Source organism: Mustela putorius, unplaced genomic scaffold, assembly GCF_011764305.1.
Source record: "Mustela putorius furo isolate JIRA1106 unplaced genomic scaffold, ASM1176430v1.1 tig00003899_pilon_pilon_pilon, whole genome shotgun sequence".
Classification (NCBI taxonomy): domain Eukaryota; kingdom Metazoa; phylum Chordata; class Mammalia; order Carnivora; family Mustelidae; genus Mustela; species Mustela putorius.
Window position 1 is genome coordinate 375,318 of NW_025422048.1, and position 285,258 is coordinate 660,575.

The 285,258-nt window shown below is 45.7% G+C and overlaps 7 protein-coding genes, 1 long non-coding RNA gene, 3 other non-coding genes and 1 pseudogene across 21 annotated transcripts; 5 read left to right on the plus strand and 7 right to left on the minus strand.

Annotated features, from left to right (window-relative positions):
- Window positions 1–364: 364 nt before the first annotated feature.
- Window positions 365–16,549, minus strand: FUNDC2 (FUN14 domain containing 2). Its single transcript, XM_004779294.3, has 5 exons — window positions 16,374–16,549; window positions 12,873–13,023; window positions 6,071–6,146; window positions 2,823–2,954; window positions 365–580 (listed from the first exon to the last, which is right to left on the minus strand). Exons 1-5 carry the CDS (start codon window positions 16,504–16,506, stop codon window positions 503–505), a joined length of 570 nt encoding a protein of 189 aa, XP_004779351.1. The 5' UTR covers window positions 16,507–16,549; the 3' UTR covers window positions 365–502.
- Window positions 16,550–18,682: 2,133 nt separating this feature from the next.
- Window positions 18,683–130,289, plus strand: F8 (coagulation factor VIII). Of its 3 annotated transcripts, none has more exons than XM_045068047.1 (26): window positions 18,683–19,099; window positions 33,558–33,679; window positions 37,435–37,557; window positions 39,361–39,573; window positions 46,303–46,371; window positions 48,467–48,571; window positions 50,549–50,770; window positions 52,776–53,034; window positions 53,313–53,484; window positions 58,917–59,010; window positions 67,959–68,173; window positions 70,100–70,250; window positions 80,638–80,847; window positions 84,917–87,980; window positions 94,774–94,927; window positions 96,498–96,710; window positions 96,975–97,203; window positions 97,373–97,552; window positions 98,903–99,019; window positions 99,520–99,591; window positions 101,886–101,971; window positions 104,471–104,626; window positions 120,880–121,024; window positions 121,349–121,497; window positions 122,369–122,545; window positions 128,687–130,289. In XM_045068047.1, the coding sequence occupies exons 1-26, from the start codon at window positions 18,954–18,956 to the stop codon at window positions 128,840–128,842; spliced, it is 6,999 nt and encodes a 2,332-aa protein (XP_044923982.1). In that variant the 5' UTR covers window positions 18,683–18,953; the 3' UTR covers window positions 128,843–130,289. The 3 variants fall into 3 exon arrangements, with proteins under 3 accessions (XP_044923982.1, XP_004779353.3, XP_044923983.1); XM_004779296.3 differs by having other exon boundaries at window positions 18,686–19,099; window positions 97,370–97,552; XM_045068048.1 differs by lacking the exons at window positions 18,683–19,099; window positions 33,558–33,679; window positions 37,435–37,557; ... (17 more) ...; window positions 101,886–101,971; window positions 104,471–104,626 and adding an exon at window positions 114,806–115,027.
- Window positions 115,875–116,466, minus strand: LOC101671531 (histone H2A-Bbd type 2/3-like). Its single transcript, XM_045068049.1, has one exon. The coding sequence runs from the start codon at window positions 116,370–116,372 to the stop codon at window positions 116,031–116,033; it is 342 nt and encodes a 113-aa protein (XP_044923984.1). The 5' UTR covers window positions 116,373–116,466; the 3' UTR covers window positions 115,875–116,030.
- On the minus strand, window positions 126,490–128,779 carry LOC106004365. Its single transcript, XR_001177335.2, has 2 exons — window positions 128,645–128,779; window positions 126,490–127,485 (listed from the first exon to the last, which is right to left on the minus strand). It is a non-coding gene; the product is annotated as an uncharacterized LOC106004365 (long non-coding RNA).
- Window positions 130,290–135,188: 4,899 nt separating the features above from the next.
- SMIM9 (small integral membrane protein 9) lies at window positions 135,189–143,926 on the plus strand. The gene is made up of 4 exons (XM_004779299.2): window positions 135,189–135,298; window positions 137,625–137,857; window positions 139,018–139,147; window positions 143,821–143,926. The coding sequence occupies exons 2-4, from the start codon at window positions 137,716–137,718 to the stop codon at window positions 143,846–143,848; spliced, it is 300 nt and encodes a 99-aa protein (XP_004779356.1). The 5' UTR covers window positions 135,189–135,298; window positions 137,625–137,715; the 3' UTR covers window positions 143,849–143,926.
- Window positions 143,927–150,350: 6,424 nt separating this feature from the next.
- Window positions 150,351–171,233, plus strand: MPP1 (MAGUK p55 scaffold protein 1). Its single transcript, XM_045067992.1, has 12 exons — window positions 150,351–150,557; window positions 158,481–158,624; window positions 158,857–158,935; window positions 159,647–159,732; window positions 161,455–161,523; window positions 163,518–163,714; window positions 165,114–165,220; window positions 166,066–166,146; window positions 166,975–167,055; window positions 168,817–169,019; window positions 169,204–169,278; window positions 170,621–171,233. The coding sequence occupies exons 1-12, from the start codon at window positions 150,456–150,458 to the stop codon at window positions 170,795–170,797; spliced, it is 1,401 nt and encodes a 466-aa protein (XP_044923927.1). The 5' UTR covers window positions 150,351–150,455; the 3' UTR covers window positions 170,798–171,233.
- An 857-nt stretch (window positions 171,234–172,090) lies between these two features.
- Window positions 172,091–184,586, minus strand: DKC1 (dyskerin pseudouridine synthase 1). The gene is made up of 15 exons (XM_004779305.3): window positions 184,370–184,586; window positions 183,566–183,633; window positions 182,825–182,911; window positions 181,481–181,572; window positions 180,981–181,165; window positions 180,073–180,137; window positions 179,586–179,712; window positions 179,231–179,361; window positions 178,692–178,835; window positions 176,665–176,785; window positions 175,256–175,374; window positions 174,540–174,643; window positions 173,945–174,053; window positions 173,134–173,253; window positions 172,091–172,829 (listed from the first exon to the last, which is right to left on the minus strand). Exons 1-15 carry the CDS (start codon window positions 184,383–184,385, stop codon window positions 172,764–172,766), a joined length of 1,554 nt encoding a protein of 517 aa, XP_004779362.1. The 5' UTR covers window positions 184,386–184,586; the 3' UTR covers window positions 172,091–172,763.
- Window positions 174,126–174,243, minus strand: LOC123388517. Its single transcript, XR_006603009.1, has one exon. It is a non-coding gene; the product is annotated as a small nucleolar RNA SNORA56 (small nucleolar RNA).
- LOC123388516 lies at window positions 178,999–179,135 on the minus strand. Its single transcript, XR_006603008.1, has one exon. It is a non-coding gene; the product is annotated as a small nucleolar RNA SNORA36 family (small nucleolar RNA).
- Window positions 184,587–184,694: 108 nt separating the features above from the next.
- On the plus strand, window positions 184,695–276,940 carry GAB3 (GRB2 associated binding protein 3). 9 transcript variants are annotated; one of them, XM_013049341.2, is made up of 11 exons: window positions 184,695–184,829; window positions 234,343–234,531; window positions 239,931–240,234; window positions 242,317–242,533; window positions 242,907–243,382; window positions 257,305–257,360; window positions 257,700–257,919; window positions 260,300–260,381; window positions 261,444–261,546; window positions 272,788–272,901; window positions 273,823–276,940. In XM_013049341.2, exons 3-11 carry the CDS (start codon window positions 239,970–239,972, stop codon window positions 273,937–273,939), a joined length of 1,650 nt encoding a protein of 549 aa, XP_012904795.2. In that variant the 5' UTR covers window positions 184,695–184,829; window positions 234,343–234,531; window positions 239,931–239,969; the 3' UTR covers window positions 273,940–276,940. The 9 variants fall into 9 exon arrangements, 7 of the variants coding, with proteins under 7 accessions (XP_012904795.2, XP_004779364.2, XP_044923981.1 ...); XM_045068044.1 differs by lacking the exon at window positions 184,695–184,829 and adding an exon at window positions 198,693–198,776; XM_045068043.1 differs by lacking the exon at window positions 184,695–184,829 and adding an exon at window positions 232,478–233,107.
- LOC123388510 lies at window positions 248,220–248,322 on the plus strand. Its single transcript, XR_006603005.1, has one exon. It is a non-coding gene; the product is annotated as a U6 spliceosomal RNA (small nuclear RNA).
- Window positions 250,622–251,453, minus strand: LOC123388499 (annotated as a pseudogene).
- Window positions 276,941–285,258: the final 8,318 nt, after the last annotated feature.

The following is a 285,258-nucleotide window of genomic DNA, read 5'->3' on the forward strand; positions in this document are numbered from 1 at the left end:
CAGGTATATAAATAGCTCTCTTTCTGTAATCTAAAACCAACTAAAAAGAAAGTAGACACCAGATACCAAGTCTTTCATGCTTAAAGGCATATGTATTCAGTTCCTTTCCATGCAGCACATAAGGTATCTCTATGCTTGTGATTTCTTTTCCAAATCAAGTTTGGGACAACCTTTGAGGATCCACCCAACCTCCAAGGCGAGCCGTCTCATATACCATGGTCTGTTAAGTATCTTACATGGGCTAAGGGGAAGGAACATTTCTGCTGACCTACAGATTAGTCAAGTGGGGAGAAGAGCTAATGTCTATGGTCTCTTCCGCTGCCATCAAGTTCATAATAGGGCTGTATCAACTTGCACCGACAGATGCCTACAGAAGCCATTCAGATATGCCACAGCAGGGAGGAAGTCATGGAAGAAGTAGGACAAACTTGATGTCCTATGATGGAGTGAAGAGGCTGCTGGCTGGAAAAAAACAGGAGTAACAGAAGTGAAGTTGTCGTCCTTAGGATGCCATGCCAAGCAGAAAGCCTCCAAAAAATCCCCCAGTCACTAGAACGTTCTTCTTCACAAATGACACTACCTAGGAACAGAAGATAGCAAAAGTGGGTTATTTTGCTAGGGATATTCTTGGGAATCAGATCTCTATTACCTATGCGATCTTAACAATGTCAATCCCTTCACCACTGGGTCTCTAGGTCAAGATGGTAGCAGGGCAATCGGAGCGGGGGACAAACCATGAGAGACTGTGGGCTCTGAGAAACAAACTGAAGGTTTTGGGGAGGAGGGGGGTTGGGGGCCTGGGGGAGCCTGGTGGTGGGTGTTACAGAGGGCACAGATTGCATGGAGCACTGGGTGTGGTGCATAAACAATGAGCTCTGGAACACTGAAAAAATTAAATTACATTTTAAAAAATGGTAGCAGGGATGTTAATGTGAAATGATACAAGGACTTTGATCGGATGACTGGCCATGTGAGGGATAAGGAGGAGAAGCCAAAGGCAACTCCTCGGAATCTGTCTTCAGTTATGTCTGTTCGAGAGCTAAGAAATCTGCCCGAGAGTTCACTGAGGAACAGGGAAGGACAGAGTTCATGGGGGAAATTATGGGGAAAGAAAAAAAGCTGTATTAAAGCTGTATTTAAATGTAGTTCATCATTTCTTGAACTCAAGTGCAGTGACTTCATGTCCCAACCATTTAAGCCACTCATACCCCGACCTGCTCCACTCAACTGCCCAGTCCCTGAGCATCCTCACTCCCACTACACCTATGACTTCCTATGTCCCTTTCACTGGCTCTCTGACTTGACTTGACTGGACCCCACATTTCCCTACCTGAGGTACTGTCTTTTGCCATCTACCATTCATAGGGGGAACGAAAAAAATCAAATTCCTAAAATGATTGCTTTTCATTCATTATCTTTACTGTATTACTTCCTACTCATTCCTCAACTTGCTACAGTTTGGCCAGAACTGTTGTCACTGAAGTCACTGATGACTTGACTGCTGAACACTGAATTTATGACCCTCATTCCCTGGCTTCCCAAGTAACAACATGGGCTCTAAGGGGGGAACCAGCCACTATCCCTGGAGCCGGTGACAGTACCAGGCCACAAATAGGAATACAAATATTTGTGGAATGAACTAATTCCAAACCTGGATAGTTTATAACAAGTTCCCTCTGTGACTCAACAGTTTATTACATTACTTCCCATGTCACTGAAGAAGTTTTCAACAATCACGTATTACTTTTGTTATTATGTGAATAGTCATGTTCTGGCAAAATGAAAAAACTGTCACTTTTATAACCCTGAGCTTGAGGCAGGGGGAGAGAAGTGGGAAGGATTATCTGCACTCCTGGGCGCCCACAGATGCCACCATCCATCTGGGCCAAGGACCAGCATTGGCCTGCCACCCACCACCACACAGCAACTGTCATTACGTACCTGGCAAGGTGGACCAGTATTTACCACTCACCTACCTGTTTTCCAACTTCTAGAAACTTGCTGACATTTCTGGTCTTCTGGTATTTTTCTCCTGTTCTCTTGGTCTTTGTGGGTTTAACCTGTTTTATTTTGTTGCCATCACTTGGCAACATTTCAAGGCCTGTTTCAATTTCCTCCTGAATCCCTCTTCTGCACTTATTCTGTCTCTTTTTTCTGTGAACCCAGAACCTTCCTGACACCTTGACCAAGTTTATTTCTCCCCACTTCAGAGCACTTATTTCTTCGGCACATTTAACATATTTCCAAAGGTAATAAAGTAGCAAAATTCTTTTAAAAAAGAAGGACTTCTCCTGTCCCTCCCAAGTGCCTGCCAGTATAACCTAACCTGGTTTCATGTGTTGGAGCAGAGGCGAGTGAATGACATTGCCTCTGCACCAAATGCTGCCCATTTTTATTTTCATTTATTTATTTATTTATTTATTTTTATGAAATAATTTATTTATTTTCAGAAAAACAGTATTCATTATTTTTTAAATGAAGTTTCGCTGCAACACCGGAGCTCAGGAGTTGTGTCAGAGACCACAGGGTCTACAAAGCTGGAAATATTTATCACCCAGCCCTTCACAAAGAACAGGCTGCCGACCTCTGAAGGTCGAAGCTCCTGCTGGTTACGTGAGCACGCCCAGGGCACACATTTCAGAGGAGCGCACGCACGGAGACAAAGTGTGATGCAAAACCGTCTGCGTCCCACTTGCTGCAAAACGAATTCAAGGCACGACCAAACCACATACATAAATGATCATTTCGCATTCGCACTCCCTGACAGAAGTCACTGGCACGTCAACTACCAGCTCTAAGCGCGCGCCAAGGGTTAGCCTCACCTCCTCCGCTTTGCTTCTGACCTCCGTGGACAGTTGGTTGCTCTTACGGATCTTCAGCTGCTCCTTGGCTTTCTTCATGTCCTTCTCTACTCGCTGCCAGTCAACCTTGATGTACCCAGTATGGTTCGCAAGCTATCGTTTCGATAATGACGGCAAAGAACAAGAAACACAGGCTTGTTATTTCTGTTCATTACGATGGAGTCACTGAAGTACGTTACCAAAAACCCTTCTGACTCTACGTTTCTTGAGACATCTGCATCTAATTCATTGCATGACAATGACATTCACTCCACATCTACTCGGTATCCACCCAACATGCAAGGGCCTATGCCTGATGTACATCAACAGACCGACCTCCAACTGCTCCTGGCAATCCTTGTACCCTTGTTTATACTCTTCTCCCTCTCTACAAACTTGTAAGTTAGCCTAAAAATATAAAATGGTAAGAAGAAAATCAGAATTGAAAGTCAAGATGTAAGGTGAAGAAACCTTACAGACCTCAGCCAACATAATCGCTATCAGCTCAGAAAATCTAGAGTGCAGCCCCACAGAGGTCCCTCCAGAGCAACTTCATGTCAGTGGTACTGAGGGAAACACATCTAAATACTGCATAGAATCCGCCTACTTCCCTGAGTGAAGACAGCAGGCACAAACACTAAAGCTCAGTGAAAACACCTTCACTGAGAATGTGTGAATAGGATAAAACTGACTGCAGTATGCTGCTACCGGACGAACTAGAGGCTCATTACAGCCCGTCAGTCAATCTTCCATCCATGTCACTTCTCTCCACCAAAGTTTTGGGAAGTCATATCTATCTGAACTTCTCAAAATATCTAAAACTGAAACTCCTCTCTAGTCTCCTCTGGCATTGTTGCTCTTCCTCTCCACGATCAAGATCCATGGGGGACGTCAGGGACATGGTGTCATTCTGGGCCACTTCAGCATGTTCCATAGGGTCCTCCAAGGTCTAGTGGGGCTAAAAATGGAGGAAAAGGACCAAGACGGAGGCTGTGAACTGACAGCTCAGGGACAGAGGGATCTGGACAGAATTGCTAGACAGGTGGCAGCTGCCAACAAGAAGCATTAGAACAGGGGCGCTGGGTGGCTCAGTCACTAAGCATCTGCCTTCAGCTCAGGTCACAATCCCGGGCTCCTGGGACTGAACCCCACATCGTGCTCCTGCTTAATGGGGAGCCTGCTTCTCCCTCTGCCTGCCATTCCCTCTGCTTGTGCTCGCTCTCTCACTGCCAAATAAATAAGTAAAATGTTAAAAAAAAAAAAAAACATTAGAACAAATGCTGGGTTAAAAAACTGTCTCATAAAAAGGCTATGTGAATAGCAAATAAGCCTATGAGTCCAGCTGACTGGGGCTGAGCGTGTGGCCAAGGAAGGCCACGTGTAACTGAAGGTGTGAGGTATCTAGGGATAAAAATCAAGGCACAGTGTAGAAGATGTATATGAAAAAACATTTTAAAGCCTATGCGAAGACATTAAAGACCTAAGTAAATGGAGAGAAAGCACATATTCACAGATGACTCATTATCATAAAAGAGATGAATTCTTCCCACGTTTACTTTATGGCCACCACATCCCTCTGGTGACCAACAGCTGAGTGCACAGCATGGACTCCCCAGGTGCCACCCGCCTCCCCTAGCCAGGAGGAAGCCCTGTACTCCTTGACTACCTGACTCATGCAATACCAGAATCCCATTTGGAGAATCTTTCCTGGTGATCCTTTCAGTAGCAATTGCTTCTGTCAGTCAGGGCCCCCAAAATTCAGAGATTAAGAGATCTTGTAATGTATATAAATAATGAATCACTATGTTGTACCCTGAAACTACTATTGTACGTCAAATATACTTCAAGTAAAAAATGTTTAAGATGAAAGTTAAAAAGCGATTTCAAAACAACACTAAGATAATTACAAAGTCAAGCCTAGAGCAGGGTGTAGGGGAAACCACAGGGTTTAACCAAGGGTTAACCCTGAAGGGCGAATTAGAAGGACAGGAAAAGGTGCGAGGAGGGCCGCTGCCACGCAGGGAGTCTGACCTGCCAGAGAGGCAGCGAGAGGCCCAGACCTGCCCCGGCCCGCTCTGCCTATCTAGCTCCAGCCACCTCCTACCTGTAGCCACGAGACCCGCGGCCACAGGCACCCACCTGACCCTCTCCAAATTACTGACCCACAGAAACTGTGAGAGATAATAAAATGGTGGTTATGTCGAGCTTCGTATTTGAGGGAATCTGCTGTGTGGCAACACCATGCCCTAACCCGGCCACCAGCCGGGCCCGCCGGTCACCAGCCTTCTCCTCCCACACACTGAGCTTTCGCCTGACCCAAGTGGGAAACTCACTCCTCCTGCGGTTCAAAGGTAGCACTTACCCTGCTAAAATGAGGGCCGTCGACTGCAGGACACGAAGGGCTATGAATTCAGAGACTGGGGCACAATTCAACAAGTTATGGCTCCTACAGAGCAGTGGTTCTGACTCTGCTCCACATGAGAATCACCTCAGGACTCTTAAAAATACTTAGATGTGAGGGCGCCTGGGGGGGCTCAGTCAGTGAAGCGTCTGCCTTCAGCTCAGGTCACGATCCCTGTGTCCTGGGATCGAGTCCCGCATCGGGCTGTCTGCTCGGCGGGAGCCTGCTTCTCCCTCTGCCTGCCATTCCCTCTGCTTGTGCTCTCTGTCTGTCAAATAAATAAATAAAACCTTTAAAAAAAAAAACACTTAGATGTGTGAGCAGACCTTCCACCTATGAAATCAGGTGGGGAGAGGGCAGGAGGCAGGCCTCAAGCATAAGCGCTTTTTAAAACTCCTTAGGTAATTCCAACATGGAGTCAAGTTTGCAAACCAATACCTCATAGTTCTGAAATTAACTCTGGCTCATCTGACTGCTCTGGAATCAGTGTTCCCTGTGTAAAATAAACCCTACCACAGGGCCCTGCATAACACTTCATATTTCTGAAATCACATCTCTTTAATATTTCAAGTGGTCTTAAAAACCCTACAAGGGAGCTATGATATGGAATATATCCTATGTCCCCATGTCACAGATTCCAAAGCAAAATGTGACTACTAACTGGTGAAATTTGATTCAAATGGTCACTAGCATTTCAAATAGTATGCTGAAAATAAGTGCAAGTGCTATTCTAGAATAATATACCCAAGACTATGTGACAGCTCCTCATACCGCATTCCTCATGGGCAAGGGGGATTTCCAAACATCTGGGGACATTTCACATACAGACCTGAAGGAGAAAAAATCCACCTCCCACGGCTGTTGCAGCCAACTTTCCAACCTTCTGGAATATGAAACCCGTGCACCTACAAAAACCAAAGCAACGTCAGACAAGTGGACAGGCTGTTGAGTGCACACGTACATGCACGTCTAACAATGTTCATATCTACTTACCTTGGGATGACCCAGCTCCTTCCCACTCTTAGGCTGTATCAGCAGAGAGCAGAGGCTCTGAGTTCACCAAGACCCTGATTCAAATCTTACCTACCTACCACTTACTAATTTTGTGGTCTTGAGCAAATCTAAACATTTATGTATTTATTTATCCGAGAGAGAGCACTGGCAGGTGGAGGGGCAGATGAAGAAGCAGACTCCCTGCCCAGCAGGGATCCTGGGACTCCGGGATCATGACCTGAGCTGAAGGCAGACAGTGAATCAACTCGGCCACCCAGGCACCCCTGGGTTGCACTTTAAAAGATGACTCTGGCTACACTGTGGAGAAGGAATTCTAGGGGGAAACCATGAAGGCAAATATCCTCCCAGGAAATTAACAAACCTGAGGGGACCCCCAAGCTCTGCATATGAGTAAGTGACTTTGGCGAGAGCCATTTACAAAACCCAACTGCGTTTCTATATACAAGCAATGAACAGTCAGAAGTTGAAATTTAAAAATACCATTTATAATAATATCAAAAAATAAGATGTGCAAGACCTACAAAGCATTGCTGAGAGAAACTGAAAGAAACCTAAACACAGTTTATGGATCAATGCAATCCCAGTCAAAATCTCATCAGATTTTTCGCAGAAACTGGAAGCAAGCTTCTTCTAAAATTCATATGAAAATGCTGTGTACCCAGAAGTGTCCTATCAACTTAAAAAAAGTACAAAGTTGTAAGATTTACCTGATTTCATGACTTATAAAGTTACAGTGATAAATACAGTGTGATACTAGCACAAAGATTGACAAAACCACTTAACAAAGAGTCCAGGGGGCGCCAGGGTGTCTCAGTCCGTTAAGCATCTAACTCTTGATCTCAGCTCAGGTCTCGATCTCATGGTTGTGGGTTTAAGCCCCACAACTGGGCTCCACACTGGGTATGGAGCCTACTTAAAAACTAAAACCGAAACAAAAAATACTTTAAAAACAACAACAACAAAGAGTTCAGAAACAGAGGCACCTGGCTGGCTCAGTCAGAACTCATGGGTTTGAGCCCCACATCGGGGATAATTACCTAAAAACAAAATCTTAAAAAAAAAAAGAGTTCAGAAACAGACATCTAGTCAATTGATTTTTGACAAAAGTACAAAAGCAATATATAGAGAAGTATAGTCTTTTCATCAAAACAATTAGGTACCATATGCAAATAAAGAACTTAGATTCCTACCTTGAAACATATTCAAAAAGTAAAACAAAATCAATCATGGACCTAATGAAAAATCTAAACCTATTTATTGTCTAGAAGAACATACAGAAGAAAGTCTTAGTGATCCTAGATTAGGAAAATATTCTCAGACATGACATCAAAAGCTAGAGCTACAGGGGCGCCTGGGTGGCTCAGTGGGTTAAGCCTCTGCCTTTGGCTCAGGTCCTGATCTCAGAGTCTGGGATCGAGCCCCGCATGGGGATCTCCACTCTGTGGGGAGCCTGCTTCCCCCTCCCTCTCTGCCTGCCTCTCTGCCTACCTGTGATGTCTCTTTCTCTGTCAAATAAATTAAAAAAAAAAAGAAAGCTAGAGCTACAAAAAAAAAAGTTGATAAGTTACATTTCAAAGTTCAGAACTTCCGTTCTTTACTGTTAGGAGAATAAAAAGCTAAAAAGTAGAAGAATATATTTGCAAAGCACATATCTGATATAAAAGATAGATGGATGGCAAAAACAAGGCCATGAAAAGATGCTAATATCATTAATCATTAGGGAAATACAACTTAAAACTACAGTGAGATACCACTTGATGGTTGTAATCAAAAAGGCATAATGCCCAAGAGCTAGTGAAGAGACGGAAAGACCGGAACTGTCCTACGTTGCTGGCAGAGGTATAAGACAGTACGGGCATTTCACAAAAGTGTAGGCCAGGTTCCTAAGAAGTTAAGGCATTCCACTTACAACCCCCAGCCATGCTATTCCTAGGTACTGACCCAAAAGAAAGAAAAGCGTATGTTCATGCAGACTCGCACACAAATGTTCATAGCAGTTTTGGCCCCGAAGTGGAAACAAACCAATATCCACCAAAGGTAAAGGATAAACAAAATGGTTCTTCCTCACAACAGACTACTACTTACCAAGGAAAAGGACTGAACTACTGATTTAAAAGAAACAGCATAGATGAACCTCAAAATTAGTACGCTAACCAGAAGAAAGCAGCCAGACAAAAAAAGAACACATACTGTATAATTCCATTTATATATAATTCTTAGAAGATGCAAAGTAGTCTACAGTGATAGAATGCAGATCAGAGGTTAGTGGGGCATGAAAGGGATTAGGCAGAGGTACAAAGAAACTTCTAGAGTGATGGATGTGTTCATTACCTTGACTGTGGCTATGATTTATACGTATGTATAAATCATATAAATCCATCAAACTGTATACTTTATAAGATGTTATTTATTTATTTGACAGAGAGAGAGAGAGTACAAGCAGGGGGAGGGGTAGGGGGGAGGGAGAAGGGAGCCAGATTGGGGGCTCTATCCCAGAACCCTGGGATTATGACCTGAGCCAAAGGCAGACACTTCCCCAGCTGAACCACGCAGGCGCCCCTCAAACTGTAAACTTGTTTAAATTGTACTTTTAAACAGTTAAAGAAAGTAAGTTAAAAAGTAAGTTAAATTGTACTTTTAAACAATTGTATAGTTGTTTATACTTCTGATTTGGCAATTTATTTACTAAACTGTTTAAAAAAATAAAGAATAGCCAAAAAGTTCCTGGGAATCAAAATGGCAGTTACACACAGAGAGAGTGTGGCAGAGTAATGGAGGAAGGATAACTGACTTGGGACAACTGGGTATTCCACATGAAAAAAAAGAAAGAGGAATCTACCACAAACCAAACACAAAAAACAATTCCAGGTGGATCTATAAATGTAAATGTGAAAGGTAAAGAAATAAAGTTCGAGCATATGGGGTAGGCAAAGATTACTTCAACAGGACACAAAAATTACTAACCATTAAGGTAAAGATCAGTAAAACTGACCATATTAAAAATAAGATCAGTGCATCAAAAGATACCAAAAGGCAAATGAAAAGACAATCACAGAATGCAGAATGAGTAAAAATCCCTGTAAAACATACAACCAACAAAGGACACCTATTCAGAATATATAAAGAACTGTTGTAACTCTGTAAGAAAAAGAATGACAACTTAACAGAAAAATTACAAAAGATTAAAAATGAGACTTTATCAAAGAAAGAAGAGATCCAAAATGGTCAAGAACAATACATAGAAGTTAGTCAATGTCACCACTACTTAGCAAAGTATAAATGAAAAACATGTGAGATACAACTATCAGACCAGTAAAAATTTAAGTCTGGCAAAATCAAGTGCTCACACGAATGGAGAACATCAGTAACACTCAATCCTTGTTGCTGGGAGGGTAAACTGTTAATACTACTTTTGGAAAGCAGTTTGACTTACCCAGCAAAGCCAGATACTTATGTCCCATAACCTAGCAATTCAACTCCTAGGTACAGACCATACAAAAATGTGCATATATACACACCAGGAAATTAACTGTACAGAGTTCCTATCAGCATTGTTTAAATTAGCCCAAAACTGGGGACACCTGGGTGGCTCAGTCATTAAGTATCTACCCTCAGCTCAGGTCATGATCTCAGGGTCCTGGGATGGAGCCCCACATCGGGCTCCCTGCTCGGGGCAAGACCGCTTCTTCTCTCCCTCTGCTGCTCCCCCTGCTGTGCTAGAATCTCTAACTCACTGTCAGATAAATAAATAAAATCTATTAAAAAATTAGCCAAAAATGGAATCAACTCAAATGTCAGTCATCACCTGGATAAAAATAGTATGGTATAACATGCAATGAAATTCTATATACAAATGAAAACAAAGAAACTATAACTACACACAAAACAAATTGAGCAAAATTGCATTTACTTAAAGTTCAAAAGCAGGTTAACTACAGTATATTAGTTACTGATAGAATTGGTGTTAAACTACAAAGAAAAAACTACATAATTATCAGTACAGCATTTATCTCTAGAGTTTTTGGAGTGCTAGTTACATTTTTTTACCTGTGTGGTGGTTACATAGGTGTCTGCTCTATATGTATTCATTAAAGTGTACACATATTATAGGTACTATTCTGTACTTACATTATCTTGTACAATAACGTTTTCTTTTTTTAAAATATTTTATTTATTTATTTGATAGAGAGAGATCACAAGTAGACAGAGAGGCAGGCAGAGAGAGAGAGAGAGAGAGAGGGAAGAAGCAGGCTCCCCGCCGAGCAGATAGCCCGATGCGGGGCTCGATCCCAGGACCCTGAGATCATGACCTGAGCCGAAGGCAGAGGCTTTAACCCACTGAGCCACCCAGGCGCCCCTACAATAACGTTTTCAAATGTAAAAAGTAGAGATGAGATTGATGCCTTATATATGCCTTGAATTTGTTACAAATGAAGCCATAAGCTGTGTCACAACTGAGGAAGTTATTGGCTGGCTCCTAATTATACCGCTTTCTATCCATATGGCCCTGGGCCTTTTAAGCCTTAGTTCCTATAAAATGAGCAGAATTACAATACCAATGTCAGAGTTGGTGTGAGAAGGAAATGAAGTATCTATATAAATACTAAAATATTTGTGTATGTTTGTGTTCTCTACTTCTTGGTGTAGAGAAAAGTGAATTTTTGTATACTGTTAGTGGAACTGTAAATTGGTACAGCCATTGTGAAAAACAATATGGACGATTCTCAAAAAATCAAAAATAGGGTGCCCGTGTGGCTCAGTCAGTGAAGCATCTGCCATTGGCTCAGGTCGCGATCCCGGGGTCCTGGTGAAAGACCCTAGAGGACCCGCACCCAAGGACGCACTCACAGACCACTGGATGCAATAAGCAAGAGGATTTTATTCGGGCATGCTCGGACTCCCAGGGACACTTGACCACGAAATCCGCGAGGGATGGGTCAGTGTCTGAGAGCCCCGATCTGTTTCGGGAGTCCCTTAATATAGAATTTTACAGTCCATTACATCAGAGCTCTCACTTTTCTAGCCAGTAATTTCAAAGCATTACAGTAAGGCCTACACATAGGTAGCCAATCCTTTAAAACCAACCATACATTCTGGCCAGTCACCGTTCAGGTAGTGTACAGTAGAGGGTACGTGTTGAATTGCACGTTTCTAACCTTTATCTGTATACGTGCTGAACCGCTCGTCTCCAGCTAGCGTACGTGCTGAACCGTATGTCTCTGGCCTTGGTACGGGAGACAACCCTTATCAATTTTATTTAGTAGTAGGGGAAATTCTTAACAGGGGAAGGGTATAATTTATTTGATTACACAGCGAACGAGGGTTTAAGCAATTTTTCATTTCTTAGCAAAGCATTAGAAGCATTATTATACCGAAGCCAGAAACAGCTGGGGTAAACACAGATTTTCGCTCTTCGTTATCCCGTCATGCTGCTTGCTGCCTCCCTTATCTATGGTCAGCTGGCCACGGTTTCTCAGTTAGCATGAGCTGGTTATAAAAAGAATGTTATAACTTATAGGCTATACTATAGTTCTGACCTGGGGTCCTTCACTGGGATCCAACTGTACATCGGGCTCCCTGCTCAGCTTCCTTTCCCTCTGCCATTCCCCTCTCTCTCTCTCTGACAAATTAATAAAATCTTTTAAAAAACTAAAAATAGAACTATCACAGGATCCAGCAATTCCACTTCGGGAAATTTATCTAAAGGAAAGAACTCTAACCCGACTCAAAAAGATATCTGCCACCCCCCATTCACGGCAGCACTGTTTACAATAGCCAAGTCATGGAAACAACCCGAGATACATCAGTGGATGAACGGATAAACGTGTCATACACACATGCCCCACATACACCACGGCGTATTATGCCGCCATCCAAAAACAAAATCCTACCATTTGTGATAACACGGACTGACCCTGAGGACATTATACTGAGTGAAAAGTCAGACAATGGCAGACAAATACTGTATGATCCCCGTTATATATGCAATCTCAAACAAAAACACACAAAACTCATAGGAAAAGTGATCAAATCTGTGGTTACCAGAGTCGGGGGGCTGGGGGAGAGGGAATTAGATGAAGGTGGTCAAAAGTTACAAACTCCCACTTAGAAGGAAGTATTAGGGAGGTAATGTACAACATGAGGACTATAGCTACCGCTGCTGTATGGTATACAAGAAACAGTTAAGAGAGTAGATTCTGAGAGTTTTCATCTCAGGAAGAAAATTTTTTCTTCTCTTTTTATTATATGTGTATGAGATGATGAATGTTCACTAACCCTGTTGTGGTAATCATTTCACAGCAGATGTAAATCAAACCTTAAAAATACTTCTCAATAAAACTGGAAGAAAAATGAGGACAGACAATGCAACAACTCTGAAATTTCAAAAACTCTGAAATTGGTACTGCATTGTCTGTCCTCATTTTCACTTAAATGAAATATTTAAGTACTCAAAACAGTGCCTGGCATGTATTAACTACTATGTTTACATGAATGCTACACACTAAGTGATCAATGTCACAAAAGTCAATGTGCTTTCATTAGTTAAGGAGAAGGTTCGTGTAACTGCAAAGCTAAATCATGCAAAAAAGACAATGGACATCGTTCTCATCACTTACCATCCAGTAACGCCTCCAATTAGCAGCTGGGTTGCCACGCTGTATTTTTCAGCCGAGGGCCCAGACTCCTGCCCAAACAGCTTGCGCCACCATGGCTGCTTTTTAGCAAATTCTGCAAGGTCCAGTGACTCAAAATTTCCCTCAAAGTTTCCTACAAGAATTAAGATACTGAATAAGAAAATATTTACTTTTACAATAAATCACAATTCTCAACTAGATTTAAGAGATTTTTAAGGAAGTGGGTATTGTAGTAAAAACCTGCAAATATTCTATTTTACATGGCAAATTAACTCTGAAATTGTAGCTAGTGACTTGAAAATCAGACTAAAATCAACAAATAATGATCTGTCTTAGAGGAAAAAATGACTAAACAATTTAGAATTAGTAGCCTAGTTTTTCCTCTCAAATTTAAAAACAACCAATGGCTGTACAAAACCTGATAGTAATAATAATTATCCTAAATAAAACGGATTTTCTTCACTTGCCTCTCCTTTTCAAGAATACAACACTATTTAGCCCACAAATTCACAAATTTTTACCACTATATGGATCTCCATTGATAATAAAAATAAAAGGTAATGTTCAATTGAGCTGTTACTATTCACTAAGCAATGTGCTAAACAATAAACATATATACCTAATTAAATCCACAGAACACAGTAGGTACAAACCAAGTTAGTATTTATTACCCTGCTTTATAATTAAGAAACAGAAGCTCAGAGGTTAAGTGATTTGTCCAAGAAAGGAAAAAGTGAACAAAATGTCTAATTCCGTTTTCTGTGGTTATATAATGCAGGGATAAATTTAATGAACGAGACACAAGACCTCTACACTGTAAAGAACAAGACACTGCAGAGAGCAAGTGAAAATGACGGAAACTGAAACTGACGCAATCCTTTGTTTTGCAAAAGGCCATACTGTTACGATGCTCCCTCTCTCCCTCTCCATCTACAGACTCCATGCCATCCCAGTCAAAGAGTACATTTTTACCTAGAAGAGGACAAGCTGGTTCTAAAATCTACATGGAGATGGAAGCACTCACCTGGAGTAGTGTTCTAGGTCCTGTGCCAAATTACCCCAAAACTTCATGGAGCTAAACAATAATGTATTATGCTCTTAGATTCTGCAGGTCAGGATTCAGACAGGATAGGGCATTACAGTCCATTCCTATTCTGTGATGTCTGAGGAGTCAGCTGGAAGACTTACAGTCAGAAGGTCTGGAATTATCTCTCACACTCACACACACAGGCTGCCTCTCTATGTGGGTTCATCTGGACTTCCTTACAGCATGGTGCCTGGGCTCAAGGGTACACTCCAAGGGAGACAGTGAGAGAGCAGGGAGGCAGCTTGAAGGCTAAGCAGAAGCTGTTAACTATTTAAGACCTGGCTCCGGAAGCCAAGCAGTATTACTTCCACCACTTTCTGTAGAAGCAGTCACAAACTCCCACACAGATTCAAGAGGGAATATGTAGATCACATCACTGAGTGGGAGGAGTGTCAAAGTCACACTAAGATCAGGTGGAATGAAAGATACTGTTGGAATCATTTAGGAAAATACAACGTGCCACAAGTGGTCAAAACTGTTTTGGGGGGAAAAGAACAGTTTGGGGCACCTGGGTGGCCCATTCAGTTAAGCTTCTCCTCTTGGTTTCAGCTCAAGTCAAGAGAGGAGCCAGCTTGGGATTCTTTCCCCATCTTTCCCTCCTCACCACCTGCTCACATGCTCTCTCTCTCTCTCTCAAATAAGGGAATCAACCTTCAAGGAATTTCAAGACTTCTTACAAAGCTACAGTGGAATACAGCTACCTAAGGTCAAGACTTATAAAGCTATCATATTTGACAGTGTGGAACCAACACACAAATATGAATGGAAGAGAACACAGAGTCCACAAGCAGATGTACACATACCCATTTGATTTTCAAGAACATGTCACCAAGGCAATTTAACAGGGAAAGAGTGTTTTAACAAATTGTGTTAGAAGTACTAGGTATCTGTACTAAAAAAAATGTAATCAGTACCTTACATCATATACAAAATATAATTCAACATGGATCATAGATCCCAATTTAACAGAACCAAAATATGGATGTTTGAAGAGGTAGGTATTACATGGGTTTACAAACAGTTACACAAAAATAATTTTTCTAATGTAACATTAGACACCAGTACAAAAGAACGGTAAAACATTACTGCTATGTTGAAGAAATTCTCTCCCTGTGTTAAACAATATCACTGAAAACAAGAATGAAAAAAGTGGGGGGCACCTGGGTGGTTCAGTGGGTTAAGCCTTTGCCTTTGGCTCGGGTCATGATCTCATTGTCCTGGGACTGAGCTGAAACAAGAGTCTGACTCAACCTACAGTGTCATCTGGGTGCTCCTAAGTTTTCTTTTAACATAATTTTGGAGGCTCCAGTGAAAAGGGGGATCAAATCAGAGACGTTTAGTTCCTGTAGCTTCACTCAGTTATTCAACGAATACTCTTAACCAGTATGTAGACAAAAGTCATTTAGCCTTGTTTACGGGTCAAGGAAAAGAATTACATTGTGTATTTCCACCCTTTGGTCATATAAATTCGGTAGGGTTCTGGTCAATGTTTAACAACTGGCTGGATGTGATCTCTAGGGTGTATCAATTTCCACGAGATACTCAGTCTCCGTGAGTGTGACATCATGGAACTGTGACATAACTGAACGCAGGGTTGGAAAGAGATGTGCAGAGGAGCATCTTATACTGTTATTTCCATCACACAGCATATATGTAAATAACGTCAAGAGTATAGTTAAGAGCATAGCATAGCAGATAATTAAAAAGTCATGAATTCTGAGTATCTTCACTGCCTTTGTTTTCAATATAATTAATGTAATTTCAGGTTTATATAATTGGGTTTTCGAAGATGGCCGTGTTTCACAATGGGATCTTGTGATCCAGTACCGAAATGAGTATGACGTGAAGCAAGGTAATTAATTAGTAGGGAAAGAAGCGTGACTTAAAGCGATGCTCCTCCGTGTATTTTATTATACAGAATGTTCTTTGAGTACACGGACTAAATTAAAAAAAAAAAAAAAAGATTTCCAAGTACACCCCACGTGCACTACTCTTTCAAAACCATCAATAGCGCAACAGGAGGTTCCTTTGCACACAGAAAGAGGTTTGCCAAGTGTCTGAACCGACCGGCAAAGGGACAAAGCCGTCGCCGCAGGCTGAAAGTGGCGCGGCGCTTCCGAGAAAGAGGACAGGACGTCTCCCGGGCGGCGCCGGAAGGCTCACTGAGCCCAACTTGACCACACCCCGGCGCAGTTCGGTCCCAGCCTGGCGCCTGACCTTGGCCGGACCCTTGGAGCAGCAGGGTCAGGGGCGAGCCCGGGACGCCCTCCCGGTCCGCGCGCTGCCAGAACTCCCGGGGGCGCTCCGCCGGGACCCGCGAGCACGCAGCCCTTCCCCTTCCGGAGCCCAGAAAGGCGGCTCCCCGTGGCGCCGGCGCGACGCGCGCCCGCCCCTACCTTGACTGGACGCGGCCATTTCGGCGAGCTCGTCTCGCGATGACACCCGCAGGGTTTCGGCGCGGTAGGGCGCGGAGTGGCGCGCCGTCATCGCCGCAAGCTGGCTTCCGGCACGTGGGGCAGATGTTTCCATTCCCACGGCGGCGGCGGAAGGGGGCGGGCCGGCCGTCCGACGGGCACTTCCCACCCCCGTGCAGGGCTGCGTCACAAGGCTCCGCGGCCCCGCCCAGCGGCTGCGCCGAGACGCGCGTGCGCGAGAGCCGGCTCCGAGGGAGGCGCTTGCAGGGCTGTTTCTTGAGACCGGGCGGTCGCCTCGCCGTCCCTACTAAAGCCTATTTTACCCGTTACTCTATTAAAAGTAAAGCTGACTAGTGTCGACGTTGAGCACGTATTTATGAGTGCTCGTATGTGCCTGGCTTTGTCCCAGTAGACAAAGACGCTTACAAAACCATGGCAGTGAGAAGCCTGTGAAGCCGTTTCCGTGCCAGAGCGCTAGTCGTCTCGCTCTCGCGCCTTCCCAGTTAATGGCGAGTTCACAATTCCAAAAACTTTGGTCTTAATTTTGAACGCCTCTCTCAATGCCTCATAGATACCGTTTCACAGGGAATCCAGCAGTTTCTCACCCTCCAATGCCCAACTTACAATCAGTCATTTCTTGCCCGAAGTGAGTAGGTCGACCTGCTCCTTACCTGGTCTGCCTAAAGTCTGTTCTCTCCCCGCCAGAAAGACCAGTCGAAAAGCTGATTCTTATCACAGCCCTCCTCTACTCAGAAGCCTACCATGTCTCCCTGTTGCCCTTAGTAGAGAAGCCAAACTCCTTTCGATGAACTGTAACCTACTCAGATTTCCCATGGAAATCGTTAAAATTGTAACCTTCTACATCCTTCCTTCCCCTGCTAGCTTTCCTTTTGTTCACAGCACTTATTTAACCTCACAACATACTGTATGACGAACTTACGTTCGGTAAGTATTAATTATATCAGCTGCTTATATATTTCAATGCTGTGTACCTCGCGCTTAGAAGCATACCGTAGGAGTTTGGACCATTAAGTATGGAGTTGGATTACAGGGGTTGGAACGCTACTGGTTGCAAACCTTGTAATCTTGGCCAAGTTGCTGAACCTCTCTATGCTTGACTTTCATCACTTTACAAATAAAGACAAAAATAGCAGCTAAATTAAAGTAACTTACACCAGTTCCTAATCAGTACATGCCAGCTATCACCTCTGTATCCAGGTACCTGCCGGAGAGAAGGCTTCAGCAAATGTTTGCCAAAGGGATTTCTTCCTGCTTGTTTCCAAGCTGTACAACCCCTCACCAGCTGCTCTCAGTCACATCCATACTGTGCAAAACTGTACTCTCAGTGATAACATTTCTTATAGCAACGCTGATCAAGTTTCTTCTTGTTTTCTCCTATACTTTGAGGTCCTCACTCCCCCTGATAAACATTGATCTGGGTAGGGGCTCTGCTTGAGCTCAGCAGGGTTACGTATTGATGTAAGGAGATATAGCCTGTACCTGGGACAAATGCAAACGACCTTAAGCATCACACAACAGCAATGCCATACAAATAAATACATGAATACTGCATAGTTATGAGTGCTACATAGACAAATGAAGCCAGGAAGGACATCAATAGTGTCAGTGGGAGTAGAGAACTTGCAGTGTAAATGCGGTAGTCCACATTTAAGCTCATTGAGAAGGCAAGACCTGAGCCATGACTTGAAGGAGATGTGGAAGTGGAAATGTGTGGCGATCTAGGGGAAAGATATTTTGAGTAAAACGGATAGCAAGTGCTAAGGTCCAGGTGCAAGAGTGTGCTTGGTATTTTAAGGAAGAACAAGAAGGCCAGTAGCCATAGTGACATGAGACCACAGAGGCCTAGAGGAAAGGGACATGCAGATCATGGGAAATGCTCCAGACCATGGGAAATCCAGCATGGTAAAGACTTAGGATTTTACTCTGAGTGAAGTCAAACCAGTGGAGGGTTCTGAGTGAATGAGTGGCACGATCTGCTTTATGGTTTTAAAGTCACTCAGTGGTAGCTGTGTGAAGGGCAAAGGTAGACACAGGGAGACTATTAAAATACGGCTTACTCTTCTTTGTGCAAGCGGATGCCAGAATTTCCAACAACATCCAGAGCTGCCTTTCCTGTTGCTTCTACTAAGGAAGAGGTTGGAATAGGCTAGGAATATGATACACATTAAAGCTCCTCTTCACCTTGACCTCTCCGTCTCACTCTTCCTTTCCTTAAAGGTTCTGATTAAAGCAGCATTCTCAGGACCGAGTACTCTCAAAAGTGAATGGGTTAAGATTCAGCTCCGCCCCTCTTTTCCTATTCAGTTCTTCCTGTGCCTGCTTCCCGCTGCTAAAAAGGAAACAATCTTATCTGTTACTGCTTACTGCTATGCTGCTGTACCATCCAGCAGGTAAAGTTCCCTAAAATTCCCAGCAAAAATTTGGGAACTTTTAATTAAATCATAGAAAATTCACCTTTTTTCTTCTGGGACCTGAAAATATTTTACAGAAGAATTAGTGTTTTGTTTCTCCCCAGTTAAACATTTTCTAGCAGTAGAAGCCATGCAAATAGAACTCTCCACCTGCTTCTTTCTGTGCCTTTTGCCGCTCAGCTTTAGTGCCACCAGAAGATACTACCTGGGTGCAGTGGAACTGTCCTGGGACTATATGCAAAGTGAGCTGCTCAGCACACTGCACGTGGACGCAAGGTAAAGGCACGTTCTGTAGGGTCCTGTTGGGATTGTGAGCAGGTGACTGCTTGGACGCAGGTGCAGGCTTCAGGCTAGGATGGTTGTGATGGTGGTTAAGCACTGAAAAAGCACTGAGAAAGGTAAGGTGTTCGTGCTTATGGCCAATCTGGTTCACAGATCTCAACTATTTATTGATGCTATTATGTTTTGTCCATTGCTTCTCTCAGTCACATGCTGCCACTTTGGAAACTAGACAGTGGAAGGAGGATGGAGAGACAAGGACCCTAAGAGAAAACAAAACTTTCCTCAGCCTGCCTCCATGCTTCCCTAAAGAGAGGCAGAACAATGAGATCCCATCAGTATTATGTACAACTTTAGTGTGTAGTTCTGTATACATGTGGTGTGGTTTGGGTACCTTTGCCCAGTTTCAGTTTAAGAATAGTATTAGCCCTGAGTTCAGAAGCTTTTCATCTTTTTGGGTCCCAGTGCATTTTGGGAGACTAGTATTAAGTGATGTTTTCAATATTATCTACAATCATCAATTTATTTGGATTTTTCTGCCTCTTCTTCAGTCAAATTTGGTTATATATTTTTCTCTGCAAAGCAATCTAGATTTTTCTGGATTTAAGAATCCATTGGTATCTAGTCATATACTAGTCTTCTGATGTTGTTCAGCTATTCTGTGTCTGTAGTGATATTTCCTTTTTCGTTCTTATAATGTGTATGTCCTCTTTCACTCTCTTACAATAATGTTTCTAGGAAGTTTCTCAATTTTGTTAATCTTGTCAGGAAACGTCTTTTGTTTCTATCAATTTCTGCTTTTTCTTTCATTAATTCATTCCATCTTCCTGATTTCCTTTGGTTCATTTTGCTGATCTAATTTTGCTTATTGAATTGAATGCTGAAATCATTTATTTTAAATTTTGTTTTGTTTTCTTTAAATGTATATTATACAGATCTATCCCCAGTACATATATGATGGCAATATTAGTATTAAATACGATCATGTCATACATGACAGTCTTTTTTTGTTCTTTCTGTTTGGCTCCCCATCTGCCTTCGACATTAGCCCCCTTCTTGCTTATCCCCAAACAAATAACCCTAGTATGGTTATATATCCTGATGCACACACACACACATATATGCACATAAAGGTTTTCTTGGTCATTGCTTGTTTTACAAAAATGGGATATTACACACACGTTTCTCTCTCATTAGCACCTAGCGGAATTTTGTCTAAGTCAGTTAGCATAGCTTCAGTTCACTTTTATTTTTATTTTAGGGAGGGACAGGAGGGGAGCGGAGAGGAGGGAGAAGCTCTCAAGCAGGCTCCATGCCTAGTGTCCACCCTGAGATGGCCTGAGCCTAAATCAAGAGTTGATCACTCAACTGAGCCACTGAGCTAGGCGCCCCAATTCATTGATTTTAATGGCTACATAAGATTCTGTATCAGTTCCGCTTTTTGGTCATTGTATGCTGTATCATTACGTACTGGTGCTTTATTCCTATGGGACAGATTCTCAAGAGGGATGTCACTGGAATGAAGGGAATATTTTCTATTTGGTTTTAATTGCCAGAAAGGCAAGAGCTCTTCAAACATTTCTGCTATCAATGTATGCGAGTACCCTTCTTCCTGCTCCCATGTCAATAACTTTTATCTTGTTCTATTTTTTGCCAGCTTAGTTATAGAGTGATACTGCATCATCATTTTAATTGCATTCCTTTTATTTCTTAGGTGAACGTCTTTTCAAATGCCTGTTGGCTATTGCATTTATATTTTGAGATTTGACTATTCATAGGTATTGCCCATTTTTCTTTGCGCTCTTTCATTTTTTTTATTACAAAACCCTTTTATTATCACAAATGTTAACTATTTGTTATACTGCATTAACATACTAATGTATAGTGTGATTCCCCCCAAGACCTATTGTCTACTGACTTTAGTAACTTTCACTAAAGTTTTAAAAAAATTTTATAGTCGAATGTATCTATCTTTTCTTTCATATCTTCAGAGTGGCCAGTGTTGGCTAAAAATGTTTTCCACATATCAGTGTTGTATGTGTACTTCCCAGATTTTCTTGCAAGATTTTTATTGTTTTGCTTCTTTCATTTGTCATCAATTCATCTGATAATTATTTTTGTATATGGTATAGAAATGGGATCTGGGTCGTTTAATTTCTGTCTAGATCAGTAGCCTATGGCAATGGTACCATTTATGAAATAATACATCTTTTACTACTGATTTGAATAAACCCATTCATCATATAAAATTTTCATGCGTACTACTGTGTATTTCTGGATGCATTATGTTTCTTCATTGAACTGCTTTTGTCTTGTTGTGTCAGTACCATACTGATTTGATTACAATGGGTCTATTTTATCTTCTGTTATCTGGTAAGTGAAATCAGTCCTCACTGCTCTTTTTTTTTTTTTAACCTTTCTTAGCATTTCTTTTTTTTCCCCCTAAGAATTTTATTTGTTCATTTGAGAGAGAGCATGTGCACAAAAGCTGGGGGGTGGAGGGAAGGCTGAAGGAGGGGGGAGAAGCAGACTCCCTGCTGAGCAGAGATCCCGATGTGGGGCTCGACCCCAGGACCCTGGGAACATGACCTGAACCAAAGGCAGAGGCTTAACCCACTGAGCCACCCAGGCGCCCCTAAGTTTTACTTTTAATGTGTTGATTGACAGATGGATTATGTTTATAGATTTCCTGACACTGAATACCCTTACATTCTTGGACTACAATCTATACTACAATTTGGTTATTGCTGAGTTCTATGTGCTAGTTTCTTTGAATGCTGTATGCCTTCATATCATCCTTTGGCAGCTCAGCTGGTAGAGCAGGGGACAGTCGAGGTATAAACACTGTGTGCCTTTGTTATGTGAGATCGATCTATAGCTCTACTTTTTACTATTACTAGATTTTGGTATTAAAGTTTTACCGCTTGTATCAAATGAATCATTGAGTGCTCCATCTTTTTCTTTTATAGCTCAAATGACATTAGAATTGCCTATTGTTTAAAAGATAAAGCTCATTTATGAGTCTGTTTGCTCCAGGTGACATTTGCAATATTTTTAATAATCTCTTCAGGTTCTTTTGTGAAAATTACACAAATCAAGTTTCAACTTTTTTTGAAGTCAGTTTTAATAATTTTATATCTGTACAGGTAATCACTTTATTTTTTCAATTCTGTTGCCACATTATCTAAGATGTGTGCCCTTTCTTTTTCTTAAATTCCTGTATATTTGGTATTTATTTTTTACCCACAAACAGGTTTGCAAGGGATTTGTCTATTTTGTTGTTGGTGATGCTCTTTTCAAACAATGAGTTTCTAAGTTTCTTTGTTTTGCCCAGTTTTTTTTAAAGGTTTATTTATTTATTTGAGAGCACAAGCAGGAGGGGCAGAAGGAGAGGGAGAGAGAATCTGCAGCAGACTCAGTGCTGATCGCTGAGCCCAACATGGGACTTGATCTCACGACCCTAAGCTTATGACCCAAGCTGAAACTAAGAGTTGGACACTCAACCAACTGTGCCACACTGTGCCACCCACCCCAGTTATTTTTTAATGTTTATTTTTAGGTTTTATCTTTGTCAATGATCTCTTAGTTTCTTTTGGCTTACTGTGCTGCATTTTTTTCTTTTTTTTAAGATTTTATTTATTTATTTGATAAAGAGAGATCACAAGTAGGCAGAGAGGCAGGCAGAGAGAGAGGAGGAAACAGGCTCCCCACAGAGTGGAGAGCCCGATGCGGGGCTCGATCCCAGGACCCTGAGATCATGACCTGAGCCGAAGGGAGAGGCTTAACCCACTGAGCCACCCAGGCGCCCCATTTTTTTCTAATACCTTAGGAAAAGTGATGTAATTTTTCCTTTGGCCTTTGTTTTTAATAGTGAAGGCATTTAAAGTTGTACCTTTTTCTCAGAGAACAATGTTTGCATGTCACACAGGTTATGATACGAAGTTTTCATTATTTACAGTAGTTTATAATATTGTCTTGGGTTTCATTTAGAAACATAATTTTTTTCTTTATTTTTCTGAAGTTTTTATTTAAATCCCAGTTACTAACAGTTCAGTTAGGGTTACTTCATTTTAGGTGTACAGTACAGTGATGCAACACTTCATTCAACACCTGGTGCTCGGCCTTAATCTCCTCAACCCTAACCCATGTTCCTCTCCTCTGGTAAACATCAGTTTGTTCTCTTAAGAGTCTGTTTTGTGGTTTATCTCTCTTCTTCTTTGCTTGTTTTGTTTTTTAAATTCCACATATGAGTGAAGTCATATGGTACTTCTCTTTCTCTGACTGACTTAGCATCATACTCTCTGGCTCCGTTCATGCCATTGCAAATGGCAAGAGTTCATTCTTTTTGATGGCTCAATAATGTATATATATGTACACCCCACATCTTATCAGTCAGTGACTCTTGGGCTGTTTCAAATCTGGCTACTGTAGATAATGCTGCTATAAACATTGGGGTGCATGTATCCTTTTGAGTTAGTCTTTTTGTATTTGGGTAAATAACTAGTAGTGTGGTTGCTGGGTTGTACATTGGTTCTGTGTTTAACTTTTTGAGGACCCTCTGTACTGTTTTCTAGAGTGGCTGCACCAGTTTGCATTCCCACCAACAGGGTAATACATTGAATTTTCAAGTTTTGCTTCCTTTTCTGTTTTTTTCCACCTGTGTCTTGTGTTGTTGAGTTTAGCTATGCTGACTAGTGTGAGGTGGGATCTCATTGTTTTGATCTGCATCTTCCTGATGATCAGTGGTGTTGAGCATCTTTTCATGTGTCTCTTGGACATCTGGATTTCTTCTTTGGAGAAATGTCTGCTCATGTCTTCTGCCCATTTTTTAATTGAATGATTCATTCTTTGGGTGTTGAGTTTTATAAGTTCTAACTTTTACTAACCTTTTATCAGCTATGTTATTTGCAATTATCTTCTATTTGGTAGGTTGCCTTTTAGTAGTGTTCCATGATTCATTGTTTGCTTATAATACCCATTGCTCATTGCAACACGTGCCTTCAATAGCCATCACCAGGCTATCCCATCCACCCACCCCTCTCCCCTCTGAAACCCTCAGATTGTTTCCTGGAGTACGGAGTCCATAGTCTCTTACAATCATCTTGCCCTCTGATTCCCCCCCCCCACTTCAGTTTTCCCTTCCTTCCCCTAATGTCCTCCATGCTATAGACATTTTTAACAATGTTTGTTCTTCCAATCCATGAGCATGGAGTTTTGTTTTTGGTTGGTTTTTGTTGTTGTTGTTTTACATCTCTTTGTGTCCTCTTCAGTTTCTTTCATCTGTATTTTATAGTTTTCACAGTACAGGTCTTTCAACTTCTTTGGTTAAGTTTATTCCTAGGTATCTTATTATTTTTATCTTATTATTATCTTCTTTTCATCTTATTATTTTTGGTACTTATAATTTTGATTGTAAATGGAATTGATTCCTTAATTTCTCTTTCTGCTGTTTTATTATCGTTGTATAGAAGTGCAACAGATTTCTGCATGTTGTATATCCTGCAACTTTACTAAATTTGTGTCTCAGTTCTAGTAGGTTTTTTGGTGGACTCTTTCAGGCTTTCTACATAGAGTAGCATGTCATCTACAAATAGTTGAAGTTTGATTTCTTCCTTGTGGATTTGGATGCTTTTTATTTCTTTGTGTTGTCAAATTGCTGTGTATAGGACCTCCAGTACTATGTTGAACAAAAGTGGTGAGACTGGACATTCCTGTTATGCTCCCTGAACTTAGGAGAAAAACTCTATTTTTCCCCATCGAGGATGTTGTTAGCTGTGGGTTTTTCATAGGTGGCCTTTATTATGTTGAGGCATGTTCCCTCTAAACGTACTTTGTTGAGGGTTTTTATCATGAATAGATGTTGTACTTTGTCAGATGCTTTTTTTGCATCTACTGAAATGATCATATGATTCTTGTCCTTTCTTGTATTAATGTGTATCACATTGATTGATTGAATATTGAACCACCCTTGCAACCTAGGAATAAATCCCACTCAGTCATGGTGAATGATTATTTTAATGTACTGTTGGATTTGGTTGGCTGGTATTTTACTGAGAATTTTTGCATCCATGTTCATTGGGGTTGTTGGCCTGTTGCTCTCTTTTTTAGCGGGGTCTTTATCTCATTTGGGAACAGGGTAATAGATTGAATTTGCAAGTTTTGCTTCCTTTTCCATTTTTTGGAATAGTTTGAGAAGAATAGGTATTAACTCTTCTTTAAATGTTTGGTACAATTCTCCTGGGAAGCCATCTGGTCCTGGAGTTTTGTTTGTTGGGAGATTTTTTGATTACTGATTCAATATCTTTACTGGTTATGAATCTGTTCAAGTTTTCTACTTTTTCCTGTTTCAGTTTTGGTAGTTTATGTGTTTCTAGTCTGTATCCATTTCTTCTAGGTTGTCCAATTTGTTGGCGTGTGGTTTTCAATAACATTCACTTCCAATTGTTTGTATTTCTGTGGTGTTGGTTGTGATTTCTCCCCTCTCATTTGTGATTTTATGTATTTGGATCTTTTTTCTTTTTAATAAGTGTGGCTAGAGCTTTATCAATTTCATTAATTTTTCCAAAGAACCAGCTTCATTTAGTAGCATGAATTTTAATAGCATTTTTGTTTGTCAGTTATTTCTTAGTATTTGGTTCAACTTTGAGTATTATAATAGTTTTTTCTCGCTGTGTAACACATTACCTCAGACTTTACAGCTTTCAACACCACCCAAGTATTTATTACGATTTTAGTGGCTCAGAAGCCAGGCGGGCTGGCCTGAGCACCTTACTCAGGGTCATACAAGACCAAAATCAAATTGTTGACAAGGCTGCCATTGTTACTGGAATTCATCTCCTTCTCTGAAGTTCCACGTAGGGCCCTTCATCCTCAGACTAGTCTCTCTCAAGATTTAAATCATTCTGACTTCAACTTCTACCTCATCTCTCTGAACTTTTCTGCCTTCCTGTTGCACTTTTAAGAACCTTATGATTACTTTGGGTCCACCCAGATATATCAGGATAATCTCTCCTTTTCAAGACCAGCTAATTAGCAACTTTAATTCTACCCACAAAGTTTCTTTAGCTGTGTAAGATAACATATTCATGAGCATAACACCAAAGGGGAGAGACAAAGAGAAGCAAAATTTTGCCTACCACAGGTATAATTTACATACAGTAAAACACACAGATTTTTAAGATGCAGTTTGGTAAGTTTCAACAAATGTGTACAAGTTACATCACCACCACTTTAATCAATACACAGAACATTTTTATCAGTCCTTCCGCAACTTTCCAGTGAGTCTCCCTATCCTGACCTGGCCCTTGGCAACAGGCTGCTTTCTGGATTCATTTTTGACTGTTTAAGATTTATATATCATTAGAATCATACAGTATGCACTCTTCAGTGTCTGGCTTTTTATGTTTACCATCATGATTTAGAAATTCATCCAGATTGTAGCACAAAGTAGTTTTATTCCTTGTGTTGCTGATTGCTGCTTCATTATGGGAATATATCACAATAGGTGTGTCCATTCACTGCCACATGACATTTGGATTGTTTCCAGTTTGGGGGCTAATAGAAAAACACCTGCTGTGAGAAGTCCTGTACAAGCTTTTGTGTGGACATCTGTTTTCATTTATCTCAATCAGATGTCTAAGAATGAAATTGCTGGGTGATACGGGAAATGCATGTTTAACTATAAGAACCGCCAACTCCCAATATAACCATGTTATATTCCCACCAACTACACATGACAGTGCCAGTTGCAACATATCCTGGACAATGCTTGATGTTGCCAGTATTTACGTTAGTTATTTTAATGACTCTGTGGTGGTATCTCACTGTAGGTTTAATTTGCATTTCTCTGATGACTAAAGATTCTGAGCACCTTTGCATGTGTAACTGGCTATTCCTGTATGTCCTTTTTTTTTTTTTTAAGATTTTATTTGTTTATTTGACAGAGAGAGATCACAAGCAGGTAGAGAGGCAGGCAGAAAGAGAGGAAGAAGCAGGTTCCCCACTGAGCAGAGAGCCTGATGCAGGACTCCAACCCAGGACCCTGAGATCATGACCTGAGCTGAAGGCAGCAGCTTAACCCACTGAGCCACCCAGGTGCCCCCCTGTATGTCCTTTGATGAACTGTCTGTTCAGAGTTTGGCCCATTTTGAAATTGCATTGTTGGTCTTGTTATTTTTGAGAATTTTGTATATATTCTGGATGTGTTTTCAGATGTACTCATTTTAAATATTCTATCCTAGCACTGAGTTTTTCATTTTGATGAAGTCCAGTTTATCTATTTCTTTTTCCCTTTTGGTTCCTTGTGCTTTTTATGTCTTGTCTAAGGAACTGTTGCCAAATTCAGGGTCACACAGAATTATGCCTATATTTGCACCCACAAGTTTTATAGTATTAGCTCTTATATTTAGGCCTTGGATATGCTGAATTAATTTTTATTAGTATGAGGAATGGATTCAAGTTCCTTCTATAGTCTATATACCCTGCAGTTGTTAATGACCCTAAAGTAGAGGCCCAGATGGTCAGTAGCCTGATCTCTAACTGAACAATCAGCCACTTATCCATTAACATAGGTCTTGTTAAAAATTATTAAAATAATTGTACTTACTACATTATATTTTGTACTATAGCTTCCATCTAGCATACAGCCTGTGCTATAGTGAATTCAATGGAGAAAATTATTTATTTGTTATCTGGCTTTCTGTTGTTGTGTGAGCAGTCACATGTATTTTTACCGGGAAGAAGTTGATAGAATTTTTATTTTGATGATGCCATTTTATAGCCTGGATTATTTTGATACTGATTAACGGGATAAGCTGACTCTGGACACATCCTGACAAACTCTGCCAAGTTTTGAAATAAACATCTGGGGAAATTCAGTTTTATATTATCTGTTCCTGCAGCTGCTCAACTTCTTCTAAGCAAAGGTCAGGGAATATAATAGGTTTTCCGATTCTTTTTAGGTAAAATGTGAAAGAACAGTTCATGTGAAGGACATTGTTGCTAAATAGATTTGGCAAGATTTAAATTTCGAATCCCAAGGGAAATGCATAAACAAAAATCCCACAGAAGTTAGGAAGGAGTAAAACCCATGAACCCTGGAACATTTTGTCATTTACTGTGCAGATTACTGTGAAACTGACTCAGGCACATACATCACGTGTTTCTGCACCAGTGGAAACTCTTCACTCTAACAGAAAAGGTCCTAAATATGCACATCTCAGAACTGAATCAGAGACCTGGGTGGTGCTGATGCTCTTAGGAATGGCCCCTTGAATAGCGCCTAGTCTTTCTGTTTCTCTGTCCCGCAAGCTTATTTCTTTTGCCTCTGATTTTTGCCTCTTTCCTTAGAGGGAGAAAAGAAGTGTTTCTGTGTACTCTGGATCCTGTTTCCTCTAGTAAACATTCTGTATGTCTTACATTTTCAGTTTAGTCAGAAATATTAAAGTGGAAGTACAGTACTATTGGACATCAAAATACCTGTCTCTTGACATGGGTCTCGGTTTTGTTAGAAAGTGGTGGAAGCTTTGGAAAAACTGGGTGGAGTAGACTCTGCAGAACCAAGGAGACAAAATGGGAAAAGGGGTGAGTTGATGAGTGTGGAAGGGCATAGTTCTCAATGTGGCTGGGAGATGAGACAAGTGGACTGAACAGAGGGGTTCGATTGATGATATGGGCACCAGATATTGTTCAGTGACTACAAGCCATGTAGGTTTATGCCAAGGCTAGTGCCATGGGAAGTTTTAGAGATGAATGAAATTAGAGCACATTTAAATATGAATTAATATGGGGTTGAGCTCCCTGGAAGTGGACCGTGAGGGTTAGATGGCTGTGCGGGGAGTTTATTGAGAGTGCTCAGAGGACCCGCACCCGGGAAGGGGAGGACAGGGAAGAAGTGGGGGTGGGGGGCCCAGGGAGAAGCTGGGCTGCGGTGCAGGCTGACCCCGCAGGGAGCTGTGGAGCCGGAGTGACCTTCTGAGTCGTCCCAAGTTGGGCTGGCTGTGGTGGGCCTTGTACGTCTCCATCCTGATCCATCTTGAAGCACCACTTACCTCACATTTTGCCAACACTGGGGTGGCCTATACAGAGGCTGGCTGATGTTAATTGCCAGTCATCTTGTCCAAGGTCGATGCTTTCTGGTGGCATTAATGTACAATGTGAAGATTCATACCTCTACTTCAGATTACACCCAGGGTCACGTAGGGGAGCCCTGATGACCAGCCGCTAGTAGAGGAAAAAACCTGAGCTTAATGGGTCAACTTGATACACAGGTGCAAAGGTTCTTTCAGTGGCTGGAGGGTCACCCTGTGCCTCTCCAAAGAGGTCTCCGGGCTCTTAGCTGCACTTCCACTGGGAAGCACCTCAGCAAGTCCTAAGTTCTCGGGAGTCCCCTGCGGTGTCCTGCTGACGTCGTCCGCTGACCTCGGGCGGCGGCTTTGTCACAGATTCACAGCTGCTGCAGAATGTCCAAAAACAATGCAGATAAGAAACATTCTTTCCAGCAAACATTGTTCAAATAATGAGAACATCTGTGCTTCCTTGAGTGATTTTGTAGCTTTTTAAGCACACAAATGAAAAAGAAAAAAGAAAAAGAAAAGGATATCTGCTTTTTTTCTCTTTGTGCGTGTGTGCAGGCACGCAGGAAGTTTATTGGTACTTTCGAGGCTCACTAATATCTGAATTGTTTCCTTGGGCTGTTGTGACGTATCAGGGGCTCAGTGCTGGTCTCTGTGGCTGTCAAGGTGGATACTCCAGCAGCAGTCGCTGGAACAGCTTTGGTGAGTCTGTGATGTCATGTCCACGAGCAGGCTCCACCGTGGCTCTTCCATTCGTATGTCCATTCTGGCAGGGTTGGAGTTGCAGTGACTGAGGCTTGGTGCCTTTTTTGTGGTGGATACTCTCCACTTTTTCATTCTTTGATGCTCTTCCTTTCTTTATGTAGATCCGAGTTCTTAATTTTAATTTTAATTTCCCTCTCTCTGTGTAGTTTGTTGTAATATTTCTTGTAAGGCAGCTCTATTGGCAGCAAATTCCCTCCATTTATGTGTGTGTGGGAGTTGTTATTTCTCCATCACTGTTGAAAGATAATTTTTCAGGGTAGAGAATTCGAGGTTGGTTGTTGTTTTTCTTCCTCCCAACACTTTAGATATACAACACCCTACTCTCTTCTTGCTTGCATGGTTTCTGAGGAGAAGTTGCATGTAATTCTTTTCTTTGATCCTCTTTGGGTAAGGTGTTTACCCTGTGGTTTCTTTCAAGATGTTTTATTTACCTTTGATTTTCTGAAGTTTGGATATGATTTGTCTAGAAATAAATAGTTTGGGGTTAGGGTTAGGCATTTGTCCTGCATGGTGTCCTCTGAGCTTCCTAGATCTGTGTGTCGGTGAATGACATTAATTTGGGGAAATTCTCATTATTGCTTCAAATACTACTTCTGTTCCTTCCTTTCTTTCTTTTTCTTCTGCTATTCTGTTGTATGTATTACAACTTTTGTAGTTGTCTCACAGTGCTTGGATATTCTAATCTGGTTTTCATCACTCTGTTTTTTTCTCTTTGCTTTTAAGTTTAAAAGCTCCTGTGGTCATAGTTTCAAGCTCAGAGATTCCTTCCTTAGCCATATCCAGGCTACTCATGAGTCTGTCAAAGGGACTCTTGGGGTTCCTGGGTGGCTTAGTTGGTTGAGCATCTGATTCTTGATTTCAGCTCAAGTCATGATCTCAGGGTCGTGAGACTGACATTGGTCTTCATGCTCAGCAGAAAGTCTGCTTGAAGATTCTCTCCCTCTACCCCTTTCCCCATTTATTTAAAAAAAAAAAACTTTGTTATTTATATAATAAATACAATCTTTTTTAATTTTTATTTTTGTATTAAAATCTCTTTTAAAATACTAAGAGATTAATATCCAAAATACACATTTCCCCCACTATCTGAAAGTTTGCTTTACAATGCTTTGCTTTTACAAACTACCTACTTTAGTATCTGTTTTCACTAACTAAAAAAAAATCTGAAGAGGATTGGGCCTTTTACAGAATGGAAGTTGCTTCTTTGTTTTCTGCCATTTCAGTTTACAAAAGGTTTCATAGGCATGTTCTACTTTTGGATAGCAGGGGAAACCTGTATATGGAGAACTCCTTAAAACTCAATAAGGAAGGGGTGCCTGGCTGGCTCAATCAGTGGAGCATGGGACTCTTGGTCTCAGGGTTGTGAGTTCAAGCCCCATGTTGGGAGTAGAGATCACTTAAAAAACAAAATCTTAAAAAGAAAAAGTAAGCAAACAACCTAATTCAGAAATGGACAAAACGGACTTGAATAGACATTTCTCCAAAGAATGTACACAAATGGCCAATAAGCACGTGAAAAGATGCTCAAACTCATCTAGGGAAATACAAATTAAAACCACAAAGAGATAGAATCTCTCACCCATTAGAATGACTATTATAGAAAGAAAACCAGAAAATAAGTGTTGGTGAGGATGTAGATGCATTGGAACACTTCTGCACTGTTGGTTGCAATATAAAATGGTGGTGCTCCTGTGAAAAAGAGGATGGTGACTCTTAAAAACTTTTTGAAAATTACCATATAATCCATTAATTCCATTTCTGGGGATTTACTCAAAATAATTGAAAGCAGGATCTTGAAGAGATACGTGTCTAACCATGTTCACAGCAGCATTATTCTCAATAGCTAAAATGCAGAAGCAACCCAAGTGTCTGTCTATGGATGAACGGATAAACAACATGAGGTCTATTCATCCAATGCAATGTTATTCAGCCTTGAAAGGAAGAGAATTTTGACACCTGCTACAACATGGATCAATCTTAAGGACATTAAACCCGTCACAAAAAGACAAATACCTTATAATCCCACTTATATGAGGTCCCTAGAATGGTCAAAATCATGGCAACAGAAAACAGAATGGTGGTTTCAGAGGCTGAGGGGAGCGGGGAAGGGCAAGTTGTTGTTTAATGGGTATTGAGTTTCAGTTTTGCAAGGTAAGAGTTACAGAGCTAGATGGTGGTGATGGTTGTACTTAGTACCACTGAGCTCTACACTTCAACATGTTGGAGAGTGAATTTTATGTTTTATGTGTTTATGTGTTTTACCACACTAATTAGAGCCCCTCTGACACCTTCACCCCGAGCTGAGCTCTGAAATGAGTGCACTAGGCTTCAGGGGAGTGACAGATGAAAACTGCCCTTGTTGGAATTACAACCACATCTACAAATGTTGAGAGGAGACATGTAAATGAAAACCTAATTGTTTCTGACATTAGTCAGACTGAAAAAGCATTGGTTCACAGACCCAAAATTTATGCAGAGGACCAGGAAATGGGTTTGACACCAAGTAGTAAGGGTGGGGGTCCCTGTCTGGCCATTCATCCAGGTTCCTGGAAGCTTGTCCTTATCCAGAAACTGGAAGGGGCTGGCTGGGTGGTGCCTGAGCTTGCTGTCCACTGTCAGATTCTAGACCCTGACACTTGGCAGTAACCAGGCAGAGAATGTACAGGGTTACTAGCTCAGCAGTTCAGACCACCTGGGGCACTGAACTGCATCCGTGTGTCTTTTTATAACGAGGCCCTCTACTCTCTTCTTACCCATTTCTATCCTATTTACCAAAACAAATGTTGCCATACAAACCACGATATAAGGAGAACCCACCCACTAGGTGGTTTCCCCCATCCTGCTCTGAAGGACCAGCCACTCTTTCCTTCCTGGTGTTACTACAAAGCAAGGGTTGGATTTTAAATGGAGAATGAAAGGGGGATCAGTTGAACTTGCATGCATGATTTGTGATTTATTTTATCATATGGCACCTAATGTATCAGTGTTTTCATCTTAGCACAGTCTGTGGTAGGTCTTAGCATGACCTAAACCAACCTAAACCAGTTTCACTGTAGGTTTAATTTGCATTTCTCTGACGACTAAAGATTCTGAGCATCTTTGCATGTGTAACTGGCTGTTCCTGTATTTCCTTTGATGAACTGTCTGTTCAGAGTTTGGCCCATTTTGAAATTACACTGTTTGTCTTGTTATTTTTGAGACTTCTGTATATATTCTGGATGTGTTTTCAGATGTACTCATTTTAAATATTCTGTCCTAGCACAGAGTTTTTCATTTTGAAGGTGAGTCTAGTGTCCTCCTGTTCTGTCATCTCAGGGGCAAAGGAAAATTGAATGCAAAGTCTCACAGCTAGTGACGGGTATGCTCAGGGTTCAAACCCGGGCCAGCAGCAAGGACATTGACAGGATGAGAAGCCATGTTCCTAAGTATAATGACCACTTGTCAGGTAGGGAGAGGGGAAAATGTTGGGAACCCGTCTATGGAAGGGATTTATAGAGTTTCCAGTTTGCCTTGTTAACAGTGGAGGAAGGTGGAATGGAAGCTTTACTTCCAGCTGCTGAAAAGTGGGTTCAAAGAAGGTCCACCAAAATGAATGACTTTTTCTTTTCTTCACACAGGTTTTCTCCTAGGGTGCCGAGTTCTTTGCCATTCAACACGTCAGTCATGTACAAAAAGACTGTGTTTGTAGAGTTTACAGATGACCTTTTCAACATTGCCAAACCCAGGCCACCGTGGATGGGTAATATAAACAATATTGACTGTTTATTATGGAACTGAGTATCTGATGCTCTAGCAAGGATCCCCCAGGCCTCCCTTACTACCACCTGCTGGTAGTCTCAGTCTCTTTGCCGGGCTTTCCTCCTCTGCTTGTTCTCTGGACGTTGGAGTGCTCTGGGTCTTGAACCTGGGTTTGTTCTGTCTTCTCTTGACCTTCGATCACCAGCTGATCTCACCCAGTCTCACAATTTTAAGACATCTCTATGCCAGTCACTCCCAGGTTTAGATCTTCAGTGCAGACTTGATACGTCCTCTCAGATGTCACATAAGCATATAACAGGATATCAGAATGAGACATCTCCTACCTGAGAATTATTTTGGAGAATTATAGGTGACAAATATCCCCAAATTCTAAAGAGAGACTGGGAGCAGCTAGCTGGCTCAGTTGCTAAAGCATGTGACTCTTGATCCTGGGTTTGTGAGTTCAAGCCCTACGTTGGGTGTAGAGATTATTTTAAAATATTATAAAAGGTTAGTTTTACCCAGTTTGAAATTTTGGAGTAAGAAAAAGGAAGTAAATTTTATTGAGGTGGAAACAAACCATGAGAGACTCTTAACAATAGAGAACAGGCTAGATTGGTGGTGGGTATTAAGAAGGACACATGTTGGGCGCCTGGGTGGCTCAGTGGGTTAAGCCTCTGCCTGTGACTCAGATCATGATCTCAGAGTCCTGGGATGAAGTCCCACATTGGGCTCTGCTCAGCAGGGAACCTGCTTCCTCCTCTCTCTCTCTGCCTGCCTCTCTGCCTACTTGTGATCTCTGTCTGTCAAATAAATAAATAAATTCTTAGGGAAAAAAAAGAAGAACACATGTTATGATGATCACTGGATATTGTATAGAAGTGACGAATCACTGAATGCTACTCCTGAAACTAGTATATGTATGTATGTATGTGTGTGTGTATACATACATACATACATACATATACACACATATTTTTATAAATGTACATATGTGTGTATATATATGTATTTAGAGAGAGAGAAGGAGGAAGTAGAGCAGAGAGACTCCCAGGCTCCACACCCAAAACAGAGCCTGATGCAGGGCTTAATCTCAAGACCCTGAGATCATGACGTAAACAGACATCAAGAGTCATACACTTAACCAAGCAACCCACCCAGGTGCCCCTACTCCTGAAACAAATATTCTACTGTATGTTAACTAACTAGAATCTGAATTAAAATTTGTTCAGGTGGTGGCCCAAAATTGGTCCTGCAACCCTCAGCCCATCTTGTACCTCAAGCCTAAGTAAAAGGCAGATAGGCACTTATGAAATAATTTAGATTTGAGGATTTCTTTGTTAACCATATTTGGTGATTTGTATGTTTGCCTCCCCACAGTGGGAGGGAGTTTTCACTCTCATGCCAAGCTGTAGTGAGGGAAGCTTTAGGAGAACCTTGTAGAAGTTTTGACATAAGACCTGTGGAGCTCATAAGACTCTGCTTTTTATCTGAAAAAACATTCAAGGTCAGAGAATTGGAGGAACTTCCCCTGATGGCATAATAAGGATAGTAGGTTACAGCAGTGTGAGATGAGGAAGGTCATAGAACAAGATTTGTCTCAAGAAGACCCTGTGTAATGGGGCGCCTGGGTGGCTCAGTGGGTTAAAGCCGCTGCCTTCCACTCAGGTCATGATCTCAGGGTGCTGGCATCAAGCCCCGCATCAGGGTCTCTGCTCAGCAGGGAGCCTGCTCCCCACCCCACCCCCGCCACTCTGCCTGCCTCTCTGCCTACTTGTGATCTTTGTCTGTATAATAATAAATGAAATTAAAAAAGAAGAAGAAGAAGAAGAAGAAGAAGAAGATCCTGTCTGAGAGGTCTTCCTGCCAGGGCTAGGTGACCCCAATAGAAAACGTCTCTGATTGTATTGCCAGAAGCAGAAAGTGGTAAGAGAGAGACAAGGGACAGCTGGAGAAGGGAAGGTTGGGAAGAGTTGGGAAGGGGAGAGTCTCCAAAGAACTCATACAAGTTCCCTAAGAAAGAAAGAAACAGAATTTTGGCACATCTCACAACCAGGCACTAACAAAGCCACATTATCACTCTTCTTTCCAAGAAACATCTTGTCATTGTGCCTCTTTCTGTGATCCTTTTCTCACTAGCTCCAAGCTTCAAAGGCCAGGAGGCAGTAAGGTGAGTGGGGGAGGTGGATTAGGATAAGAAGATGAGAAAGCTGGAGGAGGGAGGGACCCTTAAATTTCAGGACACACCAAATGTTTGATATTAAGTTAGACTAGTATCACTGGACTGATAAGATACTGCTAATATGTGGTGGTTACTGGAAAAAAAATGGGACTGTTCAAAGTGCAAGCGGGGAAACTCCACTTAACACAGGGTTTTTTTTTTAAGATCTTATTTATTGGGGCACCTGGGTGGCTCAGTGGGTTAAAGCGTCTGCCTTCAGCTCAGGTCATGATCCTAGGGTCCTTGGATTAGGCCCCACATTGGGCTCTGTGCTCCGTGGGGAGCCTGCTTCCTCCTTTCTCTCTCTCTCTCTGGCTGCCTCTCCGCCTCCTTGTGATCTCTGTCTGTCAAATAAATAAATAAAATCTTTAAATATCCATATATAAAGATTTTATTTAAATTAAAAGATTTTATTTGACACGAAGAGAGAGAGTACAAGCAGGGGGCGGTGCAAAGGGAGAGGGAGGAAGCAGGCTCCCTGCTGAGCGGAGAGCCCAATGCAGGCCTTGATCCCAGGACCCTGAGATCATCACCTGAGCCACAGGCAGAGGCTTTAACCCACTGAGCCACCCAGGAGCCCCTCCACATAACACAGTTAGAATCTATGAAAAATAAATCTCTTTCATATTTTTGTCCCTTTGAATCTACTTCATTCAATAAATTATTTGTAGGCATCTTATACTTAATATGTCCGGAAGTCGGAAGTTTTGATTTTCTTACTTTTCTGAATCGTGGCCACGATTCTTCCTGGCTGCTCTCTAACTTCCAGTCCATCAGCAAGTATTGTTGACTCTTCATCTAAAATGAGTCCCAAGTCTGCTTTCCTCTTGTAAGTTCCAAATGCAAGCAAACTCCTGTGGCTTACAAAGTCCTACATGTTATGTTCCCTGCCTGCCTTTATAACCTTATTTTCTGCTATTCTCCTGCTCATTCACACGTTACTCAACTATGTCAAGATTACTCCTGTCTCAGTACTTTTCCATTTATTTTATTTGCTTTGGATATTATTCTACTAGGTATTTACAAATCTTGCTTCTTTTCAATTAGCCCGATCACTGCTCAAATGCCACCTCCTCAAAGATGCCCTTCCTGACCACTATGTTTAAAGGATTCCATCTCCTGCTTCATAACTTTCTAGCACACCACCATCTTTTATAGCGTTTACAACAATCAGAATATTTCTTGTTTATTTCTTTATGTGCTTCATTACATTCTCTAGAATGTAATTTCCATGATCTGTCTTGTTCACTACTGCATCTCCAGTGCCTAGGGCAATTCCTAGAATATAGTAGGAACTCAACTATGAGTTGAATGAATGAATGCATTGAGTGAATTATCAGAAATCTATCCTCACAACAACCATGACACTGAGGTGGTGATAGCAGTTTATGCATTTATTCGGTCCATTACTGCTTTTTATCAGTAATCACAGGTGCATGTTTTTCCACTGTGACTTTGGCCATCACTTTCATAATAGCAGGTTTTCTGGAGTACCACTCTCAAAGTAACCTTTAGGGGGCATCTCATCCTCACAGGTCTGCTGGGTCCTACCATCCGGGCTGAGGTTTATGACACAGTGGTTGTCATACTTAAGAACATGGCTTCTCATCCTGTCAGTCTTCATGCTGTTGGTGTATCCTATTGGAAAGCTTCCGAAGGTGAGTCAAATGCCCTCCTATTTTCCTATATCTCAGGGATAAAGGTCTTACAGCTAGTGAATGGTGCACTCACTAAGTTCATAATACATCACCTCAGTGCTACCTGGCCATCCTCACCCCAAGACAGCTTTACACATTGTTGGCCTCTTATCAGACCTCCCACACATCTTTCCAGATACTACCATTAGGAAAAAGGATATTCATTTCTTAATGAAATGCTTCAAACAAAGAAAGGTACAGAAAATAATATAGCACACAAACACATAACCATCACCTTATTTTGCCAAATCTTGTTTTTTTTTTTCTTTAAAGATTTATTTATTAGAGAGAGAGCACAGAGCCCATTGTAGGACTCGATCCCATGGTCCTGAGATCATGACCTGAGCCGAAACCAAGAGTTGGACACTTAACCAACTGCACCACCCAGGTGCCCATCACTTTGCCAAATCTTAAAATTTTGCCATCTTTGCTTTAAGAAATTAAACATTATATAGTTGAATCCCTTTATGTAACCCCTCAGGCTCCCTTCCTCTCTATCCAAATGTATCTGCTCTCTAGAATTTAATATCAGCCCATGATCACACAGGCACCTTAACCACACGCTCCATCCCCAGGGGCCAACTCAGGTTTTTAAAAATGTCTTCAACTCTCTGGCAAGTGCAGCTGTTGGCCTGATGTTGCTTCTAGATGAAGCCAGTAGTATCTAGTGCACACTGAAGAGGGTGTCAATATACGCCAGAGAGGCTCACTTTAGAGTGGGGACTACCAACCTGTACTTTGGAGGTAGCCTTTGGCTGCTGAAAGTCTGTAGTAAAAGTAAAGGCAGAATAGGGGCAGTGCAGAGGTCTCTTGTACTGCTCTGTTGGTGAGGTCCCGCTCTCAGATGTATAGATGTGATGGGATAAGATAAGGTATAAACGAAGAGCCCTCTCAGTGCTTTGGGCTGCTCTGCAACTCCAGAGACCATTAAGAACCCAGGAAGTTATGGTGAAGTTGCTAGAAAAGTGTTTCAGTAGAAGCATAAGGCATTATGTCAGTTTCTTTAAATATTCTCTACTTCTGTCCACTGAAATGACCTAGAAGCAAAGACACTTCATTAACAGTGAACCTAGATAGTGCTCAATTTAGAATCGAGGTATCAAACTAATCCATGGGTTAATTTTAACATCACTAAGCATGAGACAGCTAGAAAATATCTGCCCCTGATGTGATCTCCTCCTCCAGAGAAGAGCCAAGTTAAAAACATTTCTAAAAATGGCCACCTGGGTCACTCAGTTGGTTAAGTGTCAGACTCTACATTTTGGCTCAGGTCATGATCTCAAGATCGTGAGACAGAGCCCCATGTCAGCCTCTGTGTGGGGTGTGGAGTCTGCTTAAGATTCTCTTTGTCCCTGTCCCTCTGCTCTCATTCCCCTCCCCCTCTCTAAAAAATACTTTTGAAAAATCTCTGTATCTCATCTTTCTGTGACCTTCACCAGTGCTCATTAAAGAGTTGGGGGCAAAGTACATAACCAATGTATGTCTGTTGAGTTGAATTGATATGAACTAGGTAAAAAGATGCAATGATAGAAGTAGTATTATTGGTTAGAACCTGGATGTCACAGCAAGAACCACCCAACCCCTCACGTTTGCATTAGTGGTCTACAACTTCTGCGGGATATATGAGGCTGCTTGATGGTCTTCCAAATTAAGTTGCAGAAAGTCTCTTTCTTGTGTAGAATCTACTGGTAACAATAAACTTGCTATATTTCCTTGAGTGAACAATGCATATGGAAAGGATAGTGTTATCTCTTCTTGCTTTAGGTGCTGGATATGAGGATCAGACCAGCCAAAAGGAGAAGGAAGATGATAAAGTCATTCCTGGTGAAAGCCATACCTATGTCTGGCAGGTCCTTAAAGAGAACGCGCCAATGGCCTCTGATCCGCCATGTCTCACCTACTCATATTTTTCTCATGTGGACCTGGTGAAAGACCTGAATTCAGGCCTCATTGGAGCCCTGCTGGTTTGCAAAGAAGGTAAGTGTGAGAGAGGGTAGGACTCAGATGAAATAAGCAGGGAAGGGTCAATTATTAAAGCATCTGTGTTTTCATCTAAAAGAGGTTTCTTTTCCTTAGCAACATGCCCGTGGAAAGAAAATATTACATTCTATGGACTGTCTCAGTAGTTCCTTTTGTAAATTTTGTGTTAAGTTTCCTGAAAGCTTTCTGGAGATAAACACATCCATCTGTGTCATTTGTATCCCCAAAGCATTTAAAACTTGTAGAAAAGCAGGGCACCTGGGTGGCTCAGACAGTTAAGTCCAACTGTTGATTTCAGCTCAGGTCTGAATCTCAGAGTTGTGAATTCAAGCCCCACACCAAGCTCTGCACTGGGCTCTGTGCTGGGTGTGGAGCCTACTTAAAAAAAAAATCGGAGAAGAGTAAACATTTGTAACTTGTTGTTCTAAAAATCATCTTTTTAAAAATATTTTATTTATTTATTTGACAGAGAGAGATCACAAGTAGGCAGAGAGGCAGGCAGAGAGAGAGAGGAGGAAGCAGGCTCAGAGAGCCTGATTCGGGGCTTGATCTCAGGACTCTGGAATCATGACCTGAGCCGAAGGCAGCGGCTTAACCCACTGAGCCACCCACGCGCCCCTGTTCTAAAAATCATCTTAAATTTAATTAACCCTCGGGCACCTTGGTGGCTCAGTCAGTTAAGCATCTGCCTTCAGCTCAGGTCATGATCCTGGGGTCCTAGGATGGAGTCCCACATTGGGCTCCCTGCTCAGTGCGGAGACTGCTTCTCCCTCTGCCTCTGCCTCTCCTTATGCTCAGGCTGTCTCTCTCTCTATCAAATAAATAAAATCTTTTTTTATAAGGTTTTATTTATTTATTTGACAGACAGAGATCACAAGTAGGCTGAGAGGCAGGCAGAGAGAGAGAGGGAGAGAGAGCGGGAAGCAGGCTCCCTGCCGAGCAGAGAGCCTGATTCGGGGCTCGATCTCAGGACCCTGGGATCATGACCTGAGCTGAAGGCAGAGGCTTTAACCCACTGAGCCACCCAGATGCCCCTAAATAAAATCTTTAAAATTTTTTTTCATTAAACTTGTTTTTATTTTATAGTTTAAGAGTATACACTAATTTAGGAAAGTAAACATTGTAGAATTTTCTTTAATTCTAAGTTTTTAATAGTGAAATCAGTTTCATGGGACTTTTGTTTCTCCTTTAACTATCAGTGCATGTCACCGCAATTTAGTGGCTAAAAATTACAATCATCATTTATCATTTCTCATGGTTTTTGTGGGTCTCTCATGGAATTTGGGAGTATGTTTATTTGGTGGTCTATCTCAGGATTTTTTTTAATGCTCTAGCCAGTTATTTATTTATTTGTTTGTGTATTTATTTATTGAAGAGAGAGAACAGGCATACGCACGCATGTGGAGGGAGGGGCAGAGGGAGAGGGGGAGAATCTTCAAGCAGACTCCATGCTGAGCACAGAGCCCAGCTCAGTGCTTGATCCCAGGACCCAAGAGTTGGACATTTCAGCAACTGAGTCCCCCACGTGCCCCCAAATGCTCTAGCCCTTTAGACTCTTCCCAAGGCTTTCTAGTCCCTGTCTTGAAGACTTGGCTTTGGAAGAGGAAGAGAAGAGCAGGAAGAGGCACCAGAACCCTGGCCAGACTGGAGACTCTGCATGAGCTGCTTTACCTCTCAGAATGGCAGCCGGGTGTACAGTACTCTTGTCTGAGGATTTCTGATGAGGCTGTAGTCAGATAGAGCTGGAGCCAAGGTCATCCTGAATGAACCTTTATTCACATGTCTGGCACCTAGGCTTGGAAAACTCAAATAGTTTTCCACAGGGTCTTTTCAGCATGGGAGATAGAGGGTACCCAGAAGTCTTTTTCCTTTTAAATGGACTTTGTTTTAGAGTAGTTTTTAGAGTAGTAGTTTTTAGAGTAGTTTCAGGTTTACAGGAAAACTGGGCAGAAAGTAGAGATTTCTCCAATACCACCCACAGCCTCCCCACTGTCAGCATCCTGCACCAGAGCGAGCGGTATGCTTGCTCTAACTGGTGAGCCCACAGTGACGTAGTGTTATCGCCTGAAGTCCTACTGTGCACGAGGGTTCACTCTTGTTGGTTTATAGGCTACAGGTTTGGACAAATGTAGAATGACACATATCTACCATTATAGTATCATACAGAATAGTTTCCCTATTCTAAAAATCCTCTGTGTCTCACCGCTTCATTCTTTCCTGCCCCACTCCCTAGCAACCACTGAGTTTTTAAATTATCTTATCAATAGTTTTGCCTCTTCCAGAGTGTCAGATAGTTGAAATTATACAGTACATAGCCTTTTCATATTGATTTCTTCCACTTAGTGATGCATTTAGGCTTTCTCCATGTCTCTTCATGGCTTGATAGTGTTTTTCTTTTTAGCACTGAGTAATGTTCTGTTGTCTGAATGGACCACAGTTTATCCACGCACAGTGAAGGACATCTCAGTTGCTTCCAAGTTTTAAACAGTTATGAATAAATCTTCTGTAAATATCCATGTGCAGGTTTGTATGCACACATAGTTCTCAGGCTCTTCGGGTAAATGCCAAGGAACACAGCTGCTGGATCGTATGGCATATGCTTTCTTTTGCAAGAAACCGCCAACCTCTTTTCCAAGGTAGCTCTGTCATTTCGCATGAATGAGACTTCCTGCTGTTCCTCACCCTCACCAGCTTTTGGTATTGCCAGTGATTTGGAATTTGGCCATTCTCATAGGTATGTAGTGGTATCAAATTGCCTTAATTTGCATTTCCATGGTAATATGTGATGTGTGAAGCATGTTTTTATTTAAAAGATTTTATTTGTTTTTTTGAGAGAGAGAGAGCACAAACAGGGGGAGGGGCAGAGGGAGAGGGAGAAGCAGTCTCCCTGCTGAGCAGAGAGCCCAGCGTGGGGCCCGATCCCAGGACCCTGGGATCATGACCTGAGCCAAAGGCAAATGCTTCACTGACTGAGCCCCCCAGACGCCCCAAGCATCCAACTCTTGATCTCAGCTTGGGTCTTGATCTCAGGGTCATGAGGTCAAGCCCCATGTTGGGCTCTACACTGGATGTGGGGTGAGTGAGTGAGTAAATAAATAAATAAATAAATAATCAAAACTGTTTACATATAAAATATAAACAAATAAATTTAAAATCAAAAGAATTAATTGGCAGAAAATTGACTTAAAAATTCAACAGAGAGGCACCTGGCTGGCTCAGGCAGTGGAGCATGCAACTCTTGGTCTTGGGGTTCTAAGTTTGAGCCCCACATTGGGTATAAAGTTTACTTAAAAATCAAATCCTTCCCTGGGGATAAAAATATATGTTTATAAAAAATAAAAAATTCTAAAAAAATCAAATCCTTATTAAAAAAACAAAATAAATAAAATCAATTTTTTAAAAAGTAAAATCTTTTGAAAAAGTCAACAGATATTCTAGTCTGGATAAGATGAAAGAAACATAATGCCTTTATCTCCCATTGAGCAACTATAGGACCTTGACAAAATGCATAGCCCAGCCATTTGAGAATCCTAAAAATCAAATAGAACAAACAGGTCAGGAAAGGCATCAGAATTTAAAATACCACCAAACTGGCAGGGAATTTCTGTTTTTATTGCCCTTCAGTATTCACCAAATGGGTAAAGGATGTAAATAGATATTTCTGGGCGGGGGGGAAGGATAGAAATGATGAACAAGTATGTCAAAAAGTGCTCAGCATCACTCAGCATCAGGGAAATACAAATCAAAACCACAAAGAGAAACCACTTCACACCTGTCAGAATGGCCAAAAGTAACAACACAGGAGACAACAGGTGTTGGTGAGGATGTGGAGAAAGGGGGAGCTTCTTGCACTGTTCTTGGGAATGCAAACTGGTGCAGCCACTCTGGAAAATAGGGTGGAAGGTCCTCAAAAAGTTAAACATAGAACCACCCTACAACCCAGCAATTGCACTACTGGGTATTTACCCAAAGGATATGAAAATACAGATTCAAAGACATACATGGACCCCAGTGTTTATAGCAGCATTATCTACTATAACAAAATTATGGAAAGGGGCCATCCATCCATTGACTGATGAATGTATAAAAAAGTTGTGATGTGGTGTGTGTGTGTGTGTGTGTGTAGGAATATATTATATGATGGAATATTACTCAGCCATAAAAAGAATGAACTCTTGCTATTTTCAACAACAGTGATGGTACTAGAGGGTATAATGCTAAGTGAAATAAGTCAGAGAAAGACAAGTACCATATGATTTCACTCATGAAACTTAAGAAACAAAAAAAATGAGCAAATGAGCAAAAGAAAGAAAGAAAGAAACAGAGAGGTAAACGAAGAAACAGACTCTTACCTATAGAGAACTCAGTGATGGTTACCAGAGGGGAGGCTGGGTGGGAGAATGTTACATAGGTGGTGGGGATGGAGGAGGACACTTGTGCTGAGCACTGGGTGCAGTATGGAACTGCTGAATCACTCTACTGTACACCTGAAACTAATATTACACTATATGTTAACTAACTGGAATGAAAACTAAAAAATTTTAAATGTGTATTTTACATACTGTCAATGAATAACTGGAAACCAGAATGTAAGAACGAATGTTTACAATAGCTCCAAAAATTGAAAGTTTAGGAATCTAACAAAACATGTACATTGTCTGTATGGTGAAAACTACAAAGTAAAAGAAACCAGAGAGACATACTGTTTCTGTGCTATAAGATTCAACATAGTAAAGATCTCAGTTCTCCCCAGTCTGTAGATTTTCAGGAAGCTTTTTATGTGGTCACAAACAAGCTGATTCTGAAATTTATATGAGAAGGCAAAAGTACTAGATTTGCTAAAATGATTTTGCAAAAGAATAAATTTGGAGTAATAATCTTACTCAATTTTACAATTTACTACAAAGCCGCAGTAATCATAGCATGTGTTAACAGAATAGACCTATAGATCAGTGAAATAGAATAAAAGTCCAGAAATGGATCCCCACAAATAAGCCCAATTGATCTGGTGCAAAAATAACTCAAAGGAAGCATCTTGTCAACAAATAGTGCAATGATCGTAGACCTTATAGTTATACAAAGAGTAACTTAAAATTAGTTATAGCTCTAAATGTGATATATACATTTACAGGTTAAACTGTGGGAATCTACACCATCTCTGGGTAGATAGTTTCTGAATTAAGTTAAATTGTAGGGTACCCAGCTGACGTCACAGAATTGCTTGGTGGTAGGGAAAAACCCATATACACTGGAATTGGTGTCACAATTACAGGCCATTTCTTATAAAGGTAAATATACACTTAATTTCCATTCCTGAGTATTTGCCCTAGACAAATGAAAACTTGATATTCACATAAAAGTCTGTATGTACATTAGTGTTCACAGCAGCTTTATTTGTAATGGCTGAGAATTGGAAACAAGCTAAATGTTTTCCAACAAGTGAATGCTGAAACAAACTGTGGTATATCCATACCATGAAGTACTCCTCATCAATAAAACAGAGTGAAATACTGATACAGACAACAAAATGGATGAATCACTAAGGCACTATACTAAGTAAACAAGCCAGTCTCAAAAGGGTATATATTGAATGGTTCCATTTATATGACAATCTCAAAAATACAAATATATTGCAATGGGAAACAGATCAGTAGTTGCCACGGGTTACAGTTAGGGATGTTGGAACCGTCCTGTGTCCTGATGGTTGGTGGTTTCGTGTTAAGACCCATAGGCTTGGGACGCCTGGGTGGTTCAGTGGGTTCAGCCTCTGCCTTCGGCTCAGGTCCTGATCTCAGGGTCCTGGGGTCAAGCCCCACATCAGGATCTCTGCTCAGCAGGGAGCATGCTTCCCTTCCTCTCTCTCTGCCTGCTTCTCTGCCTACTTGTGATCTCTGTCAAATAAATAAATAAAATCTTTTAAAAAAAAAAGACCCATAGGCTCAAACACCAAAAGTAAAAGTCAGTTTCACTATTTGGTGATTTTAAAAATAAAAAGAATCCAAATGTTTTCAGACAGCTTTTCCTGTAATTTAAATTTGTATAGGTGAGTTACTTTCTTCATCCAATCAAAGATTTACCTTCAAGTGTCAAGAGTACAAGAAAAAAGGAGAACATAAACAAAAATCTTCCTGCTTAAAGTAAGAAAATTTCCCAATCAAATGAAGACAACCAACAAATTCAATAATTAAAGCATGTTGGTATACATGGTGTTCACTTAAAGTGTGATTATAGGTGTTTAATATTGATTATTGTTATTTTGGTCATAATACTTTGCAAAAGTAAAAAAAGTTAAAAGCATAATAGAAATTTTCTATATTTAATTGCCTATATACATACTTTCCTTGAACAGTATTTACAGTTTTTATAATCTTTCTCTTTTATATTTGTTCTGAACACTTGCTTATATATATGACATATGATCATATGAGCTTGTATTTTGCATGTTTCTTTAATTTCATTTTCTGAGTGATTCATTTTTCTTATATTTTATATAAGTACTGGTCTGCAACAAATCTGAAGTGAAAAGAAGTCATTTACACCAAATAGTTTTAGAAGAACTGGTATAGGACACCTGACACCAAAGAAGCAAGTTAACTTGTGGTCAAGTTAACAGGGTTAGGGTTAACCCAAGAGACAAAGCAGTACGTGAAGTGATGTATTCTCCTAGTGTTGATTTCCCATGAGAGGATTCTCAAAAGAAGGTGAATGTTCTCACTTCTTTTTCAGGGAGTCTGGCCAGAGAAAGGACACAGGACTTGCCTGAATTTGTACTGCTTTTTGCTGTGTTTGATGAAGGTTAGTGACCTGCAGTCTGAACTTGGGGCTCCTGAAAAAGTAGGATATGTTAATTATGTTAATTTAATCTGGTATTTGAGAATAAGGGCTGCTGTTATCCAGAGGAAGTGATTATAAAGAAAGATCATAAACTACTGTTCAGGAATGAAGGAGATGGGGATGAAACTGAGTTTCAAGAAAAAGTACAGCCTGAGTTCCATTGGGAGCTATCCGGTAAGAAGATGGAGGAGCTGGATAACAGGCTGGGCTCATGCCCTTCATTATATTTATCTGTCTGCCTGTTGATGGACGCTCGGGCTGCATCTGTGTCTTGGCTTTTGTAGGTAATGCTGCAGTAAACACAAGGTGCCGATATCCCGTCAAATTAGTGGGTTTATATTTGGGGGCTAAATACCTGGAAGCAGAATTACTGGATCACAGTAATTTTCAGCTTCTTAAGGAGCCTCCACTCTGTTTTCCAGAGTGGCTGCACCAGCTTGCATTCCCACCAACAGTGTAGGAGGGTTCCCCTTTCTATGCATACTCACCAACACCTGTCATTTCCTGACTGGTTAGTTTTAGCCTTTCTGGCGGGTGTGAAGTGGGATCTTACTGGAACTGGCTCATCTTGAAATGGAAAGTTTGGGAGCACCTGAGGGGTGCAGCCGGTTGAGCATCCGCTCTTGGCTTCATCTTGATCTCAGTGTCTTGGGATCAAGCCCCGTGTCAGGCTCCGCGCTCAGCAGGGAGTCTGCTTGAGGATTCTTTCTCTCCCTCTGTCTCTGCCCCTCCCCCCTCTAAAATTTTAAATAAATCTTTTTAAAAGTACCAAAATTGTATTTTCTTTAGACAGCAATTTCCCGTTTCCTCCACCCCTCTGCTCCTGGCAGGCAGCATTGCACTGTGTCACTTAAACCTCACATTGAAAACTGTAATAATAGTCCTTTCTTCGTAGCACAGTGGTGGGGATTAAGTGATTTAAGTTAAGTAATTTAGAATATGATGTGGCACAGAGCTTCTGCCACCTACTCCTGTTCCATCTTTTCCTCCCACATTGCCTCTTTGGAAGAGGCATCTTCCCTCTCCTGATGAGTCCCCCTGTCTTTTTGTGTCCCCTGACACTCCATTCTTCCTGATGACCTGTCCGGCCTCACTGTGCTGCTCTCCCTGCCTCACCGCTTGGGCCCCAGCCACCTGGGGCACAGTTTACGTCACACTGAAATATGCTGTGCGCTGCTTGTTCATGCTGCTACCTCTGCCTAGAAAGTGAAGTGTTCCCTTCTCTTTCTGGTCTGGGTTAGAAGCCTCTTTATATGTTCCCATAGCACCTGGAGTTTCCTCCTTATCACACAAAACCATCACTGCCTGCTTGTTTGATCTTACATCCCTTTCTCTTCAAGTAGAGTGAAGTCCCTTCCCCTTTCTGTGTCTAATCTCTGTTACATGATTCTTCACTCTGTTATAATTGTCAGTTTCTCTAGTCAAGCTAAATTGTAAGCAGAGAAGGCATAGTCTCTGTCCTCGGTGCCTAGCACTCAGTAGCGCTCAGTAGATGTGTCTAGCTGGGTGCTTAAGAAACCTTCAGCATTCGCTGTCAGCCCTTTACACAAAGGGCCAAGTTCAGGCAGACAGCTATCCAATAATAATATTTACAGCGCTTTCACTGTTACTCATTTCAGGGAGGAGGTTGGAAAGCTTTCATGTTCTTGAGTTTTCATTACTACAACCTGAGTGAAGCAATTAGGACAGGGACTGAGAGCCCTTTTCTAAGATGATTTTCATTTGCTTCCTTTTAAATGACTCCGTGAATGAATAGAATGAAGTCCTCATGGCACCAACTCACCAATATTCTAACCCTAACCCTTCCCATCTACTGGCGTGGACAAATATAGGGAGAGATAATCAGTTTGAGCAAGAAATGTCTGCCTTTTGGTAATTGTCTTCTGCCTTTGTCTTACTGACTTGGAGCACAAGTCATCGATGCTAACCCTAACTCTACTGTGCTAACAAAAATGCTTAAGCTGTGAGCAGTCTTTGCCCCATGGGAGGGAAGCAGAGAGGGAGGGTGACTCATGACTTACTTAACTGGCCCTGTCTTTGCCTCCTCTCTCATCAGGGAAAAGCTGGCACTCAGAAACAAATGAGTCTTCTTATCTGGCTTCTGCTCAGGCCCGGCGTGAAATGCATACAGTCAATGGCTACATAAACAGGTCTCTGCCAGGTACGTACTCACCTGCTCCAGAATCTGCAGGGTCAGGGCGTCTGGGTGACACTGTCGGTGAAGCATCTGACTCTTGGTTTCAGCTCAGGTCATGATCTCAGGGTCATGGGATGGAGCCCTGCTTTGTGCGCTGCCGTCAAGAGTGAGTCTACTTGAAGTCCTTTCCCTCCCCCACCCTTTCCTCCACACATGCTGTCTTGCCCTCTCTCTGAGATAAATAAAATCTTTTAAAAAAATCTGCATTTACCACGAGAACTTTCTTCTCTGCGTCTCTTCAGACAACTCTGTGTCCCAGAGGAAAGCCCACTGAATTCGGGCGTCTGGTGGGGTCTTAAACTGACGTGGCGGATTTCTCTTCTAGTCACCTAAACACGAAGGTCTGCCCATGTACATAGAGCTCACAGATTTCTCTTACTTAAATATATGTGGACAGGCAAGGCTGAACAAATACTTAGGGGAAACCTGAAAAATAACAGGGATATGCAAAGATAAACAAAAAATAATAATAATCCCAGAAGAAAACAAGAAATACTTATAAGAGAACTTGTCGAAAGGTCTACTTAGTATTTTCATGAAGATTCAAGAAGATACTACATCAATCAAGTAATAATTTGATTCTGTAAAAAAGAAACCAAGAGTGTGCTCACAAAAGTTAGGAATATGATTGTCAAGATACAAACTCAAGGGGTACCTGGGTGGCTCAGTGGGTTTAAGCCTCTGCCTTCAGCTCAGGTCATGATCTCAGGGTCCTGAGATTGAGCCCCGTGTCAGGCTCTCTACTCAGCAGGGAGCCTGCTTCCTCCTCTCTCTCTGCCTGCCTCTCTGCCTACTTGTGATCTCTGTCTGTCAAATAAATAAATAAAATATTTTAAAAAGATACAAACTCAATAGAAGGTAGTTAGAATAGAGAAAATCTCCCAGAAAGTAAAACAAGATTTCCGATATGCTTTTTTTAAGATTTCATTTATTTATTTGACAGAGAGAGGGAGATCACTAGGCAGAGAGGCAGAGAGAGAGGAGGAAGCAGGCTCCCTGCTGAGCAGAGAGCCAGATGCGGGGCTTGATCCCAGGACCCTGGGATCATGACTTGAGCTGAAGGCAGAGGCTTAACCCACGAGCCACCCAGGCACCCTTGGAATACACTTTAAAACAGATTTTAAAAACCAAAGAAATGAGAGAAGTGTTAAGGATGAAAATATTTGAGTCTTCATATTCAAATTTCCCAGCAGGATAAATAAAAAAAGATCCCCCCACAGAATTATGATTGTGGAATTTCAGAGAACAAAGAGAAGATGTTAAAGCTTCCATTGGAAGAAACAGGACCCATTCAGGGATTTCTAGGCCTTACTAGAGAGTTTGGACTTGAGACAGACAACAGATAATGGTAGCTAGTTTGAATTAAGATGGTGCGGGTAGTAATGATGGTGAAAAATATGTATATTTGAAAGCATCAGGAGCCAAAATATGAGACAGCTGTGCCCTAGTATTTAACGGGGTGAGATCTAAACATATAGCTAATCATTTGAACAGTGCTTGATCTAAAGCAAGTGCTCAGTAAATATTAATTATATTGCTGTAATTAGTATCATACTGGACTTAAGAAGTGAGAGTGGTGAGAAGAATAACTCTCACTTGCATAATTTTGATATTGTTTAAAGAGAAAATATTTGTTAATGAGAATAAGCCTTGGGCTGAGTCCTAGGTGATCCATTACTTGATGAAAGGTCAGGAAAGGAGGCAAAAGAAGAAGCTATCCAAACAATAGGGGGAAAAACCCAGAGAGGTGTTCGCACAGAGGCCAAGGACAAAAGAGCTTGGCAAGCGCTTTAGCTGGGCAGTACCCTAGCATCCTTGGAAAGTTGGGTTCCAGTCAGTAATAAAGTTTGAAGGTCAATTTGTCCATCCTATCCTAGAGACGTGTTTTCCATTTCAAGTTCTCTACTTCTTGACCATAACTGTCTTATTCCTATGTTATAGGTCTGACTGGATGTCACAAAAGATCAATTTATTGGCATGTGATTGGAATGGGCACCACCCCCGAAGTACACTCAATTTTTCTTGAAGGTCACACATTTCTTGTGAGAAACCATCGCCAGGCCTCCTTGGAGATCTCACCGATAACTTTCCTGACTGCTCAGACATTCCTGATGGACCTCGGCCAGTTTCTACTATTTTGTCATATCCCTTCCCACCAACATGGTAATATCTGTTGATCTTGAAAATGAGTATTATAAATATTCAGCTCTTCTTTTACTGTCTATTGTACCTTGAATGTAAGAGGGCTTGAGTGTTAGTAGTACTGGGGAATTTTTAGTTTAGTGATGGTAGTGATGTCCAGAGCAATGAATAGCAAAGACAAGAGGATATCGCAGCATCGTGAAACTCCAGACTACAGGTAAACACGGAGGCACCCCAGCACTACCTGGAAGGAGGTGAGAGACATGGGAAATAAAGAGCCTGTCAGGAATAGCGGACCCTGGAAGAAGCAGTGTGGGAGTGGAAGTTGGTGAGCGTATGTGAAACACCCTGTGAGGCTTTCAGACTTCTTCATGAGGACTTTGCACAGGATTAGAGGGCCTGTCTAAGCAAGTTGGGGCAACAATACAGTTTCAAACTGTTGTTAATGTGACCTCATTTGTAGCTACAGACTGAAAATTCATGTAACACGATCACCCCACCCCCATTTTCCTTCTTGTGTATTTACTCTGCTAACTCTTTATGCTGGCCCATTCTAACAGCCCTCTTCATCTTCTCCTCTGTGGTGGCCCATGAGGATTGTTGGAGGAAAATGTCATGTGTAACAGCACTTGTTTGTTCTAGCAGTCTTCAAATTCCTTGCCTTGGAAAAGAGATTTGATCTGGCTCTGTCTCCACTATTTTCCCCTTATGATCTATGAGCAATGTTGCCTTGTTTATAGTTCCCCATAGTGATGAAGAGTAGGGCCTCTTTCCTCATCTGTGGTATAATATTTATGACGATTTTGACAAGATGTTAGAGGACAAAGGAAGTTGATCCTAAAGTTGCAGAGGAATAACTCATTTACTTGGATGCAGGTTGGTCATTACCTAGTTTGAGGAGTTTACTTAATGTTTTATTGTTTTGACTTTTTCCCACTGATTTTAATCTTCATTTTTCAGAAAAATGTTTTGTCTTATTGGACCACAGACATTTTTAGATCTAGAATGAATGATGTTTAAAGCCATATGAACCCCAGACTAGTTGCTTGCCCCTCCTGCAATCTACCATATTCCCCATCATCTAGTAAGGTCTGTGTTAGTATCGATTTTCAAAATAGCCCTATAGCATAGCTTGGGTGGGAATTATTAATCTCCACATAGTATAAAGCCAAAGGTGAACTTGAGTGTTGAGTAGACTTGTTGTAGGGCTTGCAACTGGTCCCAGGCAGACATGCTCTTAAAATATATAACATATGGGATACCTGGGTGGCTCAGTTGGTTAAGCAACTGCCATCGGCTCAGGTCATGATCCTGAGGAGGTCTCTCTCTCAAAAGATGAAATCTTTCAAAATATATATATATATATAAAATATACACAATAAAATCTTTCAAAACATATATATTTTTTTTGAAAGATTTTATTTATTTATTTATTTATTTGACAGAGAGAGATCACAAGTCAGTGGAAAGGCAGGCAGGGATAGAGGGTGAAGCAGGCTCCCTGCTGAGCAGAGAACCTGATGCGGGGCTTGATCCCAGCACCCTGAGATCATGACCTGAGCCGAAGGCAGAGGCTTTAACTGAGCCGCCCAGGTACCACCTTAAGCTTATATTTCCTTAACTGTTAAGTTGTACCTTTTCATGTTTTTATGAGCTTGGAATGTCTTAAAATTTATATGTACAATGACACTTTTCCTAATAAACCTATTAAACCAATGGTTTGTATCATAATTCAGTAGAATACATACAGAAATCATTATAATATATATATTATAAGAGCAAATGACTGAGTCTTAAAAAAGGGATAAAACATAGAATGGAGGAGAATCAGGCAGAAGGGAAGTGATGAGTGCAAAGATCATAACCCGAAAGTAGCAGCTATGGGGGAGTGGCAATATAAGGCTATTTGTGTGGGGAAGGGAACACTTAGGAGAGGGTGCTGAAGGCCCGGTGAGAGACAACAAAGTTGTAGAAGCTAAGGCAAGTCTTATAGGAATCTGACATTGTTGGGTTTGTCTGATCCCAGGTGGTATGGAAGCTTATGTCAAAGTAGATAGCTGCCCAGAGGAGCCCCAACTACGGATGAAAACTAAGGAAGAGGAAAATTATGATGAAGATCTTTATGACTCTGACATGGACGTGATTAGCTTTGACGACGACAACTCCTCTCCTCTCATGCAAATCCGCTCAGTTGCCAAGAAGCACCCCAAAACTTGGGTGCACTATATTGCTGCCGAAGAGGAGGACTGGGACTATGCTCCCTCAGACCCCGCCCGCAGCGATGGGTAAGCACCTCTTAACACTTGGTGTGAACTCGTCCTCATTTTTAAAAGGTTATTCCCAATTATTCAAAGCAACCAATCTTCAAGCCGTGTTTATGGTTAGGTATAGATGCGGGGTCAAATAAGACAGCCTTACTAACGTAGCTAAGCGTCAGGCATACTTGTATTTTTCTCATGCCTTTCCACCGATTAAATCATTTCAGCTCTTTTAGAGCTGGATTTTAGCCTCCTCTACTTAGAGTCCTCCATCCCAACATCTCATCTGTTTGTGTCTCATGCAGAAGTTATAAAAATCTGTATTTGAACAATGGTCCTCAGCGGATTGGTAGGAAGTACAAAAAAGTCCGATTTATGGCATACACAGATGAAACATTTAAGACTCGTGAAGCTGTTCAGTATGAATCAGGAATACTGGGACCTTTACTATATGGAGAAGTTGGAGACACACTGGTGGTAAGTTGAAGAGAAATAACATTGGGTAATTATGAAGACAAAGTCTGGAGAATTCTGAGTTTCTAAAAGCTTCATAATTGAGCCTTGTGTTTCAATGGATATGATCTAAAAATTATAAATATTATACAAATAAATACAGATTATACATTTGTTTTAAAAATAGGAGTATGTAGAATACAAATGTAATGCCACCCATTAAACATGTCACCCCTTTGAAACAGTACATGGTCTTTGATACATATCCTTATATAATTATTTCCCACTAATCATGTAGTATAGGAATCAGCAGACTATGGCCTATGAGCCTAATTTGGCTCATAGTATGCTTTTGGATCACTGAAGGGATCCCAGGACTCTGTGATCATGACCTGAGCCGAAGGCAGACACTTCACCCACTGAGCTGCCCACGTGCCCTGGATTTTACCTTTTTAAAGAGTTGTAAAGAATAGTAAGAATAAGACAAACATGTGACAGAGACTAGATATGGCTCATGAAATCTGGAAAATCCAGAAAATGTCTGCTGACCCCTGATACAAGGTATTAAGAAGGCTTATGCTGCAAAGAACAGGAAACTCAATAAGCCTTGGTTTTAAAAAAAAATAGAGGTTTATTTTTTCACAATCAATTTGGAGATAGAGGGTTGTTTGTGTCAACTCAGCCGCTCCGAAATGTTGTGAAGGACGCTGATCATTATACATGGAGTATTGAGCAGAACACCATGAAACTATTACCAGTGCTGGAGTAGTACCAGTGCTAGGAAGAGAAATCCAAACACTCTGCCCACAGCATCTTGGTAACAGATATCCCTCAGCAGCCAGCGAAGGGCAGTTGGCCTCTGTGTAGCCCTCTTATGCTGAGACAGAAGGATCCCAACTCCTCCCCCAGGGAGTCTGAAATACTGAAATCCTGAAAGCTGAGGGCCTGCCTGCGGGCCACTGATGCCTGTGCCTAAGCAGAACAAAGGAGTACTACTCCCTGAGACGGATCCAGCAGGGTGATAAGCGGGCCGTAGGCCATGGGGGCTCAAGTCAGGGCCTGGTAAGGAGGTGGCCCAGGCCAATGTAGGGTACCCAATGTAGGGGTCCAAAGACTGTACTCAAGGACTGCCTTTTGGTGCCTTCACACAAAACTCAGTGTGGAGTTTTGTTAGATACTACCAAAGTGCCTTCAGCAGTTCTGCCGCAATTTATACCCTCACCAATAGTGTCTTACTGTGCTTTCCCCACATCATTGACAGTATCTATTATAAGCCTTCAGAAAATTTTCCAATTTGATGAGGTAAGTATTTATATATTGTCTTCATTTGCATTTCTCTGCTTAGTAGTGAAATTGCATATTGTTTCATGTTTGTTTGTTTGTTGACTATTTACATGACACCCTCTGCAAATTGCCTGAAATTTTGTCTAGTTTTCTATTAGAATGGTCGTCTCTTGCTTACATGTTTGTAAAAGGCTTTATACAATGTGGATATTGGCACATTGTTGTTATTTTTCAAAAATTTTCTCAGTATGTCCCTTGCACTTTTGTCCTACAAAGATTTTTAGTCTTTATACAGTCAAGATCTTCTTTTTTTAAGATTTTATTTATTTATTTGACAGAGAGAGAGAGAGAGAGAGAGCGCACACGCATGAGCAGGGGCAAGAAGCATGGGGAGAGGGAGAAGCAGACTCCCCTATGAGTAGGGAACCTGAGGTGGGACTTGATCTCACGACCCAGGGATCATGACCTGAGCTGAAGACAGAGACTCAACTGACTGAGCCACCCAGGGGCCCCTATAGTATTCAAGATCTTTTATCAGTCTTTTTATTTATAATATTCTGGGGATCTTTCATTTATGATTTCTGCCTTGGAATGCCTTAATCACCTCCAGAGAATAAAAATAGTCTATTTTATTCTTTATACTTATAGGTTATTCATAACCCTATCCAAAAGCAGACGCTTAACGACTGAGCCACCCAGGTGCCCCAGCAAGTCTCAAAATTCTAAAGAAAACTATAATGCAATATCCCTCATGAATAGAGATGCAACAATCTTGCACAATACATTAGTATACCAAATCTAGCAACAATTTTACAAGAATATATGCCATGATCAAGTGGGATTTATTCCACAATAATGCAGGATGGTTCAATATACAAATACTAAGGCAATATACCATATTAATCAAATAAAGAACAAAGAGCACATGATTACATAATAAGTGAAGAAAAACAGTTTGACAAAATCCACTACCCATTCAAGATGAAAAATATTCCAGTGAACTAGCAACAGAAGGTAGGGTCCTTGTTTGATGAAGAACATTTTTAAAAATTTATTATATGGTGAAAGATTGTTTTCCCCCCAAGACTGGGGAAAAAAATTAATGGTCTACTCTTGTCACTTCTATTTAATGTTGTATTGGAAACTAGTGCAGTAAGCCAAAAAGAAAACAACAGCAACAACAACAACAACAATAAAAACAGGAATTAGGGACATTTGGATTGGAGAGGAAGAAATAATACTGTCTTTATTTGCAGATGACATGATCTTATATGTAGAAAATGATTAATACATAATAAAAAGTCATAAGAAATTGGGATTGCAAGGGACATCCTTATCCTAATAAAGATGTGCGGAAAACCTATAGTCACCATTATACTTGGTAGTGAAACTCAGAAATCCTACTCTTTTTTTTAAATTTAATTTCTTTTCCAAGATTCATTGTTTATGCACCACACCCAGTGTTCCATGCAATAGTGCCCTCCTTAAAACCCACCACCAAGCTCCCCAACCCCCAACTCCATCCCCTCCAAAACCCTCAGATTGTTTTTCAGAGTCCATAGTCTCTGATGGTTCACCTCCCCTTCCAATTTCCCCCAACTCCCTTCTCCTCTCTAACTCCCCATGTCCTCCATGTTATTTGTTATGCTCCACAAATTAGTGAAATCATATGATAATTGACTCTCTCTGCTTGACTTATTTCACTCAGCATAATCTCTTCCAGTCCTGCCCATGTTGCTACAAAAGTTGGGTATTCGTCCTTTCTGATGGAGGCATAATACTCCATAGTGTATATGGACCACATCTTCCTTATCCATTCGTCCATTGAAGGGCATTTTGGTTCTTTCCACAGTTTGGTGACCATGGCCATTGCTTCTATAAACATTGGGGTACAGATGGCCCTTCTTTTCATGACATCTGTATCTTTGGGGTAAATACTTCTGTTAAAGATCAGGATAGAACACATCTCTATTTGATATTTTAATAGAAATCCTAGCCAGTGTTCTCAGGAGAAAAAATAGAGTTTTCAGATTGGAAAGAAATAGACAAAACTGTTACTGTTTGAAGAATAAGTAAATGGATGACGCTTGGTGGGAATCAGATTTCTCATTACTGAAAAGGGTAATAATAAAATAAGACTAGAGCGCCTGGGTGGCTCAGTGGGCTAAGCCTCTGCCTTCAGCTCAGGTGATGATCCTAGGGTCCTGGGATCAAGCCCCTCATCGGGCTCTCTGCTCAGTGGGGAGCCTGCTCCCCCCACACCTGCCTCTCTGCCTGCCTCTCTGCCTGCTTGTGATCTCTCTCTGTCAAATAAATAAATAAAAATAAAATATTAAAAATAATAAAATCAGACTAGAATAAATCATGTGATTCTGGATTAGAGTTGGAGACATCGGTATAATTCTGAGTATAATAAGAAAGTACTCAAAAAATAAGGGGTGCCTGGGTGGCTCAGCGGGTTAAACATCTGCCTTCAGCTCAGGTCATGAGCTTAGCGTCCTGGGATCAAGACCCGCTTTGGCCTCTCTGCTCGGCAGGGAGCCTGCTTCCCTTTCTCTCTGCCTGCCTCTCTGCCTACTTGTGATCTCTCTCTCTGTCAAATAAATAAATAAAATGTTTTTTTTAAAAAGTACTCAAAAATAAAAGAATAGGACAATGTCAAAGGACACAGGAGTCAATTTACAAAGTTTCTAATGGCCAAGGTGGAAGAATTTGAACAATAAAATAAAGTAGTATTGGATTAAACCCCAAAGTATAAAATAAATATCCATGAATCATTACTAATATTAGTAAATGGTTAAACAGGCAAATAAATGGGGAAGTAGAGACAGCTCACATTCAGAAGAGTTCTTAAAAAATTATGTAGGTATGGGGGCACCTGGGTGGCTCAGTGGGTTAAGCTGCTGCCTTCGGCTCTGGTCATGGTCTCATGGGTCCTGGGATCGAGTCCCGCGTCGGGCTCTCTGCTCAGCAGGGAGCCTGCTTCCCCACCCCCAACCCGCCAGCCTCTCTGCCTACCTGTGATCTCTCTCTGTCAAATAAATAAATAAAAATATTTATTAAAAAAAAACAAAAAATTATGTAGGTATGTAATTATTTGGGTTTAATTTTTGTAAAAGGTGTAAGGTCTGTGTCTAGTTTCTTTTTCTTTCTCTCTTTTTTCTTTCTTTCTTTTTTTTTTTGCATGTGGGTGTCATTTGACCGTATTTGTATGGATCTGTTTCTGGGCTCTATATTTTGTTCAAAGGGAAGTTCTTAAAATCGAAGATGCTCCAACTTTATTGCACAAAAAAGGAGATGCTGGCATTAGGAGTTGATTCTCACATGCATATAGGTGGATTGATTTGATGGTAGGAGGACAAGGAATTTCCTTTCTCAGTGAAAACAGAAGCATCCAAGAGTGAGACTCTGAAACCAAATATTAATCAACTAAGGAAGTGGGAAGATTAATTTCTAGGAAACCCTAACAGGATACCTCAGTAACTTGAGTGATCATTTGATGTTTGTGATCATGAATTTTAAAAGGCTGATTGCAGAGCTGCGTGATTTTTCTTCTAAATCATTCTGCTGCCTAACTGCAGGCAAGGAATCAGCTCTTTAATGGGTTTTACCAAGTGATTGGGTTTTAAGATAAGAATGCAGTTGGAAGTTGGTTTTTCCTCCTCATATTGTACCCAGCCTCAGATCTAGGGACTGCTCTGATGTATCCAGTGTTCCTACTCTTCCGGCACTCCTCCCACTTAAAGCTCATGCAATCAGATAACGCTGACTGCCAGCCGTCCTTAAACGTGTAATCCTGGTCATGCCTGCCTGTTCAGTGAAGATTTTATCACCTGAGTCACTGTTTTCCTCTTCACTCTTGGGGAATTTAGTACCCAAATGGTGGAATAAGACTGAGGGGAAGCGGTGCCCTCAGCAGACATTCAAATTTCAATTAGTTTGAGAATGTGCAAGGGATACTTCCTGAAACAATTGAAATAACTTTAAGGAAATGGAAATGAAACACCTAACAAGTAGCTGTCTGAGCAATGTTATGGAAAGTCTCTCTGGGCTCAAACCCCTATAATCTGGATATAAAGTTGCTTTTGTCTTCCAAAGATAGATAATCTACACTCTTCCTGTCAGTCCTAGTTGCTTGAGGACTTGATCGTGTATTTCATTTATACTTTCAGATAATATTTAAGAATCAAGCAAGCCGGCCTTATAACATCTACCCTCATGGGATCACTGATGTCAGTCCTTTGCACTCAGGGAGATTGCCAAAAGGTAAGCGGTAGATCAGTTTTATTAAGTCCTACTGACTTGTAGATATATATGAGGTCACGGTCTCAAGAGCACTAAAGTTATACTGGGCCTTACCACAGTTGGTGTGTACTGGATGGTCACTGTCCTTGGTGCTGATACTTTACAATACACACAAGAAAATGCTATAATTTTTGCTTTAAACCGTGACATAATTTTAGAAAAATATGGGGGAAAATACTCCTTCATATTTACTCAGTTATTTATGATTACCAGTGCTTCCTATGCCTACCTAAAGATCCAGATTTCCATCCGGCATCACTTCCATTCAGATCACTTCTCTTCAATCTAAAGAATTCCTTTAGCATCCCTTGTAGTGCAAGTATGCTTAGATATAGATTCTCTTAGTTTTATTTTATTTGGAAGTGTCTATTTTGTCCTCTAGCTAATTTTGCTAGATGGAGGATTCTAGGTTGAGAGGGCTTTTTATTCCTTTGAGCACTTTGAAAAATCTTATTTTACTATCTTCTGGCCTTCATAATGGCTAAATTTAGATTTCATTGAATTATTCTTCCCCTGTATGTTATTGTTTTCGGACTGTGATTTTCTTCATATTTGCAGTTTGCTGATCTTCCTGGATCCATAAAGTTATATTTTTACAAATTTGGAAAGATCATGGTCATTATTTCTTCAAAAAAAAAAATTCTACCCTGTTCTCTGTCTCCTTTCCTGGGTCTCTAATTACATGAATGGTATTTTGGTATTGTCCCACAGGCCTGAATATTTTCACCATATTTTTTTCTTTCTTGATCTTATCTGCAAAATGGATATTTCCTGTTGACCTATCTTCAAGTTCACTGATTTCAAACTGGAATTTCTGAGTCACAGTGTATGTATTTCCGTGTTTAATAGATAGCCACACTTTTGTCCCCAAATGAAGTTATAATTCATACTCCTATATATGAAAGTATAATTTCCCATATTATTGATATCTAGACATTGATAGTTTTTTAAAAAAGATTATTTATTTATTTATTTATTTATTTATTTATTTGACAGAGACTCAGAGAACAAAAGCAGAGGAAGCTGCAAAGGGAGAAGGAGAAGCAGACTCCCTGCTGAGCAGAGAGCCCAACTCAGGGCTTGACCCCAGGACCCTGGGATCATGACCTGAGCTGAAAGCAGACACTTAACCAAATGAGCCACCCAGGTGTCCCTAGACATTGACAGTTTTTAAAAATCCTGCCTATCTGGTGGGTGAAAAGTGATGTCTCAATGCTGTTTTAATTTTATTTTTTATTATTTCCTAATTTTAATTCCAATATAGTTAACATACAGTGTTATATTAGTTTCAAATGTATGATGTGGTGATTCAGTACTTCCATACAACCCCCAGTGCTCATCAGGACAAGTGCCCTCCTTCATTCCCATCATCTATCTCACTCATCCCCCCACCTTGTCTTATCTGGTAACCTCAGTGTGCTCCGTAGTTAAGAGTCTGTCTTGGTTTGCCTCTCTTTTTCCCTTTGCTTGTTTGTTTTGTTTCTTAAATTCCACATATGAGTGAAATCCTATGGCATTTGTCTTTCTCTGACTGATTTTGCTCAGCATAATACTCTCGAGCTCCATCTATGTCATTGCAGATGGCAAGATTTCATCCTTGTTGATGGCTGAGTAATATTCCATATGTGTACGTATACACACACACACACACACCCTACATATGCTGATGGACATCTGGGCTTGCTCCATAGTTTGGCTATTGTGGACATTGCTGCTATAAACATTGGAGTGTAGGTGTCCCTTCAGATGACTACATTTGTATCTTTGTAGTAAATACCTAATAGTGCAATTGCTAGGTCATAGGGTAGCTCTATTTTTATGTTTTGAGGAACCTCCATACTGTTTCCCAGGGTGACTGCATCAGTTTGCATTCCCACCGTTGTAAGAGGGTTCCTCTTTCTCCACAACTTTGCCAATACTTGCTGTCTCTTGTGTTGTTGATTTTAAAGTGTGAGGTCATCTCTTATTGTAGCTTTGATTTGCATTTCCCTGATGATGAGTGATGATGAACACCTTTTCATATGTCTATTGGCCATCTGGATGTCTTATTTGGAAAATATCTGTTCAGGTCTTCTGCCCATTTTTTAATTGGATGATTCATTTTTGGGGTGTTGAGTTTTATAAGTTCTTTCTAACTATTGGATACTAACCCTTTGTCAGATATGTCATTTGCAAATATCTTCTCCCATTCAGTAGGTTCTCTTTTAGTTTTGTCATTTCCTTTGCTATACACAAGCTTTTTATCTTTTTAAAAACATTTTAAAGTTTAAATTCAATTAATTAACATATAATGTATTATTGGTTTCAGAGGTACAGACCTGTGATTCATGTCTTACATAATACCCAGTTATATTACATCATATGCCCTCCTTAATGTCTATCACCCAGTTACCAGTCCCTCCACACCCCTTCCCCTCCAGCAACCCTCAGTTTGTTTCCTATAATTAAGACTCTCTTATGGTTTGTCTACCTGATTTCCTCTTGTTTTACTTTTCACTCTTTCCACCTATGATCCTCACTCTTTTGTTTTTAAAATTTCACTTATCTTAAAATCCACCTCTGATCATTGTCTTTTTCTGATTGACTTATTTCACTTAACTACCCTCTAGTACCATCCATGTTATTGCAAATAGCAAGATTTCATTTTTTATGGCTGTCTAATATTCCATTGCTCGCTTGCGCGCGCACACACACACACACACACACACTCGCTCTCTCTCTCTCTCTCTCACACACACACACACACACACACACCCCACATCTTCTTTATCCATTCGTCTGTCAATGGGCACCTGGGTTCGTAACATAATTTGGCTCTTGTGGGCATTGCTCCTATAAACATTGGGTTGCACCTACCCTTCGGATCACTACATTTGTATCTTTGAGGTAAATACCTAATAGCACAATTGCTAGGTCATTGGGTAGCTCTATTTTAACTTTTCAAGGAACGTCCATACAGTTTTCCAGAGTGGCTGCACCAGCTTGCATTCCCATGAACAGTGTAGGAGGGTTCCCCTTTCTCTGAATCCTCGCCAACATCTGTTGTTTCCTGACTTGTTAATTTTACCCATTCTGACTGGTGTGAGGTGGTATCTCATTGTGGTTTTGATTTGTATTTGCCTGATGCCGAGTGATGTGGAGCACTTTTTCATGTGTCTGTTGGCCATCTGGATGTCTTCTTTGCAGAAATGTCTGTTCATGTCTTCTGCCCATTTCTTAATTGGATTATTTGCTCTTTGGGTGTTGAGTTTGATACGTTCTTTATAGATTTTGGACACTAGCCCTTTATCTGATATGTCATTTGCAAATATCTTCTCCCATTCTGTTGGTTGTCTTTTGGTTTTGTTGACTATTTCCTTTGCTGCATAAAAGCTTTTTACCTTGATGAAGTCCAGTAGTTCATGTGTCTGGGTTTTTTTGGCTTGTTTGTTTTTGCTTTTCATATATGGCTTTTATGATATTGAGGTATGTTCCCCCATCTCTATACTACGGAGAGTTTTAATCAAGAAAGGATGCTGTACTTTGTCAAGTGCTTTTATTGCATCTATTGAAAGGATCACATGGTTTTTGTCCTTTCTTTTATTTATGTAATGTATCACAATGATTGATTCTGGATGTTGAACCAGCCTTGCAGCCTTGCACCCCAAATCCCACTTGGTCATGGTGTATAATCCTTTGAATGTGCTATTGGATCCTGTTGGCTAATATTTTAATGAGAATTTTTGTATCCATGTTCATCAGGGATATTGGTCTGTAATTCTCTTTTTTGGTGGGGTCTTTGCTTTTGGTATCAAGGTAATGCTGACCTCATAGAGTCTGAAAGTTTTCCTTCTATTTCTGTTTTTTGAAACAACTTCAGAAGAATAGGTATTAGTTCTTCTTTAAATGTTTGGTAGAATTGCCTGGGAATCCTTCTGGCCCTGGGCCTTATTTACTGGGATATTTTTGATTACTGCTTCAATTTCCTTTCTAGTTCTGGGTCTGTTCAGATTTTCTGTGTCTTCCTGTTTCAGTTTTGGTAGTCTGTATGTTTCTGGGAATGTATCCATTTCTTCCATATTGCCTAACTTGTTGGCATATAGTTGCTCATAATATGTTCTTAAAATTATTTGTTTTTCTTTGGGGTTGGTTATGATCTTCCCTCTTTCATTCATGATTTTATTAATTTGGGTCCTTTCTCTTTTCCTTTTGGTAAGTCTGGCCAGGTGGTTATCAATCTTATTAATTCTTTCAAAGAACCAGCTCCTAGTTTCATTGATCTGTCTACTGTTCTTTGGTTTCTATTTCATTGATTTCTGTTCTAATATTTATTATTTCTCTTCTCCTGCTGGGTTTAGGCTTTATTTGCTGTTCTTTCCTTAGCTCTTTTAGGTGTATGTTTAGCTTGTATATTTGAGATCTTTCTCATTTTTTTGAGAAAGGTTCCTATTGCTATATCATTCCTTCTTAGGACCAACTTTGCTATATCCTGAAGGTTTTGAACAGTTACATTTTCATTTTCATTTGTTTCCATGATTTTTAAAAATTCTTCCTTAATTTCCTGATTGACCTATTCATGCTTTAATGGGATTCTCTTTAGCCTCCATGTATTTGAGCTCTTTCCAAAGTTCCTCTTGTGATTGAGTTCAAGTTTCAAAGCATTGTGGCCTGAAAATATGCAAGGAATGATCCCAGACTTTTGGTACCAGTTGAGACCTGATTTGTGACCCAGTATGTGATCTGTTCTGGAGAATATTCCATCTACACTTGAGAAGACTGTATTCTGTTGCTTTAGGATGGAATGCTCTGAATGTGTCTATGAAGTCCATCTGGTCCAGTGTGTCATTGAAAGCCCTTATTTCCTTATTGATCTTCTGGTTAGATTATCTGTCCATTTCAGTGAATGGGATGTTAAAGTCCCCTACTATTTTTGTATTATTATCATTGTGTTTCTTTAATTTTGTTATTAATTAGTTTATATAGTTGGCTGCTCCCATATTAGGGGCATATTTACGACTGTTAGGTCTTCTTGTTAGATAGACCATTTAATTATGATGTAATAGCCTTCATCATCTCTTATTACAGTCTTTGGTTTAAGTAGAAGTATTGCTTTCCAGCTTCCTTTTGATGTCCATTAGCATGATAAATGGTTCTCCACCCCCTCACTCTCAATTTGGAGGTGTCTTTGGATCTAAAATGAGTCTCTTACCAACAAACAGCATATGGATGGGTCTTGCTTTTTTATCCAATCTGATACCCTTTATATTTTGATTGGCTCGTTTACATTCAGAGTAACTATTGAAAGATATGAATTTAGTGCCATTGTATTACCTATAAAGTCACTGTTTCTGTATAGTGTCTCTGTTCCTTTCTGGTCTGTGTTGTTTTGGGGCTCTCTTTTTGCTTATAGGATCCCTTTTTTACTTCTTGTGGGGCTGATTTAATGATCACAAGTTTTTTTAGTTTCTTTTTGTCCTGGAGGATCTTTATCTTTCCTTCTATTCTGAATGGCAGCCTTGCTGAGTAAAGTATTCTTGGCTGCTTATTTTTCTCATTTGGGACCCTGAATATATCATGCCAGTCCTTTCTGGCCTGCCAGGTCTCTATGGATTGTTCTGCTGCCAATATAATGTTTCTACCATTGTAGGTTAGGGACCTCTTGTCTTGGGGCACCTGAGTGGTGCAGTTGTTAGGCGTCTGCCTTTGGCTCAGGTCATGATCCCAGGGTCCTGGGATCGAGCCCTGCATTGGGCTCCCTGCTCAGCGGGAGACCTGCTTCTTCTTTTCCCACTGCCCCTGCTTGTATTCCCTCTCTGGCTGCCTCTCTTCGTGTCACATAAATAAAATCTTTAAAAAAAATAAAAGGACCTATTGTCCCAAGCTGCTTTCAGGATTTTCTGTCTCTGAGATTTTTAGGTTTCACTATTATCTGTCAGAGCATTGACCTATTTTCATTGATTTTGAATAGGATTCTCTGTCTTCTGGATTTTAATGCAAGTTTCCTTTCCCAGATTAGGGAAGTTCTCTGCTATAATTTGCTCCAAATATACCTTCTGTCCCTGCTCTCTTTCCTCTTCTTCTGGGATCTCAAATATTCTAATATTTTTTCACTTTATGGTATCACTTATTTCTTGAATTCTCCCCCTGTGATCCAGTAGTTGTCTCTTTTTTTCTCAGCCTCTTTTTTTTCCATCATTTAGTGTTCTATATCACTAATTCTCTCTTCTGCCTCATTTATCCTAGCAGTTAGAGCCTCCATTTTTTATTGCATCTCATTTATAGCCTTTTAAATTTTGATCTGATTATGTTTTCATTCTTTTATTTCTCCAGGGAGGGATTCTCTAGTGTCTTCTATGCTTTTTTTCAAGACCAGCTAGTATCTTTATAACCATTATTCTGAACTGTAGTTCTGACATCTTACTTATATCCATACTGATTAGGTCCCTGGCAGTCCATACTGCCTCTTGTTCTTTTTCTGAGGTGATTTTTTTCATCTTGTCATTCTATCCAGAGAAGAATAGATGAGCAAGAGAACAAAATACTAAAATGGCAACAACAACCCCTGAGAAATATACACTAAACAAATCAGAAGAGACCTGAAACTGAAATAAAAAAGAAGGAGAGAAAGAGAGAGAATATAATTAGACAGGTGAACAGAATAGAGCAATATCTCAGACCCTGTGTGTATTTTGGTCTATTTGTTAGAAAACTAGATCCCAAAACTATAAAGAAAGAAAATATTATATATGTATAAAAAGAGAGTTAAATACAATGAAAGGATAGAATATAACTGTAAAAATGGAAATTAAAAGATAAGAAAAAAACCCCAACAATCAAAAAGGAAGCATTATAAGAGCAGAGCAGAGCAATACACTATCTCCTGAGTATATTTTGGTCAGTTTGTTAGAAGAAACTACATCCCAAATCATAAAGAAAGAAAAACTTATACATATTAAACTAAAATTAAATACATTGAAAGGACAGACTGTGACTATAAAGATGAAAATTTAAAAAGACTTTAACAAAACAGAAAAAAGATGCAGAAAAAGAAAAAACAACAACAAAAAGCAGAATATGACCAGACAGATGAATAGAACAGAGCCATATACTAGATTTTAGGTATATTTTGGTCTGTTAGAAGAAACTGCATCCCAAAATTGTAAAGAAAGAAAAAGTTCTACATATATATATATAGACACACACACACACACACACACACACACATATATATATACAAAAATAAATAAGATTAAATACAATGAAGGGATAAAATGTAACTGTAAAAATGAAAATTAAAAAAGATTTTAAAAGGAGTTGATAAGATAAGAAATTGGCTCAAAAAGGAAAGAAAATAAATTAACTTTGAAAGACTAAAGAATCATGGAAGGAAAAGTCATGAATTCTAGGTGCTGTATTCCCATAGTTCTGAAGTTTTGCAGTTCTCATCAGTCAGTACACTTGTTCTTGGCTGGATGTTCTTGCTGATCTTCTGGGGGAGGGGCCTGTTGTTGATTCTCAAATGTCTTTGCCTGGGGCCAGGCTGAGTACTCTGCGCAGGTTCTCTTTAGGTAGTTTTTTTCTCTGAACGCTTTCCATACAGCTTTGGAGGACGGGAATGAAGATGGTGGCCTCCCAATCACTGGCACTGGAGCTGAGGGCTCAGGGCCCCACTCCTTAATGTGCCCTCACAGAAAAGCAATCAATCCTCATTTGTGTCTCCCTGGCCTCTGTCCACACTCTGTGCTCACTAGGCCTGTGACCGAGCATTTCTACCTGTGGCACATGACCCCGTTTGGAGTCTCCAAACCCAGCAAACTCCTGCAGCCCACTCCTCAGCTCCATCTCTGTAGCCGGCTTCCCCAGTCCAATACCTGGAAGCTCTGCCACACTCAGGCACCCCTGGTCTTCCTGTGAGCCTGCGGGGGTCACACATCTCTCAGTGGAGCACACTTCTAAAAGTTCTGATTTTGTCCTCCACTGGTCTATCACTTGCCAGGAGCTGGTTGACAGAGGCTCCCTGCCTGCACCCCACACCCCTACAGTTGGTCTTCCTAAATATCATCTCGCATTCAGTTCTCTGCACCCCCTACTTGCAGAAAGTGGTTGCTCTTCTGTTTGTAGAGTTGCAGCTGTTCTTTCCTTTGCTCTCGGGTTGGGTTCACAGGTGTTCAGAAAGGGTTGATAGCTATCTAGCTGAATTCCTGGGACCAGATGAAATTGAGGACTCCTACATCTCCACCATCTTGGACTTTTCTCTTCTGCAAAAGCTTTTTATCTTGATGAAGTCCTAATGGTTCATTTTGCCTTTGTTTCCCTTGCCTTTGGAGATGTATATAAGCAGAAGTTGCTGCGGCTGAGGTCCAAGAGGTTGCTGCCTGTGTTCTCCTCTAGGATTTTGATGGATTCCTGTCTCACACTGAGGTCTTTCATCCATTTTGAGTCTATTTTTGTGTGTGGTGTAAGGAAATGGTCCTGTCTCATCCTTCTGCATGCTTGCCGTCCAGTTTTCTCAACACTATTTGTTGAAGGGACTGTCTTTTTCCCATTGCATATTCCTGCTTTGTTGAAGATTAGCTGACCATAGAGATGAGGGTTCATTTCTGGGCTCTCTATTCTGTTCCATTGATTTATGTATCTGTTTTTATGCTGGAACCATACTGTTTTGATCACTACAGCTTTGTAATACAACTTGAAGTCCTCGACACACTTTAACTGCAAAACAATGTGGGAATATTCAACTTATAATAGGTGCAAATTTAGTTTCAATTTATTGAGAAGCCTCACATGTACATATAAATTTGTAAATCCCTTGAAATAACAACACGACTTAGCAATATGTGGCTTGTTACACTCTAATCTACCAATTTAATTTACCAATATGTGGCTTGTTACACTCGAATCATGGTGTTTTGTGGTTTGGGCGTGGGTAGGTGTGAAACATTTGAAAGATATGCCAATTCTGCCAGGAGAGATATTCAAGTATAAATGGACAGTGACTGTAGAAGATGGGCCAACGAAATCGGATCCTCGGTGCCTGACCCGATATTACTCAAGCTTCATTAATCTGGAGAGAGATCTAGCTTCAGGACTCATTGGCCCTCTCCTCATCTGCTACAAAGAATCTGTAGATCAAAGAGGAAACCAGGTGGGTTCTTGTCTTACCAAGTTCTGGGTTTGATGGACTGATGACGCATATGAACTTCCAGCTATTTCCTATACTTTCTCAGTGTAATGCCCCCCTGTGGTCTGCAGAAAATTTAGTAGTCTGCAGTATTGGCCAATAAAAGAAACAAACTGGGTTTCTCATAGCTGTTTCTGAATTTAGTTAGGTTTAATAAACTTGCCTGCTGGATAGAAAGGGGAGGCTGTCCTATTATATTTCTATAATACTCATTTAAAGTCTAAAATTTCACTTTCTAGGGTGCCTGGCTGGATCAGTTGGAGGATCATGTGACTCTTGATCTTGGGGTCATGAGTTCAAGCCCCTCATTGGATGTAGTAATTACTTATATTATAACTAAAACTTTAAAAATTTAAAATTCCACTTTCTGTAACTGATCTTGCTTGTTTTTACATGCTGAACTACTACTCATTTTTAGATGACCCATGCATCTGTGTCAGAGTCTAGACTTCTCCCTTGATGGCTCATGATGGGTGACTCAGAGACACCTCAGAATGAACATATCTGCAGCATCCAGCACAGTGCTTGGCATGTAGTGGGAATTCAATAAGGATTCGTTGAGAAAAATACAGGGAAAGATATAAAATATTTCAGAAATGTTTAAAGAATTTAGACCACTTATGCTGCTTTGAGAAAAGAAAGCTAAATTCTCTGCATAAGGAAAGCCTGGGTGGCACAGTTGGTTAAGCATCCAACTCTTGACTTTGGTTCAGGTCATGATTTCAGGGTTGTGAGATCAATCCCCATGTCAGGCTCTGTGCTTCATGCAGAGTCTGCTAGGACTCTCTCTCTCCTTCTCTCTCTGCCATTCCCCCATCAAAACAAAAAAACAAAATCTTTTTTTAAAAAAGGAAGAAGCCTACTGCTTTGCAGAAGCTCATTGCTTAGATCAGAATGACTCATGGCTGTATTGCTGAGGCTGGACCACATGTCAGTTTGGTTATTTATTACATAGGATCTTTACTAGTCTGAGAACATTTCCTTGGGTTAGAGAGTAAAGCATGTGAATTTTAAAACCTGTCGCATGCAAACCCAAAAAGCATAAACTTGGGAAAGTACCTTTCCTGACAAATTTTTCCTAATTATAGTTTTTCCAACAATTTTTTGGAAGAGGACTGAAATGTAACTCTATATTTTTTAATGTCCTCTCTTCAACATTTTGGTTTCTGTAGTGCCAGATTATGCAAACTGAAATTTATGCATATTAGTGAAGCTTATACATTACATCTTAACAGAATCAATTAGCAAGTAACTAATTCATAACTTTGGTTCATGCATAAACTTCTCTTTTAAAAAGAACTTTAAACTTTTTTAACAGAAAACTTTAGATATTAGTGCTAGTTAACTTTTCATGGCCCATCTTAACTTGTTATTTGATTTCTGTTTTCCGTTTTTAATTTTTTATAGATTGGGAGCTATAGGATAGGAAGCTATAGATAGGGTTAAGCTAGGCTCTTGCTAGATCGAAGTTTAGGAAAGGCATTAATCTTACTTGACTTGACTAACTTGTTCAAGAAAAACACTGAGTAATCACTTGGGTCTTTAAAGAATGAAAGTCCTGTAATCTGAACATGGAGGGAATAAGGCTACAGAGTGTACCAGAAAATCCGCCAGCATATGGCCTTGGATCCAGAAGAAACTAGGTTTAGTGGGTCCAGTCACCCTCTCGCCCTGAGGCCACGTTTGCTCTAAAGGGTTAGTCACTGCTGGTAGCAGCCACGCCCACACCCTGCCCCGTTATGTGTGTAACAGTGGCGCGACGGGGAAATTGGAACCGAACTGAGGGATTCAGTATTTATTCAGTATTTATTAATCGTTTCCACGCAGACTACTAATTCTTAGGCAACAATACTGATAGCATTTCTTTCTTTCAATATGTGTCATTAACAGATGATGTCAGACAAGAGAAATGTCATCCTGTTTTCTGTATTTGATGAGAATCGGAGCTGGTACCTCACAGAGAATATGCAGCGTTTCCTCCCCAGCACAGACGCTGCACTGCACCGTGACCCAGACTTCCAGGTCTCTAACATCATGCACAGTAAGTAAAGCTGAGCTCGAGTGCAGGTGACACATTAACTCACATGCTGTGTGACAGTCCTATTTCCTTAAAAACTGTTACCTGGGGACTCCTGCGTGGCGAAGTCAGTTAAGCATCTGACTCTTGGTTTCCAGTTAGGTCACGGGATCGGGTCCTGTGTCCGACTCCGTGCTCAGCAGGGACTGTGCTTGAGATTCTCTCTCCCTCTGCCTCTGCCCCTTCCCTGTACACAAGCTCTCTCTCTCACTCTCTCTCAAATAAATAAATCTTTTAAAAATTAGGGACACCTGGGTGGCTCAGTCATTGGGCATCTGCCTTCGGCTTGGGTCATGATCCCAGGCTCCTGGGATCAAGCCCCGCATCGGGCTCCCTGCTCAGCCAGGCACCTGCTTCTCCCTCTCCCACTCCCCCTGCTTGTGTTCCCTCTCTCTCTCTGTCAAATAAATAAATAAAATCACTTTTTAAAAATAAAATAAATAAAAATAAAAATTGATATATATGAATGTGTACAGTTTTATTTAAAGGCTTAAATATAATCATATACTGCATATATTTTTTTCTTTTAGAAGGCATTTCAAAGGGTAAATAAAATGAGACACAACTTTCATTTACCCAAATACGCATAGTCCATACCTGATATAAAATGCACTCGGGGTTCCTAGCTGGCTCAGTTGGTAGAATGTGCAACTCTTAAACTCACAGTTGTAAGTTTGAACTGCTTATTGGGTGTTCAACTAAAATCTTTTTTAAGATGCTTTTAAGGGACTCCTGGGTGGCTCAGTAGATCAAAGCCTCTGCCTTCGGCTCAGGTCATGATCCCAGGGTCCTGGGATCGAGCACCACATCGAGCTCTCTACTCAGCGGGGAGCCTGCTTCCTCCTCTTTCTCTGCCTGCCTCTCTGCCTACTTGTGATCTCTGTTTGTCAGATAAATAAATAAAATCTTTTTAAAAAATAAATAAAAATAAAAATGCTTTTAAATGCACTCAATTGGTAAGTTACACATAAAATACAAAGGGAATGCAATTTTACACATATAAACCAATTGCCAACTATAGCAACTCAAGTCAAATTAATCAACACACTTTACATTAAAAAAAACACACCTTTTTCCCAGCTTTACTGACAAATAAAAATTGTATATATTTAAGGTGTACAACATGATGTTTTTTGTGTCTACTTGGCTGCCTCCTCCCTTTTATCTCTCTGTTTCCTTCCGTGTTACACCTTCCACTAACCTTTTCATGTCCAGTGTTAACCCATGTTAAAATTTTCTACATGATTATATAATCATAAACACACACACACACACACACACACACACACGTAGTCTTAGTCTGCTAGGCCTGCCATAACATAGTACCAAACAATGGGTGGCTTCAACAGCAGAGATTTACTTCCTCACAGTTCTGGAAGCTAAAAGTCTGAGATCAAGATTCAGCAGGATTGGTCTCCTCTGAGGCCTCTTTCATTGGCTTATAGATAGCCACTTCCTGTGTCCTCACGTGGTCTTTCCTCTGTGCATGTACATGTCTGGGTATAAATTTCATATGCTTTACTTAAGTTTAAATTCAATTGGCCACCATAGAGTACCTCATTGGTTTCAGACATAGCGCTCAGCAACCCATATGATACCCAGTGTTCATGACGGACGTTACCTCTCCCTCTCCCCGCTCCCTCCCACCAACCCTGCTTCTTTCCTGTGATTAAGAGTCTCTTATGGTTTGTCTCCCTCTCTAAAGAGTTCGAGTTCAGTTTTCCCTCCCTTCCCCTATGCTTTGCACTGCTTCTTACTTCTTATAGTCCACATATGAGCGAAGCCATATGATAATTGTCTTTCTCTGCTTGACTCATTTCACTCAGCATAATACCCTCTAGTTCCATCTGTATCGGTGCAAATGGCAAGAGTTCATTTTGTGATGGCTGAGTAGCTCTATTTTCAACTTTCTGAGGAACCTCTGTACTGTTTTCCAGAGTGGCTGCACCAGCGTGTATTCCCACCAATAGTGTAAGAAAAAACAATGGAAAATTTTAAACTGAAAGATAAAGGTATAATGAGAATAAACCTCAAATTCTGTGTACTGTTCTCCCCTGGCACTGGAGTTTTGCAGTCCTGTGTGATCTGTGAACTTGGTGTTGCCTGTTGTTCCAGCTGGTCTTCTAGGGGAGGGGCCTGTTGTGCTGATTCTCTGATGTCCTTGCCTGGGCGGAGTTGCACTACCCTTGTCAGCGCTCAGTGTGAGCTGCTCCAGATTGATGTTTGTGGCTTTTGTTCCCTGAAGGCTTTCTGTGCCTCTTTAGAGGATAAATGTAAAAATGGCCGCTTCCTGATCTCCAGCCCCAGACCTGAAAAATCGTGGTCCCCTCTCATCAGTAAACCCTCAGGAATAAGCAGTCTTCACTTCTGTGTGCCAAAGTCTACAGATTCCTGCAGTGTGCACCTGCACACACCCTCCCAGGGAAAGGCAGAGGGTGGCAAGGTTTCTGCCCTTTGCAAGTCCTGCACACAGAGGCCAATCGCCGGATCCTACAGTGGTTCATAGTTTATGGCAACCCAAGCATTGGCCGTAACTGGTTGCCTGCTGCGATGCTTAGGAACTCTGCCAGCTCAGGCAACCCTGTTCTTTCTGTGACCACTGAGATCCTGAGACCACACAGTCCCACCTAGGATTCTGCCCCACTTTACCACCTGAGTGCCTTTCAGGCAGGGAAGTCCCTCACCGGAGCAGACCTCTACAGGTTCTGATTTTGCAGTCCACTGCTGGATCACTTTCCGGTAGCTGGCTGATGGAGGCTCCCTCCTGCCCCATGGTTTATTTTTCGGTATGTTGGCTCAGATTCACTTCTCCACAACCCCTACCTTGCAAAAACTGGTCGGTTTTTTATTGGTAGAATTCCAGCCGTTCTTTTCTTATATCTCAGATTCAATTCATAGGTGTTCAGAATGATTTGATAGTTACCTAGCTAAATTAAAGGGACCAGATGAAATGAGATTCCCTGCTCTTCTGCCATCTTGCTTCCCCTCCACAAATTCATATATATATATAAACACCAGTCGTAGGGGCACCTGGGTGTCTCAGTCTCAGCTGAGCATCCAAGCCTTGATTTCAGCTCAGGTCATGATCTCAGGGTCATGAGATGAAGCTCTGCATCAGGCTCTGTGTTAGGTGTGGAGCCTGGGCTCAGTGCACAGTCTGCCCCTTCTTCCCACCCCTAAAATAACGATATAAATCTTTTCAAAAATGTTCAATCTCACTACAGTACCATGCTACTGGATAACTAGTACAGCATTTTGAAACCAGTATGATTGAAACCATTAAAATTAAAAATAATATGTCTTTTGAAGTTCTGGTTCTGGTTAAGATCGAATAAGCACATGTTACCCTGTCTATCCCACCGAATGCCTAAAAATTTCTAACAGAACACATGAAGTAGCTATCTGAGAACCCTGAAAAGTAGTTGCCAGCAGGTAAATTGGGGAAGGAAGCTAGAAAGTTTTAAAAAGCATTCATACTAAAGTGAGGAAATGAAACCAAATATGACATGTTCATTGCATAGAAAATCTCAAGAACTCGACAAGAACTAATAAGTGAGTTTAGCTTCATTGCAGAATACAAGATGAACATACAAAAGTCCGTCATATTTCTATACTCCAACAACAAGCTATTGGAAACACAATTACGAAAATACCAATTGTAATAGCTAAAATAGGCATAAATCTAACAAAATGTACAATATTTGCACACGAAAAATTGTAAAGCATTGTTGCAAGAAAATTTAAGACATAATGTGGAGAGATACAATGATCACAGATTGAAGAAGTAGAGTGAAGGTCAGCTATAAATTTAATGCAATTCTTAGTAAAATCTCAGCAAGTAAAATCTTAGTAAAATTTGATAGAGAAAAGCATATTATAAGATTTATATGGAAAGGCAGAGAAACTAGAATAAGTCAAAACAATTTTGAAAAAGAAAAATTAAGTTGGAGGACTCATACTACCTGATTTTAAGACTGTCTATAAAGCTACAGCAATCAAGATAGCATTATATTGACAAAGATCAAGGACACAGAATAGTGTAGCGATAGACCCACACGTACATGGCTGCTTCGTTTTTGGCAAAGATGGAAACACAATTCAGTGGAGAAAGGATAGCCTTTTCAACAAATAGTTTTAAAATAATTGGTCATCCATATGAAAAAGAAAATGAACCTTGACCTAAATCTCACACCTTAGCAAAGATTAACTGAAAATGGATCATAGATCTAAGTGTACAATGTAAAACCATGACCTAGAACTAGAAGAAGACTTCTGATTAATGACATCAAAATCAAAATCCATAGAAAGAAAATATTAATAAATTGAATTTCATCAAAATTTAAAACTTACTGTACAAAAGATAAAGAGAATGAAAAGTTAAAGAGAATGAAAAGTCCCAGATGAGTAGAAAATATTTGCAAATCTCGTATCTGAATGCTCAGGCTCAGCAGTTAAAAAAAAAAAAAAAAACTAAAAATGGGCAAAAGATTTGAACAGACACCCAAAGAAGACATATGTAAGGCAAAGAAGTACTGAAAGGACACTAAACATAAGGAATTTCTTGAGGGGACACCTGGGTGGCTCAGTCAGTTAAGCATCTGACTCTTGATCTCCACTCGGGTCTTAATCTCAAGGTTGTGAGTTCAAGCCCCACACTGGGTTCCACACCTGGCTTAACAAGCCTCAGTGAGATGTCCTTCCATGCCTATTTTAATAGCTGAGATAAAACATCTAAATTAAATATGCAGTAGGAGCCTTCCCAGTGCTGGTGGGAGACAGTTAAACATATACTTAGCGTACGATCCGGCAGGACCACTCCTGGATATTTTCCTGAGAAAAATGAAAACTTATGTCCACACAAAAACCTGCCTGGGAAGGTTTATGGACGCTCTATCCATCATTGGTAAAACTTGGAAACAGACAACTTGAGCCTTGAGCCGGGGGTACCCCAGAAGCACTCACCCGTGGTCATGCAGCCTGCCCTTGGAGCACTACCTGGAGGGGAGAAGTGCCTCAAGGATGAAGTGACCAGCCGGGATGAGCCGGAGGCTAGAGTCCCAGCCCCAAGTGAAACTGTAGGCAGACCCTGTGAGAGCAGCATATGCTTGTTGCCAAGGGTGAGGTCCTCTTCTTCATTTGCCCTCTGCACCCAGCTCCAGTGATGAGGAAGTCCTTGAACTCTTTGTCCAGGAGCTGAGTAAGCAGCGCTCCTTCTGACCACAGGGCCCCAGAAGATCCAGTCTCTCCTTTCCACACACTGCACTCATCCCCCTGTTTTCCTTGTCCTGACTTGACTTGAAATTGGCTGAAGACTACACGAGAATGCCTCTTACCCACTTCCCATCCCAACTGGAAAATTCCAAGTAATGTGTCCTCACTGGCATCATGCCCATGTCTGCTGCTTGGCTGCTGGTCGGCTTGGGGGACATCCCCATCCTTTGCTCCATTGTGTCCTTTTCCTCTGCCATCCCCTTGGGGCAGGTTCCTCTGCTGGACTTGTACCAGTTAACCCCACAGTAAGAGAGGAGCAGGAGGGAACTTCACATTCCCTTGTTCTAGATTCACTTTAAAGCTTAATGCCTTCGAATTTTTATTTGCTTTGTAAGAAAGAACAAATACATATACGTATGCATGTGTTTGTGTTTTGTGAGGTGGGGGAGAGATTTTTTGGTTTCGATAAAACTGGGTGTGAGGAGGTTTTGAATGCTCTAGCCCCAAGCTTCTTCCATTTGGGCCAGCCATTTGACATGGGGGGTGTCCCACCAAACTAGGGGAGTCTCCCCCCAAACCAGGGACTTCCTTCCCACAAGTTCCTTCCCCTCTTTCTCTTTCAAGATTTTATTTATTTGAAAGAGAGTGAGCAAATGAGCAATGTCGAAGGGCAGGGGGCAGAGAGAGAGAGAGAGAGAGAAAGAAGCAGACTCCCTACTGAGCAGCAAGTCCAACGTGGGGCTCGATCCCAGGACCTGGATATCATGACCTGAACTGAAGGCAGATGCTTAACTGACTGAGTCACCCAGGCACCCCACCCTCCCCCTTTCTATGAGGAATTAAGAAACCATAACTTTTTGGAAACGCAGTTTTGGGGGGATTTATTTGGGTAAGTTTTGAGGTCCATGCCATTTTTATCCCTTGGGGAAAATACAATGAGGGAGAAAGGAAAAAAGGAAACCTATCCTTTCCCACCTTTACCTTTAGCTTCCAGTCTCAAAAGGTGACATACCGTATTATTTCATTTACAAGGCATTCTGGGGAAGGCAATGTATAGGCATGGAGACTAGAACACTGGCTATCACAGGAGTTTTCTATATCGAATGAGATGTTCTGTATCCTGACTGTGCTTGTGGTTACACACATTGACATATGTGCTAAAGCTCATAAAACTGTGCACCAAATAAGAATCAATTTTACTTCTTAAACTTCTATTTTTATTTTTTAAAGTAATGTCTACACCCAACATGGGGCTTGAACTCACAGCCCTGAGATCAAGTCACATGCTTCTCCAAGGAAGCCGGCCAGGTACCCCTGCTATGTAAATTTTTAGAATTAAATATATATACTTTTTTAAAAAGATTTTATTTATTTGAGAGAGAAAGTGTGAGAAAGAGCCCGAGAGGAGAGCAGGTCAGAGGGAGAAGCAGAGCCACTGCAGGACTTGATTGCAGAACTCCAGGATCACGACCTGAGCCAAAGGTAGTGGCTTAACCAACTCAGCCACCCAGGTGCCCCAGCAAACCTATATATACTTTTTTTTATTTTTAAAGATTTTTATTTATTTATTTGAAAGAGAGACAGTGAGAGAGAGCATGAGAGGCGGGAAGGTCAGAGGGAGAAGCAGACTCCCCATGGAGCTGGGAGCCCGATGCGGGACTCGATCCCGGGAGTCCGGGACCATGACCTGAGCCAAAGGGGGTTGCTTAACCAACTGAGCCACCCAGGCGCCCCCTATATATACTTTTGATCCAACATTCCTACCTGCCTCTCCCTCTGCTGTTCCCCCTGCTTCTGTGTGCACTCTCTCTCTCTGTGTCAAATAAATAAATAAATAAATAAATAAATAAAATCCTCTTTAAAAAAGAATGAATTAGAGCAGCTACTTAAAGCAATTTCTGTGAAGTATTATTGAATAATGTATTGTAGGTGCAGAAAAAGTGTATGTAATATGATCTCATTTTTGTAAAATAAACAATGACCACAAAAGGGAAACCATAGGTACATATATATGTCTCTGTAGAGAGTGATATGGTTTCAAGACAGAGTGGTATGTTCTGATTACTCTGGATTAGGGGTCTTTCCTCAGTATTTCTAATCATATCTGTAGCACTTTACTCCCACATTGTTTCTAGAACAAAATTATGGGGCGCCTGGTGGTTCAGATGGCTAAGTGTCTGCCTTTGGCTCAGGTCACATCAAGTTCCCTGCTCCTTGCCCCCCCTTGCCCCCCCACCATCTCTCTGTCTCGCAAGAATAAATAAAATCTTTTTTTTTAAAGAACAAAATTATGTAAATTATATCAAAAAAGAGTATGGCAGTATGAGTCTAGAGAAGAAGAGATTTTCTGTTTTTTAAAATCCATTTGACCATCTCTCTCTCAAGAGGGACATTTAGCCCATCTGCATGGCATGTATGGTCTGATCTTATTTTGTGTTTCCTATTTTTTCTGAACTTTTCTATTTCATTTTGAAGATGATTGTTCTTGAAATATTGCCATTCACACCAAGTCTTTTGTTGTTATTGGTTTTGTATGGTCCAGAATTATGGAAATAGAGTCGACACATAACATTGTGTAGGTTTAAGTTGTTGATTTGATACACATATTTTGCAAAATGATTACCACCATAGTGTTAGCGGACACTTTCACTATGTCACATCATTACCATCTCTTTTTTCTAGTGATAAATTTCAGATCTACTCTCTTAGCAACTTTCATCTGTGTAATACGATATTATTAACCATAATCACCATGCTATACATTAGATCCCAAGAATTTATTCATCTTCTCACTACAAGTTTGTATCCTTTAACCAACATCTACCCATTTCTCCTATCCCCCGCCCCTGGTAACCACCCGTTATACTCTCTGGTTCTCTGAGTTCGCTTTTTTAGATCCCACATATACGTGGAATCCTATAGTATTTGACTTTCTTTATCTGATTTATTTCCCTAACCCTAACCTTTTCATGTACCTCTTGAGCAATTATATGTTTTCTTTGGAGAAAATTCTATTCAGTTCCTCCGCCCTTTTTCAAAACCAGATCTGTGGTTGTTGAGTTGTAAGAGTTCTTTATATATTTTGGATATTAACCCCTTATCGGATAAATGATGTGCAGGTATTTTCTCCTATGCCTTAGGTTCCTTTGCATTCTGTTGATTGTTTCTTTTTCCTGTGCAGAAGCTTTTTTAGTTTGCTATGACCCCACTTATTAATTTTTCCTGTGTTGCTTGTGCTTTTGGTGTCATATTAAAAAAAAATCATTGCCAGAACCAATGTCAGGGAGCTTTTCCCCTATGTTTTCTAGGCGTTTTACAGTTTCAGGCCTTATGTTTAAGTCTTTAATCCATTTCAATTAATTTTGTTTGTGGTATAATGTAAGGGTTCAATTTCATTCTTCTCCATGTGGTTATCCAGTTTTCCCAACTCCATTTATTGAAGACACTACCCTTTCCTCACTGAGTATCTTCTTTCTTTCTTTCTTTCTTTTCATTTAATTTCTTTTCAGTGTAACAGAATTCACTGTTTAAGCTCCACACCCAGTGCTCCATGCAATCCGTGCCCTCTCTAATACCCACCACCTGGTACCCCAACCTCCCACCCCCCACCCCTTCAAACCCCTCAGATTGTTTTTCAGAGTCCACAGTCTCTCATGGTTCACCTCCCCTTCCAATGTCCCCCAACTCCCTTCTCCTCTCCATCTCCCCTTGTCCTCGGTGTTATCTCTTCTGCTCCACAAATAAGTGAAACCATATGATAAATGACTCTCTGCTTGACTTACTTCACTCAGCATAATCTCTTCCAGTCCTATCCATGTTGATACAAAACTTATTCTAAACATTTTTTAAGATTTTATTTATTTATTTATTTATTTGAGAGACAGAGAGCATGAGGTGGGGGCAAGAAAGGGAGAAACAAAATCCCGGCGGAGCAGGCCCCTGGGATCCTGACCTGAGCCAAAGGCAGATGCTTAACCCACTGAGCCACACAGGCCCTCCCCCACTGAGCATTCTCGACTACATCATCAAATATTAGTTGACTATGTGTTTAAGGATTTATTTCCGGGCTCTGGATTCTGTTCCTTTAGTCTATGTGTCTGTTTTCATGCCATGTCTGTGATTACGACAGCTTTGTTCTTTCTCCGGATGCTTTGGCTGTTAGAGGTCTTTTGTGGTTCCATATGAATAACCATCTTTTCCATTAGCATCTACCAGTAGCTCATTCTCTTTTGCTGCCTGTTTGAAATGCTGCCTTTACCATCATATATTAAATTCCCATATTTATCTACATCGTTTTCTGGATTCTGTATTCTGATTGGTATACTCATCTATACCTGCATATTACCACAGATTTAATTACAATAGATTTATAATATCTTGTAGTGCTTTGTAAGGCAAGAAAATTTGATTCACAGTTAGTTGCACTAAGCTAGAGTTAGAGCATTGCTTACTTGATTTGTGGACCACCGCTCTACAAAATAGAGAAATGTTTATTGAATAGATGAATGGATAGATGTAGGGTAGAGGCTTTCAGAAACAATTCCTTTTATAGACTGAAGTCAAAGTTACTTTTGTTTTCCTTTTTATTTAGAAATAGCTTCAAACTTTCAGAAGTTCTGTAAGAATAGGATAGTGAGCTCCCTTTACCCTTTACCCAAATTCACTAATTTTTAATATTTTTCTATATTTGTTTTATCATTCTCTTTTCTCTATATACTTACTTTTATTACTTATTTTCTAATTGAGAACAGGTTGTGCTTTTATCTCTTAGTACTTCATTGTCCATATCTTATGAATGCAGATATTCCCTTACAAAACCAAATTGGAGTTATGAAATTGAGAAAATTTAACATTTATCTAATTGGCAGCCGACATTCCAGTTGTATAAATCAATCAATGCCATGTTTCCTAGGATTTCTTCCCTCTAGTTTATGAAGAGTCAAGGTCTATGATTCCTCTCACTTTGGTTTGGGACCTGATCAAGTATTAATAATCTAGTTTTTTTTGAAAGCATAATGCCATGTCTTCTTGGGAATCAGGTAATGGGCATAACATGTAATTATTTCTAATCCTCTCATGACAGCTTCAAGTAGTAAATCTGGATACTGCTAAAACCCCTTGTCCCCTCTTTCTTCTGCAGGCATCAATGGCTATGTTTTTGACAATTTGCAGCTGTCAGTTTGTTTGCATGAGGTGGCATACTGGTACATTCTAAGTGTTGGAGCACAGACTGACTTCCTGTCTGTCTTCTTCTCTGGATATACCTTCAAACACAAAATGGTCTATGAAGACACACTTACCCTATTCCCATTCTCAGGAGAAACTGTCTTCATGTCGATGGAAAACCCAGGTTAGTTATTTATATTATTCTTTTTAAAGTTTTTACATATTTATTTGAGAAATAGAGAGCTAGCAGCGGGGAGGGGCAGACAGAGAAGGAGAAGGAGTCCTAAGCAGATTCTGCACGGAACGCAGAGCCCAATGTAGGACTTGGTCCCAGGACCCTGAGATCAGGGCCTGAGCTGAAACCAAGAGTTATTGATATTATTCTTTTACTAACAGCTGTGATCACTTCACTAGTCATGCGTATGCTCATATGTGTGCAAATACTGAATGGTCCAAGTGATCTTAGTATTGCAAAGCATTTTCATGATAATACTTTGTCAGGTATTTAACTTTTTCCTCTAAAAAGTCCTTTTACTTACCATTAGCCTAAATTATAAGTGTGTTTATTAACCTATAGTGGTGAGTATACTTTTTTTTTAAAGATTTTTTAACTTATTTATTTGACAGACAGATCACAAGCAGGCAGAGAGGCAGGCAGGGGTTGGGGGGGAAGCAGGCTCCCCACTGAGCAGAGAGCCTGATGTGGGGCTCGATCCCAGGACCCTGAGATCATGACACAGTTAACATGTAGAACTAAGTATGTGCTTTGTGAACATTGAATAAATACCACAGAAGACTTTGGGAGTTCAGTGCCACCTCTCTTCGTACATATACCCTCACACTGCTGGAAACCCATCAGGACAAATGTGACTGGCAGTTTCCATCTTCCCTCTCCCTTCATAAGCAGTGCAAGGCCTGTCAAAGCACCAGCCCTGTGATCAGGAGGAACAGTGGCCTGGCCTAAATCCAACACAGATTGTTGCTTCCTTACTACCATTTATCAACAAGTGCCAGCCCACTCCACACCCAGGTCGCTCCCACCTCTGTCATCTGCAGAGGATAGCACACGAAACTACTGCATGTTCTAGTCACTCTCTTGCACGGAAGGCTTTTCTGGAGATAAACTGTCATGGGAGAGTTTCTAAACAATAAAAGCCAATCTCATATACAAACATACCCAGAAAGTTATCTTACTTCAAGTAGTGTGGGAAGTGAGTAAAGAAGAGTTAAGAAGAACCTGACAGAACTCCAAAAACATCTCTGAAAGTAGCTTCTATATTCATGTGTATGTCTTTGTTATCTGTTTTATATCTGATTTGCAAACTCTCTGAGAACAGAGACCTCATTTATCTTATTCATCACCTTATCTCTGAAGTTTCTAGTTCCTGGCCTATAATAGGTGTTTAATAAATATTTTTCCCACTAATGAATGAACCAAGTACAAAAAGATTATGAAAGATTATGAAGCAGTATGTATAGTATGTTGTAATTGTCAAAATCTAGATCAAAGAGAAAATGTCTGTATGTGTATGAGTGTATAAACAGGGAAAATATTTTAAATATCAACATTTTGAAAAGCTTCTAGATTATTTTGGTGATCACTTAAATTCTAAAGACAAATTAAAACTCTGATTTATGTGTCTTGAGGAAAAAATTTTAATAGAGCATCACTAATTACAAAGCTGAAGCTGCAGCCCCTAGAGAAGATCTCCTGTGTTCAATGTGGTCAAGTCTGATCCCTTTTGTTTATTTTTTGGAGGTAAAATTCACCATTTTTACCATTTGAAAGTACACAATTCAGTGGCTTGTAGCATATTCACCGTGTTTTACAACTATTACTGTTATCTAATTGAGAATTAGCACCCGCCAGCCTCAGGACTTGAGTGGCTAATGTCGCCCTGCTTCTCAGGGCCTGAGGCACCCCTACAGTTCCCCATCATCCCTGGGGCCCAAGCACCAAGCCACCAGGTCACCCCACCCACCAGGGCCTAGGGATGGATGATCTGTGCCTGCCTGAGCTTTGGCCACTGCCACCAGCACAGCAGACACCATTGCCACTCTGCGTGTCTGCACCCTGAAACCCAGCACTGCCGCTACTGCCCACACCCCTCTGCCCCAGAACACTCACATGCTAGACCCGGCTCCAGGATGTTCCTGGCTCCAGGACGGGTGAAAAGGACAACACCTGGGAGTCCAACCGCTCTAACGACCACTGCTACCAGACCCAGCTCTGGCCACCAAGGACCCCCCGCCCCTCCATTTTTCACCAACACTGACCTCAGCTGACAGAGCTGCATAGAAATGATGCTGCTGTGCCCTCCCTGAACCTGGAGCTGCTGAACCCCAGACAGCACACACCGAGCCACCCACAAGTGAAAGTCATTCCCAATCAAGTCAGTCCGTTCAGACTGGAGGAGGTGATTGCTCCCTCAGATGTGCAGACATCAGTGCAGGGCCGCAAGAGAGACTGATGCGACCAGAGGAACACAGTAACTTTCCAACAACTGATCCCAAAGACATGGAAATCTACAAGTTGCCTGTGAAGGAACTCAGACTTACTCTTTAAAGGAAGCTCAGGAAGATACAAGAGAACACAAGCAGGCGATTCAATAAAACTAGGAAAATAGTACATTAATGAAATAAGCTCAAAAAAGAGAAATCATTTAAGAAATTCTGGAGCTAAAAAATACAATGATGAGTGAAATCATATGGTATTTTTCTTCCTCTGACTTAATCAAACAGAAGAAAGTGAAATAACTCAGAAAAAGGATCTGTGAACCTAAGGGATACCATTAAATTTTTCCCAAGAAGACATACAGATAGCCAATAGGTATATGAAAAGGTGTTCAACATCACTCATTATAAAGAAATGTAAATCTAAATCAAAACCAAAATGAGATACGCCTCACATCTGTTAGGATTCCTATTAAAAAAAAAAAACAAGAGATAACAAATGCTGGTGAAGATGTAGAGGAAAGGGAACGCTGATGCATTATTGATGGAAGGTAAACTAGTGCAGCCACTCTGGAAAACAATATGAGGTTCCTCACAAATTAAAAATAGAATGATCCAGCAATCCTGTGTCTGAGTATGTAGCCAGAGGAAATGAACTCAATAATGAGTTTTTTGCAATTATCCATAATGCACTGTAGCTCCATCCACGTCATTGTGAATGGCAAGATTTCATTCTTTTTGACGGCTGAGTCATAGTGCATTATATATACACCCAGTCTTCTTTATCCATTTGTCAGTCAGTGGACATGTAGGCTCTGTCCATCGTTTAGCTACTGTTGATAATACTGCTGTGAAGATCAGGGTACATGTAGCCCCTTGAATTTGTATTCTTGTGTCCTGTGACCTAACATTGTTTTACACCATCAAAAATATCCTTTAAATGTTATGAAATTAGGCTCCCAATCCACAAACTTGCATTCACTATGGAATCAAATAAGATTTCATTTCTTATTTTTATGACTTGTTTTATAGAAACTTCTACTTGTTTTACGGTTCTTATTATGTTTTCCCTTTAGTTACTCTCTTTTTGTTCCCAAGAGTTTTATCACACAATGTATTTATTTTACTTAGAATCTGACCTCCCAGACCCATGCATCCTCCTTGAGATTCCTTCCCCTTCCCTCTCCCTCCTCCTCTGCTTCTGCCTCCAGTTCACATGACCACTTTCTCTCTCTCTCTCTCTAAAATAAAAAAATAAGTCTTTTAAAAAAGATTTCTATGTGACTCTTAAGACTTTTCACTATTGGGGGCCCCTGGGTGGCTCGGTCAGTTACACATCTGCCTTTGGCTCAGGTCATGGTCTCAGGGTCCTGGGATTGAGCCCTGAATCAGGCTCCCTGCTCATCAGGAAGCCTGCTTCTCTCTCTCCCACTCCTCCTGCCTGTGTTCCCTCTCTCACTGCCTCTTTCTCTCAAATAAATAAATAAAATCTTTAAAAGACTCTCCACTATTGTGTGTGCTAATTACATTTCTCCATTTTTATCGTGATATCTATTAACTTTTAATCACAGACCTTTCTTGTGATTACAGACAGATATACCACAATAGTGGCAGTGTAAAAACCACTTTCACTACCATTGTTGGACTGTTTATGTGCCAGGGATTTAACTTGATGACCTGTAATACAATGGTACTGACTAGTATTTTTTCATTATCTGGGAATAGAAGAGAACAACTAATACATAACTTGCTTGGGATCTGGGTTGTAAATAACCAGTCTTGTTCTTCCTCATCTCCAGGTCTGTGGGTTCTGGGGTGCCACAATTCAGACTTTCGAAACAGAGGCATGACAGCCTTACTGAAGGTTTCTAGTTGTAACGGGAACACTGGTGATTATTATGAGGACACATATGAAGATATTCCAACTTCCTTGCTGAATGAAAACAACATCATTGGACCCAGAAGCTTCTCCCAGAATTCAAGGCACCCTAACACTAAGCAGAAGCAATTCAAAGCCACCACAAGCCCAGAAAATGACATAGGGAAGATGGAGCCTCAGTCTGCAGAAAGAATGCAGCTACTTAAAGCACAAAGTGTCTCCTCTAGTGATCTGTTAATGCTGTTGGGACAGAACCCTTCTCCACATTTATTCTTACCTGATTTCCAGGAAGCCACACATGAAGCTGAGGATCATTTACTTGGAGCAAGAGAAGGAAACAAGGGCGCATCTGAAGTGGCAAGTCTGAGACCAGAGCTCCATCACAGTGGGGATCGAGTATTTACTCCTAAGCCAGAACTGCAGTTAAGATTAAATGCGAATTTGGAGACACCTGCAACAGTAGAGGTGAATAAACTTGATTTAAAAATTTCTAGTTCATCAGACACTCTAATGACTTCACCAACAATTTCATCAGAGAAGTTGGCAGCAGGTACTGAAAAGACAAGTTCCTTAGAACCTCCAAATATGTCAGTTCACTTTAATAGTCATTTAGGCACCATTGTAAATTCATCTCACCTTATTCAGTCCAGTGTACCTTTGGGCTTGAGTGAAGGAGATAACGATTCCAGGTTGTTAGAAGCAGCTTTAATGAATAGTCAAGAAAGTTCACTGGGGGAAAATGTATTATCAATGGAGAGTAATGGGTTATTTAAAGAAGAAAGAGTTCATGGACCTGCTTCATTAGTCAAAGATAATGCTTTATTCAAAGTTAATATCTCCTTGGTAAAGATGAACAAGACATCAATTAACTCAACAACTAATGGAAAGACTCATGTTGATGTCTCAACACTATTTATTGAGAACAGTACATCAGTCTGGCAAGACATTATATTAGAAAGTAATACTGAGTTTCAAAAAGTGATTTCTTTGGTTCATAATGAAACATTTATGGAGAGAAATATTACAGCTTTGGGGCTAAATCATGTGTCAAACAAAACTACTTCATCAAAAAATGTGGAAATGGCCCACCAAAAACAAGAGGGCTCTATGCCACTAGGTATGGAAAATCCAGATCTATCATTCTTCAAGATACCATTCTTGCCAGATTCAGCAAATTGGATAAAAGAGACCCATGGCAAGAACTCCCTAAGCTCTGAGCAAAGGCCCAGTCCAAAGCAGTTAACATCTTTAGGATCAGAAGAATCTGTGAAAGATCATAATTTATTGTCAGAGGAAAAGGTGGTAATAGGAGAGGATGAATTTACAAAGGACACTGGACTCAAAGAGATGATTTTTCCAAAGAACAAGAGCATATTTTTTACTAACTTGGCTAATGTCCAAGAAAATGATACATACAATCAAGAAAAGAAATCTCAGGAAGAGATAGAAAGAAAGGAAAAATTAACCCAAGAGAATGTGGCATTGCCTCAGGTATATACAGTGATTGGCACTAAGAATTTCCTGAAAAACCTTTTCTCACTAAACACAAAGCAAAATGTAGAAGGTTCACATGAGCAGCCACACACTCCAGCACTTCAAGACACCAGGTCATTAAATGACTCTGCACATAGAGAAGGGAGTCACATGGCCAATTTCTCAAAAATAAGGGAAGAAGCAAACTTGGAAGGTCTGGGAAATCAAACAAATCAAATGGTAGAGAGGTTTCCAAGCCCTACAAGGATTTCTCCTAATCCAGGTCAGCATCTTATTACTCATCGTGGTAAGCGGGCTTTGAAACAACCCAAACTCTCACTAGGAGAAATAAAGTTTGAAAGGAGGGTAACTTTGAATGACACCTCAACACAGTGGTCCAAAAACATGACCTATTTGACCCAAGGCACCCTCACACAGATAGAGTACAATGAGAAAGAAAAAAGAGCCACCACTCAGTCCCTCCTATCAGATTGTTCTATGAGAAATCATGGCCTCATGCAAATGAATGACTCTGCGTTACCTTTTGCAAGAGTATCAGCATTTCCATCAATTAGACATACAGATCTGACCAAGATCTCATCCCAAGACAACTCCTCTCATCTTCCAGCATCAGCCTATAATTATACCTTTAGGGAGAGGAGTTCTGGGGTCCAAGAAAGCAGTCATTTCTTACAAGAAGCCAGAAGAAATAACCTTTCTTTAGCCTTCCTAACCTTAGAAATGATTAGAGGTCAAGGGAAGTTCAGCTCCATGGGGAAAAGTGCCGTAAACCAACCCACATACAAGAAACTTGAAAGCCCTGTTCTCTTAAAACCAGACTTGTATAAAACATCTGGCAAAGTTGAATTACTTCCTAAAATTCATGTTCATCAAGACTCTTTGGCTACAAAAACCAGCAATGATTCTCCTGGCCACCTGGATCTCATGGAAAAGATCTTTCTTCAGAAAACCCAGAGACCTGTTAAACTGAATAAAACAAACAGACCTGGAAAAGCGCCCTTTCTGGAATCAACAGAAAGCTCTGAGAAGATTCCCTCCCAGCTGCTGGGTCCCCTTGCTTGGGAGGACCACTCTGCTACCCAGATACCAAGAGAAGAGTGGACATCCCAAAAGAAGTCACAGAAAAACACAGCGTTTAGGAGAAAGGACACCATTTTGTCCCTGGGCCCTTGTGAAAATAATCATTCAAAAGCAGAAATAAATGAAGGACAAGATAAGCCCCAAAGAGAAGCCACCTGGGCACAGCAAGGAGGAACTAGAAGGTTGTGCTCTCAAAACCCACCAGTCTCAAAACGCCATCAAAGGGAAATACCCATTAGTACTCCTCAGCCAGAGGAAGACAAATTTGAGTATGATGACACCTTCTCGATTGAAATGAAGAGAGAAGATTTTGACATCTATGGCGAAGATGAAAATCAGGGCCTCCGCAGCTTTCAGAAGAGAACACGACACTATTTCATTGCTGCGGTGGAGCGTCTCTGGGATTATGGGTGAGTAGATCTCCCCATAATCTACTAAGAAACAGGTATGGGTGCATTGATTATTCCTCTAGCCTGCTATTGCAACATTTGACTTTCCCAGGTGCTGAAATAATGAAAAAGGCACAGATTATCTGCAGGAACGAGACTCCAAAGATTGCTTATAAAGGAAGGGAAAACCCTGAGATCCAGGTAGCAAAGTCTAGAGGAAGCCAAGGAGTAAAGAGATGGTTAGATGATACCCACAATAAGAGTTAGAGGATAGCACATCCAGAAGGTATGAAACTCTTACTCTAGTGAGATGGAGAAGAAAAGAGGCTTACAAAAAGGTATAGGAATCAGGGTCAGGAATCATCAGTGGGGAGCAGGTAGAAAGTCAACCTTATGAGCTGTAGGAATAGTCTTGGTCTTGTGAAAAGGTTCTGAGAGAGGCAAGAGGAAGAAGTGAAGTGTGAGGTGAAGAGGTTGAGGATGCTGGGACCTAAATGATGATAAGAGGATAGCTGATGGAGCCCTGAGAGATGTTTCTAGGCAGAGAGAATAGGAAATGCAAAGGCCCTGTGAATGGAACAAATCTAAGGAATGAAAAAGAACACTTTCTACCTCAAATGGGCCCTTCTTTCTGCATAGCAACTATAGAGTGCTGCCCTAGTCTGCTGACTTTCCCACTGTCCTGGACCCCTGTCTTGCATTTTCTACTTTTTCCTTAAATCTCCAGCCCCTTTTATCCATTCTCCAACAGCCCTTCTCATTCATAGCTAATGCTTGTGCAGTGAACCTCCAGACTTCCAACACATTTATTGACATCTGTAACCATATCCTGCACTATGCACCGAAGGCTGACCTCTCCAGTTTCCTAGTCAACCATCTCCAGCTTTCCATTACAGTTCATTTTCATCTTACCCAATACTCAGTTCATAGTCAAATAATGATTGTTGTTGTTGTTGTTGTTGTTGTTGTTTAAATGAAACCAATTGAATTATTTGATGGAGAGGTGTGGTTGTGAGAGAAAAAGATGAATTAGGAATAACTTCAGTGTTTGGAGTCTGAGGAACTAAAAAGAAGGAATGGTCATTGACTGCCATGGAAAAGGCTAGACAAACAGCAGGTTTTTGGAAGGGACAGAAATTAAGAGACTAATTTTGTACCTGGTAAGGTAGGGAGTTTATATGTGAATCTCAAGTTCAAGGAAGGTATCTGAGATAGAGATATACAACTGGATTTTATCTGCATAAGAATAGACCATCATGAGAATGAGTGTAAACAAAAAGTAGGAGAGTTTAAAGAACTGATACCGAGAGCACTCTAACATTTAAAGGTCAGGGACATGAAGAACCAGTGAAGCTGACAGAGAAGTATTGGCAGTGAGGTTAGTAGAAAAATGAAGGAAAATTGGTGTCAGAGAGACTAGCCGAGCACACACATCAAGGATGGAGTCATCAACTATCAAATACTGAGAATTAGTAATGTAAAGACCAACAGTGACCTTGAATATGTAGTTTTTATGGAATAATGGAAATAAAAGACGTTTTCGAGTGGTTTAAAGAAAGAATATGTGGAAAAGAGTCTAGCTACTTCTCCCCATTTCAGTGGCTACCAATCCAGTCTAAACCATCCTCAACTCTCATGCAAATTATTGAACTAGACTTGCAGCCTCCAGCATAGCAGCTAAAACACATTTTCAAATTGTAATTCTGATTCTCATTCTCTGCTCCAAACGTCCCAGGGGATTTCCATCTCCCCCTTAGTAAATTCCAAAGCCCTCACCATGGCCTTCAAGTTTCAGAGATTTGACCCTCTGAAACCTCTGACCTCATCTCATACCATTATTTCCTGCTCACCATGTTCCAGCCACACTGGCTTCATTGCTCTTCCTCAGATGCAACAAATGTATACCTCTCTGTAGGCCTGTGTACTTTGTGTCTCATCCTCTGATATCTTACTGTTGTAGGGAAGCAAGAGCAGGTCTTTTATGTATGTCTGAGCTCCAGAGAGTACCAACTAAATGGTAACACAAGTTCCATGGGCAAGAATAGAGGCAGGGAGACCAGTTAAGACAGTTATTAAAACACTTATACATCATGTAGAAAGAATTGGTGAACGAGTAGGTAAGTAAAATGAAGTAGTATGGAATGCAACATGCAGAGATTTTTTTAATGGAACATATAAAAGAGATAATAAAAGACTATGGCCAACTGTATTTTCCACAAGTGTGTGTGCCAATATGTTCTGTCCTATGTGCTCTTGTACAATATGACCTTGACATTCTCCCATTCAAGAGGTAAAATGTAATCCCCCTCCTCTTGGTCTGGTCTGGCATTAGGACTCATTTGTGACCAAAAGAATATAACAGAAATTTGTGACCTATAGATGTGGTGGAAGTGATGCTGGTTCAGAAAATACCATGTAGCTTACATCTAGTTCTCCTGGGATGTCCTGTGTAAGAAATCTAATTACCCTGGTGCTGTCATGCTGGAAATGTCACATGTAGGCCTTATGGTCATGAGTCTCAGCAAGTCCAGGTTTCCATTATTCTCCACCATGGTATCAGGCACATGAGTGAAGCCATTTTGGACCCTCCAGACCAGCCTCAATGTCAACTGACCCAGCCAAGCACTGCTGGAATTCTGACTTAGCAGAATTGACAAGTATCATAAAATGGCTGTTGTTTTAAGACACTAAAGTTTTAAAGTAGTTTGTGATACAGCAACAGATAACCAGAGGAGACTTAAAGGATAGAGTGTGAAGGATTTACTTCTTTTTAATTGAAATATCAGAAGGAAAGGAAAGTGATTAAAGAAGAAACTAAATATTAAAAATTTTTAAAAGTCATCAATGCACAGATTGAGGAAGCTCAACAAATCCTAAATAGGATGAACTAAAAAAATCAACACCTAGGCATGTTTCATCGAAGTGAAACTTCAGAAAACCCAAAAGTCTTAAAAGCAGGCAAAGAAAAGAGACAGCATACACTTAAACAAGATACAGAAAGGTGATTTTTCAGTAGTGCTAATTAAACAGAGAAAACAGGAATGATATCTAGAAGACACTGAAATGCAATAACTGCCCATCAAAAATATGAATAAAAAATCAAGGCAAAATAGAACATTTTCCAACAAACAGAAACAGAAACTTCACCCTAGCAAAAACCCACCAAAACTATTCTAATGGTGTACTTGAAACAGTAGGAAAATGATACTGAATGAAAGAGGTGAAAGGCAAGAAGGACTAAAAAAGTAAAGAAAGGGTAAATATATGGGTAAATATAAATAAAAATATTGTTTGTGTAAACTGGCAAAATGTTTTATGAGTTCTAAGATATAAAAAACACAGGTGAAAACACAGGTGTCATGAAAACCACCCCTATTTTAGAAAGGAAAACCACCTCTTAATTGGAAATATCAACACTATCATCATTGGGCACATAAATTTGGGCCAATCCTCCACTCCTGGCCATCTGATCTATAAATGTGGTGGGATCGACCTAAGAACCATTGAAAAGGAGGCTGCTGAGATGGCAAAGAGCTCCTTCAAGTCTGCCAGGGTGTCAGACAAACGGCCAAAAGTGAGTGTGGTGGTTTTTGGTATCTCCCCTTAGAAACTGGAGAACAGCAAGTATTATGTGAGTATCATTGATGTCCCAAAACACAGAGCATTCATCAATAATGTGAGTACAGGCACATCTCAGGCTGACTGTGATGTCCTGATTATTGCTGCTCTTGTTGGTGAACTTGAAACAGGCATCTCCAAAAATGGGCAGACCCATGAGCATGACCCTTCTGGCTGACACACTGGGTGTGAAACAGCTAATGGTTTACAAAATGGATTCCACTGAGCCACCTGCTGCCAGAAGAGACACAAGGAATATGTTAAGGAAGCCAGCACATATATTAAGAAATTTGGCTACAACCCCAGCACAGTAGCATTTGTGCCAGTTTCTGGCTGGAGTGATGACAAAATGCTGGAGCCAAATCCTAACAAGAAATGAGACATCGCCCACAAAGATAGCTTTGTAAGACTGGTGAATCCCAGACCTGTACCCCTGAAAAAATAATACATTAGATGTTAATTAAATGATATAAATAAATAGATGGCTATGCCAGTGGAACTGCTTGAAACTCTAGATGGCCTCCTGTCAGCAGATCATCCGACTGACAAGGCCTTTTGTCTGCCCCACGAGGACGTGCACAAACTTGGTGGTACTGGTACTCTCCCTGTGAGCCGAGTGGAGGTGTGTCCTCAAAGCTTTGCTCCAGTCCGGTCCGTGTTACAACTGAAGTCTGTTGAAATGCACCATGAAGCTTTGAGTTAAGCTTTTCCTGGGAACAGTGTGGGCTTTGATATTAAGAATGTATCTGTCAGAGGTGCCTGGCTGGCTCAGTCAGTGGAACAGGTGACTCTTGATCTTGAGGTTTTGGATTCAAGCCCCACGTTGAGTATAGATATTACTTAAAAATAAAATCTTAAAATAAAGAATGTATCTGTTGGGGCACCTGCATGGCTCAGTGGGTTAAAGCCTCTGCCTTCGGCTCGGGTCATGGTCCCAGGGTCCTGGGATTGAGCCCCATATTGGGCTCTTAGCTCAGCAGGGAGCCTGCTTCCCTTCCCCTCTCTCTGCCTGCCTCTCTGCCTGCTTGTGATCTGTCTGTCAAATACATAAATAAAATCTTTTAAAAAATAAGATTTAAAAATTTTTTAAAAAGGAATGTATCTGTTAAAGACGTTTGTTGTAGCAGTATGGCTGGTGACAGCAAAAATGACCCGCCGGTGAAAGTAGCTGGTGATTACCCTGAACTGTCTGGGCCTAATCATTGCTGGCTATGCATGCGTGCTGGATTGTTACACACCTCACAATGCAAGTTTGCTGAGCTGAAGAAGATTGATCAGTGTCCTGGGAAGAAGTTGGAAGATGACCCTGAATTCCAGTTCCTGTCAAGTGCATATGTACTGGGTGCTTCTTTGGATATCCTCCTCTGGGCCATTTCGCTCTTCACAAAATGAGACAGACCATTGCTGTGGGTGTCTCAAAGACTTCTGTGGCTAGGAAGGTCACCAAGTCTGCTCAAAAAGTTAAATGAATGTAATCCCTAATAACAGTGACCTCAGTCTTAATCAGTGGTGGAAAAACTATCTCAGAACAATCTCGATTGGCTATTAAACTTAATAGTAAAAGACTGCTGGGGCACCTGGGTGGCTCAGTCGGTTGGGTGTCTGCTTTGGGCTTAGGTCATGATCCTAGGGTCCTGGGATCGAGACCCTCATCGGACCCCCTGCTTGGTGGGAACACTGCAGAACATACAAATGCTCAGCAGCTCGACTCTTAGATATGTGCCCTGCAGAAATGCATGCATGCATTCACCAGAAGATGTGTATAAGAAGGTTCACAGCTGGGGGAAAAAAGATTCATAGCAGGAGCAGGACTACGTGTAAGCAGCAAAAATTGGAAGTGAATGTTCATAATTTTGGTATATTTGCACAACAGAATACAAACTATATCACATAACCAGAAACAAAAGAACGTATACAACATGGTTTGCCAAAATGGACAAAACTCAGCTGTGTTCTTTAGGGAAGTATATATACATAGTGGTAAAATTATAAAGAAAAGCAAAGAGATAACCATCATAAATATCACAACGGGGGTTAGGGTTAGGAAGAATGTCATTGGAAAGGCACAGGCCATGAGCCTTCTGTGTTGCTGGTAATGTTCTTGATCTGGATAGTGGTTGCATTTTTATACCAAAAGCACTTTGGTTTTATGTACTTTGTTATATAATTTTAGTTCACAGTTCCAGAAGATTTTTAAAAAGATTTTATTTGACAGAGAGAAAAAGAGATAGCAAGAGAGAGCACAAGCAGGGGGAGTGGGAGAGGGAGAAGCAGGCCTCCTTATGAGTAAAGAGCCCAATGCGCGGCTCGATCCCAGGACCCTGGCATCATGATTGGAGCCCAAGACAGATGCTTAATGACTGAACCACCCAGGTGCCCCCTAACAGATGTTTTAACTTTTTTAAAGTTTGTTTTTGTTTGTCTATGTAATCTCTACACCCAACGTGGGGTTTAAACTCACAACTCCGAGATCAACAGTCACCGGCTCTACTTACTAAGCCACACAGGCACCCCCAGATTTCTTTTTAAGTAAAGGGAAGAAGTCCAAGGATTGAAACCTGGTGGCTGTTTAATATTCAGAATTTGTTTATAAGTCCTACATGAATTTAACATTCAACAAATACTTTTTGACCACCTACAATGTGCCAGGCACTTGTTCCAGCTGCTGGGAATACAGCAGTACAGCAGTGGACAAAACAGACAAAACCCCTGCTTTCGAGGAACTTCTACACTAGTGAAGCCTGGAGAGAGTATGTCAGGAAGATGGAGTGGTTACCTATGCAACATGTTGCTTGCTTGTCCTATAAGATGAGGACATAACAAAATTAATTATCAGCTGTAATAAGCCACTCACATGGTCTGGATAGTGTCTCAATTTTGCATGATCTTCATTTAGATCTCTTTTATAAGCTCTCAACCTCTGTATTTGCCAATTTAATTTACATAGATGTCCCATGTGTTTAAAACTCTATACCCCCACCTACTTCTCCAGGGTTGCCCATCTCAGTGAGCTGCATCACTGTCCAGCCACTTGCCCAAATCAGAAACCTGAAGGTTATCTGGACTAACCCCTTCTTCGCTCCAGCTCGTCATCACTCTATGGAAGTGTCTCCAGTACAGGGAGGGCAAGAATGTTGGGTGTTTCTACCTACCTGATCCATGAAGATACTGTTTTTTCTCTGCTTCTTTCCCCCAGGGCTCAAGGTAGGGATGTCCCTCAGTTCAAGAAGGTGGTTTTCCAGGAATTTACTGATGGGTCTTTTACTCAGCCCTTATACCGTGGAGAACTAAACGAACACTTGGGACTCTTGGGGCCATATATAAGAGCGGAAGTTGAAGACAATATCATGGTGAGTTTAGAACAATGAAGCTATAAGAAAATTAATCCTATATACTTTTTTGTCTCTATTTATAAAAATAATGTATTTTCACTTTCTGAGAATTTTAAAGTATAGAAAATCAAAAATTTGAAAAATAATCCCATAACTACCATTTTGGTGTATGTTCTCTTTGTCCTATGTATTCTTTTCTTTATGTGCTCAAAATTATGCAACGTATAATTTTACCTCTTCTTTAAAAAAAAAAAAGATTTATTATTTATTTATATTAGGAAGAAAGAAAGAGAGAGCAAGAGTGGGAGGGGCAGAGGGAGGAGAAAGAATCCCAACGTGAGGCTGAATCCCACAACCCCAAGATCACAGCTCTTCGTTTTGGACTAAATAGCATATTGTCAATATTTCTTCTTTTTTAAGATTTTATTTATTTATTTGACAGGGGTCACAAGTAGGCAGAGAGGCAGGCAGAGAGAGGGGGAAGCAGGCTCCCCGCTGAGCAGAGAGCCTGATGTGGGGCTCGATCTCAGGACCCTGAGATCATGACCTGAGCCGAAGGCAGAAGCTTAACCCACTGAGCCACCCAGGCACCCCATATTGTCAATATTTCTTGTGTCATTAGAAATACTTTCTAAATATCTTGTTTAATGATGGCATAATAGTCTATTATGTGAATTTATGGTTTACTTAACCATTTACTTTGAACAACCTTTTAAATAGTTTGCTATGTTTTCACTAGTTCAATAATGTTGCAGTCACACCCTTTTCCTTGGGTAAAATTCCAGAAGTACAATATACATGAACATTTTAAGACTTTCTCTAAAGAATTATCTATTAATGTCCTTTGCACATTTGACCTTTTGAGGGAGAACTTTTCTTATCAGTTTATATTACCCTATATTTTCCCAAGTTTGTCATCTTTTAATTTTATTTATAATGATTTTTGAAATAAAACAGGTTTGAATTACTGATAGTAATCCATAAATCTTTCTTTTGTGACACACAGCTTTTATGTTTATAAAAATCCTTTCCTATACAAAGATTTTTTTCTTAAAATCACTTATACATTCAACTTTGTTTTTTACAGTTTAATTGCTTCACATTTAACCTTTTATTTTATTTATTTGCTTATTTTTTAACACTTAACCTTTTAACCCATAAGTAATTCCTGTAGACTTCAAGTTATTTTGGTGCATTGTGTGAGCCAAAAATTCCTGGAATTTGTCATAAGAACCACACATGTTGATTCTTGGGCTTACGGTCTCTGAAAACCCTGGGGTGATATTTTCCCTTTTACTTTTGAACAGCTTTTCAGTATTTAGGAATTTTCTCTTTTGCAACTTTGAGCTCATGCTTTAACGATTTTAGAGTTCAAAAATACCTCAGTTTCCTCCGTAGATAGAGCTGAGGTTTGGGTCCTGATAACACCCATCCTCTGTACCACTTCCTCCGGGCATTAAGAACTTGGATAAACCCCAAATAGGCATTGCTGTTAGGGATATAAACCTTAAGCTAAGGACTTTATATGATCCTAAAACATGATACTCAAATTCTTTTTTTAAATTTTGTATTTACTTTTTCTCTGCAGGTAACTTTCAAAAACCAGGCCTCTCGTCCCTACTCCTTCTATTCTAGCCTTATTTCTTATGAGGAAGATCAGAGGCGTGGAGCAGAACCTAGAAGAAAGTTTGTCAACCCTAATGAAACCAGAATTTACTTTTGGACAGTGCAGCAGCATATGGCACCCACTAAAGATGAGTTTGACTGCAAAGCCTGGGCTTATTTTTCTGATGTTGATCTGGTAAGCAGATGGACATTGCACTGGCCACTTACTGGTTTAGAAGAAATGGACTTCATGTTATCTGCTGAGAATTTTTCTATTTACCGTAAGCTTAATGGGAAGCTTCCAATAGGGGAGGTGCCATCATATTTGTGTTTGAGAACGATCACTCTGGAACCTACCAGATCAGGATTGGTTTGGAGTGGCATGGAAGTTGATAAGAGATCTATCTTGGTTCATAGGCAAGGGCATTCACGTTCATAAGATTGATGTCTTTTCTCTCAGGAGAAGGATGTGCACTCAGGCTTGATTGGACCCCTTCTGATCTGCCGCAGCGATACACTGAACCCTTCTCACGGGCGACAAGTGACAGTGCAGGAATTCGCTCTGTTTTTCACTATTTTTGATGAGACTAAGAGCTGGTACTTCGCTGAAAACCTGGAAAGGAACTGCAGAGCTCCCTGCAATATCCAGAAGGAGGATCCCACTCTTAAAGAAAATTACCGTTTCCATGGTAACATACCCCACCGCCAGTTATTACTCGGGCTGAGGCTTGGACAGTGAATTGAGAGTGTGTGTATAGGAGTAGAATCCTTGTAGGAATCAATATTTTTTACTGGAGGAGAGGGAAAGAAACTTATGTAATGGATTGCAATAGCCTTCTCTGTGTTCTCCTCTAGCAGTCAATGGCTATGTGATGGACACACAGCCTGGCTTAGTAATGGCTCAGGACCAAAAGATTCGATGGTATCTGCTCAGCATGGGCAGCAGTGAAAACATCCATTCTATTCATTTCAGTGGACACGTGTTCACTGTACGGAAGAAAGAGGAGTATAAAATGGCAGTCTACAACCTCTACCCAGGTATGAGCTAATTTCTGCCCTTTTTGTCTACCTGCTGTATGTACTGAGTACTTACTTTTCATGGTGCAGGCACTGGGGAAGCAATCCATGAACAAAGCCAAGAAACTCTTTGATCTCAGGTAACTTACTTTTTCAAGTAACATAATAAATAAATTAGCCCAGAGGGGTGCCTCGGTGGCTCAGTGGGTTAAGCCTCTGCCTTCAGCTCAGGTCATGATCTCGGGGTCTTGGGATCAAGCCCTGCATCAGGTTCTCTGCTCAGCGGGGAGCCTGCTTACCCCCCACTCGCCTACTTGTGATCTCTCTCTGTCAAATAAGTAAATAAAATCTTTAAAAACAAATAAATAAATAAGCCCATAAACAGCATAATTTCAGATACAGATAACGTGCTATAAAGGAAATAGAACAGAATAAATGAATAATTAATGTTGCAGCACTTTCCTGGGTTAGGGTTAGGGTTTCCACCGTCTCAAATGCACCAGTAGTTCTCCATGGGGTGAATTGTTTATGTCCATAACCAATATAAGCATGACTTGTGTTGATCAAAACACAGCTTTATTCTAGGTCTCCACCAGCCCCCTTTAAAACAGGTTTAATAGTGGGAGCAAACTTTCCCTGTTTCTGTGTTAAAAATCCAAGAATTTCAGTGACTTTCCTGCTCACTCTTCAGTAATAAACTCTCCTGCGGCCGCTTCATGTCACACATACACCTCCAGCCCCGAACTGCTGGGTGCACTCTGAAAGGGAAGGAAGGTGTGGTTGAGCTTTCTCTTCCTCTGCCTTACGTTTATTGTGTGTCCTCCCCAACCCCTTCGTGGCTGCTGCTTTGAACTGCAGCATGGAAATGGTAAAGGTTAAATGCTAGGACAGTTCTTATCTACTTACGACAGACACCTTTATTCTAGGGAGTCACTTGTGACTCGTGCCTCAGCCCCTCGGTACCCCTCTAGCTTCTTACTGCTGGGTTGCGTTGGCCCTCAAGGCAGCCCTAGTGGCCTAGGTCCACGAGGACCTCACCCTCACTTCCCTGACCCAGGGAGCTCACATCTGGTTGATGGGGGGGGCACAAAAAAACACAATAACCTTTGGCACTCTGTGAGTGCAGTGGCTCTCTCCTTTTCCCCCACCAGCCCGTTTCTCCCATTTCCCAGGAGTGGGGGCTATCAGAGCTCAATCTTCAGTACCTTCAAATTGGCGGGGTCACATAGCAAAGCACTTTGGCTTTGAGGGGGCCAAGAGTGGTAGAACTGACTTAGGTGGCTCTCCTTGGGTGTTCTGCATGAAACAATGTATCTCATGCTCATTTTTTAGTAAAAAGAAATAATTTTTGTTCCTTCTGTTTTTGAAAAGGTGTTTTTGAGACTGTGGAAATGCTACCATCCAAAGTTGGAATTTGGCGGATAGAATGCCTTATTGGCGAGCACCTACAAGCGGGGATGAGCACTCTTTTTCTGGTGTACAACAAGAGTAAGTAGCTTTCCTCCTTCCTAGGACAGTTGCTTTTATCAAGAAATAAATACAAGCTCACAGTCATTAACGAATCTACAATGAACATTGCTGGCAGAAATTATCAGAGTCCTCAGGGAAGAGCAAATATGTGCGAACCTGAAGCTCTAAGTATTTAACAAACTGGTGCTAAAAATAACTACGTTCTCACAACTTTGTGAAGCTCCAGCATCTCCAAGAGCAAAATTTGAAACTGAATTTTGGTTCGGTTGCCAAAGATAACTTACAAATATGGCTTGGAAGAGTTCAAGATTCAACCATAAACAAGTCAGAGAACCATTGGTCTACTTCGTTCCGCAGCTGCAGAATGTGGATGGTTCTATTAGAGCGAATTAAATGACATGGTAAACAATAGAAACTATAGACCATTGCTTGGTATTCGCCCATTCTCACTGGCTTGCCTTTGTGAAGGCTGAATTTTAGGTACCGCTAGCTGTCACGCCCCTCTCCTTTGATTTCAGAGTGTCAGACTCCGCTGGGGATGGCTTCTGGATACATCCGAGATTTTCAGATTACAGCTTCAGGACAATATGGTAAATACCAGTATTTTGTCTCCCAAGAACTGGGCTGACGACTGTATCTTTTTCATTTCTGTTGGGTTAGATAACCCATCCATCTCCATCCTTCTATTACGTCAACTCCACAAGTGCATCTTAAATCCATTTTCTCTCCTCTGATTGCCACTGTTCAAGCTACTATCACTCCTCATGACCACCTCCTTACATGTCCTACCTGCATTCCCTGGTGCTCCCCTTGAGTCCGTTGTTTTCACTCTGCTATGAGCAGCGACAGGAAAGCTTGAGCAGGATCTGCAGACAACTCCCAGATACTGTTTTAGAGCAACAGTAAGCAAACTAGGGCCTAAAGGCAAAATCCAGCCCACCAATTATTTATTTATTTTATTTTTTATTAACATATAATGTATTATAAGCCCCGGGGGTGCAGGTCTGTGAATTTTCAGGCTTACACAGTTCACAGCGCTCACCATAACACATACCCTCCCAATGTCCATAACCCACCACCCTCTCCCAACCCCCAGCACCACCACTTGTTTTTATGTAGACTTCAAACTAAGAATTATTTTTCTAGTTTTAAATGATTGGGGGGAAAAAGAAGAAGAATGTCTCATGACATGTGAAAATTATGTGAAATTTGTATTTCAGCGTCTGTACCTAGAATCTTGTACTGACACATACAGCCAGCCCCACTGACCTACAGTTGTCTGTGGCTGCTTTCACTCTACCACAACAGTTAAGTAGCTGAAACCAAATGATCGGCAGAGCTTAAATTATTTATTATCTGGCTGTTTACAAAAGAAGGTTTGTCAACCCTGTTTTAGAGGGAAAAAAGTGCCATTTGAAAACAAGGCCTGATGAGACACCCGGGTAGCTCAGTTGGTTAGGCATCTGCCCTTGGCTCAGGTCATGACCCCAGGGTCTTGGAATCCAGAACCTGGAATCCAGGGAGCCTGCTTCTCGCTCTCCCTCTGCCCCTTCCCCTGCCTGTTCACTCTCGCTCACTCTCTCTCTAGCAGATAAATCCCAGACATGTAGACCTGTAGTAGTTACTCTTATTTATTTATTTATTTATTATTAACATAAAATGTATTACTTGTTTCAGGGGCACAGGTCTGTGAATCATCAGGCTTACATAGTTCACAGCACTCTGCATAGTACATGCCCTCCCCAATGTCCATAACCCAGCCACCCTATCCCTCCTACACCCCTCCACTCCAGCAACCCTCGGTTTGTTTCCTGAGACTAAGAGTCTCTTATGGTCTATCTCCCTCTCTGGTTTTGTCTTGTTTCATTTTTCCTCCCCTCTGATCCTCTGTCTTGTTTCTCAAATTCCTCATATCAGTAAGATCATATGATAATTGTCTTTCTCTGATTGACTTATTTGGCTCAGCACAATACCCTCTAGTTCCATCCACATCATTGAAAATGGCAAGATTTCATTTCTTTTGATGACTGCATGGTATTCTGTTGTATATATGTATACCACATCTTCTTTATCCATTCACCTGTTCATGGACATCTAGGTTCTTTCCATAGTTTGGCTATTGATAAAATCTTTAAGGAGAAGAAAACGAAGCTTGAGAGTTATTTACCAAAATAATATTATTTGTCTGTAGGCAAAAGAATGATTTTTTTAAAGATTCTATTTATTTATTTGACAGAGAGAGAGAGAGATCACAAGTAGGCAGAGAGGCAGGCAGAGAGAGGAGGAAGCAGGCTCCCCGCTGAGCAGAGAGCCTGATGGGGGGCTCGATTCTGGGACCCTGAGATCATGACCTGACCTGATCATGACCACTGAGCCACCCAGGCGCCCCAAAAGGATGATTTTTTTAACTTTCATTTTTACTTACGTTTTATTTCTCATTAACTAACTTTTCTAGAAGGAACATACATTATGTAATAAAGAAGTAATGATAGCATTTTATAATACTTGTAATACATTCCAGTACCACCTAATTAGCGGTGCTAAGAATAAACAAAATTATTAAGTTTAAAAAATTAAATACTACTGTGCTTTTTGCCTTTATCTTCTCCTCAGCTACGTTTAACCTTTCTCAAGAGATCAAATTTAGGGGCACCAGGGTGGCCCAGTCTGTTAACTGGTTCTTGATTTCAGCTTCGGTCGTGATCTCAGGCCTGTGAGTCTGCTTGTCCCTCTCCGTCCGCCCCTCCCCTCCCCTATTTCCCCTACTCCTGCACCTCCCAAATAAATAAATACAATCTTAAAAGAAAAGAGAAAGCAATTTTATTCCTAAGTATCTAGGACCAACACAGCTGAATCTAATCTCTTTTTCCTTTCTTGGGCAAAGGACAGTGGGCCCCAAAGTTGGCCAGACTTCATTATTCCGGATCAGTCAATGCCTGGAGCACCAAGGATCCCTTCTCCTGGATCAAGGTTAGAAAGCGCATCACACTCAGTCGTGTCATGATTCCTCTTGCAAGCTCAAAACAAAAGTTATTGTTATCAAACTCCAGGTAACCGACAGAGAAAGAACAGAGTGGCTTCTGCTTGTTTTTTGTCTTTAAGGTTACTCTGTTTCTTTTCTAAATGACTAGCTCTTTCAGATTTTCTCCTTTTCCCATTTCCTCTAGAGAAGCACTGTCCAATATGATAATTATAATCTGAACCACAAATGCAAACCACATGTGTAATTTCATATTTCCCAATAGCCACATTTAAAAAGAAACATGTGAAAATCATTTTAATAATATATTATATTTCATCCAACATATCCAAAGATTTTATCCAGTGAACATGGGTTCACTCATGGCTCTGACCCCTTCAAGGGCGAACATACAGGGACTTGCTACATGAGGCCTCGCCGCGACAGTCGGTTGCCTCTAGAGCCCGAGTGTGCCCCCCGCCTCTGGTACTCACTGCCCAAAGACTGCTAGTTACGACTCAGTTTGAACTGACTACTCACGAATTCCTGAGAATTTTTGTTTCTTGGGAAGCTGTCCAACCCCATTTTCTGACCTTGCTCTTCTTTCAACCTTATGTATATCCCTGGGTCGCGGACACTGTCATCTCTTTGTGTGTCCTGCTTCTGTTGTTCCATTGATTTATTTATTGTGATAGCATTGTCATTTCCATTTGGGGAATTATATGTCCTTCATTGTCTACAACCTAATGAGACTAGTAAATAGAGTGCCTTTTCCGTGCCCAGCCTAAGAACCCGAGTCGTACACCATGTTCAGTTCCCACACACTAGATCTGGCCCATTATTCCAGCTTGTCAAGCTTCTATCTCCCAAAGAATTTCTTAGTCTTCCCAGTTTCACTGAATTTACTGCTTGATCAGTAAACATTTTTATACGTTAGCTAATTCACGATAAATATATTGAAGAAGACAGGGCTTCCTTACTGTGTGCTTTAAACAAGTCCAAGTATTTTTAACAAATCCTCACCACACTGTTACTGTCAACCTCATTTCAGATAAGAAAGCTGAAGCAAAGAAAAGTCACTTGCCCCAAGTCATACAGCCAATGAGTGGTTGAGCCAAAATTCAAACTGTGATCGTTGGGGTCCAGAGGCCTCATTTGTAATTGTTATACTCTGCTGTTTCTAGAACCCCCTTTAGGTTGATAATCATCTACTAACGGCCACAGTTTGCTTATGGTAATTGAACCAGTTACAAATCCACCTAATTGTATTATCAGCCAATCTGTATTAAATCTCCTCATTCTCAAGGAGCTTTTTTTTTTTTTTTTTTAACCATCTGTCCTACTAAAAAGCCCAGGTATACGTTTTCTTGTTCTGGTAACTTTATAAAATAAATACCCCAGAGAAATAAAGAATTATAGTGACTTACCAAAAAAAACAAAACAAAACAAAACAAAACAAAAGCAAGCAATGGCTCCAGGGAGCCAGGGAGGCGATGAGAGCAGCTGGCACACGAAGCGACTCTCACCACTTTGCTTACTTCCCTGTGCAGAGATGTGTCTTGCTGTCACAGTCAAACATGGCTGCATACACAGGTGAAAATGTTGACTTTCTGATGGCCAGATTTCTCCAAGATTCCAGTCATAATGTAGTTAAGGCACAAGAAGAAGATGAAGTAGATTAGATTGGCACTTTGCCAAGAATTCATCAGTTATAAAATGTAGGTGGGAAAACTGGCAAGACTTCATTAAAGACCTCACACATGGGGCGCCTGGGCGGCTCAGTGGGTTAAGCCTCTGCCTTTGGCTCAGGTCATGACCTCAGGGTCCTGGGATCGAGCCCCACACCAGGCTCTCTGCTCAGCGGGGAGCCTGCTTCCTCCTCTCCCTCTCTCTGCCTGCCTCTCTGCCTACTTGTGATCTCTGTCTGACAAATAAATAAATAAAATATTTTTTAAAAAAAAGACCTCGCACATACTGTATGAGGACATAGTACAAGTCAGTTCAACAAGCCACAGAATTGGTGTACCTGGTACTTCCATTGTCTGCACCACAACACCATGAGCAAAAATGGAGTTTCTTCATTTGGGTGTAGCATGTAATGGGCTGAGATGTGCTGTAGCTTCTGAAGACCTTGCTGCTCTCTGTCCTGTTCCTGCTTGACTGTCCACAAAGGGAAGCAGAAGCATAGAGAAAGCAGCACTTGATTTGTCTGGGTGAGTCAGAAAAGAGTTTCGGAACTCACACGTGAAGGAGGGACAGCAGTTTATAGTGCTGATAGGGAAGGGGACTGGCCTGGGGAGGGGAGAGGAGAAGAAATGGGCTCTGACTTGGCTGAGGCTGAAGTGTGGGCAGAGCACTAGGTTTATGTGGCTCCGTGTGCAGCACATTGACTTGAAAGTGGTCTGCTTTGTCAGGAAGTAGCCTGTATTGGTGTGGCCTCTTCTTAAGCCAATAATTAATTCCAGAAGGTGGTACACACATTTAAAATAAAGTGTTGTTTTAACTGGCAGGTGGATCTGTTGGTGCCAATGATTATTCACAGCATCATGACCCAGGGTGCCCGTCAGAAGTTCTCCAGCCTCTACATCTCTCAGTTTATCATCATGTATAGTCTTGATGGAAAGAAGTGGCAGAGTTATCGAGGGAATTCTACCGGGACCTTAATGGTATGTAATTAGTTCTTCCAAGACAATGCACGAATCTTTTAAAGAGCTTTTGACAAAGATTGCAGATATGGAACAAACACTCCTAGCTTCTATGAACTTAATTCCAAAAAAGATATTTCAACTTATGGGCAAAGGAGTGATTATGGACATAGGGAGGAAAAGTAGTAGCATCAGGGGCGCCTGGGGCTCAGTCAGGTGAGCGTCTGTCTTCAGCTCAGGTCCTGATCCGGGGGTCCCTGGGATGGAGCCCCACGTCAAGTTCCTGGCTGGGTGGGAAGTCAGCTTTTGCCTCTCCCCCTGCTAATTCTCTCTCTCTCTCTCTCTCTCTCTGTGCCTCAAATAAATAAATAAAACCTTAAAAATTTGTTAAAAAAATAGCACCAAAGATCTCATAGATAATAGAAATGAAGAGATGTTCTGTTGACAGAAATCTGTGGTTAGGACTGAGTGGATTGATAACATTATGAGTTTACTTATGGATATTTTGAGTTTGAGATGATAGCAGGGAAATTAGGTTGAACTCCAGCAGGCAGGAGATTTAAGACTTGAGTTTAGGGGGGCAGAACCAGGAATGGACATGAAGATTTGTCTCTTCCACATAAAAGAATGGGTGAAGCCTTGGGAAATGATCACGAGACACTAAGTTAAACAGGCTTGAAACGTTATTATACGTTATTTCATGCCTCCTGATGCGCAGGTCCACAAGTCCAGCAGTTCTTTCTTTGTAATTCCTCTTGAAGGGCTTCTCCTGCATTTATTCAGCTGCCACTGTTGCCTGAGTCCCCCTCACCTCACTCTGCATCTGTTACGCTACATTCCTAACTAGTCATCTCTGGCTCTAGTCTCTCCCCTGATAAAAGCTGCACATCGTTTTTTTTGGGTAATCATTTTATCAGTCTCCTGCCTAAAACCTTTCAGTGTCTTCCTCTTCTCTTCAGAATTAAGTTCAAAGTCCTCAGATGGCCTGGGGCAAGATAACTCCTGTGTTGCCCATTAGATCCACGGTCCTGCTTCTGTACCCTGCTTCTTGGTCTTCTGTCTGACCTGTGTGGAGTACAGCAGCAGGCTACCTTATCCTTTAGCAGAGGAAGGAAGTAGAGTAAGATCAAAACATTTATTCTTGGGGCACCTGTCTGGCTCAGTTGATCTCGGGGCTGTGTGTTCAAGCCCCACATTGGGCATTGAGTTTACTTTAAAATATATATATATGATATTTATATATCATATATATGAGATATTTATTGATATGATATTTATTTACTGTATTTATTTATATATGATATTGATATTGATTTATATGATATGATATCATATACATATGATATTTATTCTCCTGGTGCCCTGCTTTGTAGAGGGTTTGGCTGTTTCTCTCCACTGGAGGTCACTGCTGCCTTCAGAGTGACTTTCTTTCCCTGGTCCGGTTACTGTCACTGAGTAAAAAAACCTAATGTCCTAAAAACAACCCTTCTCTTTGGTTCAGGGATTCAATGGGTTAGGATTTCTAGTGCAGTAGAGGTCGTTGGTTGTGCTCCGCAATAACCAGGGCCTCATCTGGGGCCTGGAAGCATCTAGAAGCATCTTCACCTGCATGTCTGGTAGTTGGTGCAGACCAGCCTTAGCCAGGACAGCATCTGGGGCTGTCCCAGGTCAATTCCTTATGGCCTTTCCACGAGGTCTGAGCATCGCACAGCATGAGGGTTTCACATCCACCCAGATTCAAGGGAAAGGGACAGAGACCCCACTTCTCAGTGGGAGGAATGTAAGGAATTTGTGGTCATTTTTATAAAGCACTAGAAGAATCTCCTGGTTCTGCTCCCAGTCCTCCTCCCACCAGGCCTAGGGATGGCAATACTGGGTACCTTTATCAAACTTCTCTCAAATTATTATAACTGGAGTAGTTCCTTATTTCTTGTTCAAACTCCGTCTTACACAGTAATTAATGCCAGAATCAGCCCTAAGGAAATACCTTCAGAATGGAATTCTGGATTATGTTGCTAATATATTCAAGGAATACAGGTGTGATTTCCTTCCTCGGGGAGCAGATTGCATGTGGTGGTATCACAGTTTCTCAGAGCATCAGCGGCAATACTATGGGATGAGTTACAGATGGTGAGAAAGACAATGGGAGACTCAACTGACAGAGGCATTTAGTCACTGTGGTGAGAACTATGGCATCAGCTGATTGTAGAGTGACCTGTCAACCTGTTATAGCCCTTCTTTTTATGGCATACATAGGGGAAAATAAATTACACAGTATGCACAAGAACACCCATGAACATACATGAATATACATGAACATACATGAACGTATATGGAGAATCAGGACACGTCCATGGTGTTCTAGAGGAGTCTTCTGTATCCTGTGCTTATAGACAGATACTTAGACTTAAGACCAGGTCTAAGGGCTGAATTTATGAACTGCAGACTTGCAGTGACAATTAAATGGCCCAGCCCATCAGGTCTGTTACGCTAAAGTGAGGAGGGTTACTGGTGGAAAGAAGTGGAGATCTGACACCTGGATGAGGCTGAGAACCACCAGTCTCTGAGGCAGTCATCTTTTCTCTGCACAGAAAAGTGACTCTGCACATTCAGTGACTGCACCGGGAATAGTTTCTTCACCAGCCAGGCTCTAACCTCCTGAGAGCCCCTCTTCAGCCACTTTTAAGAGACAGATGAATCATGGAGAAATGACAGACACCACAAATGTAGTCAGCTGTGATAACAAGAACTTTTCAATTCCAGATGTGGTCTCTTCTCTGGAGCAAATTAGCATAGCCCAAGGCACCTGGTACAGATGGAAAACCGACCTAGAGAATGCTTTTTCCTTCATTCCCATTGATAAGCAAAATCAGAATAGATTTGCATTTACAAGGTGGGAACAGGAGTGTTCCCTTTACCTTTCCTGTCTCTGGACAATGCCAGCTCCCTTGTTCTTTATTGTAATGTGGACCCCTGGGGACTCCAAACATCCCCCAGAATACCATACTGGCAGGACCTGGTAAACAGGAAAGAGCAGTCACTCTAAATGCTTTTGTGATTAATATGCAGAAACACACACACACAGAGACCCATGTATAAAACAAAGAAGCCTATGTTTTCTTGACTTCACTGTGAATGGATCCCATATTTTACTCTTTAATGTTCACTGTTAGTTTTAAACAAACACTTTTTATCACATTTACAAAGTGAGAGGAGATTTCCCAGTGCTTTGCTGGGGCTGTCTAGTAGCATTCCATGACATTCCATCAGCAGCCTGAAATCAGGTCTGATGGGAGTCTTTACATCATGGAAGGTCATCTTTGGTAGGATCACACTCAGAGTGTACCAATCATTAACAACTTAGCTGGATTCATTTTGCTTACATTTTATTTAGAATTTTTCATCTATACTAATCAGTAAAATTGGTTTACCTCTTCCAGGAGCTCTATTTACAAGGTTTGGGCATGAGAGTGATATTAAACTTGAAAATAAAGTAGGAAAGTTTCCATCTTTTCCTGTTAACTTGCGGGTCTAGACTGGCTTCATTAGTGTAGTAATCATGCGTTTAATCAAAGCTAGGTAGAAATGCCACTAAGCTTTGTCTTTCTGAGTGCTAGATGTTTAGCTATCTTCTCCATTCCTTATCTGAGCATCAGTATTCTCATTTTCTATTACCCGTAGCTAATGTGAATGTATACATTCGAGTTGTGTCTCCCCACGTGTGTCATAGAGCATTATCTACATACACACATATTTCTCTTGAAAGACTCGCGGATCCCCTTACCCAAGAATCCAACACTGCCACTGGATGCAAACAGCAAGAGGTTCTTTATTGTTACGCAGGCGCCGGCGGGTGGTCAGCAGCTCCTGCTAGCTGAGCACACCCGGCTGGGGTGGTGCCGGGTTTTTATAGACAGGTACAAACAAGTTTTGGGTGGGGCGCAACTGATTGGTTGACAGAACTTTTGAAAAAGGCATACGTGGAGTTTGCTGATTGGCTTTGGGGACCCGCGCGCGCGCGCGCGCGCGCGCGCGCGCGCGCGCGAAGAGAGAGGCATGAAGGGGGAACAAGCTGATTGGTTCTGAGGGCCCGCGCGCGGGAGGAGAGAGGCAGGGAGGGGGAACAAGAAGGGGGAAGGTAGGAATGCCATCATGGCGTCTTCTATTATTTCTATAAGCCAAGCAGTTACAGAAGGGCAAAAGAGCAATTAATAAGCAATTAATAACCTAATTTACGCCTAAAAGCCAGCGGTTCACAGAAAAGCAAACAAGCGGTTAGTTATCCTATCTATCTTCTAGGGGAGGGGTCTTTCACTCTCTTTCTCCCTTCACTAGAGTGAGTGAGTGTTTGTCTATTCTATTGGATTTTCAAAGAATCAACTCTTGATCTTAAAATCAAACATAGATTTGAAGCTGTTGGTTTTTTAAAGATTTTATTTTTATTGTTTTGAGAGAGAACATGAGCAGGAAGGACAGGTTTTTAAAATTTATTTATTTATTTGAGAGATAGTATAGGGAGGGGCAGAGGGAGAGAATCCTCAAGCAGACTCCCTGCTAAGTGTGGAATCCAACATACGTCTCAATCCCATGACCCCGAGATCATGACCTGAGCTGAAACCAAGAGTTGGGTGCTAAACCAACTGAGCTAACCAGGGACCCCTGAGATTGTGTTCTAATTCATTAATTTCCCTTTAAAACTTCAAAAATTCTTTTACTTTCTTTTGGTTTTATTTTTTGTTTCCTGGAACCTGGAGTTTAATGACTAGTTCATTTATTTTCAGTCTTTCTCATTCAATGTAGTAGAAGCGTTAATAATTACTCTCATGGAGGTCATTCATTTACAAACAGCTACTGAGTAACTGCTGTGTTCTAGGTTCTAGTAAAGGGATGGGAAAGATAGAGCCCATCCATGGATTTGGACTACCACCGGCTTCTTATGGACTGTGAGTTAAGAATGGTTTTTATAGGTTTAAAGTTGCAAAACAAAGATTATGCAATAGAGATCACTTGTGGCCTGAAAAGACTAAAATATTTCCATCTGTTCCTTTACAGAAAAGTTTGCAGACTGTCAGGGCTAGCTGAAGATTAGTCTAATGACACGAGGAACACCTAGGCAGTTACCATTAACCAGACCACTTCCATTGCAGAGTTTGCCGAACGTGGACACTTCAGTCTTAGTTGTCAACTTCCAGTGTAGTGGTCCTCAAATGTTCTTATATCTCTGTTTCGTTCACATACAGAATATGTTTCATTGACAATATTTCTCATCACAGATGTCCCACATAAAGAGGGAGGGGGAACGTTTAAGGACCACTGCTTCACTGCCCCCATCCGCAATAGTCTATAATGTAAATGTTAATTTTGACTTATCAGTGAACAATTCAGTGATGTGGCTCTTTCCTTCTGGTTTTCAGGTTAAAAAGAAAACTATTTTTAATGTGCTTTAAAAATACTTATTTTGGGGTCATGTTAGAAATCAGTGTTGTTTTGACATTAAGTTGATAATTAGCAAGTGATTTTGTCAAAGTCTGTGAAAATCGCTGAAATCTGGCCTTGTCCCAGCTGTCTATGCTGTGAAGTTTCTGAGGGACATCTGTAAATAAGCCAATGGAAAATGAAAAACAACCTTCATGTTTTCTAGAGTTATACTGGTATACCCAACACCAAGCTCTCTGGTAATCCCACCCACCCCACCTCCTCAATACAGGGAGTTTAGACCCAAGGCCTAAGGAGGCTTTTCCTTAAGCCCAAATCCAAATACTTTCACAGTTACATATCATAATTCCTAAACGTTCTTGTCATAATGATGTAGTTTGAAGTACAGTTCGGTAGCCTATGGCCAAGAAAGAATTCTTGAGACTTTTTCAGTGCAGAAAAGGGTATTTTTTTTTATTATAGCACAGGGACAGAACCTGTGGGCTGAAAGACCTGCACTGCCATTGTGAGGAATGACAGATAATGTAAGATTTTCTATTCTGTGAAGGGGAGGGTGACATGAGGGTCCCAGGGAATTGAGTCTATAGGTTTCTAGAGGTTGTGGCTATAGATGAGATTGCTTTTTTTTCATTTTTTATTTTAAGTACTTTATTTATTTATTTATTTGAGAGAGAGAGAGAGAGAACACGCAAGCAGGGGCAGTGGCAGGCAGAGGGAGAAGCAGATTCCCCACTGAGCAGGGAGCCAGATGCTCTATTCCAGGACCGTGGGATCATGACCTAAGCTGAAGGCAGACACTTCATCCACTGAGCCACCCAGGCGCCCCAAGATTGTTTTTATTCTTATGAGTCATTTAGACAGTTGCAAAACTGATGGGAGATTCATGTCGTGCATGACTATGATCTCTATCAGTTACTCATTTATTTTTCCTCTTCCTTTGCTCTTGGGCAGCCAGGAGTGCCTGAGGAATGTCACACCTTTCCCTCCTCTAGGGAACCCACCAGGCACCCTGCCTGCAGGGTCTTAGCTTGTGCTTTGTCCTCAGCATGCCTTCTGCTCCCTCATCAATAAGACAGTAAGGCAGCTGGCCAGGCCTGTAGCCCAGGGTGAGAGTCGTATACTAAGAAAAAGCAAAACCGGAAAGGACCATGCACCCTAACCACTTTTTTTAAACTACTTTCTTTTTTAATTCCAGTATAAATAATGAACAGTGTTATATTAGTTTAAGGTGTACAGTGTAGTGACTCAACAACTCTGTACATTACTCACAGGGCTCACCACTGTAAGTTTTAATTCCCATCACCCAGTTCACCCATCCCCCACACCTATCTCCCCTCTGGTAACCTTCAGTTTGTTTTCTCTATTTAGGATTGTGGTTTTTAGTTTGTCTCTTTTTTTCTTTCAAATCCTTTGTTTCTTAAACTCCACGGGAGAGAAATCATATACTGTCTTTCTCTGACTTATTTCACATAGCATTATAACTTCTAGATACATCCATGTTGCAAATGGCAAGATTTCTTTCTTATGGTTCAGAAATATTCCAATCTGTGTGTCTTCTTTATCCACTCATCCATGGATGGGTATTTGGGCTGCTTCCATAATATGGCTGTTGTAAATAATGCAATAAACATAGGGGTGCATATATCAATTTGAATTAGTGTTTTCATTTTCTTTGGGTAAATACCCAGTAGTGGAATTACTTGACCAGATGGTAGCTCTATTTTTAACTTTCTGAGGAATCTCCATAGTGTTTTCCAGAGCAGCTACACCAGAGGACATTCTACCAACTGTGCAAGAGGGTCCCTTTTTCTCCACATTCTCGCCAACACATGTTTCTTGTGTTTCTGATTTTAGCCTTTCTGACAGTGAGGGGATATCTCATTGTGGTTCTGACTTGCATTTCCCTGATGATGAATGATGTTGAGCCTCTTTTCATGTTTCTAACACCCTACCCACTTTTGCAGTAAGTTAGACTAGGCTTCTAGGACTCTGAAAGACCCTTCCAGGCAGCCAAGTGACAGCATGGGAATGGTAGCTGATTCTGTCTCTGATGGGCCTCTCTTGTATTCCCTTACCTATTGCTTCCACATTGTTGAACTAGAGGTAGTAAAGGTTACCCTGAAAGTCCCACCCATTTTGAGGCACTTAAGGCATGGTAACAACCCTCAATATATCCACCTCCCCCCCCCAAACACACACACTGAAGGCAAAACAGAAATCTGCCAAACTGTGTCCTTAAATGGCACCCCAAAAGATTAGTACTGTATACAGCTTCAGCCTAGAGGATGCATTTTCCCAAAGCTGAATGACTGGAGAGGGAGATTATATTCTGAAGAGTTCTCGTGATCACTCTCACAACTGCAAAGAGGAAAAGATTGAATTTAAAAACACCCAGTTTGTAACATTTGCATGTAACGTGCGGACCAAGAATCTTTGTAAATGTAGTACTTTGAAACGGGTTGCTGTCCTGCTCTTGGGAAACAAAGACGCGGTCCGGCATAGGCACGTGCACGCGATACGAAAGAACCATGCTGATTTTACACATTTGTGTTAAGGCAGAGTTGCAGAGAGATCCCTACTACAAATAAAAGTCGTCCCGTGGGCTAGGCATACCTCTGGGGCTAGAACCTAGAACCGGAACGGTGAATTCCAAGGCACATCGGGCCCACCTGTGTTAGAACGCGCCCCCGCCCCTTGCACGGGACCCAGCGGCCTTGCAGCTGAGAGGTCCACGTGGCAGAGGGTCTCTGTAGACTCCTGGGCTGGCACGGCCTGAGGACTAACACACACTGTCTGTGTCAAAGGGATGACTAGCTCATGGACCTGAAAGACAGCCACCTGTTTTTCTCCTTTCTGCTTCCTGATTATGTGGAGAAGCTGTTCCCATGTTACAGATGGAAGGAAAGCTAAACCCCACGCTAGGAGCATCCGAAGGGCTTTCTTATGGACCTGGGGCCGTAGCCACAACCGCTTAGGGCGTCAAATCATCCCGAAGAATAGGTGTGGGGCGGACGAAACAAAGAACTTGGTTGGCCACTTGGATTGACACTGATCTGTGCTAAGAAATCCAATCACGATTTAAAAAAAAAAAAAAAATCCTATAGCTTACGTACTGGGCGCTGTGCAAAATCCAGTCCTCACTTTGCAACAAAGATGTAGGGGGCGGGGCGTCAGGTGGAAGAAGAGGTAAGGGATAAAGGGGGTTCTGACTTGTTTTTGGTTTGGGGTTTTTTTTTTGTTGTTGTTGGTTGGTTGGTTTTTTGGTAAAGATTTTGTTTATTTGCTTGAGCGAGAAAGAGAGTGTGCAGGCATGAGAGGGGAGAAGGTCAGAGGGCGAAGCAGACTCCCCGCAGAGGTGGGAGCCGGATGCGGCGCTCGATCCCAGGACTCGATCCCGGGATCATGACCCGAGCCGAAGGCAGTCGCCTAAGCAGCTGAGCCACCCAGGCGACCCAGGGGGTTCTTATTTGTCTGTGGGCAGTCTGGGGGAAGAGAGCCATGTCCTCCATGGATCCTGCCACGTGGTTTCCCTCCCACCGTCTCGGCAGTAAGTTCTGGGACCACAGGTAACTTGTAATCAACTTAAAGCCTCAGGAGGCAAGCGGAGTAAGAGCAAGGCAGAACTGCGAGGATTCCTGTCTTTTATTCGGACCCCCTTCCCTTCCCCGCCGCCCGCCCGCCCGCACCCCCCGCCCCGCCCCTCGGCCCAAAGGCCAGGGCAGATGCACGAAGTTCTGCCACGAGCCCAAAGTCCCTTGGTCGAAGTGATTCATCAGATGCCCTGTCCCGAGGGGGAGACGGCTTCTTGCAGGACGAGGTGAAGGAGGTGATTCTGCTCAGCAGTCAAGAGCGGCCACATCTCCACCTGCAGCGACTTGACGGCTTCCGTCCTTTTCGTGGGTAGCCATGACCAAGGACTGGAGCAGCAGGAACAGCTCCTCGGGAAGCTGGCCCCCGCTCTCCTGCCCGTGGCTGTCGAAAGCCTCCCAGGAGTACTTCTCCAGGGTGTGGGCATGCTCCGGCAGCAGCTTGGCGGGCGGCGGTTGCAGGAGCAGCAGCAGCAGCACGCGGGACACCTCGCAGCGGACCAACACGTCCGCGAAGGCTCCGAGCGTGGCGGGAGAGGAAGCGCCGGGCGCGGAGGCGGCGCTGGGAGGGAGCAGCGCGGCGGGCACGGCCAAGGCGGCGCCGGGGCCCGCCTGCTGCCCCGGGGGCGGCGGCGGCGGCGGGGGCGGCGGCGGCGGCTGCACCGGGTGGCTGCCGTGCTCCCGCGCCAGGCGCTGCATGCGCGTGAAGACGGCCAGGGCGCCGTTGTAGTCGCGCGCCAGCAGCTGGCAGGAGGCGGCGTCGCCGAGCGCCTGCAGCGCGGCCAGGGGCAGCTGCGGGAGCTGCAGCTGGGCGGCGCGCTGGAAGTGGCCGGCGGCGGCGGCCGGCTGGCCCAGGTCGCGCAGGGCGGCGGCCAGCTCGAGGCAGAGGGCGGCGGCGGCGGCCGGCTGGCCCAGCTCGAGGTGCAGGCGCACGGCGGCGCCCAGAGCGCTGGCTGCGGCCTGCAGCGGCTCCCCGTAGGCGGCCGGGCAGACGAGCCGCTGGCGCGCGTCGCGCTCCTGCCGCAGAAAGAGTCGGGCGGCCTCGGTCAGCGCCAGCGCCTCCCCGGGCCCGTGGAAGAGCGCCTGCTGGCAGCGCGCCACGGCCAGCTGGCACCAGGCCGCGTAGGGCAGGCACTCCTGGGCACGCAGCTCGCGGCCCAACTGGCCAAACTGCTCGCCCGCCTCCGCCACGTTCGGCTTCCGCAGGAACCGCTTCTTCAGCTTGTTGGACACCTGGCGGTAGCGGGCCAGGAAGTCCCCAGCCTCGGGCCCGGGGCCCGCGCCGCCGCCCAGGCCGGCCGCGGACGCCGCCATGTTCGTCGCCTGCTCTCTGACGCAGTCGGTGGGGCGCGGCGGCGCCTGGAGGCGACGTGCCCTGCGAGCCGCTCGCTCGGTCGAGGTGAGGCGGGGGTGCGGGGGGTGGGGGAGGAGGCCGCACTACCGCGCGTGCGCGCGCGCCCTGCCGCGCCGGCGCTAGGAAAAGCGCGGGATCGGCCGCCAGAGGCCTCACGGGGGGGGGGGGAGGGGGCGTTGTCTATGCAAATCGTCAGTCCTGGGGCGGGGCCTGGCCAGGGGCCGGCTGTTGCCAGGCGACAGCCTGCTGGCCCGGGTTGCTAGCACGGGCGTCCCCTAGCGTCCCTAAACGGAAGCCGAGCAGAACTCAAGCCGCGGCGCCACGTGGCCCGAAGGCCAAGTCCGCATGGTTCGCGAGGGCCGAGTCCCTGCTCCCCGCCCGCCGCCCCAAGTGTGTCCACCCCGCCAAGTCTGCACGCTTCGCGGTGGCCAACCCACCCCCTCCCCGCCCGTCACCCCTGCACCGTCCCTCCTCAACCTTCCGGACCAAGCCCCTGCCCTACCAGAGTCCACGCCGACAGGTGTGTCCACCCTTCGGCCCCATCCCCGGGGGGTCGCCCTGGCACGTTGTCCCCTCCACGACGCCGCGGTCCTGGTCTTGAGCTGCGGCCCCAGGAACCCCGTCCTTCCCGGGATGGTCCCGGGCTCTGGCTTGCTCGGCACTCATGTGGGGGTCTCGGGGGCGCCAGCGCCCCCCCCCGCACCCCCATCCAGCCTGTCCCACCCGGGGCCACGCCCGTGCACCGTCCCTGAGAGAAACGGCTCTTCCGAACCCCCCCACCCCCCTGCCTGGGGGTCTGTCCTTCGGGGGACATCCCCGAAGCACGTGGCCCACCGAGTGACCGAAGCGCCCGCACGCGCGAACACACACACAGGCGCGCAGGTTTCTTTCCTTGGCTTTTATTGCTTGGACACACGGGTTTCTTGAGCCCCTTGGGGGGACTTCGAGGCGCTGGGCCCGAGGCCCCAGCCCGCCCCGGGCCGCCGCAGCGGGGAGCAGGCCCGGCTGGGGCGGGCGGGCCGAGCGGCCGGGTGGCGTGGGGCGGCAGCTAGTCATGGGGCGGGGCCACCTGGGAGATGGTGGTGGACTCGAAGAAGCGGCTGAGCAGCGCGTTGTTGTGGACCGCCATGTCCACGAGCTCCGGGGTGATGCGCGTCCTGCCGCAGTTCCGGGCCTCGTTGCCCGCCAGCTCCAGGACCGTGGCCGTCAGGTACTGGATGACGGCCGCTAGGAAGACCGGCGCGGACGAGCCCAGGCGCCGGGCGTAGCGGCCCTCGCGCAGGAGGCGCTCCACGTGGCTCACGGAGAACGACAGCTCGGCTCGGGCGGTGCGGGAGCGGGCCTGCCTCTGGCCTCCGGACGACCCTCGACGGCTCCTCTTGGCCGGCATGCTGGGCCTCGGCTGCGCTCGGGCTCGGCGACGGGCCTAGGTGGGCGGTGCTCTGCGGGGTTCGGCGGGGCTCGGCGGGGCTCAGCGGCTTCGGCGGGGCTCGGCGGGGCTCAGCGGCTTCGGCGGGGCTCGGCGGGGCTCAGCGGCTTCGGCGGGGGGCTCAGCGGCTTCGGCGGGGCTCGGCGGCTTCGGCGAGGCTCAGCGGCTTCGGCGGGGCTCGGCGGCGGCGCTCGGCGGGGCTCAGCGGGGCTCGGCGGGGCTCAGCGGCTTCGGCGGGGCTCGGCGGGGGGCTCAGCGGCTTCGGCGAGGCTCAGCGGCTTCGGCGGGGCTCAGCGGCTTCGGCGGGGCTCGGCGGCGCTCGGCGGAGATCGGCGGGGCTCAGCGGGGCTCGGCGGGGCTCAGCGAGTCCCAACATCTCCAACCACCGGGTTGGGACTCGTGACTCGGACCCTTACGCCGCCGTCTCCTAGCGACCACGGACCGACCCCCATCATTGGTCCGGGGCCACACACTTCGGGACACGTAGATCCGGTGAGGTCACCGCTTTCCCATCGGCCCCTGCCGGGAGCTCGGGCCCCCGCCGAAAATGGCGCGAGTGGGAGCCTGCCCCCCACCCGCCCCTCCCCCCCCCACGACCCCCCACGACGCCTCGCGGAGGAGATGGAGGCTCACCTTCCGCCCCACTGGGACGTCCTACCCAAGAGACCCCAGACGGGGGAGGACCTCGTGGCCCCAAGCAGACCCTCGACGTGAGGGGCGACCGTCACCCCTATCTCGCTCCACAGCGTGGGCCCCGCCCCCAAAAGGAAGCCCCGCAGCTGGCGGGCAGACGCTCCCCACGGCACCCCCCTTCCTCCCCCACTTGGTGTCTTCTGATGGCTGTGGACAGGAGGCCACAGCACGGAGAGACCACGAGTCGTGGACTCTGGTCCTCAGCGGACAGGCCTGGCGGTGATGTCCACCTCCGGGCCCGTGGGAACTGCGCCGCAGTGGACGGTCGCCTACAAGGTTCTGTCTGAGCTCCTGTTTCCCGTGCCGTGCCCTGTGGAGCTAGGAGCGGGCTCGCGGGGTCCTAGGGTCATTCCCTGGCTACCTTCCCCGCCGCAGCCGGACCACTCCCCCATCCCAGGAGCAGTGGGCCAGGGTCCCAGTTCTTCCACATCCTCGCCCAGACTGGTCATTTCCCGCTTGGTTGGTCTTTCTGGGGCCTAGAAGAGCCGTCCTACTGGGGGGCGAAGTGGCATCTCACGGCAACCTCGCCCCCCGCCCCCGCCCTCTTAGAGAGGGAGCGGAGGAGGGGCAGAGGGCGACAGAGAGGGGGAGAAGCTGAAGCAGGCTCCATGCCCGGCGCAGAGCCCACCGTGGAGCCTGACGCGGGCCTGGGTCTCGCAACCCAGAGAACAGGCCTGGCCTGAGCCGAGGTCCAGAGTCCAGACGCTCCTCCCGCCGAGCCACCCAGGCGCCCCTCCCAGGGCTTTGGACGTGCACGTCCCTAACGGCCACCGATGGGCAGCGGCTGTCCATGGGCCTCCTGGTCGCTTGCACGCGCGCTTCGGAGGAACGTCTGTCGGCTCCCGTGCTCGGCCCGGCTCTGTCCGCCTCTTTGTGGCTGAGTTCAAAGTGTTCTTTGGGCGTCCGGAAGAAGACGCCCTTGTCGCCCAGGTGCCTGGCAAAGGCTTCTCCCGTCCTGGGGCAGGGGTTTCCGGCCTTTCCCGGCCTACACTGTTCCTCCTTCTCCCCCTCCCCAAGTCCTCCTCCTCCTCCTCCCCGTCCTCCCCCTCTTATTCCTCCTCCCTGCCCGCTCCTCCTCCTGCTTCTCGTGTGCCTATGCCTTTCCTACCCCATTTAAGAAACTCTTGTGTAACAGTGTCTAGAAACAGACCGTTTCTAGACAGAGCCCTTTGGTGCACAAATAGATTTGCTTTGGTTGGGGTACAACTTATCCTTTGTTTTTCTCCTCCGGCTCCTCCCCCTCCTCCCACCCCTCCTCCTCCTCCTCCCTCCTCCTTCCTCTTCTGTTCCTCCTCCTCCTTTTTTTGTGGCTGTGCTTTGGCTGCCACCGTATTTAAGGAACCTCGCCTAACCAAAGCCACCGGGTTTTACAGCTGTGTTTTATACCAAGGGTTTCATAGTTTCCTGTTTACATTCAGGCTTGTGAGCCATCTGGGGGGTTCAATTTCGGTTTTATCCTGGACTCCACCTTCTTTCTCGTGTCTGCGGATATCCAGTTTTCCCAGCACCACACCTGGAAGACATTGCTCATTCCTACATTGAGTGGCCTGGGCACCCTTGTTCGGTACCAACTATTCATAAACCCGTGGGTTTGTTTCTCACTCTAACTTCCTAATCGTTGACCTATATGTCTACCGTTGTGTCAGTACCACACTTTTGGGGATCGCTCGCTGGAGCTCAGAAATACGTTTTGAAATTGGAAAGTGCGAGTCCTCCAACTTTGTTCTTCTTCCGGATAGATGGTTTTGGCTATCTGTGTCCCTCGCAGGGACACATGCATTTACGATTGGCTCTAACATTTCTGCAAAACAACTCTTTGAGATTTTGATATGGGTTGTATTCAATCTCTGTATTGCCTTGGGGATTACGGACATCTTACCAATATTACCTGTTCGGTTTACTGAGGCAGGATGACTTTCAGTTTATTTACGTCCTCTTTAATTTCTTTCAGCAATGATTTGTAATTTTCAGTGCACAAATCTTGCACCGCCTTGACTAAATTTATTCCTGTGTATTTAATTCCATTTGATGCTATTTTAAATAGAATTTTTGAGGATGCCTTGTTGACTCAGTGGTGTAAGCATCTGCCTTCACCTCAGGCCAGGTCTCAGGGTCCTGAAATCGTGTCCCACATCAGACTCCCTGCTTAGTGGGGAGCCTGCTTCTCCCTCTGCCCCTCCTCCATGCTGCTCCTCACTCACAGGCTCCCTCTCTCTCTCTCTCTCTTTCTGTCAAATAAATCTTTAAAAAATAGAATTGTCAATTTCATTTTAGATTTTTTCATTGCTCCTATATAGAGACACAACTGATTTTTGTGTGTTGATCTCATATCTTGCTATTTTATTGAAATCACTTACTAACTTTATGTGCTTTCTATATTTAGGATTTTTTATATATAAGATTATGTCATCTGACAATAGAGATAGTTTTCCTTTTACCTTTCCAATATAGATGCCTTTTATTTCCGTTTCTTGTGTCATTGCTCCGGCTAGGATTTCTTTTACAATCTTGAATAGAAACAGTGAAAGCAGACATTCTTGTCTTGTTCCCGATGTCTATTATTACCCTAACCCTCACAGCATACATGAAAATGAACTCCTTTTTTTTTTTAAAGATTTTATATATTTATTTGACAGACAGAGGTCACAAGTAGGCAGAGAGGCAGGCAGAGAGAGGGGGAAGCAGGCTCCCTGCTAAGCAGAGAGCCTAACGCGGGGCTTGATCCCAGGATCCTGGGATCATGACCCAAGCCAAGGGTAAAGGCTTTAACCCACTGAGCCATCCAGGTGCCCCCATATTCTTCTTTTAGAGATTTTTTTATTTATTATTTGAGAGAGAGAGAGAGAATGAGTGGGGGGGCAGAGTGAGAGGAAGAAGCAGATTCCCCACTGAATAAGGAGCCCATTGTGGGGCTCGATCCCAGGATTCTATGATCATGATCTGAGCTGAAGGCAGACACTTACCCACCTGAGCCACCCAGGTGCCCCAGCAAACAATTTCTTAGAAAATTCCCCATAATACTATAACTCTGATGTGTGATTATATAACAGACACATTAATTCCTGTTTTAGTATATTCAAGCAGATACAAATCGCAAATGTTTTGTAAAAGATAATTTTCAAGTTTCGTTATACTGTATGCCATGGTTTAAATCTAAGCCGTTTGAATAGGCATCACTATCATGTTTCTCAAACTGTGTTCCTTTTCCTTTAAATATGCCATGCACTTTCCTCTGGAACCTAGACCTGTCAAGGTCTTAAACCCCACATATTGGATGTTAACATGTGTCTCAAGAATTCATATACAATGAATTATTAATTAAAGCCTGACAGTTCATGCATAAACACACACACACATACCACATTCCTGGAAGGTTGCTCAGAGGCTGTGGGGCAGGGTGCTGACTCTGCCCTGAGCTAGTGCATCTCAAACTTTGCCTTCTGATTCAGTAGACATGGAACAGAGCCCAGATGCAGGATTTCTAACTGCTCCCAGGTGATGTTCAGACTGCTGGGATAGCAGAGCCCTAAATGATTTCTTCAACTTTGCTGAGCCTTTTACAGGACCCCAGAGCAGAAGAGCACTTCACCAGCCCTGACTTCTTCCAGGGGTTTCTCTCCTTCTTGTATTCCACTCTAACATCCTGTCTAGCCAGAAGGGTTTTACTTGAGTGTTGAATGCTGTTAAGAAACATGCAAAGCAAAATTAGAAGGAAGATGTGATTGCTTTGTACTGTCTCCACTTTCCATGTACCTGTGCTAATCCCTCCCTACAGGTCTTCTTTGGCAATGTGGATTCATCTGGGATAAAACACAATATTTTTAACCCTCCAATCATTGCTCGGTACATCCGTTTGCACCCAACACATTACAGCATCCGCAGCACTCTTCGCATGGAGCTTATGGGCTGTGATTTAAACAGTAAGTGCCAAGCCATCATGGATCCTCCCCTCTCCCAACCCTGGGGAGGATGAGTCACTGTCCTGGCATTCTCAAGAGTAGGGGGGTTTCCCGGGACACAAAATGGTTAATGCCAAAACCAGTGCAGTCCTGACCAAACCGAGGACTTGGTCACTGTAAGCCTAGGGTTCAGACAGACCTGGGAAGAGCTGACTCAGAAATGAGGGGCTTGTTAGGCTAACAGTAACAGAACCAATGCAGAAATTAATGCCTGGGAAGTGATGTCCTGGAGCGTTAGTGGACGCAGGCATCTTCTGACGACTACAGTCCTTCCGTTTCTCTGAGGTTGCAGCATGCCACTGGGAATGGAGAATAAAGCGATAGCAGATGCCCAGATTACTGCCTCATCCTACCTGAATAGCATGTTCGCCACTTGGTCTCCGTCCCAAGCCCGACTACACCTGCAGGGGAGAGCTAACGCCTGGAGGCCTCAGGTAAGAGGTGGCAGATCTTCCATCTAACTGACGCAGAGGAGGGGTGCAGGTTGGGAAAGAACAGAACAGGTCCTTGACTGTTTCTTTAAAGGCATTTCTGTCACCTGATTGTTCCCAAAGGTGCCAGGGTGGTTGTGTCTGGGCGGGGGGAGAAATCTGCATAGCATTTGTTGGGGGAAGTGATCCCTAACTGAGCCTCCGGGCTGCAGAATCTCTAGCGATACTGGGCTGATGTCTTCGTGATGGAACCATGGTAGCTGAAGTCGGTCTGGCAGACCCTTCTCAACAACTGGCCCTCTTCGCACGTTTCTTGGTGCCTCAAAGGAAAGTGGCCATCATGTACAGTTTGCTGGGCACAGTTGTTTTCCCAGAACCACTGGATTTGTGATTTTTCAGTCCCTGAATAGCTCTTATAAGTCTGTCTGTATAGGGCCTGTATATTCATTCAGGAAACACTTACTGGGCTCCTATTAAATGGCAGACCCTGAGGGCACAGGGACGAATCATGAAAAATTGCAGCAGTAAGGTTGCTTAGAGTCTAAGAAGGGAGACTGACAAAGAGACCGTTAAAATGCAGAGTGAGAGGGTGCCTGGGTGGCTCAGTGGGTTAAGCCTCTGCCTTCGGCTCAGGTCATGATCTCAGGGTCCTGGGATGGAGCCCCGCATCAGGCTCTCTGCTCAGCGGGGAGCCTGCTTCCCTTCCTCTCTCTCTGCCTGCCTCTCTGCCTACTTGTGATCTCTGTCTGTCAAATAAATAAATAAAATATTTTTTAAAAAATGCAGAGTGATGCCTGCTCTGACATGGTAGGGAAGAAATTTTCTGGGGGCAAATAGTAACCAATAGGTTACTAGTCTAACTGACTTTCCCCAGGCAAATAATCCAAAAGAGTGGCTGCAAGTGGACTTCCAGAAGACAATGAAAGTCACAGGAGTCATCACGCAGGGGGTGAGGTCTCTCCTCACCGACATGTATGTGAAGGAGTTCCTCATCGCCGGCAGTCAGGATGGCCGCAGCTGGACTCTTGTTCTTCAGAATGGCCAAGTAAAGGTATGCCGGTCTCATGGGAGAGGCCCAAAATCTCTCCTAGGGCTGGACATTTAGAAACATAACAAGGTTGATATAGGATCAAACTTTGAGGACATATTTTATTGAGTACCTGTAGTAATAGGACACCATGAAAGGCATTTGGGGAGGACACAGTGACTCTAAGCAAGGATATACAATCCCAGGAAAGAGGAGAGGAGAGCCAAAAGTTGATTATCCTGTGGATGTCGATGTCATCCAGGATGATGGCGAGAAGCAGGGGGTGAAGAACTCCTTTTTCTTGGCTGATTCTTTAAGTCTCAGATAAACACTATCTCCAGGAGGAATTCCCTGGTCCTCCAACGCTGCGTTAGACTTCCACTTCTGGTGGCTCAGTGGACCAGGATATAGATAATCTATATTCCAGAAGACATTCCCATTTTTAAAAGGGTTTATCTCTGATACATGCTACCATATAGATGAACCTTGAACACATTATGTTAAATGAAATAGGCCACACCCCACAATGGGTCATGGGGCATGTGGCAGACTGAAATAAGCCAGACATAAAAGGACAAGTGTTGTATGAGTCCATTTCCATGACTGTACTAGTGAGCCTTCTCCAGAGAAACAGAACTGATAGAGTGTGTGTGTGTGTATGTCTGTGTATAAAGAGATAATTGTAAGGAACTGGCTCACGGTTATGAAAGCTGACGAGTCCCACGATCTTCAGGTTGAACCAGCAAGCTGGAGACCCAGGAGTACAAATGGTCGAGTTCTGTCTGAGTCCAAGAGCCTGAGAACCAAGATGGGTGATGGTGTAAATCCCAGGCAGGAGGCCAGCAGGCTCAAGACTTAGGAAGAGTAATTCAGTTTGAACCCCAAAGCTAGGAAAGCCAATGTCCGGGTTAAAGGCAGTCAGGCAGGAAGAGTTCTCTTGTATTTAAAGGAAGGTCAGCCTTTTTGTTCTATTCAGGCTTTCAAACAATTGGAGGGCAATCTGCTTTCTTCACTCTACCATTTGAATGTTAATCTCATCCAAAAACATCCTCAACAACACACCCAGAATAGTTTGACCAAATATCCAGGCACCTCCTACCTAGCCAAGTTGATACACAAAATTAACAATTACAGGGGCGTCTGAGTGGCTCAGTGGGTTAAGCTGCTGCCTTTGGCTCAGGTCATGATTCCAGGCTCCTGGGATCAAGTCCCACTCTGGCTCCTTGCTCAGCAGGGAGCCTGCTTCTCTCTCTGCCTCTCCCTGCCACTCTGCCTGCTCGTGCGCACACTCTCACATGCTCCTGCTCTCTCTCTCTGACAAATAAGTAAGTAAATAAAATCTTTTTTAAAATTAACAATTATAATGAGGTAGCTGGAAGGGCAAGTTCATGGACACTGAAAGTAGAACAGAGAGGTTACCAAACACTTGGGGGAGAGGATAATGGAGAGTTACTGCGTAATGCATTGAGTTTCAGTTTTGCAAGATGAAGAATTCTGGAGATGGACAGTGGTGATGCTTGTACAACATCGTGAATCTATTTAATGCCACAGAATTGTACACTTAAAACTGGACAAAATGGTAAATCCTTTGTTATGTATATATTACCCCAATAAAAAGACTATCTCACTTACAGAACATATTTCTTTTTTAAAAAAAATATTTTATTCTTTTATTTGAGAGGGAGAGAGAGCACAAGCAAGAGCATAAGAACAGGCAGAGGGAGAATCGGTCTTCCCGCAGGGCAGGGAGCCTGATGTGGGACTCAATCGCAGGACCCCAGGATCATGGCCTGAGCTGAAGGCAGATGCTTTACCCACTGAGCCACCCAGACACCCTATAGCACACACTTCTTAATGCATTGTTACACTTGGCAAGGCAAGGGGTCCTCACCAATGAGAACAACAACAACAAAAACCCATGAGCTTTGATTTGAAAATAATGAGCTGAAATCAGAGCAAAGAGAGGTAAAATATGAGAAAATGTAAAATGGATGAACTTTACCAAAGGAAAATACTTATATTAGTTGTTAGGACTTATATTGCTATTAGGACTAAGCTTTGAGCAAATTGCCAGGAGAACTGAATGCATTTGGTAATGAACTCCAGAAGGGATAAAGTAGTTGTGGGTTAGTAGCAGCTCTGGGCCTCTGGCAGAACTGTGCTCAAGTCCGCTCAGAAGAAAGCACTCCCAGTGTAGGTCTCCCACGATTCCCACATCCTAAAATGATAAGATAATAAATACTAGCAAACACGCAAGACAACAAACCAACTTGACCACAAGTGAGCCCCTCTGGCTGGCTCAGTCGGTAGAGCATATGACTCTTGATCTCAGAAGCATGAGGTCAAACCCCCAAGCTGGGTGTGGAGCCTACTTTTTAGAAAAATTTTATTTATTTGCAAGAGAGAGAGAGAGCACACAAGCAGGGGGAGGGGCAGAGGGAAAAGGAGAAACAGACTTCCCACTGAGCAGAGAGCCTGACACTGGGGTTCAATCTCTGGAACCCCGGATCATGACCTGAGCCAAAAGCAGATGCTCAACCCACTGAGCCACCCAGGTGCCCCAGATGTAGAGCCAACTTTCAATTCTTTTTTTAAAAAATATTCTATTTATTTATTTGACAGACAGAGATCACAAGCAGGCAGAGAGGCAGGCAGAGAGAGAGGAGGAAGCAGGCTCCCTGCTGAGCAGAGAACCCCCCCCCCCAGTATGGGTCTTGGTTGCAGGATCCTGGGATCATGACCCAAGCCAAAGGCAGAATCTTTAACCCACTAAGCCACCCAGGTGCCCCTAGAACCAACTTTCAAAAAAATTTTGAATTAAATTTAAAAAAAACAAGTAAGCAGATACAATCAATACATAAATGCATACATACATAATACCTAATACATAAACAATCCAAAAACATCAGATATTGATGGACTATGAAAACATAAGAATAAATGACAAACTATCTAAAATTATTAGGTTGTTTTGGGAAAACCAAAGTACTTTTAGAAATGAAGAACATAGGGGTGCCTGGGTGGCTCAGTTGGTTGAGTGTCTGCCTTTGGCTTGGGTCATGGTCAGGGGGTCCTGCCCCTGGGATCGAGTCCTGCATCCGACTCCTTGCTCAGCAGGAGAGCCTGCTTCTCCCTCTCCCTATGCCTGCCACTCCCCCTGCTTGTGCTCTCTCATTCTCTCTCTCTCTCTCTGTCAAATAAGTAAAATCTTTTAAAAAAATGAAAAACACAGTTGCTGAAGCTTGAAAATCGAAGAAAAATTTAACAGCAGATTAGACATAACCAAAGAGAATTTAGTCAATTGGAAGATATAGCTGAAGAAATTACCTAGGACGGAGCACAGAGACAAGACATGTAATAGGACATTACATAACTGTGATCCCAGAGTGAAAGGGACAATATAGTGGAGAAATGGCCAAATGTTAACTTTAAAAAGAAAACTGCCAGTTATTTTATCTGCAAAAATTGATTATTTTGGAATAGCAGAGAATTCCAGTCTGGAACAGGGCAGAACCATAGATAAGTCTGCAGCACAGAAGAGAGGCACACCCTTTTATACAGAAAGGGGGAAGCTGGAATAAACCAGAAGTTGGAAGTGTAGTGGTTTCTCATTGGATGAGCTGTGACTGTCTCCTATGGGCTGGGCTGCTGCCAGGATGAGGGTGGATAAGAGGTGAACCTTCCTTCCGTCCTTCTCTGGTAGGAAAGTCGTAAAGAAAGCCATCTCTTCTTGTGGGATCTTCAGTTGAGGACAAGTGGTAAGGTGTGTAAGCTCACCCTGCTGGCCTCCTGACTCCATTCTAAAGGGGTCTCCTTTTATTCATTCTCACAAAACAAACAAGGACAACCACTTTTGCCACTTGTATTCAACATTGTACTGGAAGTTATAACCAGAGAAATTAGTCAAGAGAAAGAAATAAAAGGCATCTAAATTGGAAAGGAAGAAATGAATCTCTCTTCACCGATGCTATGAATATGTATTTTTAATTGCATAAAACCACCCATAACTCGTCTACAGAATAGCGAGAATACAAAGAATCCTGTGAGTTTCTGTTTAGAAGGATGTAGTGAATAAACCAGCAAAGCCAGCTGAGCTAGCTCCCGAGTGCACTCTGGATCATCTAGGAGAGACTGTTCAAAAAACAGAAATGCTGAGTGGTAGGAAACAGATAAAATCACTCTGGTGAGAAGAATTCCCACAGAGAGTGAGGAAATGTTAACATTCAAGACCTATGGGTCAGAGCATTGGCTTCTGGAACTGAAAGGAAAAGTATTGAGAGATGTGGGACTAGAGGTGACACCATTCCTGGTGAAGGGGGATATGCCTGCCGGAGGCCTGGGGATGATCAACTGGTGGAGATCAAGTGACCTATGAAAGCAAAAGCAAACCCTGTCGCAGACGCCGGCCCCTTTTCCGACCCACCTGCTAAAGATATTGCACTTCACTTTACCAACAGTAGAGGATGCTCTTGGACTAACAAACCTACTGCTCCACCCTACAGAAGACCACCTGTTACTGCTGGAACAAGAAATTAGAATTTCTAAACGAACAGAAAACAGCAGATGAGATAAAAGGTATTATTGTTCTTGATTGTTCACTGCCCACTTTCTTGAAAACTCCATTGACTTTGGGCTTGGCAACAGTCCTCATTTTGACCAATGGAATGTAAGTCCAAACAGAAACTTGACGCGTGTGTCCGACTCAGTCTCTTGTGCCTCTGCCATGAGATAACAGTGTCCAACGTGAGATGACACACTGCACAGGAGCCTCGGCCTGGGTCAGTGCTTTGTCTCTAGGTCCCATTTCCCAGTCAGAGGAAGCTGGGGTGCTTAGAAAGCTTACTGATTCCAAAGCTGGAGCAGAGAAACTGCCAGGTATCTGCAGAACACCTTGATGCTTGAATGCATGGATGCTGATGCAGTCTTACGAGGAGGACACAAGAGGTGGGTGGAAAGGGTTCCTGCTGGTCAAATTTGAGACAATTTGAGCATCAGAAAGAATAATGATGCTAACATTATAATACATACAAGAAAGAAGGAATCCAGGAGTCCAGAATCATAGTTACAAATATAAAGGGGGAGGAGGAGTTTTTCTCCACTGAATTCCAGCTACTAAATGTAGAAGAAATGACAAAATTAGGAAATCAATTTGCAGTCATCAATATACTATTCATACTGAATGCTGAAACCATGGGATGAAAGTTTGCTGGGGAATCTTTACATGGTCTAGAAGTATCATTCTACAGATGGTTAGAGAAGGGACATGATCACCTCCATAACAGAGTGATCTGGTGGGCCACGTTTTCCACGTGATCAAACTTTGCATCCTCAATTTACGTGCCAAACTAACATCATGTGTTCCCTGATGTGATGTAAGGGGAAGGACACATCATACACTGGGTTTTCTCAGTAAAAATGTTTAACCAAGGGGCACCTGGTGGCGCAGTTGGTTAAGCTTCAGACTCTTGGTAGAGGCTGAGGTTTCTATCTCAGGGTCGTAATATTCCCTCTTCCCTTCCTGCTTGGGCTCTCTCTGTTTTTCTCTGTCTCTAAGAGAAAGGAAGAAATGTCAAAAAAAATATTTAACCAAAATCTAATGAGAAAACAGTCACACAAATTTAGAATGTCGGCCATTCTACAACACAATAGTGCTAGACACTTAATCATGTCGGTGTCAGGAAGGAAAAAAAAGTCCAGAAACTAGGAGTCTGTTCTGGATTAAAGGTGATTTACAGAGATGATAAGTAAATGTGATGTGTAATTTTTATTAGATTCTGGATTGGAAAAATTGTGTAAGGGATAGCGTATTGGTAACTGGAAATTTTTAAACATTTGGCTCTATTATATCAGCATGACATTTGGCGGACATGATAATGTTATTCTGTGATTACAAACATCTTCAGAAGATGTGTGCGTGCCTGTGTGTGTGTGGAAGCGCGTGTGGAAAAATGGGAGACATTCGTGAGTGCAGGTAAAGGACCTGCGTGTTCGCGGCATCATTCAGTCGGGGACAGGTGCCGAGGCGGGTGCGGGCCGCGCTGCGGACGCGGGTGGTGGCCTGCGGCTGCCACAGTGGGAAGCCCGGGGGCCGCCGGGAGCAGGGGGGCAAGCGTTGTAACGTACTTCCCGTCAGACAACCAATAACTGCCGTCCTCCTTCTTGCAGGCTTTTCAGGGAAATCAAGACTCCTTCACCCCCGTGGTGAATCCTCTGGACCCGCCGCTCCTGACGCGGTACCTTCGAATTTACCCGCAGAGCTGGAAACGCCAGATCGCCCTGCGGCTGGAGGTGCTGGGCTGTGAGACAGAGCAGCAACCCTGACCGTCCGGGCCCCGCTCCCGGCTTCCGGTTTCCGAGCCCCGCCCCCGGCTTTCCGGTCCCGAGCCCCGCCCCCGGCTTTCCGGTCCCGAGCCCCGCCCCCAGCTTCCGGTTCTGCGTGTGTGAACGGCGCAGTCCCAGCAGATGTGCCACATCGGTCCGCTCCCCGCGTCGCGAGGAAAGGAGGGAGCCGTCTGGAAAGCGGCCTCCTCCTGACAAATCAGGCCGCCCGCGGCAACCCCTTCCTCTTTTATAGGAAAACAGGCTGTTAAAGTTGGCAGGAGATCTCGTGATGTAAGCATCTCAGATTACGCTTCATACATTTCAAATAAAACTCATGTGTTCCTTCTCCTGGTGAGGCCTGGAGCAAAACACATCTGGGGGGCACGTCGTCGTCGCCGGGAGGCCAGATGCAAGTCATTTCAACAAGCAGCAAACCACAAAATGCAAGAACCAGCACCAAAAGTCGCTTCCGCCCCCTCACAGCTCTGGGTATGGACGGCTGTGATTACCTCCGTCGGCCTGTCGGACTCTTGCCTCAAACAGAGGCGTGGGTGGGCGGACGAGCGCGGGTCCCCGCCGGTTGCAAACCGCATAGGCCTGGATGCACACGCGCTTTGCTGACCACCGCATCCACAGATCAGAGTTTTAAAGGGGCGGATGGCTTTGACGAGTTCAAGTTAACCTCAGAAAGATGTACACGTGGAGCCATTAGGCCTTAATTCTAGCCAACAAGTAAAGCAGTAGGTTAAGATCCCATGTGTAAAATGACAGCATCCCCTTGAAATTTGTGGTGACTGGGAAAGCTGATACTCAGGGCTGTGAAGGGCAAGTATCCCCACAGAGAAACGAGGGGCACCCATGGGTGTCTCGAAATGAGCCTTCACCTTGCCCCAGGCCTCCCTCCGGGGGCTTCTCTCACCAGCATATCCCAGACAACAGCGGCTAGAGGCAAGGACAGGCGACCAAGCGGCGGCAGAAAGCAGCCATGGTTGGCAATTTGCAAACAGGTTTAACCCTGTTTGGAGGAGAAAAATGTGTTACAAACTCAGAAGAAGTAAGAAAATAGATTCTTTTTTCCCAAGCTCAAGCGTTTTCTAACAATCCAGCTGGACACTGACGTGACCTTCCGGGAAGCACAGCGTAGCTGTCGCAGTGTGATCACAGACCACGACCCACGAGGGTACAAAGGGTTATAATTCTGTAAGACTGTAACATTAGAGGTTATAGCAGAAATCAATACATTGTTTTCCTTAACAGCCTGGTAGAGAAGTGAACCCCACAGGTGATACGCTTTTATTTCCTGGGAGCGGGTTAGTGCCCTTGTTATGGCCATCTATCCCTACCGACTGGGTGTGTCTCTATTTCTCCAATGCTCCTGCACCCAGGCCTTTTGTCTTCCTGCTGGTTTCCTCAATAACTACTTAAATAAAACCTTGGTACATACAAACAGATGGTTTCGAGAGCTGTATTTTTACCCTGGAAATAAAAATGTGGACACTAACTTACGGAGGGCACCACCTGCAATGTGACAGGCAACAAGGAATCATGGAACACTGCACCAAAAATTGACGAAGGATGGTATGGTGATCACAGAACATGATTAAAAAACAGCAGACACACAGAATAGCAGGATGGACTTCCGAAAGCCAAATTAGTGAGTTAGAAAATCAGATTAAATTGAGGTCAGGGTAGAAAGTGAAATCATTTATGAGAGGTACAATAAAATTTTAAGAATTAGAAATTTTTAAATTTCTTGATCCAGGAGAACTTTAAAAGGAGACTGAAAGAGAAATGGGCGTTCCAAGGTGAGTAAGTTCTAGAGCTGTGCTGTACAATATTGTATATTGTATATGTGTTAGGCACTTCAACATTTCACAGGGTAAGCTATGTTAAGTATTCTTACCACAATAAAAATTGAAAGTTCCTGAAAGATCCGATTGGATATGGTCAAATAAAACAATAGGAAAAAATTCTTTGGGATAAAATAATAATAATCATCAAACAAACTTGAATCTTCGGATCCAAGTCTCGTAGTGCAGAGCAAAATTAAAGAAACACCAGAACAAAACACAGCCTGGGGCTTTGCTAAATTCCAGGGGTAATGTAGAAGAATGAGAATGTGCATTGTTTACTGGCATAAACCTAGTCAAGTAGCAAAACAGACACTATTGCTAGCACCAGAAAACCCACACTATGTTATAATGCTGATTGAGTTACTTACAAAAGCACTGAGATCATAGCAAGGTAATAATCAGAAGATCAGGAAACAAATTCACTCTCCTATGACAAATACAGTCTCTAACTCTGAGCAAATATAATTTTCTGTCACAAACATTTTATCAAACATAATCTCAAGGTTACAAGCCAACAATCTTTGGAAGATACATATTAAAACAAGTCTGTCTTCCAATGTTCTAAACAAGTTTAGGACTGCCTCGGTGGCTCTGTCGACTGGGAGTCTGCCTTCGCCTTGGGTCATGATCTGGGGTCCTGGGATCCAACCCCAAGTTGAGCCCTGTATCAGGCTCCCTGCTCTGCAGGGAGTTTGCTTCTCCCCACTCCCTCTACCTGCTGCTCCCCCCACTCATGCTCTCTCTCCATCTATCTCTCTCAAATAAATAAATCTTTTTTTAAAAGACAAGTTTAGTGAAAAGACTATGTAGAAATGCAGCTTTATGATGACAAGATACAGATTCAGACTTAACTCTATTGTTTATAAAATAACTGTAAATGTAATAAAATAATTTCTACCCTTCTTCCTTGACCAGAGTGGTGACTGACAGTGCTCCTAGAAACTTTGTGGGTACAATTTTATCTGTATTGCTAACCAAGACTGAGACTATTTATAAAATTTTATTGAGAGATATATTTTTAAAAAGATTTTATTTATTTGACAGAGAGAGAGAGATCATAATTAGACAGGGAGGCAGGCGTTGGGTGGGGGAACAAGCTTCCTGCTGAGCAGGGAGCCCGATGTGGTGCTTGATCCCAGGAAGCTGAGACCATGACCTGAGCCAAAGGCAAAGGCTTAACCCACTGAGCCACCCAGGTGCCCCTACTGAGAGATATCTTAAAAGACCTAAATAATTGGAATTAGAAGACTCAATGTTACAAAAATGCCGGTTCTTCACAGAGAGATCTCTAGATTCAACACAATCTCAATCTAAATTTCAGCATTTTCTCATTGTGGAATCAAGCATGGGGAAATGTAAAAGACCAAGAATAGACAAAATATTCCTGATATAAGATATCAGATATTTTATTTTATTTATAAATATTTCATTTATTTATTCATGAGAGACAGAGAGAGAGGCAGAGGGAGAAGCAGATTCTCTGCTCGAGCAGGGAGCCTGATGCGGGACTTGATCCCAGGACCCTGGTACCATGACCTCGGCTGAAGGCAGACACTTAACCAGCTGAGCCACTCAGGCACCCAATTTTATTTCATTTTCTAATATTTTTAATTTATTTTTAAGTAAGCTCTATACCCAGCATGGGGCTTAAACTCACAACTCTGAGATCAAGAGTCACATGCTCTACTGACTGAGCCAGGCAAATGCCCCAGAAACATTTATTTTAAAGCCATAGTAATTGGGGAGCCTGGGTAGTTCAGTCATTAAGTGTCTACCTTCGGCTCAGGTCATGATCCCAGGGTCCTGGGATGGAGCCCGATGGGAGCCCTGCATCAGGCCCCCTGCTAGGTGGGAAGCCTGCTTCTCCCTCTCCCTCTCCCCCTGCTTGTGTTCCTTCCCTCGCTGTGTCTCTCTCTGTCAAATAAATAAATAAAAACTTTTAAAAAACAAAGTCACAGTAATTAAGACAAGGTGCTATTGACACAAGGACAGATCAATAGACTAGTGGAACATATTAGAATCCAGAAGTAGACCCACATTATATATGAACACTTGATTTATGATAAAATAGCTCTCCAGAACAGTAGTACCAGGTCAATCAGAATCCATGTGAAAAATTGATATTTGTGGCACATAGCCGGCTCAGTCAGTAGAGAATGTGACTCTTGATCTCAGAGTCATGTACGTTGAGGGTAGTGATTACTAAAAATAAGTTAATCAATAAACTTAAAAAAAGCTATTTTTTAAGAAATAAAATTTGACCCCTTCCTTGCTCTATATGAAAATAAAGTCAGTTTTAGGTTAATTAAACCTCTATGAGCAGCAAACAATGAAATTTCTAGGAGCGTCATAGATAAGTTTCTTAAACAGCATCCCCAAAACCACTAACCATGAAGGAAAAGATTGATCAATTTGACCACATTTAAATTCGGACCTTCTGTCCATTCACAGAGTGGGAGGAAATATTTGCAGTATGTGCAATTGACGAATGCATATGGAGCAGGTGGCACTGTCTTCTGCTGTTTATTTATTTCAGGAGATAATCTGGCATAATCTACTGAAGTCGGGCATGTAAATGCCCTACGATGATTCTCTCGGATAATGACCTAGGAGTAGAATTGCCATGTGAACCAGGAGACAGCTCCAAACTGGAAACTGGCCTTATTGCATATGTTTCCTAGTGGCTCTGTTTTTTTAAAGATTTTATTTATTTATTTGACAGAAAAAGAGAGAGCACACAAGCAGGGGGAGTGGCAGGCAGAGGGAAAGGGAGAAGTAGACTTCCCACTGAGCAGAGAGCCTGATGCGGGGCTTGATCCCAGGAAGCTGGGGACATGACCCGAGCCAAAGGCAGACACTTAATGACTGAGCCACCCAGGCACCTCTTTAGTGGCTCATTTTATTTATTTTTTATTTTTTAAGATTTTATTTTATGTATTTGACAGAGAGAGAGAGATCACAAGTAGGCAGAGCAGCAGGCAGGAGAGGGAAAAGCAGGCTCTCTGCTAAGCAGAGAGCCTGATACGGCACTCAATCCCAGGACCCTGGGATCATGACCCAAGCTGAAGGCAGAAGTTTAACCCACTGAGCCACCCAGGCGCCCCAAGTGGCTCATTTTAATTGCTGTATGCTCTTCCATTATATAGTATATATCACAATTTATCCACTGTTTTTCTGATAGAATTCTAATACATCATTTATGCTGGTTCTTCTATGGAGGTGATCATCTTTTCTTAAAAATTAACTTGTAAGATGGGGTACCTCAGTGGCTCAGTTGGTTGAACATCCAGCTCTTGGTTTCAGCTCAGGACATGGCCTCAGGGGTCATGGGATTAAGCCCCAGGTTGGGTTCTGCCCTCAGTAGGGAGGCTGCTTGAGGATTGCCCCTCCCCACACTCATTCACCCACATGCTCATTCTCTCTGTCTCTGTCTTTCTCTATAATAAATAAATATATACTTAAAAAAAAAAAAAAACCTCGTGGGGCGCCTGAGTGGCTCAGTTTTTAAGCATCTGCCTTCAGCTCAGGTGATGATCCCAGGGTGCTGGGATGGAGCTCCACATCGGGCTCCCTGCTTAGTGGGGCTCCTGCTTCCTCCTTTCTCTCTGCCCTGCCCGCTCATGCTCTTTCTCTCTGAAAATAAATAAATAAAATATTTTAAAAACAAAACAAAACAAAAAAGCATTAACTTATAACAGTTCTCTGTGTGTTGAGGATCTTAACTTATTTGTCATATATGCTATGAAATGTATTACCTAATTTGTCATTCATCAGTTATATTTCTTTACAATATTTTGTTTTATGAAAGCTTTACATTTTTTATGCAATAAATTTATCATCAGTACTTTCTTTTTATTTATTTATTTATTTATTTATTTGGCAGACAGAAATCACAAGTAGGCAGAGAGGCAGAGAGAGAGGGGGAAGCAGGCTCCCCACTGAGTGGAAAGCCCAATGCGGGGCTCGATCCCAGGACCCTGGGATCATGACCTGAGCCGAAGGCAGAGGTTTTAACCCACTGAGCCACCCAGGTGCCCCTATCATCATTATTTTCAATTATGGTTTGGGGTTTTATGACATGCTTAAAGTAGCTTTTTCCACACCAAGATTATAAAAACATTAACCCATATTTTATTCCAATATGTATATGGTTTTATTTTTGTTTAGTTCTTGATCCATCTAGATGTTATTGGTTTTCGTGTGTAGGGCCTTTCCTTCCATGCATCCAAATGAATAGTCCATCATCATATTAAGCCATCTCTATTTTCCCCACTAATATGAACTGTCATTTTGATCATTCAAGTCATGTGTACAGTAGACACCACGGGGCAAATAAAATACCTGATAATTCTTTGAGCCTAAAAGGAAACACAGGTGTTTGTACATAGGCAGAAAAAGATGCTCTGTGTTTAGCTATCAGAGAGAGGTAGGGGGAGGGTCGTATGTATAGATGATGTCATAAGGAGCGGTGGAATTCTAGTTGGAATTTTAGAGACTTTAGGGGGAGACTCTGACCAGTGTCTTCCACAGACCACGGCACTCTGAAGACTGAAGCCTAATTCACTGACTTTTTTGGTTCCCTTGTCCCTAAGTCAATTTTCAGGTAAGCAGCTTCCCACCTGACATGGGTCTCTTTAAGTCCTGTCAAACAGAACTGAATGTATTAGTTATAAATGTCTTAAGTAATAGAAAGTCCAAATTAGGGGGCACCTTGGTGGCTCAGTTGGTGAAGCATTTGCCTTCAGCTAAGGTCATGATCCTGGAGTCCCGGGTTCGAGCCCCAGGATCGAGCCCCGTGTCCAGCTGCCTGCTTAGCGGAGAGTCTGCTTCTCCCTCTGCCTCTCACCCTGCTTGTTCTCTCTCTGTCTCTCAAATAAATAAATAAAATCCTTAAAAAAAGAGAGTCCAAATTAGAATAGCTCAAATAGGGGTTATTTTTCTCATACTAAGCAGCCTAGAGGTGGGCAGATGGAGGTGTTTGTTTAGTGACTTGAAACTGTCATAGTCAAAATAGATGTCATTTTCTTGGCCTTTCCTTCATGTACATTGCCTCGTGGTCACAGATGGCTGCTCCAACTTCAGGTAATCCTTAAACAATGTTCAAGGAGCACAAAGAGAAAATGGTTGCACCATCTCTTTTATCAAGATGGCAAAAAGTCTTCCCAGATGCTACCCAACAGATTTCTGTTAGTCTTCATTGTCCAGAACTATGTTTTTATCTTTTCTTCTATTTTATTTTCTTTTTTATCATGTTATGTTAGTCACCATAGAGTACATCATGAGTTTTTGATGCAGTGTTCCAAGACTCATTGTTTAAGTATAATACCCAGTGCTCCATGCCATCCATGCCCTCCCTAATACCCACCACCGGGCTCTCCCAAACCCCAACCCCTCCCCTGCAAAACCCTCAGTTTGTTTCTCAGAGTCCACAGTGTCTCATGGTTCATCTCCCCCTCTGAGTTCCCCCAACTCACTTCTCTCCATCTCCCCATGTCCTCCGTGTTATTCCTTGTGCTCCACAAGTAAGCAAAACCATATGATAATTGACTCTCTCTGCTTGACTTATTTCACTCAGCATAATCTCCTCCAGTCCCGTCTATGTTGATACAAAAGTTGGGTATTCATCCTTTCTGATGGAGGCATAATACTCCATAGTGTATCTGGATCACATCTTCCTTATCCATTCGTCCGTTGAAGGGCATCTTGGTTCTTTCCAGTTTGGCGACCGTGGCCATTGCTGCTATGAACATTGGGGTACAGATGGCCCTTCTTTTCACTACATCTGTGTCTTTGGGGTAAATACCCAGTAAATACCCAGTAGTGCAATTTCAGGGTTATAGGGAAGCTCTATTTGTAATTTCTTAAGGAATCTCCACAGTTTCCCAAAGTGGCTGCACCAAATTGCATTCCCACCAGCAGTGTAGGAGGGTTCCCCTTTCTCCACATCCTCTCAACACTCGTTTCCTGCCTTGTTAATTTTGGCCACTCTAATTAGTGTAAGGTGGTATTTCAATGTGGTTTTGATATTAATCTCCCTGATGGTTAATGATATTGAGCATTTTTTCATGTCGGTTAGCCATTTGTATGTCTTCTTTGGAGAAGTGTCTGATCATGTCTTCTGCCCATTTTTGATGTTATTGTTTGATTTTGGGGGTTGAGTTTGAGGAGTTCTCTACAGATCTTGGATATCAGCCCTTAGTAGTGTCATTTATAAATGTCTTCTCCCATTCTATGGGTTGCCTCGTTGTTTTGTTGACTATTTCCTTTGCTGTGCAGAAGCTTTTGATCTTGATGAAGTCCCAAAAGTTCATTTTCGCTTTTGTTTCCTTTGCCATTGGAGACGTGTCTTGAAAGAAGTTGTTGTGGCCCATGTCAAAGAGGTTGCTGCCTGTGCTCTCCCCTAGGATTTTGATGGTTTCCTGTCTCATGTTGAGGTCTTTCATCCATTTAGAGTTCATCTTTGTGTGTGGTGTAGTAGAATGGTCCAGTTGCATTCTTCTGTATATAGCTGTCCAGTTTCTCAGCACCGTCTATTGGAGAGAATGTCTTTTTTTCCCATTGGGTAGTCATTCCTGAATGTCAAAGATTGGTTGACCATAGAATTAAGGCTCCATATCTGGGCTCTCTATTCTGTTCCATTGGTCTATGTGTCTGTTTTTGTGCCAGTCCATGCTGTCTTGGTGATCCCAAGCTTGAAATCAGGCAACATGATGCCCCCACAAGTGTCCAACTCTTAATATCAGCTCAGGTCATGATCTGAGGGTCGTGAGACAGAGCCTCACGTTGGGCTCTGCACTCACTGTGGAGTCTGCTTGAGATCTCTCTTTCTCTCTCTCTCTCTCTTTCTTTCCCTCTCTCTTTGCCCCTCCCCTGCTGCTCACTCTCTCTAAAAAACAAAAACAAAACCTCACCATTTTCTCACTTTTCAGACAAAGCTGCTTTGGAAAGAGCCAAGGAAAAGGACATCTCCCTTTGGCTGGATGAGCCAGGAGTACAGCTGAGTGGCTCTACAGAGAATTCATGGAGCCCTGGAAGGTGCTGAACATTGTGTTTCTGCTGAGTTCCTTGAGCTGCGTGTTGGTGGAGACCGCTGCTTCCTCGACACCACTTTCATCTGCTATTGGGATGCAAGACAAAGCAGGGTCAAAACCACGCTCAAGAGGTTTGTTTGCTATTAGGATCAATGTTCCTATTATCTTTGTCAGACATAAGACTCAGGTCTCAGGTCAGGAAAAGCTGATTTTGTATTGGTGAAAAATTAGTGTTCACAGGGGCTCCTGGGTTCCTCAGGCAGTTACATGGCTGACTCTTGATTTTGGCTCAGGTCATGATCTCAGGGTCCTGGCATCAAGCCCCTCATTGGGCTCCATGCTTGGTGGGGAGTCTGCTTGGGATTCTCTCTCTTTGCCTCTGCCCCTCCCTCCAGCTCATGCTGTCTCTCATTCTCTCTCAAATAAATCAATAAAATCTTTATTTTTTAAAAGATTTTATTGATTTATTTGACAGTGTGAGAGAGCACAAGCAGGAGGAGGGGCCGAGGGAGAGGGAGAAGCAGGCTCTCCGCTGAGCAGGGAGCCCCACATGGGCTCCATCCCAGGACCCCGGAATTGTGACCTGAGCCAAAGGCAGATGCTTCACTGACTGAGCCCCCCAGGCATCCCAATAAATAAATCTTTAAAAACAGCCAAGAAAAGAAAAGATAAATAGAGTTCATAGTAAAGCAGACTATTCTGGTTTGGTCAATTTAGATCAATAAGCCCTAACCCAGCAACTGCTTCACAGAAGGATGTTGAGTAGGAGTTCACAGATGGCCAAACCCAGAGACACTGGTCTTCTGTGAGATATGACAAAGGCTCCCTGAGGACAAAGGGATAATTCCAGTTGTTTGGGAGGAGGGGTTTCGTACAAGGAGGCAAAGATGATATCCATCTGAGAGTACCTTTTTTAAATGCAAATCCCTTGAATGACTTAGAGGCATCACCACAAAGTAGTTAAGAGTATAGGCTCTGGGGGTGCCTGGGTGGCTCAGTCGGTTGGGCATCTGCCTTTGGCTTGTGTCATGATCCCAGGGTCCTGGGATCCAGTCCCACATTGGGCTCCATGCTTGGCGGGAAGCCTGCTTCTCTCTCCCTCTGCTGCCCCCCCCCTGCTTGTGCTCTCCCTCTCTCTGTCAGATAAATAAAGAAAGAAAGAATATGGGCTCTGGGCAACTATAAGAGCATGATATCTGGGAAAATGACTTGAACTTGGATCAGGGTTCCCATCACAGCCTTCTCAAGTACTTGATCTCTCCTCATTGGACATCCGTGCTTTTTTCTGCAGAACACCACAGGTTCTGGCTTAGCAACTTCAGAGATTACTTGTGGGATCGCATCAGGAGCTCTGTGCCTCCAGCTGCTGTTTTTGCTTTTCTTCCTGCCATAGCCATCATGGGGGTCCTCTGCTGCCTCACGTAAGCTGCTGCGGGATGAGGAGAGGGAGGGAGAGGGGACCCTGAGGGAGAGACAGAACAATCAAGCTCCCCACCATCCTATACATCTATAATTAAGGGTAAGTTTTAAGGAATGTCATGGTTGTTTTATCCAGCCCACTCCATCCATTAGGAACAACTTACAGGTGACATTCAATAACCAGTGTTTCCAACTGACTTTTTTTTTTTTCTACTAACTTCATTTACTCCTAACTATCTTTCCCTTTGGTTTAGGAATTATACATGGAAAATATACAATTAACTATGTTTTCCAGGGCCAGAAATTCAAAATTTGTCACAATATTTATATAAATCATATGAAATCTAAGAGATCCTTGAAATAGTTAACAAAATAAAGATAAGTAGAAAAACCTTAATTTTATTAATCCAATCAGAATTTACTGAGAGATGACTACTTGCCTGTCTCTGCCCTGGTTGCTAGTGAGACAGAGGAATGAGACAACAGAAGAACTGTCTGGTGGGTCAGTGTTAGGGTGGGAGACAGAGTCTGAGTGGGGAACCCATGGAAGTATGCTCAAGGGTTGTTAGAACTGCACAGCCTAATAAAGTGACTGAGGGCAAAGATCAGCTAAGGGTGTGGCATCCCCACCTAAGACTCCTGATAATCTCAGATGATCATGGGACCAAGAACCTCATCTAGGAAACGACCTTGGGTATGGTTGCTGACCCACAGAACCGGTCAGAGCCAAACAGATGTCAGGTGACTTTTTGAGAGAAGCTTCTTACCTAAGAAACCATGAGCCAGAATTAAATGAGTTTTAAAACAAGACTTGGACCTCTGGTCTTCCATGAGAAGGATATAGGCCTCGAAGTTTCCTAGGATGGCATCTTCCAGGCCCAGAGAATAATGGCTGGGAAGAACCTCCCAGAAGGTGGGCAGCAGGCCACAGAGCTTCTCCTACAAGGCGGCTCGGGCCTAATCAGTATGTGTGCCCAGCAGGGCTAGAGAAGCACTTACAGAGCAAACGGCTGCTGTGTGTCTCCCATATTCCTTTCTCCAAATGGGACTGTTCATGGCGGGTATACTCCTCCTGCTCCGTCCTTGTACTGGGTGTGTGGAGAGCCGTAGATAACTTGTTTTACTTAATACATTACTCAGACCAAGAGCAGCTGCACCCAGATTGGAGAGAAGCAAGCCTCACCCAGGTACTCTGGACTTTGAGCTGGGTACAGTGATAAATAGGATTTTAGTCTCATGATAAAGTCGTGCCATGAGTCCACGGTTGTGAGACGGGAGTGCTGTGTTCAGGGTACTGTCAGGGGCCAACACCTGGGGAGCGTAGTGACAGGAAGGGAAAGGTCACACTGTTTTGCAAGCCCAGCAAAGCCTTGGTTGACCCCATCAGAGCTGTCCCCGTTAGCCTGAAAAGGGTAAAAAAACAAATTTTTTTTTGAGAGCAAGCACACGAGAACAGGGGAGGGCAGGGCAGCAGGAGAGGGAGAGCAAGAGAAACTCAAGCGGGCTCCACACCCAGCATGGAGCCCAATGCGGGGGCTCTATCCCAGGACCCTGAGCTCACGACCTGAGCCGAAATCGAGAATTGGACACTTCACCGACTGAGCCCCCCAGGTACCCCTGAAATGGCTGCCACTTGATAGAGGCTGGGTGTGGACGACACTCCCAGCAGCCAGAGAAATCAGGCTGCTCTCAAGGGGGAGCCTGAGCGGTGAGTGTCCGTGTGCCCTACAGGGTGGCTGTAACCCCACACAGGGCAGGAAAAATGAAGCAGGGTATCAGAGAAAGGCCACATTGCCCAATGAGAGAAGGCGGGACACAAGTGGAGAGCTATCTGATTCTGAATCTCTCCTTGCTGTGACTCAAACTCCCGCCTCAGAAGCCTCAGGAGGACTTCGGGGGAGATAAAACCCACAACACGCCCAAGGAAAGACTTCCTTCTTTGAAGTCGATGCCTCAACCTGGGGAGAAGAGCCATGAAAGCCCTTGCTGGGGACAAGCAAGCTAGGTGGGGAAAGAAACACCAGTGAAGACAGTGAGGGCAAGAGGAAAGGCAAGATGGAGTAAAATGAAAGAAGACATGGATGATAAAATACAAAAGGAGATAGGGAAGACAGGATTTAGAAATAAATAGACTTAATTTATTTAAAAACCTTATTTAGTTATTAAAAATACCTTAGGGAAAGTGGTATTAAAGGGAAAACTGATAGATGCAGGGGGCACGAAATAACCACTTTGTAGAAGAGACTGAAATCGCACAACAGGAAAAGAACACTTCGAGGTATAATTTTTAAGTGTTACAGTAATAAAGGCGGGTCTGAGTCTATAGTCATAAAGGGCACATAAAGTCCCAGGAAAAATTGGCACTTGATACTGGGCACATAGCAGACTCTCAATAATACTGGATTTTTTAAACGATTTTATTTTTAAGTAATCTGTACCCCCAATGTGGGGTTTAAAGTCACAACCCCGAGATCAGGAGTTGCATGTCCCAACAAGTGAGCCAGGCTGGTGCCCCAATAATACGGGAGGGAGTCATCATTTACTGAGCTGAGGCAAACTACTGGAAGGTAAGAATTTGCTACATGGAAAATGCAAAGAGAAAGACCAAAATGCTATTCTAATTGATGCTGAGATGAGATCTAGGGAGCTGTGGGCCCGCAGCCACACCGCAGGCCAGAGGGGAACTTGGGTAAGACCAACAGGCTGCTGAGAGCATGATCGGACCCAAAGACCATGGGCTGCCCTAGAGATTTAAAAACACATTTCAGTGAGGTGCCTGGGTGGTTCAGTTGTGAAGTGTCTGCCTTTGGCTCAGGTCATGATCTCGAGGTCCTGAGATCAAGTCCCGAATCCGGCTCCCTGCTCAGCCTCTGCCACTGTCCCTCCCCACTACTCATGCTCTCTCTGTCTCAAATAAAGAGAATCATTAAAAAAAATACATTTCACTGTATTGACTGGGAAGAGTTTCTCTGTGCCTCTTACCCTCTATCCGGGCTGATACAGCACTAGCTGCTTTGTTGCCTGAGGAAATCAACATGGAAGCCTTCATCTCCCAGAGTGCTGGTGGCGATCAGGAACGCTGACTGCAGCTAACAAGTATGCAAAGAAACGTGTATAAGGAGTTTTTAGTATGGTTTATAATATTGAAAAAATACATAAAACTTATTCGGTCACTGGCTAGTTAACGAAAGCACCGAATGTTCATACAATGAGTACTATATGGTCACCAAAAAGTTGTTGTAGAGGATAATTCCATGGAATCCTGTTCATGAAATACTGAGTGCGAAAACGCAGATTATAAGAGAGGAAATACAACTGAAACTAATTTGTTCCTAGAAACTAGAGTCACCTGGGTAGCTCAGTCCGCTAAGCATCAGACTGTTGATGTCAGTCTGGGTCTGCATCTCTGGGGAGTGAGCTCAAGCCCCGTCTCCACTAGCATGGAGCCTACTTAAAAACAAACAAAAGGGGCGCCTGGGTGGCTCAGTGGATTAGGCCGCTGCCTTCGGCTCGGGTCATGATCTCAGGGTCCTGATCTCAGGGTCCTGGGATCGAGTCCCGCATCGGGCTCTCTGCTCAGCGGGGAGCCTGCTTCCCCCTCTCTCTCTCTCTGGCTGCCTCTCTGTCTACTTGTGATTTCTCTCTGTCAAATAAATACATCTTTAAAAAAACAAAAAACAAAAAAACTAATTAAAAAAAAACTACATGTAGGGGTGCCTGGGTGGCTCAGTGGGTTAAAGCCTCCACCTTCAGCTCCAGTCATGATCCCAGGGTCCTGGGATCGAGCCCTGCATTGGGCTCTCTGCTCAGCAGGGAGCCTGCTTCCTCCTCTCTCTCTGCCTGCCTCTCTGCCTACCTGTGATCTCTGTCAAATAAATAAATAAAATCTTTTTAAAAAACTATATGTACAGGCTAAAAAGCTTTTAAGGATCTAACCAAAATATTAGACATTGGTTATCTCCTTGTGGTGGTAAATGGGTGGTTCTAATTATTATTACTATTGTCATTATTGATTTTCATTTAACTGTGCTTCCCAATCTTTTCAGAACAAACTGTGTTGTTTGGTTATTAAGTTTTTAAGCAAATACTTGATTTTCCTAAAAGATGTGTTTATTTGAGAGAGAGTGCAAGTGGAGGGGCAGAGGGAAAGGGAGAGAGAGAATGTTCAATCAGACTCTGAGCATGGGGCCCAATGTGGGGCTCAATCCCACAACCCATGAGATCGTGACCTGAGCCAAAACCAAGAGTCAGACACTTAACTGACTGAGCCACCCAGGTGTCCCCAAAACATACTGTAAAAACAAAAGAAGAGGGGCACCTGGGTGGCTTAGCCAATGGACCATATGACCCTTGATCTTGGGGTCATGAGTTCAAGTCCCATGTTGGGTGTACAGATTGCTTAAAATAAATTTTAAAATATTAATCACTCCATAAAAACAAAAGAAGAAAAGCTACCTAACCATAGTTCTACATCTACCTCCAATCCCAACTATACAATGCTAGAAACATTCATACTCTTATTTTCTCAAGTCATCAAAGCATTTTGTCTGAATGAAATCACATGGTTCATATTAAAGGGAGATGTTGTCTAAAATCATATGTTGGAAAAGGGAACTACAAAGTACCTCGATGCAATCCAGACCACTTAGTTCATTGATTTTGCTTCTTTTCCCAGTATTGTCGTAGGTGACCCAGGCCAGTGAAGTTCCGGAAGATTCAGCTGGGCAGAATACGCTATTTGCTTACAATGAGGAAGTACCCAGGAATTAAAATTAAATGATCTTCCATGTTAAACTATCTTTGCCTTTATTTTCACCTTTAAAACTTGTAGTCAAAAAATGGGAATAGCCTTATTACTGTTTTGATTATAAGAGTATTATGTATTTATTACAAGAAAAATTTCACAAAATACTGAAAGAAGAAAATACCTGTAATCCTAGTACACAAAAATAAACATTGCTTCGTTTAAGATTTTATTTGTCAGGGAGAGAGAGCACAAGCGGGGGAGCAGTAGGCAGAGGGAGCAGCAGGCTCCCCATGGAGCAAGTTGAGAATATAGGGGAGCAGGGACAGGGGCTGGAGGCTAGTCGGGTGACAACTTCGCTTGAACCTGGTGGGGAGCAGCCGATTCTGGAGTCATTGTGACGGGAGAGCCTGGCAGGATCTGATTCTAAGTTGGATGAGTGTGGGGGAGAGTAAGACTTCAAGGATGCCTCACAGGCCTGTAGCCCGAGCCAGTGAAGGGAGGGAGTCATCATTCACTGAGCTGAGGCAAACTACTGGAAGGGAAGAATTTGCTACATGGAAAATGCAAAGAGAAAGAAAGACCAAAATGCTATTCTAACTGATGCTGAGATGAGATCTAGGGAGCTGTGGGCCCGCAGCCACACCGCAGGCCAGAGGGGAACTTGGGTAAGACCAACAGGCTGCTGAGAGCATGATCGGACCCAAAGACCATGGGCTGCCCTAGAGGCCAATGGGGAACAAATGGACCAAGTGAACAAATCCGTAGTCCACCTCCCCCCACCCCAGGGCAAACCCTGTCCCACCTTCTAACACCAGAGCCTTGCTTGTTTCTAAACTTTATAAAACCTCCGTCATATGTATGTGTTCTGTGGTTTTCTTTCTTTACTTGCTTTATGTTCTGAGATCCTCCCAGCTGGATACTTGGAAAGCGTTCTCCTTATTCAGACCATCAAGTGTACAAGGACATTTCTACCGTTTCCGGGTTGGTTGGTTGGTTTTCTCTTCTCCATAAAGCTTCTATAGGCATTATTACGTGTCTCACGGTGCACACGAACGAGAGCTTCCCTACAGACTGTGCCCTGGGATTGACTTGCTGAGTCAAGGGGTAAGTGCACGCCCCACACCAAGGTCAGTGCTGGCTTCCCTCAAGTGACTGAACAGATTTGCACTCCTCCCACCAGGAGGGAGGAGCGCCCCAGTGTCCCGCCCACTTGAGAACAGGAAACGTCTTAGGTCTTTTCATTGCTTGCCAGTCTGGCCCATGAGAATTTACACCCTGTTGTTTTCTTTGTATTTCCCTGAAAATCCATGAGACTGAAGACCTTTTCATGTGGCTTTTTTTTTGGTCATTTGTCTTTCTCTTCTATGAAATTCCTATGAATGAATTTTGCCCACTTTTCTAATGTGTAGTTTTATTCATTCTTCTGTAGGAACTCTTTACATATTCTGTATGCCATTGTTTTGAACACTATTGATGTGGAAAATACCTTCTTCCAGTTCGAGGATTGCATTTTCACTCTTGATAAGATGGATTTTGAAGAAGAGACATACTTACTTTAAAGTGGTCAAATTTGGCAATCACTTTTCTAAGAAATCCTTCATAAAAGAAGTCTCCTACATTGCCTTCTAAAAGTTTTGTGCTTTTACCTTTCACTTTTAAGTCCTTACGCTATTCAAACTAAGTTTTATATGGTGTGAGGTAGAGTCCAATTGTATTTTATTTTATTTATTTTTTAAGGTTTTATTTATTTAACAGAGAGAGAGAGAGAGAGCATAAGCAGCGGGAGCATCAGGCAGAGGCAGAGGGAGAAGCAGGCTCCTCTTTGAACATAGAGCTCCACGCAGGGCTTGATCCCAGGACCCCGGGATCATGACTTGAGCTGAAGACAGACGCTTAACCAACTGAGCCACCCAAGCAGCCCCAATTTCATTTTTTTAACATTGTGTGAAGCTATACTTTTCCATTCATGAACTTTGACCTGGAATTCTGTGCCTAAAGGCAGTTCTAGGAACTGAGAAAAACAGATAATTGCAATAAATTCCAAGGAACAAACCCAGATTCTGAGCAATGAGCACCCTGAACTGGAATGGGCCACCCAGGAAAAGACTGTGTGACCATCCCTTCTCTGTGCCCGCTAGAGGCCAATGGGGAACAAGTGGGGTACTTTTCCACCCTGAGCTATGCCTCGATAACAACTTTAGCTAAATTTTGCTCAAGGGGTCACTCTCTCTGAAGGTCTTCTGAGAGCAGTAGTTTGGATAAAGTGTTTGCCTTCACTTCCAACCGGCCTCAGCTTCTATTTTGGTAAGATCCATTTCCAGTACGGCCAGTGCCACAGAATCTATAGGCCAGCTGAGTCTTCCAAACCACGACGATGACTTATCTCTATTTCTGAGCTCTTCTGTAGTGGATTCCAACAGAATGTTATAATTTTGTCTCCACAGTATGCAGAGTCACATTTATTTCTAAGTATTTTATTGTTTTAGACGTTACACTGAATGGTATCTTTGAAAAATTGTATTCTCTGTGCGTTGTTGGTATGTAGAAATATAATCAATTTCGGTATTTAAAAAGCTATCAGGGGGCACCTGGGTGGTTCAGTGGGTGAAGTGTCTGCCTTCGGCTCAGGTCATGATCCCAGGACCTGGGATCCAGCCCCGCATCATCATCATTGGGCTCTCTGCTCAGCGGGGAGTCTGCTTATCCCTCTGGGGTCTCCCTCTCTCTTTCTCTCTCTCAAATAAATAAATAAAATATTTTTTAAAAATAAAAAAATAAAAAAAGATTATATCAGTAGACTTACACTTAGCACTTTTTGATTTTAATAAGTTATTGATAGATTTTTTAGTTTATAAAGATAATACAATATCTGCTGTTAGTGACAATTTTGTTTCTTCTTTTCCAATATTTGTACCTTTATAATAATTTTACTTTTACCTTACCTTATACAGGTGCTCACGCTCTCTCTCTCTCTTTCTGTCAAATAAATAAAATCTTTGAAAAAAATTAAAATATTTTTCGGGTGCCTGGGTGGCTCAGTGGGTTAAGTCACTGCCTTCAGCTCAGGTCATGATCTCAGGGTCCTGGGATCGAGTCCCGTATCGGGCTCTCTGCTCAGCGGGGAGCCTGCTTCCCTCTCTCTCTCTGTCTGCCTCTCCGCCTACTTGTGATCTCTCTCTGTAAAATAAATAAATAAAATCTTTAAAAAAATTAAATATTTTTCATCTATTGAGATAATAGGATTTTCCCATTAATATGTTAATGCAGTTAATTTGGATTAATGCATTTTCTTTTTCTTTTTTAACATATTTTTTATTTATTTACTTGAGAGAGAGAGCATAAACAGGGGGAGCAACTCAGGGGCTGGATCCCTGGACCCTGGGATTGTCACCTGAGCTGAAGGCACGTAATCCACTGAGCCACTCAGGATCCCCCAAATTTTCTTTTTTTAAAAAGATTTTATTTCTTTAGACAGAGAAGGGTGCGGGGCAGAAGGAGAGGGACTCTCTGGCTTGAACCAAAATCAAGACTTGGACACCCAACCACTGAACCACCCAGGCTCTCCTGGGTTAATAAATTTTCTAACACTAAGCTAATCTTGAGTTCAAATATCTGAAGGTTTTGGTCCAATTTGGTTATCTGTTGTTCTGCTGGATCTCACCCTTGGGTCCTTGTTTTTTGATTTTATGTAGTATTTTATTTTATTTATTTTATTTTACTGTGAGCTGCAAGGGCCGAACTATGCTTATCAATTCTCAAGGGAGAATTTGTGTTGAGCGCTTTGTGGTAGACTCAGTTAGTCCTGCAGAAAATGGGTGAGTGTTTGCCAGGGACTCAAGACCACAGGACTGGGCAGTGACTGAAATGATGGCTTCATTTGGAGTGATGACAGTGTTCTGGAATGAGAGTGGTGATGGCCGTACAACTCTGTGATTATGATTATGCTAAAAGTCATTGAATTGTTCGCTTTTTAAAAAGATTTTATTTTTATTTATTTGCGAGAGAGGGAAGAAGACCATGAGCAGGAGAGAGAGGCAGAGGGAGAGGGAGAGGGAGAAGCAGGCTCCCTGCTGAACAAGGAGGCTGACTGGGGACTTGATCCCAGGACCACGGGATCATGACCCAAGCCCAAGGCAGATGCTTCACCAACTGAGCCACCCAGACCTCCCTGAATTGTTCACTCTAAGTGGGTGAATTTTATCTTGTCTTGGGCCAGCCCTCAGAGGAGGCCTGCTTCATGGGGAATTGGGAAAAAGGAAGAATGGTTTGGCTCAGAAGAAGCAAGGCCATGTGTTCTGCGGTTTCTGTACCTAGACTGTAGTTCTGAATACATTTCTCTGCGCACAGAGGAAGGTCTGGAAACCTAATATTCCAAAGTGGGTAAGGCTGTTCCCTCTGCGTATTGGGAAGGGGTGTAGGAGGGATTTTTCTGTGCTTTATGTATTTGTGTATTTCTGATTTGTTTTCTTCTTAGCTCATTCATACTGCATTGTGTGAGTATGCCACAGTTGATGGGCATTTGAGTTGTTCACAGGCTTTTGCTATGAACAAAACCATTTTCATGAGCATTGTTGTCCATGTTCTTTGTTGTACATATTCAAAAATTTCTCTTGGATATATATATGTAGGAGTAGAATGGCTGGCTAGGAGGGTAGATGTGTGAACTCATATGGACTCACATTGTCTCTCACAGTTGATATTTTAAGTCTTTTTAAATTTTGATAACTGGGTGGGTTTATAGTAGTATTTCATTGTGGTCTTGATTTGCATTTCCCTGGTCACTAATGAAGTTGAACATCTCTTCCTATGTTTATTTCTCCATATGTGAGATATTTAGTCATTTTTTTACCCATTTCTCTACTGGACTTTTAAAATTTAGTAATTTATAATCCTTTGTATATTTATAACAGGAATCCTTTGTCATTTGTGTATGTTAAGAATATTTTCTCCCAACGCATGTGTGGTTTTTTTTTTGCTTTTGACTTTGTCCTTTGGTAAGTAAGATTTCCTAATGTTAACAAAGCCAACTTTATCAATATTCCATATACTCGGTGGTTTTCCTGCATTGTTTTGTAAAGAAAACTTTTTCTTTTTTTAAAAAAGATTTTATTTATTTGACAGAGAGACACCTAGAGAGGGAACAGAAGCAGGGGGAGTGGAAGAGGGAGAAGCAAGCTCCCTGCTCAGCAAGGAGCCCCATGTGGGGCTCGATCCCAGGACCCTGGGATCATGACCTGAGCAGAAGGCACAGGCTTAAGGACTGAGCCACCCAGGTGCCCCAAGGAATCTTTTTCTATCCTCCAAAGTAAAAGTGGTGCATAAACAATGACTTTTGGAACACTGAAAAAAAAAGTTGTTTGCTGGTGTTTTCTTTCAAGAGCTTTTTGACATTTAAGTGTATTTTTGACATTTAAGTTCTTAATCCATCTGGAATAGATGGGGTTTGTTTTTTGTTTTTTTGTTTTTTTTGCATATGGCAGGGAAAGGTTTCGTATTTTATGTCTTTCAAAATAAGCAAGCATTTTCCAGCTTCACTTAATGAAAGTCTTTGTAGAGTCACCTACCCTCCTGGCTGTATCACGTAGCAGTTCTGCACCTGTACGGTGTGCTTCCGTGTTCTGTACTCTGTTCTACTGCTCACTTAACGCGTCCCTGTGCCGGGGTTGCTTCTTTCCTTTTCTGCTGTGTCTCTGTCTCTCTCAACTTTCTACGGTGCCTTTGGGCTCATCGTGGGGGAGGGCGCCATCAATCATGGGATCTCAGCCTCCTCTCGGAGAAAACAGGGCGATGCGGCTCTAACTCTTGCCCTCGGACTTTTTCCTTTTGGCTATGAGTTGCTGGAAGGTCCAAAGATTGTATGTGGAGGAACAAAGTGCTGATAACGCTGTGAGGTTCCTAGCTCGCGGTAGAGGAGGCCAGGTTTTCATCAGATGTGTGCGTGGGGACAGCTGCAGCCCTGTAAGCGCAGGAAGAGTTTGTTTTGTTCTGAAACCAACTAACCCTCACCCTAACCCTAACCCTTCCCTCAACAGGACTCCTGCTCTACCACCACCAAGGCTTCCCCTGTTCCCTCAAAATGTTTGTGGCATTAGCAGTAGGAGATGTGGCCCGAGACAAGGAGAAAGAGCTTGCCGTTGGGAGCAATCAGGCCTTTCATCACTGACTCGCTGACAGCGACGTAAATCACAGGGTACCTGCAGTCCAAAGAGCCTTAAAGGCATTTTCGCAACCTTCGGGCCCGCAGAGATTTCTGGGTAAAGCCTGCGGTCGAAGAGACATCTTACTGCTGCCCCGCGCAGTAGGCCGCGAGCATGGGCCGAGCTGGGGAACCCGCCGCGGTGCAAGCGCGCTTTTCTCTACACCCCTGAACCCTTCTGGGTCAGCCTCAGGGTCAGGGCGGGGCGAGGGGGCGGGGCAGAGGGGCGGGGCGAGGACGGTGCTCCGCCTCCGCCCCGCCCCGCGCGCCGCCTCCGCCGCCTCCGCCGCCCCGCAGGCCTGGGTTCTCGCACTCCCGGCTCCGCACTGCTCGCGGCTCGGCGGCCCCGCGTTCAGCCTCCGGCCGGATGACGCTCAAGGCGAGCGAGGGCGAGGGCGGGGGCAGCATGCGCACGGCGCTCTCCGACCTCTACCTGGAGCACTTGCTGCAGAAGCGCGGCCGGCCCGAGGTGAGAGGGCTCCGCGGTTCCCCGGGCGCGGGGTGAGGGGCCGGGACAGGGCTGCAGGCCGCGCCGCCCGCCGCGGCACCTGCGGGACTCCCTGGCCCGGGCCCCGGGGTGGGGTGGGGGGGGAGGGGCGTCCTCGGAGGAGAGGCCGAGGCGGCTGCCGGGGTCGACGTGGACGGCCGCAAGTGCTGGGGGTCGTTTTCCCCAAAGAGCCCCATGGACGTAGAAGTTAGGAGAGGCTGCGGCCTGTGCAGAGTGCTGCTTAAGGTCAAGGAAAACTTCTTCGTGGACGGAAGTCAGGGTCAGAGAAAGACTTTTAGGAACAGATCCCACAAGAGGAAACTGCCTGCTTGTTGTCGCTGGCGGTGTCGGGGTCGACAGAAAGGGCCGTTAAAATCCAGGTCGGCCTCCAAAGCGCTCACTCAGCGTCCCTCTGCATTTCAGGAAGGCCCCTTGTGCTGCCTCTGTGTATTGTCCGGTGGACAGGCACTCCCCAGATTCCAGAGGTGATTCCTGGAATGGGTGGTAGACAGCTGTTAACCTCCATCACCCAGGATGCCCGGAGAGGATGTTGACCGTTTTTGCAATTGTCTCTCGCAGTTCTGAGTGTGGATTTCACCCCTCAAAATAAGGTTGTCTCGTAGACAGGCGTGCATCATCAACACCCTCCCTGGGTGACTCCTAACCCAGAATATAGGCCCAGCAGCCCCTCCGCGTAGCCTGGCCTTCATCATGGGCTGGTGGTCAGGCACTATGAGTAAATGTCCACAGACAGAAAGAGAGACACAGAGAGCGAGAGCCAAGCGTCAGCTGCACTGTCCACAGGGACCAAGGCCCAGAAGTCAGACTGAGTCTCCTTCCTAGACTGCAGGATGGTTCAGGACACAGCTATTTCTGCTCACTGTTTTTATTTTAAATGTCTAATAAATAAGTCCTCAGAAATGTCTGTGAATCAATAAATGACTGAAGAGGTGGACATTAGAGATTTAGCGTAAGCTTCCACTTGCACATATGAGGACACTGTAGACCCACAGGTAAAGCAAACAGGAGAACGATAGACTGGGCCAGTAGCTCAAGGAAACAGGTGATAGGCGTCGGCGTGTTGTTCACACCTGCGTGTGCTTTCCAGCCATGATGGCGGGATTCTAGGCTTGACTGACTGCCGGCATGAGCAGGTGGGGAACACAGACAGAACTAGAAGGTCCGCAATGAAGTGTGCACTGGGAGCGAATCAGGATCTAAAAGCACCTGGCTCCTCAGAGGCATTCTCTATAATCAGTTCACTTGGCTGAGCCTTAACTTTTTAATAAAATCTCTTTATGAAATTGACTTCTGGCAGCTTTACTGAGGTGTGATTAACATACATGTAATTCATAAATTTATGCAGTCTGTTCAGTAAGACTTTGCATATGCATACAGTCATGTAACCATTACCCAAGTCATGAAAGAAAACATTTTCACCTTTCAGAAAGTTCCCTGGTGGTCCCTTATAGTCATGACCCCACCCCCAGAAACTTGGAAATCACCCTGGCAACAAGCTGAATTTTGACATGAGCATTTGGCCTTTCTCAGACTGCCTTATAAATGGACTCCAACTGTATGCGGTCTTTTCTATCAGGCCCCCTCCACTCAGCACAGCCAGAACCCCACATACAGCTAAATGCCCAGACCTTGTATAAACTGGCCTGCTGTTAGGGACGGGCTTGAGAGACTGCCTGCCCTGTGGAAGAGAGGCCCGGCCCTTGAAGGTTCTGTCGTGGTGCACACCCTTAGCATCTGTGGGTTGGTGGCACTGTTGAGTTCCTCCTCAGTTATTGAGCATGGGCTGCTGGCTGGCCAGTTTGGTGTTTGTAAGGATCTGAAGAAGATGAAAGAAAGTGTGCTAAATCCTTCAGCAGAGTAGCATCTAGATCGGCCACAGTGTGGACGTTGGAGGGAGAGTCTCCATTGATTTCTTGAGGTTCACCTTCCCTCTCAGACTCTTTATCTTTGCTGCCACCACGGGCTCTGCCTCTCGCTGTGTATCAGACAAGCTTCTGGGCTCTTTGTGCCCAAGATTTCTCTTCTCTGTCAGATGTACCTCCTTGGAGAGTTGTGCGTATGGTGACGGGAGATAATGCTTGTCCAACACTTGGACTTCCCTGGTACATTCAAGATCTCGCTAACAGCTGCCTGTCCCAGAGCATCAGCACATTTTGCTGTCCCAGAAAACCTGTGATGGAAAATGATGAAGCTGAAGACTTCATTTAAGGGGAATGCTTTTTGTGAAAGTTCTAAAGAGTCAAAACCCAGTTTCACTTTTTTTTAATAATAATTTTTTATTTTTTATAAACATATCGGTTTCACTTTTTTAAAAAAGATTTTATTTATTTATGTATTTACTGGGGGGAGAGAGAGTACAAGAAGAGGTAACAGTAGGGTTAAAAGCAGGATCCTCGTGGAGCAGGGAGTGTGAAGCAGGCCTCTATCCCAGGACTTTGGGATCATGATCTGAGTTGAAGGCAGATGCTTCACCAACTGAATAACGCAGGTGTCCCCGAAAGTTTCATTTCTGACTATAGTTTACATTTAATATTGAAAATGTATGGGGTCGTCTGGGTGCTTCAGTTTGTAAGGGTAGTTGAGTACCTGCCTTGGGCTCAGGTCGTGATCCTAGTCCAGCAGTGAGTCTGCTTTGTACTGTCTCTCACTGTGTCTCTGAAATAAATAAAATCCTTTAAAAATAGTTTTGCAGCAGATAGGAAGTATAGCCAGCCCATCTCCCATATTTAAGTATATTTCTTTTATTTGAGAAACTCAGAAGCCATCTCTGGCCTTATTCTTTGCAAATACATTTAGGTTGTGGAAGTCCTCCTACACCCTGCTCAAAACAGCACTTTCCTATGCAGTAGTGCATTGAGAATGTCTCAACATTTCCTTGGGCCTGTCCCACGTTGGGAAAGGACATAATAAAAACAGCCAGGCCATAGGTAAGCGTCAGCTCGCAGCCAGCTGTCGGTGCTTGGGCAGTTTTCCGCGTCCCGCCACGTGGGCGGTGGACTGTCGTGCGCAGGCTCACTGCCGGCCCACTGTGCGCAGGCGCAGGCTCACTGCCGGCCCACTGTGCGCAGGCGCAGGCGTAGCGAGCATTTGGCCTGTGGACCCGGTGTCTGGCGGACTGTCGGGCGTCGTTGGGGTTTGGCGTTCCAGGCCCGCCCAGCTGCATGTGTGAAGCCGTGGAGGTTCTCGTGGACTGGGGGCCTCTGGGTGTGATCATTCTTCGTGGTGGAAAGTCACATACTCCTCCCCAGTTGTGACAGTCAAAACATGTCTTGAGACACCGTCAAATGTTCTCCGGGCTTGACATTTCTTTGGTGCAGAGATTTCACCCGTAAGCAGGGAATTACTCAAACCTTTCAGTGTTCCTCAAAATGGAGGCGTAGGAAGGCAAGAGTGAGTCTGCGGAGAGGGGCCCTGAGCGTGGGAAATGGGAAGAAAACCTTTGAATTAGGGAACCAGAATTGTCTTGTCTGATTCTTCCCTTTTCCCTTTTCCTTCCCATAGAAGCAATACGTGTACCTGCATACATACGTAGGTTTTTGCTCAAAGTCACCTTCCCTGCAGGAGAAGGAGCCTTTGCCTCTGAACACTGGGTAGATAACGCGTTGGAAGGGGGTCTGCAGAGACTTGACCTTGGGCGTGTGTTGGCCGCGGATGTAGTGCCTGAGAAACAGTGCGTCCAGTTAACGTTCAATTGTAAGGTCGTTCTGGCCCGAAACTGCTGTCCCCGGCTCTGCCCCGGCTCTTGCCATCTGCGTGTTCCTTTCTGTTTTCCCTCGGTTTTCCGCGGTTCTATCCAGAATCCAACGCGGGCGCTGCCCTTGGTGGCGGCGGCGGCGAGTCCCCGGCAGGTCGAGCAAATGTTTGTTCCCGCCTACGCGGGCTGTCGCCAGCTCTGAATCCGGGCTTTATTCCCCCCCACACACCCCAACCCACGCCGAGTTTGTTTTTCGTGTCTTTCTAAATCCGGCTTCCTGTGAGCCGCAGCCTCTGCCCTGGGAGCCCCGGCGCAGATGTTTCCTCCCCACTGTCTCCCCTTCGACCAGAGCCCCCCTGCCTCCACCAGGGCTCGGGGACCTCCGGGCCCAGCCCCCGAGAGGAAGCGATTTTCAAGTTTGAAGCGAACTCTAGGACGTCCGCCTTTATTACTGGGTCAGTCACGTGGCGCTGGTAGCGATGGCGGCCGTGACTCACAGTAGCTCCTGCCCTAGGTGCCTGTGCAGGACTTAGGTTCCAGCTCAAGGGGACAAACTGGACGGGATGAACAATCCGGTGTATATCTCCCCAAGTGGAATGCATCGCCAGCTGTGCAAACAGACAAGTTAGGGCAGATCAGGGACCAGGACAGATGCCTGGTATGCGGTCAGCCCAAAGATGGACAAGTTTAGAGTCAGTCCCCAGCAGAAGGCAAGCGCCTTCCCCTTTCTCCTAAGCTCATTGTGGCCGGCTGCGTAGCAAGAAGCTTGGAATGCAGGGTCCTGAGGCAAAACTTGGCTCTGTGTCGCAACTCCTGTCTGCCCTTCTGCCCACCTCTCCTCTTTGTTCCCCTGCAGGCACCGCCGTCCTCACCAGTCAGAAATCCTTTGTGGAGCTCCATTTGCTAGTTCTGAGGAAAGCTGAAAACCATGTTCCGTGTCCTTTGAGCACTTACGATCTAAGATTACCTTAAACTTGATGGACACTATCTTTCAATTTATCATTTATGTTGCATGAATGAAAGAAGGAATTAATGACTTCCCCTTACAGTAATGAGCTGCGGAACGGGAGACTGCAGGACGTCACTATGTGAAGACTCCGGCACTTCATGTGGTCACAGACCCACAGACTGGAGCAGGGAATCACCTTGGCTGTGTGTGTGTGTGTGTATGTGTGTGTGTGTGTGGACACAGACGTCAAGGGTCAGTACACATATGTGTAACCTTGATCCCACAGTCATCTATCATGAGGAGATACAGGGGGCGCGTTGAAGGCATTTGCCCCATGAGATTGAGGAGCCATACGGGGACACTTCCCTGAAGCCCACCAGACCCTGGGGAGTGCGCACTGGCTCGGTAAGATTGAGCTGCTCAAAGCCAAGTTTGCTTTCAGAAGCCTTGCTATGGCCAGTGAGTTCTTGAGTTAGCACTTTGGAGATTTCCATTTCTCTTACTCATGGTTCGCAGCTGCTAAGTGAGTGTCACGGTGACTCCGCCACCACGGGGAACACCTTGACGGGTAAGCACATTCAAAAGACAAACCTCGGGGATAGCAGCTCTTGAACTTTGGCGACTGGAATGTATTCTGCCTCTGGTGAGCTTTGCTGAGTCCTTACTTTAAAGGCTGACGTGGTAAAAACAGTCTTTGCAATACAGCTGAGTAAGAGGAACATGGGGTGAGTGTGGCCATTATCTGCCTGTTCCAAGTTCACTATCGCATAGGCTTCTTCCCCTTCCAAGGGTCACTTTGTGCTCTGTGGACTGAGACTTTGTAATCTCTCACTGTGGGGCACATGCTGCAGGGTCCCACCAAGGCTGGAAGCTTGAGCGAATCATTGTCAGTGGCTTACTGCCAGAGCATTACAGTGTGGGGGGAGGAAAGCAGCCGCGGGGCCCGACTTGGTGGTACCGGGCATTAGTGCACATGACCACAACGGCAGTGCCTCCGGCCCAGGTGGGGCGCGCAGCTTTCTCAGCCCCACAGTTGTTGGTGGTGAGACATTCGTAAGTGAGGGCCCAGGACAGTCCCGAGTTAGATTTCCTGCTCTGAGGCCAGAAATGTGACACTTAACACCCATCGTCTTGGAGCAGCAGTCACACGGTCAGTGTCCCTGGAGTCCTCCTTCCAGAACACGTGCAGATAGACGGTCAGAGCGCCCAGAGCGCGCAGGTGGCCACTTTGAGAAGAGGAGGTCTCCCTTGCAGCGGGACTCTACCTCTCCTGTGCTTTCCTGAGTCTACTCATGGGAAGCGTACAAACTCACACCCCGTAGCTGCTTCGCTTTGAAGAGCATCAGCCACATGGTCCTGGGGCAGCGTGGGCCGTGCTTTCAAGAACTGTTTGGTCACTGTGTGTCGTGGCCTCTTACTTTCCTGAAAGCCGAGCTCTCCAGCGTGTCTTGTTGGCAGCCATTCTTTGGCAGCACACCATCTGGGCTGTAGTTGGGCTGCAGACAATGGCTGCTTTCGGCCGCGCCGCCAGGTGTGTTTTGCAGACAAGTTCAGTTCCGTCTGTGGGGCCTCAGTCGTCACGCCATCACACCGTACCAGGCCGCACGCTTGACACCAGTACAGCGTGTGAGTGTGCTTTGGTGCCACTGTGTCATGGGCACATGTGTATAAATGCCACACTCCAGCGCCACAAAGACCTCTGTGGTCCCACCCCTGGACAGCCCTGTGGCCCATCGTTCCTACCATCCCCAGTCCTTGGCAACCACTAATTTGTTCTCCATTTCTATAATTTTGTGAGTCTGAGAATACACAGCCTTTGGAGGTTGACTTTTTTCACGCCTCAGAGTGCCTTCGAGACCCATCCCAAGCTGTTGTTGTGTTTGTTAATAGTTTGCTCCTTGTTGTCACCGAAAAGTGTTTCGCAGTCTGGATGCCCCACAGCCACCTGCTGCAGTGACCCCCTTGTTTCTGAGGCCCCCACCCCGGGTGTGGCTGGAGTTTAGTTGAGCTTGTACACAGATACCGAACTTGCTCTTCCATAAACCAAGCTCAGGCCTGTTCTGCCTCCTCTGGTTGGCCATATTGTTTGTGACTTACTGTTTTATCTGGGGTGCGTGGCGGAGGCATTCAGAGATTTCCACTTGACCTTCCCCACTGTGCTAGCTCTTACCACAAGCTCGGGCCACTTCCACATTAATGGACTAGAAACAGGAAGAACCAGCAAAGGAGACAGAGACAACATCACTTCTGTGGGCTTCCTACCAAAAATGTACAACCTCAACCTAATCATGACAAAACATGGGGCAAACCCAAATTGAGAAGCTACAAAATAGTAGACCTTGACAAAAACGTCAAGGTCATGAAAAAGAAAGGCCGAGGAGATTTTCCAGATTAAGGGAGGCTAAAGAGATGTGAAAACTGAATGCATTGCATGATCCTGGATGCTGCTCTGGGAAAGAATATATATAGCTACAAAGGATGTTATTGGGATACTTGATAAAATTTGTAGAGAAACTGGGGACCAGATATAGTATTGTATCAATGCTAAATTTGGGGGGCACCTGGGTGGCTCAGTTGGTTGGGCGTCTGCCTTCACCTCAGGTTGTGATCCTAGGGTTCTGGGTTAGAGTCCTGAATCTAGCTCCCTGCTTGGTGGGGAGTCTGCTTCTCCCTCTCCCTCAGCCTGCCACTGTGCCTGTTTGTGTTCTCTCTCTATTTCTGTCATAAATAAATAGAATCTTCTAAAAAATGCTAAATTTTCATTTTTGAGAAACTTTTTGTTCTTAGAAAACACACAGAAGCATTTATGGGTTAAGGAGCATGGTGTCTTCAGATTATGTTCAAATGGTTCCAATTATTAAATTTCGTGGTATTTTCTTCTACAGCATAGTGCTGTGATGACATCCGTGTCCACATCTTTTGGTGCACATGGCACATGGCTGTGCATGTCTGTGGAAGGTTGGGAGAAAAGGGTCCTGGTGGAGAGGTCATCTTGGGCTAGGGTCGGGGTTCAGTGGTATTGTCATCATCCTGGGCCAGGGGCTGATCCTACATGCCTAATTCTCTTCCCGTTTGTAGCGGACTGGATAGACACGTTGGATAACATTTAATAAGTAGCTCCCATTGGTTTAGATGCCAAACTTGTGAAATAAGCTTTGGTTTTCCGAGCCTTCTAGATTGCAGACTGATGGCAGGCCTCTGCTGCTCCCTTACCCGTTGCTTTGTTGTTTGGACCTGCCAGGCTGTGGCGCACCAGGCAAATGCGGTGACCGAGGACATGTACACCAATGGCTCCGCTGCCCCAGGTAGCCCGACCCAGGCCAAAGGGCAGGAGGTGCGGAAGGTGCGACTCATACAGTTCGAGAAGGTCACGGAAGAGCCCATGGTAATCCCTTGTCATGCCCTACCACCCCGCTTCTTCACCCGCCCGAGTCCCCGCATCCGCAGGCTCCCAGCCCTCCCCCGGCGCGCTCCTCCTGGCAGCTCTCATGCCTCCTCCCATTGCGAACCCCAAGTACCCATGAAAAGTCTTTCTCCGAAGAAGCCCCTTCAGCCGTCCTGAAGATAACCCAAGAAGGAGCCGAAAATAACGTGTGCCGCGCTTTGTCCTCACACAGGGCATCACGCTGAAGCTGAACGAGAAGCAGTCGTGCACGGTGGCGCGGATCCTTCACGGTGGCATGATCCACAGACAAGGTATCCTGGGCTCCGGGGCTGTGCCTCCCCCGATGGCCCCGTCGAGTGGCGCGGGACGCGAGGGTCGCCCTCGTGACCAGGGCATCTCTGTGCGCTGGGGGTCAGGCCTGCCGGGGTCCGTGGCCAAGGTCTGAGCAGTGACAGTACAGCCTCTGCGCCAGCCCGGACGCGTGACTGGGACCCGGACCGTCTCGACTTCCCAGTGCTAACAGTTGAAGGGAAGATACACATTTAACAAAGCATTACAAGTACCGGTTGTCTCTCCTTCACATGAAGGGGCCGTCGGTTTTCCGATGCATCGTTTGGTAAAATCTCTGTGTGGTGGGGCGGGGGGGGGGATATGTCTCAGTGGCCGTGGTCGTCGCTGCTTGCATCCCGACTTGTGCCAGCCTCTGAGCCCTGCCCTCTTCGGTCCTGACTTTGTTTTCTACCCAGGGCGACGCAGATACTGGTAACTGCTCCGCACATAGACTCTAACCGTTGGTTAATGTGACCATTAGGTGGCAGTTGTGGGTTTTAGCTAAATGACAGAGCAACGTGACACTTGCCAAGGACACAGTGCTTTTGTCAAGTGCTTGCCTTGGCACATCCCTCAGGGGCTCAGAAGAGCCATCCCCTCCTCCCGCGGTCATGTAACGTGCTCTGGGTCATGCCCACTTCCCTGTGGTGTCTTGTCATGCTCTTTGCCGACGGAGTCTTCATTTCGCGCAGGCTCCCTTCACGTCGGGGATGAGATCCTGGAGATCAACGGCACCAACGTGACTAACCACTCAGTCGATCAGCTACAGAAGGCAATGGTGGGTATTTTCTGCTTTTGTGTTTGTGAGGTGTGGATACACATTGGTGTCAGTGGGCAGTGTTTTCCCATCAAGTCTTTGTACCTCACCAAGGGGACTCTTCCCACCGCTAATCTCTATTCTGTGCAGGAAGTGGCCGTTCTCTACTTTCATCTAGTACATTTCTAAAACAAGGCAAATGGCCCAGAGTATCTCCCTAGGAAGGACACTGGACTGGGTGTCAGAAAGCGTTGGTCTTTATTGGCAGCTCTGAAACCCGGCTGTCCTTGGGTCTAGCCTTACAAACAGGTGAAGTCATTTCTCTGTCATCTGCAAACTGCAGGTAGAAGTCCCTCTGCACAGATCGGTTATGGAGAGTAGACGGGAGATTATAAATGCAAAGGTGAGGGGTGTCTGGCTGGCTCAGTCAGAAGAGCCATGACTCTTGATCTTGGGGTTGTGAGTTCGAGCCCCATGCTGAGCAAGAGCTTACTTCAGACAACCGAAGCAGACCCCACCTGGGGCCGTCGGGTGTGGTTGGCCACTGCCCGCAGGAGACACCCGTCAGGCACTCAGCAGTGACCAGGGCTGTTGAACCAGAGAGCTGGGATCTGCTCTCATGAAAAGGCCTCATGTGGTACCTGGCTGGCTCCATTGGAGGAGCGGGTAACTTAATCTCGGGCTATGGAGTCTGAGCCCCACGTTAGGTGCACAGTCTACCTAAAAGAACAATGGACAACAACGACAACTAAATGAGGTGACGGGCCACATTTATCTTTAGAAACAACCCAAGTCCTATACATTGTGTACCCAAGGACAGAGCCTCAAAAGACTTGAGGCAAAAACCGTAGGGAGGAAAAAAAGAAATCCCCTATTTTCGTCCAGGGTTTCAGTATCTCTTCCTCACTGATCAGAGGAAGCACCCGGGTACGTTTTGAACCTGATGCAAGTACACGGTATCAAAGCCCGTGCCCGCAGCCTCCTGGGCTGATGAGGAGCTCACTGCTGGGGTGCTGGGGGGCTCAGGTCATGATCCCAGGGGCTTGAGCTGCCTGCTCAGCAGGGAGTCTGCTTCTCCCTCTCCTGCTCCCCCTGCTTGTATGATCTTGCTGTCTCTCACATAAATAAAGTCTTAAAAAATCCTGAACCTCCATGTGCCTAATGACAGAGCTTCAAATAAATAAATAATTAAAATCTTTAAAAAAAAAAAAAAAGATGTCTGTTGCAGCAGATAGTGAAAAAAGCTGGCCACCACCAGCATGCCCAGTAACGAGGAGTACAGCTGAACCGACAGCGTGTTACAGAATGCTCTACAGAGTATAATCCCCTTTTTGTTAAAAAAAATTATTTTTGAAAAATAAATACATATGAGTATGGACCTATGTACAAACATTTGCAAATGTTTTCTTTGGCATGGAGAAAAGTATGGGTATGTGTGGACCAGATTCATTTCAGTTTGTCTGGAAACCTTTTAGGGTTGAGTGTGGGGAGGAGGCAAAGTCATTCGCTTTTTCTTCATTATTCTTTGTGCATCTCCAAGTTGTCCCATTGGCTTATGGGGGCACATGAGACTTTGATATTGGAGAAGGAATTGTCCTACAAAGTTTCAAGGTGTATGGTAAAGATGGGTGTTGGAAAAAAAAAAACACTTTTTGGGGATCTTCAGGGCAAAAATAAGACTTTATGAAACCCCAGATCATCTATTATATGTCCATTATAGTTTTATTTCTCCTTTCTCAATAGAAAGAAACCAAAGGAATGATCTCATTAAAAGTAATTCCCAACCAGCAAAGTCGTCTTCCAGCACTGCAGGTAGGTGACGCCATTTATTGAGATTTGACTGAAATGAAATGATTCTCATTTTAAGTTCTCAGTATAGCATAAGTGTAGCTGCCTGGGGCTTTCCGAACGCAGGTGCAAACAGGCAGACCTTCCCTCTGTAAGGAGTAACCGATGTGGAAGGAAGGAGGGAAATGGAGACATGACAATTCGCAGGAGGAAAAATACAAATGGACATTGAACGTATGGAAAAATGGCCAGTTTTACCAGTCAGCAGAGAGACATAAAATGTGTGCAGTATCATTTTACGCCAAGCAAATTGGCAGATATTTTTTAAGATTTTATTTATTAGAGAGAGCATGAGTTGGGAGGGAGCCGAGGGAGAAGCAGGCTCCCCGCTAGACAGGGAGCATGATGGGGGGCTCAATCCCAGGACCCTGAGATCATGATCTGGGATGAAGGCAGACATTTCACCAACTGAGCCACCCATGTGCCCTGCAAACTGGCAAATATTTTTAAAAACAGTAATAAATTAGGGGTGCCTGGGTGGCTCAGTGGGTTGAGGCCTCTACCTTCGGCTCACGTCATGATCTCAGGGTCCTGGGATCCAGCCCCCCATCGGGCTCTCTGCTTGGTGGGGAGCCTGCTTCCTCCTCTCTCTCTGCCTGCCTCTGTCTGCTTGTGATCTCTTGGTCTCTGTCAGGTAAATGGATGGAATCTTAAACAAACAAACAAACAAAAACAAACACACACACACAAAAAAAACAGTAATAAATAGCTCAGGCACTGATAATGCCAGAGCAAAGAGTCTTAAGAGCACTTACTCAAAATTCGTGGAGACTCTACCTCGTACACATTGCTCTGTGAGAAATTGGAGGTAACATACAGAGCAGTGGGTCCACGCCCAGTCTGCAGACAGCTCAGCCTTGGTGGAGGAGAGTGTGTGGATTGGCCGTTGGCAGGGGATGTGTGTGAGAGTGCGGGTCATTTGTGCTATTGTGGCAAAGTTTTCTCTTTGAACAAACTTTTAAAACTGAAGTTTGGGTATACGTGGGTGACAGTGACTTTCACTTGGCCAGAGATGGGACATGACTAGGCGCCCCTGTACCCTGACTTCGCACGTCGAAGACAGCTGTCACCCCTTGGGGAATGAATGTAAAGGGAATCTGTCCTCACCGTGGCCGCTCGGCAGTGCGTCTGTGCTGTTGCATAGGCAACCCCTTTTCGTTCATTTGCCTCAGACCCTCGCCAGTACTTTTTCCTCACTTTGACCGTTGTGGCATTAATCTGCATTTCTCTGGTGACTAATTACAGTCAGCTCCTTGTTTTACGTTTTTCTCCACTTGGATGCCCTCCTTTGTGAAGTAGCCATTCAAGGCATTTTCTTCCTGATTTGTAGGTGCTTTCTGTGTATTCTGGCTAAGAATCTCGCCCTGTGTCTGTCTGAGACGAGCCTTAATTCTTCTTAGTTCTTAGTTACATTTGGAGACATTTGCCGTCAGAGCCAGTGGGGCCTGTGTGTTTGGGAGCAGGGGAGGGATAGAGGAGGTTCCGTAGCGGCTCTCAGTGCTTTTTCGTGGAGATAGAGTGGCTCATATTTTCAGTTTCTTGTGTCGCTTTTGGAAAGTTGTGTTTCGTAAAGGATTTGTCAAGTGTATTCATGTGAAATTGTTCACAATATCTCCTTGGAACCTTTTAAACATCTTTAGGATGTCTACCTATCTTTTACACAGTGATTTTTATAGTTGGCCTGGTAATATCAGTAGACAACTGTACTTAGGTAAGTCCTTATTCTTGGAAAATGAGCTTGACTCCCATATTGCAGTCTTGTAAATAATGCTGTAGTGAACATACTTTTCCATACATCGTAACTGACAACTTGTGCTTAGAAGGGCATCTTGTAGACAAAGGGTATCCATATTTTAAGACCTTTGACACATTCGTAATTGTTTATTTAACATACCATGAAAAGATTTCCCAAGGAAACATGCATTTCCTATAGTAGCTGCTTTGTCCTTACTTTTCAGATGTTCATGAGAGCCCAGTTTGACTATGACCCCAAAAAGGACCATCTGATCCCTTGCAAGGAGGCAGGACTGAAGTTTGTTACTGGGGACATCATCAAGATAATCAACAAAGATGACAGTAACTGGTGGCAGGGGCGGGTGGAAGGTTCCTCCAAGGAATCCGCAGGATTGATCCCTTCTCCTGAGCTGCAGGAATGGTGAGCCGCTTTTGTAAGGGTGAAGTGGGCCAGTGCGGGGGACCCAGGCTCGCCACACGTGGTCACCTAGCTGCACTACTCTGTTTCTTGGCCGAGCCAGCCTCCAGCCTTACCTGGCATGACGGTTGTGGGGGCTGCAGCAAGCCTATGGGCTTGGCTCGCAAGCCGGTACAGGTAAAGGACCCTGAATTGTGGTTGACCTCATCTCTGGGGCTGACCCTGTGGAAGTCATCCAAACCACAGCCAGTGTCCTACAGAAGGAAACTCTTCCAATTAGAGCAACAAAGGAAGGGCATCTGGCTGGCCCAGTTGGTAGAGCGTGTGGCTCCTGGTCTCGGGGTTGTGAGTTCGAGGCCCACATTGAGGGTGGAGAGGATCTAGAAATAAACTCTTAAATTTGGAATCAGAGCAAAAATGAAAGATAGTGCCAGCCCTGCGTGCTCATGGTGACAGACCCAAATAGGTTGGCTGTGGCTTCTGGGCCATTTTCAGAGGCAGCACGTGTGAAGAACACTACAGGCAAGAGGCTGAGGAGGGCCTGGCAGTGGCCGCTGTAGCTCAGCGACGTGTGCCATCGGTATCGTAAGTGGGGTCTGCTGAGGCCTGCCTGTCTGTGGGCAGCACACGCTTCATCGCGCTCCAGACGGTCCGTGAGGCACTTTCACAGACATTCTCTGCAGCTCCCACAATGGCTCTGCAGACACGCCTCCCATGCCTTTCTGGAGAGTTCATCCAAACACTTGGCATTGGAAATGCGTCCAGGATGAAGTGACCCCCCTCCCGCCATCACATCCTTCTCAGTGCAGCCCGACTGTTCGAGCTGGGCTCCTCCGTACTGGTCTAAAGCATCACATCCTTCTCAGTGCAGCCCGACTGTTCGAGCCGGGCTCCTCCGTACTGGTCTAAAGCATGCTCATTGCAGACCCAGAGCCTTCTACTCCCAGGGAAGGGGTGAGGGTGGGAGGGGGGCAGGAGAGAGGGCAACTGAGGCCGGACCAGCAGGGACACTGAGAGCAGGAGACTGGGGGGCCGCGTATGAGAGAGACCCAGAGACTGGGGAGAGGCTGAGAAACAGACACAGAGAGATGGCGGGGAGGGGGGAGGGCCAGGCTGAGAGCCAGGAGGGGCCCCTCCTAGGGGGAGGGGCCGGGATAAGACACCCGCTGAGGGCTGTAAGAGATGGGAGGGTCAAAGTCGTTTTGGCAGATTGGTCTGGAGGTCATCCAGTTTGCAAGATTTTATTATTAAGTGATCTCACCTCCTAACCTGGGGCTTGAACTCCCGGAGCTGACATCTGGCCCCGCGGGCGTCCCTGGTCCGGAGGGTTCGGGCGCAGGTGGGCAGCCTGGGCTTTGGCGCTGAGGCTCCCCTGACGTTCTGGGTCATCTTGTCCTGCCAGGCGGGTGGCAAGTGTGGCTCAGTCCGCGCCCAGTGAAGCCCCCAGCTGCAGCCCGTTCGGGAAGAAGAAGAAGTACAAAGACAAGTATCTGGCCAAGCACAGCTCAAGTAAGTTTCCCGGGCCCCCCCTCTGCTGCATGGCGGTTCGGGGGACGGTGTCGCGTGAGGGGGACCGTCGCCGCGGAGAGCAGGCCGTGTCCTCTGCTTTCCGTTCATGACAACATTCGTCTTCCCAGTACACGGGAAGGAAAGCTACTGGTCTGCTCCCAGCCGCGCACTCCTCACTCCTCAGGTAGTCAGCCGCACAGCCTTCCAGAACTTTCTCAGTGTGTCTGTGCCATCAGCATGACCAGCTCATGATCTGAGCAGCCCCAGAGAAAGGCGTGTTTTCCCAAGAACTAATAGTGATTTTGTTTTTTTACCTACCGTGGAAGGTAATAGAAATACACAGCAACTGTAAATGGCTTCAGCAGGTCGAGTACTCGGCCGCCGTCCAGCTCCTGCCCTAGCCGTCGGCTTTCCTTGTGTGGCTGTGTCCGCCGGGCGGGTCGGGGACACAGGCCGGGCAGACGTGCGGGGGGCTCCAGAGGGTTCGAGGGGTGAGCGTCCGAGGAATCCCCAGACGGTCGTACGCGGCCGCAGGACGTGGGAAGAGCCCGGCCCAGAGCCGGGGGAGTGTGTGCGGCGTGTAAGCATGTGCTCCGCCGGCCCGGCCTCCGTCTTGTCCCTGCTGACGGCGGCCATGCGGCAGTGTCCCAGCTGTCCCCTGCATCCCCTGGCCAGCTTACATGAAGACAGCGGGGGGCACTTAAGGCTCTTGTAGCTGTCGCCTACCAGAGGTTGCCTTCTGACACCGAGATACAGCCAGGTCACCGCGAGTCCAGGCCCATGTGCCCCTGCCACGACCTTCTTGGCTGTGCCTGGGCACATCGCTTGGCCTTCTTTGTCCGCAGTTTTTGACCAGCTGGATGTTGTTTCCTATGAGGAGGTTGTCCGGCTCCCTGCGTTCAAGAGGAAGACCCTGGTGCTGATTGGTAACTTCTCCGGCTGTCGCGTGGCTGGTTCGGTCCGTTCGTCCAGGAAGGATGCGAAGAGGGAAAGGGGCTCCAGGCCCGGGCTCCGAGTCCTCACAGCTGTGCCCTCAGGGTTTAGCCTCCTAAGTGGTGCGGCAGCTAAGTAGTTGCGGTGGGTTTAACCCCCGCCCCAGCTTGCAACATTAGTTGCTTCGAGGAACTCCGTTACAGCTCCGGAGAAATTCCCAGGAAAAATGCTCCTTTAAATTCAGTTCCACTGGGATGTCTGGGCAGCTCAGTCGGTGCAGCATCTGCCTTCAGCTCAGGTCATGGTCCCGGGGTCCTGGGATCGAGTCCCGCATCGGGTTCCCCATTCAGCGGGGAGCCTGCTTCTCCCTCTGCCTGCTGCTCCCCCCGCTTGCGCCTTCTCTCTCTCTCTGTCAAATAAATGAAATCTTCCCAAAAAATGAGTTCCACTAATTTCAGAGAGTTCAGTAAAGCAAGTATCTTGATAAAAGAGAAGAAAATCCCGTGTGTTAGCTGCTGCTCTGGAAACAACAGTTACGTTCTGAGTCCTGATCCTCGGCCCTTAGAGCCTCCTCTCCCAACTGGGACAAAGGGCTTAGAGCCCCAGACCATGCTGGCCCCTCCCTGACCTCAGTCTGGAAGCCACACCAGTGCTCGCTTCGGCAGCACATATACTAAAATTGGAAGCCACACCAGCTCACTGTCACCCACGTCCCTTTTTGAAGCCTGTCCCTGCCTTTGTCTCTGGGGAAAGAAATGGAAGCCTTGATGACAACAGTAGCCTGGTTCCCATCTTCAAGCCTTTCTTTTCTCCGTCCACAGGAGCCAGTGGCGTTGGCCGCAGCCACATTAAGAATGCCCTACTCAGCCAGAACCCAGACAAGTTCGCGTACCCTGCCCCATGTGAGTAACTCTGGGGTCCTCCGAGTGCCCTTATCTGTGTGCGACTTTATCGTACATGATTAATGATAAAAACAGAGCACAGTTGGGAAGGATGCAAGTGTGTGTACGTAACTGCTGTGTTGCTGTTCTCTGTGCTGTTCGCCTGCATAGCAGAGGCTGGTGAAGATGCTGTCGTCCAGCTCTAAGCAAGCAAGCAGCACTGCTGTGCTGCCTGGCTGGCTCCGTTGATGGCACGTATAGCTCTGGATCTCTGGGTTGCAGGTTCAAGACCTTTGTTGGGTGCAGACATTCCTTACAGATACAATCTTTAAAAAGTTCTTACTTTGTTCATGTTACTTTATATTACCAACATTTTATCATGTGCCTAAATCCTAGTCCTCTGAGTGGCTATAGCTATACACCACTGCTTGACATCTAGGCTGCCTCTGATTTTCCAGAAATGTCTTCTGAATCACAGCAGCGCTCAGGAAAGGCACAGTCTGGGCAGTCGTCCTCAATAGAACAATCAGGCCAGTGGTCAGGTTAGGGTTAGAGGTTAGGGTTAGGAATCCGAGGCCTTGCATTCCCAGAATCTGCATAGTCTGATTGTGCTTATCAGAGTAGGAAACGGGATTCTCTGTTTGTTTGTTTGTTTTTAAGATTTTATATATTTATTTGAGAGAGAGTGTTTGAGAGAGAGAGAGAGAGAGAGATCACGAACAGGGGGAAGGGGTAGAGAGAGAAGCCGACTCCCGGCTGAGCAGGGAGCCCAGTGTGGGGCTCAAACCCAGGCCCCTGGGATCATGACCTGAGCCGAAGGCAGAGGGTTAACCCACTGAGCCATCCAGGCTGAAAACTAAATTCTGAATCTGCTATTAGTATTTTTTTACTCCTTGCTTCTGTATTTTGGCTTTAGGGATAAGTGACATGCCACAGGCAGAAAGCAGACGGCCCTAGGTTGAGGAATGAGTGGGAAAGTTTGAAAGTAGAAATAGCCAGTAAAGAAGAGTGTTTGTTTTAGGAGATGGGAAGAGAGAGGCCTGAGCACTTGTGGATTGAGAGACGAACAGGATGCATCCACTGGAGACGGGTGCTAGGGGTTGGGTCGCAAGCCGTGATATGTGGAGCACGTTTTAGAGGACAGTCTATATGAATAATAGTAAATGTTATGACTAAAGAATGTTCCGACATTTAACAAAATGAGTTTAAACCAAACCAAAGTACTCTTCTTTCCACGCTATAAAAAGGAAATTTTACATACGCTTTCAAGAAATCCTAACCATAGCCCATAGATATGCTTTAAATATATAATCAGGGGCACCTGGGCGGCTCAGTCAGTTGGGGACCTGCCTTCAGCTCAGGTCAGAATCCCAGGGTCCTGGGATCCAGTCCCATGTCAGGCTCCCTGCTCAGGGGGAAGCCTGCTTCTCCCTCCCTCTCTGCCTTCCGCTCCCCTGCCTTGTGCACTCTCGCTCTAACAAATACATAAAATATTTTAAAATATATATAATCAGCTGTCCTTTCTCTAGTTCTGAGCTCTCATATTCCTGGGGTTGGTGGTTTAAGAGGTATGTAACTTCATATAGGAAAAGGGATAGGAATTTTGTACATTGGGCTTTGCCGCTTGAAGGTCCAGTACCTTCTAGATAGACAGGGCGTTTCCTGCTCTGCGGGATCCTGTGCACCGAAGGCAGCTGGGATTCATGAACAGAAGCCATGGGCCAAGGCCCTAGGGGACGGTGAGGACCCCCAGTTTCATCGGGCATTTGGCTTCTTGTGTAGACACGACACGGCCGCCCAAGAAGAATGAGGAAGACGGGAAGGAATACCACTTCATCTCTGCCGAAGAGATGGCCAGGAGCATCTCCGCCAATGCGTTCCTGGAGTTCGGCAGCTACCAGGGCAACATGTTTGGCACCAAATTTGAAACCGTGCACCAGATTCACGAGCAGGACAAGATCGCCATCCTTGACATTGAGCCCCAGGTGGGGAGGCCTGGCAAGGCGGGCACAGATGAGGTTTGGTGCACGTGGTTTTGGTGGAATTCTCTATACCCAGAACAGTTGTACTGGGAAGGATGGAAACAGCACTGGGCTTGGTGATGCTCAGAGATATGTAACAGGAGGAAGTCATCAGGGTGGCTAACTCCGGCCCTTCCTCTTCTTCTAGACCCTGAAGATTGTCCGCACGGCGGAACTCTCACCATTCATCGTGTTCATCGCACCTACTGACCAGGGCGCTCAGGTGGGAAGCCGGGGTCCGCAGGGCGGGTGGAGGTTCCTTGGGTTCACCAGGACTGGGACATGAGTCCAGAGCTCAGCCTGTGACCAGAGCTCCCCTGAGCCTCCTGGCTATTGCTGCCCTTCTTCCTGCAAGACCAAGAAGCCAAAGGGCATGGGGCTCATTTGCTTTACTTGGAAGACACTTCCTAAACTGCTTGGTAGGCCAGCATCCGTGCCAGCTCATGCACAGAATAAATCAGGAACAGTCCGAGGTCCACAGGTGCTGGGGGTCCAGGGGCAGAAATGGGCACTTTGGCAGGTGCTGACGCTGGTGCAACGTGGGCTTCAGTGGGAAGAACAGAGATGGCTGAAGCCCCCATTCCGCCAGGGGTGTAGCGTGGCTGTGGGGAGAGAGGAAGAGCCAGGAGACCCGAGATTTACTGAGAGGGCTGCCCCTGCTCAGCACGCCTTGGAGTTCCTGTCCGCACTGTTGTTGAGCACAGTGGAGCGCTCCTTATCCGTGTGGTTGAGCCGCTTCAGCCTTCGTGGCCGCGTGGCATCCCCTGTGCACACGTGGCAGGACCGTGCTGTCACCAGTCCCACCCGGCCGTCCTGGATACTGTTGTGCGCCGTGGCCAGTGTGTGTGGCAGGGTTGCCAGGTGCTTGCGATGGGGACTGAGAGCTCGCTGGGAGGGCGCTTATTCCCCTGTGCGGGAGCGTGTTACTGGTTACTGGTTTGACGGGTCTGGGGAAACGGAGCCTCACTACTTTCCTCTGTCACCGCTAAGGGCTTGCGTGTCCTCCCGACTGCTGAGGGCCATTTGTATCTCTCCTGCCAACTGCCTGGTCCTGTCCTTAGCTCGTTTTGCTCTTGGCTCATTAGTCTTTCTCCCACCACTGTCCAGGAACTCGGATTCGGCTATCGCCCTCTGTGACGGGCGTAAGCGTTGCTCCTCATTCAACACAGCTTGGGGCACTTCTTGCAATGTAGATGCTTTTATGGAGTTATGTCTTTTCCTGGCCAGTCGTTCAGGGTTCTAGAAAGAGGGCTGGGGTCATAAGTCACCCTGCCCTTGTCCTAGAATGGCCACCACAGTGGCAGCAGCAATGGCAAGACGCTGTTCGAGTCCCTGCTGGGCTCCGGTATGGCCTCGTTCGAGAGCCCGTATGGACTGCGGTGTTCTGGTCTCTCCGGCCCGCTGGTAGCCGCTCTCAGCGGAGGCCTCCGGGGCTGGAGTCGTGAGGCCTGGGACTCTGAGCCAGGCAGGGGTCCCCACAAGCGACATCCCTCACAGCCCATCCACAGCCTGTGGGGCCGCCATGCCGGGAGCCCACTCCAGCCCCGCGTGTCGTGTCTTTGCAGACGGAAGCGCTGCAGCAGCTGCAGAAGGACTCGGAAGCCATCCGCGGCCGGTACGCGCACTACTTCGACCTCTCGCTGGTCAACAACGGCGTTGACGAGACCCTCAAGAAACTGCAAGAAGCCTTTGACCAGGCGTGCACATCTCCACAGTGGGTGCCTGTCTCCTGGGTTTACTAAGCTCGCGGGAAAGGGGCACCTGCTCCGTGCCTGTCCCTAGAGGTCTGCTCCACTCTCCTTGCTTTCACGCAAGCAGGGACTCTACACCTGCTTTGTCCGTTCCCAGCGCTCTGCAGTTGTTCTACCTAGGCCGGTGGGGGTCAGTCTTGCTCAAGTTTCTTGGCTGGGCTCGGATTTTCCTGAGAGACGGAGCCCCATTGACCGGGCTTCCAGGAATCTGAAGCCCATAGTACTATCAAAATGCAACTGCTAATCAGAGGAAAGGGCCTCCTCATTCCTTAAAGCCTCTGCTCCTCCACCTGTAATCACTGGGCCTCTCCCGTGTCTCAGCATCTGTAACCTCGACTTTCTAACATGCCAAACTGCAGCGGCTGTGCAGTACGATGTCTGCTCTAGGGAAACCCTCCAAAGCAATAAAAACGTTGCTGTGTTAAAATGCTGAGACTTTGTCAATCTCTGGGTCCCTGGAGAGAGAAAGGGCACCACCCGTGAGCCCCCCAGGACGGCATCCACCAGTTGCTTCTCCTGGATTCGGAGGTCGCCCTCAAGCACACAGAGGCCAAGGCACCCCGAGCTCCTGTGAGGGCGCATGCAGGGCAGGGCACCATGTGGTGCTGCGTGTGGACCAGAGCAGACATGTGACCTGTCACACAAGGTGGCCCGCAAAGGTGTGATCAGTCCATTCTTTTCCTGGCAGCCATTCCTTAGTTTTCTCCTCATTCTCCAGACATGGTTTCCAGAGCAGCCCCATGATCAGCTGCTCAAATTAATCTGTACGCAGGGGGAAATGGCTCCACTGCACCACTCACCCAGCAGCCGGCCGCCGACACACAAACCTGCGCCCTCCTGATGCTAGCGCCCAGACAGGCGCACACACAGCCTCCTGCTTTGACCTGCCACTGGCTTTCATCCTGACCTTTGCGGTGAGGGAAACCCAGCCTCAGGCCTAGGCTCAGAATCCCTCCCCACACACACTGGCACCTCCCACCAGACCCTTGACATTACTCCTAGCGCCCTCCCCATGACTGTTCGGGGAGATCACTGGATTGGGGGTGATGCCCCTTTTTATCTATTACCTAGCCAGTGTCCTTAATGAAGATTCCAGAGTATTTGGTCCCATGCCAGATAAAAAGCCCCAGGATCAATGTTGTGAGATACAGAACCAGAGAAAGTAACCAAAGGAAAAGCATCAAATTTCAAATAGAACAAACTTCCCTAGATTTTTAATCAAAATAGTTTATAATTTTGTTTTACTAGTTTGACATCCCCAACAATAAGAAAACCCAACAGAAATACTTAAAAACAAGTAAACTTTAATAAGTAAAAAGTACAACCTTCTCCCAGCAATGAAAGTTCGAGGAGGACAGAAGGACGGTTCTTTCGCTCCCGACGCACACAAGCAGGCCAATGGGCAGGTGCGTGAAGCCGGACCCCCAGGCTCCGGAGGAGCACACACAGGACCACTAAGCCAGAGATCGCCCGCATGTGGCCAGAACAGACTGCTGTCCTCACAGGACATGGGGGAACAATGTGGTTCGGGTCTATTCCTTTATGTGCTGTACACCATTTCATTGAGCAACATTTAGAAACTTTTAAAAAATGGGTTGGGGGATGGTGCAAAGCAGGAGAGCACTATCACATTCAAAGAACAATCGACAGCAGCCGCCGACAGTTCTGGGCTGTGCCAGATCTGAAGGAGACGATCCCCAACTCTCCCAAGCAGGGAAAGGGGGGAAAGGGGTGGCATCAAAGCTGCTTCCTTCACCTGCGTCCTTAAAACAGGACAGGATGGGGCAAGCACACCAGGTGACGTCACCCGAGTTCTCGGGGAGCAGCTACAATGTGCCGGAACGCTCCACCCATCCTGGGGCCTGTGGCGCATTCCCTCCAGAATGAAAGGAAGTCTGTTTTCCCAGTAAGGCTTTCATTCCTCCTGCCCGCCGGCCCCGCACTCCACTGCCATCCGCTACTCAGAAACCGCTTCCGCTTTGATCTTCTTCTTCTTCTTCTTCTTCTTGGTACCGTCACTGTCCTGGGAAAAAGAGAAAGCCTCACAGCACCTGTTAACAAGCAAACCAGGGGCATCCCAAAAGCCCAATAAGCCTTCACAGGATGTGGGAGGACATTCCAGAGAAAACCAGCTTTGCACGGAACACCAGGTCCTGAGCTCCCCAGTGACACCGCAGCGGGCTCTTACACACTCGCCCTTGTCACCAGCAGCACCGCAAGCGCGCGCAGTTACGACGAAATGGTGGCACCAAGGGCACGGGTACTGTCGCCGACAGGAGGCTGCTGCTCCCTTCCGCCCCGAGTGCCCTGACCGGGTGTGGACGTACCCCGTGTCCCGGGCCGGCCGCACTCTCTAGAGCAGCCGCGGCCTTCTTGTCCTTCTTCTTCTTCTTCTCCTTCTTGACCGGCTGCGGGGAGGTCTCCTCGCTTTCACTCTCTCGTTTCCGCTAAGGTGGACGCAAGTGATCAAATGTCAGATTTGGGGCAAAAACGGATGAGAAACGCTCAATAAGGCGGGGACCACCAGAACAGCCCCTGACTACAGGAGGAAGCTTTCTAATGACGAACCTGGAGAACCACAGAGAATTCGAGCACGGCCTCACCTCCCGAGACCAGGAAGCCAGGGCCGCAGCACGCCTGTGAAGGTATGCGGACAGGCCCCGCGGACAGGCCCCACGCATGCCGGGAGTGCTTCCCAGGCAGCTTGTTCCAGACCCCTCGGCGCACCCATTCTGTACTCTGATGTCAGGGGTGCCCCCCGGACCCTGAGAAGCCGAGGTGGTAGCATGTACTTCCTTTGACCTTCTCTAAGGCTGTGCTAATGCGATCTAGGGCGGTCAGCTTCAGGCGAGTCTGCCCCAATGAGGGGCCAGAATAATGGCTTCCTCCACCAAGAGCCAGTGGCGGCGCCACATCCACGAGCTGGGAACCGAGGCCAGTCTGATTTCTGAGCCCCCCCACCCCCCCAGTAGACACAACAGGGAACGGGAACCGGAGCCCACACAGTCCAGAGGAGTACGCCCAGGTCACAGAGTGGCGGGGGCGGCCTTGCCGCACTGAGCCGCGACCCGTGGCGGGAGCACAACCACTGAGACCTGCCGACAGGATCATGTCCCAGAGCGCTCTCCCGTTCCTTACCTTTGGGGTTTTTACTGCTTCAGCAACTACCTTGGGGGCTTGTACCACTTCGGCAACTTCCTGTGGGTCTTTTACTCCCTTGGTCCCCAGCTCTCTCTTCGCAGAGTCACTGAAAGACAGGCACCAAGCAATGAGATGTGCTGAGTAGCCACCGGGGAGGTCCTGCCGCGTCCCCAACTAGTGATATCCGGCAAGTCTGAAGCCACCATCAAAATACTGACGACAGATGGAAGAACTCACCACTTACTGTTGCAGACGGACTCCCATGAGCCAGACTAGAAAGGGATAACTGTCTGCTGGGCAGGCCCGAGCCCCTACCTGGCCCAGGCGCTCGAGAGGAAGTCCCTCCAGCCCCTGAGGCCTCGTCAGCACCACGCTGTCGCCGCGCTCCTCCGACACTACATCTGCCCCGCTCCCACACCTGGGCTCCATGACCTCCTGTCCCGGCTCCCCTAGGCAAGCACCGAGCAGTACTGCACCCACCCCTCTGGGCTCTGCGGCCTCCCCGGCTCCCCTGGAGCGGATGCACTACCGCATCCAGGGGGCAAGTGCACGGTCTCTGCCTGCCCGGGGCTCCCAAGCACCCTGCCCTCACCTGTAGTCCACATACTCCTGCATCCAAGTGGCAGGCGTGCTGTCTGTGGGCTTGCCGTGCTTATCCAGAAGACCCTGCTTGATCATCAGCTTCTTCTGACTTGCCTGGTGAGCCGCCAGGGTTTCAAGGTCAGAATGGTGGGACACATGAAGCAGGTACTATGGCGGCTTGGCGAACACCCCTCCCTTGGGCCTCACACTTCTCTGCAAAGCACTCTGAACTCACTCTCTCCAACAGGAGCGAGCATGGGACTTGTTGAAAGTCACAAAGCCTAGTTTTATCCTTTGGTGGCACCTGCCTCCAGCCCATTCTCCCCCCACAGGGCCTTTGCAGCACATGCCCAGACCCTCCCGCCCTTCTTCACCAATAGATGTCCTTTATGCTGGCTGGCATGGCTGGCAAAGATCCCTTACCCAGAACCCCCAACCAAGTCGAGCCCCTCATTCTGCACTCCCGAGGAGCCAGGCACCTCCCGGTGCTGGTCAGCCTGCAGTGTGGCTTTGGTCATGCAGTATGAGCGAAAGCCATCTGCTTCCCCCATTAGACTGACACCTCTAAGGTCTGAGATGGTCTCACACCTACCCACCAGCACTCCCCAGAGCCCAGTACAAGGCAAGTTGTGGTGGCAGGGACACAGCCCAGGACTGCCCACATGAGTATTCAACAACGCAAAACTGCAGTTACTCACAGCAGGGCGCACACCCAATCCCACTTACCTTTGGACCTAAACCCCACTTCCGAGGGTAAGTGTCTCTCTCCATGATGACTCTCTTGATCTTGGCTACAATACCATGGTCACAGGTAGAGATCACTGCTGTGGTCATCAGTGCAATGGCTACAGATGTTGGAATGAGATTAAAGAATGACTCGGAAGGGAGAAACTTCCTATACTCTGAGCCCTAATCCCACTGTTTTATATAAATTTTAAAACCCCATTTTTGGGGCACCTGGGTGGCTTAGTCGGTTAAGTATCCAACTCCTGATTTCAGCTCAAGTCATGATCTCAAGGTCATGAGATCGAGCCCTGTGTCGAGCTCCGCAGTCAGTGTGGAGCCTGCTCAAGATTTTCTCCCCCTCTACCCCTCTCCCTGCTTGTATGTGTCTTTGCATGATCACTCTCAAAATAAGATCTTAAAAAACAAGACAAAAAAAAAAACCCAAAACCAAAACAAACAAACCAAAAAAACCCAAACATTTAAGGGGCACCTGGGTGGCTCAATCAGTTAAGCGTCTGCCTTCGGCTCAGGTCACGATCCTGGAGTCCCGGGATCGAGCCCCGCATCGGGCTCCCTGCTCAGCGGTGAGTCTGCTTCTCCCTCTGCCCCTCACCCTGCTTGTGCTCTCTCTTTTTCAAATAAATAAATAAAATCTTTACAAAGAAAAAAACATTTAAAACTCGAAACTCGACTGCCTTGAGGTTTCCTTTGCTGAGGATGTTCATATGGAGAAAATCCACCACTATGGGAAAAAAGCTCTGAAACCACATTAAAATTGTCAGTTAAAAAAATATTTACACTAACCACATAAAAATCAACGTTTCCTAGATCCTCAGGAGACCTCTTAATAAGGAAATCAGAGCTATCCATTTACCGTGCCTAATTTGCACCAGAAAGAAAGCACACCATGAAAGTCCCTTCTCAGTGGCAAGCAGCCAGAGGAGGGGATACCTCTAGTAAGACACCCTAAAGATACACTCACCAAGCTTGGGGCTCAGGCCACACATAGGGAACAACCTGCAGAGCCCCTTCAGGGCAATGGAACATTTGAAGTTGTAAAGGACACTCCCAAAGCAGTTCAAAGCTCACAAGTTAACTGCTACCAGCAGACATGGAATGGACTGAACTTTTCATCTCAATTACCACAGACACTTGTTCCTTTCATTAACGGTTTTCCCTCTCCCCACTGGAGCCAGGCTGCTGCCACATGGCCTCCAGCAGCCAGCTGGGACAAGGGAAGCCCCACTGACCTCATCTCTTTGCCCATCTAACACAGTGCTGTGCTTCGACTCCCACTCCACGTCCCAGACAACACAAGGGTTAGATGAACCCAAGGAGTCAGGACTTTGGGTCCTGCTTAGTAAGCCTGGCTATGATGGTACAGAAAGAACCAGGGCAACTTCTCTTACCCATGCAGATCGCCTCCCCTTTGGTGGTGATGACCACAATCTCCTGATTGACTTCGATGCCATCCTCGTATCGGAGAACACCTGGAAGCATGATTTTTGCCCCATAGCAGATGGCATTCACCTGCAGAGACGGCACCGCACGTAAGAGCCCCAGCTGCAGCACGAACCCCTGCCCACCACCCCAGCCCTCACCAACACAGAGAACACCTCCGGGGGGGGCTGCAAAATGGAGCGAATGGCACTGACAGCCATGGTCGCAATCTGGCATGCACAGGAGCCGCCCGCCACGGGTGAGGTGCCTCAAAACACACGGACACAGAAATGTTAAAGAGGAATTTAAATACCTACTCCTCGGGGCACCTGGGTGGCTCAGTCGGTTGAGCATCTGTCTTTGGCTCAGGTCATGATCCCGAGGTTCTGGGATCGAGCCCCGTGCTGCGCCCCTCCTCAGCAGAGAGCATGCTTCCCCTTCTCCCCCCACCTCATGCTCTCCCTCAAACCATTTCTTAAATAAATGAATAAGTAATATTTATAAAAAAATAAATACCTCTTCCTCACTTCTCCACTTCACTTAAAAATATTTTCACCTTAAACCAAAACCCAGGGGCGCCTGGGGGGCTCAGTGGGTTAAAGCCTCTGCCTTCGGCTCAGGTCATGATCCCAGGGTCCTGGGGTCGAGCCCCGCATCGGGCTCTCTGCTCAGCAGGGAGCCTGCTTCCTCCTCTCTCTCTCTGCCTGCCTCTCTGCCTCCTTGTGATCTCTGTCTGTCAAATTAGTAAATAAAATCTTTAAAAAAAAAAAAAAACCCAGCCTTGATTTTCCTTATTTACTCTTCTCTCTTTTTTAATTATTGAAGAGGAAAACCCTAACAGAAGCAGGAGACCTTTTTGCTTTTTGGGGAGATCTGGCCTCTAAAAGGCCTACAAAATAATCAACAAGCAAGATCACTGAGGCCTGCTGAACCAATCACATGCAAGTTCAGGCCGCCTCTCCCTGAGTTCAATGGCTTGTGCCATCTGGTCTTCACTTACCTGGATCTCTTTTCCTGACCATATTTCACGTCTCCCCTGAATTCACCCAGAGGGTACCAGTCTGACCCCAGCATAAGGAGGCTCTATCACATTTATATCGTGTTTCACGTGATTAGATTTTTTTCACTATTACAATGGCATAGTTTACTATACCTCCGTAAATTTTTTTCTATTACAAAGCAAGACGTACAAAAAAATGCATCAAACGCTTTCAACTCAACTATCCTTTGTCCCTGATATAATTACATTGTTAAGAAACTACTTGTGGGGCACCTGGCTGGCTTACTCGGTGGAACGTGCAACTCTTGATTTCAGAGCTGTGAGTTTGAGCCCCATGCTGGGTATAGAAATTACTTAAAATCTTAAAAAGAATTACTTTCAACGTTATTTAGTAAATGTGCTAAGAAAAAAAAAAAAAGCTTGCTAAGTTCAGTGATGTTTAGGTTTTATAGCCACAAACTAAGATTTAAAGGGAAAAAAGCTTTACTGAAATTCCTAAGGACATAGCTTATAATATCTCTGAAATGCTCATCTTAACTTTCAATCCCAATTAAAAAATTCTTTTCTGGCAGCAACTTAAAAATATATCAAGGTTTCTTAGGCACACATAGAACTAGCAGGTTACAGGAAGGCAAATTTGATGTACCACTGATAGTTTACTTTGGAAAAATTCAAAGTAAATGTTTAAACAATCTGCCTTATTTTGATATGGAATTATGTCCAGCATTCAATTTCCCACTCTAATTTAGTGTATGTGGCTTTGATTTAGTAAAATACAATTATAAATGCTTATTAACAAAGAATCCAGAGCTCAACTTACAAAACTAAAAAAAATAATAAAATAAATAAATAAATAAAAAATAAGCCCAATGGAAAACAGTTAAGTTCCCGTCATGTCACACCTCCTTACACAGAATGTGGATTTCAGAACAGACGACATCTCATCCTTGTGGAGTCACATTTTGTGCAAACGTGAACCTGTAACCCAGAACTTACTGCACTGTCTTTCATAACCAGCCTTTTATGAGAAGTCAACAGCTTTTCCAAAGGGTAAACAACTCGCCGCAGGTAACTGTCATCCTTGTGGTTGTCGTACAGCCACTGGGCATCAAGCACATCATGCATCGTCACCATGTGGTCCTGAAAAGCAGCCATGTATGAAAACTATTCAGTGTCACTGTCCCTGTAATAGCACGACCGTGCCCAAACTTCCAAACCCTGAATGAATTTAGTCCAAACTCACTGGTCTTCACTCTCTTCTACACTTCTGTAACTACCGCTTTACTGAGATCTAAGCAGGCACTTCTGTAGGCTGAGAGGCAGCAAATGAACAGAGCAATGTTCTCTATCCAATCATCTCCCACAGCCCAGGTTTCAATGTTCCAAAGTTTAATTAACAGAACAGGGAAGCTGCCCTGAGCTGAACTCAACACTTTGGAAACTGCCTCTTCCAGGCTGTGAGGCAGGCGGGATTGCAGCAAAGGCGGAAGGTGTTAAGTACAAGCTCTAAAACTTCTAGCCCCGTAACGGTGTACCTTTTCACTCATGACTCCAGAGCGAACCCTCCGAAGTTCCTGCATCTGACCGCCAACTCCCAGTAACAAGCCAAGGTGCACACACAGCGTCCGAATATAGGTGCCGGCTTCACAACTCACCCAAAAGATACCTACGACACACACACACACATACACACAGGCGTGAGTACATCACTGGCTAACAGGCACAGAGCTACTCTCCGGGCCAGCGAGACTACACGCCACAGAAAACGGGCTCTGACCACACCATATACTAAGGGCATCTACTGCTAACCAGAAAATGTCATTCCCAAGAACGCAGTCCTGTCCACACGTGGTCAATGTCAACTCAGTTCCCCACAGGCCCATTACCTACCTAATCTTCTTTCGGGGTCATACTCAATCATCTTGCTCTCATATATGGTCCGCACTCGGAGCTGCCTCTTCACTGCAGCAATCAGTGGGGGTCGCTGGAATAAGGCACCTGTCAGAGTTTCTAGGGCCTGAGAATAAGCACAAACCAAAACAAAGACTCACTGCATAGACTCTTACATAGGAGCAAACAGTCTACTGTGGCAGTTTGAGGACACCAATGAGAAAGTTCTTTTCAATCATTTAAGACCTCAAATGTCCTTTCCCTTTTTGCTTCTTTATTCAACGACACAGGGATGACTCCGTGCTTATCGGAGCCCTCTTCTCAGAAGGGACACGTCCAGAAGTGCCCCTGTCAATGCATAGTACCCGTCCAGGCTGGCCTGAGCAGCCCACTGAAAAGGGCACAAGACAGGACAGCCAGGAAAGCCACCTGCCACAGGTGTCCACGGGCTCAGATACACAGGCTGCCCGTAATCAGGCAAACTTACCCTAGAAAGTTGAGTCCCCCCTTCAATAGCACTGTGTAGCCGGACAATTCCCACATACTCTTTGCCTAAAAAATGACAAAAGAGTAGTCAGGTGTGGCCACTGAGTTTTCTGTATTTCTAAAATGGTCACAGTCCCACCTTGTGCAGAAAAAAAAAAGCATGCAGTTTGATGACCTCTTTCTGTCAAATTTCCACCAAGACAGATTTCATGGTTTGGACATGGGAAAGGAATGAAGATGCTTCTTCTCGTTGGGAGTTTCGGCTTCCAGTGTGCTGACAGGGACAGCTGCAATGTGCAGCACAGAGCCAGCTGAGAACAAAGCCTTGCAAGGTCATGTAGGAGTTCCCCCTGATGAAAATGAAGGAAGGGCACTTTCGGCAGAAGCAGCAGTGAAGAGTCTGAGGAGCCTCGAGCGACAACCCTAGAGCCGGACTCAGACACAGCCCCGTCTCAGTCCCAGGGACAGACTCCGTCAACCTGATGTGCACATGGCCAGTATATGGAACTCCAAGAAAGGCAGATAGACTAGGATCTCGCAAGGGACAGAAGGTATACAACCAGAGCATCTCTGCTTAGAATTTTTTTTTTTAAGATTTTATTTATTTATTTGACAGAGAGAGATCACAAGTAGATGGAGAGGCAGGCAGAGAGAGAGAGAGAGAGAGAGAGAGGGAAGCAGGCTCTCCGCTGAGCAGAGAGCCCGATGCGGGACTCAATCCCAGGACCCTGAGATCACAACCCGAGCCGAAGGCAGCGGCTTAACCCACCGAGCCATCCAGGCGCCCCTAGAATTTGTTTTTAAACTAGTGGAGAAACCATTACCAAGGGCCAAAAAGTAGAAGGAAAGGAAACCTAGAAAGCCTTCGAACAGTAAAGGACCTACCTCTTTTTACCCTCTTCCACATACCTGCACTCTGTTGCGACTTCACCAAGCGAGTGGCTCGTTCTATGCACACGATTAAACAGCCAGTCACCTTGGGGTCCAGAGTACCACTGTGTCCCGTCTTCTCCACCCGAAGTATCCGTCGAATCCAGGCTACCACCTCATGGGAAGAGGGGTTGGAAGGCTTGTCAAGATTAATGAAACCTGTCCTAAAATGGAAAAGACATCACTGTGCCATCATCTCCGGCCCTCTGATAAAAACTGCATCTGCAGAGTACAAGTTCGCCACAGGTACAGGTTATGTATTTACACCAATTCTAGGCCATTCTAAAATGCCACTACCACCTTGAACAACTGATGTGAAAAGTCACTTTTTCAAGCAAACTCTATGACCAATGTGGATTCAAATTCATGACGCCAAGATCAAGTCCCATGTTCTACCAACTGAGCCAGCCAGGTGCCCCTGAAAAGGTCATTTTGAAAAGAAAAGAAGTCTGAGCAGTACATGCTCCCAACACACTTACCTGATATAGTCTCCAATCTCCCTCTTGAGAGGATTTGAACCACAGGGAAGAGGTGTATAGTGTGCTGTCCTTACATTTAGCTTATCAAAGTTCTGGAAAGCAATGATACAACACAAAATAAACTCCATAAACCATTAACATATATGAGAGTCAGCACCAATATCAGCCATGTTATGGTTAACCTGCAAGTTTACGAACCTGGATTCTGCTACGTTTTCATTCTCTAGTGTGACAGACTGTTAAGCCTCTTTACATACTGGAAAAATTACCCACGTGAGTAGAATTAAAACAAATTCGATCACTCCTCTAGAAAGATTTCTTGGGGTATTAAGACTGGCAACATTTCGCAAATGCAACCATCCTGGTCCTGCTCCCCCAGGTCTGCTCCTCTTCGCTTTCTCCTCTCAGGCCCGACGGACCGCAGATGGGACAGTTGCCTCGTTCAGCTTCAGTACAGTACTTGACATAAATAGCGATTTTTAAAACCTATCTCCCACCCCTAGATTTTAAATTCCAAGACAGTAGGGACCTTGGCCTACCCAGTTCACAAGCATCTCCCCAGAGCCTACAACAGAAAAGCAGCTGTAATCGGCAGACCTATCTGACCAAGCAGAAACTCAACTCTGTTGAATTATATAAGCAAATCTCATTCATTTACTTCATATATACTGGTTTATTATTAACACTTGGTCAAGATGTGTCTCAGTAACTTTTTGTGCCCTAGCCTCTCCTCATACCCGGTGCCCACTAAGTTCCTCGTGAAGCTTGTAATTCAACTCATTACTGGGCCACTCTAAAACCCAACACAACAGTCAGCAATTTCTAGAGGACTTGTTGCATGCTAGGCACTTTGGCTAAACACATTTCATGGATTACCTCCTACAACCCTCAGCCTAAGAGAAGACACAATAAGCAAATAGCTTCAGAGGTTAAATAACTGGCCCAAATTCACACACTCCCTGAATGAAATTGGTGTGGCTCCAAAGCCCATGTCCTTGAGCACTAAAGCAGTCTTACTGGAAGTGTGGCCCACAGACTGGTTCAAGTCTGTATGGTGGGAGTTAAATACAGAAAGCAAGAACTAATTATTTATACACTTTTATGGCAGTATGACACTGTTCTGACATTTTAACTTTTTTACTATAGCACCGGGTGCACTGGAAATGAAAAATGAAACAAAACTCGGTCTTTCTTGTCAGACACCTGGAAGGAAACAGCTTTAGAGTGTAACATCTGGCATTTCACAGTCAAAGATGGTAGTGCTAATCACTCTTAATGAAGTGCTTAACACTTAAATAATGTAAAAACTAGGTCTTGATCTGATACATAATCCTAACCACATACCTTCAGCAACAGGGGCCACTGAGATGTGTCCAACTGAGCCACCTTGGACTCAGGTTTGATAAGAAATTCTTCAGCGTGCTGTATTTCCTTACACAGGACAGAAACGCACTGTTAGACATCCCATCTGATTCTGAACCATTCCATTACTACCACGTTAAGTCAAAGCCTCTTAAATAGAAAAGAAGGTAGTCTTTATGCCTCTTCACTGGGACTTCCAAGTGAAAAAGAAATGAACCAGGATCTCAGAAGGACAATGAACTGCCACCAAGATGGGGACAGCTAGTAGCACCTGGGTGGCTCTATCAGTTAAGTGTCTTGATTTCCACTTAGGTTACGATCTCATAGTCCTGAGATGGAGACCTGCGTCCCGGCTGTTATCATGGGTATGGAGTTTCCTTGAGATGCTCTCTCCCCCTTGTCCTCTGAGTTCTTCCCGTGTGCACACACACTCTCAAGAAAGAAGTAAAAAGAAACAGGGACAGCTACTTAAAGAGGGACAGTGGGTTTGTGGGTGGCAGAAAGAAGAATTTCAGGGAGAGCCGCTTGTGTGGTCAACACTACTTGGCCAACTATTATTTGACAGGAGAGATTTAGGTGGCTGGGTTTGTGAGGTTTACAACACAACCACTACCAACTCCAACCCATTCCTTAGAAACTTTTAAAAACATTTCTTGCATGTCATGTATTATCTAAGTAATCTTTCCCTTTAGTTAAAGCAAAGTATAACATATTCCTACTCACTGCTACATCTTCTTCTGGTAATGACTTCCGCTCCTTTTTCTTCTTATGTTTCTTTGGCAAAATAAATACTAAAACAAAAAGATAAGAGACTTGGGAGTTTTTCCCAAAAACAAGGGTAACAAAGCTTAAAATAGAGAATGAAATCAGAGCAAGCAGAGAATGGACGTTTTGTCTAGAATTAATGGGGAAAACAAAGTGTGTAAGACCAAACGCATACGTTGCTGCGCGGCTCGGTAACCGACCACAAGCAGTCGCACATGTCGGCTTCCATTCGGGTCCACCACGTGGCCACGGCCAGGCTCAAACCTGTCGCAGAACTGTTCTGCCCACGAGACACAAAGTTCCCTAACTGATCACTGAATTGCCCCCTACCTGGTCTGTGACCCACAGAACTTTCCCTTGACTTGGAACCACGCGGATGTCAGAGCCCCTCGGCCCTTATTCTTCCCCGCCTGTTCCCACCGCCCTTCCGTGTGGTGCTGACCGCGTAGTCTAGGCTGGCGGCGGTACAGGTACCGCCAGGTCTCCCGTCACGGCGGCACCGCCGCCTTTCAGCTCTAAGGAGGCTTTGCCTCGGCGGGAGGCCCGGGCCTTGCGGAACCACGTCACTGCGAGCACCCCTCCATCCTTTGCCCTCACTGTAGACCCAAGGCCAACAAGCCAGGCCAGCAGGAGGCCCGACAGCCTCGGGACCCGCCTGGCGGCAGAGCAGCGGACACCTCTGTCCCCGACACCGCCACCCTCCCACCCTCAGCTCTCCGAGGCGGTGGAGCGAGTACTTAGCCCGGCCAACCACGTCCTTACCTGCCGCGTCCGCCATGTTGCCCCGTACAGCGTGCGAGCCGCGTGGGCCACCACCGAGGGAGCGAGCGCAGACTCCCGCCGGCCTCGGGCCGCGCCACTAAAACCCGCCCACCTGCGCGACGCCCGGTGCGCGCTGCGCCGCGGGGGTGGGGGCCGGGGCCAGGCTCCGGGAGCAGAGCCCCAGGCGCGCGCGGGCCGCCTGCGCAATTCCATTGGCTGGCTCGCCCACCCCACCCCTCCCCGCGGTTCCGCGTCTGCGCGTGCGCTTTGGTACTCGCCCAGCCCTAGGCTGCGTTGGAAACGCATGCGCAGCCCGCCCCAGCGGCTCGTAGACCTGTGGGCGTAACCCGGACCGTGGTTTTCTGACCTTCGCCGGGTTTGATGGGGGCTTGGATACCCGGTTATTCCGCGAGCACTCTGTTAACAGCAGCACTCTGCTTCCTCTCGCCGAGCCTTTAAGGTTGGTATCGGTTCAGTCCTGATTGGAAAATGAAGACGTTGAGGCACAGAGAGGTTGAAAACCCTTTGCTGCTTGCAATTCCCATCTAGCTAGAGCCAATAGGAATATAGTGTGAGCCACTTGTGCACTTTTAAATTTCCCAGCAGCCACATGGCAAAAGAAAAAAAAGGGTGAAATTGATTTTAATAACGAATTTTGTTTAACCCATTAATCCAAAATATCATTTCAACATATAAGCGATACACTTTATGAAAGGAATATTCCACATTTGTGTTTGTGTATGGGGAGGGGTAGTATAAAAAATAATTACAGGGAGAATTTCCAGTGTGTCTTATACAATTACACCGCACCTCGATTTGAATTCCATGGAGGGGTGCTCCATGTTAAGTGCTCTATAGTCACAGGTCGCCTAATGGCTGCATTATCTGACAGCAGGAAGTAGCAAATCCTGATTCAAATCCCTTCCATCCCTGGTGTTCGTCTCACTCTTCGGTCTCTCAAGTGGGGATTTTTAATCTAACGTCTGAGGATTTGGCCGAACTCTTTATTTAATTCCTTATTGCGGTTGTAAATGAAATCTTTTCCGATTACCTTTTCTAATGAGTTGCTACTTTTCTTCCATTTCTCCTCTGCCATATGAAGATTTTATTGTGCTGTGGCTTAAAAAACAGCTGATGATTGGTTTTTCCGCACTTTTTATTCCTTCGAGAATTTACTTAGGTGTATGCCAAGGCAATAATAATAACAATGTAAATTGACTTTTTAATAGATATCCAAAGTCCCTATAATCAGCCAATCCATGAGTAGTTCACTACTTCCTCCCTTATTTTATAATGCTTCGTTGGTAAATATTTCACTAAATAACTTTTTAAGGTATTCATTGATGATACTGCTGTGGGCTGTATCTTTCTCCAAAACTCTGCATCCAGTCTGCTAGGAAACCTCTCAGTGCTTTGCCATCATCTCCTCTATCTTTCCAATGGGCTCCTATGGTCCCCCTGCTTTAACATTTTCCAATTATACTCTTTTAACATAGCAGCTGGCAAGTGTCTTTAAACTGTAATCAGTCCATGTCCCTCCTCTGCTCAAAGCCCAGTGACTTCCCATCTGTAGTGGGATGAAGACCCCCCCCCCCAAATGTCACCTTATTTGGAAAAAGGGTCTTTGTAGATAGAACTAAGTTAAGAATCTCAAGATAAGATCATGCTGCATTACTCAGGTGGACCCCAAATCCAATGACAAGTACCTTAGAAGAGAAGGGAGGGCACACTGGGGGGCTCAGTCTGTGAGGCTTCTGGCTTCAGCTCAGGTCGTGATCCCAGGATCCTGGAATCAAGCTCCACATCAGGCTCCTTTCTCATAGGAGAGCCTGTTCCTCCCTCTCCCTCTGCCACTCCCCCTGCTTGTTCTGTCTCCCTCTCTTTCTCAGATAAATAAATAAAATCTTATTTTAAAAAAAGCCAAAGTGTCTGTGATGGCTGCTTCCCATTCTGTTTCTGAGACCATTCCTTCCACCCTCACTCACCCCACTCCTGGCACACGGCCTCTTGACTACGCAGGACTACTCCAGGCTCACTCCGGGCTCACTCCCCCTTCCAGCATCTTTTGCACCTGCTCTCCCCGCTGCCTGAAATGAATCTAGTTTCATGTCTCTCTTCACTAGAATGTTGGCCTTACAGAACCAGGAGAAGTTTGTCTGTGTTGTTCACTGCTATATATTCAGTTCCTAGAAGATGCTCAGTAAGTATTTTTGCTTACTGTGTCTGTCTTGAACCCAGAAACCCCATGGAGCTTCTCTTACCAGTAGAAGCAGTTCCTCCCGCCCTGTCTGGTGAGGCTGATCCTGGCTTTCTTGGAGATCTTGTGATGAAATCACCTTGTTAGTTCCTGAGCAAGACAATGCCAGTACTCCTTGTACCCCAGCTCCTCACATCCCTCATTGTCTCCAATCCTAAGACTTGGGTACATGGAGATGTTGGAATGAAGTTGTCATGTGCAACCTACTGGCTAACCCTTAACTGCATCCCCCGAGAGAGCTCAAAGGACACTCCTTTCACCAAAACATTGAGAAATACTTTGGTGAAGGTTCTGGGAAACTAATCTAGGAAAGGAGGTGAGAGGTGTTGCCATGAAAACAGGGATCCGGGAGCCGCAGAGGCCAAGTAGTGGCACTACATCACATAGAACAGGGTGGGTATCATGACAGGCAACAGGACTGGCAGCTGGAACCAGAATTGTTTATCCCCAAGGATCTTTGGTGGTGGCTAATTGGTCATGATGTCCTATTAATAATAAGCCACCCAGGGTGCCTGGGTGGCTCAGTCGGTTGAGTGTCTGCCCTCAGCTCAGGTCATGATCCCAGGGTCCTGGGATTGACCCCCACATCATCTTCCTGCTCAGCGGGGAGTCTGCTTCTCCCTCTACCTCTGCTGCACCCTCTGCTTATGCTCTCTCTTTTTCTCTCTCTCTGTCAAATAAATAAATAAAATATTTTTTTAAAGATTTTATTTATTTATTTGACAGAGAGAGATCACAAGTAGGCAGAGAGGCAGGCAGAGAGAGAGAGGAGGAAGCAGGCTCCCCGCTGAGCAGAGAGCCCAGTGCGGGACTCGATCCCAGGACCCTGAGATCATGACCTGAACTGAAGGCAGCGGCTTAACCCACTGAGTCACCCACCTATAGTAGGCCATGATCTATACACCCCACCAAGAGAAACTCTAGGTCCGGTGAATGGTAGTCGGCCTTGTATTGCCGCAGTGGAAAATGTGGCCCCTCACCTAATCCCTGGACCTAGCTGCCCACAGGCTCAGAGCCACCAAGTGAAGACAAGGCATGGTACACATAACACTAGCGTGTGCTTCAAACCTTCATCCTTCCCTCCCTGGGGACAGAGAATGCCACTGTAGTCCACTGGTCCAAAATGAAGACTTAGTCTGGGTGCCCTCTCACTGCATAATTGGAACAATCCGCAGCTGAAACAATTCCCACAGGGGAATTTTTTTGACTCAAGGGCTGAGGACAGTTATGGAAAGAAAACTCAAAAGGAAGCCCCTGGAACTGTCCCTTCAATTCTCTGGTGTATCATTGTAATTAAGTCCCCAGGGACCAACTCGATCATGTGGCTGTCCACCAAGACATCTTGCTGGTCCATTACATGAATGGCATCCTGCCGACTGGGCCTGAAAAAATAGTTCATCACAGGGTGAGAGATAAGGCCTTGGAAAATTTAGGGGCCTGCCAATTCCATTAGGCATATCGAGATGGTTCCCCAAAGTGCAAACCAAATTGCCCGACCTCAAGCCCACTGCCACTGAGAAAGAAGCACTGTGCTTGGTGGGCCGCTTTCTGGAGGTGGCATCCCCCACTAGGATGTTACACAGCCTTTTCCAAGCCTTGGTAAGAGAATCACAGTTCAGGCCTCTGGAATTTGGGATAAAAGTAAAGCTAGGACTGGCCACGTGGCTGGTTAGCTCAGTTGGGTAGCATGCGACCTGACAACACCAATATTGTGGGTTTGATCCCCAAACAGGCCAAGAAAGGCATTAGTTTTCATGTTTAATAAAGACTAAAACTGAAAAAGAAAATAAAGCTAGGACCTACACATGCACCAATCTGTCGGGAGGCGAAGGCAGCAACTTTCTTTAGTCCTTGGTTGAAAGCGAATGACTGTGTGATCTTAGACCTGAGCTGCACGTTGTGAACCGAGTGTTATTTGACCAAACGAGCCATGAAGTAGGGCGTGAGCAGCCGCTGGGGCGAACAGTCCGCAGTTCCTCAAAAGGTTGAACACAGAGTTGCCGTGTGACTCAGCAATTCCATTACTATGTGTATATATACCCAAGAGCCTTGGAAACAGATGTTTAAACAGATGCTTGTGCAAGTATGTTCATAGCAGCATTATTCACAATAGCCTAAAGGTTGACGAGACTCAAATGTCCATCTACAGATGACAGGATAGACAAAATGTGGTCTATCCATATGACAGAATATTATTCAGTCATAAAAAAGGAGTGAAGTGCTTTTATGTCCTACAACATGGATGAACCTTGAAAGCATGAACCTAGGGGGCACTTGGCTGGCTCAGCCAATAGAGCATGTGACTCTTGATCTCAGGGTTGTGAGTTTGAACACCACATTGGGTGTAGAGATTACTTAAAAATGAAATATTAAAAAAGAAAAGAAAGAATGGGAGCCTGGGTGGCTCAGTGGGTTGAGCCTCCACCTTCAGCTCAGGTCATAATCTCAAGGTCCTGGGATCAAGCCCCACATCGGGCTCTCTGCTCGGCGAGGAGTCTGCTTCTCCCTCTGCCCCTCGTCCTACTTGTTCTTTGTCTCTCAAATAAATAAATAACATCTTTTTTTTTTTTTTTTTTTTTAAGATGGGCGCCTGGTGGCTCAGTGGGTTAAGCCTCTGCCCTTGGCTCAGGTCACAGTCTCAGGGGCCTGGGATCGAGCCCCACATCGGACTCTCTGCTCAGGAGGGAGCCTGTTCCCCCCCCACCACCCCGCACAGCCTGCCTCTCTGCCTACTTGTGATCTCTCTCTCTCTGTCAAATAAATAAATAAAAATTAAAAAAAAAAAAAAGAAAGAAGAAAACATGCTAAAGGAAGTAAGCATAGAGGAACAAGTATGATATGACCCCACTTGGGCAAAATAGCCAGAACAGGCACCCTAACACAGGTAATAGTCATGTGAGAGAGGAGGTTTCCAGGAGATTATAGCCTCCAGCCATCTGGTCACCCCCAGCCATTAAGTCATCTCAGCTGAGGCCCCAGATGTTCGGGAGCAGGGAGAAGACATAATATGTCAGCAGAATAGCAAGCCATCCCAAAACTTCGTGTCATTAAGCATGTTGCTCTGCTGACAGAGTACGGGTATGGTGAGAAGTCAGCCGGAAGGCCGGGTGGAACTGGGACTGGAACAGGAGTCTGTCCCTGTGGCTTGGACTTCCTTATAGCATGGCAACCTCAGAGCAGTCAGACTCTGGACTCAGTGGCTCAGGTCTCCCAAAGCAGGTGTTGGAGTAGACAAGGCATAAAACTGTCAGAATAACCTTTTGTAACTTGGTCTTGGGAGTCCCGTCAAATCATTCCTGCTGTGTTGTATGATTCAAGCAGTCACAAGCTTATCTAAGTTCAAGGGGAGAAGGCATCAACCCCACCTCAATGAGAGGAGGGTCAAAGAATTTTGGAGCCCTAGTTTAAAACTGCCACATTCATAGGGGCACCTGGGTGGCTCAGTGAGTTAAAGCCTCTGCTTTCGGCTCAGGTCACGATCCCAGGGTCCTGGGATTGAGCCCTGCATGGAGTTCTCTGCTCGGCAGGGAGCCTGCTTCCCCCTCTCTCCCTGCCTACCTCTTTGCCTACTTGTGATCTCTCTCTGTGTCAAATAAATAGATAAAATCTTGAAAAAAAAACCTGCCACATTCACGAAGACTTAACTAGCTGCTGCACAAAGCTAAACAGTGAATTTCCATCCCTGTGTTTCTCCAGTCTTTGAACTAATTTCTGACATTGTCCCCTAAGTATTCGTTATTTCTTTTTTTTTTAAAGATTTTATTTATTTATTTGACAGACAGAGATCACAAGTAGGCAGAGAGGCAGGCAGAGAGAGAGAGAGAGAGAGAGAGAAGCAGGCTCCCTGCTGAGCAGAGAGCCCGACGCAGGGCTCGATCCCAGGACCCTGAGACCATGACCTGAGCCGAAGGCAGTGGCTTAACCCACTGAGCCACCCAGGCACCCCTATTTGTTATTTCTTTTGACTTACACTTTGGTAGAAAGGCAAAGCCCTGGAGGTTTCCACGTGGGCCCTTCTGCCGTGACTGCCTCATTCCATGGGTCAGGAACCAACGTGGCAATTCTGCTAATGATGTTGACCATCTTTCCATAGGCTCGTTTGCCACTGTCTGGAGAGCCTCCTCAGTGAATTGTCTCTTCATATCTTTTACCTATTTTTGGATTGGATTATGAGTGGTTTGGGGTTTTTTTATTATTGAGGTTTTAGGGTTCTTTACATATTCTTGGTATGAGTCCTTTGGCAGATATGTGCTTTGTAAATATTTTCTTCCAGTCTGCAGCTTGTCTTTTTTTTTTCCCCTAAAGATTTTATTTATTGAGAGAGAGAGAGAAAGGGAGGAAGCATGAGCAGGAGAGAGAGGCAGAGGAAGAGGTTGAAGCAGACTCCCCACTGTAGGGAGCCCAGCAGCCCCAGGGATCATGACCTGAGCCGAAGGCAGGCACTTAACCGACTGAGCCACCCAGGCGCCCCTTTAGCTTGTCTTTTTATACTCTTAACAAAAGTGTTGATTTTGATGAAATCTCATTTATCAATTTTTTCTTTCATGGATTGAGTCTAAGAATATTTTCTCCTATGTTGTCTTCTAAAAGTTTTATAGTTTTATGTTTTATGTATAAATACATGATTCATTGTGAGTTAATTTTTATATAAGGTGTGAGGTTTTGGCTAAACTTGCCAATGGATGTCCAATTTCTCCAGCACTGTTTGTTGAAAAGACTATCCTTCCTCCATTGAATTGCTTTTGTACGTTTGTCAAAAACCAGTTGAGCAGATTTATGTGGATCTGTGTGTCTCTTTCTCTGCCAAGAGCACACAGTCTTGATTACAGAGCTACTATATAATAAACCTCAAACTCATGTAAAGAGATTTGTGTGTTGATCTTGTACACTGCAACCTTAAAACCCACTTATTAATTATGGGAGTTTTTTCTGTAGATATCTTGGGATTTTCCATGAAGACAATTATATCATCTGCAGATTGAGACAGTTTTATTTCTTCCTTCTCAATCTGTGTACCTTTTGTTTCTAGAAGTTTCAACACTATGTTGGATAAGAAGAGTGAGAGCAGATATTCTTTTTTTAAATCAACATATAATGTATTATTTGCCCCAGGGGTACAGGTCTGTGAATTGTCAGGCTTACACACTTCACAGCACTCACATAGCACATGTCCTACCCAATGTCCATCACCCAGCCACCCTCTCCACACCCCTATCCCCCCAGCAACCCTCAGTTTGTTTTGTGAAATTAAGAGTCTCTTATGGCTTGTCTCCCTCCCAATCCCATCTTGTTTCATTTTTTCCTTTCTTATCCCCCAAGCCCCCCACTTTGCCTCTTAAATTCCTCATGTCAGGGAGATCATATGATAATTGTCTTTCTCTGACTTATTTTACTCAGCATAATACCCTCTAGTTCCATCCACGTCATGGCAAATGGCAAGATTTCATTTCTTTTGATGGCTGCATGGTATTCCACTGTGTATATAGACCACATCTTCTTTATCTGTTGATGGACATCTAGGGTCTTCCCATAGTTTGGCTATTGTGGAAATTGCTGCTATAAACATTCGGGTGCAGGTGCCCCTACGGATCACGGCATTTGTATCTTTAGGGTAAATATCTATAGTACAATTGCTGGGTCGTAGGGTAGTTCTATTATCAACTTTTTGAGGAACCTCCATGCTGTTCTTCTGCACCAGCTTGCATTCCCACCAACAGTGTAGGAGGGTTCCCCTTTCTCCGCATCCTCGCCAGCATCTGTCATTTCCTGACTGGTTAATTTTAGCCATTCTGACTGGTGTGAGATGGTATCTCATTGTGGTTTTGATCTGTATTTCCCTGATGCCGAGTGATGTTGAGCACTTTTTCATGTGTCTGTTGGCCATCTGGATGACTTCTTTGCTGAAATGTCTGCTCATGTCTTCGGCCCCTTTCTTGATTGGATTATTTGTTCTTTGGGTGTTGAGTTTGAAAAGTTCTTTATAGATTTGGGGTACAAGCCCTTTATCTGATATGTCATTTGCACATATCTTCTCCCATTCTGTCAGTTGTCTTTTGGTTTTGTTGACTGTTTCCTTTGCTGTGCGAAAGCTTTTGATCTTGATGAAGTCCCAACAGTTCATTTTGCCCTTGCTTCCCTTGCCTTCGGTGATGTTTCTAGGAAGAAGCTGCTGCGGCTGAGGTCGAAGAGGTTGCTGCCTGTGTTCGCCTCAAGGATTTTGATGGATTCCTGTCTCACATTGAGGTCATTCATCCATTTGGAGTCTATTTTTGTGTGTGGTGTAAGGAAATGGTCCAGTTTCATTTCTCTGCATGTGGCGGTCCAATTTTCCCAACACCCTTTGTTGAAGAGGCTGTCTTTTCTCCTGCTTTGTCGAAGATTAGTTGACCATAGAGTTGAGGGTCTATTTCTGGGCTCTCTATTCTGTTCCATTGATCTCTGAGTCTGTTTTTGTGCCAATGCCATGTTGTCTTGATGATGACAGCTTTGTAATAGAGCTTGAAGTCTGGAAATGTGATGCCACCAACTTTGGCTTTCCTTTTCAACATTCCTCTGGCTATTTTTTAAAAGATTTTATTTATTTATTTGACAGACAGAGATCACAAGTAGACAGAAAGGCAGGCAGAGAGAGGGGGGAGGCAGGCTCCCCACTGAGCAGAGAGCCCAACATGGGGCTCAATCCCAGGACCCTGGGATCATGACCTGAGCTGAAGGCCAAGGCTTTAACCCACTGAGCCACCCAGGCACCCCTCCTCTGGCTATTTGAGGTTTTTCTGGTTCCATATAAGTTTTAGGATTATTTATTCCACTTCTTTGAGAAAAATTGATGGTACTTTGATAGGGATTGCATTAAACGTGTAGATTGCTTTAGGCAACATAGACATTTTCACAGTATTTGTTCTTCCAATCCAGGAGCGTGGGAGAGCAGATATTCTTGCCTTGTTTCCAATTTTAAGAGAAAAGTGTCTGGTTTTGTTTTGTTTGTTTTTTGTTTGTTTGTTTGTTTTTGAAAAGCACCTGGTTTTTAACCAGTACATCTTCTGTGCACGTTCTTCAACAAGTTGCAGAAGCTCCCCTACCATTCCTAGCTTTTTGAGGGTGTCTGTCATGGCTTGGTGCTGGGTTTTGTCAAATGCTTGTTCTGCATCAATCAATACAAGTGTATGACTTTTCTTTAGATTGTTAACATGGTGGATTGCATTGATTTCTTTTCTGTTCGTATAAGTAACTGCTGTCCCCCAGCATGGGGCTTGAACTCAATACCCCGAGGTCAAGATTCACACATTCCACCATGGGAGCCAACCAGGTGCCCCTGATCGACTTTCATGTATCGAAGGAGCCTTGTGTCTCTGGAGTAAACCCCACCTAGTCATGGTGTATAATCTTTTTACGTAAAAAAGTGAATTCTACTTGCCAGGATTTTGCTGAGGGTTTGTACATCTAGATTCATGAGGCATAATGGTCAGTAGTTTTTTTTTTTTCTTTTTTTGTTTTACTGCCTTTTTCTGGTTTTGGTATCAGAGTAACACTGTCCTCATAGAATGAGTTCCCATATGTTTGATTTGGACTTGTGATGATAATTTCATACTATTTTATTTATTTAATTTTTAAAAAGATTTTATTTATTTATTTGACAGAGAAAGAGAGAGCCCAAGCAGGTGGGGGTTGGGGGGGAAGCAGGTTCCCTGCTGAGCAAAGAGCCAGATGTGGGCCTATATTCCAGGACCCTGAGATCATGACGGGAGCTGAAGACAGAGGCTTAACCCATTGAGTCACCCAGGTGCCCCTTATTTTATTTTTAAAGATCTCATTTATTTATTTATTTGACAGGGAGAGAGGGAGCACAGGCAGGGGGAGGAGGATCAGAGACAGAGGGAGAAGCAGGCTCCCTGATGAGCAGGGAGCCAGAGCCGGATGCGGGGGGGGGGGGGGGGGGGGGGGGGGGAGGGGGTTCCATCCCAGGATCCTGGGATCATGACCTGAGCCAAAGGCAGATGCTTCACCAACTGAGCCACCCAGGCGCCCCTAAAATAAAACTCTTAATAGTAGATATTTATGTTTGCAAATCCTTCTAGTCCTAAGGTTTATGGGACTCAATGAAAGGCCAAGCCAAACCTATTTTAAAATAATAATAAGCGGGGAAGCCGTGGTCTAGGGAATTCAGGTGCTGAAAACCACTTGTTATTCAAATGGGTCTCCTCTTCTGGGCTGGAAGGCAGAGAAGCTAGGAAGGGGCTTGCTGAAAGGGAATTAAAAGTTGCAGTACAAACAGGTCATCTCTCCCTAGAAATTTAGGAGGAGTAACCCTGCAGAAGCAATTTGGATTCGTCTGGAAGAGAGAGCGGTGCCCCCTGGAAGCTGCCAGAATGACTGTCCATATCACATCCTTATGTAACTGACACGGTTAGCCTGGAGACAAACAGTGGGTAACTGCAAAATTCATCAGGTTGTGACTTGAATTGAAGTTGCTGTTCCAGATGCTGTTGCTTTTCTGGAGTAAATTAACGCAGCCCCTGGTACCTGGCAAGTGGCTATTTGCCTGACAAAGGCTCTCTTCTCTATCGGAAGCAGCTCGCCTTTGTCTGGCTGGACCAGAAGTACAGCTTTAGTGTCTGGCTGCAGGCTATGTCTCTCTGGCTCCGCGTCATAATCTGGGGTGAATGGAACTTGATTTTTGCCACGGTTATGGGGAATATCATGCTGGTCCATTATACTGAAGACCTTATGCTTACTGGACCTGGTGATCAAGAGGTAGTTATTTTATTAATAAACATGTATGCCAGAGGACAGGAGATAAAGCCCGGGGACACTCAAAAGCCTGACCCTCAAGAAACATCTTGAGACGGGTGGGACCACGTTGGGTATTCAATGGGTCGCTGCCCCTCATGCCGCCTCCCGCTCAGAAAGGGACGCCATGGCAGGTGCAGGTCCTTGGATTCTGTTGGCAGCGTGTACCGCATCTAATTATTGCACACCCGGGGCACTGGCTGGCTCCAGCAGAGCGCGACTCGATCTCAGGGGCGTGATTCGGGCCTCAGGTTGGGGGTAGTGTTTGCTTAAAAAACACAAAAAGTGCACAATTGCTGCACACCCACGCATTCAACAAGTCATCTGTGAGGCTGCGTGTTTTCAGCAGTACCGAGGGTCAGGAGAGGTTCCGTGGCGGTTCCAGGAACAGTAGTTCCTGACCTTTACAATCGTGTAGATCCAAGATGAGCAGAGCCTGACACACTGGCAGGCGACACGGAGCCTCTGGCCGGTCCTCATAGGAGAAACAAGAAAGTTGCGGGAGTGAGCGGCTCCCGTCTCTGAGACTTTGAGGTTACAGCGGCTCCCGTCTCTGTTGGGCCCTACGGCCTCCGTTCCCCTGACTCGCCCCTGTAACCTCAGAGGGAGTTCTTTGTGACTAGGTATGTGGGTCAAAGTCTCAGAGGGAAGCAAATGGTAAAAGGTTAAGGGAATCTGCCACAAGTCGTGAGGCTCCCAGGGACTGGCATCAGCTGGTGTGGTCACTGCCACTGCTATGGACTCAACTTGCCCACAGGAGTGACAGCCTCCGATCAGGCAGCACTGCTGGGGCGACCAGCCAGCTTTGTGGTGGCAGGATGAGATATTACATCCATCTCGAACGTGTAGCAATTTGCCCCACTTGCACAGGCACTTACTGTAAGCCACACTTCGCCAGCGCTTGCTTCTGCCCACAGACTTACAGCACTTGACCCACTTTTGTAGGATCTCACCTAAGAAAATCAGTCAAAGACAGAAGTACCTGGCTGGCTCAGTCAGTTGAGCATTTGACTCTTGATCTTGAGGTCGTGAATTTGAGTCCCCTGTTGGGGGTAGAGTTTACTTTATAAAAATTTATTTGCGAGAGTGCTTGAGCACATGAGTGGGGGGAGGGGCAGAGGTCGAGGGAGAAACAGACTCCCCTCTGAGCAGGGACTTGGGGCTTGATCCCAGGACCTGGAGATGCTGATCTGAGGTGAACGTACATGCTTAACTGACTGAGCCACCCAGGTGTCCTGGGGATAGAATTTTCAGGAAGGATGGAAGGAAGGAAGGGAGGGATGGGGGAGGGAAAAATCGTAAAACACAAAAGACACACACCAGTGTGCTTGTGCTGAGGGACTGCACTAGTCCTACTCGGATCTCATTGCCCTGCAGCACCTGGCCTGCTGGGAGGGTTGGCGTGTTGACGACTGTATTATTGCACGGGTTGGGGGAAAATGTGCTGAAAGGTGGAGGATCTGTCTTAGAGGATCAGGGAAGTACCTTGAACTGGTGAGCGAGCAATTTGCACAGCTACAGTCCTCTGGGGCCCGTCCCCTTGCAGCCATGCTAGGCAGGGCCACTGAGGATTCAGACCAGGTGGGGACAGAGGTTCCTGTACTCATGCAATAACGAATTCGGAGCACCTGAGCTCTTGGCTGGAGAACAAAGGGAGTACAGGGCGGGCAGTAGAAGGAAGAAGATCGTAAAGCAGTCACAGAACTAAGGATTGTAGTCACTGTGTGTTACATACAAAGTTTTTCAATTTTCTGTTTATATTTTATGCATATCAAATAAATGGTGGCAGAGGTTAGCTTTCTAGTGTTTTCCTTTAGGCTGCAGGATATTGAGGTGGGGTGATGTCGGAACTAGAAGAGCAATGACTGTTTCCCAGAGATGGCTGCACTGACCAAGGGCACTTTTGGTTTCCTGTTTCAAGGAGAGCTTCTCAGTTGGGAGGAGGGACAGCGCGTTGTTTTGGTGGGAGCAGCGGTTGTTCCTTCAGTGAGTTTATTTTGCGCACAGGGTGTGCATAGATACTGAGTAGTTAGGGGGTGGGCTGTGGTGCATATGCGGGTCTCCTGTTTGAAAAGGTAGGAGAGCTAAAAAAAATTTTAAAAGATATTTACAGTTCTCCCTTGACTCGAGGTTTCTAGATGCGAATTAGGTTTGGCCAGCGAGCTACAGGTCTGTGAGGTTTGGAAAGCAGGAGGGAAGTCGCGGACTGCGGTGGTGGTCTGGGGGCCGTGGGTTCGGAGAGGCGTGAGCGCTGGCGGTACCCGGAGTCCACGCGTGAGAAGGTAATAATAGTGCATGAGGGGTGGGACCTCAGAGCCGAGAAGTCTCTTTGTAAGTCGCAGAAATGATATGGCGTTTATTTATTCGTCTTGCAAGTGTGAGTTTCTCGGGACAGGCACGACAGCACGGCGAAAGCAGTATGGGTCTGGGTGCCGTGCAGGTGATAACGAACCTCAGGGAGATGCTGCGCATGGACGGGGGGGGGGGGGGGGGGGGGGGGGGGGGGGGGGGGGGGGGGGGGGGGGGGGCGGGGTGCTGATTTCAGGGTGATCGTCAGTGCTTGTCTGTACACACAGTACGTTGGCCCCGGCCGGCCTGTCTCTCCCAACGTTAGCTCAGGGCCGCGAGCGCGCGTGGCGGCAGCTGGTTGTGGTTCTCGGTGTCGTGGAAAGTGCTCGGCGCACACGGCGGCCCGGCCGTTCAGAGACTCAGCCCTGAAAGCCCCGGGGGCCGCGAGGCCGCGGATGGCACCTCCGGGACATAAAGTTTATAAAGCTCAGGGTCCCGGAGGACGTTTGAGTTCCTCGGCCGCCGAGCTCGGCGCCGCGGGACGGTGAATCCGGGGGAGGGGCGTGCGAGAGCCCCTCCGCAGCCGCTCACAGCGGGACTGGTGGGGGACGGCGACGTCGGACGGGAGCTTCGCTTTCGCGCCTCCCTGGTCCTGGCGCTCGCAGGTGCGGGTCCCCGGCTTCGGCTCGCCGCCGGGATCCCCGGGCCCGGAGTTCCGCACGAGGGGGCTCGCCCGCCTCCACTAGCCCCCGGCCGCCCCGCCGCCCCGCTCCCCGCGCCGTCTGGGTCGCGGCGGTGGCGCCGTTCCTCCCCGCCTCGCCTCGCCTCCGCCCTCCGGGGAGCGCAGCGGCCGGGGGTGGGGGGGGGGGCGGGGGTCGCGGCGGGGGCTCGGGGCGGTGCCGGGCGGGCGGAGCTGGGCCCGCCCCGCCGGCATCCCCGGCCCGACTTCCTCCTCCTGCCCCGGCGACCCAGCTGGAGGAAGCGGCGGCGGCGGCGGCCACGATGAGTGCGGGCGACGCCGTGTGCACGGGCTGGCTCGTCAAGTCGCCCCCCGAGAGGAAGCTGCAGCGCTACGTGAGTGGGGGCGTCCTCGGGCCGCGCGGACGCACACGCACGTCGAGTACCGGCGGCCGCGGGGTCGGACCGGGAGGCTCCGCCGCGCCGCCGAGCTCAAGCGGGCGGGGGGGGGTGGGGGGGTGGGGCGGGAAGCGGCCCCGGGGCAGAGCCCGCGGGCTACGCGGCGCGTGGAGGCCGGCGCGGGGCGGAGAGGGGCGGCGGGGCTCGGGGCTCCCCCGGCGCCGTCTGCGGCGCTCTCTCGTGGGGCTGTCGGCGGACTCGCGTCTTCGGGAACCTTTCCCGGGGACACTCATGGTTTCTCTCGTCGTCGCTTCTCGGCTCTTTCTGCTGACACCGCGCTTTCCGAGCACCGGCCGGAGCCGAGGACTCGTGCCGGGGGAGAGACGGGGCGCTGGGGAGAGCGCATCCTCCTGCGCGCGGCAGTGCCAGGTTCCGTGTGGCGCCGCCGCGCCGGGCGCGACGCTAGAAAACGGGCCACCCCGGAGTACCTGATTGTTCCTGAGAGCAAGACGCGCTCGAGCCCTCGGGGACCGCATGGAAATAGATGCTGGCGCTGCTTGCCACGTTTAGGAGTAGGTGGTTGGATCCATGTTGTTCAGGATTCGTACCTTCTCTGCAGCTGCAGAGCTCGGTGCTCGGGACAAACACGCCTGCTCTGGAGGCGCCGTTCCTGTGTAGACCGCGCTGCCATCCCGGGATCCCCGGGGCCGCCGAGTTGCACCTCCGTTTTTCTTCTCACGTTTACGAGGCACCTACCGTGTGAACCGGGAGGAGGTGGAATTCTAATGACAGGACCCATTTTTGGACATGACTCGGCCACTTTCCCCATTGACCCTAAACTACACAGTGTCTCTCAGGAGTTGTTGAGAAGTTTCTGTTGTTCAGTCTGCGGAGCAACATTTTAACAATGTATTTTTTAAAGAGTTATTTATTTTATTGATTTTTAATTTTTAAAAGATTTTTTGTAAAGTCATCTGTACACCCAACCCCAATATCAAGAGTTGCATGCGGTACTGGCAGGGCCAGCCAGGCACCTCACTACTGAGCAACATTTTAGAGGAATATTGTTCAACTTGCCAGGCAGATGTCTGTCCTTTCATTATTCTCTCTGAGTCCCATACTCATTAAACACAAGGTCTGGTACTTTTCAGACTGTTACTACACAGTTGCTCCCTTAACGATGAAGATACTTGCAGGACAAGTAAACCTGCTCCCTGAGCTCTGCAGGGGCAGGGGACAGGCACAAAGACTGTTTATAAAGCCAACTCATAATGGCTTTCCTTGTGGTCCTTTGACATATGAGGCTTCTTCCAGGTTCACTACCTATTTTTACAGTGCCGCTCACTCTCACGATGATTTCTGATGATTCAGAAAAAGATTGTGCACCTGGAGGGTAACGTTTATGGAAGATTTTCTTTTTCTGGTCTTGTTTTCTATCTTGTCCCAAGTAGACTGTCTCAGGAAAGATGATTAGTATTTCATCAGTTTTGGGAAAGCGTGCATGTACATACCTAATACCATATGCATTTCATTCCTTTCGGTGGAGGTGGAGATATGGCAAGGTGAACTTTGCCCACAGCTTATAGATGAGGGAGGCATCTGATGGTAGGATGCTGATGGAGGAGACTTAAAACAGGAGTACCTAGAGGTCCTCTTACCAGCAGTCCCAACACATAAACCAAGACCTTTTACTTGATGCTGGTCAACTTTTTCTGAGGGCTCTTTGGCTCTGCAATGCTGTTGTGTTAAAAGTCATCCCAGAGGGCGCCTGGGTAGTTCAGTTGGTTGGACGACTGCCTTCGGCTCAGGTCATGATCCTGGACTTCCGGGATCGAGTCCCGCATCGGGCTCCCAGCTCCTTGGGGAGTCTGCTTCTCCCTCTGACCTTCCCGCCTCTCATGCTCTCTCTCACTGTCTCTCTCTCAAATAAATAAATACATAAATAAATAAATCGGGCTCCCAGCTCCTTGGGGAGTCTGCTTCTCCCTCTGACCTTCCCGCCTCTCATGCTCTCTCTCACTGTCTCTCTCTCAAATAAATAAATAAATAAATAAATCAATCTATCTATCTATCTATCTTTGGGGGAGGGGGAAGGCATCCCAGAACACATAGTGTGGTTTCTCCTGATCTCCTGCTTTCGCGGAAATCCCTATGGCCACTAGATGGCGAGCACGTGTCAGTTCAGCGCGGCGCGGATCGCCCTGTCCTAGCGGCCACCTTTAATTCCGACATTGTCACGAGGACTTGGTCTTTATTTCAGTTGCCCGCCAACTCTGAATCAGGCCCTGTGTCGGGCTACTACAGAGACGGGGCAAAGACACGGATCCCTGTTTCCAAAACGTCCACAGTCAAACGTTTGTAACACAATAACGTAACAAAACTGGTTAGTGGCCCAGCAGCGGCAATGACTCAGTTCTCTGCGCTGCAAGCCAACGGGCAGTGCTCCGCGAATGCTTGTTAGATTACAGATGGAAGCCGAGTCTATTTTTAGGTAAATATTTCAGTCCAAGGTAAGCTCGTACTTCATCCTCTTGAATCCATGAGCCAAGGCAATCAGAAAGTTATTTTTATCACTGCTCTTTTAAAAGATAGTAGTTGACTCTTTTGTGGTTTTTGTTTCAAAAATATATGAATATATTCTAGAAACAATTCAAACAGTCTAGGAATAAGTAGACTAAAAAGTGAAAGACCCCCGTTCCCTGAACCCCACCTCATTCCACAACCCTCCCTAGGGATAACAACTGTTAGCAGTTTGGTGAATATCATTCTAGAAAAATGTCTTCAAAACACATTTTATTTTTATACAAATGAGATCATACTATACAAATTGTCCGACAGTTTACTTTTTTCACGATAATTTTGGACATCTTTCCAAATTAGTACATATAAATTTACTTTATACTTCTAAACCATTGCCTAATATTTCTTGTAATAGATGTAACATAATTTAATAATTGTTCTATTGATGTACATTTGTCTTTTATTTTCTCAGTTTTTCTACTGATGAATATTTATCTTTGATTTTCTCAATTTTTAAAATTTTTTAAATAAACATATAATATATTTTTATCCTCAGGAGTACACGTCTGTGAATCGCCAGGTTATTTTCTCAATTTTAAAGAATTCTGTAACAACGATTATAAATCACAAGAATTTACATTAATTTTTTTTACATTTTATTTAGTTATCTGGCACAGACAGAACAAAAGTGGGGACAGGGGAGGGGACAAAACTGACAGAAAAGCAGGCTTCCCACTGAGCAGGGAACCTTATGTAGAGCTGGATCCCAGGACCCTGAGATCATGATCTGAGCTGAAGGCAGAGGCTTTAACCCCCTGAGCCACCCAGATGCCCCAATTTTATATTTTATATTTAGATCAGTGATCCATTCAAATTAAATTCTGCCAAAGGTATATTTATGTTGTGGATTATAATAATAATCCTGCTTTTGTTGCAATACCATTTATGGAATAGGCTGTCTGTACCCCATTGAATTACTTTTGCAACTTTAAGAATGAATTGGTTGTGATTTGTGGGTCTATTTCTGTATTCTGTAGTCTGTTCCATTGATTTCGTTGTTTATCTTTATGCAAATGCCATGCTGTTTTGATGACAATAGTTTTATCATAATTCTTGAAATCAGGCAGTTTTAGTCCTCCAACTTCGTTTTTCTTTTCAGAGTTGTTTCGGCTGTTCTGGGTCCTTTGCTTTTCCACATCAGCTTCAGAATCAGATTGTCAACTGGTTTCTCTATATTGACCTTATATTCTGCAACCTTGCTAAACTCACATACTGAGTTCTGGTAGCCTTGTTTATACTTTGAACCTGTGGTACTGCCAGTGTTGCAGAGAAGTCACGAGAGCAGATATCCTCGACTGTTTTTTCTGATCCTAGGGGGAAAGCATTTAGTCTTTTACCTTTTCAGCATGGCAGCCATAAGCTTTTTGTAGTTGCCTTTTATCAAGTCAGGGAAGTTCCCTCGAACTGCTAGTTTGCTGAGACTTTTTTTATGACTTGGATTTTCATAAATTTTTGCCGTTACTGCATCTACAAAAATAATAGTATACTTTTTCCTTTTTTTGTCTGTTACTATGGCGAATTATTCTGAATTATTGATTGATTTTTGCATGTTCAGCCAGACTTGAGCTTTTGGGATAAGCTTCACTTGGTTGTAATATATTACTCTTTTCATATATTGCTTGATTTAATTGGCTTTTATTTTGCTGAGGATATTTGCTTTGTCTGTGAAGGATATTGGTCTGTAGTTTTCCTTTTTTGTACTATCTTTGTCTGGCTTTGATGTCAGCATAATGCTGCCTCATAAAATGATTTGGGAAGTGTCCTGCCCCCCACCCTTTCTAATTTTCTGAAAGATATTGTGTAGTATTGCTGTTCTCTTTTCCTTAAGTGGTAAAATTCACTGAAGAAACCATCTGGACCTGAACTTTTCTTTGTGGGATGGTTATTAACTACAAATATAATTTCTTTTTAACAGGTAATAGGACTCAGCCCCTGGGTGGCTCAGATGGTTAAGCTTCTGCCTTCAGCTCAGGTGTGATCCAGAGGTCCTGGGATCAAGTCCCACCTTGGGCTCCCTGCTCCATAGGGAGCCTGCTTCTCCCTCTGCCTCTGCCTCCCTCTCTTTCTCTGTCTGTCTCCCATGAATAAATAAATAAAATCTTTTTAAAAAAACAGGTAACAGAACTATATAGATTACTTGTATCTTGTTGAATGAGCTTTGGTAGTTAATGTTTTTCAAGGATTTTCTGTAGTTCATCTAAGTACTTGAATTAATTGTCATAAAGTTGTTTGTTATATTCACTTATCCTTTTAATATCTATAGGATCTATAGTGATGCTTTCTCTTTCATTTATGATACTGCAGTTTCTTTCTTGTCTATTTTTTTCCTGATCAGTCTCGGTAAGTTTTATTAATTTTACTGATATTTTCTAAGAACCAACTTATAGTTGCATTGATCTCTACTTTTCTGCTTTCCATTTCATGGATTTATCCTCTTATCTTTACTATTTATGATCTTCTGATTGCTTTGGATTTAACTTTATCTTTACTTTCTTAAGGTGGAAACTTAAATTACTATTTTGAGTAATTAGTAACTAAATTACTTCTGTTTCCTAATATAAGAATTTAATAAATTTACCTCTAAGCATTGCTTTAGGTGCATTCCACAAAATTTGATGTGTTTTCTTTTTTTAAGATTTATTTATTTATTTTAGAAGAGAGAATGTGGGGGGAAGGGCAGAGGGAGAGGAAGTGATAGTATGCAGCAGACTCCACATGGAGCAGGGAGCCTGATGTGGGGCTTAATTGCATGACCCTGACTGAGATCTGGACCTGAGCCAAAACCAAGAGACACCTAACCAACTGTGTCCCCAGGTGCCTCTGATACGTTGTATTTTCATTTTCATTTATTTCAAAATATTACTTAATATTCTTCTGAAACTTACTCTTTTTTTAAAGATTTTATTCATTTGAGACAGAGGGAGCACAAGCAGGGGAAGAGGGAGAGGGAGAAGCAGACTCCCCGCTGAGCAGAGAGCCCAATGTGGGACTTCATCCCAGGACCCTGGGATCATGACCTGAGCTGAAGGCAGACGGTTAACCATCTGAGCCACCCAGGCGCCCCTGAAATTTCCTCTTTGACCCAAGGGTTGCTTAGAGAGTTTGTTTAGTTTCCACATATTGGGAGATTTTCTAGATATCTTTCTATTCTTAATTTCTACTGCATTCCATTATGATCTATGAACAAACTCTGTATGACTTCTGTTCTTTCAAATTTGTTATTTATATTGGGGCCCACAGTAAAGTTTTATTTGGTGAATATTATGTGTGCACATGAAAAAAGCATGCATTCTTCTCTTGTTGTGCAGAATGTTCTGTAAATGCCAGTTAGGTCAGGTTGGTTGATACTGTTCTTCTGTTCTATATCCTTAGTGTTTTTTGCTTACTTTTACAGTCAAGTACTGAGAAAGGAGTGTAAAAGTTTCCATCTCTAACTGGATTTGTACATTTCTTGTTCTAGTTCTATTTGCTTTTAATTCATATATTTCAATGCTCTGTTTTTATTTGAACACATTTAGAATTATTATATTTTCTTGTACAATAACCCTTTGTCATTATTTAATGTTTCTCTTTATCTGTGATGCCATTTCTTATCTGAAATCTATTTTTCTTATATAAATGTAAGTATCCCATCTTTCTTTTGATACATGCTTGTGTGTTACATCTTTTTCCATTCTTTTACTTCTGACTTACCTGTCTCTTCTTTTTTTTTTTTTTAAAGATTTTATTTATTTATTTGACAGAGAGAGAGATCACAAGTAGGCAGAGAGGCAGGCAGAGAGAGAGAGAGAGAGGAGGAAGCAGGCTCCCTGCTGAGCAGAGAGCCCGATGCGGGACTCGATCCCAGGACCCTGAGATCATGACCTGAGCCGAAGGCAGCGGCTCAACCCACTGAGCCACCCAGGCGCCCCACCTGTCTCTTCTTTAAATTTTACTTATTTGTTTGTTTACTTATTTGTTTTTAAGTAATCTCTGTGCCCACTGTGAGCCTCAAAGTCACAACCCCAAGATCAAAAGTTGCGTGCTCTACAGGCTGAGCCAGCCAGGTGCCCCAAGTGTCTTTATATTTAACACGAGTTTCTTACACACAGCATATAGCTGGATTTTGCCTTTTAAAATGCAATCCTAGGCACCTGGGTGGCTCAGTGGGTTGAGCCGCTGCCTTCGGCTCGGGTCATGATCTCAGGGTCCTGGGATCGAGTCCCACATCGGGCTCTCTGCTCAGCAGGGAGCCTGCTTCCTCCTCTCTCTCTCTGCCTACTTGTGATCTCTCTCTCTGTCGAATAAATAAAATAAAAAAAAAAATTTAAAAAAAAAAAAATAATAAAATAAAATGCAATCCTAGCCTCTTCATTTTAATTGGGATATTTAGTTTATTCACATAAAATATGATTATTGAAATGTTTCAAATAAAATCTGCCATCTTGCTAGCTGTTTTCCATTTGTTCTCTCTGTTCTTTGTTTCCTTTGTCTTATGTTTTTGCTTTCTCTTGGGTTAATCAAGCCTTTTCCTTTACTTGATTTTATCTTCATGTTAACTTGACAATCATAACCTTTTAATTTTTACTACTTACCCTATAGTGTAAAATATACATCTTTATTTTTTTAAGATTTTATTTATTTATTTGATATACAGAGAGAGATCTCAAGTAGGCAGAGAGGCAGGCAGAGAGAGAGAGGAGGAAGCAGGCTCCCCGCTGAGCAGAGAGCCCGATGCGGGGCTCCATCCCAGGACCCTGGGACCATGACCTGGGCTAAAGGCAAAGGCTTTAACCCACTGAGTCACTCAGGCGCCCCTAAAATATACATCTTTAACTAATTGCAGTCTTTCTTTAAATAATAATACACAACTTCATGTATAGTGTAAGGACCTTATAACAGTATATTCCCAATTCTGACCTTGTATTCTTTATGCTATTGTTGTCATGCATTTTGCTTTATCTAGCTATCTATTTATTTATTTTTAAATATTTTATTTATTTATTTGAGAGAGAGAGTGTGTGTGAGCGGGCAGGGGTGGGCAGAGGGAGAAGCCGTCTCCTGGCTGAGCAGGGAGCCCAACATGGGGTTCGATCCTAGAACCCCAGGATTATGGTGTGAACAGAAGGCAGACACTTCATCACTGAGTCCCCCAGGCGCTCTGGTCTATAGTTATTTCTTGGTGATAGTTATATCTTCGGTTTTTTACTTATCTTTTCTTCTGCAATGTCTAATCTGCTGTTCATGCCATTCAGTGTGGTTTTCATTTTAGACCTTATATTTTTCATCTTTAGAAGGTAAATTTGTATCTCTTTAATTTTTCATATCTTCTTAATATGCTAATGCTTTGTGTGCCTTCTTGAATATGTGGGACATATATATTTACTTTTAATTAATTTTTTTTAGTAATTTCTACCCTCAACATGGGGCTTGAAATTATGAGCCCCAAGATCAGGACCCCTAGACGAAGAGTTGCATGCCCTTTTGACTGAGCTGGCCAGGCACCCCAGGAACACGTTTATAATAAGTGTCCTAGTGTGCTTGTGTACTTGGGACAAGCGCAGCAGCTTCTGTTCCACTTTGGAGAAGATAGCATGCTCCAGATCACTGTGCCATTCGAAACTTCACTTCGGGGTCAGGCTCAGGAAACCTACTGTGTTCACTTCATGCTTTCTGGCATGCATTGTTTCACTAATCACAGGCGCTCTCTGCTTGCGCTCAGCAGGTCTAATGGGCACAATGTCATTAATGTAGCATACCAGTGTGATGTCTGAGACGTGTCAAGGAAGTCACAGTCTCTATGGACTAGATTATGGCAGAGTAGCAGAGCGTCCATGGTTTGGGGACAATATCATAAAGACGTGCTACTGTTCATGCCAATGGAAAGTGAACTGTTCCTGCTGATGCCTGCTGGTCAGTAGCCGCCCGCCGGCTTCCGGGGCTGTGTTGATGTCATCCTGTGGCGGGGGCTGTGTCCGGGGCAGTGGCTGCAGCGGGTGCGGACTCCGGTCCCGCGCTGTCCGGTGGGCGGAGCGGGTGTGTCGGGAGAGGCTGGGATCTGCATCCTTGAGGTCTTGGCTGGTGGCTCGCTGGTGGCTCGTCTCTGCAATTCCTCCCGGCACGCGGGGATGCCTTGGAATTGCTCCTGGGGCCGTGGGAGTGCCGAGTTCCAGTGACTTTTGCCCTTCCTGCCGGCAGAGTCCTCAGGCCGCGGACCAGCAGGCCCGGGCCAGGATCTGGTCAGTCGCCAGCGGTGTTGCTGCAGTCACACGGCCACGCGCTGGAGAAACCGCCACACCGTCAGCGGCCACACGGAGACCGAAGCCGCTCGAGGCCTCCCGGAGCGCGCCGCTTGCCGAAAACATTCTTTCGGGAGCTGCCGCGGCGGCGGCTGAGGGAAGAGGCCGGCGCGGGAGGCCCGTGGCCCCTTTCCCCTTCCCTGTGCCCTTGTGTTTCTCCCGTCGCTCAAGCCCATTGAATGGGGCCACTGTCACGCCGTTCCTGGCCCCTTCGCGCGTCCTCGCTCCTGTCTGCAGCCGCAGGCGGCAGCCCATCTCCGCCCTGCGTCCGCGGCCCGGGGCCTGGCGGGCTCCGACGCGTCCGAGTGAACCGCGCGGCGGGGTGTGCGGGCTTCGGCGCGGCTCCTACCCCGCGGCCGCCCGCGCTCTTGCCGACGCTCACTTCAGGCCCGACCGCAGTCGTTGACTTGACCCCTTTCCTACTTGCCGCGGGTGCGAGCGTGGCTTCGGCTGCGCGACATGGGGACGGACTGCCAGCCGAGCCCGTGAGCGTCCTGCACCTGCCACTCCCCTTGCACCAGTTTTGCCTGATCGCCACCCCCTCCCCTCCGGCAACCACCAGTTTGTTCTCTGGATTTATGCAGTCAAATGCTGTACCACGGAGCTCTACCCCCTGTTTCTGCTTTTGTTTGTCTATTCGTTTGTCTTATTCTTTGATTCCACATATGAGTGAGATCGTATGATGATTGTCTTTCTCTGACTGACTTATTGCACTCAGCATAAGACCCTCTAGGTCCCTCCATTTGTTGCACATGGCAAGATTTCAAGCTTTTTTAGGGCTGTGTCCATGGACCACATCTTTCTTACCCATTGGTTTATCAGTGGACACTTAGTTGTTTCCATAAGGCTGCAGTGGATGGAGTGGTTCCTACATCTTTTCAAATTAGGGTTTTCATTTTCTTCAGATTAATACCAAAAAGTAGAAATGCTGGATCGTGTGGTAGTTCTATGTTTTCTAGTTTTTGTTTTGTGAAAACTCCATATTGTTTTCTTCAGAACCCACACCTTGTCTTTCAATACAGACATGCAGCCCTGTGAATTTCTCCGTTGGGACTTCTTTAGTGGCATTCCAGAAATTCTGGTATGTTTTTTTTTTATTTGTATTCAAGATATTTTCTAGTTTTTCCTGTTATTTCTTCTGTGACCTGTGTATTTAATTTGTAGACATAGTTCTGTTGTTGATTTCTAATTTCATTTCATTGTAGTTAGAATACATACTTTGTATGATTGGAATCCTTGTAAATTTGCAGAGACTTGATCTAATATATGGTTTATCTTCATAAATGTTCTGTGTGCACTTGAAAAGAATGTGCGTGTTATTGTTGGGTGGAGTGTTCTATAAATATCAATTAGGTCAAGTTGGTGGATAGTTCTACATCCTTGTTGATTTTCTGTCTTCTTGTTTTACCCATTCAAAGAGGAGAGTTGAAATCTCAGACTATAATTGTGGGTTTGTCTGTTTCTCCTTGAAGTTTTATCACTTTTTCCCTCATATTTTGAACCTATATTATGAGTTGAATACACGTTTAGAATTGTTACTTTATCTTGATGAATTAACCCATCATTATGAAACTACCTTTTTTATTCTTGGTATCATTCTTTGCTCTGAATCTACTTTGTCTGTAGTTCAAGGTCATTGTAAGAGCTTATTTCCTAGGACTGCTTCTGGTAATAAACACTATCAGTCAGGCTGTCGACGGGAAAACAGAAGCCACACGAGATACTCAACAGAGACAATGCCATCCGTATAGGCTGTGGTTTATGTGGATCTCAGAAGGCTAGAAGATCAAAAAGGAAGTACTCAGATATTAGTAAGTATAGATATTGCTGAACAAACTGGGGCATAAAGGTGATGTTTGGCAGGAGCACAGCTGAGAGCCTGCAGGAGGGGAGCCTGCAGCCGTGCATCTCTTGCTCAGACTCTGAGGGCGGGGTGCTAATGCAGTCGGTGCTCATGCCTCAGAAGTGGCTCGAGGAAGCTGACAGCTGGAGCTGGGGCTGCCTGCTGCCACTGGGCAGATGCTGATGGCTGCTGAGAGTCCTGTCTCCCTCTTCCCTACCTTGCATTCTTCCACCAGTGTTTCCCATTAGCAGAACCCAGCAGGGAGACATCCAGAAAGGGAGTCTGAGAAATATGTTTGGTAGATCTACTCTCCAGATTTGTCCCAACCTTTCTCTCGTACTTACTATCACTCTGTCCTTTTGTGCTCAGTGTTCTGAGGTACTCAAGTCAAGCCTTTAGCTCAGTGATTATGGGTAAGTTGTAAACTTTCTACTGTTCAGCCCATTGATTGGTAGTCATATTTTTAATTTCTAAGAACTGTTTCCTCTTCACATCAGCATTCACATCTTTTCTGGGTATCTTATCTTGTGAGAATTTTCCCTAGCATATTTATTATATCCTGGCTTTATCCCTCACATGCATACAGATATTTACGGGAACCCATTTCTAGAAAGAGGGAACAGGAAGTGCAAAGGCCCTGCAGAAGAATATATTTGAAAAAAAGCTTTTTGAATTCATTTCATCTTCAAATGCCTGGTGATTCTTGGTTTTCTGCTTATGTTTGTATTTGAGGGTCTAGATCAATAGTTTCACTGAGGGTGAGGTTTCCCCCCGCCAGATAGGGATACCATATTTAGCAAAAATAAAAAGTTAAATTTCAGATGATAAAAACAAGTAATTTTTTAGATTTATATATTTATTTGGGGAGATGGATGGACAGAGGGAACGAGAATCCTGAAGCAGACTTCCCACTGAGTGCAGAGCCTGATACAGGACTCGATCCCAGGACCCTGAGATCATGACCTGAGCCGAAATCAAGAATTGGACACTTAAGCTTAACCAACTGAGCCACCCCGGTGCGCCAACGAGTTTTTTTTTTTTTTTTTAAAGATTTATTTATTTATTTGACAGACAGAGATCACAAGTAGGCAGAGAGGCAGACAGAGAGAGGAGGAAGCAGGCTCCCTGCTGAGCAAAGAGCCCTATGCAAGGCTTGATCCCAGGACCCTGGGATCATGACCTGAGCCGAAGGCAGAGGCTTTAACCCACTGAGCCACCCAGGCGCCCCGAGTTTTTTATTTTTATTTATTTATTTTTTTTTTTAGTAAAAGTAGGTCAGCCCTATCCTCAGGAGACATTTGGCATCATCTGGAGACATTTTTGTGCTGAGCGCTCATAGGGAGGGTGCTCCTGGCATCTGGAGGGTAGAGACCAGGGATGCTGCTGAGTATCCTGCGTGTGCATTGGGCCCCAGTGTCTGTAGTTCAGGAGGGAGAAATTCTGTTGCAGATTGAACAGTCACTTCAGCTGAAATGAGAATCCTGTTGACAAATATCTGTTTGTTGTTTTGTTCTGTTTTAAAGATTTTATTTATTTATTTTTGAGAGAGAGAGAGAGAAAGCTAGTGCACGAGCTGGGGCAAGGTATAGAAGGAGAAGCAAACTCCCCGCCGAGCAGAGAGCCTGATGTGGGGATCTATCCCAGGACCCCAGGATCATGACCTGAGCTGGTGGCAGGCACTTCACCAACTGAGCCCCCTAGGGCACCCCCAAATATCTGTTTTTTTTTTTTAAGATTTTATTTATTTATTTGACAGAGAGATCACAAGTAGGCAGAGAGAGAGAGAGGAGGAAGCAGGCTCCCTGCCAAGCAGAGAGCCCGACGCGGGGTTTGATCCCAGGACCCTGGAATCATGACCTGAGCCAAAGGCAGAGGCTTAACCCACTGAGCCACCCAGGCGCCCCCCAAATATCTGTTTTAATTGCAGGAACCTGTTTCTTGTTATGGTGAAGAGGAAGGCCAGTACCTGGGCTTGTGTTCCAGCTGAAGGGCTTCAGGAGTGCCTGGAAGTCTGTATGTTTAGTCTCACCACCAAGGAGGCTTGCTGCCTGAGTCACTTCTACCCTGGGGCTTTGTGACCTCAGCTCCTGATGAGCTCAAGGAAATAAAGATTCTGTATTCTGTTCGGTGTTTCTTGTCAGAGTGGAAGGGATATTCCCTGCAACTTTCTGCATCTTAGGCAGAAACGGAAACCCTGGGGCGCCTGGGTGGCTCAGTGGGTTGAGCCTCTGCCTTTGGCTCAGGTCATGATCTCACGGTCCTGGGATCAAGTCCTGCATCGAGCTCTCTGCTTAGCAGGGAGCCTGCTCCACCCCCCGCCACCCCCCCACTCTGCCTGCCTCTCTGCCTACTTGTGGTCTCTGCCTGTCAAATAAATAAATCAAATAAAAAAAGAAAAGAAACGGAAACCCTTTCTGTTTCTCTTCTGAATTTAATCAACTCTTGTATTATTATTTTATTTCTTCTTGGTGTTTATTAATTTCTGTTCTCAGCTTTTTGCATTTGGATGACCTTAGCCTCTGGCTTGTGTTCAGAGGACACATCGAAAGTTTCAGATTTACATGGTCATCATCACCTCGGGTGGTTTCATTTTTTTCAACTTTGGATTTCTCTAGCTCAGTTGGTATCTATATTAGTGTAAGATAAGGGTATGACTTTATTTTACAAACTTAATCAACTTATCCAACACCATTTGTTGAGTAGCCTTTCCTCTATACATATCTTCCTTTTTTAAAAAAAATGTAAGCTCTCCACCCAGCATGGGGCTTGAACTCATGACCCTGAGATCAAGAGTTACACGTTCCATGAACTGAGCCAGCCAGGCACCCCTCTACATTCTTCTCTTTTTGTTGCCAGAGAGTGTATTTTTAAGGAATATATGCACTTGATAAAGTAAAAAATAAAAAAAATAATAGCCAAGCGTATTCAAGTGAGTCTCCCTCCTTCCTCTTTGTGCCAGCCCCTTGGTTTCCCCGCCAGCTTCTTCCTTGCAGAAGTGTATTCCGCGCATGTATAAGCGTATTGGGGGCGTAGATGGCTGCGCACCATACTCGCCCTTTGCTAGCGGTGTATATTGGGGATTGTTTCCTTTCAGCACATACAGACATCGCTCATTGTTTTTGACGGTTTCACAGTCACTGTGTGGAGGTACCATGACAGACTTTTTCTTGTTTGTAGGCTCCATGCTACTGCATTACAGAGTATCTTTGTACATTGGTCTTTGTGGTTATGTGCAATTATGCTTGTGAAGAAAACTCTTAGAAGTGGAATTGCTGAGTCAAAGCGTATGTGACTATAGAATGCCAGTCTGTGTCAGTTTCCCCGCCCAGCACTGGCGCACGAGAGTGCTTGTCGCCCTGTAGCCCCTCCAGCGGAGTGTGTTATGAAATGTTTGGATCTTTGCAAAGTCAATAGCTGATAAATGGTGTCGTGTTTTAATTTAATTTATCAGTGAGGTTGAGCATCATTGCCTGTGTAAAAGCTCTGTGTATTTCTGTGCCTATGATGTAAGGGGTGGTTTTGCTTGGTTGATCTTCCTGTCTTCCTTACGCTTTTGTCTTGGCTTTTAAGCTGCTATTGAATAGGTAATAATATGTTTACATGTTTCAAAAGTGAAAAGTATATTTAAAATATACATTGAGAAACCTCATCCACACCTCTGTCTTCATCTAGATCACCCTTATCCTGAAAGTAAACATTTTTAGTAGTTAGGATTAGGGTTAGGATTAGGGTTTTTTCCTTCATCCTCCCAGTATTTTTCTTTTCTTAAGAATCTTTAATTTTAATTTTTTAAAAGATGTTATTCATTTATTTGACAGAGACAGCGAGAGAGGGAACACAGGCGGGGGGAGTGGGAGAGGCAGAAGCAGGCTTCCCGCCGAGCAGGGAACCCGATTCAGGGCTCCATCCCAGGACCCTGGGATCATGACCTGAGCCGAAGGCAGATGCTTAATGACTGAACCACCCAGTCTCCCCTAAAAAGATTTTCCTATTTATTTGAGAGAGAGATAGTATGAGTGTGAGCAGGAGTGGGGGGGGGGGGCGGTGGGAGAGGGAGAGTCTCAGAGACATGCCCTGCTAGTGGCAGAGCCCACATGGGGTTTGATCTCACGCCCCTGAGATCCCATTCTGAGCTGAAATCCAGAGGCAGATGCTCAACCAACTGAGCCCCCCAGGCACCCCCTTCCAGTATTTCTTTATATAAATACAAGAAAATGTGCATTTGCTTTGTTATTCTTTTTTACACAAAGGTAGCTTACTCTGTATACCACTGTGCATTATGGTCTGTTGGTTCCAGAACGTGCACAGACGGCCAACAGACACGCGAGAATGTGCTCGACAGCACTGACCACCAAGGAGATTCAAATCAAAACCACAGTCTGAGGTCACTTCACACCTGTCAGGATGATCAGTGCCCAAAAGATAAGCGACAGTAAGTGTTGGCCAGGATGTGGAGAAAGGGAGCCATTGTGCACTGTTGGTGGGAAAGCCAGCTGGTGCGACCACCATGGAAAACAGCATGGAGGGGCCTCGAAAGTTGAAAACAGAGCTACCTTAGGACCCAGCAATTTTACCTCTGGGAATAAATCCAAAGGAAATAAAAACATTAACTCAAAAAGGTATTTGCACGCCCACATTGATTGCAGCATTACTTGGAGTAGCCAAGACATGGGCACAACCCACATGTCTGTTGGTGGATGAAAGATAAAGAAACTCCAGGGCATGTGGGTGGCTCAGTGGGTTAGAGCCTCTACCTTTGGCTCAGGTCATGATCTCAGGGTCCTGGGGTCAAGCCCCACATCTGGCTCTCTGCTCAGTGGGGAGCCTGCTTCCCTTCCTCTCTCTGCCTGCCTCTCTGCCTACTTGTGATCTGTCAAATAAGTAAATAAAATCTTTAAAAAATAAATTTTAAAAAAAGATGAAGAAACTGCGGTGTGCATGCACAGTGGAATATAATGCCGCCACAGTGAAGGAAATCCTGCCGTTTGCAACAACGTGCACCAACCTTGAAGGCATTGTGCAAAACGAAGTGAGGCAGAGTAAGATAGATACCGGGTGATCACACTTATGTGGGGAATCTAAAAACAAAAGCAAAACAGAAATCCCTGAATTCATACACACAGAGGACAGATGGGCGGTTGCTAGAGGCTCGGGGCAGAGTGGGGAAAATGTGTGAAGGTAGTCAGAAGGCATACATTTCTAGTTATAAAATAAATTAGTTCTGAAGATGTACTGTACAGCATGGGGACTAGTTAATGCTACTGAACTGTATGTTTGAAAGTTGCTAAGATCTTAAAAGTTCTCAAAGTAATTTAAAGTTTTCTCCACATCAATGACCAGAGTTCTTCACTGTTTTTCTTTAACACTCTTGTAAAACGTTTATTGATTAAGTAATCTCTACTCACGATGTGGGGCTCGCGCTCATGATGCTGAGGGGTCTAATCACTGTCTAATCCTCTGTTTTGACCAGTTCCTTATTTTGCACATCTGGGTGGTTTTCACTCTGACTGCAACTATTGCCACAACTAATAAAGTTTTGTGTATGTGACATTTTGTATTTGTGCAGTTATATTGGTATGATTCCCAGAACTGGGATTTCTGGGTCAGTGAATCTATAAGTTTAGTAAATATTACCACATGTCCCATTTTGCATTCCTACTTGCAAAGTAAAATAGGGCCTTGCCAAAAGAATATGTTGTCAAATTGTGGGACTTTTGCCATCTCATAGGTGAAAAAATTGTATTTCTGTGTAGTTTTCATTTGCAGTTCTTTGATTCAGAGGGAGGCTGATGTTTCTTCATTTTCTTGTGACCAACGTGCTCTTCCTCCACCATTGGTCTTTTAGTGTCAATTTCTGGGAGCTGAGAAGTCCTTTGTGAGAAAAGCTGTTACAGTTTTCCCCAGTTTGCCATTTGTATTTTTTTAAAGATTTTATTTATTTTATTTGACACAGAGAGAGATCACAAGTAGGCAGAGAGGCAGGCAGAGAGAGAGGGGGAAGCAGGCTCCCCGCAGAGCAGAGAGCCCGATGCGGGACTCCATCCCAGGACACTGAGATCATGATCTGAGCCGAAGGCAGTGGCTCAATCCACTGAGCCACCCAGGCGCCCCATGCCATTTGTATTTTGTGTGTACATGTATGCAAAAAAAATTATATCTAGTAAAATGTGTCGATATTTTCTATACCATTATACTATACTTATTAAATAGTTCATCTGGGCTGCCTGGGTGGCTCAGATAGTTGAGCATCTGCCTTTGGCTCAGGTCGTGATCTCCAGGTCTGGGGATCGAGCCACATGGCTGGCTCCCAGCTCAGTGGGGAGTCTGCTTCTCCCTTTCCCTCTGCCTCTCCCCCTGCTCATGCTTTCTCTCTCTCAAATGAATAAACGGAATGTTTAAAAAAAAAAAAAAGGTTCATCTGGGGCGCCTGGGTGGCTTAGTCAGTTAAGTGTCTGCCTTCTGCTCAGGTCCTGGAGTTCTGGGATCAAGCCCCATGTCTGGCTCCCTGCTCTGCGGGGAGTCTGCTTCTCCTTCTGACCTTTCCCCTCTCGTGCTCTCTTTCTCTCTCTCTCTAATAAATAAATAAAAATAAAATCTTAGGGAAAAAAGTTCATCCATACCCCCACTGATTCTAGATACTGCCCTTCGTCATCATAAATGACATTCTTGTCCTTATTTCTGGGCTTTCTGTTCTCTTCCATCAGCCTGTTCATGAGCCACTCTTACACCGTTAAGGACTGCTTGTCCCTCTTTATTCTTCTTTAGGGTTTTCCTGGTTTGTTTTTGATTTCTGTTTTCGCATGTGAACTATAGAATCAACTTGCTTAGTTTTAAAAGAAAACTAGTTAGTATTGGGGCAGGGATTATGTTGGATTTCTAAATTAACTTCTTTTAAAAGATTTATTTATTTGAGAGAGAGAGCATGCACATGGGCGGGGAAGGGCAGAGGGAGCTAATCTTCAGGCAGACTCCACATTGAGTCCAGAGCCCAGCTCGGGGCTCGATCTCACAACCCCTGAGATCACGATCTCCGCAGAAACCAGAAGTCAGAGGCTTAAGTGACTGGGCCACCCAGGTGCCCCTAAATTAACTTTTTAAGGCTGAGTGACATTCTGTGGAATATGCATGGATATTAGCACATTTTCTTTATTTATCCTTTGATGAACACTTAGATTGTTGTAATATCTTGACTATTGTGAATATGCCATAACGAACGCGGGAGCGCAGATCTGAGACACTGAGTTCAGTTCTCCCGAGTATGTACCCCGAAGTGGGTATGAAGTTTCAGTTACGCAAGATGTGTGCGTTCTAAAGACCTGCTGTACAGCCTAACGCCTATAGTGAACAAGCCAGTATTGCACACTGGAAAATTTGTTGTGTGGGTCATCTGTAATCAGTGTTTTTACCATACGCAGAGACACAAGGAAACTTCTGAAGGTCATGGGTATGTCTGTTACCTTGGTTGTCCTGATGGTTTCATGGGTATCTGTATCTGTTCAAATTCACATTAATTATGTGGAGTTCTGTGTATGTCACTTCTATTTCAATAAAGGTACCTTGTTTGTTTTTTAAAGGCAGTGGTTTTGAGCTAGGAGAATTTTTTTTCATGCTAGTAACATTCCACTGAGTCCTGTATTACTGTTTTTCTCATCAAAAGTTATTGTTAAATTTTAAAAAATTTTTTCAGCATTGCTTGTGATCATATGATTTTTTTTCATTGAATCTAGCAAAGCAGTTAATCCTCCTAATAAATATGTAATATTGAACCATCTTTACATTTCTGAAATAAACCCCAGCTGGACAGGGTCCTTTTTTTATTGTGTTGCTGGATTAGGCAGGCTATTTTCCACTGGATTTTTGTATCAGTATTCATAAGTGAAATTGGTTTTTGGTTTTAAATTTGGCTTCATTATTTCTGTAAAATCATAGCAGATTTTGACAAAAAGGTCATACTTGGTCCATACAAAAGTTTGGAAGCTTGTCACATTAAAAAAAAAATGTTTTTTAAACAGGCTGCATGCCCAGTGTGGGGCTTGAACTCATGAGCCCGGGAACAAGAGTTAAATGCTCTGTACATTGAGCCAGCCAGGCACCTCCTACTCTCGAATATTTAAGTAGAGTTGGAATGAACAGCATTTAAAATTTTGGCAGCATTTCCTTCTAAACTGATGCTTTCTCCATTCTCCCTGTTTCTTCTGTGGATTTGTCTGTTTAGTCTGTATCCCCCCAAGTCAGTTTTGTAAATTCTACTTTTCTTGAATAGGTCTGTTTCATTCTGGCTATCAAATTCATCTATGTATAATTTTACAAAATGGTTCCTATATTATTAGGTTTATTTTTCCTATTTCCAGAGCTCTTTCATTGTAAAGTTCTTCTCTCTCACCTTTTCCCCTTTTGGTTAGATTAAGCTCACGGTTTTTCTAGTTCATTGATTTTCATTTTTTGCTGTGAACCAGCTTTTTGGTTATTCTACTTTTTAATTTTTCTAACTCTTTAATTACTCCTTTTCTATTGATTAATTTCTCCTTTTGGCTTGGTGTATTTTAGAGATGCGGGAACGCCATGTAGACATCCCAGAGTTGTAATTTGCAACAGAAGCTGACCCTGACTCATTTAAGCAGAAGGAGAGCTTATCAAAATGATACTGGGTGGCTCATATAAATGTTGAAAGGGCTGGAGAAGCAGCTTTGAGGTTAAACAGCCAGGAAAAAACAACCCAAACCACAACTCAGAACTGGTTTTGGTGAGAAATTGGCTGCCAGTGCTGCCGACCTGTTGACTATTATTGTCAAGGTCACTGCCATCAACACATTCAAGTAAAATGAAGAAAGAAAGAGAAAATTAGTGAAGTGTGATAGCAAGGCAGAGCGTATGCATGGTTCCCTTTTGCTCAGGGATCTTCGCCTGGTGAGGTGCCCTGAACCTTTATTCCTGAGGAGTCTGCGTCCTTGGTGGTACACCACCAGTCTATTTTGGATGGTGGGAGCTTCGGGGACTCAGAATCCTCCAGAGGCCCTTAGATATTTCCATGCCATTTGTCACGTTCCCAGCCTCACCTGTTTGTTTCTTTAGTTTATTTCTCCACCTGCCAGGGCTTGAACTCATGACTCCAAGATTGAGTCACACTTCACCCACTGAGCCTGCCCGGCACCACTGCCCACCCGGATTTTCCTGGAATAATTTGGTGTCTTGCACTATTAAACTGAGATTTGCTTTGAGCTACGTCAGCCTGTGGGTTAAGAGATAAGAGATTCTGTTCACACTTTCCTAGAAAGGCAGCTGTTTTGCCGTGTTTTGGGCCAAGAGTTTAGGTCTTTGAGCTCATCATCCCTTTTCCTTCGCATCTGCAGCGCATTTGGAAGCAGATGCCTCATGCCCTTTCCCACTGTTCTGTGGTATGGTGCACAGAGCTCTGTCTCCCCATCCCACTGCCAGAAAGCCCTTCTCTTCAACGAGTGGAGTTCATGGCTGGTCGCTGGTTATTTAATGAGGTGGCTGAAAAGCTGTTGTGGGGTCTCCGCATGGATGTACAGAAGGGGCGAGAGTGGGACATGTTGACAGTGAAGGCATAGCCATGGGTATCTCATGAAATGCTGGCCGCGTGGTGACCAGTCATTTGTTATGTGGACATGGTGACAGGAAGGTGGTTACGTAACATGCTTTGCAGATGATCATGTGACTGTGAGTGGCCGGGGCTGAGGTTCCATCTCACTGGGCCTTGAAAGCGTGCAGAGTGCCCGCCCCGCCCCCTGTGCCTCCTCGGACCCGGGCCCCACCTGGCGGGTCTCATCCACGGTTGCGGGGCTGGGGGGCGGGGGGGCGGGGCGTGGGGAGGGCAGCAGCTGGAGATGCCATCAGCTTTGTTGTGGCTGCAGTGCGGGTGACTCAGCCTGCACTTCCTGTCGAGGTACTGCATTTTCCTCCGTGCTTTTCTCCTGTCTGTTCATGTGCTTTCAGGCTTTCATCTGTCCTTTATGGTTTTTTTTTTTGGAAAATATTTTATTTATTTATTTGACAGAGATCACAAGTAGGCAGAGAGACAGGCAGAGAGAGAGAGAGGAGGAAGCAGGCCCCCTGCTGAGCAGAGAGCCCGATGCGGGACTCGATCCCAGGACGCTGGGATCATGACCTGAGCCGTAGGCAGAGGCTTGAACCCACTGAGCCACCCAGGCGCCCTCCTTTATGTTTTTCTAATTGAAGTGTCCTTCACGGACAACATTTACACATGTGAAATGCCACTCAAAGTCGCAGTACCATGCGTGGCCCTGCAAAGTCGCACATCTGTTTCTGCTGTGAGCGAACAGTTACTTTCTCAGCAGCTTTCAAATGCGTGCTTCACGCCTGCTGGCTTCCGCACCTGCTGCTGTAGCTCAGGTCCCAGGACTACTCTTGTGTCTTCTTTAAGTGCAGGAACTGGCCTTAACATGTATTCCTGTGAAATTTCACTTTTCTCTGTAATTGGTCTTCGTGCCGGCCCGTGAGGATCTTTCTGGGTTTGACTCTGATTTTGTCATCTAGGCCCTGGGAGAAGAGACCAGAATTCGGGGCTGAGTCCTTCTAGCTGCCACGCTCAGGTTAGGGCACGCTGAGTTTGTCATGACCTTGGGACATATAGCAGTCGTTCGGGTAGCTTTGTGCAGAGCTCAGGGGTGGTCTCTGGGCTACAGAAGTCATGGGAATGGACGAGATGATTCAAAGGGAACGTGATGAGTAAAAAGAGAAGGGCTGTAGGGTGGAACTTCGCAAGGTCCCAGCGAAGCTTGGGGACACGAGAGCGGAGAGCTCGCAGGACGCTGCCAGCCAGCCCCCCCTCCGCCCCACCTCCCGAGGCCCCAGCAGATGAGGACACAAGCCGCAGTGGAGACCACAAGAGTGCGGCTTCTTGCTCTTTCTGCTGATGCTGATTCCCAGCAATCCTAAAGCACTTGGTGAAGAAATGGGCAGGGAAGACAGGAGATGTGTGGTGCGGAAAGGTGAGAGACAGGAGATGCCAGTGAGAAGCAAAGGAGAGGGAAGCAGTCTACTGTATCCCGGGCAGACACACAGCTGCCTGTAGGTGCTCATAGTCAACAGCAAATGTGTGACTTCCTGAGAGACTGATGGAGCGAGTCGGTCACCCACTCAGTGGAACTCATGTCGTTGGTACATGCAGTTCTTGTTCTTCTGTCAAGAGGGAAATCATTCCTGCTTGTCTGTTGTTTTCAGTTCATTTGTGTATTCTTGGAAAGATTTATTTATTCACTTGAGAGACAGACAGATGGCGCACACACATGCCAGTAGGGAGAGGGACAGAGAGAGAGCCCAGCGGCAGACTCCCCACTGAACGTGGAGCCCAGTGTGGGGTGTGATCCCACAACCCATGAGATCATGACCTGAGTTGAAACTAAGACCTCGATGTTTAACTGACTGTACCACCCAGGCACCCCATATTTACTTGTTTTTGAGTAATGTCTGCGCCAAAAATGGAGCCCAAACTCACAACCCGAGATCAAGGGTGGTGTGTTCTTTGGACCCAGCCAGCCAGGCGCCCCCGGTTGTCTCTGTGCTTGTAGCAGTCGCACATGCTCATTGCCTCACGCCATGACTTCATTAAGGATCCTAAATAGTGATGCTCTGTCTCTCATTCACTCTTAGAGACTTCATCAGTGGTCAGTGAATATTACCAGTTAGTATCCTACAACCACCCCTGTTAGGACTCATACCACAGACTGATACTGGAGGTCATGCCCCTGTCCAGCCCCAGGGGCCCTTGGCTTCCTGCTTGTGGGATCGCTCTTGTTGTAATAGAGACCTTTTGGGTTGGACTGGGGTGAGCTTGAAGTGTCTGGGAATCTGCACAGCACACTCCTTACACCAGGAGCAGCGAGCGAGCTCAGCTGGGGCCCCGGCGAGTGAATCCGGGCACCTGCGCTTCGAGAGGACAGGAGGGCCTGGGGCCTACAGCACGGCCTGCATCATGGCCTTTAACTTTTCCTGAAACAGTAGAAGGAAGACTGGAGGGCTCTGAGCACAGAAATGACATGATTCCTCATGACCTCTAACAGGGTCACCCGGACAGCTGCCCCAAGAGTAGATTGGGGCAAGGGCTGTAACCAGAGAGTGGGTGAGAGAGTGGGTGAGCGGCGACTGCGGTGACCCAGGTGACAGGGAGGTGTATGCTGAAGGTAGAGCCGGCGGGCAGTTCGCACGGATTGGTTCTCCGTGACAAGAAGAAAGCAGTCAAGAATTTCAGGGCATTTTGGCCTCTAGCATTTGGACGGTGCAGTTGCCATGTACTGAGACCTGGAAGCCCGTGGAAGGAACAGATTGGGGGACCCAAAGTGCCAGAAGGCTACATTATCGAGAGACAGCTCGTGAAAAGCCGCCTTGAAATTTTCTTGAAATTTTGCTTCTGTTTTAGACATAGGAACTTTATACTTCATTTCATTCAGACGTGTAAGTGGGATAAGGAAATTGGAACCCGAAGAATGACGACAAAGGAGAGCGGACTGGAGCGGTTATGTTATATGGCCTATGTGTATATGTGTGGCTTGTGTATCAATAGTACAATTTATTCACCCTTTTCATGGATATTTAGTTTCTTTCCGATTTTTAGACATTACAAATAACCATAATAACCATAAAATAACAATAGGAAGCTATGGATACACAGCATCATGCATATTTGAAAATTTATGTCAATCTGATGGGCAAAGGTATCCTATTTTTATTTTTTGAAAGGTTTTACTTATTTTTTTGAGAAAGAGAGTGCAAGTGCACAAGCAGGGGGCGAGACGGGGGGACAGTGAGAGAAGAGCGACATGCTGTGTGACATGCATGTCACATCTTTAATTAGCGGTGTTTGGATGCATGATTTCTGGCTATCTGTGCCTTCTGTGAAATGCTTATTCATGTGTTTTGCCAAGTCTTCTTATTACTCGTTTATATGTATCTTAGTATTTCATAGAAGCTCTTTGTGTGTTTTGTTTATTAAACTGTAGCTGCCTATATGTTCATTATCTCAACTGTGCTCAAGGGTCTTTCACTATGTCGGTATTTGGGGTGTTTTGTAAGCAGATCTGTAGCTCTGTTCTCTTAGAGTTTCTGTGAGTTGTCCAGCATCTCACAGTTATGTTCCTGTAATAATGAAACATAAAAGATTAACAGAAATTACAGAAAAAAATTTTTTTAACAATCATGGATTGGGAAAGGCTCCCAACTTATGTCAGACTGGATGTGCCCAGAGACCCTGTGTAAGGTGGCCCCAAAGCTAGGGCGGCCCCACACCTGCTGGCTCAGGAGTGGGGCAGGCCCGTGTTGGGGTAGAAATAGATCAAAGTCGGTTTCCTTCCTCTGCCCCTCGTTTACTTGCCTGTCTGAGCCCCTGAGCAGATTTGCTCGCTGTTCTCTCCCCAAGTGCCTAGAGTGAGTGACATGCCTGACCGTGCCCTGTCTTCCTGCCAAAGGGAACATCTTTGGCTGGTCCCACTGGCTGTGCCTGTCTTGTGCGTGCTGTGTGACGGTGGGTTACTTGTCTGACTCACTTGCGTCTGTGTGCACAGTGCTTGTTAGCAAAGCCTTTCACTGCAAACTTTATTCTGTTCTGGAAACTCCGCTTAGTCTGCCTTCTTCACAGGTAAGAATTTTTCCTTGCTTCCCACAGAGAAAAATCCCTTGCCGTTGCTCACTGAAGGGTGGCAGCAGTGACATGCTGCCTGGGTCCCCCAACGGACTGCTTTGTGGCCCCTCCTGGTTGTTTCGGTTCGTCTCCACCAGGTCCTGTTTCACAAGAAAGCAAGTCTGTTAACACTGTGGCTTTCGGTGCTGGCAAGAAATCAGTGGTTTGGGGTGTTGGCAGTGAGAACCATGTAATTAGAAATTAGTCTGAAGTTGAAGTGGTCATTCAGCCTCACCCAAATTCTCACCCCCGAATGAGAATTCTAATGTTGCCTTGCCGAAATCAGAGAGCCTGCAGGGTCATCCTGTTCTGTACCATAACTCTGAAAGGAGTGAAATGTGTTGTCAGGTTATTGCCTGTGAGACAGACGCCTGACTCAGGAAGTTTGTGTGGTTGAGTTCTTTCAGACTTGAGAGCACAGGTGACTTGCATATGGTTTAAACTAGTTGGGCACAGAAAAAGCCATAAACTTCTTCCATAACCTTGACACCAAGTTAGGGCAGGAGATTCCAGTAGAAAGAAAGAAAATTATAGCTCAATCCCATGTACTACAGATACGAGAAACTCATTGCAGATGTGTTGTATTTGAACGTAAGAAAATGACAAAATTTCTGGAAGAGAAAGTTGTAGAATGTCAGTGTGATCTTGAGACAAAGCTTGTGTTTATTCCACTATCCATTCAGTCAGTTCATCTCCTAAATGTTGCCATGCACTATTTTAGGCCTTAGGTACTTCAAAAACAATATAAACTTCCAAGGCAGATGACGAACTGTGAAACATTTTTTTATCATGTGTGGCAAGCAAAGAGTTCATATCCTTTATCTCCATTAATAACCTTTTCAATCATTAGCAACAGATTAGCATCCCAGTAGAAAAATGGGCAAAGTATGCAAAGAGCTGTTTACAGAAGGACAGACAGACGGACATGACACATAAGACATGACATGCAACCTCATTACCCAAATGTAAACAACCAGATACTCGTTTGCTTTGGTCTGTGAGACTGCCACCACCTTAAAAGAGGTTTCTTAGAAAGTTGGCAGAAAGAAGGAACATATTTCTGAGTACATGTTTGCACACGAAGCTCATTGAAAAGAATGAAAATAACCCAAAATAGAAACAGAAGAGCCAGCCAAGTCCTGGAAAGACCCTAGGTCACTTGTACCTCTCCTCACCCCCTTTGGAGGGCATGGTTTTGACAAAATAGGAAAGTGATTTCTCAAAGATTCCAGTGAAAAATTCTCAACTCTGTCCATTCCAGACCCTCAGAAGTCACAAGTGCAGCAGGACAGTGATGGGAAGAGGTGGCTCTAAGGCAAGCATAGATGGGGAGGCTGAGGCGGGGGCAGTGCCACGATGACCTGCCAGCACCGAGGACCCCCTTGAGCTGAGCACACTCAGGCGCTGAGGCGGAAGTGAGTCTGGCTAGTGTCGTCATGTCACAGCGCATCTGTTCTGGACCCGTCCCCAGCAGTTCACGCAGCCCGCATTTCTGAACCCTGACTTGCACCTGTGTTCCTGGTGGGAAGGAAGGGCGTTTGGGTCAGCGGCCAGGAGGCCGAGGGGCTTTGCCTTAACTTAACTGTGAACAGTAAAGTGTTCCTCCTCGCACCAGATGGACGTGTCTTGAGCTAAGCAAGTGGTGAAACCGACTTGGAATCGGGGACACTCTTTCCCTCTCCAGGGCAGCTCTATGGGCTGGCCCTTGGGGTCTTCGCTGCCCCCGGCCAGCAGCAGCTTGGCCAAACACGGGCGCCCTGCGGTCCCCGGGGCAGGGCAGTCGCTGCTGGTTGGTGGTGGGTGCTGGCCCGAGGTGGCAAGCCGTGAGGGCCGCTTCCTCCGCTCAGAAAAGAGTTCCTTCTTGTCAGAAGAGCTGTCACTGACAGCTGAGTGCTACCACCATCCAAGCAGGACCCTTTGAGGACCCTAACCCTTCTCCTGCTCCCTTTCCTTCCCTTCGACCTGCCTACAGCCCAGGCTCGCACCAGAGGCCGGCGTGTCCTGCAGGATGTCTCTGGTTTCTGGGAATTCATGCACGGCCCTGTCTGCCGTGTGCTTGCTAAGCCTTTCCGGCTGCCAGGGTTAGGTAAATGTCCGCCTCTGTATTTTCAATACCGTTTTCATTTCCTCTTTATTTTTAAATTTGTTTTTAAGAAGACTTTATTTATTTATTTGTCAGAAAGAGAGAGAGGCAGGTGGAGGGAGAAGCAGAGAGGCAGGCAGGGAGAGAGGGGGGGAAGCAGGCTATGAACCTGGGGTACCGATGGCCCTTCTTTTCACGACATCTGTATCTTTGGGGTAAATATCCAGTAGTGCAATTTCAGGGTCATAGGGAAGCTCTATTCTTAATTTTTTAAAAAAGATTTTATTTATTTATTTGACAGACAGAGATCACAAACAGGCAGAGAGGCAGGCACAGAGAGAGAGAGGAGGAAGCAGGCTCCCCGCTGAGCGGAGAGCCCAATGCGGGGCTTGATCCCAGGACCCCGGGATCATGACCTCAGCCGAAGGCAGTCGCTTCACCAATGGAGCCACCCAGGCGCCCCTCGAATTTCCATTTAAAATGTGAGTCTTCAGCCCCGGAAGAACTAACTTTGACACAATGTGCACTGAAACAGAGATGCAGCAGTTTATGAGCTTCCTCTAGGCGCACACACTGCTGGGGCATTTTAAAAAGATAGTTCTTGGGACACCGGGGTAGCTCAGTTGGCTAGGCGACTGCCTTCGGCTCAGGTCATGATCCTGGAGTCCCGGGATCGAGTCCCGCATCGGGCTCCCTGCTCCACGGGGAGTCTGCTTCTCCCTCTGACCTTCTCCTCGCTCATGCTCTCTCACTCTGCCTCTCTCTCACTCAAATAAATAAATTAAATCTTTTAAAAAGATTATTTTCAGCATTAAACCTCAGAGACATTACATCTAATAACCCAAGAGATCCAGTTTTCCAAATTCCTGTATTTGAGGAAAACAAGAAAATCTCTTGGTAGACTGAGCTCATTTTTATAAAAATAAAAAAAATAATAATAACCCTGCTCTCATTCTCCGGGAGCACTTCACACCATCCTCATGCAGGCCAGTCTGCTCGGTGAGCACTTCCCTCCCTTCTTCCTGACTCACTCTGGGGGCGTCCTAAGCTCTTTGACCTCATGCTGCAGTCGTGCAGAGCAGCTTCTGGTCTCAGTGGAGCACACTGTTGAGACCCAGGCTCCTGAGGTAGGTGGTCGGGGTTCAAAGCCCACTTCTGCCACATGTTAGCTCATGCACCTCAGCTTCCCCATATGTATGACGAACGTGTACCTCACAGCATCTGAGCGAAGGTTGAATGATTTAATCCAGTCCATCCAAAGCACTGAGTATGGTTCCTGGGACATCTCTGTGAACTATTACTGCTATATATTGGGCGAAATCTGTCTGACTTAAGATCTTCGTCTTGCTCTGGTACTGATGTCATCTCATTGTTAGTGGAGCCCTCATAGCTGTGCATTCACTATGAACAATGGGGAATGTCCCTAGAGGACACACAGCCATGGACGTGAAAGTCCTGTTTTATCATTTTTTAATTGTAGTAAAATATACACAATGTGATGTTGGTTATTTTAATCATTTGTAAGTATAAAGGTCAGTGGCATTAAAGACATTAATGGGGCGCCTGGATGGCTCAGTTGGTTAAGCGTCGTACCCCTGATTTCTGCTTAAGTCGTGATCTCTCAGTTGAGAGATTGAGACCCGAGTGAGGCTCCACGCTCAGCAGGGAGTCTGCTTGCAAATTGTCTCTCTCCTTCTCCCCCTGCCCCTCCCCGTGCTCTTGTACTTGCTCTCTCTTTCTCTAAAATAAGTACATAATTCTTAAAAAATACATAAATACATTTACAGTGTTGTGTAACCATCACCATTATCTGTACCCAGCACTTCGGGATCAGGATGATTTTTAAAAGTTTCTTCTCCTCCGTTCATGTCTTAAAAGATTTCCCCACCAGCCAGTTCATTTGTCAAGTTGTCACCTCAAATGTTCCTTCAGACTTGATCGCCTCCTTTGTATTTCGGTTCTACCTCAACCTCTTAATCTATCACAGAAACTAATGACTAATTTCAAATAGCTGTTTGTTCCGGAGTTGGTTTGGGCCCATTGTTCCCACCCATCATTCTGCATCCTGAGCCTGATACCTAATGGACTGGCGACCCTCCCAGGTTCACACACCTGCAAAGTTGATTAGCTGGTCTTAATGACCGCCGAGAATCTGCCATGTAAAAATTAATGAGATACTAGGCAGGACACTCCATGGTGCTCAGACTGACAATGCATGAGGAAGGTCAAGTCCATGTCATGTAGTGTGGCACACTTATCTCTGCCGAACATTCCTCCTCGGGATTCCTCCTTCCAAGGTCCACCACACTGCAGAGATACGGGATTTTTCTGTGTCTGTTGACAGCCGTGGAAGCTGATTCTGTGGGCCAGGCCATCTCCAGGACAATCACAGGAAGTTATTCCATGCCTGGGACAAGTCCTAGCTCTATCTGGCAGCAAACAGAAGGTTACAGGCCATCAGGCTGAAGGGTCACCAGTAATCCCAGGGCTGGTGGCACTGAGCCAGGACAAAGAGGAGCAGTATAATGTGCTCCTGGAAATTCCCGACCTGCTGCCCTTGGGGCCCATGGCTTTTGCGGTCCCCCTTGGCAAGGAAGTAGAAGGTGGAGAGAAAGTAGAACATTATCCAGAATTCTGTTTCTTTGATGATTTTCACCTTTTGCAACCCATAAACACACCCCAAACTTCCTGAGCATTTTCATGGCAAAACCACTGGGAAGAGAATGGGAGATCCAAGTCATTGCCAAATGTTCCCCTTCATCTCGTGTTCTGGGACCACATTCACGATTCCTGGGGGGCCTCACAAATGGCAAGCGGTGACCGAGTTGTTAGGTTTTCTAAACACTAACTAGCACTGGCTAAGTCTACTTCAATAGCAGCACACCAACAAGAAAAACCCGGTGGGGGAAACCTGCTTGTAGAGGAACAGTGATGAGGAAGGTTGTAAGAGGAAATGCAAAGTCAGGAAATGGGGCTGAGTCTTATTTCTCTTTTCCTTTCTTCCTCTGTGTCTCCTGGACTCTGGAGAAGAATGTATGTAAAGGGCCAGAAATAGTCCACTTTGGGAGACCGATCAGCGGAAGTGGTTCTGAGAGTTCTGTGCGCTAACGCAGTCTTTGCTGAAAGGGCTCTAATGAGTGACTGCGAGGGTAACACTCCATCACTGCTTCCCCCCACACGCTTCCCAGTAAATGCAGGAATGGCAGGAGCAACCAGCTGGAAAACCTGCCTGCTGACATTTCCAGACACCTTGCTGGGTCACCAACCAACCCCCACTGTTTTCTTTCTCCTTTAATTTCAATTAAATTTTAAAGAAGATTTTATTTATTTTTTTATTCATTTATTTATTTCACACACACACAGATGGAGAAGCACTGAGCAGGGAGCCTGACATGGGACTCTATCTCAGAACTCTGAACTGAAGGCAGACGCCCAGCCACTTGGGCCACTGAGGCGCCCCTAATTTCAACTAATTTGTATTCAACTTCTTAAGTTTAAGAATGTTCTTGAACACTGAAAGGGGAGCTGTGAAACTTGGATTAATAAACAAGACCCTTCATGTCTCTGAGGACCAGCTTCCTTTTCTGGAAGATTAGCCCGTGTAGGCTGTCCTCTGTCCACATGGCAGCTTTTGTCACAGCGCTTGGCCCACGAGGGCTCGGCGGGCATCACAGGGATCCGCGCTTCACGGGTCCAGCCAGTGAATGTCCTTTCACCAGAGCGTCGAGTCCGTCTGCCTTTAATGCACATGTCTATGCGCTTGGGCTGAAATCAAGCATCTTGTTGGCGCCTTCTGTTTGCCCCGCCCTTGGAGATTTCCTTAGCTGTGCCTTCCTGGTTTCTTGCGGATCCAGGCTCTGTCTGTAACTTGTTTAACTAGAGCCCCAAGCGGCCGGAGGCCTTTTCTCATTCATTCCCTTATTGTCACTTTCTTGCACAAGCAGCCAGTGACATGGGCGTATCACGTGTCGCACATGCACTCATGGTGGCACACATGGTGGCTGTGGCGCGTGCCAAGACCATGAAAGCCGCTGGAGACACTTCGGGGACCCGGCAAGTGATGTTCGTGCCGTCCCCAGGCACACGGGCAGGATCAGAACAGGCCTGAGCAGAGGTGTCCCCTGTGGCAGCGGCGATTGGGACAGCAGCCGCTGAAGCGCTCAGAGCCGCCGACTCTGCCGCCCTGGCTGCTCTTGGCCAGGAGAGAGCGAGCCCAGAGGCCCGCACAGGCCCTCTAACGGGTTAAGTCCGAAACTGCTGAGGCAGGGCGCCCTGCTCCTTCGGCCGAGTGGGAGCTCCTGGCTCCGAGGTAGCTCGCGGCCCCGTCCTGTGTGGAGGAAATGATTTCACAGCTTTGGGATTTCACCGCTGCAGAGGGGGAAGGGGGCCAACTCCGCTGGAATGAAGGGACAGGAATCACTCTGGCCAGAGAAGCAGTTTAACCCCAAGGTGTCTCTTTACAGCCTCAGAGACTTTCAGGATGTTTCTCAGTTCATTTCAGTGTCTCTCAACAATGGACACAATCCAGACGGGCCACTTTAGTTTTACTGGAGTGAATTCTGGAGCCCAAACTTGCTCGAACCCAGCCAGGTATATGTCACTGTGCAAGTGCAATTGAGTGCACAAATAAAGTGCTCCAATTTCAGCTTTGATTATCTTAGTAACCAATAAAAGCTCATCGTACATGTACTTAGCTGATCCTTCTCACACTCCCACTTTCTTCCTGGTTGATTTGAAAGCCCGGGACCACAGTGCCTGAGGGGTCTGGTCAGTGGAGCATCTGCCTTTGGCTGAGGTCATGATCCTAGGGTCCTGGGATCGAGGCCCACGTAGGGCCCTGCTCCTTGGGGACTCTCCTTCCCTCTCTCCCACTGCCTGCCATTCCCCCTGCTCATGCACTCTCTCTCTGTCAAGTAAATAAATAAAATCTTTTTTAAAAAGTCTTTAAAAAGTCTTTAAAAAAGATTTTATTTATTTATTTGACACACCGAGAGATCACAAGTAGGCACAGCGGCAGGCATGGGATGGAGAGCAGGCTCCCTGCTGAGCAGAGAGCCCAATGCAGGGCTCGATCCCAGGACCCTGAGATCATAACCTGAGCCGAAGGCAGAGGATTTAACCACTGAGCCACCCAGGTGCCCCAATAAATAAAATCTTTGAAAAAAAAAAATAAAGGTCCAGTACCAAGCCTTGAGCCTACCTGAGGTCCAGCTCAGAGATCATGTCTGCCTCGTTCTGCATCACATCCCCAGTTCGTGGCACAATCCCAGTGATTAGGTTTCTTATGAACCCACAGAGCTAGTCCTGTTTCTCAGGAATGGTATTTTAAACCTCGGTCTGTGATACCATGAAATTGTATGGAATCCATGCATTCAAGAAGCATCAGCCCACAGAATAAAGCCATGACCCACACACAAGGCCTCTGCTGGGTGCAGTGGAGCACGGAAGGGGGGCAGGGGAACAGACAGCAAATCTCAAACAACAAGAAAAATGCCAGGTATTAGAAGTGGCATAGAGGGAATTAAGCTAGGGTGATGTGGTGGGGAAGGCGTGTGGCTGGCCCCTTGAAGTTAGATGAGCAGAGAAGGTTTCTGAAGTTGAAGCCTCAGTGACAGGAACATCAAAAAAAACCACCAGTTTATATGGGATTTCCTAGGCCATATTAGACTTTGGATTTTACTGTTAACGCATCAGGAAACCTTCAGAAGGGGCTAATGAATGGAACAACATGATCTGATTTCGGTTACTTAGAGGTCACTGACTTCTCTGTCGAGAACGAATTTATTGCGGGTGTTGAGAGTGGATGTGGGTGACTCGGGCCAGGGTGGTTGTAGGGGCTGCGGACAGAGAAGTGGGTTGATTTGGAATGTTTCGAAAGCAGAGTTCACAGGACTTGTTAATGCTTTGGAAGCAAAGATCACGGCATGGTTTGGATTTAGAAGATGGATGCGTGGGGGTAGCATTTCCTGAGAGACTGAGGGCCATGAAGTTGAGAGCTTAGTTTGGGCATGTTAAGTTTAAGAGACAGATATGTAAGTGTAAATATCTGATTGTTGGTTACATGGGTCTGAAGTTCCCGGGAAAAATCCAGGTTGGAAGAATACTTTTGTGAATCATCATCAAATACATAGTAGTCAATGGGTATGAAAGTCCAAGAGGCCACTAAAGGAGAGTGTTGTGTAGCTTGATAAGGGAAGGCAGTGCAGAAGGGATGGTGGAGGCGGGGGGTGTGGGAGAGAGAGTGAGAGCTCGCGAGAGAAGGACAGAGTGGGCGCACATTTCTTCTGGTCCGTGCGTTTCATCATGTCTCTAAGGGGCTCATAAGCCATAAAACATGAGGAATTCTCTGCTGAAATGGTCCCCTTGAGACTGTGGTTCAGAGACAGATGGATTCTGCTTGTCTTCACAGGGCTCTGAGCTATAAGCAGATCGTTTGGAGAAGTTTCATGAAGCTGCCTTGCATTTCTGTCAGGCCTGAGGCTCCAGACCAAACACTGCTGTCCAGAATGCCCTTCCCCTTCAGGGGAGGTTTTGTGTGTTTTTATGTCTCTTGACTTCTTCCTTTCTTCTCGACTCTAGTCGCTTACCTCTAGAAAGGGGGGCTGCTGACCGGCTCCCTGGAGGGGAGGCCCAGGAAAGGGTGTTGTCAGCAGCTTCCTGGGTGTTTCTGTTCGTTTTTCTCCCCACTCTGTGTTTCACATTCACTGGTCACTCAGGAGATTCCGTTTCTCACCTCCACAGAAGTTCCATTTGCTTCTTGTCGATTTTTCCTCTCATGATCTACATGTTTTCCTTTAAACCTCAGACATTATAACTTCTAAATTCTTGTCTGCTTTTTCTGTCATCTCTGTGATTTTTAGGCCTCTGTGCATTAACTGATCTTTTTTCCTGATGACGAGCCCCATTCTCCTGGCTCCTTCCATATTTTAGCAGTTTGGGGGCGATTATTTACACTGTAAATGTTATAGTGTAGACTATCTGGATTTTGTTGTCTTCCTTTACAAAGTGTTGAACTTTGTTTGGCAGGCAATTCAGAACTGGAAGATCGGCTTGATCGGTCCAAGGCTGCTGCTGCTTCTTTGTTTTGTTTTTTTAAAGATTGATTGATTGATTGATTGATTGATGATGGCATGGGACAGAGAGAGGAGGAAGCAGGCTCACCGCTGAGGGCAGAGCCCAACATAGGGCTCCATCCCAGGACCCTGGGATCATGACCTGAGCTGAAGGCAGGAGCTCAACCGACTGAGCCTCCCAGCCCCGCCCCTCCCAGGCTTATTTTTAAGCTTTCTTAGGGCAAGTCTAGAGTGGTTACACTCCAGGGCCAGTTTGGCCTCTTTCTAACTCTAAGCTGTGTCCTTTCTAGAGTTTTTACCAAATGTCTCTGGCTCTTCCTCTGCAACTGACCAGAGCTCCTGACGCATCCCAGCATTGTGCACGCCCTGTGGGTGGTTCAGTCTGTGTCTCTCTCCGGTAGCTGTCACCAGATTCCGCTCATGGAGCTGACCCCACACGTGCTTGCTAGGTTCCGCTGAGTTACGGGGAATTCCTGTGTGGATTTCTGCAACCCCTTCCTCACCCAGCTCCCTCCTCTCTGCTACTCCCCCCCACCCCGCTCCACGAACTTCTGTCACCTCAGCCATCCGGGGTGGTGATCTCTGTCTTCTCAGTTCTGCAAGGCTGCTACACCCTGCGTGGGACCCCCTGCCTGCAGTGTAGGCTAGAAATGCACCCACAGGCTGTGAAAGCCAGGGCGCTCCTTGGGCTGACCTCTTTTGTTTCTCTTCTCATCCAGGTCACGGTCCTGTGCTGATTGTCATCCAGTATCTAAAAGCAGTTGGTGCATATACTTGGTCTAGTTTTCTAGTTGGTTTTGTGGTTAGGAGATAGGTAAGTCCAGTGCCGGGGACACCAACGGTTTTAGAAGCTAGAAGTCTGATGGGGCACCTGGGTGGCTCAGTGGGTTAAGCCTCTGCCTTCATTCAGCTCAGGTCATGATCCCAGGGTCCTAGGATGGAGCCCCGCGTCGGGTTCCCTGCTCAGTGGGAAGCCTGCTTCTCCCTCTCCCACTCCCCCTGCTTGTGTTCCCTCTCTTGCTGTGTCTCTCTCTGTCAAATAAATAAAATCTTTAAAAAAAAAAAAAAAAAGAAGAAGAAGAAGAAGCTAGAAGTCTGAGGCCCAGAGGTCGGGCAGGGCTGATTCGTTCTGAGAGCTGAGATGGATCTCTCCCAGGCCTCTTTCCTTGCCTTGTGCATAGCCATCTCCTCCGTTTGCGTCTTCATGACACACTCCTTCGTGCATGCGTCCATATGAACCAGGGACGGGGTGACACAGTTCAACCTATCACAGTGAAGTTCAGATTCAAGTCTCACTTGTACATTGGTACAGACCAGGAGGTGTTTGTAAATTATGAAGGCAGCAAGTTAGGTTGCTTTAAGAGGAGAACAGCACACAGCTTTTACTCTTAGAAGGATGAGATACAGTTATTCTGCTACTGTTTCCATAAAAATGCAGAGACCTGTGATCTAGACATGCCTTCCTGGAGGAGCTCAGTGGTAGCACAAACACTTTTCCACAAGGTTACAGGATGTTGCAGGTTCTGTTGTTAGAGATGATACTGGTGGGGAGGTAATGAGTCAGCTTGGTGGCTGTGGCAGGAAAGGCTGATGGGAAACAGATCTCTGATTGTCAGAGCTGGACGAGCCCTCACAACCCATTAGTGCGTGGTGGGGTTTATGGTTCCAGAAGTGTAGAAGCAGTTTCCCCAGGGCAAGCAGTGCCTTGAGCCCTGGTGAAAACCAGGCCCATCCTCATTTTATAAGTTTCTTTCTTTCTTTTTTTTTTTATAAGTTACTTTCAGATTGAGAATGTTTCGCTGTCTGTTTCTCATTGCTTCCCCGTGGTGATAGCAGATGGGAGGCGGGCCAGGGCACAGCATTTCCATTGGCAGATGCTGAGCTTCCCAGCAGTGGAGCTAATTGCTCAAGGTCACCCAGAAAGTCAGAAGTAGAATCAGAATTCAAATGCAGGTCCTGACTTTTACTTCAGCCCCTCCCCATTTTTGCAGTCTGTTTCTCTGAGTCAGAATTTCGGCTGATTGTTTGCGTGGTGGTTTTGCTTTCTAGATCCTCTCCGTGCAGGACACGCTCATCTTCACGGTCTACCCTGAACTGTTGACTTCCCCCTTTTCCATCTTGGCTTCCTGAGCTGCTCGTGACCTGCCCAGCAGAGGAGGTCCGAGGAGAGAGAAGGTGGAGACCCATGCAGCCACGGAACCCGGCCATCCCGCACTTTCACACGTCAGCAGCTCCCAAGTGAGAAGAGACAGCAGCCCTCAGGCCTCTAGTCCTCTCTGGGTCTAGAACTTCTCTGACAAACCTTCCCTTTGTGCACAGGGCCTGGCATGTGGTAGGCACTTAGTAACTGTTTATCCAATGGATCCGTGAACATGGCCTCCAGAGGAATTGTTTTCAAATCCTTTTTATCGGGGCACCTGGGGGACTCAGTTGGTTAGGTGTTAAGCATCTGCCTTTAGCTCAGGTCATGGTCCCAGGGTTCTGGGATGGAGCCCTGCGTCGGGCTCCCTGCTCAGCCGGGAGTCCGCTTCTCCCTCTGCTCTGCCCCTCTTCCTGATCATGCTCGCTTGCTCTCTTTCAAATAAATAAAATCTTTAATTTTAAAAAACATTTTATTTATTTGTCAGAGAGAGGAAACACAAGCAGGGGGAGTGGGAGAGGGAGAAGCAGGCTCCCCGCTGAGCAGGGAGCCTGATGCGGGGCTCGATCTCAGGACCCTGAGATCATGACCTGAGCTGAAGGCAGATTCTCACCACCTGAGCCACCCAGCCATCCCTAAATAAAATCTTAAAAAAAAAAAAATTCAGTTTTAGGGCACCTGGGTAGCTAGGATGGTTAAGTGTCTAACTTCAGCTCAGGTTATCATCTCCAGGTCTTGGGATCAAGTCCCACATGAGCAGGGAGCCTGCTTCTCCCTCTGCCTCTGTCTCTGCCCCCAGCTCCTGCGTTCTTTCTCTCTCTCTCTCTTTGCCTGAAGTGAATAAATAAAATCTTTAAAAATAAATAAAGTTTTGATCTCATAGACAGAATTCCTCTCATCCTTTTATTTTTCTCATCGTTGATCTAGGGAAGAACCTGGGCCTTTGAGATGCCAAATTTCCCACAGCCCATGCCAGACTCCTGAAGGCACAGAACGTCTGCATGCTTTGCTTCCTGAGCTAGCAATTGTTGATGCTTAATATGCATCCTTACTAATTCGCCAGGGACAGCAAAATGCTGGTACTCTAATTCTATCATTTATTTTCCTTTATGAGTCAGAATACATTTATAAAAACATGTTTCCCTTCATCTTCCCGGTGGTCTGGCTCATAGGAGAAGCAGGGTCATGACCAGTTTGCATGATTAATGGAGTGGCTCCCTCCCACCCTCTGAGGAGGAAAATTTTTTCTTTTCTTTTTAAAAAATTTTATTTATTTTTTTAAAGATTTTATTTATTTATTTGACAGACAGAGATCACAAGTAGGCAGAGACGCAGGCAGAGAGAGAGAGAGAAAGGGGGAAGCAGGCTCCCCGCTGAGCAGAGAGCCCGATGCGGGACTCGATCCCAGGACCCTGAGATCATGACCTGAGCCGAAGGTAGAGGCTTACCCCACTGAGCCACCCAGGCGCCCCTTTTTCTTCTTTTTTAATATCATGATGAACACATGGATTTAAACATAGCTGATGAGTTTCCAGCCACTGTAATTAGTATATTTATTAAGGCTCAAATTGTTCCATATTTGGCCAGTAGGAGCTTCTTTAAGTTGGCTCTGGAGTCCTTCTGACATGACTCTGGTCAGATCTGATGACTTCCTTGTGGCCCTGTTTCACTATATCTTTTTTTTTTTAAGTTTATTATTTTTAAGTAATCTCTACACCCCTACACCCAACATGGGGCTCCAACTGACAACCCTGAAATCAAGACTGAGCCAGCCAGGCATCCCTGCTCTATTTCAATGCCAAGAGCTTCACTTGGGTGCTGGCCGGCTGCTTTCAGATGTCCCGTCTCCCACTTCCAGAAGGGCTGGTCCCTCTTCTCCCTCTGCTGCTCCCCCAACTCGCACGTGCATGTGCTTGCTCTCAAATAAATACAATCTTTTTAAAAAAAAAAAATACAAAATAAAACAATGAAACCCTGCGGGAGGGCCTGCTGGTGAGTTGTGCTGCCTCCTCTGGAAGTTAGATTTTTCCGTCTGCTTCCACTCCTGCCGCCCGGGCCTGTGGAACCCCCGGCCCTCGTATGGTTTAGGCCTCTTCAGTCCCGGTACCTGTCAGGCCCGTCTCAGCCCCTCAGTACCCATTGCCGTGGCTGGACCAGCCCTTGTGGTTAGGCCAGGAGCCCTTTAGCAACAACCATCGAGAGATTTTGAAGAAATCTGAGTGTATTATTACGAGACCCAGAACACCCGCAAGGCTGTAGGTAGAAGAGTGCTCACTGGGGCTGGGGTTCTGCTTCTATTAGGGCTGAGAGTGGGGCAGAGGGTCTCCTGGGCTCATTGTTGGTGAGTTAGAAGCACGAGCATGGGAAGAGAAGAAACAAGCGGCCCGAATGGTAACTTACCAAAATCCACCAGGGTCTCTGCAACAGAGGTGCCTCGGTGGGGCGAGGGGCCCTGCTCCCCATCTGGTGCTGAAGTGGGTGTCTTTACTTCAGAAGTGGGTGTCGGGGGGATGCAAAGCCTGACTGGGACACTTGCATTACAGGAAGGCACGAGGGAGCCATGGTGGAAGCTCTCCCTCCAGAGCTTGCGCTGGCCGGGCGCCAGGCCTGTGCCCCGTGCGCCTGCCTCCCTGCGGTCCCCATGCTGTCGCGAGCTACAGGAGGCCACCAGGAGGCAGCTGCTGGACAAATGTGTGACCCCAGGCGCGGCCGGCCGCGTCTTTCTCCTCTGCGCCCCCGCTGCGCCCGGCCAACCCCTCCGCGGGCCGTCGCGTCGCTCGGTCGGAATCTCCCGATTTCCCGTTTCTGCCCCTTCGCTGTCCGGGCCGCGCAGCAGGCTCGTCTCTCGACCGGCTCGTAGCGGCTTCTCTGTGCTCGTCGTCTGCCGGGACGCCGCGTGCTGACGCTCCGTATTACTTCCCCTGAATTGCTGTCGAAGGAAGAGAAAGCTGTTCCCGTAAAACTGAGAGCAGTTCGGTTGAAACTTGTTTGAGTTCGTCTTTTACAGTCACGTTTGGGAAGTCCCACACAATTCCTCTTCACAGTTCCCGACCGAAGTCGCCTTTGGAGAGTTCGGGGTACCCAGATTCCCTGTGAAGGCTTTCCTTAGCAGGTGCACTGGGTGTCCCCAAATCCTCTGGACCCTTTGCCGGGCCTGCACCGTCTCAGGGGACCCAGGGATCAGGTTTCGTGTCCCTGTTTGCCCAGCTCCCACCCCCCACGCCCCAAAGCCTGCAGTGATGCTCGAGCGCCTCCTGTCCCCTTCCGAGGCCAGGTGTTTGGGACAAGAATTCATGGACTCAGCCGCTTTCCTGTCCCTCCTGGGTCATGGGCACACAAACGTGCTGTACTTTCTCCTGTCTTAAAAACAAGGACTTAATCACATGCTTTGTGCCTCTTCTGAGTGGCCCGACCTGTCCTCAGATGTTCACAGTGTCCATAAAGGCAGAACCGGCCAGGGCTCACCTGCCAGGCACCGATTCCCCTCCTTGTCCTGACCCAGCACGAAGCGGCACCTTTGCCTTCTCCTGGCTGCTCCTTGCCACAGCCTCAGAAGGATTTTCTGGTCTGAGGTGTACCAGTCAGCCGTTGGACTGAGTGGCCTTCCGCCTGTCAGGGCCTGACCAGCTTCTCTGCTGCGCTGGAGCTCATGTGCCCTGGGCAGCGAGGGCGTCGCAAACGCTCCAGACAGGGGCTTTTCCTTCCCCCCGGCCTCTTGGTTGGCGGGCTTTTAAATGTGTCAGGCACCTGTGAAGCTCAAGATCCGAAACACTTCCTGTCCCAGTGGCCATCCAGCCTCTTGGAAGAAGCCCATGCTTCCTGCTGTCGCACCTGCTGCTCGGAAGAGCTGCGCACAGAGCTGTAAATATCTGCACTTGCCCTTGGCGGCTGCAATGGTGAGGAGCTCCCGCGGAGAAGAGCCTGCAGTGGCCGGCAGCCTGTGACCCTTGTCTGTGCCCTGCCCTCCCCAGCAGAGAGCGAGGTGTCTAGTGTGGGGAAATGGGGAACCTGAGGAAGGTCTCCTCCAGGAGATGGTGGGAAGTTTACAGATACCAAGGACTCCTTACAATGGTGGGGCTGCGGTCAATTGCAAATTCACGTCTTTTCCTAGGCTTCATACCCCAGGACGGTGCTCCTCTAGGTCGGGGGATGTGAGAGTCTGCGGAGCCATATCTTGGTGCTGGTTTCTTTGGAACATCATTGTCTTTTCTGAGCATGGACTAAGGTTTCCCTGATCATTTTACCTCAGCACTTGGCTCTTTCTGAGATCCCTTGGCTTGGAGCAAGTTCCCTTTACCTGTTACAGCGTTTCTCCGCCCCCTCCACCCTTGGCCCTCAGGATACGCAAAACACGCCTCTTTTCAGATGCCCCCTGGGGCGTTCCAATCCCTGATGAGGAAACATTGATTTAGGATGTGAATGCTTAAGTGTTTTTCATCTAAAAAAGAAAAAAATCCTCGGGCGCCTGGGTGGCTCAGGTCTGCGTTGGGCTCAGGTCATGGTCTCCGGGGCCTGGGATGGAGTCTTGTAACGGGCTCCCTGCTCAGAGAGGAGCCTGCTTCCCCCTCTTCCTCTGCCTCTACCCCTGCTTGTGTGTGCTGTTCCTCTCTGAGAAATAAATAAATAAAATCTTTCAGAAAACATACCTTGGGGACGCCTAGGTGACTTGGTTGGTTGAGTGACTTGGTTTTGGCTTGGTGGTTGTCTCAGAGGAGTGGGACTGAGCCCTGAGTCAGGCTCTGTGCTCAGCGTGTCATCTGTTGAAAATTCTCTCTCCCTCTGCCCCTTGTAGTGCTTGTTTCGTTTTGTTAAAAAAAAAAAAATCCTTTGGCCTAGAGGTGTTCCAGTCTATAGTCACACACTCGTGAAGAGTTAGCCACAGAGCCCGCTCTCCTATTTTTACCTCACGCTCACTACAGCTCCTTCTGTGCTCACTTGAGTTCCCTTCCTTAGGGATTAGCCTTAGTTCATTTTTCCAAACCTCAATGTTCTCATACGGAAAACGGACATCAAAATAGTGACTTCTCCCAAGTATAGCTTGGAGACTAAACGGGTTATTGTGAAGCCCTTGGAGCTTTACAGCAAGACTGTCGTCTACTTCAAATGGCGATGACTCTGTCTGTCAAACGTGTGTGAGTCTTCTCTTGCCGGGCAGTTGTGTAGAGGTGTGCTAGAGGGTTCTGGCAGTCCTCATTTGTGTCTGATTTGAGAGTCTGATCTTGGCTTTTGGACCGAGTTGGAGGGTGGTAAACCAGCTGTCTCCTCACTGGTCTCCAGGGGCTTTAGTGGGCGCATGTGTCCATTTCTATCATGTCCCTGTGCTGCGTGCACAGTCATGTCCTTGCAGCCACTGGCTAGAGCCAGCTTGAAGGTGGTGCCTGCCGCGTTCTAGCCAAGGCCAGTGGCCTTGGCCTGATTTCACTGCGTTGACCTGGTGAGTTCTCCGCTGTCCTCGTCAGGATGGTAAGTAAGTCCCTGTCGCCTTGCCTCTCCGCAGGCCTGGCGCCGGCGCTGGTTTGTGCTCCGGCGGGGCCGCATGAGCGGCAGCCCGGACGTGCTGGAGTACTACCGCAGCAAGCACGCGAGCAAGCCCATCCGGGCCATCGACCTGAGCGAGTGCGCCGTCTGGAGGCACGTGGGCCCTGGCTTCCCGCGCAAGGAGTTTCAGAATAATTTTGTGTTCGTCGTCAAAACGACTTCGCGTACCTTTTATCTGGTGGCCAAGACTGAGGTGGAGATGCTGGTGTGGGTGTACAGCATCAGTCAGGTCTGCAACCTGGGCCAGCTGGAGGAGGGTGCAGGTGAGAGGGGGAGGGGCGGGGGTGGGGGGTGGGGGAGCGGTGGCCGCGTGGGGGTGGGGGGGACCGGTGGCAATGCTGCCCACCACTGCTTCCAGTGTGTGTGGACAGGCTCCGCGACACCCTCAGCCACATTCTGCCTTTACTGCATCTGTCCTGCGGCGTGTTTGGGTGGCACATTCACCTGGTTTGAATGTGCCACAGGAGAGGTGCAGTAATGGTAGAACGTGGCTGCTGCTGATTTCCTGGAAAGTATTAAGTATCAGCGTTTTTTATTAATTCATGGAACCCCAGGTTTTCTGTTGTCGATTGGGTGTTGCAGCCGTGGGCGGTAGAAAGCCAGAACTCTCATATCTCATATCTCCCATCGGCTTGAGGTTTGTGCAAAGCAAATTAGCTCTGAGGTTGCTGTGGGCTCTTCCTCCTGTTCTCTTCCTCTCCCCTTTCTCTTGCTCTCACTTACTCTCACTCTTGCTCTCTTGCATCCACATGTACTCCTGTGTTATATACCGAAGTTACACTTTGCAATCTTGAATCTGATCTCTTTTCGCATCAGTTCTAAACTGCAGTCGCCAACCCCGTCAACATCACGCTTCTCACCGCCTCCCCCCAAACACATCGAACGGTAGGTGGCGCTGCAGCGTGTTTCCTGGGAAACTTCAGTCCCATCCATCACTGAGCTTCCAGAGCACTGGAATAAAAGGAAATGATGCGATGGCAAAGCCCTTTATACTTTCTACAAGGGTTGAAGCTTCCTTGTGAAGCCACAATGAGTCCTTCCTGGCCAGAGTCCAATCGGTGCAAAGAAGGCGAGCGTCCCTGACCGGCTCTTCCAGGCTTCCTGCTCACTCCCAGACACCGTAGTCCTCACCTTCAGCCCAACACTTCTGTGTCCATGTGCCAAGGTGTGTGTCCCCTCTGTTGCTTGCCTCATGCGGGAGTTATTGTAAAACAGTTATTCCACGTATTTCCCAGTATTCAAAGAAGAACAGGAATGCGTCTGGCAACGAACCTGGCAGAAGATAGGCAGGTCTGGTAAGAATTTGGAAGAAGCCAGAATCATTGCCTGTAGTCCCCACTCATCAGTTCTTAGGAGGATGTAAGAGCATAGTCGTCTTCATCTGAGAATAATAACCAGGCCGTTTCTTGTGGCTTTTCACATGAAGTGTTTGGTCCTGTATCCAGCAGCTGGTCACCGCCTCGGGTGTACTTTGGCCGGGAGCTCTGCTAAATGCTCTCGTGCATGAGCTCATCTTGTCCCCAGACCAAGTTTGTGGCCTACGTGCTATTAGCATCTCCACCTTACAGAGAAGCAAACCGGCAGCAGGTCGGTAGCTAACCCACAGTTCCAACAGCAAATAGCACACCCTGGACTTGAACTCAGGCAGTTCTGTACCAGTGGGATGCAGGAATCCCAAAACTCACGCCAGTGGGGTTCAAAGGGGAGATAAAAGCAGGCTTTTCACTGGGCGGTTCTGAGTGTCATGCTTCTTGAGGAATGGCAGCTTTCCCGGCCATCGCACCCTATTTCCTTCTTTCCTTTTCCTTACACATCATTACCAGGATTCTTTATTTATGTTTCACTTGTCTGTCTCCTCCAGCGGCCTGTAGAATCCAGGGAGGCCAGAGTCTGTCCAAGCCGACTTGAAACAGCGCTGCGCACACAGTGCTTGCACTGGGATATCATACCCAGGCAGACATAGACACGCACGTATGTGCACATGTGCATGGACAATGCACGCACACCTTCTGTGGAACATACGTGTGTGTTGAGTGAATAAACAGTTGCGCGGGGCTACGGCCAAGAGCCACGAAGAAGCTGTGAGTAGACTACGTTAGTGCAGACTTCGAGGCCAAGAATGCTTCGCTTTTTTTACTCTTAACGGATTCAACACTTTAGTCTTGGAACACGGGCCTTCTTCCCCAGACATTGTTTATGGCTCGGGGAAATGGTCGCCTCCATCATGGCAAACACCAGCTGTGATTTGCATCTTCTGTTTGGCCTCGTAGATGCTGCCGGAGCACGGATGAATGAGTGCTGTAGCCGCCCTTCGCTGTTAACCCCGGCAACGCTTTCTCCCGCAGATCCGGCCGAGAGCTGCTCTCGTGGGCCCCCCGCCCTCCAGCCGGCGCCCGGCAGCTGCCTTCCCAGCGGCCGCGCCTCCAGCTCCTCCAGGCCAAGAGGTGACCTAAGCACAGATTTCATGGCCACTGAGGACAGCAGAAGCGAGTCAGAGTTTCTGCCCCTTCCGGACTATCTGATTCTGTCCAACTGTGAGACTGGACGACCGCGACAGGCCAGGTACGCTTCCGTGCTTGTCTGTGTCCGCCGAATCTCCGCTGCCTCCTGGGCACTGCCATGGGCCGGGTCCGCTTAGCCGTGGCATCTTGGAGAGGGTGCATCCCCCTCACCTCTTCCTGCTGCAGCCGAGGTGGGGACAGAGCACCGTCAGCCCCGGGGATGACTCATGCATGTGACTTTCGTGTCTGACCTTGTGTCACCATACCTGTCTGAGCCTGATGTCCTGCACCCAGGGATTGGTGGGGGTGGTGGCAACGGTGGCAGCATGGGAAAGAGGCCAGCTCGGCTTTCATGGCATGGAGGTGGCTTTCATGTTCTCACTTCCACCGAGGACATGCTGGGTTCGGTCACATGTCCTGCTTTCTTCCCGCAGTCTGCCCAGCAGGTACGACAGCTGCTCGACCTCGGAGCGCTCGCTGGAGCAGGCGTCATCCGATGACGTCTTTGTCGACTGCCCGCCGCCCGCGGCCCCCGCTGGCTCGGGCCGCCTCTTGCGCTGCGGGAGCGGCTCCCAGAAGGTGCTTTCCCTGCGGCCACAGGCCACCCTGACGCGGAGCAGAGACAGCACTGGGCTGGCCAGGGATTGCTGCTCTTCACCGCTGCCAGAAATGCCCTTAAATGCCACCATTCGGGTTGACAAGAACCAAGGTCTCCTGCCCTACGAGGCCACAGAACACGACCTGGCATCCTGCCCGCCGCCGCCGCGCCCTCCGAAGCCGAGCCACCTCTCCGAGCGGCGCCAGGAGCAGCCGCTGGCGGGCAGTGTGCGCCCCGTCGGGAGGCCAGAAAGTGCTGCGGTGCCGAGAAGGGTCTCTCTCTCCGGCTTAGAGAACGTGGGCACCTGGAAAGGTAAGTGGCGGACGTCAGCCTGCCTCCTCTGTCCTTGCATCTGTGCGCGGATGTCGCCAGAGGCCCCCGCCCAGCCGCTGCGCTTGCCCTGCGTGGCCGGGCTGCCCGATGCTCACAGCTTGCCTTCCAGGTCGGGCCACCGGTACAGATAGGAGGGTCCCTGGGACTGCTGAAGGAAGAGCCCTTGTCCCTTACCTTGCCCCTGTCCGGGACGGGATCTCCCCCCGGGCCTAAGCTCCTGGGCTTAGTTTGGAGTCACTTAGAGCCCCACTGGTACAGGCTCAGCCAGGTTGCAGTCCTCGGCTGTCACCGGCACAGTGAGAAGAGAGATGGTAGACAGCGCTTTTCTTTTCCAACTATCCCATTGGCCCGATTCATCGCCCCATGCCGTACGGGTCTCTCCAGGTTGAGCTGACTGTCCACTAGGGGTGTGGCTTTTCACCAGGCTGTCCCCATCAATGTAATTGTCACCCAGCCCTATCACTGAGCTCTAACCCTCCTAGAGCCCTCTTTTCCCTTTTCTTTTCTATTCTATTGCCTTGCTGCCTCCCTCCCTCTCTCTCCCCCTCTCTCTGCACCCCGAGCCCCCCAACCACTGTCCCAACCAACAAGGATCACTCCAGCACTGCTACCTCTAAGGTCATATGTTAAAGGAATTCTGCAAGTTTAAGGAACACAAACTCATACTGACTGTGGTGCTACCTCACTCTGGCAAAGGTCTCCCCCAGTGTCCCTAGTAATGCGACCTTTACATGTTACTTTCTGCCAGCCTCAGTGAGACAAGCATATGCTGAGTGCACAAAGGGTCTTAATGTGAACGGTGGCCAAAATGGGAAACTGAAGGACTGAAGGACTGTGTAAGCAGATTCTGGAAAGCAAAATGACTACACCAGTAGAATGATTGACTGTGAAATTGGATCAGAAGTCTCCAACTGAAAGGGTGTCTGGACAGCTCAGTCTGTAGAGCACATGACTCTTGACCTTGGGGTTGTAAGTTCAAGCCCCACATAGGGTGTAGACAGTACTTAAAAAGTAACATCTTTTTAAAAAGATATCAAACAACAAAAAAAAATTGAAATAATTCAAAACTTTAAGACAGACCTAAAACAATTGTATTCTTTTTACATGAAGCCAACAAAATCTCATCAAAATAAAACTCATTAGAACAGAGGTTTTGACCATGAAACGAAGACCCAAAGCAACAGTGATGGACAGAAGCAACATTGGTCCAATAAAGCAGAAGGAATATGTCAGATTGATGGTTCTGCCTTCCCTATTAAGGTCGACCTGGATTTGATGATGCTTGCGTGTGACTACGGAGTAGACTCAAGATTCATTATTTTCCACATAGATCGCCATTCAGTGACCCAGCACCCCTGATGGCAAAGGCCCTCTATCCTGACATCATGACCCAAGCCAAAGGCAGGGACTTAACCCACTGAGCTACCCAGGCACCCCTCTTTAGTCTATTTTAATAGACTATTCAGATTATCTATATTTTTCAAGCAATCTGTTTATTTCTCCTCATTTTTCAAATTTACTGTCATAAAATTGATCATAATAGCCTCTTGCTATCTGTAGGGTCTTATTATAGACCCTGTTATACCTTCTTTTCATTCCTAGTATTGATAATGCTGGTCTTCATCTGTTTTTCTTAGTCAGTCTTGCTGGCAGTTTATCAGTTTATCAGTTTACTAGTTATTTTGTTTTAAGTAAGCTCTACACCCAGAATGGGGCTTGTACTCATAACACCGAGATCAAGAGTCATGTGCTCTACCCACTGAGCCGGCCAGGTGCCCCTGTTATGCTTTGTTTTTTGTTTCCTTTTCTTTTGTTTGTTTGTTTGTTTGTTTTTGTTTGTTCGTTCATTTGTTTGTTTAATCAGAGTACAAGTTTGAGTTTTGTTGAATTTTTTTCCAGGTGTATTTTTGTTTTCCATTGCATTATTTTTTGCTCATACCTTTATACTTTTCCTTCCTTTTTGGGTCAACAAACTGTGGCCTATGGGCCAAATGTGACCAGCAGCCTGTTCCTTACAGCCCACCAAGAATGGGGTTTTAAAAAAAATACTCTCTGGTTCTTTTGACCCCTGTTGTAATTCCTTGGAGGTAATTTGCATATTTTCCTAAATTCTTTTAATTGATGGGTGGCTTATTGAATTTCTGCCTTTGTTTTTTACCTAACATACATGTTTAAGGCTACAGATTTTCAGCCTTATAGCCCTACAGCCACATCCCACACTTTTTGAGATATCGTATTTTCACTTTCATTCTGTTCAAAATATTGTCTACTTTTCATTGAAGCCTCTTCTTTGCCCCATGCATTATTTAAAACTGCATTTCTTCATTTCCAAACCTGAGAAATTTTTAGTGATTTTTCTCATCGATTATATTCTGGTTCAAGAACATCCTCTAGTTCAGGCCTTGGGAATCTGAGATTTCTTTTGCAGCAGAGCACACAAGTATTTCTGTGAATAATCAGAATGTACCAGAAAGTGTGCAGGGTACCCTAGTCAGGTTTTTCAGTGGTTGTGTCATTCATCCCTCCTCTGTCTGCACTGATTTGCTGTTTCCTTGTTGTATAACACTTACCGAGAGCTGTATTCAAGTCTGCCCCTGTGACTGAAGAGTGTCTCTCTCTCCTTTATAATTCTGTCAGGTTTTTCTGTATATAATTTACAGCTATGTCATTAGTTATATACCTCTTTTTTAAAAAAGATTTTGTCTATTATTTGAGAGAGAGAGAGAGCACGCAAGCACGAGAGGAAAGAGGTCAGTGGGAGAAGCAGACTCCTTGTCAAGCAAGGAGCCCGATGTGGGACTCGATCCTGGGACTCCAGGATCATGACCTGAGCTGAAGGCAGGTCCAACTGAGCCACCCAGGCCACCCTAGTTACATGCCTCTTATAATTTTGTATTTTCCTAGTGAATCGAAACTTTTATCGATTTGTCGTGACTCTCTAGTAATGTTTTTGTCTTAAAGTCTGTTTTATGATATTGACATACTATGCCTGTGTTAAGTACTAAATACTACTAAGTACTAACCAGCATTCTGTTGGTTAGTATTGGCATGGTGCATGTTTTCTGTGACTAACTTTTAGATAGGTTTCTTATAAAAACATAGAGCTATTTATTTCAATTTTCATCTATTCTGACAGTCTTTCTCTTTTCTTTTTTTTTTTTTTTTGATTTTTTAAAATATTTTATTTATTTATTTGTCAGAGAGAGAGAGTGCGCAATCAGGGAGAGCAGCAGGCAGAGGGAGAAGCAGACTCCCTGCTGAGCAAGGAGTGCGATGTGGGGCTCCATTCCAGGACCCAGGATCATGACCCAAGCCAAAGACAGATGCTTAACACTGGAAAGGTTAACCTATGTACATTAATTAGATTCATTTTTACCATTTTATTTTGTGGTTTCTGTTTTTCCTGTTTGTACAAAATTTCTTACATGTAATCTCATTCCTTACTTTCTTCTGAATTGAGTTTGCTACCTCTTTTCAGTTTTGTTTTTTTACCTGTTTTCACTTTTATTTTTTATTCTTTTTATTTTTTTTAAGACTTTATTTATTTATTTGACAGACAGAGATCACAAGTAGGCGGCGGGGGGGGGCTGGGGAAGCAGGCTCCCTGCTGAGCAGAGAGCCCAATGTGGGGCTCAATCCCAGAACCCCGGGATCATGACCCAAGCTGAAGGCAGAGGCTTAACCCACTGAGCCACCCAGGTGCGCCTGTTTTCACTTTTAATCTCTACTAATTTAGAAGTTATACATTCCCTTTCTATTTGTAGTGATTACCTTCTACTTTTTTTTATCCTGCATACTTAACTTAGTATCTGAAATTTATCAATATCCTTACTCTTCTCCCAACGTGATGCAAAGACGTTAGAATACTAACACCATGGGGGCACCTGGGTGGCTCAGTGGGTTAAAGCCTCTGCTTTCAGCTCAGGTCATGATCTCAGGGTCCTCGGATCAAGCCCCACATCGGGCTCTCTGCTCAGTAAGGAGCCTGCTTCCTCCTCTCTCTCTGCCTGCCTCTCTGCCTACATGTGATCTCCATCTGACAAATAAATAAGTCAAATATTTTTTAAAAATAAGTATTTTAAAAAAAGAATACTAACACCATGTAGTATTTTACTTCTGTCTTGGTTTTTTAAATCCCATAGGGTAAACATTGGTATTATTTTATACAGTCATTTTTTTAAAGTTTCACTTACATTAAGTATTTTTCTAGTTTATCATTACTTCTAGCATCTCCTAAATTCACTCTGGGATGATTTTAATTCTTTTTGTGGCTTATGGATTCACAGTTACTATATTCAAATATAGCCTCTCCATTGTCCTGAGTTTTTCAAATATTGCCTATCCATATTCCCTGTTTTCCTCTGGGGGCCAAATTACATGTATTCTAGATTTCACACTCTGTCTTTTGCGTGTTTCTTGAATTCTTTTTTTTTTTTTAAGATTTTATTGATTTATTTGAGAGAGAGCAAGCAAGAGTGAGAACGGCAGAGAGCATGAGTAGGGGGGAGGGACAGAGGGAGAGGGAAAGCAGGCTCTCTGCTGAGCAAGGAGCCCGACACGGGGCTTGATCCCGGGACCCTGGGATCATGACCTGAGCTGAAGGTAGACTCTTAATGACTGGGCCACACAGGTGCCCCTTGAATTCTTTTTTACATATTTCATCTCTTTGTACTTAATTCTAGTAATTTCAGTTTTTGAAGTCTCTCTTCAGTTTTGCCTAATCTGTTGTTTAACTCATATCTTGGGTCCAAATTTCATAATTTGATTTTTAAAGGAATATTTACATTTCAAAATCGTTATTAGAAGAAGATACATAGTGCTTACTTCAGCAGTGCATACGGTAAAACTGGAATGATACAGTGAAGATCTAATCCCTGCACCAGGACGCCAGGCAAATCCGTGGAATACTCCCTAGTTTGCTTTCCTCTTCTACTATTCGTGGGTGAGAAACGGGCTCTGCTAAGTGACTACCTTACTAAGGGCGCTTCTGGTTTCAAATCATGCCCCCAACTCTTCCTCCTCCATATCACCCATATCCTTCTTGAGAATTTTCTGGATATTCAAGAGAATATGCATATATAATCTTCTACTTTTTAATGCAAATAGTACCATTCTTACACTTTACTGTATCCATTGATTGTCCTTTCAAGAATATATCTTGGATATTATTCAGCCATAAAAAAGAATGAGGGGTCCGGACGCCTGGGTGGCTCAGTGGTTTGGGCTGCTGCCTTCGGCTCGGGTCATGATCTCAGGGTCCTGGGATCAAGCCCCGCATCAGACTCCCTGCTCTCTCTCTCTCTCTCTCTCTCTCTCTCTCTGCCTGCCTCTCTGCCTACTTGTGATCTCTGTCTGTCAAATAAATAAATAAAATCTTTAAAAAAAAAGAAAAAAGAAAAAAAGAATGAGGGGTGCTTGGCTAGCTCAGTCAGTAGAGCATGTGACTCTTGATCTTGTAATTATGAGTTCAAGCCCTACATTGTGTGTAGAGATTACTTAAAAATAAAGTCTTAAAAAAAAAAGAGTGAATTCTTGCCATTTGCAATGACATGGAGGGAGCTAGAGACTATAATGCTAAATTATAGTAAGTAAATAAGTCAGTCATTTTTTTTATATGAGCAAAGGGAAAAAGAGAGGCAAACCAAAAAAAAAAAAAAAAAGACTCTTAACTGTAGAGAACACACTGGTGGTCACCAGAGAGTAGGGGGGTGAGGAGACTGGGGAAACAGCTGGTGTGGATGAAGGAGGGCACCTGTGATGGGCATCAGATGGTTAAAATAAAAATTTTGTATATTTTTAAAAGATTTTGTTTATTTATTTATTTGAGGGAGAGAAAGAGAGTGAGCAGAAGCAGGAAGACCAGGATAGGGAAAAGCAGGCTCCCCACGGAGCAGAGAGCCCAACATGGGGCTCCATCCCAGGACCCTGGGATCATGACCTGAGCCGAAGGCAGAGGCTTAACCCACTGAGCCATCCAGCCGCCCCCCAAAAAAGTCCTTTTTCTTAGGAGATACACACTGAAATATTTTGGAGTGAAAGTTTTTGATCACTGCAACTTACTTTGAAATGGCTTGGGAAAATATATTTATATATACATATATGCACAAAGAGAAAATGTATTTCTAGAAACTTTAAAAACATATTTTATTTATTTATTTATTTGAGAGAGGAGAGACAGAAACAGGGGGAGAGGCAGATGGAGAGAGAGAGAACAGACTCTGCATTAAGCAGGCAACCCGACTCGGGAATTGATCCCGGGCCCCTGGGATCATAACCCAAGCCGAAGGCAGATGCATAACTGACTGATCCCCCCAGGTGCCCCTGTAGAATATTTTATTTTAAGCCATGAATTTGTCATTTCTAGTGCTCTTTATTTCTTACCTACCTTTGAGTTATAACCTGTTGTCACTACCTGGCTCCTTTGGGCTGTCGTCATCAAATATGTTCTATCTTCATGCTTTGTAGATCACCACAAAATTTTTTTTTTTACTTTTATAGTTTAATTTGCAAACAAAATTTTTATAACAAATTATTTTTACCCTATCATATCTTGAAAACTGTTTATATAGAAAGCCCAGGGAATAAAGTGAGCTGTTCATTGTGGGAGGCCTTAAATTACATTATTACAGTAGAAAGAAATCACATTATTATAGGAGGCAGAAGATACCTGAAACAATTAATGCAGCATTAGATTCAAATCTGTAGGTCCTATAGCAACTTACAGCAGGGTTTTGGAAATTAACCCGTGGCACTAAACTAAGTGCCATGAAAGCCCTTACATTGTACTTGATATAGGGAGGTAGGAAGGTTTGAGAACTGAGCCGCATGAGGCATGACATTTGATCGGCAATGGTTTGCTCTGCTGAGGGTGTAGTCAGCCAAAACTGTCTCCTCCTTCAGCTTCAGCCTCCAATTCTCCTTCAGGACTTTGGAGCCACTCTCAACAGCAAACTTCCTGTTGGCTCAAGGAAGATACTTCTCCCCTTTGTGACATGGGCTTCTCACTCAGGACTTCAGCTTGATGAAAAAGCACCTCTGTTTTCTAGAAGGCGTTCATGAAATGAATGTTGCCATAGAAATCCTCCTGAATCTTCCAGAACAGAGTCAGCTCAGACTGAGCTTGAGTGGGAAAGGCAGCAAGTAGAGGGCTATATTGCCTCAAGTACCTGATGGCTTGTTCTGCTACAGGCTCTTCCTTCTGGTTCCATTCCATGCTGCTCATTTCACTGGACCAGACCGTGCCAATGACAACGGGTTCTGGGATGGTGGCTGTTTTTTGTTTGTTTGTTTGTTTTTTCCCATCTCCTCTTTAACATACGAAATTATATCCTGAGATGGATCATGACGGGACATCTGTTCTTCAAGTTCTTTCTGGAGTTCCTTTCGAGCTCCTATGGTTTCCTGATTCTGAACATATTCCGAAAGTTCTTTCAAGCCTGGCTCAGTGAATCCCTGGTGAAGTGTTCAGCGCTTTGTCGATCGGGAGGAAAAGTCTGCCCAGTGCATCATCTGCACTGACTTGCTGAAGACCTGCAGCTACTGGATCCACTCTCTCGTGGATCCATGATTTAAAGAGCTTTAAGGGAAAGCTGCTGAGACCTCTTCTTTAACCAAATTCACGTGATAAATAAAGTCTCTTAGGAATGGATGTGTTAGGTGTCCCATTAGCCAGAAGAACGCCAGTCCCCAAAGCCAGCTAGTTCCTCTCCAACTCAGAAAAACCCTTTAAGAACAGCAGCTGCATGCTCACTTAATCCTTTGAACCTCTCTCCAGGTCTTTGTAGCACCAGATTGACTTGTTGGAAACCTGAGCTCACGTACTCTCTGGGTCTTCTGGTACAGCCAGCACAGAGACACCTGTGTGCATCATGTTATCAAGTTTTGCTGCAGAAGCATCAAGAAACTGCTACAGCTTCCAGATCAATACCAGTTTCAGTGAAGGCTTGAATAATACAGTCTTGAAACTGAGTAGAGTCAAACTTGTCTTTTTCCTCTCTTTTTGAAAACACTGCCCTGATAGTGTTGACTTTTGCTGCTTTTCATTATTCATAAAAGACACCTGAATTTAAGTCAGAAATCCCCAATGCGGCAGCAACTGCAGTGGTGTCTCTTCTCCCCAAGTAAGTTTTTGATTGTTGTGTTTTTCCTTTAGCATTCCTTGGGAGGAGGATCTGCAGTAAGTTCTCTTGATCTTTGTTTCTCTGGGAATGTTTTTATTTCGCCTTCATTTTTGAAATACAGTTGTGCTGGATGTAGAATTCTCACTTGACAAGATTTTTTTTTTTCAGCATTTTGAATTTAATTCTACTACCAGTGGCTTTCCATAGTTTCCGATGAGTAGTCTGCTGTTAATCTTACTGTGATTCTCTTGTACCTACAGAGCTGCTTTTCTCTTACCGCATTCGAGATTTTCTCCTTGCCTGTGATTTTCAGCAACTTGACTGTGATGTGTCTAGGTATTGAGGTGTTTGTGTTTAGCTTCCTTGGAGTTCTTTGAGCTTCTTAGATGTAGAGTTCTTCGTCAAAGCTGGGAAGTTTTCTGCCATTGTTTCTTCAAAAAAACTTCCTTCTTTTTTTTTTTTTTCCCCTCTCTCCTCTCCTTATAGGACTCTAATTACATGTATGTTAGTATGTTTGGTGGTGACAAGTCTTTGAGACTTTATTCATTTTTCTTCATTCTTATTATTTCTTTTTCATACTGGACAATTTATATTGATCTATTTGGAGTTCATTGATTTTTCTATCAGTTCAAATCTTCTCTTGAGACCTTCTTGTGAATTTACTTTTTAGTTATTGTACTTTTGAACTCCAAAATTCCATTTGCTTCTTTCTAATTTCTTTTTATTGATGACCCATGGTTGTGTTATCTTATAATTTTTTAAAGATTTATTTATTTGAGAGAGAGAGACAGAGAGAAAGATAGCAAAAGAGAGCATGAGGAGGGTGGAGGGGCAGAGGGAGAGAAAGAAGCAGGCTCCCGCTGAGCAGGGAGCCAGGCATGGGGCTCAATCCCAGGACCCTGGGACCATGATCCAAGCCAAAGGCAGATGCTTAATGACTGAGCCACCCAGGAGTCCCTAAGGATTTACTTATTTATTTTGGGGGTAGGTGGGGAGAGGGAGAGAGAGAAAAAAAATAACAGCAGTCTTTTCTGCTAATTCCAATATCTAGACATTTTTAGAGTCAGTTTTTATTGACTGATTGTTTTTCCCCATGTATGGATCATTATTTTGCCCCCTCTTTGTGTCTGCTGAGTGCAGAGCCAGTCCGGCACCCCTAAAAACTGGCTCTTTTAGATACTGTACTGTAGCAAGTGCGTTCTGATTCCCCTAGGAATTGTTATTATGGTGTATGTTGGTTTAGTGACTTGGTCAGACTAATTTTCTTTTTTCAAATTTTTAAAAAAGATTTTATTTATTTATTTGACAGAGGTCACAAGTAGGCAGAGAGACAGGCAGAGAGAGGTGGCAGGGGTGGGGAGAAGCAGGCTCCCTGCTGAGCAGAGAGCCCAATGTGGGACTTGATCCCAGAACTCTGAGATCATGACCGGAGCCAAAGGCAGACACTCAAACAACTGAGCCACCCAGGCACCCCAGACTAATGTTCAAGAGTCTTGCTCTGCACACAATGTACAGCTGCCGCGATATCTGCTTAGCTTTTGTGTTTCATATCCCTTACTTTTACTTTTCATCCTGGCTTCCTAGAGGTCTGGGTCATCCCAGTTTATCAGTCAGCCGGCGGTTGGTCAGAGAACACACTGCAACCCTTGAGGCCGTGAGGCTTCCAGCCTTTGGCAACTCTTGCTTTCTATGTGGGCACGGCCCCATGCTGTGCTAGGGATAGGTCAGCAGCTTGGGCCCTCTGTGACCTCTTCTAAATGAGGGTAACTCCTGTGTTCATGCAGTTTTCCAGACCTGCCAGGGATGTGTGAGAGTTCATCAAGGCACACTTTGGCCGACCCCTTCCCTAGATCATCATGCTGCATTTCTGGCTGGTCTGCCTGCTTGCCGCTTACCGTGATCGCTGCTGGTCACCACTGCTTTTGGTGACACCTAGAGGGTGGGGTGGCTATATGCTTGATCCAAGTCAAATGAGTCCCCTTGGACAACAGAGCTGCTGGGCTTCAGGAGGGGGCTGGAACCCCCCCACGGCCCAGATCTTCTTACCTGGTGTCCAGGAGTTCTTGCTGAATGAATGCTTTCCAATGTGTTGTGTGCTTTTGACTAATATGAAGAATCCCCAAATAATTGTTTTTTTACAGTTAGATGCGATTTTACCATTGCCTTTTGGGACATGGCTGTGCCGAGCTCTTTCTGCAGCCGGTTTAATAGCCCTCCCTTCCTCAGCTAACAGTTTATTTCGGATTTTTGCACTGATAATCACAGGTGATACTCATCCACAATTTTCTGATTTGCTTTATCAGGTTGAGCTACCAAAGTTAGATGTTATAAAAAGAATTAGAAATACGTTTTTATTTCTCTATGCTTTGGATCAATTTGTGTAGCACTGGTCTTTGAAAGGTTGGTAAAAATTCTCTGCCGAAATCATGTGGTCCTGCTGCTTTGGGAAGGTGACCCCATTGTGATTTTTTTTTATCCTGTGGTAATTTATATGTGTAAGGTTTCCTATTTCGGTCACTTTCAGTATACTTTATTTTCCTAGGAAATGATCCATTTCATTTAGATTTTAAACTTTGTGTAGAAATTAGTGGAGAATTCTCATTTCTTTTAATTTCCTGGGCTTCAGTAATCATTTCCTCCTTTTCAGTTCTTATTTTTTTGTTGGTTTTGTTTTGCTTTTTTAAAGATTTTATTTATTTATTTGACAGAGAGAAATATCACAAGTAGGCAGAGAGGCAGGCAGAGAGAGAGGGGGAAAGAGGCTCCCCGCTGAGCAGAGAGCCCGATGCGGGACTCGATCTCAGGACCCCGGGGTCATGACCTGAGCTGAAGGCAGAGGCTTCACCCACTGAGCTGCCCCGGAACCCTTCAGTTCTTATTTTGTAGATTTGTTCTAACCCCTACCCACTGATTAGATTGGCTAGTTGGTTGCCTTTTGGTTATTTTTCTCCCCCAGAAAACAAATATCTTGATTTTTTTTTAAAGATTTTATTTATTTGACAGAGAGAAATCACAAGTAGATGGAGAGGCAGGCAGAGAGAGAGAGAGAGGGAAGCAGGCTCCCCGCTGAGCAGAGAGCCCGACGCGGGACTCGATCCCAGGACCCTGAGATCACGACCCGAGCTAAAGGCAAAGGCTTAAACCACTGAGCCACCCAGGTGCCCGAAATATCTTGATTTTTTAAAGATTTGATTGTTAAGCAATCTCTGTATATAGCGTGGGGCCTGAACTCACAACCTTGAGATCAAGAGTCCCACGCTCCATGGGCTGAGCCAGCCGGACGCCCCATAGAGTCTGTTTTTTCCTAAAATTAAGTCTACTCTTTCTCTGCACTGTACCATTTTCTGCTTTTATTTTTATTCTGTAATATCTTTTGGTTTTCTCTAGCTTTGAGCCAGCTATTTATCTATTTTCATTCTGTCATTTTATCAGTATCACCATTGTAGGACAATTTACCATCCAGGTGGTTGGTGGGCCCTTTCATTGTGTAGCGTCCACAATTACTTGTGGACTTTTTCTTGCATTACAGTGTTTAATATTAGTACTACACCACTGTTTGGTTTTCCTTCTTTGAGGAATCCAATAATAAATACGTCTATTGCATCTTCTTTGCCTGGCTCCTATTTCAACCATTTTTTGTGTGATTCTTTTTCTTTCTCTTTTATTTTCTTTGTTGTTTTCTGGCATTGATTCAATGGCCCTTATTTAATTTTCAGTTGAACTCTTTTTCCCTGGGAATCTTGTAACTAAGGCTTCATTTCTGAGCCTGATTTTATCTTTCTCTTCACTTTTTTTCCTAAGTACAGACCTTCAATTCTTATTTCATTTATGTCCATTTTTCAACCATTTCTGTCCTTTGTTTTAAGGATTAATTTACTTCTCTGAGCGCGAGTGGGGAAGCAGCAGAGGGAAAGGGAGAAGCAGGGAGCCCCATGCAGGACTCGATCTGAGAAGCCTGAGATATTGACCTGAGCCGAAATCTAGAGTTGGCTGCTTAACCAACTGAGCCACCCAGGTGCCCGGTTCTTTTTGTTTTAAATCAAAGTGTTGGAAATAAAATTGATATCTAATAATAGAGGAATACTCAAATTATGACCCATCTGTAGAATGAAACACAATGCCAGTGAGTAAAAGAATGAAGGATCTCTTGGTTGTGTTTCTCTGCCCTGATATCCAAGATATTAAGTGAAAAAATCAGGTTGCAGAACAGGGAGTATAATATTCTACCATTTGTGTTAAAAAGGAATATATAAAGAGATAAAGATATATGTGTATACAGATGGTCCCTGCCTTATGATAGTTTGATTTAGGATTTTTTAAAGATTTATTTATTTATTTGAGAGAGAGAGAGAAAGTGCTTGTATGTGCATGAGCAGGGGGAGCGGCACAGGCAGAGGGAGAGAGTGGGGGCAGGAGTGGGTGATGTGGGCATTGATCCCAGGACCCTGCGTTCAAGACCTGAGCTGAAATTAGGAGTCGGACACTTAACTAACTGAGCCCCCCCAGGTAACGCCCAATTTATTTATTTATTTTATTTTATTACAAGATAGGCTTCTGTCTTAGTTGATGCTGCCCACCTATAGGTGAATGTTGGTGTTCTGAGCACGTTCAAGGCAGGCTAGACTAAGCTATAATGTTCGGTCATAAAGACATTCTTCATTTAGAATATCTTTGATTTAGGGTGGCTTTATCAGGACATCACCGACAAAGGAAGTCTGTACATGATGCACAGTGTCCATCACATCTTCTGAGCTGGGAATTATTCTCTCACTTTGAGAGGATGTTGACTCTTGGGGCACCTGGGTGGCTCAGTTAAGCATCCCATTCCTGGTTTCAGCTCAGGTTATGACGGCAGGATCATAAGATCGAACCCACGTGCTGGACATGGAGCCCAAGATTCTCCCTCTCCCTCTGCCTCTGCCCCCCCAAAACATGATGTTGACTCTTCAGTATATTTGCCCAAGGCAACCTGACTCTCCGTGTCTCCAGGTTCTTGAGGAAGAGCTCCGTGGTAGCCACGTGCTAAGAGCACGTACCGGACTTCCTAATGCTTCTGTGAAGACTGGATCCTCTAGGGTTTTGTAGTGAAACTGCTCTAAACACTTGCAATGGAGACGCATCTACTCCTAGGGTTTTGACTGCCATCTCTAAGCTGCTAATTCCCAAAAACTACGTCTCATTTGAGTTGAGGTCCACTTACCCTACTGCTCTGCCTTTTGGACATGTCCAACCCTTATTCTGGCCACACTGTTCATCACAGCCCTCCGACAAGCTTCTAGTCCTCGATTAGCCTGACCTTCCTCTTTCTCCATGCCTGTGCCTGCACAGCTGCTGTTGCTCCAGAAAGCTGTGGTCATAGGCCTCCAGCGCCCTACGCACTGCTCTGGGTGCCGTCCCTCGTCTGCTTGTCACCCGGGTCTGTCGGACCTTCTCCCTTCCGGCCTCCGGCTCTCCTCTCTCCTCTCGATGCTCAGGACATTCCTGTGGTACGTGCCAAGGGCATGTGCTAAGTGTTTGCCTTGTGTCCTCCGAATTCACAGAGAGACCTGAAGCCGTGATACAGAGTCTTCCACATCCGGTCCGGTCTCCATCTGTTGGGGACTGTGTCCCGACGCGCGGCCAGACAGGATCAGACAGAGGAGCAAGGCTGCGCGCACAAATGTGTCCGCTTCTCTTCCTCCCTGGAGCCGAGCGGAGGGCCCTGCGGTGCACAGGGCCATGGAACCTGGTCACAGTGGATACTGTCGTGCGTTTCTCACCACCCTGGCTTGTTTCTTGCAGCTGACGTAGAAGGCCAGTCGTTAAGGCACCGAGACAAGCGGCTTAGTTTAAATTTGGTAAGTTTGGCACTTGAGTTCCTTTAAGCCTCAGCCTTACCACAGGTGGCCTGCCCAATATGTGCTCCCTCGGAGTCTTTTGAGACTCAGCACTGAGCCTCTGGGGACCCTTCAGTGTCCCCTAAGGCTTGCATTGTCTGGGAACTCCTGGACTTCCAGTGTTCTGTAAGGACACTGCCAGTTCGAGCTGTCCAGGCCCTTGTCGGACTCGTCACGACCCACAGCATCTCCTCCGACCTTGAGCATCTGCGCGCGCTCCCTGCCCGCCGTGTTCTAGCATCACCCTCGGGAGCGCGCCTCAGCCGTTGCCGCGACGGTTCTGTGCCTGTTCTCTTGCAGCCGTGCGGCTTCTCCCCCGTGTACCCCACGGCTCCAGCTGGGGCCGAGGACGGCTACGTGCCTATGGGCCCCCAGGCGGCCGGCTCCAGTCTTCGAACCCCCTGCGGCCACGACGACTACATCCCAATGAGCCCAGGAAGCCTCTCGAGCCCACTGCCCGAGCTGCCGGCAGACCTGGAGCCTCCCCCAGTGAACAGAGATCTCAAGCCTCAGAGGAAACGTAAGCCACCTGACCAGGCGCGCCATGCGGGAGCGGGGGGACGGGTTCTTGAGGCCACGTGGAAAAGTGTCCTTCTTGACCGTCCCTGGGAAGGAAGCACTAGAGGAAGCATCTTACAGGGCCGGGAGGTAGGAGGGCGCGGAGCAGTGGCTGGGACTGAAAGGGAAGGGCTTTCAGAGCTTTTCAGAGCTCTGCCACCCTGGACACCAAGAAGGAGGTGTGGGACTTAAGAGTTAAGGTTAACCCTAACCCTGCAAACAGCCTGCAAAGCCAAGATCGTTCCGGAGGCTCATCTTTGGCTGCTTCCCTAACAGAGGCCCCAGAACTAAGCGACGTTGATGAAACACACCTGGCATGTCTTCGTTTAAACAGACTGGAATGTAATCGCAGTGAGGTTAGGGTTAGTCAAGAATGACTTTGGACACGGATTCCTGAGTGGGAGACCTGGTCATAGACAACTTCCCGCTCACAGCCCTGCACGTGCCCAGCCACAGAGGTGTCTGGGGGCGATGAGCAGTCTGGATCCTCTGGGCCCAGAGCTCCTCGAAGCTTCTGCATTGTTCCCACGCAGCGTGTCTGGTCTGCGAACAGCACGGACAGAGCTGGAGCAAGAAGAGGGAAAGAAAAGCAGGTCAGAGTAACTTGCTCACTTCCTTCGCGCCCCTTGCCTGGTACGCATCTGTGATTTGCAGGAGCCCTTCGGCACAATGACGGCAATCTCTGGTCGGTTCCCACCTCTGGTCACGCTTTGGAAGACCTGCTGCTCCACGCAGCCTTGCCCCACATTGGGAGCCAGGGCCCCGCCCAGGCCAGCCGTTCTAGTCCCCCGACCTTCGGTTCGGTTCGGTTCGGTTCGAGTGAGCGCTCATTTCCAGCACGTCTGCTGCGCGTGCTGCTGGGCCGGGCCCTGGGCGGGGCGGAGAGAGGAGAACCTGCAGGCTCTTCAGTGAGCGGTGGAGGAAGCGGGAAGACGGAGGGCGACCAAGTCAGGCCCGTGTAAGAGAATGAGCCCTGTCGGAGGCGGTTCAGAGAGAGCAGTCCCTCATTCCGGTCAGGAGCAACTTCACCGGGACATGTGACTTCAAGGTCGCTCTTTATTTCACTCAGTTAATTCTCTCTAGCAATGCTGTCCAACAGAACTTCCTGTGATGATAGGAATGTGGCTCCGGGACACTTGCAGTGTGGCTAGTACAACTGAAAAATAATTTTTTTGACTGTATGCCCCATGCTGTACCTTTCCGGCTCATGACTGAAATCTCCGTTTTATTTAATGTGAAGAGATATAAATTGAAATGGCCATGTGTGGCTAGTGGCTGCGTTGGCCATTGCAGCTCTGTGAGGCCTGGCGCTCAGAGGCATGAGCGTGTTGGATGGACCCAGGGCCGGGGATTCACTGGGTAGGTGCGAAGGGGGACACCTGGGCCAGGACGATGGGCGCTGACAGGGGTGGCTACAGGGGTGGAGCCTGGGGCCCAACGGGAGAGGGCAGGTAGAGAAGCCACGAGTTGGCTGGTCGGTGAGGCCAATGCCAGACTGTCCTGCCACCAGGAGAGACTTTCTCCCCAGGGACTGTGTGACTCACGTGGCCTTTCTAGCTCAGTTCCTCCCCCAGCTCGGAGGCTTCCGGGAAACTGACTGAGCAGTGACAGTCACTGTCCGAGGCTCTGATGGTGTAGAGGAGACTCAAATAGTCTCTACCCATGTGGTCTCGCGGAGGGAATAAAAGGAACCTGGTCAGGGCCCTGGTAGAGGGGGACCACTGAGGTATGGAGTAAGGGTCAGGTGCCAAGAACTGCTCTCCGTGCCAAGGCTACTGCCAGGAATGAGCCAAACAAATCCCCGTCCTCCCAGAGCACAGTCTAGACCAGCATCAGATCATCGCAGATGAATAGATCATTGCCAACTGCAAGGAGCGCCATCAAGGGTAGATGCAAGAACTCACGAGAGCCCACGCTGTGGGGCCTGACCTTGTCTGGAGGTCAGAGAAGGCCTCCCTAGGCAGGAGACCTTGAGCTGAGATCTGAAGATGACCAACCAGGCAGAGAGATGGGGAAGAATGTTCTGGTCTTCCCCCTTACATTTCATTGTCCATCTTGGACATGCCGGGCTCACGCTGTCCCTTCCAACACCCAGAACCATGCCTGGTACACAGTGAGTTTTCAAATGCCTGTTGGCTCAGCGTATTGCCATCGGTGCGTCAGGCAGGTAAGGTGACCCGTGCGGTAGGGAAGGGTTAGGGTGAATCAGTGAGTTTGCAGCCATCATCAGTGCACTTGCTTGTCGATTTGGACTCGACATGTAGTAAGTAAATAGAATGTCATAATTTTCATCTTGAACTCCCAAGAACTCACCACCCTGGGTATCGTGGATTGTCTTGTAGCACGGCCTCCTCCCCTGGACCTGAGAAACCTCTCCACCATCCGGGAACACGCGTGTGTAACCAGGACCTGCACCGTCCCTTGGTACGTCTTTGCTCAAAGGGCCCTCATCTGGCAGGGGCACTCCTGGGTTTAGTTCAGACTCTGAGGAGATGTAGTTAGAGTCAAAGGAGGGGTGGGGTTTGTTACCATGAGCCAGAAATACCTTGTCGATCACGAAGGAAAAGGTGTTCCCAGGGAACTCTCCACCTCCCACGTTGCCTTCTGTCTTCATGTCACCATAGATCCCGAGCTTACGTACGTGTCCCAGGCCCAGTACCAGCAGAAACAGGCTCTTTCTCAACCCCAACTCGCATTTCCTGGGAGAGGGAATTGTTCTGCCCCATCCTCTGGGCCACAGGTGACCCTGCTCAGGGGGATGGGCCAGGAGAGCCAACATGGGCTTCCAGAAGCCCAGGCTTGTGAGCGGAGTAGGAGAAGGGAGTCCTCAGAGAAAGGGGGACGCTGCATGGACTTGGCAGACAGGCCCCCAGATGTGTCTGCACTCTCATCCTTTAGAAGTTGTGTTTTCAGAGTCTTGGGCCTGGCCCCAGAGTTTCTGGCTTCTCTCCATGCCGCAGGCTACAGTCAGTCACTTTGCAAAGTGGACCTCTGCAAAGAGCTCTGTTTCCAGCCGTGACTGCAGAGAGATGCGGCCTGTGCTTCTGACTTGGGAGGAGGGTGAAATGAATTTGCCGTCTTGTTCTCATCCCGCCAGAGGAATGGCCACACCTCGTTACGTTTGCCAGTTACTTTGAACGGAAACAAGAGAGCCCCAAAGGAGCATTGTGTGTGTGTGTGTGTGTGTGTGTGTGTGTGTGTGTTTTCCTAGATGATATGAGGCCTTGGTCTGTTTCTAGAAAGCCTGTGAGCTGTGTCACATGGAGGGTCTGGAAAGAAGTAACCCTTGAAAAGTAGGAGCCCTTAGCCCCAGAACAGGGCAGAAGCTGGGCAGGCCCTATGGCCTCGGGAAGTGCTCTGGCCAGAAGGAAACTGTATCTGGAAGGGGAGGGCTGAAGAGCCCATGGGGACCGTGTCACTTCCTGGCTGGCTTTCAGAGCAGCTGTTAAGACATTGGTTTGACCTCATCTGTGTTTTTGTTCTCAGCAATCGAACCAGATTTCTCTCTCCAGGAAGAAATGGTATTAATTCTGCAAGATTTTTTGCCAATTCCGTTTCCAGAGAAGAGGAAGAAAGCTACATCCACATGGTAATCGTCTGTTTCACACTCTCATGTGCTCCACCCCAGTGTGCCTTCTGTGAGCTCTTCGCGGAGGACACGTGTGCCCCTGAAAGCCCCCTGCAGTCTGGGAACAGTCACCTGAACGTGCTGCCAGGTTACCCGCAACTAACCGATTCGAAGCTGCTTTTCTCTCCTGCGTTCTGAGGCTGTGGCGGGAGCCCCCAGGGTCAAGGCGTATGGAATGGGGGACGGGAAACAGCAGCCGTTCTTTCCACCAGGGCCGCGCTGTCCTGTTTGATCGCAGTGAGTTTGCGGCTCTGTGGCTGTCCAGCGCAAATGCACGTATCCTGGGTGCCCTTCTGCCGGACCACCTGGTGGCCCTGCCCCCATTGCTAATGAGCCTTCCCCGGGGGAGCAGTCACTTGGGGTCCCGGTGGCGGGGAGTGCAGGGTCCCGGGCTGTGAATGTGACTCAGTGTCTGGAGACTTGGGTTACCGGGTCTTTCTGTAGGTCTGGGCAAATAGAGACCTGACATCTCCATCCGAACCCTAACCCTAACCCTAACTAAGTAATTAATCTCCCCGCTCTGCTCTTCCCTCCATTCCCGTTACGTTGGAGTCTGTTGGTAGCACGGGTTTTGAAGACAGAGGGAATTTTAGCACCTCTAGGAATTATGAGGTGCGTTAGCCTGTTCTGCAACTTAACTCCAGGGAGAATCTCTGTTTGACTGATGAGGTTTTGAAAAGAGATCATAGAAGACCGATATTCAAGGCACTGTGGCTGTATGCACTTTTGAAAAGACAGTTCTGGCCCTCCTGTGCATGAGCTTAGTAGGCAAGTACAAATCTAAACACGGTCATGTGCAGTGAAGCACTAATTAAATGCTTCATGTTGCCTTTCTCGTTGATAAAAATTAGGCTGTAAGTTCCCTTAACCATATGCAGATGGAAAGTGACTCATATACAAATCTGCTCTGGTCTTCCCAGTGTTTTTCACACTTAGTCATGGCCCTTGGGAAACTTCTAGAAGAAAACACTCTTATAAAGGATACTGGCCAGCTGTGCTCTGTCTCCAGAGAACAGAAAAGGGAAGTGAACCTATAACCTGATAAAAGCAAGTGTGGACTCATTCCAGACGCTCGCAGTTCATCCCTGACCTTGGAGGTTATGAGAAAGACGGGTGTTTCATTAACAGCATAGTTACGGCTTGCTTTCTGACCGAGGTTGATAGTCATGAGTTAATGACTGTTTGGGCATTACTAGGCCATATGACAGGGCAAACTGGGGCCCAGAACACTGGCTGAGGGCAGGTACCTGTGGGGAAAGCACCATCTTTGAGTTCCCTTCTTTCACTCGTTCACACAAGCCGCATGACTCATAGGGTTTGATTTGATTTTGCACATAATTGTGTATGTTAATGTTTTTCTCTCTGACAACAAGGTCTGATCTGAATGTAAAAATTGAGGCTAGGGACTGAGATGCAAGTTTTGTTCTATTACAGTTCTTTTACTTTCTTTCGCTGTTTGTGAAATTACAGAAAATTTAGAAGAATGACAATTTTAACTTCTGTGATCTCTTTCTACAGTATTTCCACATTCTGTAATTTCAGTCATTTTGTAAGATTTTGATAGTAGAATTCTAGACTCGGAATCTCACCTTAAGTGGTTTGTTATGACATTATAATACTTTTTAGCTTTTAGATTATCTTACAGTGAAACAGACTTTCTGTCAGTGTGCGGGTCTGTGCATTTTAACGTGGATATAGGTTCACGTGCCCACCGGCACAGTCAGGACACGGCACAACTTCAAGGCTGTCTTCCGAGCTCCATCTCCATAGTCACACCCTCCCACAACCCGAATCCCTGGCACTAACAGACGCGTTCTCCATCACTATACTTGTATCACAGAGTTTGCCATCTTGTGAGACTGGTTTCTTTCACTCAGTGCAATGTCTCGGGGGTTCACCCAAGTTGTAATGCTTGTCAGTCGTTCTGTTTTACTGCCAAGCACTGTTCAAGTGTGCAAGTGTGCCATGGTTTGTCTCCTTACCCACTGGAGGACATTTGGGTGTTAAGTCTTCCAATCCGTACACATAAATGGAAATATCTTTCCATTTATTTGTGTCTGCTTTGCTTTCTTTCGGCAATGGTTTGAAGTTGTCATTACAAGTCTTTGGTTAAATTTATTCCCAAATTCTTCATTCTTTTTAATATTGTAAATGATACCGTTTTCTTTTTTTAAAAAAGATTATTTATTTATTTGATGGAGAGAGCGAGGCACGGGTAGGCAGAGCAGCAGGCAGAGGGAGACAGAGAAGCAGGCTCATGACCTGAGCCGAAGGCAGACAGTTCACCAACTGAGCCCCCCAGGCACTTTGATACCATTTTCTTGATTTCCTCTTCTCAGGTGGTTCAGTTAGTGTATAGAAATGCAACTGAATTTGGGGTGTGATCTTTGTATCCTACACACTTGATGAGTTTAATTTTTGTTTGTTATTAATATTTTTGTGTGGAATCTTTAGAGTTTTCCACATATAAGACCATGTTGTCAACAAACAGATTATTTTGCTTATTTTTTCCCAACTTGGCTGCCTTTTTACTTTTTTCTTGCCTAACTGCTACATATAGCTGGAACTTCCAATACTTTGTTGAGTAGAAATTGCAGAAGCGGGCCACCTTGCCTTGTTCCTGATCTTGAGGGCCTTTTACAGATTCTGTGTGGGCATCTGTTGGCATTCGCTAAGTTTTCATTTCACTAGAGCAGTGGTTCTCTACCGGGGGTTGATTTCGCCCCCTAAGGGATACTTGGCAATGTCTGGAGACGTTTTCGGTTGCCAGAAGCTCGCCCAGGGGCATGTGGTTCAGGGGGTTTGCTACACGCCCTCCAGTGCAGAGGACAACTCCCCACGACAAAGAATGATCTGACCCCAAAAGTCAAGAATGCCGTTGTTGAAGCCTCCTCCTCTAGGATAAGGACCTAGAAGTGAGATTGGTGGATCATCAGCTGGGTTTAACGGGGTCATCTGTTGTAGGTTTGACTCTGAGAGGTACTGCCCAAGCCTTGCTGTCATGGTCATGGCCACACAAGCTGTCAGCTGTTTGTGAGAGTGCCAGCCACGCCTCGGGAGTGTCCTTGGTCCACAGATTTCTTGTTTGTTTTTAACCTAGACCTTCTAACGTGTAGGTAGTGGTATTTCATTGTCGTTTTAACACCTATTTCCCTAACAGCAAATAGGGTCAGACTTAATTTTGTGTGTCTGTCAGGCATTTGTGTGTCTTCTTTGGTGGACTATCTATCTGTTGGAACCTTTTGCCTGAGTTTCAGTTGTGCTGTTTGTTTTCTTACACTGGGTTTTGAGAGCTCTTTACGTATTCTGAGTACGACTCACCCAATGGGTATGTGACTGGCACAGATTTTCTTTTGCATCTGGAACTTGCCTTTTCATTCTCTTCTTTCTTTTGCAGAGCAAAGGTTTTTAATTTGGTTAAGCCAGATTTATTTGGTTTTACTCAAATACCAGTAGAGTCAACATACAGTGCAGTACCAGTTTTTGGTGTGCAATGTATTGACTCGGGACATCCGCACAGCACCTGCCGCTGGTCACCACAAGTGCCCTCCTTCATGCCCATCGCCTATTTACCCCTTCTCTCCCCCCACCTCTCCTGTGGTGACCATCAGTGTGTTTTCTGGAGTTAAGAGTGTTTCTAGGCTTACCTCTTTTTGTTTTTTCCTTTGCTCATCTGTTTCATTTCTTAAATTCCACATATGAGTAAAATCGTGTGCTGTTTGTCTTTCTCTGACTGGCTTATTTCACTTAGCATGATTCTCTCTAGCTCCATCCATGTTGTAAATGGCAAGGGTTCATTCTTTTTTGATAGCCAAATAATATTCCATGGGGGTGTGGGTGTGTGCGTGTGCGCACACTACATCTTTATTCATTCGTCAGTCCATGGACACTTGGGCTGCTGCTGTCTTGTGGCCATTGTGACAACAATGCTCTCAATGTGGGGTGCTTGGATCCCTTTGACTTAGTGTTTTCATCTTTTCTGGGGAAATACTCAGCCGTGCAATTACTGGATCCTAGAGTAGTTCTGTGTTTAGCTTTTCAAGGATCCTCCACACTGTTTTCCAGAGTGGTTGCACCAGTTTGCCTTCCCACCAACAGTGTACAAGGGCTCCCTTTTCTCCACATCCTGGCCAACACTTGTTGTTCACTGTGGATTTTTTTTTTTAAATAGTCTCTGCACCCAGTGTGAGGTTTGAACTTACAACCCTGAGATCAAGAGTCACATGCTCTGCTGACCGATGTAGCCAGGCCTCCCTGTCTTGTGTTGTTGAGTGTAGCCATGCTGACTGGTGTGAAGTGGCATCTCATTGTGGTTTTGGTCTGCATCTCCCTGATGATTGGTGACGATGAGCATCTTTTCATGTGTCTGTTGGCCATCTGGATATCTTCTTTGGAGAAATGTCTGTTATGTCTTCTGCCTGTTTTTTAATTGTATTATTTTTTTGGGGGGTGTTGAGACATATAAGAAATTCTTTACGTATTTTGCAAATACCTTCTTCCATTCAGTAGGTTGCCTTTTAAGTTTGTTGATTGTTTCCTACACTGTGAAGAAGCGTTTTATTTTGATGTAGTCCCAATAGTTTATTTTTGTTTTTAATTCCCTTGCCTCAGGAGGCATATCTGGGAAAACATTGCTATGGCCAGTGACAGAGACATTATTGCCTATTGATTGAGCACAATTCATTGAGTTTCTTCTTCTTTTTTTTAGAGATTTATTTATTTATTTATTTATTTGACAGAGATAGAGAGAGAGATGACAAGCAGGCAGAGAGGCAGGCAGAGAGAGAGGGAAGCAGGCTGTCCACTGAGCAGAGAGCCCGATGTGGGGCTCGATCCCAGGACCCGGGGATCATGATCTGAGCCAAAGGCAGACGCTTAACTGACTGAGCCTCCCAGGTGCCCCCACCTTTGCCTTTCAATGTAAATTTTGGAATAACTTTTCATTATCTAACAAAATATCCTGATGTGATTTTGACTGGAATCATGTGAATGCTATGAATAAATTTGAGGAGAACTGACACTTACTCTAAGCTGATCTTCTAATTCATGAACGTAGTGTGTCTCCATTTATTCAGATTTTCTTTCTTTCCTTAGAATGTTATAATTTTAATGTATAGATGTTATCATTTTTTATTAGACTTCTACCTGTGTATTTCACCTTTTGGAGCTATTGTAAATGTCATTTCTTTCATTTCAGCTCTCAGTTGTCCCTTGACAGTATATACAAATATGATTGTTTGGGGTGTGTTGGCCTTGTATCCTGCAACTTTGCCAAATTCCCTTATTAGATATGGGAGGTTTATTTTCTTTACATTCCCTGGGGTTTTCTGTTTGTCTGTAAATACAGCGTTTTATTCCTTCCTTTTCCGTCTCTGTGCTCCTTCATTCTTTCATTTGCTTTCTCACCAGCCTGAAGACTTGAGTGCAGTGTTGAGTGCACTGAGCAAGTCTCTTTGTTTCCCTTTCACTCAGTCTCACGATTGAGTATTCATTGATATGATCGTTTTGTTTTCTTCTTTAGACTGTAAATATTGTGGACTATCTTGGTTTATTTATCCTGGTTTATTTTTAATAATATCCTGGTTTATTTTTGAATATCGAGTCAGTCATGAACTCCCCAAATAAAATCCCTTTGGTCATGGTGTAGTATTCGTTTTATGTATTGCTGGATTTGATTTGCTAACATTTTGTTGAGGATACTGTATCCATGGTCACAATGGGTATCGATCTGAGGGTTTTTCATAGTGTCTTTGCCTTGTTTTGTTATCAAGGTAATATTGGGACCCTCAGGAAGTGTTCTCTCCTCCTCTATTTTCTGGAACAGATTATGTAGAATTAGTGTTATTTATTCTTTAAATTTTTTGGCAAATTTATCAGTGAAACATGTGGGTGACTTCAATTTCTTTAATAGTTGAAGGACCATTAACATGATCTATGAAATCTTGGGTAAATTTTGGTTACTTGTCAGAAGCTTTATACTTGTACATTTCATAATTAGGTCTGCAGTGCACCTGGAATTAACTTCTGTGTATGATTGCAGGTGGGAATCAAATTTCATTTTCCCTCGATATGTTTCTCTAATTGATCTATCACCATTTATTTTAAATTACTATGATTTGCCACTTCTGCAGCGCCATCTTTGCCATAAATCAAGCCTTCTTCTGGTCTCTCAGATCTGTTCCATCGGTCTACCTGTCTGTCTTGGACACTAGCACACCGTGCTGGTTACTGCAGCTTGATAAGTCTTGCTATCAAGGAAAGTAAGTCCTGCTTGTTGATCTTCCTCAAGTTTTCTTTGGCTATTTTTGGTCCTCTCTTTTCCCATACAGTTTTAGAAACAATTCCTCAGATTCTACCAAAAATGAAATAATACTGTTCTTTGCAGGAAGAGGGGTCAAAATTATTTAATCCAACATGAGAAATAGAACTTGGTGGGCTCATTTGCTAGAGCATTCTCTAGACCTTGGGTTTGTGAGTTTGAGCCCCACATAAGGCATAAAGATTACCTAAAAATACAATCTTAAAAAAAAAGGAAGTGGAGCTACATTTGTTCTACTTTTTTTAATTGGATAGGACACTTCTGTAGAAAAGCTACCATTAAAACTACATACCACCACATAAAATATCTTAAAATGGTAGAGAATATATTTTTTAAAAACAAAACTCAACTGACAAAAAAGGAAGGGGAATCTCTGGGACCAAAAAATGCCAAGGAATTACAAATCCTGAGAATTGATACAAATTACAAACAATAGAATCAAATACAGAAGTAAGCTATTATTGGAAATAACTAGATTTTGAATATAAAATAATTATGTTTGATATATTTAAAGAAATAAGATGAGTTGAAAGTTAGACTAACAACATGCCAGTAAAATATGACCAGGGGCACCTGGGTGGCTGGTCATCGGGCATCTGCCTTCAGCTCAGGTCATGATCCCGGCATCCTGGGATTGAGCCCCATGCCCCCTTTTTTAAAAAATGACCAGGCAAATTAGAAAAGACCATTTAGAACAAATAGAAACAAAAATTGGGATGAAATTAGAAACTCGGTCGCGGCGCCTGGGTGGCTCAGTCTGTTAAGCCTCTGCCTTCTGTGCAGGTTGTGATCTCAGGGTTCCTGTATTGAGCTGGGCATTGGCTCCTTGCTCTGCGGGGAGTGTGCTGCTCCCTCTGCCGTTCCCACTGCTTGCATTCTCTCTCTCTGTCAGAGAGAGAGAATTTTTTAAATATTTTAAATCTTTTTAAATATTTTTAAAAAGAAAAGACTAAAATTGAACATAATTAATCAAGAGAAAGCAATGGATACAAATAAACAATATTAAAAATATAAAGGAGGTAATAATTGCAAATATGCCAGAGATTGATGACATAAAAGAATATTATGAATTTGACAACTTTGGTGAAAATAGGCAAATTATCCCAAAATATCCAAAAACATGTTCGAGTAGAAATAGGAACCTGAGTGATCTCAGTAGGGACAACTGCAAAGGGTCATGAGCCCCAAACGACTATGCAGACACTTTCTACCAAACGGAAGAGAGCATTATAATCTTACACAAATGCCTCCAGGGAATGAAAAAAAATGACCCCCCTTAAATTTTATAAGGCTAAAGTAACATGATACAAATAGCAATAACATAGGTATAAAATTACAGACCAATTTTACTCACTGACGTAAGTTAAAATATCCTAAAAAAGTATATTTCCAATCAAATTTTGTACACAAATGTTCATAGCAGCACTTTTTCTGACAGAGAGCACAAGTAGGCGCACAGTGGCAGGCAGAGGCAGAGGGAGAAGCAGACTCTCCCCTGAGCAGGAAGCCCGACATGGGGCTCAAGCTCAGAACTCTGGGATCATGACCTGAACCAAAGGCAGTTGCTCAACGTACTGAGCCACCCAGGCGCCCCAGCAGCGCTTTCTTAAGAGCCCAAAAGTGAAAATAGCCCAAATGTTCATCAGTTGTTGACTCAGTAAATAAAACGTGGTCTAGCCACCCAATGGAACGTTATGCAGTCGTACAATGAAACAACACTAGTGAATCTTGGAAACAGTATGCTGAGTAAAAGAAGCCAGTTATCTCAAAAGACACGTACTATATGACTGCACTGGTAGGAAATATCTGGAATAGCAAGTCTGTAGAGACAGAAAATAGATTAGTGGTGGTTGCCTAGAGCTTGGGGAGATGGTGAGACTGTGGATGACAGCTAAGGGGTGCAGATTTCTTTTGGGGTGATGAAAATGTCCTAAAATTGACTGAGACAGTGATTGCACAAATATGGACACGTGCATTGTCAACTTTAAATGGGAGTATTGTGTGGTCTAGAATTATGGCTCGATGAAGTTGTCAGAAAAGAAACCCTACAGAAAATTTTAGCAAAATAAATCCAGCACTATGAAAAGCTGAGAATATACGCAAACAAGTTGGATTTATCCCAGGTATACAAAGTGGATTTAACATTCCAGAATCTGTTCATGGACATCTCCGTAAAGATGGCAGATCCACCCCAGGCTTCTGTTTTCCGTCCATCCCAAAAGAGCCTCTAAAATTTCAGTACAGGGATTTGGTGAAGGCATAAACCTATCATAAGGGTATAAAGAATTGGAGAAGATAATAGTAGTGACATTGTAAACCTGAAAGCAGATGGGTGTGTGCTAAATGACTTATCAGACCTAAGAAAGTTAAATCCTAAATATGCGGGGGGGGGGGTCAGGGAGAGGCAGAAAATACTATAGAGTACCTAAAAGGTTCAGGAATTGTCCATGGTGCATGGTTCTGGAACTAGGGCTGAAGGGAAAGGAAAAGAAGGGCTAGTAGTCCAAAGCCCGCCTAAGCAGCAGGTAAATCTTGCAGTGCCTCTCCCTCACTGCGTGGAGGTGGGCCACTAGGACCTCCCGTCTCTACAGAGAAGTTGAAGTGTAGTCTCTAGAGAGAATAAAACAAGGGCTCTCTGAACTGGCGGGGAGAGACATTAGACCCATTTGACCAAGAATACTAAATACTAAGCACGAGGTGATTAGGTAAATACGAGAACCACTCCCAAAACTTTTCCCTAGCCCCTCTTTTCCATAGTGTTGACAATCAGACCTCTGCAACCGAGTCCTGGAGATTGGAAGATAGTGCTGTGGGCTATTTGAGCAGCCCAAGGAAGACCGAGGTCCTGACACTGAGGGTTTACCAAGAATAACATCCAGTAGGATCACCCTGCAGTGAACCCCACAGTGGACAAGCACCACCAATGTACTCAAAGCTTCCAGTCGACTTTTGGGATTTTGACTCTTACATACAAGTGGACAGCCAATGTCCTCATCAGACCTTTCAGGAAAGCTCTGGCACGAAGGGTAGAGACCAAAACAGATCAGAGGAAACAAAAACTATGCCAGAAGGGGAAACGTTTTTTTATAATCTCTTACTACTTTTTTTTTTAAGTTTTAATTTTAATTCCAGTTAGTTAACAGACAGTGCTATATTTGTTTCTGGAGTACCATGTAGTGAGCCAGGCTTCCCTATTTTCCTTGTGACAAGGGCCCTCCGCAGTATTCTCTGAGAGATGAGCTGTAACGACTCTGAATTAATGGACTTAATAAAGTCCGTCATGCATGTTAATATATTAAAGGAGAAAGATGATGTGATTATTTCATTAGATGCAGAGCAAGTATTTGATAGAACTCAACATCCGTTCACATACGAGAACGCAACACGTGACTAGAGTTTGCGTCGCAGAAGGCAGGGTGGCTATCCCTGTGGGGTAAAAACACCACCATAGGTTAAAATCAGCTCAGGCTAGCTTATTACTTAAATGTGAAGGGCAAGAGTTTATCATTCTAGGAGAAAATATAGGGCAACAAGTTATGACTTCACCATAGGAAGAGTTCCTTAAAATAAAAAAAAAAAAAAAGCCACCCGGGAAAATATTACATTAAAAGTGGGAATGACTCTTCATTTAGAAGATACTATAGGGGCACCTGGGGGGCTCAGTTGGTGAAGCATCTGCCTTCGGCTCAGGTCATGATCCCAGAGTCCTGGAATCGAGTTCCGTGTCGGGCTCCCCGATGGGTCGGGGGTCTGCTTCTCCCTCTGCCTCTGTGGCTCCCCTTGCTTATCCTCCTCCTGTCTGTCTCTGTCAAATAAATGGATAAAATCTCTTTTGAAAAAGGAGAGAGAATGCCATTAAAAGAAAGAACAACTGTAGACCAAGGAACAGTCGCTGTCCAGGATATGTGAGGAAGTACTAAGGGAAATTAGAAAAGAAAGCAGGGACTTCCATATAAAACTCAGCAAAACAAAAGCAAACCTGAACAGACAATTCACAGCAGAGAGAAAAATCGATGGTCCTTGAACATATGAAAAGGTGACCAATTAAGTGTCGAGGGCACGGAAGAGCAGAGCACAGGAAGATGCCATTTCCCCCCAAATGAGGGAAACTAGAAACGCTGATCTTCCCGCGCGGGTTAGGGTAAAGGATGGAGAGCGGAAAGCTCAGAACCTCCCGCCGAGTGTGTCGCGATGGTAATGTCACCTACCCCATCCGGGGGGCCAGGCCTGCCGTTCCCGGACCCACAGCCTAGAAACTCCTCGGGGGATGGCTGTGCCTCAGCAGTGGCGAGTCTGGGGCAACATGGGGAGTCCCCCAAAATACGTACTATGTGTTTGCATTGATAAAAGTTGAAAACAGGCAAAACTGAGGTGTGTGTTGTAAGGGTACTTCCATGCTGTCAAAACTATATTCAAAAACAGTGGTCAGTACCAAGGTCAACACAGTGCTTAGTCTCTTGTGAGGAAAAGGAGGTCACAGAAGAGAAACGGGGGCTTCTGCGGCTGAGTGTTGAGAGCATGGGTGTGTCGCCCATGTCACACTGCTAGCGTTGTGTAAAGTGTCTCTGAGTGCATTGGCGGCACCTTTCCTGTAACTTGAGTAAATGTGATCGGTCTTTTGCAGATGGGTCTCTGAGGTGCCCTTGGCCTGTCCTATTCTTACAACAGTTTTCGTCTCCATGGTGGGTGACAGAATGGCTTGGCATGAAAGCTGGACCGTCCACATTGTGTCTCATGCCAGCTGTCACTCAGACGGGGGCCGCTCCGGGTGGCTGTATCAGCCGCGCTGTGGGGGGCTGGGGCGCAGGTGCAGACTCGCCTCAGTTCCCTCGGGCAGCCTGGCCCGACGCCCTTAACCCGAGTCCTGTGCTGTTGGTTTCTAGAATCACAGAGCGGCGCACTCGCTGAGCGGCGGCACCCCGACGTGGGCGAGGAAATCCAGCCTGGATTACCTGGCTCTGGACTTCAACTCCGCGTCGCCGGCGCCCGCCCAGCAGGTAGGCGCACCCGGGGCCGAGGGCGGCCCGCGGATGCCCTTCCCTTCCGAGCTCCCCGGGGCGTTGGCCGTGAGTCTTCTCGGAAGGTCCCGGGAAGCATCTGCTTGGGCAGGAGGCATGGCGGTGGTTTGGCTAGACCCTGGGGGGTGGCAAGACTCTCCGGTGGCAACGGGACCCGTCGGCAAAGGGCCTCAGGTGGCCGGTTTCAGCCGCCAACGCAGTACCGCGGTGTGTACAGCGCGGCTCGGAACTGTCACGCCTCCGTCGAGGCCCGTCGTGAGGGGGAGTTAGCGCCGCAGGGACATGAAGGAACGGAAGCCGCGCCTTGCGATATGCATCGTTTGATGAGAAAAGCAGTTTAACTGAGCAGCACATGCAGGGAAACAAATCTGGAAGATCTCCCTTTTGTCAAATGAACTCCCGCTTCTCCTTAACCTTCAGTTTCGTTCCCAAAGCCAGAACTGGGTTAGGGTTAGGGTTAGGGTTAGGGTTAGGGTTAGGTTAAAGCTGGTCAGAAGGGGGAGACCAGCAAGTACAGAAGAGCACCGCAGTCGGTGCTGGCAGGCCCTGCAGTCACTGCAGACGGACAAGCCCCACACCTTAGTGGCTCATGGTGGCAAAGGCCTCTGTCGCTGTCGCTCACAGCCCGGGCCGTCTTCCATACAGGGCCCAGGAGAAGCCGCCGCCGGCTGGGGCTCATGCTGGGTGTCGTGCGCATCGGGTTAGCCCATGTCGACAGTGCTCAGCGTGGGGTGGACAGAGCCGGCCGGCCGCAGCGAGGTCCCCGAAGTCCAGGAGCAGTGGCATGTCAGGACCCCCAAGTGCACTAGATCGGGGCGCCGTGATCTACGCCAGAGGCCTGATGTTTGCCCAATTTGTTTTCAGTGCACATAATGAAAATCTTTCTGTTCCCCCCTCCAGAAGCTCCTCGTCTCGGAAGAACACAAGGTTGACTACGTGCAGGTAGACGAGCGGAAGACCCAGGCCCTCCGGAGCACGAGGCAGGAGTGGACCGACGAGCGGCAGTCCAAAGCGTGAGGCGCAGGCCGGGCCGCAAGTGGGCGAGCAAGCTCCGCGCAGGCGCGGAGCTGCTTTGCCAGAATTGCAGCGATGGGCGAAGCCAGTCAAGAGCCAGAGAGAAGCTGTGATTGCCGTGAGCTTGCCAAGAAGCTTTGGGAGAGAGGATGGATTTGTACCCACTGAAGGGGGACAAGGGGGTTGTCTTCCCAGCACCCACGCCCATCCCTGCCGATCCCGGCAGTGGCCTTCCCTGGCCACGCTGGCCCGTGGCCTCTGGGATGCTTGCAGTTGGCTCCACTGATATAAGAGGCAGCGATGGAAGATTCCAGAGCCGTGAACTATAATGCAGAGAACTCCATTCAGGCAGGGTAGGAACGATCATAAACAAGGCTTCGGAGTGTGTTTTCTGCAGAGTTTGGTTCAGAATCTCTTTGGCGGAGCACTTGGAGGGGAGATCAGAGCCATTACTGGCACCAGACGGGATGACTTAACCCTCAGGTTTGAAAACTCTGACCCCTCTTCTGTGCTTCCCGTCCAGCCTCTGAAGACCTGGTTGGGGGGATGAAACCCAGAGGTGGTGGCAGCATCTAACCCTCACAGATAAATCATTCCTGACCCCAAGAAAGGCAATTCGAATGATGGGGGCAGTCAGCCCCGGGCCCCAGGGGGAGCACGTCAGACGCCACTGGCTGGCTGGCTCTGCCATGGCTGCTGGCCTTTCTGGGAACGTCTTCACACATATCATCTCACCTCTTTCCTAAAACACCTCAGAAACCAGGCTTAGCAGAGACTGTTGCCCCCACTGCAAAGGCAAGAGAACAGAACCAGAAGAAGGAACTCTGCCTCCGGTCCCTCATGGAGCGAGGCGTACAACAGAGTTGGCCAGGCCGCACGTCGTAGGCTCACGCCACTGCCTCTGAGGACAGTGATGAAGCCTACGCATTCGGTCACCCTCGGAGACTGAGGAACACGTGCAGACACAAGATGAGACATCATCGCTTCTCCCTTTCCTGTGACTTTGAGCAGGTGCTTTCTGACGTGAATGGCGTGCGTGTCCAGGCCGGTTTTCTCTGTGTGGTGTTTAGATGGGAAGCTCCTGTTCGAAATACCTCTTTGACAGTCACTGTGAAATCCGTTCTTCAATCACGTGGCACCCTTGCAGTGTGTTTCCCGTGAGCTGGCTGATGCTGACAGAAGTTTTTGTCCCCCCGGGAAGGCACGAATCATCCCTGGCTGTCCCGTGCCAGACTCAAGCTTTTGAGCGATAGGTAGTTATGACCAGAAAACAAACACAGCACAACACAGCAGAAGACAATGAGTTCCATTCTCAAATTTCCCGATGAATTTTCCCTTCTGTTTTAGTGATGACTCAGTCCGGAAACCAAACGGTTCCAGTTTGTCGTGAGGGCATCATGTCACCCCTTCCTTGGTGGGGTGCTGGGGCCCAGGGGACCCAGATGAAAGTCTCAGTCAGGCATGGGGTTTGACGTAACGGCCCTTGATTCTTCTGAGCACCTGCCGCCAGAAGACAAATTGAGTGACCGGGAATTAAGCAGATCCGGGGCCACCCTTCTTCGTGGCGTGGTGTCTCGTGGGACCATGGACTGGCTAAGCAGGCAGGTAGATGATAGGGCCGGTCGGAGCTTGTAGGCTTTGCTGTAGGGGTTCGGGGTTCACAGTGTCCCAAAGGTGAAGTAAATGCCAGTCTGGGCCTTTCAGACTGTTCGAGTACTTGACATTCAAAGCAGAGGACCTGGTCACCTCATTTCCTTCCCGGCGGAAAGTGGGGAGAAATTCTTGGCCAGTTTAAATGATATAAGGGCCCCTTAATGAACCTGGACAGAGAAATGAGAGGGCCCCTGTTCCCCGCAGCCACTGCCGCATCCCAACACGCAGGCCAGAGCCGGGAAGGAGCAATCTTCGTCCCGGTGTGACTTGCAGGGAGTCACAGGGCCTCGGACCGGAAGGCAGGGCTGTTGGTTCTCCTTGAGGGTACCTGCCTTGTGCGGGCACCCAGGTTCAGAGTCTCGGTTACCTGACCGAGGCCAGTACAGACAAACTCTACACCCGGGTGCCAGGAATCGCCCAGTCTGGAGATCAGAGAAGAGAACAGCTGCACCAGGTCCACCATGAAACAGCATCCGACCGAGTGCCGCGCAGAGCTCCTGCCTGCAGAGTGTCCCCTGGAAGCCGCGGCTGCACAGAGCAGTACCCGCTCGGGTAGCGTGACCTGTTTGGGAGCTATTCGTTTGGGATTCCTGAAGAAGATGACTTCACCCTCCTTTCCAGGGCGCACAAGACCGCGCCACTCTTCAACAAGGCCGCTGCTGCATGGTACCCCGAAAGCGTGCGGGCTCGGGGCCACGCAGGGCTGACAGCAGTGGCCGCTCCCGGGAGAGGCACCGGAGGTCACAGTGATGCTGCCAGATCCGGCCTTCCTGCGGAGGGGGATGCATGTGCCGTGGGGCTCTGAATCTGACCAGGGCAAGGTCTGGGGCTTTTTTAAAAATGGCAATGGTCTTGGATGGCATTCCGAGTCCAGGCGACATGCGTGTGAGTCAGGTGCCGGGACGCCATCCCGGAAGCCAGCAGGACATTGTGGCCCTTGATCCCACATTGTTTTCTTCATCGTTCCTTTCTGCTTTATTTTCTTCCATCTCGTTGCGTTAGGAAGCTCCTCCAGGTCAGGGGTCGTGTAGGGCAGGGCATCCGGCCTGCAAGTCCCTAAGGCCACAAGGTCAGGCACCTCGGGGTCCAGCTTTCCATGGGGCGGGTGGGGCTCCAAGGCCCAGGGCCATCCTGGAATGTCCCAGTCCCTCTTTGGTCCCTCTTCGCTGCAGCCAGGAGAGGCAGGACTGTGGCTTCGGATCAGGGCCAGACAGAAGGCTCCTGTCAGCCCTCCTGGTCGCTGTTAATACCATAATCATGCCGATGTGTAAAGATTCCTTGTTTTTTAATGTTTCATTTCTAGCATTAATAAAAGTCACATAAGGGGGAATCATACCCCAGTTGTCCCTCACTTGCTGGAAGTGATGACGTTAGATGCAAACGCGGACTGCGAGCACTTGAGCACTGCCTCGGCTCAGCCGAACCACACTGACCCCGATAACACATGTAACAAGACCTTCGTCATTACTGACCTTAAAAAGCGACAGCCCCAGCTTGCCTCTCCCCAACCCAAGTCTCTCGTGCCACCAGCCCCTCTCCGCCGCCGAGGCTCCCAGCTGCTCTGACGGCCAGGTCAGTGGCATCTCCAAGCCACGAAGCGAGGCAGGGACAGCCAAAGTGGTGGGGGCTCAGGTTTGGGGCGACAGGCCAAAGGCAGAGAGGAGAAAAAGCCACACGATTACTTGCCCCTGAGAAGTATGAGGCTGACCTCATGACTGCTTTTGCCCAGCACATCCCAGCCCAAGCCCCTGGCCCAGAGAAGAGCAGCTTGGCCCACAGAGCTGACCTGGGGAGCGGGGGCCAAGAACCCTAACCTCAAGGGTATTTGAACGCCAGGCCCCTTGTGCTCTGGCCCCTTTACCAGACACCCACCTCAGTTTCTAGCTTCCTAATTCTCCTGTATTTCTCTTGACCTTACGTTGCATTTAGTGTTATCATTTCCCTACTTGGTGCCATGTGGTTTAGAAACTTGGATTTTATTTTCTGCACCCGAGGGAGGGTGGATTTGGTGCAGGCTGGACCGGGGGGGCCAAGGGGCGAGAAGGCAGAGCTGAGCCGCAGACCCTCCCCCACCACATGCACAGCACTTCACTGACGAGACAGGGGACACTGGAAGGCCTCGGCGACGCGAGGCCCTTCCCAATTGAGGGTGCGCAGTCACTGGAGAGAGATCCATGTGCACGGTGAGGAACCCTGCCCCCACTTTGCCATCTTCTACAACCCTTGGTTCCCGGCAGAGCTCAGTGGAAAAGGCAGAACAGCCGTGAGATCAGCCACCACAGTTGCTCTGGTGTTTGGCTTGTGGTCAAGACCTCTGTCTTAGTGGAATGTCACTTTCATGAGACTTTGCCTTCCCTTGTTTGAGAGAGAGAGCACGGGAGTGGGGGGAGGGGCGGGGAGAGGGAATCTCAAGCAGACTCTGCACTGAGTGTGGAGCCAGACTCGGGACTAGGTCCCACGACCCTGAGACCATGACCTGAGCTGACCCCGAGAGCTTGACGCTCACCTGACTGAGCCCTCCCCCCCCCAGGCGCCCTGGAGAGATAATTACTGATTGAAAAGGGACAGAAGAGAAGTGTGGTCTCTCAAGGGGGACCCTGTCCACTTGCTGGCTGTCATGCCGCACCTGCCTGGGGTTTCCCCTCTGCGGAGCCCCTTTCCGGCTGTTCCCAGAGCTGCATTACTGGTAAGAGCAGCGCAGGAAGGGCTGCAGAGTGGACTGTCCTGCTCAACCCCCTGAGAGGGACAGCATCCAAAACCTCAGTTCCTTTACTTCATGTTGGGACAAACTTTAAGTAGGAATTCTACCCCCCAGAGTTCCCCCAGTGGGATCTGACTGAATTTTCCCAGCCTACATGGATTCTTCCTGTGCCACTTTTCAACCCTCCAGGTGTCCAGTGAACTTGTGAAACAGAGTTGCGTGGTCACATGATAGGTCTCGCACCCCACTGGCTCCCCCAGAGCCCCGCCCCTGCACCTGCAGAGACGGGGTACGTCCCCACCCCGAGAACCTGGGGAGGCCTGGGCGGTGACCGGCCCCGTGAAGGGCACCACAGAAGCGATGCTAGGACCCCTGAGGCCAGGTCACCGCCCCCCAAGATGGGTGAGACAGGAATCGAAAAGAACACATTTGTACCTTCTACTGCATTTTAGAGGGCACGGAGTGGGGTGGAGAAGAGAGCAGGAAAGGGTCTGTGGGGGGCGGCTGCTCTGGTAGGGAAGGTCAGAAGACGAGCTTCGGGAAGACTTGAAGGCGAGGAGGGCGTCAGCCCAGAGCTGCACGGGACAGAGCACCCAGGGCAGGGGGGACAGGCTGCAGGGCCCTAATTCGGAGCACCTAGAATGCTGAAGGCACAGCCAAGGAGCGTTGCTGGTCCATGTGAAGACCTGCTGAGGATCTGCGGGAGGACACAGCCAGGGAAGGGAGCAGCGGGGACATGTGACGGCTTCATGTTTGGAAAGCAAGGATCCCTGCAGCTTCTCTGTGAACAGAGTCCAAGAGGGTCAACACTGGAATGAGGGAGCGCGGCTGGCAGATCCCCACACTCACGCGCCTGCCAGGAAATATTTGCCTGGACTAGCGGAGGCGCCCACAGAAGGGGGCGAGAGGTCCTATTCTGAACAGTTTCGGTAGAAACAACCTGTGGCTGGACGGATGGGTGCCGGGAGATGGAGGTCAAGAATGACGCTGGGGTTTCACCTGAGCAACCGGAGTGATGCAGTCAACACTCCAAACAAAAGTTAAACGACTGGGTGGAAAAGTCTCCGAGGGGTCAGGAGCCAGAGACCCAAAGCTTTTCAGAACGACTAAGACCTACCATGGAAAAGCAGAAAGACTTGGGGTACCTCATGGCTCAGGAGGTACAGCCTCTGCCCTGAGCTCAGGTCATGGTCATGGTCCTGGAGTCCTGCGATCTGGACCACACGGGCTCCCTGCTCAGCGGGCATCTACTCCCTCTTCCCGTCTCTGTGATGTCTCAAATAAATCTTTTAAAAAAGAAAAGGAAGTGAAAAAGATTTTGAGTAAGCTCAGATCGCGGTTTGGATGCATGGCAGAGTTGCTGCGAAGGCAGGACTGGACTTTGAAAGGACAAGCCAAGTAGATGTCTGTCTGCAGGTGGGTACGGGAGTCTGGCGTGTGGAGAAGTGTCTGGAGGTGGAGATGCCAACCTGCGAGCCAGGACCAGGCCCTGAAAGCCCGGAGCCTGCACGAGCTCACCGGGGCGGCCCAGAGCCCGTGTAGAGGGAGAAGCGGCCTGCGCAGCGAGCCCTGGGGCCCTGGGACACTCGGAGGTGGTGGAGGAGAGAGGGAGCAGCCACGGAGACTGCAGCGGGGCGGCCAGAGGGCCGGGAGGGACCCCGAGAGGGCAGGTGCAGGGTGACCTCCCGGCTCGGGAAGGGCCCACGTACGCGCGCACCGGGGCAGGGGGGAGGTCAGGGAGGAGGGAGCGAGGGGCTCCGCGGGGGCTGCTGCCTGTCAAGGGACAGGACGCCTTCTGGAAACCCGCCCGAGAGAGGTTCGGGTGGGCGTGGGAGGTGCGTGTGCCGAGGGGCTGGGGAGCTCGGGGTCAGCCATCCGGGCCGCTCTCGGGAGGGGCTGCCCTCTGCCCCCCCCCCCCCCGAGAGCAGGGAGCCCGGTTCTGCAGCAGGAGGGGCTCTGGGGCGCAGGAGAAGCTGCCCACCGAGTTGCCGGGGGAGGGGTTGTGCCTCCTTCCCCGTGCCCGGGGGGTCCCCCAGAGAGGACGGGGCGCGCCCAGGCGCCGGGGAGGGAAGAGCTCCAGCTGGGGAGGAGGGCTTTGGCCGGCGGGCACTGGCCCCTCCTCGCCAGCCCGGCTCCGGGGGGGACACCCCCCCTCCCCCAGGTTCTCACCGCTCTGGACCGAGATGCCTCCTGTCGGAAGCACAAGTTACGACAAAAACTGGAACAGATCATCAGCCTCGTGTCCAGCAACAGCTGAGGGTGGCGGAACCGGTTGCGGGGCGGGGCGACTCGGTCCTGAGCTGTCCTCCGGGCTGAGCCCTGGATCCGGGGGGGCATGGGGGCAGGGCGAGGGGGGTCCCCGGTCCAATATGCCCCCAGCACACCTGGGCGCCCCCTTCATTAGTGCCTTCCTCTGGGCCCTGTGAGGGGGCAGGGGTGACAGGACCAGCCCCTGACCCCGGCAGCAGCAATACCCCTGCCCCCTGCCTCCTGCCCAACCACCCTCCTGCCCCCTGCACTCTCCCTACCACCCTCCTGCGTCTCCAGCATACTGCCTACCCCCCAGGGTAGTTCCTGTTTTCAGGCGTGGCTGGACGCAGAATTTGGGTCTCTGAGATGTATGTGCCTTACTGCTTCTGCTTGCCATCTGTCCAGTGTCAGCCTGTTCCCCCACCCCGGCCCCACGGCCCCCAGAGTGTCACTGGCTTGGATGGGGTCACCATGGCCATAGGAAAGCAGCGCTCTGATGGGCCAGGCCTGACCCCCACGCCCACTCCTGGAATCAGAGGGGAAGCCAACTCTCCCAGAATCCTAACTGCGGAGGGCAAGGAAAACGGGGGGGGGGGTCTTCTGTGGGGGAGGGAGAAGGATACTTGTACCAGGAGAAGGGGAATGGATGCCGGGTGAGGAAACCCACAGATGTCCTCTACCGTACTGACAGATCCTTCATCAAACTCAAAATCTTTCCCTGACGTTTTAAAAGAATGAGTCCAGGAAAGATTATTTCTTAACTTAATACACAATTATTGTGCAAAAGGAAAATGTTTTTTTTTTAAGATTTTATTTATTTATTTGACAGAGAGAGAGATCACAAGTAGGCAGAGAGGCAGGCAGAGAGAGAGAGAGAGAGAGAGAGGAGGAAGCAGGCCCCCTGCTGAGCAGAGAGCCCGATGCGGGACTGGATCCCAGGACCCTGAGATCATGACCTGAGCCGAAGGCAGCGGCTTAACCCACTGAGCCACCCAGGTGCCCAAGGAAAATGTTTTTTAAGAGTTTATTTACTTATTTGAGAGAGAGAGAGAGAGAGAGAGAGAGGGAGGGAGGAGGAGCAGAGGGAGAGGGACTCTGAGCTGAGTGCAGAGCTCGACGTGGGGCTCCATCCCAGGACCCTGAGATCAGGACCTGAGCGGAAATCAAGAGTTGGACGCTTCCCCAACTGAACCTCCCAGGAGCCCCCGAAATACATACTCAAAGGATTGATTTTTGGATTTTATTTATTTATTTGACAGAGAGAGAGAGAGATCAGAAGCAGGCAGAGCGGCAGGCAGAGAGAAAGGGGGAAGCAGGCTCCCTGCTGAGCAGGGAACCCGATGTGGGGCTCGATCCCAGGCCCCTGAGGTCATGACCTGAGCCAAAGGCAGAGGCTTAACCCACTGAGCCACCCAGGCACCCTTCGAGGGATGTATTTAAGTAACAAGCAAGTCGGAAATTTAAGAGGTGGACTTTTCCTTCCCTGATGCGCTTGTTAGCGATGAACCTTCCTGGAGTGTAGGCGGCTTGTTCCGGGATGTGACCATGCATTTCCCTGTGGGTCCCCGTGGCGGGAGCATACTGCAGAGACAGGAATGTGCCCTGTGCACAGGTCCTCGGCCCGTCCTAATCCCTTGCTCAGTGAGTAGCCAGGTATCTCCTTCGCTCTTCAACCGCCACGTGCTGTTCCACCGGGACGGCTGACCCTTGACTTACCGAGCCTTTCCCAGTTGATGGGCATTTGCCTTCCTTCCGATTTTTCGCTGTGACAAATGATGCTGGGATTAAGTCATGCTCCAAATTGCCTTACTGCATATGCACTCGTTTCTCTATGGCAGATTCCCAAAGTTGGGTCAAGGTATACGCACATCTCTAGTTTTAACAAATACTGTCAAGTAAACTTCCAAATTGGTTTTACGACTCTCCAAGTGAGAGTGTGTAAGAGACTCTGCTTCCAGCTAAGCCTAACCAAACGCTGACACTGGAGACTGACTGTCGTGTCTAAAACTTTTTCAAGTGAGTAGTTTTAAAAAAATATATATATATGTATTAAATATATATTATATATAATATGTCTGTATTTTATATATATATAAAATATATATATATAATGTTTATTTATTTCAGTTTGTTATGGATAATGTCAGGCATCAGTATTTTCCCTACCAGTGAGTGGCTAATATCATTTACTATGTTTGCTATATTCTTTATCAATAATGAATAAAATCTCAAAACAGTCAAAATATCCCCAGCAAACAAAAACGGGATGACTCATGCATGCTAACAACTGGGGGGAAAACACCCAGACCCAAAGGATGCATTCTGTAGGAGTCCATCTATGGGACATTCTGGAAAAGGTAGAACTGTAGGTAGAGAAATCAGACCAGTGGTGGCCAGGGGCTGGGGGAGAGTTTTGCTACACAGGGAAATGAAGGAACTTTGGGGGCTGATGTAAATATTCTGTATCTCAATTGCGGTGGTAGATATGGGACTGTGTGGTTTCCCCCAGATGTGTAGGAACGCACACCTAAGAGGAATGAGTACGGTAGTGTCTCAATTATGCCTCCATCAGTGTGACTCAAACAAACAAACAAGGATCTAAACAAAAAGGGGTCAAACAGGGAAGAGACAGTAAGAGGAGAGAGGCTCATGCTCCAGGGTAGGGATTGCAACCCAGGAAAAGGTGAGGGGATGTCCAGGGTGAGACCTGCGCCGTCAGCCAGCCAGCCTAGCGAGAAACCAGTCCGGAGAGAAGGAAGAGCGAAGACATTTAGGGAAATGGTTTGTAAATTTAGCATTGTCATCAAGGTGACTTTTAACCTCAGGGGGAAACATACCTGAAATGGGTGGAATGAGGGGGCCCTGAGTGGCTCAGTCAGTGAAGCGTCTGCCTTTGGTTCAGGTCACGATCCCAGGGTCCTGGGATCAAGCCCTGCATCGGGCTCCCTGCTCAGCCCGGAGGCTGCCTGTCCCTCCACCCCACCTCTCCCCTGCTCTTGTGCTTGCGTTCTCTCTCTCAAGTAAATAAAACCTTAAAAAAAAAAAAAAAAAAAAAACATAAAACGAGGGGCGCCTGGGTGGCTCAGTCGTTGGGCGTCTGTCTTCAGCTCAGGTCATGATCCTGGGGCCCGGGGATCGAGCCCCGCATCGGGCTCTGTGCTCAGCCCGGAGTCTGCCTGTCTCTCTACCCCACCCTCACCCCTGCTCTTGTGCTCTCTCTTTCTCTAAAGCAAATAAAACCTTAAAAAAAAATAAAATGAGGGGCGCCTGGGTGGCTCAGTCATTGGGCATCTGCCTTCAGCTCAGGTCATAATCCCAGGGCTTGGGGATCAAGCCCCGCATCAGGTTCCCTGTTCAGTGGAAGCCTGCTTCTCCCTCTCCCGCTCCCCTTGCTGTGTTCTTGCTCTCTCTCTCTCCCCCTCTCTCTCTGTCAAATAAACAAGTAAGATCTTTAAAAAGATGAATGAGTGGAATCAATAGAGCCACGTTGAGAGCATAAGGTGAAGACATGTAGTAAGTAGTGGTGTAAAGGAGCTAAATTTTCATCTCTCGGCCGATAAGTCATGTCCCAAAATGATGGAAGGAAGGAAGGAAGCGAGTGAATGAAAGGAAAACAACAGAAAGGAGGGAGAGAATGAGGGCAAGTCAGAGCGACACAGGAGGAGAGAGACAGATCCGCGCTCTGGCCGCTGCAGCTGCCGCATCCAGTCAGGCAAGATGATCGTTGTGTCCGTTCACCCCGTTCGCGGTCGTCAGCATCACAGCCAGCAGCAACTCTCCCCCTTCAGCCCACACCAGAGACCTTCAGGTTCTGCAAGGGCAAACTCTGTCTGCTCAGGCATATGAAATAGAAATACTTGAGTCCCGCCCGCAGGAAACACACACAAGCGACAGGTAAACAAAGCCCCGAAGACACCGGGCTGTCAGGCCGCGGAGGGAGCCGGTCTGGGAGAAGGCAGAGAAAGGAGAGGAACCGTGCACTGCCGCAGCTTACTGTCCGGAGGGAGTGTCTCCAGAGGGAGCCGAGCCGAGTCCCTGACTGGAGGGGACATGACGGGGAGAGCGCAGGAAATGAGCCGGCAGGGCAGCGGACCCGAGGCCAGAGAGCTGCCGAGGGACAGGGTGCTGGCCGGCCGCAGACGGTCCCGCCAGCGGAAGCAGCAGCCCCCTGACCGGCACCAGCGCGTGCGGAAACCAGCTGAGGCCGAGGAGAGGACCCCTTGCAAAGACGGAAGGTCAGCAGACCCAGGCTCACGCAGGACAGGGACCAGCGGCCAGAATGGAACTGTCACCGCTCAGGAGGCCGCAGGCGGGGTACTCACAAAGGTCTCGCCTCTGGAGTGTTGGGGGAAACGGCTTCTACACCGAAAGCTGCTCCAATCCCACGAATTTCTTTTTTTCCTTAAGATGTATTTGTTTACTTGAGGTGCGGAGGGGCAGAGGGAGAGAGAGGGAAACCTCAAGCAGACTCCCCACTGAGCGCGGAACCCAACACATGGGGCTCGGACCCCGAGATCGTGACCTGAGCCGAAAGCAAGAGTCGGACACTTAAGCGACTGAGCCCGCCAGGAGCCCCTGGTCCCGCTAACTCTTAAAGGCAAGACTGCAAAGAACCCACCTGCCTGCAAATAACGGCATCCCCGAAGGAAGCTTGCGTTTTAGGAATACACAGAGAAGAAGACACAGCGGCCAAGGTCAGATGCACCGCGCCTGGCGTC

Coding starts and splice junctions, on each gene's coding strand:
- DKC1 (XM_004779305.3), bottom strand. Junction 174,054..174,539: donor CAGGAGTATGTGGACTACAG/GTGAGGGCAGGG, acceptor CCTGTCTTTCAG/TGACTCTGCGAAGAGAGAGC. Junction 173,254..173,944: donor AAGCAGTAAAAACCCCAAAG/GTAAGGAACGGG, acceptor CGTCCACCTTAG/CGGAAACGAGAGAGTGAAAG.
- GAB3 (XM_045068042.1), top strand. CDS start 198,705: ATGAGTGCGGGCGACGCCGTGTGCACGGGCTGGCTCGTCAAGTCGCCC. Junction 243,383..257,304: donor GAACGTGGGCACCTGGAAAG/GTAAGTGGCGGA, acceptor TGTTTCTTGCAG/CTGACGTAGAAGGCCAGTCG. Junction 257,361..257,699: donor AGCGGCTTAGTTTAAATTTG/GTAAGTTTGGCA, acceptor GTTCTCTTGCAG/CCGTGCGGCTTCTCCCCCGT.
- FUNDC2 (XM_004779294.3), bottom strand. CDS start 16,506: ATGGAAACATCTGCCCCACGTGCCGGAAGCCAGCTTGCGGCGATGACG. Junction 13,024..16,373: donor AATGGCCGCGTCCAGTCAAG/GTAGGGGCGGGC, acceptor TAATTCTTGTAG/GAAACTTTGAGGGAAATTTT. Junction 6,147..12,872: donor ATTGGAGGCGTTACTGGATG/GTAAGTGATGAG, acceptor TGGTTTTTGTAG/GTGCACGGGTTTCATATTCC.
- MPP1 (XM_045067992.1), top strand. CDS start 150,456: ATGACGCTCAAGGCGAGCGAGGGCGAGGGCGGGGGCAGCATGCGCACG. Junction 167,056..168,816: donor GTTCGCGTACCCTGCCCCAT/GTGAGTAACTCT, acceptor CTTCTTGTGTAG/ACACGACACGGCCGCCCAAG. Junction 169,279..170,620: donor CTACTGACCAGGGCGCTCAG/GTGGGAAGCCGG, acceptor GTGTCTTTGCAG/ACGGAAGCGCTGCAGCAGCT.
- F8 (XM_004779296.3), top strand. CDS start 18,954: ATGCAAATAGAACTCTCCACCTGCTTCTTTCTGTGCCTTTTGCCGCTC. Junction 48,572..50,548: donor CATAAACAGGTCTCTGCCAG/GTACGTACTCAC, acceptor CCTATGTTATAG/GTCTGACTGGATGTCACAAA. Junction 68,174..70,099: donor TAGATCAAAGAGGAAACCAG/GTGGGTTCTTGT, acceptor TGTCATTAACAG/ATGATGTCAGACAAGAGAAA.
- LOC101671531 (XM_045068049.1), bottom strand. CDS start 116,372: ATGCCGGCCAAGAGGAGCCGTCGAGGGTCGTCCGGAGGCCAGAGGCAG.
- SMIM9 (XM_004779299.2), top strand. CDS start 137,716: ATGGAGCCCTGGAAGGTGCTGAACATTGTGTTTCTGCTGAGTTCCTTG. Junction 137,858..139,017: donor GTCAAAACCACGCTCAAGAG/GTTTGTTTGCTA, acceptor TTTTTTCTGCAG/AACACCACAGGTTCTGGCTT. Junction 139,148..143,820: donor GGGGTCCTCTGCTGCCTCAC/GTAAGCTGCTGC, acceptor TTCTTTTCCCAG/TATTGTCGTAGGTGACCCAG.